This window comes from Muntiacus reevesi, chromosome 2 (assembly GCF_963930625.1).
Source record: "Muntiacus reevesi chromosome 2, mMunRee1.1, whole genome shotgun sequence".
Lineage (NCBI taxonomy): Eukaryota > Metazoa > Chordata > Mammalia > Artiodactyla > Cervidae > Muntiacus > Muntiacus reevesi.
In genome coordinates this window covers 103,652,276-103,940,633 of record NC_089250.1, presented here as the reverse complement: position 1 = coordinate 103,940,633, position 288,358 = coordinate 103,652,276, and the positions used below count along the sequence as shown (strand labels likewise).

The following is a 288,358-nucleotide window of genomic DNA, read 5'->3' as shown; positions in this document are numbered from 1 at the left end:
AAACAGCTAGATACACAGTTTCTTAATCTTTTACTTTCCTTATTAAGACAGTTGTTAACTACTAATTCCTTACAAGTATTCAAATATATATATTTGCTCATATATATATTGAATATATGTATATTTGACTTTTGGAAGTGACTTTCTTTTAATCAGTACCAGTTGAGCCAAAAGGGCTTCACTAACACCAAGGCTAATCAAAAAAGCAGTAATATAATACACGTGGTATTGGTTTGAATTACTTTTATAAGTTTGCTTAAGCATTGAATGAATAAGCCAAGCCTTTAATGTAAAGAATGACTTGGTCAACAGACTGCATGCTTTTCGGTGAATGTCTTGCTAATAACTGGAAAAAGCAAGACTCTTAAGTTATCTGTGCCTTTGGAACTTGTCGCAAGTTAACAAAACAGTGACATTTCCCAAACCCTTTTTATAATATTATGGGTTCCAACAGCTAATATTAGGCACAGCCACCATTTGCAATTTTTCTAGAGTCTTCATTAAAATTTTCTTAGTTATCCCTGATTATCAAATTCCTTTTGGTTTGTAATGAGTGGCAGTATCTTCCCCAGGCCATCATCTAAAATTTACAAAATCACAAGTATATTGCTAAGAAATTCTGACAGTCTAATGCTGAATTTCCCTTTCCTTCTTATCTAATTTTTTTTGGCTGTGTGCCTCCATGTGGGACTTTAATCCCCCAAACAGGGATGAACCCTGTGCCCCCTGCAGTGGAATCTGAGAGTCTAAACCACTGGACACCAGAGAAGTTTTTCCCGTACCTTCTGATATCTGTAAATAAGAAGCTAAGGTGTGCTCAGGATTTTGCTTCCTCAGTGCCAATTAGAGAATAAAATGCTTAACCTCTTGACTTCAACAGCTCTCAGAAGACACGGTAGTCCCCGAAGACATCTCAGATCTACAGGGGATGGAGCCCAGACCTCTCTCTGCTCATTCTGCACTCTGCGGTGGATGCCTGCGCTCTGGAAAGGCTCAGAGCATCTGCCACCCTATTTGAGCACAGGCGTCTACTTAGTTAGACCTATATTGTTCATTAGGAGCCCCAGTAAGTTTGTGCAGTTTGTAGAATGAATAAAATCAGTGCTAAAATAAAATATGTTAGTCAGAGAAAGTCTCACAGATGTGTTAAGATTGTTAGTCCTTTTGTTAGGTAGGGTGCACGTTCCTCTCTCTGGACTATAAATACCTTGCAAAAGAGAACTGTACTTTTCATTTTATCTCTGTGGCTTCTAGCACAAAGATAAACATGCAATAAGTATTTCTTTTGTGGTTGTTAACAGGAAATGAAATGAAATCAAATGATTTAATTGAAATGTGATTCTAATCCTATGCCTCTTTCCCCCCATCCCCATTCCCTGAAAAGAGTGGGAATCTGTTAACTATTATGCTTTAGTGGCTCATTTCTGTTGGAAATCTCTGAAAGCAACTTAGATCTTACCAAATTCCTAAGCTTTCCTAGTACTTGATGTACTGTTTGTTTGTTTTTTTTTTCCCGAAAAGACAGTTGAAGGAAAAGTAAATGGGTCTCAGTGATCAAATGCAATCTTTGGTAAAACTCTTCAAATTGTATGTTGAGGAAGCTGTTGTGGCTTATGGATTAGGAGCTTGGATAAAACAAATGTAAAATATTTTTGAACTTAAAGTTCATATATTATCATGCATAATAGAATTTAAATTACCAAGCAACCTAAAAGTTGCTCTTGTTGTTTAGTCGCGAAGTTGTGTCCGACTCTTTTGTGATCTCATGGACTGGAGCCCACTAGGCTCCTCTGTCCATGGGATTTCCCAGGCAAGAATTCTGGAGTGGGTTGCCATTTCCTCTTCCAGAGGATCTTCTCTACCCGGGGACTGAGTCTGTGTCTCCTGAACTGACAGGCGGATTCTTTACCATTGAACCACCAGGGGTGTCCTAGTTGCTGCAATATACTGTATTGTCTCACCTTTGAAAACCTATGTTCTTTGTAGTTTGATAACAGAACATATTGAAATTTTAAAATATTCTTTTATCCCTGCTCCCTTTCCTCAATAAATCAGCATGTCTTATCAAGCGTCTATTTATACCCTGGCTTACGGAACATCATCGTTGTCCTTGAGTAGGCAGTCAAGAACATACATGTACTAATCAGTAAGTGGCCCTAAACACTGTTTAGCTGAATGCTTCAACAGTGAAGTATCAGTGATATGTGCCATAAGAGCTCCTAAGAGAGACGTTAAATAGTAAAAGAAGACCCACTCCCAGGCATCGTTTGAGTTCTGTTAGTAGTTATTTTATGTGGGCTTTCCTTAGGTGCTAGCTGTAAGTTGAGGCTAAACACCAGGGTCAGAAGTCTTGAAGAACCATATACAAATGAACAGGGCTATCAAGATGGGGAGGGCCATCCAAGCCAGGGGTTCTCAACCCAGCCTGCTTATTAGAATCAGGTGGGGAATCTTGAAAAATATACCAATTCTCAGGCCCCCAGTTCAAGAACTGATTTAACTGTTCTGAGGTGAGGCCTAGATATTTTTTTTCAATATTCTCCCAGTGAGTCTAACTGGCTAATGGGGTTGAGAATTGCTTAATTAAACAATAAGTACTATGACACCATTAAACTCATTACTCAAAACTGATTATTATTAATGTAGCATTCTTTGTATTTATAGATCTTAAGAAGGATTAGGCTTTCTTAACATCCAGCCACAGCCAATTTCTTAGTTAATGAGGTGACCTTTATATTAATGAAGATCTAAAATTTCTGCTGGATATGAGCCAGATGGGATGTATTTGGGTTGTGGCTGCAGGATTCAACAATTAAAGCTCAGTTCACTTAATTTTGGTCTTCTTATAGTAAAAGCAAGGTGTTATTTTGGACTCATTTTGGCTCTGCTCTCTGGTTAGGTTTCACTAAAGATACCTCTTTTTGCTACCTGTGGGTAAAAGAAATTTCAAAGCACATAATTACGTGACCAGCCTTTTCACATGTATGCCCATTCCCTTCTCTGGTCATGAATATACTAGAGGGTGCAAGCTTAATGAGTGTTTTATTGAATTAACAAGACTTTTGGATTGCTATTTCAAACTGGTAGCGGGTCCCCCAAAATACCCAAGCTGAAAGAAAACTACTGAGAGGAAGAACTTACCCATCTCACATACGAAGACTGGAACCAAAGTACAACCCAAAATAAACCCAATAACTAACTGAGAATAAATAAAATTTTATTTAATGAATAAAGAAACAGTCCATCACATCCTCTAAATTGGTTTTTAAAACATCCAGTTTGAACTAAATACTGGTACCATCCAGGTTGAATGAAATACTGGTTTTAAATTTTTCTTTTTTTTCTAATTGCAAAGTTTCCAAGCAAAACACAATCCCCAGCAAATCTTCAAGAAAGCACAACTAGAAAACAGCAACGTGTGTCATGGAGATGATGTGGTCTACCGAGATATGGTACCATATGCTTTGTGGAAAAAGACACAGTAACTGCTCAGAAACATTTTGGCCTAAGTGGACACTGGTTTTCAGTTCCAAAGAATGCCCAGCATGCATGATGCAGAGGAAAGGAATAAAAGTCAAGATCCATTCATTGCTTTCTAGTAATAGAGGCAAAATATACAGTTTATATACTTCACACATTTTAATGTTTACTATAATAGTTTTTCTATTATGATTTCAATAACCAAAAAAGTACTTTAAAAACAAGTACTTTAAAAACCATTAATTGTGGAGAAATTACAAGAATCTGCCTCCAGTTTGCAGGTAACTCGCTGAATCTGTGTAGAAATATCAAGTTCTTCGGAATATCAAAATCCTTTGGAATTTTGGAACATCAAACAATTCCTTCTTATCATACTATGTGAAAATCATTCATGTTCCTTAGTGGGTACGAAAGTACTTCTTATTGTAAGAAAACTATACTTATAACTTCATTAATTTCCAGTTAAAACTGGTCAACTCTCCCACCCCATCGTTCACATCTTTAAGTCTCATTTTAATGTGTCTCGATTTTCAGTTAGGAGGTACAATGAATTTTTATCTTAGAAAGTAAAAAACATTCTATGAGAGAATTATTGGGTTTACTGGATGTTTTAGGAAGACTAAAACCCAGTTACCTTTCTGTTCCTCTAGGGATATCTGACCAGGTTATAGCATATGTGGTAACTTTTTAAAATTTGAATAATGTATACAATTGAATAACTTTAAAAAATCACTTTTAAGTATTGAATATTTGTATATTAAAAAATCAACTTAATCATTAAAAAGCAATTGATAAACCTGGGAACTAGCACTATTTTCTGCATTTTAAAGAAAAATGTTTATGTACTTCAACCTTCAAATATTTATTGTCAAATAATGTTGAAATATTTTAATTTTTATCATTAGGGGAACATTTTCTACTCACTTGTATGTTAAATCTTCTAGCAAATTAGCGAATATGCCTCTACAGTACAGCCATTTTCTTTATGCTTACTCTCAGCATTTATGGCACAATTCTCAGAGGATTGAGAAGTGAGTTCTTTCTCTATTTCTTGCAATTTCAAGGCTATTGCGTTTGAAGTGGCCATTATTTACATATTAACAAAAAAATAGCATGTTTATGGTTCTACAACACCAAGTATGCTAACTAATATAATTAGAAAAAAGAGGCAAACATATTTTTAGCAAATATGCATTTTTTTTGCATCGCACAGATTTTTAAAAAATATGGTAGTAGCAACTTTTTTTTTAGCATACTGATGACCGCTGCATTGTCAAAGTTTAGAAGATGCTAGGCATTCTTCCAGCAATGCTTCAGTAATTAACTTTCTGAAATATTGATCCACTTAAAACAAGGCAAGGCAATTAGTGGTGAAAAGGACTTCAACAAGCTCTATTACAATGTTCATCTTCCTGGTGAGGCACAGGGATTTTCAACTCGAGCATCAGTGGAAATGCTTTGAGTCCAGGTTACCTGGGAAGAGACCTTGAATAAAGGTCATTATGAGTAAATTTGCCTTTGAGTTTACAACCAAATTATACATAGCCCATATACTCACAGACTCAGGCCAGGATCTCAGTTTGAAAGGTTTTGGGGGAGTTTTGGGAGTTTTGGGGACGAAGAGGACGGGAGGAGTCTGTGATCAACCAGAATAATTTGGGTGTAGGATCCAGTTTTTAAGACCTTCCCTCCCAGCCTGATTTTTTTCCCTTTTGCCAGCATTTCTATTAATATTAGAAGTTGATGGGAGTAAGAAAGCAACTGCTTTTAAAGGTACAGCACCCCCATGAATTTAAAAGACCCTCAGGCATTCAAGATTTATTCAGTTTGGACTGGTTTCTTTTGAACACCAAGCCAAGATACATGGGGGCAGCAGTTAGGTCATTGTGGAGCACGAAGCATACTGGGAAAGGGAAAGGAGGAGTGGGTTACAGCCTGGGGTGTTATAGAACAGGGGCACAGGGCATCTTGGAGAGAAACACAGAATGGGGGGTAAATGTAGAAAGGAACATAGTGTAGCCTGGACGTATCATGGACACAAAAATGGAGGAGGAAGTAGTCTTTTTTTATTAGTTGCTTGGCAGTTTAGGTTTAATGGTGTGTTTTCTTTCTCCATTTTCCTTCTGACCCCCATTTCCATGACTCACCAAATTAGGAAAAGCCCTTCACTTGTTTGGTTAGAAGGGAGCTTATGGGATCTGCATAGCTTTTTGAAGAAAGGGCCAGAAGAATTGTCCCAACTTTCCCTCTCCCTGCTCCATTTTTGCAGATTTGGGGCTTCATGAATGCCACATGTCCAACGAGTGTAGTGCAAGATAGTGGGGTCTAATGAGGCCCAACTGCATGTTTTCTTCTGCTTTCCAGGCAGGCATTGCACGTGCAAAAGGGAGGAAGTGCATCCTTCACTGACAGCAGCACCATGGCCTATGCTATTTGCATCCCTTCCAACCTTCTAGGGTAAGTTCTGGGATCAAACCATGGTAAAAATGACTTTTCTCAATTTCACTTGCTCACTGGAATCACCTGGGAAGCTTTAAAAATACTGCTTCCTATGCCAGAACCCCAGAACTCATGATTTACTGATTGGGGTGGTGGCTTGGATATTGGAATTTATTTTTTCAAATATTTATTTATTTGACTGCACTGGGTGTTAGTTGAGGCTTGTGGGATCTAGTTCCCTGATCAGGGATCAAACCCCTGCTGCCTGCACTGGGAGCTTGGAGTCTTCGCCACTGAACCTCCAGGGAAGGACATTTTGGGATTTTTTTTAAAGCTCCCCAGGAGATTCTAACATGCAGTCAAGGTTGAGAACCACTGCTGTAGACTCACTTCATTTTATATAGAAACATACTGACTTACATAGAATTTTAAAGTTCAGTTTAGATCAATAAATATTTACTAAGTGCCTACTCTGTATAAGGCAACATTTTGCCATGGCAAACTTTTGACACAGTCCATACCAACAAGTAGCTAGAATCTAGTGCAGGCAAGACTGGGCTAGTGCAAGGGGAGAGACAGGCAGGTATGTAGAAGCTGTGTTTTATACAAAGTTCTATGCAAAATAATCTCTTATTCCAGACTCAAGAAATTTGCTATAGGATTTCAAATAAAGTCAACTGTATTTTACTGGGTGGTTGGGGGGACACCAGGAAAATATTTCATAGAGGCAGTAAAGTAGCCTTTGAAATGGCCTTTAAGCAATAGGTAAGATATTCATAGATAGGGATTGGGGAGAAAGCATTCCAGGTGGAGGCAGAAAAGAGCCATATGGGTGGAAAGCAGGGGCCTGTGTTAATTTTACTGGTGCACTGGGTGTGTTTTCTGAGTAATGGATGAAAAGCTTTGGGATCATATTGGAGCAAGGCTTGAACAGCATGGGCAGAACAGCTGGCCTGGATTGGCTCCAGGGAATCACTTGGGGTTTGAGAATTAGAGGAATGATATGAATGAAGCAGTGCATGCTAAGTTTTGTCCAACTCTCTGTGACTCCATGGGATGCGGCCCACCAGACTTCTTTGTCCATGGGATTTCCCAGGCAAGAATGCTGGCGGGGACTGCCATTCCCTTCTCCAGGGGATCTTCCTGACTCAGGGATTGAACCTGTGTCTCCTGCATTGGCTGGTAGATTCTTTACCAGTGAGCCACCTGGGAAGCCCAAATGAAACAGTACTTTAGGAAGAATGAGCTGATGCTGAGATCTGGGCTAGACTTGAGTGGGGATAAAAACCAGGACTAGAGGCAGGAAGACCAGTTAGAAGTCTCATATCATGGGTAAAGTCAGAAGTCTTGAGGGAAATTAAGAAAATAATGAAAGTCTGAGCTGGGAACCACAAGGGGGATGAAAGGAAGGCCTGAATATAAAAGAAATAATAAGAGAGTTAATATGATTTGTCAATTGATTAGATAGAAGAAGCAAAAAACTGACTTAATTACTCCATTTGGATTACTAGGACTGTGATGGTGCCACTAATAGAAATAACTAGACTAGGATGATGAATGAACTGTTTATGAAAGGGAAGACCATGAATCTGATTTTGGATACGTTGAGTCCAAACTTACTCAGCAGAACTGAAATTTCTTATATAAGTATTCCTTATTGTAACGAATTCCAGTAGAATTTGGATTTGTTCAACACAGTAGTTCTTAAGAAAGGGGATCCTGCCTCCCAGGTAACACAAGGCAACATCTGAGGACGTTTTAGGCGGCCACAACTTGGGGAGTGGCTGCTCTCCTGACATCCAGTGGGTAGAAGCCAAGGATGCTGCTAAAGATCCTGCAGTGAGCAGAGTAGTCCCCCACAACAGCTAGTTATCCAGCCCCAGGTGTCAACAGTGTCGGGGTTGAGAAACTTTGCTGTAACAGAATCCAAAAGTTAAAATTCTAGGAATTTTAAAGCTTGTAATAGTTGAGGTTTAACAGTGCCATCTAGTGGCGAAATAGAATATTTATCCTAAAATACTCAGAAAGCTAAGACATGTACCCAGAAATGAAGACTATATCCTCTCATGGGAGAACTGTCTAGAGTTTACATTAATAGATGTGATGAGGAGGTTGGGTGTCCAACTGTGGAGAAGCAATCCTGAGGTTAGAAAGTTCTCTTTGGTCATAAACAGATTTGATAATAGAAGCCAATATGGAAACAATATATTCTAAGATGCATTCTGTATGGAATGCATTCTAAGTCATTACAGTTGCCTATACCTTTACTATTGTTCCCATATACATAAGAAAGGGAAAAAAATCTAATAATTCTGCTAAACAACTGGCTGAGATCTTTATTTCTTAAGGATGGTATTTATTTAGAAATAAAGATTGAAAATAATTAAGATAATTTTTAGAGTCATGAAAAATGTAGGATGAAAAGCACTAGAAAATTCCCTTTGACAAAAGGATTTTTGCCCCAAAGAGCAGAACTTAACATGCCTTTTATCTTACCTCTCCCGCTAGATTCTAAGCTTTCTGCAGGGAGGGACTGTGTCTTATCATATTTGTGTATGGCCCACAATCTCTAGCATAGCATCTTATACAGAGTAGACACACAAAGTATTTTTTGAGTGAATGAATTTATTTTTATACTGGAAATCTTTGCTTTAAAGTGAAGAAAATTTCAAACCTTTCTAAGCAATTACTATTTGTTCACTTGAGTAAGATGCCAGCTGAGGGTGTCTGGCTCAGAAAACACCAAAGACTTGAGCACAGGAGTTGGTAATAGATACTCCCATTAATTTCCCTAGTGAATCTGGAGCAGACTGTGCCATGACGACCATCCATAGGGCAACATTTTGACTGGTTCATGCACTGTAGATTTCTCTAATGTAAGATTCGTTCATCCAACGAATATTTATCAAAGGCCTATTTTGTGCTAAGCAGTCTTCTAGGCACTGGGCTATCACAGTGAATGTAAGTCTAAAAATTCCTTAGGTGGAGAGGCAAATTTTGAATTGGTGAGTTAGAATAAAGAGGCACATTCCTTTTCCCTCCCACTTCTTCAGTTAACATAGTATTTTCTGAATAGAAAATGCAATTTGGCTAATGATTTTCAAAGCAGTTCACAACCATTAAAGACCTCTCCTTCCACAACCACTGCTTTGCTCGGGTAAATGAAACAACAAAAACCATTCTCTCATCACTTCCTCTCCTTGTTTGCATTTTTTCCTTTCTCATTGCTTCATAGATGCGCAGACTTTGGGGGGCGAGGGGAGAAACAGGAGAGTCATTATTCTATGGGCAGATGATGGTGATGCCTGCATAGTTTTGCAAGTGGCAACTGAAGCTAGTAGTTTTAAAAGTGACCCCGCAAAAGACTTCCTTCTGGTTGGTTTATTAACAACCCTTTAGTTATAGAATCTACATATATATTCAGAGAGAAAAACCACTCACCATCATATTCAAAAGAAAATGGTGCCGGCAGGCTGGTGGGTCCCTATTTTGGCTATAGAATAAGTGCACTGTGCAAAATTGAGCATTCGGTGAATTTTTTTTTTTTTTTTTTGGTATCTCAGGCACATTTTGGCACTTTATCATGTGGCTCAATACACCCAGGATAAGCACATCAAAAGTGCTTCTCTACGTATGTGAGTTGTATGGCACAGTCTCCTAGTGCTAAGGAGAAGCTGATTTAATGAATCCAAAACTTCTGCTATGAATGCAATCAGTGAAAGGTGATGGACACCACCTCCCCCCACCCCTTGCCTTTTCCCTTCGCATTGTTTGGTGAGTTAGGATACCTAAGGTCACTACTGTCTAACTGCTTTCAGCCCAAGCATCTGGCCCCTCATTGCTCTTAGGAGGGCCTGAACACCCCTAACACAGCAGGGGGCAGAGGATCATGCTAACTTTTTCCCAAAGCAGTGGACAGCAGCTGCGTTATATCTTTGGTTCATCCATATTATCTTCTCATTTTGTTGGAATCTTAAAAGGTACAGCCCTCAATCTCTCCCCAAGCTGAGACTGCAGGAGTTCCTAGGTGACTTACTCAAAGCTCTCCTTGCCACAGGTCCGGCAGCGTGGAAACTTACTCAAATCCAGTTGCTTGGAAACCACCTTATCTGGCGTGTCCTCCTTCCCCCTCCACAGTTTGCCCCCTTACACAGCAGGCACCCAGACATCCTTAAAGTTCGTCACTCTCCACTACACTCCGAGAAGAGCAGGAATACACCATCGTGCTTTCCATGGAGGAGAAAGCAGAGAAAATGTCAAGTCCTTTACTGGTGAGGGATCCATAGCGACTGCCACTGGGCCGGACGGTCATGGGTGGTGGGATCTGGTGATGCCACTGAGCTGGAAAATGGACCAAACCATGTGTTACAATCAAAAGAATACAGTCAGCAAGGGTGCGTTCTGTCCTCATGCCAACACTTTGTGTGGGATCTTGGTAAATCGTTGAAATATATGAATAGTTGGGTCTGAAATGCCTCATTTGTAAAAAAAAAAAAAGAAAAAAAAGAAAAAAAATCTCTCCTGTCCTGCTGGGAATAGGGAAATTGGGCTCGTGATCTCTTGATTCTGTAATACCAACCCCCATGATTCTAATCCAGCAAAATCTGGGACTATAAGAAGGAAGAGTGGGTGATGAGGGTGATATCTCAAAATTGTCTCCTGACTTAGCATCACTGACCTAGTGTGGAGTCTACGGGGGCTGGGGTGGGGTGTGGGTGTAGAGAGACTTGTAGGCTCTCAAGGGAGGGCTCCTCAGAAGGAGAAGATGAGATATCTGTGGAAATATAAGCCAAAAGATGAATCCAGACCTCTGACCAGTACTTACTGCTCATTCTAATCACCCTTACTTACCTACCTACTGCCCTAATCATGTTCTAGTTAGTTACAGCCAGAAGACTGAAAAGTAACATATGCAATCAACCAGGATTGGGGGACAAAAGGGAATGTGTTAGAATTTCCATGTTCACCAAACACTGTCCAAGGGAGATCCTGGTTTCAGCAGACAGGATCTTTAGGCTTGAACATGTCCTGAATGAAGTATCCATCCAAGTGCTCAGTCCTGGGTGTTGCCTCTGATTGAGAAATTACCAAGCAGCCCTCTCATCAGGTTTCCAAGAGCCTGGCGGTGGCGAACGCGCAACACCAGGTGGAAAACATTGATGCTCCGGGTCCTGGGGAATTATGGATGCTTGCAGCATTCCCAGTTATAAATGAGTTCTTTGTTGATTTCATTATTTCGAATTAGTTTTTCGGGGTCTAAATGCCTCTCAGTGAACTGATTAAAATCAAATTTGGAAAGCTACAAAACAGGACAAAATAGCGATTCTGCAAGAGAGCAGGCACTCGACGAAGCAACTGTGAACTAGTCAAGCCCCTCGCTGCAGCCCCCTCTGCCTCTTAGCTTTTCCTCGGCTCTCTCGGCATCTTAACCTGACAGGAGCTACTCTTAGAAGCCTTTCTTTGCGGGCGAGGAGGGATGCCCGCTGTCCCGGTTCCTCGGGCAGGTTGTGGGGGCTGAAGTGGATTGATTTCAGCCTTAGTCCTCCATCCCTTCGCCCACTCCTGGGTCCCAACCGACGTAACAGCGCCTCCCGTTTTTGGAGCTGTGGAATCAGGACCAGAGCCTGGGAGACGTGAGCTGGGATGAACTGAAGTGGGGGCTCCGCCATGGAAGAGCAGGATCGGGACAAGTGTCATCGGTTTCAGGGCTTATTGGTAGGAGTTTCTTGGTTGGGGACTTGTCTCCTTCCGACATGGTGAGGTGGGTGAAATGGTTAAGGCATTAGCTTAGATTAAGAAACACATCACTGGCTTCTCTTTCTCCGGACGCTTCCAGGGGAAGGTACCTTAGAGTTAGCTTCCTTCACACTGAATTTCAAGTCGACAGATAAGAGAGAATAACCAGAAAGCTATGTATTTCCTCTAAATATGAGATTGAGGGAAAATGGCAGGCCAGGACTCATATGTGGTGCCAAAAAAAGGGGAATGCATCTGGTGTGCGCCTCTAAGTAGCAGGGGCCCCAGGTTCTAGGCAGAGTTACTTTTTCTTCTTTGTTATTCTGGTTCATCATATTAAATCAGTAAGGAATATTAAGCCAACCAATTAGGTTTTTTAAAGAAAAAAAAGGATTACTCTTTTGGGTTAAGAAATATGTCTTTAAAATGCCAGTTAATGTCAAAATTATAGAGGAGAATAGTAGAGTACACAAATACATTAGTAAAGATTAATTTGTTAAATATTTAGAAACATGACTCGAAGGAATGATGTAAAAAATCTGAATTTGCTTTCCAGCTGTAGTCACTTAACCTCTCTGAGTCTCTGTGTTTCTTTGGCATTTAAAGGAGGGTAACGACAATTACAATAATCTCATGGGTTTGGGACTATCTAAGAGTGAAAGTTTCCCTTGTGGCTCAGCTGGTAAAGAATCTACCTGCAATGCAGGAGACCTGGGTTCCATCCCTGGGTTGGGAAGATACTCTGGAGAAGGGAAAGGCTACCCACTCCAGTATTCTGGCCTGGAGAATTCCATGGACTGTATAGTCCACGGGGTCGCAAAGAGTTGGACACAACTGAGCGACTCTCAGGACAGGTCTCAGTTATTAATCTGATTGTGAGATGAGAGTAATAAATATTTGTGGAAGAATTAATAAATGAATAGGGTCTGGAAAATTCTGCCATGTGGAGTTATGACTGGGGAATTACAGGCATGGGGAGGGGGGTTCCTGTGGGTGACCCATGGCAGCAAGGGGATGGCATAAAGATGCTGGGTGATCATAAGTACAAGCCCATGTATGCTCTGACGTAGCTGTAATTCCTCTTATTAGAAGTACAGAAAAAAACCTGTTTTGGAAGAAGGTTAACCTTATAGTGAAATGGAAGAGTGTACAAAAGCCCTGAGGTGAGTAGAATAAAATGACTTAAGAAATCCATATCTTAAAAACCAATTAACTCATTTATGAAAACATACTACACCAATCCTAAAAGAAAAAAAAAAAGATTTTTAAGCTGCCTGTCGCATAGATCAACCGATGCCATTATACCTACCGTATATATCCAGCCTGGCAGTGCAGGACACGATGCCAGCTTCATTCTTGGCTGACAGCGTGTACCATCCAGCATCTGATTTCTTGGCTGGCTGAATGAGGAGGCAGACATAACCAGTTGTGTCCTGGTGCATGCTGGAGAAAAGAATGAGTATATTACATTGTATCTGGAGGGAGTTTAGAGTTCCCAGAAACTCATTTTTTTATATAGTAGTTAATCCTAAAATCCTAGTTTATCCCTCCCCTCACCCTTTTCCCTTCAGTAACCTTAAGTTTTTTCCTATGTCTGTGGATCTTTTCCTATTTTGTAAATAAGTTCACATATAATTTTTTCTTAGATTCCACATGTAAGTAATATCATATAACATTTCTTTGTTTGACTTACTTCATCTAGTATGGTAATCTCTAGGCCCATCCATGTTACTACAAATGGCATTATTTCATTCTTCTTATGTCTGAGTAATATTCCACTATATGTATATGTATGTATGTATCTATATATATACATATATATGGACACTTAAGTTGCTTCCACATCTTGATTTTTGTAGGTAGTGCTGCAGTGCTTCAAATTAGTTTTCCTCTTTTCTGGATATATGCCCAGGAGTGGGATTGCTGGATCATATGGTAAGTCTGCTTTTGATGTTTAAAGGCATCTCCCTACTGTCCTCCCTAGTGGTTTCTCCATAGTGGCTGCACCAATTTACATTGCCACCAGCAGCATAGGAGGGTTCCCTTTTCTCCACACCCTCTCTAGCATTTATAATTTGTAGACTTTCTTTGGCTGGGTACCTTGTGGCATGCAGAGCTTCCCTGACCTGGAATCAAACCTGTGCCCCCGTGCAGTGGAAACACAGAGTCTTAACCACTAGACCACCAGAAAGTTCCTATTACTTGTAGACTTTTTGATGATGGCCATTCTGACTGGTGTGAGGTGATAGGTGTAGGTACCTCACTGTAGTTTTGATTTGCATTTCTTTCATACTTAGCAATGTTGAACATCTTTTCATGTGACTGATGGCTATTTGGATATGTTTTTTGGAGAAATGTTCATTTCGGTCTTCTGCCTGGGTTTTGGTTCAGTTGTTTGTTTTGATATTGAGCTGTATAAGCTGCTTGCATATTTTGGAAATTAAGCCTTTATTGGTTATGCTGTTTGCAAATATTTTCTCTCATTCTGTGGATTGTCTTTTCATTTTGTCTATAACTTCCTTTGCTGTGCAAAAGCTTATAAGTTTGATTAGGTCCTATTTGTTTTTATTTGCTCTTATTTCTGTTGCCCTGGGAGACTGACCTAAGAAAACATTGCTATGATTTATGTCAGAGAATGCTTAGCCTATGTTCTCTTATGGGAGTTTTATGGTGCCATGTTTTATATTTAAATCTTTAATTCATTTCAGATTTATTTTTGTGTGTGGTGTGAGGGAGTATTCTAACTTCATTGGTTTACATTCAACTGCCCAGCTTTCCCAACACTTGCTGAAAAGACTGTCTTTTCTCCATTGTATATTCTTGCCTCCTTCGTCAAAGATTAATTTACTCTAGGTGTGTGGCTTTCTGGGTTCTCTATTCTGTTCCACTGATCCATGTATATCTGTTTTTGTGCCAGAACCACTCAAGGATATCCAAAAGCATGTGATACCTTTCCATTTCTTTGAAGCGTCTTCAATTTCCTTTATCAATGTTCTGAGCATATAAGTCCTTGACTTCCTCGGTCAGGTTTATTCCTCAGTATTTTATCTTGATGTGATTTTAAAAGGGATTTTTAAAAAAACTTTCTCTTTCGGATATTTCTTTGTTAGTGTAAAGAAATGCAACATATTTCTGTGTGTTAGTTCTGTATCCTGCTGCTTTGCTGAATTCATTCATCAGTTCTTTTGCAGGGGGAGGATTTTTTTTTAAGCTTTATATTTTGTATTGGGGCTTCCCTGGTGGCTGAGTTGACCTAGGCTTGATACCTGAGTTGGGAAGATCCCTTGGAGAAGAAAATGGCAACCCACTCCAGTACTCTTGCCTGGAAAATCCCATGGACAGAGGAGCCTGGCAGGCTACAGTCTGTGGGGTCGCAAGAGTCAAACACAACTTAGTGACTAAATCACCACCAGAGCCAGTTATCAGACAACACTGAGATAGTTTCAGGGGAATGACAAAGGGACTCGGCCCCTCCAAACTTGCCTCCTATCCAAGCTGCCACATAACATTGAGCAGAATTTCTTGTGCTATATAGTAGGACCTTGTTGGTTGTACATTTAAAATATATGGTTCATTAGTTCTAATAGTTTTGTGTGTAGTCTTTAGGGTGGAGGGAGTGTTTCTTAATATAACCAACTGGGCAGGTGCAGCATTTAACTCAGCTCAATTCAGGAGTAAATCTGCATGTCCTTTCCTTCTGGTTTCTCTACATCTGTAGTTCTTAACCTTGACTGTGTAGTGCAATCCTGCATAATTATACCAGAATTTCAGGCTGGGTTTAACATGTTTTGTTAATTTACACTGAAGTGTTAACTCAAGAATATTCTCTGTTCTTGCTTACGTTTTACCAGAGGAAAATCCTGACCTTTTTATATTAGACTTTTTAGATGCCAAAATTCTGTAAAAGCCAATATCCTTTAGGACAAATTTAGTTTACTGTGAAGAAATAATTCTCGGTAATAATCATTTCTCAGTGGTGGTTTCTGTGTACAAGCTGCTCTTGCATAAAAACAAAACGGCAAAGAATTAAGGATGGTTGGGGGAACTGGGGCTTCCCTGGTGGCTCAGCCGGTAAAGAATCTGCCTGCAATGCGGGAGACCTGGGCTCGATCCCGGGGTTGGGAAGATCCCTGGAGAAGGGAAAGACTGCCCACTCCAGTATCCTGGCCAGGAGAATGCCATGGACAGAGGAGCCTGGCAAGTTACAGCCCATGGCGCCGTAAAGTGTCAGACACGACAGAACAACTTTCACTTCACTTCACCTCAGGGGAAATTAAACAAGGCACCCATTTAGAGAACCTGGATCCTTAAATTTACTTTAAAAACAGGCATGTAGTGACAGATGGAAAAGGAGTATTGCCATAATGTTTTGTTTTGCTTTTTTTTTTTTTTTGCCTTATTTTATTTTAGCTTTTTACAGTCAAAAGATTTTGTCTGGGTACTAATATGACTCATGACATGACACATGACAAAAAGACACATGACAAAAACATGCAAGATCTTTATAAATCCCTCAAACCTTTTTAAGCATAAAACTTAAGGTTTTAGAGACTTCCCTGGTGGTCCAGTGATTAAGACTCCACATGTTCACTGCAGGGGGCATGGGTTTAATCCCTGGTCAGAGAACTAAGATCCTGCATGCCATGTGGTGCAAAATAATAATAATAATAATAATGTTTTTAAATGGTGGGACATTGTACAATGGACTAACCCTCAGCAACAAAAAGGAATAAATTCTTGATAAGCACAGTTACATGGATAAAGCAAATGCATTATGCCAAGTGAAAGGAGCCAGATTCAAAAGGCTGAAGACTTATTGGGTGGCCTGATGAGCTTTGCTGAACTTGACCAAGTGTGGAGGCTGTACCTGATCCTCTCTCTGGTGAAAGGGATGGTCTCATTGTCTTTCTTCCAGTAGAACACGGGTGGAGGCATGCCTATCACCCGGCACTCCAGTCTCACAGGGTGGCCTTCTGGAACACCACTGTTCTGCAGTTTCTCCAGGATTACAGGTGCTTTCTTTACTTCTTTGGCTGAATGAGAGAAGAGCCATGCTAGTTTGAATAGTAAGTGCCTTGTGCTCCATGCCTCAAATTCAGGACAGTTCTGGAATCTGAGTGAGCATCCACCCACCTTACCTCTTTATAACACTTCTCAAGCTTCTTAGTGAAGATCGCTGCCTTGGTAAAAGCTCCAAAAATGATTTTAAAAAGAAATGAGAAAACTGCCTCTGCCTTTTTAAAAATTTAAAAATTTTATTTTATTTTTTCTGTCTATATTTTGAGAGACAATGCTCAAGGATTTGGGTAACACATGTGGGATGCAAATGGTAGGTGCGGAATTAAGGGAGTTTCTTTTATTACTCAGTAGTAAATGCTGAAAAATGATATATTTTATGTACTAAATATATTTTGTTTTCTTTTTTAGAGGAGGTTATTTTGTAGAAGTTATATTGATTTTCCCTCAATTTTTTACCTTGAGAAATTTTATTGCTCCATAAAAATTGAAAGATGTATACTTTTTTTTTTAAAAGACACACCACAAATTATGTTTCCTAAGGAGGTATTTTTTTTTTCCCAGTAGAATCAATTAAGACAAAGACATCTCCTAGCTCAGGGTTCCAGAGGCCATACTTTAGCAAAACAGTGGGAAAAAAGTAAAAGCAGCAATCAGTGTATCCTCGCAGAATGAGCTTTTGCTACTCTGTTGGGAGAGGGGATTAAGAGTGGAAAAAAAGAAGATAATATAGAGGAAACAGCTACTAGCCTAGAGAGAAGGTTAACATTCTGATGCCATCCTGATTTCTTTCAGGGGCCATGCAAGGGAGCTAGCAGGAGAAAGTTCAGCGGGAGAATTCATTCATTCTGAAAGCTAATTCTAGCTGGGTTAACACCCCAAGGGGCTGACACCTCCCAGGGCACGATGACTGTAGGCATTAGTGTTTGTTGACATCATCTTGTAAGGTAAGGGTTCATTTGTTTAGTTATTGATTGAATGCCTTCCATGTTCCAGGCACTGAGTCAGACATCAGGGATGCACAGAAGAACAAGCTTCTGTGGCCTCAGTGGCTCATAGCCTCTTCAGGGAGGCAAAGAGAAAACAGTTACACAGAAGCCACGAGTGCTGAAAGGGTCTCTCCTTTACTGAGTGCTCTGGGCATAGAGGAGGATGTGCCTGCTGGGTCCGCTGTGCCTTTGTGGTAGCATCTGAAATACGTCTTAGAGAATGAGTAGGAGGTTGCTAGGCAAAGAAGGGCATCCCATGTAAAGGGACCATTAATGCAAAGGCATAGAAGCTTGGGGTAGAGGGAGACCCTGGAGTGATGAACTGTAGGACAAGTGACCTGAATTTAGTGATAGTCAATTAGTAATTAATTGACTATCATTTATTGCAAGCATGATATACACAAGGTACCACATTATGATTTTGGCTTACTGATATGTTTTCGAGAGCAATGTAGGAAACATGGCCCTTACTACAGAGAAGAGGAAACAGATGAGGCTCGGTGGGGCAAAGGACGAAGGAATTACGTCAGAAGCTCTGCATATGTGGGCAGTAGCTTTGGAGGGAGTCATGTTTAGGGGTCCCAGCAGCAAACCTTACCTACTACAGTGAGCTCCAAGCTAAAGGAATTCTGCCCAGTTTTGTTGGTAGCAACGCAGGTGTAGGTCCCCGCATCGCGTTGAGTGAGCGGGTCAATGAGCAGAGAGTGGACTCCGGTCTCCCTGACCAGCATCTTGTGGGAGGCGTCGGGGAGGACAGGCTGGCCATTGAGCAGCCACGTCAGCTCCGGGGGCGGTAAGCCACTCACCTAATAAACAAGAGGACAGCTGAGGCAAATGACAGACTGATGACAAGCAGATTTATTTGGTGGCTGACTTCTTTATCCTGATCTGGCATCACATAGATAGCGAGGGAATGTCAGTGGTGAGAAACCTCTCCACAGGGGCGTCAGGACAAGAGGGATCTGGATGGATGGGTGTGTGAATTTAAACTGTATAGCATTTGGACCCCAATTCAGGTAGTTATTTTATACTAGATTAAAATGAATAAGAATTAAAAAGCTAAATAGACAGATAAAATAGGCCTATAGTGTCAGTTTCAGAGAGAATATATTGCTTACATACCTAACGACCAAGAGATAGCCAAGACAGGGGCAGACGTTAAACCACTGTTCCCAAAGCTGGTGTGTGTCATAACACATGGAATATTTGGAAATCCTGACGCCCATTTACTACATTAAATCAGAATCTCTGGGGAGTGGACCCAGGATGGGTTTCTTTCAGGATTTAGGGTGGAAGAAATTAACAGTCCATCCCAAATATTATTTAGGTAACTAATTTGAGGGCAAGATCCACCTAGAGGAGTGGATTCTATAAATACTTAACCTTCAACCTTTACTAATTTGCATCTTAATCACCATAGCATTCTGCAGTGTTGGGGCAGAAGGAGAACTTAAGTTTCTGTTCATATTGAGAACTATCCATGCCGTTCAACTGAACCCAGTTTCTGGTGGAAGAGTTAGAATTTATTATAGACTAGTTAAAGGTGATGGATGTAGGCTAGTATTAGAAACCAGATTCTGTTTTCATAAACTGCTTTGGAGCCAGTGACTATAATTTTTTCAAAGGCTGTACCTCATAGCAGTTCATTTCAAGGATGTAAGAATCATCCTTATGTCTTTATGGTAATAAAGACTTTTCAGGTACCATACGGAAGATGTCTGAACTACATCACCTCTTTGGTTGTCTTTTACAAACATAGAGTAAACTTGATATGATATCAGTGTAGTTTTTATTTAGATATAATCACTTAAAAGGTTTTATGAAATACTTTCATCTGGTATTAAATGCTCCAAAAGAACCTTATGGGTGGAAAAAAGTGATCTCTTTCTCTCTTTGTTCCTCAGTCCCCGTTCACCAAAACCAAAACAAAAACACCCCAAAACCAACTATAAAACAAATACAAACAAAAATAGGTGCATACAAACAAATAAATACAAAATATGAACAGGTGGCGCTACAGGCTACCTTACAGTCCAGGCGACAGAGGCGCCCCTCGTGAGCCACCATATCCCCAGGAGCCTGCAGGAAATGTGGTCGGAAAAAGCGTTCCTGTAGGGGCTCTTTGTCTCTTTCTTGCACTCGGGACCTTCCTCTGAAACAGCAGGCGTGTTCAGGCATTAAACAGTAGAAACCAACTCATAAACATGTGACAGTATAGGCATTTAGGCATGGCTATAGGGCTTGGAGAAAGATTTCTTTGGGGGATAGCGGTAGGGGTTGCTGGACCATAAAGAAATAATAAGTAATAGTGTGGAGCTGATGTGAAAAAAGAAAGTATTAAGTATCTCATCCACTGTAAGATTATATTGTGAGATCTGTAATTAAATAAGCAGGCTTTAGCTTTTTTCTCTGTGAAGTCATTCTGGGTTTCTGGGTTAAGTGACTCAGCTCCCCTTGCCTTGGGTTTGACCAGTTGTTCAAAAGTTTCAAAATGAACAAATAAATCAGTATTCAATCTGAACCTCCAATGAGAGCCAAAAGAGGAGTCCTGTTTATTACTCAGAACGAGGCAGCTGCAGTCCCTGTGTCTCTGAGTAATAAAATGTAACCTGGCTTATAAATTCTGCCAGACCATCAAAGATGATCATGAACCTGAACTGATTAAGACTGATCAACAGTAACAGCTGTTCCTGAAGAAGGGGAAAAAAAAAAAAAATAAAGAAGAAGGTATAGTTGTAACGGTAGTGAAATACTGTATCTGAAACGTAGGTCACTATTTTTGTTCCTTTGGTAAGTCTAATTTAATTCATGCATGTCAGCAACTATGAAATGCTTTGCTAAGACTTTGTGGCACCATAGGACTCAAGAGAAAGCCAGGCTCTCTCTTCTTAACATTAATAAAGTCAGAGAGGAGGAAAGTTAGTTGCTATGTTGGAGACAATTGTTATGTTGGAGATAATAACAACAAAAATCTTTTATTAGTATACACATACTCATTAACAGTTTCTGTTTTTTAAAGAAAAGTTAACTTAGTTCAGTCTGATTTATATATTATATGCACAGGTGCTACTGATGGTTACAAATTTTGAACATTAAAAATGTGCTGTGAACCAATACTTCTCAAATTTAATACCCTTGTGAATCACCTGGGGATCTTAGTAAAATGTACATGCTGATCAATAGGTCCGGGTGGGGCTTGGTATTCTGCATTTGCAACAAGCTCCCAAGTGGTGCCAATATTTCAGGTGGAGAACTACACTTTAGGTGACAGTTTATAGGCCCAATACTTCAGTGCTCATTACAGCAGGTGGATGCTTGGGAGGGGCTGGAGAAGGGAGATTCTTACTGTTTTACCTGTGAGACTGACCAGCAGCTGTTAGTCGACTTCGGATGGGCAAACCTTGTACCATCAAGTGGCCAGAACAGCTGATTCTCCCCTGAGAAACAGAAAATGAAGATTAAAATAAAAAGAACTCCCTACTTTTTCAATATATATATACATTTTTATGGATCAAAATGTTATTAGCTTTTGACTATTATGAGTTTTTTGGAGAGGGAATAAAAACAATGTAACTCTTTAAACTGCTGTTAATATTTCAGGGGAAAGGATTTTTAAGAATATTGTGATGACCTTGATTTTTAAGCTGAAAATGAACAGACACAAATGTAAAAAAATTGAGTTCTTATGCACTTAATATTATTTGCAGGCACATGCAGAGATCATGGTCAAGTATTTTTATGCTTTCCTCAGTAGAGATTATCTTCAAAACTAACATTTTTATAGGAGTTTGTGAGAGTAGAAATTATAGTTCTGTACCTCCTATTCTCATAGTAGTTGGAAATATTTATTCTGCCATTTTTTTTTTCAGTTTTATACTTATTTATTTATTGGAGTATAATTGCTTTACAATGTTGTGTTACTTTGTGCTATACAACAATGTGAATCAGCTATATTTATACATATTTTGCCATGTTTTTAAGGGGGATTTTAAGTCCTGATCTCTTCAGAAAAGGAAATTGAAATATTATGACTTTCCATCTTTTACCAAAAAAAGAAGAAAAAATTTTATGAGTGAGGGCTATTCACAAGTAATTTGCTTATTCTCTAAAGAACTAAAAATAGCAAATCATTCTGTGATAGAATAATTTATTGACTCTTTAAGAGAGTCAATGAGTTGATAAACACAAGATTTACTCTAGAGGTCTGAGGCATATAGTTAGGGAATAGATAGTACTAATGTCCTTTGACAAAGGCTGAGGAGTCGAGTGACCCATTCTGACTAGCGGGCTGACTAGTCTTGTAAATTGTGATCCTGTGTTCTAGTTACACACAGTCTCAGTGCTCCTCATTCATTTTCCTCAGCAATCCTTAGTAACTTGCACTTCTCAAGGTTTATCCACAATGATATCAACTGCTCCTTCCTCAGAAGGCGGCGCAGCGTGGAACCCTGCGTCTCCACCTGGGGGTTGGCGGCCATGATGGTATAGTTGCCGTCGTCGTCACTGGTGGTGGAGTCAATGTGCAGAGAACATGTCCCGTCTCCTTCTCGCTTCATTTTGAAGTGCTCATTTCTCTTTGAAATCTGCTTCCCGTCTTTGAACCAGTAAACCTGAAATGAAAAATAGACAAGGAGTATATGCACGGTTCTGTACATCTTTAGAGGATCATGATATAAGGAGTAGGATAAGGCCTGGATGGATTGCCATCTCTACAACTAGTAACCCATCCTTTACAAAACAGAGAAAAATTATCAGGCGCATTATAATAACAGTATAAGATGCTCCTCCACTTGTACATACAGAATATTTAAGTAAAAAATTACAAATAATTTAGGATGGAGAGAAAGCTTTTGATTATTTTTATTGTACTTTATAATTAAAAAGCCACCCTAAGGGCCAGGCGGGTCTTTAGAGGCAAAATAATGAAAACTGGGATAGCTTGAAACTTTTCCTGCCTGAAGTTCCAGATCTCAGGGCCTAGAATAGCTGACCTTACTTGAAAGGCTAGTATGGTGTGTTATATCAAGTGGAATGAGGCCAGGATTCACTTGCTGAATTCCTCATCTGACTAAAATTTAAATCTACATAGTTTTCATGTTAAGTTCTACATGTTTCAAGGGGAATCTCTGAAAGACAGGTGAGTTAAAGTACGGTAGCAGTTGACCTTCTCTGCATTTCCTGGTTACCAAACCATACATGCTAAAGCCATGTTAATGTTTGTGAAAGCAGAGTGAAGAGATTCCCTGCTGTAGACATATCGGGTGTAAATCCTCTCTCAGCTGACTGCCAGAAAATCTGGTGACTCATAAGATTTTTCACCAGTCAGTGGTAACAATATGACATTTTCTGCATTTACCAACCTAATAGTAATGATACAAAAATAGCTCGCTTTGTAGAACAGGTTGGCTGTGGATATTCAGTAGTTGTTAAATAGAAAGAAAAGTATCAGATTGGTGAATTTGATAGTTGAGAGGATCAATAACCCCAAAAAGAGGATCATGACTAACAAAATTTATTTTCAACTTTTACAAAAATTTTAACATGCCCATAAGTAATCTGATTTGTTTTCTGCCTATTTAATGATTCTATTCCTGATTGTATCTTTGTAGTCAGATTATCTGGCCTTTGTTAATTTTCTGGTATTGGTTTTTATTCTCTGTATAGATATTTCAGTAGAGTCTGATAAGGCTTTCTTGAGGGCACTGAGTCTATAGATTTGCACTGTTGGTTGACTGAGTGACTGAGAAGACTGTTCATCTTCCCCTACCTTTGGGACAGGTATCCCAACAATTTTGCAGGTGAATGTCACTGGAGAGCCTTCGGTGACCCGGAAGTGCTTGAGTCTTTTGTCAAAGATGGGAGCTATACACTTGCCCGTGGGGATCTCATCATGTTGGATTTCATCGTCTGATTCATCAACAGGGGTGCGTTCCAAGCGAAACTCTATTTCATTCATCAGCCTCTGCTCAAAGCTTGAAATTTTGTACTCCTGTCAAAATGGCAAACATGTTTTAATGTCAGTTTCTATGGGTGAGGAAGAACATGTTCATCAGTATAATTTGAGGATGAAACTTTTTAAGATTCAAATGTTAGGTTCATATCATGGAACCTCCATAAACCAGGCATTTTCTATTTCCACTTCCTCACCATGGAGCACTAAAGGGATTTGGGTCTCTACTGCAATCCCAAAATGTTCTGATTCCTCACCTTCATCATGGAATCCCAGTAGAATCTTGTAGGGATTGGAATGAAGATGGAATGTAATTTCCATAGCTACTAAAAGTGTCCGTCTTGATATATAGAACTGTCTATATGGTGTTTTGGCAAAATTATTCTGAAATTGCATTTTAGTACTTGCCTTTATCACCAACTTCCTGTCTCTACTGGGTTTTGCCATCAGAAAACTTGTCTTCATAAATCTCCATTGACCCCATGCTTGCCTTCACAGTATCTCTGTGGCCCTCACAACAAAACTATTTGAGATAATTTTCTCTCTTATAGCCTCATTCCCTTGTCACCTTTTCTTTCACTAGCACACTCCAATTAAGTTTGTGTTCTCACAGTTCTGCTGAGATTGCTGCTGTCAGGGTCTTCTTATTTGCCAAATCCAGTTGTCACTTATCTGTTCTTGCCTTACCTGACTTCTGAGCAGCATTAACACAGATGGCTACTTTCACCATTAAAAAAAAATTATTTATTTATTTGGCTATGCCAGGTCTTAGTTGCAGCAGGCAGGATCTTTGATCTTTGTTGTGGTATGTGGGAGCTAGTTCCTTGACCAGGAATCAAACCCAGCCCCCTGCATTGGGAACAAGAAGTCTTAACCTCTGGACTACTAAAGAAGTCCTTACTTTCTCCTTTCTAAAGCATTTCTTTGTTGTTGTTGATTTCCATGACACTGGATTGGTTTTCCTTCCCTTTCTCTAGCTGTTCCCTATCAGTTTCCGTTGCTAGCTCTTCCTTCTCTGTCCTAGATTGTCTCATCCAGTCTCACAGCTTCACCTGCCTTCTGTATGCTGATGACTCCAAATCCATGTCTCTCAGTCTGGTCTCTCTCCAGAACTCATATACCCAATGATCTACTCTATATCATGAAAGTCATAAACCCACCAATTTATTCTGTATCATGACTTGGGTACCCCATGGGCACTTCAAACGTAGCCTGGTCCAAGTGATACACACTTGATTTCTGTTCCCCAGAGAATATACTCCAACCCTGCTCTTTCCCATTTTAGGAACTGGCACTACTATTCATCCACTTGGTTAAGTAGTTAAACTGGTGTTTCTCACATTAGCTATGGTGAAAACAAAATTTTAAAAATTGGTATTTTTCAACCTGTTCTTCTTGTAAAATAAAAATGAATTACTAGAAAAATGAAAAATTAAAAGCATGCCAAATTATGTTTGATAGACATAAAATTTCTCTGTCAAATGCTATAGAAATTTCTTATTGGTTACTCTCAATTTCCATAGTTATCTCAAGGTGGAGAGATGACAGCTTGCAAATTGGCATAGGTTTCAGACCATGCTTTGAGTGCACCAAGTTAACTTAAATCTAGAACTTATCCTGGATTCCTGTCACTCCCTCTCCTGCCCTGTTCTATCAAGCTTAAATGTCACCTCTGTAAAACAGCCTTCCCAGGCATTTCATCTAAAGTAACTCCCTATTGTAATTCTCTACAGAGCATTTCTTGCTATCCAGTACTATTCCTTTTTAAAAAAAACTTTAAAAATATTTATTTTTATTTATTTGGCTGCACCAGGTCTTAGCTGTGGCACGAGGGATCCAGTTCCCTGACCAGGGATCAGAACCTGGGCCCCCTGCATTGGGATCACAGTGTCTTAGTCACTGGACCACCAGGGAAGTCCCTCCAGCATTACTCTTGCTTGTTTGTTTATTGATTCAATGATTGAATATCTCTAAGCATGTTAGCATCCAAAGAGCAGAATTCTTGTTTGTCTTGCTTTCCACGATGTCAACAGTACATATAATAGTGAGTGCCTGTCTCATGGCAGGTGCTCCTTGAGTACCCAAAGAATGGAAGAATACGTGAATGACATGGAGGCTGTCATTTGTTCCTGCACTACTGTATCTTTGAGGAATCCAGAGGCAGGTGCCTGGGGTGAGGGTGAGACCTTTGGTTAAACTTGTGACTCTAGTTAACCGTGATTTTATGATTTGGGTGGGTTCCATGCAGATGATACTAGGATGCCCCTGAAGAGAATTTGGGAGCACCAGGCTGATTTGCATCTGCCCCTAGTCATAGGCAGAATAATTGAGTTCAGGACTCATGAGATGTAATCTCAAGCTATTAAATCACATCACTCATGTCTTCTAGTTATTGTTTTATATATATCACTGCCTGAATTTGTGTAGAATTGGCACTTCGGAAACACAGAAACCAAATATTTCTTGGTTTTAATTTCTCAGAACCAATTTTAAATCTTTCTTCTCAGCCTCATCTTAGACTGGGTAAACAAAATAAATCTACAGCAGTTCTTTCAGGGCAGAAAAAAAATTATGAATCTCCAGTGAAGTGTATTCATTTTTTATCAGATAACTCAAACCAATTAAAGTAAAAGACTATTCACTTCTAATTTGAAACCTAATTTAGTTTAAAAGTATTATGACTATTTTCTACATTTTGGGAGTTTTTTTTTAAGTTAATACTTAAAACTTCCAGCTATCTACCTATTAGTTTGAACCATATGAAATTGCCATTTTTTCAGGATTAAAAGTGGTATAATATCAGCAATTTCAAACTATTCTCCCTAATACTATATAATGAACATATTTTCCATAAATACATTAACTAATCTTACAAATTTGAAATATTTCCTATTCTTGACAATTTAAAAATCCCACGAGGAGTACATTTTTCATCTTTGTTGAATTGCATTCATGCTCCTAAACAGGTATTTTTCCTTTTAACAGATATGTTTATTTTTTGAATGCTTAGGAATAAAACCAACGAGTTATTTTATTCTCTTACTATGTGAGGTTGTTACTAAGTTGCTTTATTATTTTAAAAATAATAGTCAAATGAATGATTCTCATAGTTTGCAAAACTCACATGAGATCCTGGAGTTCAGGAAAACCCAGGCTTTTTGTGAGGGTGGCAAGAGGTCTTAGGTTCTATGGCAGCTCATCTTGTTTTGTTTAAGTCCCCAGATTCCCAATCCATTCCACACCACCTGTAGCCACTATTTTAGTGGAGTCCTTGATCCAAGTCAAAGAAGCTTCTCTGCAGCTTCTCCTACCACATGATGAGTGAGGGCTCATCAGTTCCTGGCTTTCCATATTGAAAGTATGAACTAATTTTTCCAAACAAGTATTGTGCATGGTGGTAAGTTATGATTATGTGTATACTTCAGGAACAAATGGGTGATAGATAAGGCTTTGAGTACTTGCAGCATATCTTTACAACTGGGATGTTTACAAAGATGCACACCATGTACAAAGCAGGAATAAGTGTAGGGTTTTTTTGAGGGGGGGAGGGGTGCTTTGCTCCTGAGAGTTGGTTATCCCAGGAATAACTACTCCTCTTATACATAAATCAAGGTTGTCATTCCAAATTGTGACCGATGAGATTCAAGTTTTCTAAGGACATTTGCAAATAAGCAATATGTTTAAGTTAAATTTGAATGTGCTCTCTGCACTGTTCTCACAAAGGTGGTACTACTGATGCACTGTGGGTGGCCGTGCACTTTGAATTTCCAGGACTGGATTTGTGCTGCGTTCTCCATTTTCCCTTGCTTTGTCCCCTTTGTGAGTAGAAACAGAAGTTTCTGTGAAGTCTGCTTGTAGGTGATGTCTGTGCTCAAAGGAGAGAATGTTTTTCTGTGTAAATCTGGTCTGTGTGCCCAGCAAGTCAATGACATATGGCCCATCCTTTCCAGGCTTATCTTAAAGACCTTAAGTGAAAATGAATTGTACAGAATTTCAGTTGCTCTCTGAAAGAAAGTGAAAAGCTAAAAAATTACTTCAGAAGAATATGCCACTTGAAAATATAGGTTCTTTTTTTTTTTTTTTCTTTGAAGATAATCCTTTTAATGCCAATAGTTTGACAACTTGAGGCATTTGGTTTCCAGGACACATCTGCAGAAATTTCCTTCAAACTGTCAGAGTGGTGGAGAGTACTTCCCTTCTGCTGAGAACCACAGTGTCATGACATACCCCAATCAGATACAGCATTGCCAAGGTTCCAGATTTTGAAAACATGGAGCATGATCTGACACAGTGCCCTGAGCTGGGTTCTGAGTCTGGGCTTTGGGGCAAATAATCAAGTAGGATCAAACCAGCTGGAAGTGCCTGCTCAAAGGGCTCCCAACCAACTCTGGGTACAGTGTGTGCTAAAGGAGGTTGTATGTGTTAGAGTAAGTTTTCTCCTTCGTTCCTGGGACAGCCCACAGTATGGGCAGCAGATCAAAGATTCCTAGATAAACTTTAACATACACAGAGGGTGTCTTCTTTTACCATGTATCTAATACTACATGCCACCTTCAATAGAAATAACCAGGCTTCATAGCCCCCCGCCCTGTCCTTCCTGCCAGATTCTTAGAATACTATAATAGGCACTGGGGGTATAGCATTCTATAAAACAGACTCTACTGTGGAGGAGGTAGACCTCCTTTTAAAGTATTTAAAAATACTTTAAATCCAAATTTTGTCTTTAAGAATAAATAATCACTAAATGATTCACAGATTTACCCGTAAAGCTTCAGTTAATGCTAGAGCTTTGCTTAACTTTGCCATTTTTTAAAGTTTTCATCTTCTTAGTCAGTTGATTCAGAGAAGGCAATGGCAACCCACTCCAGTACTCTTGGCTGGACAATCCCATGGACAGAGGAGCCTGGTAGGCTGCAGTCCATGGGGTCCACGACTGAGCGACTTCACTTTCACTTTTCACTTTCATGCATTGGAGAAGGAAATGGCAACCCACTCCAGTGTTATTGCCTGGAGAATCCCAGGGACGGGGGAGCCTGGTGGGCTGCCGCCTAGGGGGTCGCACAGAGTCGGACACGACTGAAGCAACTTAGCAGCAGCAGCAGCAGTCAGATGATTAAAATAGATTATTATCATGGTGGATAGTATCTATAATTAGGTATAATCAGAATCCCTGTAGTCAAGTGAGATATTTTCTATAGAGATGCAACAAATCCAAAATTTTCTCCTTGGTCAAAAGTTTCATTATCCTCTGTGAAACTAATATAAATCTCAGAGTTGTGACTTAATTCAACAGATATTCCCTGGGCACCTACTCTGGGCCAGACACAACAGGGGTACAGCAGTGAGCAAGACCCTCCTCCCCCAACTCCAGCTATCAGGGAGCTTGTGACTAGTACATCCCGGGTGAACTCACAGCAGATGACATGGCGACACGTCACTATTCCATCACTCAGGGTCCTACCATGCCCACGGTGAATAATGTAAGGCCAGTGACACATGGTACTCTTATTAGAAAAGAAACAGATGGCAAGATTATTTGTGCTCAAGGGAGAATTTTCATAAAGAATTCATGGTAAGAGATGAAAGAAGTAAGATTTAAATAGAAGAAATGACTAAGGAACTTAGAGAAGAAGGAGATTAGAGGGAAAAAAGGCAGAGCAAGAATTAGGTACTTATTTTTTTTTTTCTTTTTGTCATACAGGGGAGTATCTGGGAGCCACACTTTTTAAAATTTTCATTTGAAAAATGGGAGGGAGGATCAGAATAAAGAGATGGGGAGGCTTCCAGAGAAGTGAGGTCAAAGATGAAAGTTGAAATAAGACATTAAATGTCTAAAACTAATGTGGGAGTAAAAAAATAGATCATCTTGATTTCCATGTACCTAGAATGCAGGTATGGACAGCTGTCAGTACTCATGTTTCTTTATGATTGTTTTCCACTTTTTCTAAACAAGTTTTCTTCTTCGCTTCATCAGTGGGCCACAATACATTTAGACAATTCTTCATAACGTTTTCACTGTTGTTTCCCAAGACAGCAGTGGACAAAACAGTATTGTAATATGGCCTCAAAACTTCCTCAGATCAACATCTACCAACCTAATGCAAGCATTCCATCTCAGATAGCTCCTTAGTTTCCTGAGTTGCATTATGTAGCTTGGCTTTCATTTCATTTCATTGGCATACAATGCTGTGTAAAATCAATTCTGTAGTTAGCATACTGTAGTAACTCTAAGAATAATAATTGTCAGAAGAACACTGACATGTGTCACACTTTTCAGATGGGGAGGCTTGAGACACTTTTTGAGACTCTAAGTTCCTGCTGTTAGCCTTGAATTTAATTCTTGATGGAGGTTTAATAGAGTTCTACTGGATTTATAGCACTCCACTCATGGAAGTTCATGTTTACATGTACTCACAGTTCAGATAAGAGAAAAACCTTACTTTCCCTTGAATTGGGCAATGGATTAGCATGAATCTCCCTACAGAGTAACCATAAAGGAAAAATCAGACAGACTGTGTGCTGACTTGGTATCATTTTTACAGGGTTCTAATTGCTCCCTGTCTGAGTTGTAAAAGACAGTCTGAACACAGCTCTGATTTCAGTGACACTTAGAAGGATTAACAGCCACAACTGTGATGACAGTATTATAGGAAAACAAATCTGTGTTAGACAGAGCAGCGTTTATGGGGTTTGGAGGTAATTGTCGTAAAACTGCAGAAGACTGCAGAGGTTCAGGGAACATGTGTAAGTGTCTTGGAAACCAGGGCTCTGGGTCCTGTTCTACCACTGACCTAACAGTTTGACAACTGTGCCTCAGTTTCTCTACCTAGAAGATGGAAGAGAAGAATAGTTGCCTTGGTATTTGCCTCCCAGCTATGTACGAATTTGATGAAATGGTATATGAAAAGTGTACTTGATTATGGCAAGCTTAAATATCCTCCTTCAAGTCAATAATTTAAAGTCAATTTTAAAAAACATTTTTAAGCATTATTTTGAGCATTTTAAAGAAGATATGACTTGATGTGAACCATTTTTAAAGTCTTTATTGAATTTGTTGCAATATTGCCTGTTTCATGTTTTGGTTTCTTGGCCCTAGGGCATGTGAATCCCTACCAGGGATTGAACTCACACCCCTGCATTGGAAGGCAAAGTCTTAACCATTGGACCTTCAGGGAAGTTCCAATTTTTGAGTACTGTAAACACTATATTCAAAAGAATCCACTCAGTAAGAACTTCCCAACATATAATACACTAGTAAAATACTGTAGATCAGTGGCTCCACTGGAAGCAAGATTTAAAAACATGAAGGAAAGCAACATATGGTCAGGGGAGTGTGGAACCTTGTTTCCAGGGTCACTTACATCACAGACGGCACAATATTTGACATATAGTTTTCACTAAAATTTTATGTTCTATTTCAAAATCGATTTTAATCAGTTCCCACCTGAGGAAATAAACCAAGAGTTAAATTATTAAAATATATATCTACATTTAAAAAATAACCACAGTACAGAAAGCAAAAATAAATGGCTCAGGACTTCCCTGGTGATCCAGCGGTTTAAACTCCGTTCTTCCACTACAGGGGGCGTGGGTTTGATCCTTGATCAGGGAACTAGGATCCTGCATGCTATGTGGCGCAGACAAAAAATAAAAACTAGCTCAAATAAAATAGTGTTTCTTTCATATAATGCTTGCATATGACTTTGCTTTTTCTCCTTCAGTGTAAACACTTACTAGAAAACAGGGGGTTCCACTGAAAAATAAAAAATGAAAATGAAAAAATAAAATAAAATAAAAACTAATGAAAAAAAAAAAAAAGAAAACAGGGGGTTGTACAGGTTGAACCACAGGATATTGGCTAACGGCTGTTTCACACACTTCAACCTAATGTAAAGATTGAGAAGAACTGGTGAGCAATCCCCAGGCACATTAGGGGTGAAGGAATCAGATAAGAGACAGCTTGGAACTCCAGAGTTCCTTCAAGTCCAGATCACCTCAAGGCTCAGATATTGAAATATCTCAAAGATGTGATGGTGTTTGCCAATACTGAGCAGAGGATTGCTGGAGTGGAAAGCAGACTCTCTAGTCCCTCTACTTAACCTACTCTATTCTAGGTAAACCCATGTAAACAAGTAAACTGAGTTAGCTATTGGGCTAATCAAGAACTGTGGATCCATGTGGACACGTTTCCTGCGCAAACCATGGTCAGCCTGTGCTCTGCCTTCCAAAGCTGCGGTGTCAGTTTCACTGAGGTCGGGTCGCCTAAGGACGGAATTAAGCAAACTTACATTCCTTACAGTGAAATTCCAATAAATCATCTGAACCCAACAGTCTTACCTGCTGATTTGATCTGACATCACTGAAATTCATCTTTTTTCCCAAGTCTAGAATCACCGCATTCTTAGTTTCACGGATGTAATCATCATTCACTGGGTGGGAAGACTTTGTATTTTTCTTCATTAGTCCCTGGGATGGCCTGTAAAATTAATTCACCCCTAAGTCACTCATGAAAAGCCCTGGTCAGGGTACAAAGGCCTAGGAATCAGGGTGGTTGGAATGACAGCCATACACCAGGAGTCATCAAGCACTTACGTAGGGCATCTTGTGTGCAAAAGTTGAGCACTGAGCAAAGAATCTGTGTATAGAAGTGTTTTCAGTATTTAAATTATAAAAATATATTTAAAATGCACGCATGCTAAGTCACTTCAGTCATGTCTGATTCTTTGTGACCCCAGAGCCCGCCAGGCTCTTCTGTCCATGGGATTCCCCAGGCAGGAATACTGGAGTGGATTGCCATGCCCTCTTTCAGGGGAACGTCCCAACCCAGGAATCAAACCTGGGTTTCCTGCATTCAGGTGTTTTCTTTACCATCTGAGCCAACCAGGGAAGCCCATATTTAAAATAATCATGTAGTTTTGTCCTAACATGTTCAATATCCATTTTGTCTAAGAGATAGGATTATAAAGGATAAATGATAGTGATAACTGAGAGGCCTATCCTAGACTAAGCTATTCTTATGGAGACCCCTTCTTAAATGACATCTTTTACATCAAGAAACCTCAATGAGGGACTTCCCTGCTGGTCCAGTGGTTAAGACTTAACCTTCCAATGCAGGAGGTGGGGGTTCAATCCCTGGTCAGAGAGTTAAGATCCCACATACCTTTTGGCCAAAAACCCAAAACATAAAACAGAAGCGATGTTGTAACAAATTCAATACTCATATCTCGAGATACTTACATGGACGGTGCGCTTTTAGGCAGCCCCATGGCATTGGTGGGTGGGATGGCAGGGAGAGAAGGCAGAACGGAGCTGAGAAAAGCCACTGGGTTCTGAATCCGGCTGGTGGGAGAGACAGGAGCTGGGGACACACAGCGGGGCTGAAATTGGTTTCCGCTGGAGATGGAAAACGTGAGTGGCAGTTGTGCTGGCTCTGTTGGACCTGGAGTGGGGAGTGGCTCGTTCTGGATGGAGACCCCTCCTAGAGATTTGGTTTGAGCTGAAGGGTGAGTAACTAAGAGGCTTTCTTTGCTCACTGTCCTCTGCATGGCTTGAGGAGTGCTGCTCAGGGTGAACACTGGAGAGCTGGAAGGGGACCCGGAGGCCACAGTGGTACTTGTAGAGGGGAAGAAGTGCTTTGGCCGGGCCAAGCTGAATGTCTGTGATGGAGGGGCCTTCGCCTGCTTGCTGGACATTGTCACTGCTGGAATAGCAGTGGAGTTCAAAACACTCATGTTGAAAGGAAACTCCTTAGGAGATGAAGGAGATGGGTTTTGCAACTGCTGTTGTTCCAGTAAAACTTGGTTGTGAAGCTGTTGTAGCTGACTGGAGTCGCTGCACACAAAACAAGAGTGGGGGGAGAGAAGAGAAACTGTTACCATCGCCTCACCCATCAGAAAGTGTCCAGACAGGCTCTTTATTGTTGGGTTGGTCAAAAAGTTCTTTCAGAAATCAGAATGAACTTTTTGGTCAACCCAGTATCTGTGAAGAATGCACAGCCAGAGTGGCCAGCAGTCAGCCAATCAGTTTCTTGTGAGTTCTCTCCTTCTTTCCAGATCTGTTTGATTGCTAGGAAGAAGGGAAAGGCCACCGTGATGCACAACTCCATGAGGCATCATTTATTGACATTTTGTCCTTTGTGTTGTGACCCTGGAGTTGGGCAACGCAGCAAAATGTTTATAAATTAGGAACAAGAAATAGAAACAATGATCCTCTTGTTGGGAGTGCTCAAAGTTCCGAGATGAGTAGATAGTATCTGGGCTAGGGGTAGGCCATGAAACTAAAAGACACTTGCTCCTTGGAAGAAAAGTTATGACCAACCTAGAGAGCATATTAAAAAGCAGAGACATTACTTTGCCAACAAAGGTCCATCTAGTCAAAGCTGTGGTTTTTCCAGTAGTCATGTATGAATGTGAGAGTTGGACTACAAAGAAAGCTGAGCACCGAAAAATTGATGCTTTTGAACTGTGATGCTGGAGAAGACTCTTGAGAGTCATTTGGACTGCAAGGAGATCCAACCAGTCCATCCTAAAGGAAATCAGTCCTGAATGTTCATTGGAGGGACTGATGCTGAAGCTGAAACTCCAATACTTTGGCCACCTGATGGGAAGAACTGACTCAATGGAAAAGACCCTGATGCTGGGAAAGATTGAAGCCCACAGGAGAAGGGGACGACAGAGGATGAGATGGTTGGATGACATCACTGACTCAATGGATATGAGTTTTAGTAAACTCTGGGAGTTGGTGATGGACAGGGAGGCCTGGTGAGCTGCAGTCCATGGGGTCACAAAGAGTCAGACACGACTGAGTGACTGAACTGAACCAAACGAGGTTTAGGGTTAGGGCTGGGCTTCTGGACAGAGGTGTTGAGCTACACACTGATGTTAGTCACTAACACTAAAGACGGCTGAGTTCCCCCCAAAATGTGCTAGATTCTTCACTCTGCCTCATTTTAGAGCAAACCTTAGCAAAGCAGCTGGATATGTCTTGGTATTTCTCATCCTTTTATGACAACAAAGCTTTATAGATAAGGTAACCATATGTTTTGATTCATTCTAGACCATGCTCCTTTATGCTTGTTTTCCTGCCATAATTACTGCTGGTACTCTTTCACTCTCAAAAATGTCATGGTTTCAGTGCTAGATTACATGGTCACCATAATTATAAATGTTGCCTTAGACTTGTCTTGTGCCTAAAAAAAGGAAGATGATCAAACTGGGAGCACTTTCTCTATGTAAAGGAATCTGACTCACAGAAGCGTTGTATGATTTGCCTTAAGTCCCACAGTCTAATACTTTCTCTTAAAATAGTTAATTATTTTTTAATAAAGAAAATGGAAAATGTCTAAATACTATATATGCATCAAGTTGTCAGAGCTGTCAAGTTTTGCTGTTTAGGCGACTCTCCTCTCGAGCAAATAACCATAGGAGGAGCCACAGGTGAGACCACTGTGCTTCAACCACCGTGGTTTTATGTTCTCTGAAAGTATACCTGGAACAGAGAAGCTGATCTGCTGAACATGAGATCTATTAAAAATGAAAGGTTCTACATTTTCATACCATTGCGGAAGTCAACACCAACAATATCAAGTCAGGGGCTTCCCTGGTGGCTCAGTGGTAAAGAATCCTCCTGGGGACGCAGGAGACATGGATTCAATCTCTGATCTGGGAGGATTCTGTATACTGTGGAGCAACTAAACTCGTGGGCCGCAACTATTGAGCCTGTGCTCTGGAGCCCCAGAGCCACAACTGCTGAAGCCTGTGTGTCCCAGAGCCACTGCTCTGCACCAACAACAAAAGCCCCACCGCCCACCCCTCCCCGCAACGAGGAGCCTGCACACGGCAACTAGAGAAAAGCCTTCACAGCAGCGAAGACCCAGTACAATAACAAATAAATAATAAATAAAACTTTTTTCTTTTTTTAAACATCGAGTCAGAAGGTTCTCCAAACCTTGATTTAAAAAAATCCTTGGAATTTAAGGCATTTTTCCTTCCCTTCATTGACATTTCTGATACACAATATATGGAAAAGTAACTTCACAACGTAGAGATCAATCTCTACTTTCATTAACTCCTGTCAAATGCTACATACTGTACGATCTTTTGTTAAACTATGAAAACTCTCATCTTGGATTAAACTAAGAATTTAGAAGTACTAGCCACTTGGCAGAGTAACTTTCTTCCCCCCTTTTAGAAGTAAGTATTTAAGCTGAGAGAAAAAAGTAAAATTAATTAAACCTTTTCATTTTATTTAGCAATCAAGAGAAGTAGAAATATCCTTCTTAGATATCCTTAGAAAAATATAAACAATTAACATTATTTCTGCTGGTGTTAACTCTCCCAATGGCATGAAACTATAAGACCTTTACAATTTTAATGGATCTGATATTTGGCAGGTCCCATTCTGTGAATGCTATAGCATAAAGATAATGTTGTGTGGTTTTTAGGACAGATTTGTATTGTATTCTTGAGTAAATTTTAATCTGATGATGCAGAAATATTTTCTTGTGGTTATGGAAGTAGAAAAAGTAGTATATGAAAACTAAGTGATCTTAAAAAGCTAGGGATGAAAAAAAGGTGCCAGGCAGTCACTTGGTATTGATTGATTCTGATTTTCTTTTGGCTTCCATTGAATGAAAACCAAGAACTAGCTTTTTTTTTTTTTCCCCAAGAACTAGCTTTTAACTTTAAGACTTTAAATAGCGTCTTGGCCCTTATAATTTAATGCCGTATATTGGAGGGTCACAAAACTTAAACATAATGATATATGAGATACAGCATCAAATTGTTTTGATTATCTAAGATTCTGGAAGAATTCATTTGAGAATAATATCTCTTTGACTGATAGGCTTCCCTAATGGCTCAGATGATAAAGAATCTGCTGCAATGCAGAAGACCTGGGTTTGATCCCTGGGTCAGGAAGGTCCCCTGGAGAAGGGAATTGCAACCCACTCCAGTATTCTTACAAGGTGAAGTGGCTCAGAGGTTAAAGCGTCTGCCTGCAATGCAGGAGACTTAGGGTTTGATCCCTGGGTCAGGAAGATCCCCTGGAGAAGGAAATGGCAACCCACTCCAGTATTCTTGCCTGGAGAATCCCATGGATGGAGGAGCCTGGTGGGCTACAGTCCATGGGGTCGCAAAGAGTTGTACATGACTTTTTTTCCTCCAAATGTTCCTAAGCTCTATCTTGTTTCAGAAGGGATTTAAAACACCTGTTTCAATTTGCTTATTCATTACATCAGGGCAAGGTGTCAATTCTAGTAGTCAACAAACTTTTATTGAATCTTCTCTGTGTTTACTTTGCTAGGTGCTATAGGATATACAAATATGCCTCAGATAGTATGAACTATTCAGGGCTTAAAAAAATCTTACTATATATGCATGTAACACAAATAAAGAGTAGTTATTTACAGATAACATATTTGTTGTTTTCATTCAATTCGGTTATAGAATTATTATCTAATAATGAAGATACACATTGCAGTGAGAGAATAAAGAGAGGACAGGTTAATTACAAAGCATAAAGAACCCCGAACAACCTCTCTAATTCAGAATAACAGCCTATCATAAATTGCCATACACTCAGCTGTTCATATCTTGTTGCTGTGAGGATTTCTGAAATCAGGGTTATACCCAAGCTTTCTTTCTGTAGATTGTCAGCTCTCTCGGCTTATCTGAAAATATCTTTTCTTTTGCCACAACTTAGTTAAAGCATAATGCTCAAGAATATGGCCTCTGCAGAAAGACTTAGATCCTAATCTTGGCTCTGCCACTGATTATGTGTTTGGTTTTGAGTGGTTTCTAGTTTTTTCAATCCCGATTTCTTCATAAGTAAAACAGGAGTACGTAATTTCTCTTCACATTGGTGTGAAAATTGGTGGATTAGTCACCTAAATCAGTTGAATGCTCAATGCATTGTGGCTATTATATTTTTCAGTTTCTGAACTACAGATACCAATTTTAAGATTTGTAAGAATGAACCTGAGTTTCAAAACTGTTAAGGTTGCTTCTTCTTGTGGTTCTGGAATATGAAAGAATTTCTTATGGATTTTAAGTGGTTGAGATAAAATGTCAAGGCTTTTTGACAAGCACTGCAGAACAAACTTGGGCTATTGTATCAAGTACCTTTGAAAGCAGTTTGGCGACAACAGTTGGGGCGGTGTGCTCTGGAGCCAGCTCTCATTGGCTCTGGAGAGAGGATTGTACACACCTCATCCCAATTCCCAGCTCAATGATCTTTCTTTAGTAACTTGAAATCATCCCTGGTGGGAGGAAATTGGCAAGTGCTGCAAGTCAGGGCTTCCCTGCCTCTGTCGGTAATTAAAACATTTGCCAGTGCACCACTGATTAAGATAACTAATTCTGGGTAAATATGTCTCTGCAATCAGATTTAGCTGTGGTTTTAGCAGTGGTAATCATGCTGGCTGTGCAGAGAGCATAATTTAGGCACCACTGGCTAGAGTCAGTTGGCCTGGGAAAGGATCCAGGCATAGTTTTTAAGTGTAGGGGAACTGTTCTTAAATTTCAGCAAGCTTCAGAATCCTCTGTTGGGCTTGTTAAAAGATAGATTTCTGGGTCCCACCCCCAGGGCTTCTGGTTCAGTGGGTCTCAGTGGAGTACTAGAGCCTGTATTTCTATCAGGCCCCAAGGGGACGCCAGTGCTTTGAATAGCAGGCCTCTAGGTGGTTCTTGCCTGCGTCCAAGACTGAGAACCACTGCCCTAGAGAAACACTTGTCCCCAAAGCATGCATTTTCCTAGTACATTCTCATTTTGTCTCTGACATTTTATCCACTTTAAATATTTATTCTTGTTTTTCTGGCTGTGGAGGAATGTGTGTATGGGGCTGGGTGGGGTGATAAAGGGTTGTAAATCAGGTTCACCAACTTTTATGTAACCTGTAGTTTCCAACTGGCTGTACCTAAGAATAAGCTGTGGAGAGATTATGATTCGGCTGGGGTGCAAGGCATAAATATTTTTCAGAAGCTCTATATTTTATTCTAGAGTGTAGCCAGGATGAAGAATCACGTCTTTAGATAGCTTAATATTCAAGTCGAAATTTTCAAAGTCTAAATTATCTAGTGTTTAAAATGATGATAGTGTTTAAAATGATAGCTTCCCTTTGCAGTTTTAAGATCTATCAGAATTCTATTTTCTATATGAATGGCAAATTGAAGAGCAACCAGAAAATGGTATCCTCAAGATTACTGAGTCAATATGTGTTAATGTAAAACCTAAAAGATTAACATCAATGAGGTTAAAACCAGTAAGAAAAGTGTGCAAGCATGTGGATTCACAAAGGGAACATGTGTGTGTATGAGAGAGAGAGAGGGAGGAAGGAAAGAGGAGGGAGGAAGGAAAGAGGAAGCGGGGAGCATCCACATGCATATTCTTGTCTCTAATACAAAATTTAAGGAAGGCAAAACATATTAAAGAATTATATAGTGCTGAGAACTGGATTTTTAGAGGGTGTCACTACATAACTTAGTAGAAAGAATTTTTTTTTTTTTTTTTTTTTTTTTTTTTTTTTTTTTTTAGAATTTTTATATTCATTGAAAATTTCATGTGGTAGCCACTGCTGGCTGACTACTTAATTCTCCCCTTTGTAAAGGGACTTGATTTTACTCATGGAGCCAACCTGTGCGCTAAAGACTACACTTCCCAGCTTCCTTTATTGTTAGCATGCCATGTGACTAAGTTCTGGCCAGTGAAATATAAGCAGATGATTTGGGATGAGTCCTTAGAAGACTCCTTTAAAAGAGAGTAATAGCACGACTTCTACCCATTTGTTCTTTCTGCTGCTTGAAATGCAGATGTGATGACTAGACCACCATCATCCGTCTTGGACCATGAAGGGACTTAGAAGCCAGTGCTAAAATGGCAGAGCAGAAGATAAAAGACTGGGTTCTTAATGACTGTAGAGCCCTGATAACAGCCCCAGTAGCCCCTCTAATTCCTTTATTTCATAGAAAAATAAACCCTCATGTTTTTAACTCACTGTTACTTTGGACTTTCTGCAACATGAAGGTAAATCTAATAGCCCCTGAACAGTCCCTGGTGGCTCAGATGGTAAAGCGTCTGCCTGCAATGCGGGAGACCTAGGTTTGATGCCTGGGTTGGGATGACTTCTCTGTGTGACTTCACTTACTTAAACAGTCCCTGGGTAAGAGGAGGCTCTACAAAATGGCAAATGGATTGTCTGGGGTTACCTGTTCTCACAACTCACTTCTCTGAGAATTGCTTTTACACACAGTTGTGATTTGATCCATTTGACTCTTCTTCCCTGTAAACCTAAATCCTCTGCACCTGACCTCTGTGTCTGACTCTTTGTGACCCCATGGACTGTAGCCTACCAGACTTCTCTGTCCATGGGATTTCTCAGGCAAGAATACTGGAGTGGGTTGCCATTTCCTTCTCCAGGGGATCTTCCCAACCCAGAGGTTGAACCCAGGTCTCCTGCATTGCAGGCAGATTCTTTACCATCTGAGCCACCAGGGAAACAAGGCTGGTATTTGGAATGGAGCTTCTGAGAATGATGTAGTTAGCAGTGAAAAGACAGTGAAAACTGAAAGTCCCTCAGTGGTGCCTGACTCTTTGCGACCCCGTGGACTATACAGTCCATGGAATTCTCCAGGCCAGAATCCTGGAGTGGGTAGCCTTTCCCTTCTCCAGGGGATCTTCCCAACACCCCGGGATTGAACCCTGGTCTCCTGCATTGCAGGCAGATTCTTTACCAGCTGAGCCACAAGGGAAGCCCAGTTAACAGTGGAACTTGACAGAAATCGTGAAAGGACATGTCATTATGGGCCAGATATGAGTTGATGAGACTTCCAAGAGAGAAGAGTGGAGAGGATATGCAAAGAGGAAACAAGGAAGTGCTTGGGATGGAGCATGAGCAGCAGATAGAAGCCAGACTGACCATGTATGTGATCCTAGCTCCTAATGAGTCAGTTCCTAGGCGGGTTGATAAGAAGTCCAGGGTCCCTAAGGAGGAGAGAGAGGGGTCTGGGGCTCTTGAGGAGGAGATAGGGGTCTGGAATTCTCAAGGAGGAAAAAAGGGCAAATGTCTCTTTCCCCCCTCTACATTCCTTAGTCTTAGTCTCACAAGATATTTTTTTCTTTAAGCCAGAACTCAGTTTAAACTCTGTACTAAGGATTATATAACAACAGTGTACCCTGCCTGAGGAGTTTCTCCTTCTGGAAAACCTTCTGGCTGATCCTGTTATTTTAGAACCGTTTACTATGGGAGTGGGTCTGGTAAGATCTTTCTATTGTTAGTTCTAATCCTGTCATCTTAAAATATAAATTGTGGGAGTGGGTCTAGTAAGATCTTTACAACCTTGAGACATTCTTTTGGTTTACTATAATAACCAATTGAAAACATATATAACTGCCTTGCTAACACTAGCGAGGGGGACACTCTCCGTCCCCCTTCTGATGTCTATGTCAGAAGCTTTCTCTGTCCCTTTTTCACTTTAAGAAAACTCTGGTACACGAACGCTCTCGAGTGATCAAGCCTGGTCTGTGGTCCCAAAGCTAAATCTTCTTTGGAGATCACGAATCTGACATTTTTCACTATCACTAACTCCCCACTCTCCTCTGTGCAGGGCCTGGCTGTGTTTTGTTTCTCATTCCTGCTTATATCCCTATCATAACCTCTTCCCTTCTTTTTACTTCAGGTAATTCCTGTTTCCTGTGACTGGCAGAACTTTGAGGGGACAGAAGTTTAATTTATATGCAGAGTGCATCATGAGAAACACAGGACTGGATTAAGCACAAGCTGGAATCAAGATTGCAGGGAGAAATAGCAATAACCTCAGATATGCAGATGACACCACCCTTATGGCAGAAAGTGAAGAACTACTAAAGAGCCTCTTGATGAAAGTGAAAGAGGAGAGTACAAAAAGTTGGCTTAAAGCTCAACATTCAGAGTACTAAGATCATGGCATCTAGTCCCATCATGTCATGGCAAATAGGTGGGGAAACAGTGGAAGCAGTGACAGACTTTACTTTTGGGGGTCCCAAAATCACTGCAGATGGTGACTGCAGCCTTAAAATTAAAAGACGCTTGCTCCTTGGAAGAAAAGCTATGACCAACCTAGACAGCCTATTAAAAAGCAGAGACATTACTTTGCCAACAAAGGTCCGTCTAGTCAAGGCTATGGTTTCTCCAGTGGTCATGTATGGATGTGAGAGTTGGACTATAAAGAAAGCTGAGTGTCAAAGAATTGATGCTTTTATTGATGAACTGTGGTGTTGGAGAAGACTCTTGAGAGTCCCTTGGACTACAAGGAGATCCAACCAGTCCATCCTAAAGGAAATCAGCCCTGAATGTTCATTGGAGGGACTGATGCTGAAGCTGAAACTCCAATACTTTGGCCACCTGATGGGAAGAACCGACTCATTGGAAAAGACCCTGATGCTGGGAAAGATTGAAGCCCACAGGAGAAGGGGACGACAGAGGATGAGATGGTTGGATGGCATCACCGACTCAATGGATGTGAGTTTGAGTAAATTCTGGGAGTTGGTGATGGACAGGGAGGCCTGGTGAGCTGCAGTCCATGGGGTCACAAAGAGTCAGACAAGACTGAGTTACTGAACTGAAGTATTTCTGGGTGTGACTTGTATGTTTTGTAACATTTAATTTTATGCCCAGAATTTGTGTGGTAGGGAGAAAAATATAAAACTAAGCAACATGAACTGCTTCCAGTGAGTACCCTGTGGTCAGCACCAAGAAACAGATGATAGGAGTCCTATTACTGTAGATTTCATTGTTGATATTTAAAGGTCTATGTTTTTATCAATGTAATTTTTATCACTTTGATGTGTGGATCAAACAGAACATACTAGTACTGTCACGTTCAATGCTTGCTTTACTATGGATGCACATGAAATATTGCAACTGGACGCTGATGGAAGCTCTGAAGAGGGTTTGGGCCACAAGTGCATCAAATTCAGAGTTGACTGAATTTTTATGACTTCTTTCATCCCATTACATTTATATGAAGCCTACTGTGGTTACCATAGCATATCTAGCCATATCAAGGAACTGTCTAAAAAACAGTTGATATCTTTTCTACAGTGAGTATAAAAACTTAAGCTGAAGTAGAAATGGGAAACAGAGAGATAAAATTATAGGTTGTAAACATTATTAGATCTAAGAAAGGGCTTTGTAAGAAGGGTGTAGAGGTGGGAGGGAGGTTCCAGTGGGAGGGCACCTAGGATCTATGTATACCTATGGCTGATTCATGCTGGTGTACGGCAGAAACCAACACAAAAATTATAAAGCAATTATCCTTCAATTAAAAATAAATTAATTGAAAAAAACAGACCAATAGACACAAAGATATTTATAACAGCCCATACGTGGCAAATCTGGGTTTTAAAATCCAGGCAGTTTTAGCACAGGGAACTATATTCAATATTTTGTAATAACCTACAAGAAAAAAGAATCTGAAAAGGGATACATATGTATAACTAAATCACTTTGCCATACAGCTGAAACTAGCACAACATTGTAAGTCAACTATATCTTAATTTCTTTTAAAAAGGAAAAAATTCAGGTGCAGAAAATATTGAAGGATGTGGAGGGACTTCCCTGACAGTACAGAGGTTAAGACTATGCTTCCACTTTAGGGGACACAGTTTGATCTTTGGTTGGGGAATTAAGATTGTGTAAGCTGCTCAGTGCAGCCAAAAAGTAAAATGGCTCATGAAGTTGAGTCAAAAAAAGTTTATTAAAACAGAAAAGTGCCGAAGTGCTTCACCTGGAGCCATCTAGTATAGGACAAATATCTTTTTGAGCCAGTTTAGATGTAACATTTCTTGGAAGTAGAATATGAATAGTAAGGATGATAGTGATAGCCCATTTACATTGATGTAAGGATATATGATTTGCAAAGCATTTAATGTATGTTTTCTCATTTCATAATTCTCCTTTTCAGTTTCATCATTTTTAAGAAGGGCAGACTCAGAGAAGGTCGCAGGCACTCTTGGTTATCTATTCTAAATTTTACTTACAGTTTGGGTTTGGCCAGAACTGGAGGGGGCTCTTTGACGGGTGAGGAAGGCTCAGAGATTTTTGCTGACTGTCCATTGAATCTCTCCTGGAAGGAATCTGGCCTGGTCTGGTGGGTGGTCACCATGCCACCCTCGGAGGATTCTTCACTTCCTTTGTCATCTTCAGGCAGGTTGAAGTGCACGCGGAGCCCGATCCTTGAGCTGGACCGGGGCTCGTTGTGGTTCACCAGCACCCCTTCCAGTTTGGGTTTAGGGGGTTGTTCCACAGGAGGCTCTGGGTTGGGTGGGGATGGCTGTTGCTCAATAAGAGCCAGATTGGTGGTGAAGTTGGCTGAGTGAAGAGACCCATTGTTTCTGAGATCTTCGTTTCCTGAAAGGATGATAACAGGACCTGAGCCACTAGCCTTACTCAACAAGACTGAGAAAGGACTGTCACCCTGAGTTGGGGCAGGTATCCAACTTAGGTGAATGTGCTAATTAGAGATGCTTGTCAAAAACAGCAAACACAATCTGAGGCATTAAAGAATGGTAAGGATACAGGGGGGGGAAAACTCAAAAAAATCTAAGTAGCATTTTGGAAAGATTTTAGAAGTCTATGTAAGACCAAGGAGATGTTTTCTTAGGGAGTATAATAAATAACAGCAGGATAACTGAGATGGTGGTGATAAATGTGATAAGAAATTAGAAATTGAATTCTGTTCAGGAACACTTTCCTCAATAAATCAAAAACTTTTTAGGAAAGCCACATGAGCTTCATATGAAAAGCAGTAAGAAAGGATAAAGTACACTCTTCATACTCATATTTAAAGTCATAGTCTAAACCAACGGTCCCCAACCTGTTTGGCACCACGGACCGGTTTTGTGGAAGACAATTTTTCCATGGACTGAGGCAGGGGTTGGGGAGGTTGGTTTCAGGGTGATTAAAGTGCATTACATTTATTATGCCGCTGCTGATCTGACAGGAGGTGGAACTCAAACAGTAAAGTGAGATGGGGAGTGGCTGTAAATACAGATGAAGCTTCACTTGCTCACCTGCCACTCACCTCCTGCTCTAAGGCCCGGTTTCTAACAGGCCACGGACTGGTACTGATCTGGGGGCTAGGGAATCCCTGGTCTAGACTGTTCCGGCATTGGAAGAATCCTTACCTCTCACATCTAGCTGTGCAATGCTTGACACTGTGCCATATTTGTTGCTCGCAGTACACGTGAAGCACCCAGAGTCTTCTGCAAATACCTCGGCAATGACCAAAGTACAGATCTCCTCTAAAGCCAATAAAGCAGAGATGGTTACTGACTTTTTATGGAAATGGAATTATGGAATTTTCTGATATTAGATAATGATTCTATAAAAGTCAATAGAAGAAGATGATTATATCATTTGAAGATAATTAGTCCAATTATTTGATTGAATTGACTGGTTAGCAGACCAAATGAGCCAAAGGATGTAAAATGAATAACTCCATGCAGACACTCAGCAAGAGGATTTAATAATAATGTAATATAGATTATGGATTCATAAATATGATGTTTTTATGTCATCAGCCCAGAAAACAAAAATAGAACCAAGAAACAATAAGCTGAAAAATCACAAAAACAAAGGATTTAAAGCAAGAGGAGGCTATGGCTGATTCATACTGATGTGTAGCAGAAACCAACACAATATTGGAAAGCAATTATCCTGCAATTAAAAATAAATTTTTTAAAAAAGCAAAGGGAATTCTGAGTGAACTAAAAGGATTGAAAAAATGATTTACAGATCTCACTATTTCCGTGGAGAACTATTTTCTCCTTTTTTTGTGACTGGTTCTGTGGGGAATTTTTGTCATGAGGTAATTTTAAATGTAGGCCATAATTTAAAACTGGACAGTAAATATTTTGCTTAGCTACTAGTAATTAGCTGGTAGAGCAGCTTAGAATTCTGGGTGGAAAAAAAGTGAAATGCACCTTTTCTTTTGTGATACAATGGTAATTCTTATAGATTACTCCAATATAGAGCATGAACCCCCTTTGAGTAACTGCTAAAGTGATTTCCAGATAGACTCATATGATTACAACCTTAAATTATTATAGTTAGGTGTTCCTTGGCATCTAATGAAGAGAGGTATAAGATGGTAACATAAACCTCCAGTTACCACTCAGTAGAACTGACATTAAAAACAAAATTTAAAAAAGCAGAGTTGTATTAGAAACTTGGCTTCTCAGTGTTTCCTGATAACTGGATTGAATTAGCTAGACCACTTCTCGGAAACCCAGATGGGAGGCCATGGCACAGTGTTGAGTACCTGCTCAGTTAACTCTTCATCTTCCTTCCTCCTTACCAATGGAATGCTGGCTTTGTGCACCCTCCTTGAAGTGATCATAGGCTTCAAGGCAGACTGGCCTCTCCCAGCCTTGGTTGGTGAATCGTGATTGGTCATGCTAACCAGTCATGCTAACTCTGGTCTTGCTTAGGTAGTGGCATGTGACACACAATTTTGATCAATAAGATATTAGGGAAAGTCTCCTGGGGAGTTTCTGGGAAAGTTTTCTTTGCTCTTTAAAAGGAATAAAAGAGAGCATTATTCCCTATTTTTGCCTCTGGACATTGTCATCTGCATGTAATACCCAGAACTGTGGCTGCTGTCTTGGGTATATGAGTAGAACCAGCTTAAGAGGATACTCTGAAGGTGACAGAATGAGGGGAGGAAAAAAGCTTGGTCCTTGATGATCTGAGATGCAAAATTAAGCAATCTCAAGATTGCCATTTCTTAGGGCATTTTGCAATGTGACAAGATAGATTTTTCTTGTTGCTTAAGCCACGTTTGGTTAGGTTTTCTTTGCTTGCTGCCCAAAGAATCTTAAATGATGGAGAGGCGAAGTTTGGTTTTTGGTACCTCTCTGTCCTTTTTCTGAGGCTTATGCTTCCTTCTCTCTGTTCCCCTTCCCAAACATTTGCTCTCTCAGCTTTCAGCAACCTGCATTCAGAAAATGATCTGATAAATTTATTCAGACTACACTATACCTGCCTGATAAAGTGTTCTGTCTCCAAAGGGTATTTGCGTTATATAAGGTGGAAGGAAGAACTCTCTGGACATGAAATTTTAGATTGTGGAGCTTGGGCTTATTTTAGGGCATGGACCTCTTTAGGGTAACTCTGAAATTATTTTGTGTATAAGACTACGTAGTGAAAAAGCTTGTTCTGGTTGGAAGTATCAAAAGACTGAAATATTTTCAAGGGGAAAATTGCTTCTCCACTGCAAGCAATGCTAGAGTAAGACCACTGTGGTCTTTACTATATCCCCAAGGGCCTACTTACTGCATAATCCAATGTTATGTAACATGGATTATTGTTGTTCAGTTGCTAAGTCATGTCTGATTCTTTGCGACCCCGTGGACTGCAGCACGCCAGGCTCTCCTGTCCACTGTCTCCTGGAGTTTGCTAAGATTCATGTCCATTGAGTTGGTGATGCTATCTAACCATCTCAAGCTCTGCCACCCCCTTCTGTTCAGTGTCTGTATTGGGAATGCTTTTCCATTCAGTTTTTGGGAGAAAGAATTATAATAATGAAATTCCAAACCATGATTCTTACCCATGGGCACAAAAACAATCTTATTTTTCAGGGTGATCACAGAGAGGACATTCAGATGTTTACGCAGTGGTTTGTGAATGACTTGTATTTTCTAGAGGTAAGAGCTTCTATGTCATCTTAATATCCTCCCAACCTAATCTAATAACACCACTAACATTGTATTGATTCTGAGTTGATTCTGTGAATTTCAAAATCTGATGCATAACTTTTGAGAAACATAGGCTATAGAACTGGAATTGATCTAGCATCATGGAAATTGCTTAGCCCAGTTGAAGGAAATGATAAGTAGGGACCAATAAAAGAGGGAAAATGTTCCTAAGAAACATTCCTCAGGAACCCAGAACTAACTGTATTCACAATAGGTATTAAATATATATTCCAAATTTGTACATGCTCCTCATTTCCTTCTCCTACAGTAATAGCTAGAGTTGGCTTCTATCTTCTTTCTAAAACTTTTTTTTCTTGTCACCAGTATAACTGCAGTATGTTTTATTACATATTTCAAATCACTGATCACATGAAAATGAAAGTTAAAATGATCTTTACCTGGCTCTGCCATGGATCGAGGTTCTAAAAGGAAAAAAAATTAAAAGATTCTGAGCATTCATTTTACTGAGACATGATATTTTCACCAGAAGCTTCCCATTGGATTTCACAATTTTTTTCTGCATACTCATGAGCAATTTGACAAAGCTAATCTGTAAATGTTAAGTAAAATGACCTTAGCACCAATGACCTTGATGGGGATAGGATATTTATCATAGAAGAGCAGCAAGAGAGAACTACTACTTAAATGATGTGGCTGCATCTTGGGACACACCTGGGTTCCACTTGAGACATGTAAACCTTAGGTTGGGAAAAGTTACTGAATTAGCTGGTACTCAGGATGATTTATTTTTATTGTTTTCATTCAGCCTGACCTGAAAAATTTTGTGAAGATTGAGAGATCATTCTTGGCTTTGGGCTATCACATCTTGATATAATATAGACTATACCTCCTGCCCTAAGGTTTCTAATGTTAAGAGCCTCAGGATAGATGACAGGTTCCTCAAGAGCAGTTTTTATTTTAAAATTCTTTGGCATTTCTGAAAGTGCCTGCTTGGTACTTAAAACAGCTGCTCAACTAATGTTTGTGGAATTGCAGTCACGCAGAACAGCCTTTAACACTGATAAAACTAGTGAGGGTTTCTCTTTTTTCCTCAGCTTAAATGGTATTCAGAATATTATTGTTGCTGCTGCTGTTAAACTTAATAGTAATTTGATTCATATATCTAATCTATTTTGTGATAGACAGGAAAAAATGAACAAATTTCAGCATATTTATGACTGAAATGTGTCAAGCTGAAAGCACTGCACGACAAGAAAAGAAGAATTAACCACTTGGATACACACACACATACATGTTTATTACAATAAAAAATAAAACCCCAATAAATAACCAAAAAATGATATGAATAGGGCAATTTAAAAAATAAATTCAAAGACCTAATAAATATGAAAAAGAAGTTCCTTCCCACGTCTAATTAGTGAAGTGCAGATTAAAACAAGTGTTCTCATTTTGGACCTATAAAATTAGTGAAAATTAAAAAATATTTAAATCCATTGTTAGTGAAGGTATTAAGACAAAGGAATTTCCCATGTATTTCTGGTTGTAGTAGAATATAACTGGAACAGCATGTGTCCCAGTTCAGCTGGGACAGATATCTGGTTTATTCCTAGGATCTCTGTGTAATGATTAAGAGTACCCTCTTTTACTCTCCAAAATTAGATGATCAATTATATGATCACTGTAAATTCAGTTCAGCCTTTTAGGAGGGCACTTTGGCAATTTATATTAAAAGCTTAAAAATTGTGAATTTACAATAACAATTCTAGTGCTCAAATTTATTCATAGATATTCTCTGTTAACATGGTTTGAGATAAAGTTTATAATATTAAAAATTTGTGGACATTCTACATTTTCAACAATAGGTGATTAAGTAAATATTAAATTGAATTGATTTTAAAGGTAAAAAAGATTTGTATTAATATGGAAAGATATTCATGAAATGTTGAGTGAAAAGTCATTTTACAAAAATGATTTATTTTTATTTAAAAAACATGCATGTTCAAGAGGGAGGGGACATATGTCTGGATTTCTGTCTGGTTCATGTTGATGTTTGACATAAAAGAACAAAATTCTGTAAGCAATTTTTCTTCAATTAAAAAATAAGTAAATTTTAAAAAAATGCATGGGAAAAGTTCTGGAGAATGTACACCAAAATATTAACAGGGTTTAGTTTGATGGATTATGATTATAAGTGATTTTTATTTTATTCTTTTTTATTACATTTTAATTAGCTGCTAAGTTATAAAATAATGTACACAATAAATTTATAAAAATTATTTAAAAAATAATTTTAAAGCATTGACTTACTTTTCTGTAAAATTCTGAAATCTGGAGAATCTTCTATCAAGGTCCCTTCTCTATACCATTCAACTTTAGGAGATGGGGCTCCTTTTACTCTGCATTCAAAGACAACTAGCTGACCCTCAGAGGCTGATAAATTTTGTAACATCTGTAATGAGAAGAATATTGTTAGAACCAAAAAGTACCTGTTTTTGGAATCTACTTCAGGTGCTGAGTTTTCCAAAAAGACACTATTTCTTCCATGTTTGGGTTTTCTCCAAATCTTGTACATTTCCAGCAGCTTCAATTTGGTGGATATACATCAAATCTATTTTTAAAGATAGACTCATCTGTGCACATGGGATACTTTTCCCTCACTATCTTCTTCCTTCTCTGTTGTAGTGCCAGACAAATACTAGGCAAAATGTTTTCAGGGTTTGCAAAAATACTAATTTTCAGTAAAGTCATTCTGCTTCGTTTGAGAAAATGCCCAAGCAAGAGTTTAGTTTTCAGAAATAATAACAATTTAAAAAATCTGCAGTGAGTATCTACTAGGTGTATTCAGTATGAAAGTAATGTATTTTGGGGGGCTTCCCTGGTGGCTCAGTGGTAAAAGAATCTGCCTGGCAATGCAGAAGGCCTGGGTTCAATCCCTGGTCTGGGAAGATCCCACATGCTGCAGAGCAGCTAAGCCCGAGCACCACAACTATTGACCCTGTTCTCTACAGCCCAGGAGCCACAACTATTGAGCCTGCGTGCCACAACTACTGAAGCCCCAGTGTTCTAGAGTTTCCCAAACAAGAGAAGCCACTGCAATAAGAAGCCCCTGCACCACAACTAGAGAGTAGCCCTCACTTGCCATAATTGGAGAAAAGCCTGAACAGCAGTAAAGACCCAGGGCAGCCAAAAAATAAATAAAATTTAAAAAATTTTTCTAAAGAAAGTAATGTATTTTTCCACATAAGAATGTTCCATGAGGTGGGAAATCTTTGTGGGTAAATACTGACTGTTTTCTTGGCTTGCTTGTCAACTTTCTGTAGTCCTGGAAGTTGATGCTTGTTCTGCTATTTTGTTTTCTGTATGTGTTCTTCACAGTATAACCTCAGAGTCTGTTGAGGGATATATAGAATGGCAATCTCTATATAATCATAACTGCATGTAAAGTTTTGGGTCATGGTAAAATATGTCATAATTTTGTGAAGGCATCATTAAATCCTCTTTCAAACTTCCGCAAAAGTTTACAAAAATCACTTTTGACTCTAAAATATCAGTCTATTCTGTAATAGACTCTATGGGAGAGTGGAACTCCTTTTATAACTTGTCTTTCACTCATCGTGATTTGTGAGCTTAAAGTCACACATTCATTTGTGTAATTGGTACTTCATTTGATTGTGAAAAGCCCTGTTGGCATGTGTGTGGGCACATTTTTGTTTTTACCATAGGCTGAAAGACTACAAACATGGGAAAGGTTCTGATTATCTTCCTCTACAAGCTCTGTTAGCAATACATACTTCAGGCTTTCCTATTATTACAATTTTGGGGTCTGCATTTAGGTATTGGCTCTTGCTTCAGAGTGGGGTGGGGTCTAGGATTTGATCCTTGGGTCAGGAAGAGCCCCTGGAGTAGGAAGTGGCAACCCAGCCCAGTGTTCTTGCCAGGAGAATTCCATGGACAGAGAAGCCTGGCGGGCTGCATTACCCAGGGTTGCAAAGGGTTGGACACTACTGAGCCACTTCCACTTCACACTTCACTTTGGAGAAGGATGGGCCAGTAGTTTTTTTCGCTTTTGTCATTCACTCTGATAAATATTTTATGATTGTTTACAGCTCTTGTCTTAGCAATATATGGTATTTTGTGCATGGACCCATCATAGTCACACCATCTGTCTAAGGAGTAACAAGGTGAGGAGAACCACATGGTTTGAGCTGCAGGAGATTTTTACCTGAGAAGGGCGTGTAAGTTGATATGATGACTGCCAGGGGGCGCCACAGACAAAAGTTAGTGGATTTAGTGGGTTTTTTGTTTTTTTGTTTTTTTTTTTTTGCATTCCCAAATTTGTTTGCTGAAGGAGTTCAGGATGGAATTTGCAGAGTGGTTTCTGAAGTAATAAGGAACTATTTGATTAAACACCTGTTTTTTCCGTGACTACTCTCAAACAAAGGCTTCTAGTGACAAGAATGTTCTCAATAACTAGGGAACATCACTGAGTTTTGGGTGTTCCTGGCAAGCTGGTGAATATGCCCTTCACTCTGATATCTGAGCTGATTCTGTGCGAAAATGATAGTTTGGGAGCCTATTGAAAACTTTAATGGCAATCAGACACCTCCCTGGGATTCATACATAATGAAGTCTCATTTCTTCTGAGGCAAAACAAATTAAAAAAAAAAAAAAAAACCAAAGCAAACCAAAAAAAAAAAAAAGTGGCAGCTGCAGAAGGGATTGAATAAAAAAAGTGTGGCACATTTAAAGAATGAATATAAGCAGAATGAGGTCAATCTATACATTCTGACCTGACTTGCAGTTCAGGTATATGAACCAAGTCTCAATCTGGCAGTGCTGTGTGTGTGCTAAGTCGGTTCAGTCGTGTCAGACTCTTTGTGATGCTATGGACTGTAGCCTGCCAGGCTCTTCTGTCCATGGGATTCTCCAGGCAAGAGTAATGGAGTGGGTTGCCATTTCCTACTCAGAGAATCTTCCTGACCCAGGGATTGAACGTTTATCTCTTATGTCTCCTGAACTGGCAGGAGGGTTCTTGACCACTAGGGGCCACCTGGGAAGCCCCAGTCCGCTTGCAGAAGGACCTCCTTGAGAGAATATGTTACTCATAGTTGAGACCACTGTTAGCTTGTTGTAAGTACTCACTTGACATTGAAAGCAAAGACTTGTGTTCTATTGGAGACAATAGCCAAGACACTTGAATTACTACAGTTATAGAATATGCCTGCTAAGTGTCTGTGATATGAGATGGAAGCTTGTTCCAGTGTGATACACCATCAATACTCAGTAAGGGAGTTGCCATGGGTCGTCTTATAAGCCACTTAGAAAAGGTTGTTGAAGGTCATGGTTTGAAGGACAATGATAGTTGTTATTGCTAAAGGCTGTGCTTTTCTACCAAAGTCTCATGACAAGAAATCGGCTCACATCACTGTCCAAACCAGTTACACCATTTGAACATTTTGTAAATGGGGCCTTGTTCAACATAGCAGTAGGTCTTAGGCTGTTACTAATGGCACATTGTATAAGACTTGATCATATTTATCTTGACCTCACTGAAGATGAATAAGACATGAAACATTTCCCAACAAGCAAAGATTAAGTTAGTCTTAACTGGGAATTATGGATTTGAATTAAAGTCCCTATAATGAAAAGTCTACGACCTGCTGAGGTAACAGTATCTAAAGTGCAAATCCGCCCTGTGTGTCATCACCGTACTGATCATCCAGGAAGACATTCTTTGCAGGGTAACTTGACAACACAACCGTAAGAAGCATGTCTTCCACAGCCATTTGCTATTGGATTTTTTTTTTCCTCTGTTCCTCCTAAAGACACTCTGAAGCCACAAAATGATGAAAGCAGCAACTCCTTCTTAGCCGAAATGGAAGTGATTCACCACAGAATAAATATTATTGGGTGCCTGCTTTGTACCAAGCGCTGTGTGCAGGTGTTGTAAATGTGACTTGAAAGCACACAGTTCCTGCTCAGTGAGATCCACACCCACAGATAGAACGCAGGGACATCCTTGAGAAGAGGCATCTCCCTTACCGGTTGAAAAGATGTCAGCTACAAGGTTCATATTGCCACTTTATTCTTTTTTTTTTTAATCTAGTGGCTATTTTTGCACTTTGGGAGATGCTGGAAATGAATGCTGTAGTGCCTTAGGCTGGCGTTGGATCAGAGCAGTTTTTACTGATAAGAAACCCTTTTTGCTCCAGGATTGTCACAAGTGTCCAGTGCAACAATTGAGTCAGAGAAGTCTCTGGAATTGTCGGGTTGGGGAGAGGTGCCCATGTCATCTTCAGAAATCTAGAGCCAACCACCAACCCAGTTATTTCAGGGCTTCCTGCCTCTGCTATTATATAATGAAATGCCGTTCTTCAAATTTTCACTTCCCCTGCCCCCTTGCACTCTTCAAATTACTGCTGAAGCAGCTGGAGCCGGTGCTGCCGCAGCCTTGAAAGCCCGCCCGAGCAGCTGCTATTGGAGTCGGCGCAGAGATGGGAGTAAGATTCTAATTTGATCATCTACCTTCCTTCATGCTCAAGGAGTGTGAGCACTGTCTTCCCCCATAAACAGAGTGAAAGTGTTTTTGATACAGTGTAGAGGATGGAGGATAGTCTATCTCGTAAAGTATTTAAAAATATAGGTATCCTTCAGAAGAGCTTATTTATAAACCAGAAACAGACTCACAGACTTGGCGAATGAACTTTATGGTTACCAGGGGGAAAGAATGAGGGAAAGGGATAGTTAAGGAGTTTGGAATTGACATGTACATACTGCTGTGTTTAAAATGGGTAACCAACAAGGACCTACTGTATGGCACAGGGACCTCTCCTCATTGTCATGTGACAGCCTGGATGGGAGGGTGGTTTGGGGGAGAATGTGGCTGAGTCCCTTGGCTATACCCCTGAAACTATCACAGCATTGCTAATCAGCTATGAAAAGTGAAAGTGAAAGTCGCTCAGTCGTGTCCAACTCTTTGCCACCCTGTGGACTATATAGTCCATGGAATTCTCCAGGTCAGAATATTGGAGTGGGTAGCCTTTCCCTTCTCCAGGGGATCTTCCCAATCCAGGGATCAAACCCAGGTCTTCCACATTGCAGGCGAATTCTTTACCAACTGAGCCACAAGGGAAGCCCATACTATATTCAGCTATACTCCAATATAAAATAAAAAGGTTAAAAAAGAAAAGTTATCCTCTGTAAGTACAGCAGTGAACTAGCATATGGGACCCCACTCTTCTTTCAAATTCTACCACTGTTTTGCTGGGCAATCTTCCTCTTCATTTTAACCTTCTCTAAAAAGAAGATAATACCAGTACCTCCCCATCACCAAAGGAGGTAGAAGGGGTTAAATAAAACTTTGTCCTCGAATCGCTTGCCTTTCCCTTCTTCAGGGGACCTTCCCAACCCAGAGATTGAACCCAGGTCTCCTGAATTGCAGCCAGATGCTCTACTGGTTGAGCCAACAGGGAAGCCCCTTTAAAAAAATGGCTTCTTGCCACTATTGGCAGAGAAATGCTTTGTTGGGCAGTATAGAAAGTGAATCATAGGGATTGGAATGCCAGAAGTCCCTAAAGAAATAAATAGAACCAGGAAAAACCCAAGCAAACATATGCCAGTGATCGGTTATCACGGCTCACGCCACGTGGTTACCATCATCAGTGGCTCTGATTCAGAAGTTTTCTAATGACACTGGCAGTGACGATGACCTCAATTCTGCCCTCACTCATGGAAACTAACGTAAGCACACTGCTGCTGATGAGTCCCTCTGGAATCTGAGCCACAGGCTATGCTGAGCCCTACATCTGAACAACCCCGAACCCATTTATGGACACAAAAGCACACTTTCCGAGGGCTGGGAAAGCCTCAACAAAGTTTGAATCTCTTAGAGATTGCTTTCCCACCATGGAGCTAACATTTTTGGAGATTTATCTGATAAACAGCATACACTGATGACTAATTCACTTTCTCATTTTTATTTATCAAAGGCATATATATCATCTGCGAATCAGAGCATCTAATTAGAGGGAGGTAATCAGTCACCACACAAAAACAGCTAACTTGTGACTAACCAGTCTATGAAAATTAAATGTAAAGAATAGTTTTTAAAGTCTTATTAGGCTTTTGGGAATAGTAAAGATAGTTTTGGACCTGTTATAACCATTGTGGACTCCTATCTAGATATTAGAGATAGGCTTCAAGGTGCTTGGGAGAGACAGAAAAGTAAACCTTTTTATTATTGTGCTAAACGTTGTATCAGAGATATGTACCAGGTGATATCGATGCAGAGAAGACAGCACCCCCAAAGGATCTGAAAGTGTGGAGGGAGGTAAGGACACCTCTCTGCTGTCTGGTTGGAAAGATGGTGGTGAGGAGAAGAGTGGGAGGAGACTTCAGTTTGGGGCAGACGAAATTATTCTGTGATTTCGTTGCCTTTGAAGAATCAGCACTACCTGACAAAGGTGGTGTTGTGACAAATGGGCACGACAAAGTGTTCAGATTTCTCAGCATTTAAAGCCCTGTTTGAAGGCTAGGTGACTTAGCAGTGAACTAAGATAAATAGAGGTAGCTCTGTTAGCTATGTCACACACACACACACACGTCCACTTAAAACTCGTTATTAAAGTCTGGTAGTCACCAAATCAGAACATATTGCTTTCCTACTGCTAGTCTTTGAAAATAGCAAAACTTAAATTCTGAAAGCAGGTTACAGGAAACATCTGAAAAATCGAGATGCATCTTGTTTCACATAAGAATATTTGCCCACCTGATACGGTCATGGATAAACATGTCTCACTCAGACTCTGCTTAACTTTGGAAAACCATCTTGGATGAACTAATATGGTAGAACTTCCCTTAAAATTGATGTTTCTGTGGAAGTTGTGAATTTAGCTCCTCGTTTAGGATCAGTACATATTGGAAAAGACACCTTTTTTTTTTTTTTTGGACATTTTTCTCTAAACCATGATTTCTCAACCCCAGGATTAACTGGCATTTTGGGTTGGATAATTCTTTGTTGCAGAAGGCTGTCATCTTGTGTATTATAGAATGTTTAGCAGTAACTCTGGATGCCAACTCCTGTTGTGAAAATCAAAAAGTGTCTCCAGGCATTGTCAAATTCCTTTGAGGAGCAAAATTAACTCTGATGGAGTACCATTGCTCTAAAACATACTTCTGAGAGGATAAGATCTCTTTGGGTTTAAGTTTGGTATTCATATAAAGAACACATTATAAATCCAGGCATGAACTCCATCCATGTAGTCTTCAGATACCAAAACAAATTCGGTGTGACTCAGTTTTTCACCTTTGAATTTATTGTCCTGGGCAACATATAGACCAAGTATGCTATATAAGAGAAAGAACAGGCAGAATTGAGAGAACTTGTTTTCAGTCCTGATTCTACCCAGTTCTGTGACATTGGATACATTGTTTAATCTCTCTGCCTACCCTTATTTTATTTTTTTTTTTTTTGTAAAGAAAGTGCCTGAGTAAAATTTCCAGTTCTAAAGACAAATATTATGAAACTCAGAATTTGATGCCGCCACAATAGTTGACATATGGATTAGAAAAAGAAAGCTCTTTGTCCTTGAGTGACAAAGCCTACATTAAGCCTTCTGAGAGCATGTAACTGCATCTCCTTAAGCACCAAAGATATCCAGAGAAAACTGTGGAGTGCTTAGAAACATTATCACCTGACCCCTAGGTGTGGCTACTGTGTTTAAAGCGATAGGATGGCCATAGAGATCAGTGTGGCCAATGGGGATGGGGATGACCTTTCCCTTGTTACCCAAACTGCGACTTGAGGAGACTTGGTAACAGCTACCACAAAAACCCAAACCCTGTAGTGTATTTATAAGAGAACAAAATCCTGAGATAAAATCAGTGAATCTTGGATCCTGCAACTTTGGGTATTGTGGTGTGTTTAAAGCCTTGGCCGAAAAAAGTAACATTTTGATTACCTTTGTAAACACAGGAGCTGCAATGATAGGTTTTCCATCCAATCCTTGCAGATAGTTTGTAGGGCTCTGACACTGTTAGAAGGGAACCAACAATAGATTCATCATCACTAGAATTATCAGGTAGGTAGGTAGATAGATGATAGATACGTATAATAAGCTAAAGAATTTGGTGTATGAAATTAATCTAAAACCAAAGACTGACATTTTCTATGTCTATGATTCACAGACATCAAATTTTATGCTGAACTGATTGTATTACTATTTTTTCCTACATCACAATGGCTGTACATACGTGCCTCCCATCACCACCCCCTTACATACAGAGCTAAGTAATGAACCTTAACCCTTTGTAGAGGTTCCATAGACTCTTGACGCTTCACAGATCACAGTTTGAAAACTACTGGATTAGAACTAAAATGTGACCCCTCTGCATTACTAAATGGGTCAGATAAGTATGCTGAAGAAAATTAAAAAAAAATTTTTAAGGTTTTAGATCTTTATATACATCAATATTTATATTTAAATATACAACACATTACAAGTATGTTTATACTAATATGATTTCATATTTTGAAGTATATGCTGTTCAGTCACTAAGTTGTATCTGACTCTTTGTGACTCCATGGACTGCAGCACACCAGGCTTCCCTGTCCTTCACTATCTCCTGGAGTTTGCAAAGATATGCATATAGATATGCAAAGAAAATGTCTGAAACTATCTGATAGAAAGTATTAACAGGAGGTACCTCTGAAGAGTGGGCGCAGAGAAGTAGAATGTTGATTAAGTTTTTACTTAGTATACTTTTTGTATTTTTTAATGTTTTTACAATAAGCATGTACTACCATCATCATCATCATCAACCTGAAGGATGAGAGACTTTAAGATTTTCTGAAAGTTATTTTAATGGTTACTCTATGTAGAATTTTTTTTTTTTAATAGCTCCATGAACCGAGTTTCATGAGAGTCCTGGGCCAGTGGGAGAGCTGGCAGCTCATTGTATATGTAATCCATGCCCTTCATAAAGCTGGGAGAGCAGAGATTAATTTGTAGAGTTTCTTTTCCTATGAAATTTGCCTATGAAGTTACGCAATATGTTCCCAAAGCCAGGGGAACTACTGATATCATATACCGGCAGTACGAGGTGATTATCATGACTATAGAAATGTGTTGCCCAAGGTCATTATGAAGTTGCACCAGAGGGGAACACGATCGTGCCATACAAGAGGGTCATGGTCACAGTGCCTGCTTGTCATAGTTCATGACACTTGTGTTTCACTTAGACTCTTGTACCTGCTGGATGGTTGATACCCTGGGCTGGGCCACCACATGCTGGGTTTGGGATACTGCTGAAGGAATGGCTTCAGAAGTAGTGGGAGGCGACGACACCTCATTTGGCTTCTGGATTCTGAGAAATGATTAAAATACAGATTATAAAACAGGCCTATCATTCTTGTGAAATTCTTTCAGCAAAGCTTTCAGCACTGCTTACAAAACTTTTTGCTCAACAATATCGCACAAACGTTTATTGAGGGCTTCATTGCTGTACACTTTGTTAGGCAATGTAAACAGGAAGATGATAAGACGCCAGTTCTGTCCTTGAGTTCACTGCCGTTCACAGAGCTGGGGACTCAATTATATTCATAGCTGAGATTCAAGACAAGTGCTATAACAGTGCATGTGCAACAAATTTTTTGAGATTTGCTTTGTTGTTGCCCTCTGTGTTTTTCTTCCCCATCCCACTCCAAGGAGGAGGCCAGGCTTTGTAAATTTTTGCTTCTGGGATTTTGATGTGGCAAACAGCAGAAATAGCCCAAGACAATGAGCTCTTTATGTTTACACAAATTAAATTAAAGAGATTGTTTGAAGGGCAGGGGAGCCAGAAAGTATTCTTGAGAAGTCTGCAGAGGGGAGATTATTTCAGTTTTGTTGTGGGAAAGAGAGAGGTCTGGGTATCTTGCCAGAGAACATAACAAGAGAGAGAACCTGAGTCCAGAGAGAATGGCAATCCTTTGATTTAAGGCTCCCAGTCTTGCTAAACATATCAGTCCCTAGCATGTCAGGAAGAAACAAAGTGCTGGACTTGAAGGGACCTTGAGATCTGGGACATGGGCCTCTCACCCTAACCTGTGGGGGTAGATGACCGATGTCAGGATAGGCTCCTCTTTCTTCTGTATGGCACCTCTCTTTGCCTTAGCTTCCACATGTATAAAATGAGGAAATAATAATTCTTACCTCATAGGGTTTTTTTGAGGGTAAAATACGGTAATTCACGTAAGAGGCTTAGTGTGTGTGTTAGTTGCTCAGGCGTGTCCAACACTTTGCGACCCCATGGACGGTACAGCCTGCCAGGCTACTCTGTCTATGGGATTTCCCAGGCAAGAACACTGGAGTGGGTTGCTGTTCCCTTCTCCATGGTATCTTCCTGACCCAGGGATTGAACTTGGGTCTCCTGCATTGCAGGCAGATTCTTTACCGTCTGAGTCACCAGAGAGGATGCTTAGAGCAATGTTTAATACCACACTGTATATCTATATCTACGTCTGTGTCTATATCTGTCTATATCTCAGGAATCTTTGCTCAACTTTGGAGGCAAAAGTAAAAGTGAAAGTGCAAGTCTCTCAGTTGTGTCCGACTCTTTGTGACCCTATAGGCTGTACAGTCCACGGAATTCTCCAGGCCAGAATATTGGAGTGGGTAGCCTTTCCCTTCTCCAGGGGATCTTCCCAACCCAGGGATCAAATCCAGGTCTCCCACATTACAGGTGGATTCTTTACCATCTGAGCCACAAGGGAAGCCTTGGAGGCAAAAGGGACACCCAATAATGACTGAATATTTTCCCAGAGCCAGATAGAGTGGGGTCTCAGAAGCAGAATCATTTGATGATGTAGAGGCTATTGGTATTCCTGAAGCATCCATTTTCTTCTTCTACAATAACAGAATCCCTGATTTCTTTCCATGGCTACTGCAAAAAAAGATTGCATTTCCCAACCCTCCTTGACGCTAACTGTGGCCACATGACTACTTTCTGGTCATGGGATATGAAGGATAGTGCTGTATGTAATTTAAGAGAGATGACCTTAAAAGGGGGGTTGGATATGTCCTTTATTCCTTTCAATCTTGGACTGAGAAGATGAGGCTGCATCTTGGAAAGAGGCAGAAAGCTGGAAGCAGACTGGAGTCCAGTGCAAGGTGGAGCTGTTTTACCAGTCAAGTTCATATTTTTTATGTAAAGGAGAAAAATATTTGTCTTCTTTAAGTTACTGTTATTTGGAGTCTCTATTTATACCCAACTGGAGCTAAATCCTAACTACTACAAGTAGATTTAAAGAAAATGAACAAAGGAGATATTTCTTATTTAAGTTTGCATGTCAAATTCATACCCATTAGGCTTGCAGGCCATGTTATGAGAGCCTTGAAGAAGCAGTGATATGCAGTGGAGAAGGAGCTTATTATGTGACTTGACTGGGTTTTATAGGATAAATAAGAGTTTTCCAGGCAGAAGTAATAGGGCATTCTTACCAAAGTGAACAGGATGAAACGGCAGCTGTGTAGAGAGCCCGAGGTGGGAGAATGGTTGAGGAGGGGCAGGAAAGCCTGACTGATACTCTAGTGAACAAAGTTTTCTATGCCCATGTTGAGATTTTTTTTAAATGTTTTTGTTTGTTTTGTTTGATTTTTATTTTATTTTCCAATAGACAATAATTTTTTAAGTCAAGAAAATGATAAGATCAAGAATGATCTTTTAACTGGTTATAGTCTGGAAACTATAAAAGAGAAAAAGATTGGAGCACCTATAAGGAGGTGATTGGCATAAACGGACAGGAATGAAGAAAGAACTGAACTGAAGCCATGAGAATGACAAAGAAGAAGGTTAAAGGGAGAAATCATTTACTCTGGTTATGAGTTTTCATATGTGAACAAAAGCTAAAAGCAGTTTGCCATTCCAAAGTAGACATGTGTGTGTTAGTCTCTTAGTCGTGTCCGACTCTGCGACCCCGTGGACTGTAGCCCACCATGCTCCTCTGTCCATGGAATTCTCCATGCAAGAGTACTGGAGTGGATAGACATTTCCTTCTCCAGAGGATCTTCCCGACCCAGGGACTGAACCTGGATATCCTACATTGCAGGCAGATTCTCTAGCATCTGAGTCACCAGGGGAGCCTAAAATAGGCATACTCCCCCCTCGCCAAAATTTGAAGAATAAGTCATGATTTCTACCCTTAAGGAGCTTGCCCTCTGTGGAAGAGGATAGAATATGCAAATTCAGTTAACAACTCCTTACTCTTTCAGACATTGCCTATGTTTCAGAAAGTCTCAAGAGATGGCTGTTGTGTCTGTTTCTAGTTCCTATGCTTTCTGTCCACAATTTCCTCTGCCTGAAACACCCTTTCCTCCCTTGTTTGGGAATCTCCACCTACTGTTCTTTTAAGACCCAGCTTAGGGTCACTAGCTCTGTGACACCTCTCCTGATCTCCTTCCCTCCCCAAACAATAAGGGATCTTTTGTGCCAAATCCTTAAACCCTGCACATGATTCTGTCATAGTCTATTATACTTTATTACTGTCTATATACATGGTGTACATCTTTTGCTATATTTGCTATACGTTTATTTCTCTTTACTAGACTGTGAGCTTCTTGAAGGCAGGAAGCATCCGATTTTTCTTTTTTTTCTTTTTTAGTTAATTTTATTGAAGGGTAATTGCTTTACACCGATTTTTCTTAGCACCCAGTGCATCTAGTGAAGCACTAGATACAGTGCATACAGTGCTACTCTATAGGTATAGAGTAGGTGCTGAGCCAACGGTTGTGGAAAGTAATGTAACTTTGTTCAGTACCCAATACTTTAGCAAAAAGGTTATGACTTGCCCAGATAACTTATACGTATATTTTTGGTTCACCAGATTGTGTGTTATTTTGAGTACTATTCTTTAGTCAGAAAACATGAATGTTTTTGAGTTATTTGTTTTTACTCTTTAGATATAAGTATGATGATGTTTTATAGGTGATACTTCATTTTTAAAATATTGGGAACACTAATCTTTTAAGCAACAACAAGCAAAGAAATAGCTTTTTACCCAAAGTCACGCAATTTTTTTTTCTGATGTCATACCCTGGAGCCCCACTCTTCAAGTTCTACTAAACAATTAGCAGCTTTCTCAGGACCTGAGGATGCTAAATAAGATAGAAAATTGGAATTACCGATTCATTTCGTCCTTGTTAGGGTCCCCTTCTGAGTCTGAAGAAGAAACCCCTGGAAAAATAAAAACAAGTCATGTAATTGTAAAGATAATTTCTTAAACTGGCTCCTAGGCATTTGAAGATTTATAGAAATTTAGACCTAGAAATAAGCTCAGTGATTCCTTGAACTAACACCCATTTTACAGATAAGAAACTATACCCTAAGTATGGGAATGCAAACTAGTACAGCCACTATGGAAAACAGTGTGGAGATTTCTTAAAAAACTGGAAATAGAACTGCCATATGACCCAGCAATACCACTTCTGGGCATACACACTGAGGAATCCAGATCTGAAAGAGACACGTGCACCCCAATGTTCATCGCAGCACTGTTTATAATAGCCAGGACATGGAAGCAACCCAGATGCCCATCAGCAGATGAATGGATAAGGAAGCTGTGGTACATATACACCATGGAATATTACTCAGCCGTTAAAAAGAATTCATTTGAATCAGTTCTAATGAGATGGATGAAACTGGAGCCCATTATACAGAGTGAAGTAAGCCAGAAAGATAAAGACCAATGCAGTATACTAACACATATATACGGAATTTAGATAGATGGTGGCGATAACCCTATATGCAAAACAGAAAAAGAGACACAGAAGTACAGAACAGACTTTTGAACTCTGGGGGAGAACGTGAGGGTGGGATGTTTTGAAAGAACAGCATGTATATTATCTATGGTGAAACAGACCACCAGCCCAGGTGGGATGCATGAGTCAAGTGCTCGGGCCTGGTGCACTGGGAGGACCCTGAGGAGTCGGGTGGAGAGGGAGGTGGGAGGGGGGATCGGGATGGGGAATACGTGTAACTATATGGCTGATTCATGTCAATGTATGACAAAACCCACTGAAATGTTGTGAAGTGATTGGCCTCCAACTAATAAAATAATATTAAAAAAAAAAAAAAAGAAACTATACCCTAAGTAGTTGAAGTGCTTGCTCAGGTCACATGCCTAGTTAGTGACAGAATTCAAATTAACTGGTCCAGGGATTTTCCTGGCAGTCTAGTGGTTACGACGCTGTGATTCCATTGCAATGGGCACCAGTTCGATCCCTGGTCAGGGAACTAAGATCCCACATGCCACGAGGCATGGCCAAAAAATAAAAGAAAAAAAATTAACTGGCCCAAATTCTGTGGGTTCTTTTATATAAAACACCTGCTGACACCTTTAGACTAACAGAGCAGTGTTTGCAGACATTCTGTATTGTCCATAAATCCTCTTGCTCTTGGCCTACACAGATTAAATAAAAGAAGGGATTACATTAGATTCCAAACATTGTAGGTGTAGGTGGATGCCCTTCCGTTCAGTACTAATATTAACAAGTCACTCTTCATCTTGGGAGGTGGGAGTGTTTGAAGCTCTGCTGCCAAAAATTTTTCAAAATCAGCAATCCAATCTCAGCACTGTTAGCAGAGCTTTGATCCCTGATTTGCTGCTTAAGATAGTGAAGTCCAGGAAGATATCACAAAACTAAATCCGGAGCTATTTATGTACTCCAAAAATTTGAGGATGAAAAAATGTAACATCTATTTATTTATTGTTAGTATCATTATTCATATATCTATCATATATCTATCCAATAAAAGTTTATTAAGTAACCACTATGTACCTGGTACTACTACATAAGGTATTAGAGATATAAAGAAGATTGAGACAGTTCTAATCTTTATATCATAAGAATACAATATTTAAGTGCTAAAATCAAGGCATGCATAAGGTATTATAGATGATAAAAGTACTGAATGGCTCCCAGGAAAAACTCAGAAGATGAGAGGAAACAGGATCAAAAACTTAGGTCGATATGTAAGGTACATAAATTGATTCCTCCCTAAAGTTAGTCATATAAGTTTGGTACTGATATAAGCTCCTTTTCAAGGCTCGGAGATGGTCTTCCTGCTTCTACACTTGACTCCTTTTTGTATCTTTTCAGCTGGGAGCCAGAGTGACCCTGTTAAAAACTAAGTCAGATCATGTTACAACTCTGCCTGGAATCCTTCAGAGACTCCTATCTCAGAGGAAAAGCCAGGTCCTTGCAGTGACCCATGAGGACCTACCTGATCTTCTCACTGCCTCCTCCCACCTCCACCCCATGTTGAACTTCTGACCTGTTCATCTCTGCACCTAAGACATGCACACGCCCTCTTCTGAGCCACTACGCTTGTTGATTTCACTCCCTAGAGTATTCTTCCTTTGAATTTCTTTGTGACTCACTCCCTCACTTCCTTCAGCTCTTCATTTATATGTCGTATGGTAAGTTAGGTCTTGTACAGCAATCTGTACACACACACATGCAAACACACATGCACGTGTGCACTCACATACTTCCTGTCCCTTCCACTTTCTGTCATAGCGCTCATATATACTGTAAGATAACAGAAAACATAAATTTTTCTCTCTGCCCCTCATTCCTGGCACAGAGCTCCTAAAACTCTTATAATCCCCTAAGTGATGAGCACTCAAGAGCATCTCTTGCTCTAATATTTGTCTTTAACCCTGCCTCTGACGCAGGGCTTCTAAAACTCGAATAAATTCCTAAGTGATGAGAGCACTGGGAGCATCTTTTGTTCTAATGAGGTGACTTTGGGTGGCTTCTGGATGGGGGCTGGTCACCCAGAAGACCAAGCCATGATTGTATGCGTGTGCTAAGCTGTGTTATGTCCACCTCTCTGTGATCCTGTGGCCTGTAGCCCACCAGGTTCCTCTGTCCATGGAATTCTCCAGGCAAGAATACTGGAGTGGGTTGCCATGCCCGCTTCCAGGGCATCTTTCCAACCCAGGGATTGGATCCATGTCTCTCTTATCTTCTGCACTGGCAGACGGGCTCTTTACGACTGGCACCACCTGGGAAGCCCTAAGGGGATTAGAAGCTTGGAATTTTCAGTCCTACCACCTCGTACTCCAGAGAAGGGAGGAGGGCAGGAAATGGAGTTAAGAGTCGATCATGCCTGTGTGAGAACACCTCCATAAAATCCCAGCAGTGTGAGGTTTGGAGAACTTCTAGGTTGATGAACACTGGGAGGACTACACACGGCAGCTTCACGGTGACAGGGCCCCCGTGCTCAGGGCCCTCCCACACCTCTCCTTGTGTATCACTTCACCTGGCTGTTCATGTGCATCCTTTATCACACCCCATAGTAAACTGGCAAACATAAGTAAGTGTTTCCCTGAGTTCTGTGAGCAACTCTAACAGTTAATTGAACCTGAAAAGGGGCTTGTGAGAACGTCCGATTTGTAGCCGAGTCAGACAGATGCTGTGGGTCATCTGGGCACCTGCTACTTGCATTGGCATCTGAAGGGGGGTAGGAGCAGTCTTGTGGGATCTAACTTGTTAGATCTGACCCTATCTCCAGGTAGAGGGGTCAGAACTGAGTTAAACTGTAGGAAACCAAATTGGTGCCATGAAAAATTGTTTGTTGGCATGAGAACCATCTCCCTTATCTCACACACACACACACACACACACACACACACACACCTGAATTGGTGATTAGAACTATTTCATGTATCTCACATAAGTATATATTTTGTTTATCTCATTTATAGTCTCTCCCATGACTGTGTTATTGCCACCTGTCCAGGAACCTGGGCATTTTTGTCTATTTGTCTCACTGCTGTTTTCCTCACTGAAGAGTGTGTGGTAGAGCAAGCCCTCAATAAATATTTATTATGAAAAAATATATATTTATTATGTATTTATTTAACTTATTTATTATAACTATATATCTTATTAGTAAGTATCGTGCTCCAAGAGTATTTTGCTTTACCTTCTATGTAAATCTCAGCAGAAGTTGAATCTGTCCCATAGATGTTAGAAGCAAAGCAGGAATAACGTCCAGTGTCCTCTTCAAAGGCTTCAGCAATGGTCAGTGAATGCAGATTTCCTGCCTGGATGATGTGAATGTCTGGGGAATTTTCAAGCTCCTTGCCTTCACAGTACCACCTGCAAGGAAGAATATTGGCATGATTGAAATGTGAGAAGTAATAACATAAATGGCTCCAGATGTTCCCAAAGAAGAAAATTGTGGCAAACTTAGAGTCAAAACATTAAATGATCCATTATTATGGTATAATTTGGTTGTAACAATGAGAAGAGCCGGCAGGATTCAAGTCACAGTGACACTATATTCAGGAAATTAGAAAGCAGTTCCTATTAAGAATGATACAACTGAAAGAAGATGAAGAATGATACAACTGAAAGAAGGTGAAGAGATTTCAAACACTGCCAACCACGGAGAGCAGGGTCTTTGATGTGGAACTCGACCTACAGATTCTATAGTATGCATTCAGTAAGTGCTACTGTAGCTTATTTGGAAGGAATCTAAGGGATATTAAAGGTTTGTGAAGTTAGAGTTGAACATTCATTCCCTACTACAAAATTTCATCATACATAGCTAAATGAAAGTTATTTTGTTTGGTTACTTGAATCATCAGATAAGGGGGATAGCTGATATTTTCCTAGGAGTGACCCAACTCTGGCAAATAACCTAAGTTAAACATATTTCTATATGTTATGGTATTTTATTTTTATGTATATTCTTGAGGTTAGAAATTTTTATTATGAAAGTTTTTCACCAGAAGTTTACACTAAGTGATGCATAAAATAATGTCTAAAATATGAAGGTACGTAATAAGAGGAAAGGACATTAAAAATCACATGGAACTAGGGGTTTCACTGGTGACTCAGTGATAATGAATCCGCCAGCCAATACAGGAGACAGAGGTTCCATCCCTGGTCCAGGAAGATCCCACATGCCATGGGTTGACTAAAGTCTGGGTGCCACAACTACTGAGCCTGTGTTCTAGAACCCAGGAGCCCCAGCTATTTTGAGCCCATGAGCCACAACTGCTGAAGTCTGAATGCTCTAGAGCCGGTGCTCCACAGCAAGAGAAGCCACCAAAACGAGTAGCCTCCGCTTGCCACAACTAGAGAAAAGCCTGCTTAGCAATGAAGATCCAACACAGTCAAATAATAAATAAATTACATGGAAATATCATTGTTCATGATATCGATTGGCAAAAACCTGAAAGTTTAACCACTCCCCATACACTGCTAGTAGAATGCAAAATGGTATAACCCCTATGAAAATACGGCAGTGTCTACCAAAATTACAGATTACATTTATCCTTTGACTCAACAGTCCCACTTGTGGAATCTATCATACAGTTACAGTTATTGTTTAGTCACAAAGTCATGTCCAACTCTTTCGTGATCCCATGGGCTGTAGCCTGGCAGGCTCCTCTGTCCATGGGATTTCCCGGGCAAGAATACTGAAGTGGGTTTCCATTTCCTTCTCCAGGGCCTCTTCCTGACCCAGGGATCGAACCTGTGTCTTCTGTATTGGCAGGCGGATTCTTCACCACTGAGCCACCAAGAAAGCTTACAGATACACTTGCATACATACAAAATGACAAATGTGTAGGTTACTGATTTAAATAGCATAAGGTTGGAAACGACCCAAGTGTCTATCACTAGGGGACTGATGAAATAAACTCTGGAACAGCCTCGTAATAGAGCACTATGCAGCTCTAGAAAGAGAATGGGAAAGATCACTATGTACTCATGTGGAAAGAACCTGAAGATATATAGTTAAGAATTTAACAGTAAGGTATGAAATAGCACATGGAGAGGGTTAGCTTTTGTATAAGAATTGTGGGTTGCTATGCATTGAATTTGGAGAAGGAAATGGCAACCCATTCCAATATTCTTGCCTGGAGAATCCCATGGAGGGAGGAGGCTGGTAGGCTACAGTCCATGGGGTTGCAAAGAGTCGGACACGACTGAGCGACTCACTCACTCACTTCACTCATGCGTTGAATTATTCCCCCACTGAAAGATATGTTGAAGTCCTAACCCCCCCAGTACTTGGGAATATGACCTTATTTGGAAATAAGGTCTTTGCAGATAAAAATCAAGTTATGATGAAATTATTAGCATGGCCCTAATCCAATATGTGGGGTTGCAAAGAGTTGGACACGACTGAGCAACTGAACTGAACTGAATCCAATAGGAATGGATTTCTTTAAGAAGAGAGCAACTTCAAGTGAGGACAATGACATGCAGGGAGAATGACATGATAACACAGGCAGAAACTGGAGTGATGCAGCTGCAAGTCAAGGAATGCCAAGGAACGCCACCACCAGAAGCTAGAAAAGACAAGGAAGGAGTCCACTTGGAATCTCAGATGGAGCATGACCCGGCTGACACTTTGATTCCGGACTCGTAGCCTCTAGAGCTGTGTGACAGTACATTTCTGCTGTGAAAGCCATCCAGTTTGTGGTGCTCTGTTACAGTAGCACAGGGATGCCAACCCAGGGGGCAAAAAATAAGATAGAGCCATGTTGTTTGCATATACATAAAGAAAACTGAAAGAATAAAGTGAAAATCAAAGTGGCTTCCTATTGGGTGAGGGGAAACAAGATGAATGAAGACAAACATGAGATGTCTCAGTGTACCCCTTTTATAATTATTTTCATATTTAAGTAATAATTATTAATCAGCATCATCATAAGAAGTAATTGGGGAGGAGGCATTGCCATTATTCAATGGCAAGAATGAAGGAGTCCTTGCAGTTGCTAACCTTTCTTGTAGTTTCAGATCTAACCATTCAGTGCTTGAAACTTTCCCTCTCACCATTTGTAAAGTAAGATTCTAAAGCACGTTTAAGAAAACTCACCTATTCCAAGACTTCCCAAGAGATAAGCTTGCTTTCCTCTGCTGTTCCATAAACACATCATATTCACCTCTACATTCAAGCCTCTGTTCACGTTTTTCTCTTTCTGAGATTCTCTTCCTCACCTTTCAGTTACTGCAAATATAACTCATCCATTAGTTTGGCTCAGATATCACCTCCTACGCAAAGCACCTTTTACCATCAATTCTCAGTGATTGTTACCCTACCTTTTTTGTTGTTGTTGTTACTTTACTTTTTTAAAAAACCTATATTATGTCATGCAAGTCTTGATTATACACTGTCTTTGATTATTCTCAATTTGGGAGAATTTGTCTCACCAGTTTCACTAAATTTTAAGTTCCTTTGTACTTAAGAGATGGTATCTGACAAGCCTGTACAGTTTTCTATACATTCTCTCCTTTGGCAATTGTCTCATCCGTTAGTTTCAATTAACACTTCTACTTGGGGTAACATTCAAACCTTCCTCTTAACTTTTACTTTGGATCTCCTTTCCCATCATTCTCCCTTCACTATGTTGCAACCACACTGGTCGTTTTCCTATTCTCTGAACACATTAAGCTACTCTCTATATTAGGATTTTTGTACTTCCTAAAATCCTTACCCCCCAGTCTGTATAAAAACAGGCCCTTCTCATCAGTCAGGCCTCAGTTCAAATGTCGCCTCCTCTTCCTAATGTAGCTTCTTTATCCTCAGATGCCATCACATTATTCTTCTATGTTATCCTCACAGCACTTATTATTATTTGAACTGATCTTACATGCTTGCTTATTTTGTTATTGTTTGCTTCTCCTACTATGCTGTAAAGTCCATTAGAGGATCTTATCAGTCTTAAGAATATAATCCCACACCTATGACAACATCTTGGTACACAGTAGTAGGTATGCAGAAAATAGATGTTGGATTTGTTGAAAGAACAAATGATGGAAATAATTGATCAGTAATATTTTGTGAGTACTTTGTTATTTGCTTTCATCAAATCCTATGCCAGTGTTTGCTCTGTGGGGCAGTAGAGATGCATGCAGCTGCTGAAATGGGTCCCTAAGTCTCCCAGAGCATCAACCTCAGCAAGACCCCATGGAACTTGTAGGAGCACACCTTCAGAGTGTGTGTTGTACAACTACTCTATTTGTAGTTGTAAATACAAATAGTGAGCATCCAGACAAACATTTCCACTGGAAATGACCCTAACATGAGAATAAAGGAGATTTTTAAAGGGATTAAAAAAAACCACAAGGACCAAAGGAATGGGGCGGGAGACAACAGCAGACCTGAGGCCTCAATCACTTTTGAAAGGTGGAAAGCAGAATGAGAAGCCAGGAGAGTTGGAAAATCTGAATACCAGGTGCCTACTTGGGGATGTCATTGAGAAAAAGGCAATTTGTGCAGTAGAACCTCAGAAAGTTACAGGAGTTGGAGATGCAAATTTGGTGGAAATACTAAGAATAGGGGAGGAGATACAGAGCTTAAAATAGGGTCACTGATTTCAGGCTTAAAAAATGAGTATTTATATTCCCACAGCAAGTCACATCCTTTCTTCTGAGCAGTTAAGAGATGCCCTAGGATGAAGGCTGAGTTGTTGGCTGCATGAGCAGCTGCTCCGTATTAGAGCAAGAGGAAAAGGGACTTCAGGAGGAGTTTCTCCAGGCAAAAAACAAATGGGCTTGGTGGCTTAACTGCATGGAACAGAGTATTTATTAATAGGATATGTTTTACAAAGGTATTGGAGAACTGAGACAAATTGTGACAAGACCATAGAGCCAAGCATGTAAAAACAACACAGTCATCAACTCCAGGTGAAAAAAGTTGTACAGGCAAGGAAACAGTCACTTTTCCCTACTGGATTTGGCAGAAAATAACACTTACATAGTAACAAGAAGTTACACATTAAAATTTTTGAAAACAACAGTGTGATATGAGGCAATGAAGGAAGGAACAACGGAAGTTCTGGTTTGGTGAAGGGGTGCTAAACCACCATCTTCTGGAACAGGAAGTCAAGACAAAATAGCATTAGCATACCAAGCAATTGTGGTTTATAAGCATATTGTAGCAGTTCTTTTCACTTTCTATGAAGACAAAACTATTTTCATATAATGCTAAGATATTATTTGCCTTTTCACTGACTGTGTTAATATTTACACGGATGGTGCAAAAGCCACAATGGGTAAAATTGTTGGTGCTTTAGCAGCATAAAGCTGATGAGTGGTCACTGTGTTTTCCATTGTCACACTTGCAGTTTAAAAAAAAAAATCCAGGTTCACTTAAAAATGTCATTGATGAAGCAGTGAAAGTTATCTCAACCGTGAGTCCACATCTTTTTAGCATTCTGAGTGGTGAAATGGGAGGTAGCACAAAGCATTTCTACTGAATATAGAAGAGCACTTGTGTGGTTTTTAAAGTTGAACTAGGTACCTAATGTATGAAACAATATCTTGAAAGAATAGCTGACAAATTATGGTTATTCAGATTTGGGTATTTGGCAGACATTTTCTCAAGAAATGAAGGAGGTAAGCCTGTTCTTTCAACCAAAAATAATTGATAACATTTGTTGCCAAGGAAAAAACTGGAACTTTTAAGGAAAAATTAGAGTTTTGGAAAGCTTGTATCTCCCATAGTGAGTTTAGTTCAGTTCAGTTGCTCAGTCGTGTCCGACTCTTTGCGACCCCATGAACCACAGCACGCCAGGGCTTCCCAATACTCAAAGAGATTTTTGGTGAAATCAGTGATGATATTAACAAATATGATTTAAAAATATTCTATAATAAAATGTGTCAAAATTTGGAAGACTTTGTTTTCCAAATGACTGATGCGTGATGTTATCCATTAGAAGTTCAAGACAGACAAAGGGTTTTAATATAGCAGGGTACAAAAGTTCACTGGTATGGTTTCAGATTTCATACTGCAACTAACCTTTTAGAAACTACTCCTAGCTGAATTTTCATGTAATATCAAGTTAGAATAGCCACATTATCTGATAAGTCTATTAAATATCCCTCCTGTTTCTAACAACATACCTGTACAATGCCATATTTTAAAAATTAACTTCAACCCAAACATATCACAACAAACCAAATGCAGAAGCACATATGAGAATCCAACTGTTCTCTATTAAGCCTGACTTTAAAAGAGATTTGTAAAAAACATAAAACAATGCCACTCTTGTAACTCAAAATTTGAGGGGAAATAGTTATTTTTTTATAAAATTATTTATGTGAGCATGTTTATCATAGTTTTTTCTTATTCATTTCAAAATAACAGTTTAAAATATTTCTCAATTTTAACTTATGATAATTATGGATATAATTCACATAGATAAAACCTCTTTTGGGGGTCAATAACTTTTCAGATCTTAAAGGGGTCCTGAGAACAAAAAGTTTGAGAACCACTGGCATATTGTTTAGAAATTCAGAGATGAGTAAATAGGAAACTGCCAAAAGAGTTGAAAGTGGTCTTTTTAAAAAAAATATTATTTGACTTTTTAAGCAATGTACCTTTATTCATTTGATAAGGCAAATATGAATAACTATTTCAAAACAAATATACAAATACCTTCCCTTATATAAACGTTACAAGGTTGTGTTGTTTCTTTAGATAAAGTTTCTCTTCTTTACCAAAATGAGAGTGGAAACATCTATGAGCAATTGGACAGCCTGAAGGTGATAAGTGGAGTGATTCAAATGCCCAAACTCTCCGTCAGAAGCATTTTTGTCTTTACTCAGATGCCCAGGATGGCTTCAGCCAGCCCCAAAGTACAGCCAGTAACCGTCGTCACTCCTACTTTAACACCATGACCCACTCAGAAATAATGCACTGGTCAGGCTACCTCTGAAAAACATATTAAAATTTACCCAGCTACACTGAAGATTTCTGAGGGTCAGGAGGAAACATGCTCTCCTCCAACGTCTATCCATGTTAGGGAATGTTTTCATATAAGTACCCTGCCCAGCTGCATGTTTTTAGAACTCCAAATCTTCATGGCACTTACAGGGTGCCAGGCATGATTCATGGCTCAGCAGAATTGAGTTAGTGATCTGGGGAAATGGGACAAGTCCAAATGATAAAGAAGGATTCATCTTTAATGCACCAAGGACAGCTTGCCAGACCTGGTCATTTGGGTAGCTAACAAGCCTGGAAATGAAGACACTACAGAGACACATTTTTCAGATTTATCTGGCCTTTTGAGCTGCAGATCACCATTAGGCTCTTAGGGTACTGTTTTGACTAAAATGTGGCATGGCTAAATATCATGACTCATTGTTTTAGCACATTAGCAACTCCTAAACATAATTTGAATGTGTTTTTCTGACTCACCAGCAATAATGCTCTTTAAAAGAATGATTACTCAGACTCTTCCTTTAACCCTGCCCTAGTCTTTCCAGTGTCCCTGTCCCACCTCTTATTACTCCCTCTTCTAATACCCTGTTTGTTTACCTCACAGAACCTACTTATCACTTATAATTATAAGCTTGCTTATCAGTTTATTTGTTTAATATCTCTCCCCCGTACTGGACAATAAACCCCACAGGGCAGAGATTATCACACATGTTTGATTTGCGCTTGTTTATCTGGTTCCTTGCACAGGGTATGACACATCAGAGCTGTTCCCAATAACGTTTGTTGTATAGATGTTAAATGAATGAATTCAAATTAGGATTATTATAGCCTTAAGTCTATTTTATTTTCATTTTCCAAGAAGGCTTGGGGACTAGATGCCTGATCTATTTTTATCTATTTATTTATGGCTGTGCTGGGTCTTCACTGAGGATGCCTGATCTCTTAAGTAAAGAGTGTAAGGCCTGAAACAACTAAATGGTAGTTTACTTTTTGGGTTGGCCAAAAAGTTCATTCAGGTTTTTCCATAAGATGTTATGGAAAAACTGGAATCAATTTTTTGGCCAACCCAATTCTTAATGACATCTTCACTCTCTCCATACATCACTTCATATAGAAAGTGCAACTGGAGTACATTGGACAGTAAAATAATAGTAGACACTTTTTACCAGGACTCAAAATTATGTCAGATTTTGTAAAACAATTAAATGTTTTGTATGTCCTGTTTGACCACTACCAAGGTAACAAACTTAAGTCTTCATGTCCATTGGCTATATTTCACACAAGGGAGTATGGAGGTACAAGTTGGGAAGGTATGCCTATGCTTTAAATTTATTAACATTTATTGAGTTCTTCGAGGTGGAAAATTCTTGGTAAACTAGGCACAAGCTATAAAAACCAAAACCATGAAGGAAGCTTTGATACTAAAGTTAAAAATATCTAATTATCAAATGACACAGTAAATAAAAAGACATATCAAACCAAGAGAGAATATTTTCGTAACATATAATGTCATATAGTTGGTCTCCTAATCATATTTTTAAAATTCTTACAGATAAATAAGAAAATAACAAACTGATAGAAAAAGTGAGTGATAGATGTAAACAGGCCCTTCATAGAAAATGAACCCTAAATGGTCAATAAACATATTTTTGAAATTTTCAACCTCATTAGTAACTGTGGAAATGAAAATTTAAATCACAACAAAAAACCTTCACTCTCATCAGATACCATACCCATCAGATCTGCAAAATTAAAAGGTCTCATAAATCCATGTTTGCAATGATGTAGAACAACCAGAACTCTTATATAATATTGGTGGGAATGTAAATTGAAACAATTCCTTTGGAAAATAATTTGGTATAATTGTAAAGTGAAGTTGTATACACTCTGCCAGCAGTTCCATACCTAAACATACTCATGCACCAGGAGAATATACTAGACCATTTATAATAACACCGTTCATATTAGGGAAAAAGCTGATAACCACCCACATGTACATTAATAATATAATTCTCTAGCCTTACAGTAAAATACTGTATAGTAATGAAAGTGAATGAACTAGAGTTACACGTAACATTATGGGTATACTTTTTAGAAAAAAAATTAAAGTAGCAGAATAATACATACATTATGATTCTACTCACCTAAACATGTTATGACATGTAAAATTTACTATTTTTTAAAAACTTGATTATGCATGCATGCGTGCTAAGTCACTTCAGTTGTGTCTGACTCTGCGACCCTATGGACCCTGTCAGGCTCCTCTGTCCGTGGGATTCTCCAGGCAGGAATACTGGAGTGGGTTGTCATGGTCTCCTCCAGGGGGTCTTTCCAACCCGAGGACTGAACTTGCATCTCTTAGTTCTCCTGCATTGGTGGATGGGTCTTTACCACTGGTGCTACCTGGGAACCCAAAACTTTATTATGGGAACTTAAGAAGTTCCACAAAGTAGAAAGACCATATAATGAATCCCTACATACGTATTACTTAGCTTCAACAAATTATCAACAAATAGCAAATGTGTTTTTTATATATTCTACTTTGTCCCACCTTGACTTATTTTAATGTAAATATAGGATTTTCTGTCCCTGATGCTGGGAAGGATTGAGGGCAGAAGAAGAGGGCATCAGAAGATGAGATGGCTGGATGGCATCACCAATGCCATGGATGTGAACTTGGGCAAACTTCAGGAGATGATGAGAGACAGGAAGGCCTGGCGTGCTGCAGTCCTTGGGGATGCAAAGAGTTGGACATGACTGAGTGACTGAACAATGACAACACCATAGGATTTTCTGCCATTCCACCAGTAAATACTTCTGTTCCAGTATTGCTCAGGAACATAAGGATATGTTGTTAAACTGAAGAAAAACTGTTAAAAAAAAATGTAAAGAGAAAACACAAGATTTGGGCTAGTGGTTACCTCTAAGGGGAGGAAGAAGGGACAGGATCAGGAAGACACTCAACTTAAAAATAATACTAATGTGGGCATACAGATAGATGTGCCATTGCTCTTATACTGTATCTGTACTTCTAGATATTCTTCAGTATTTATTTAAAAATGCACATCTTAAGCAATTCAGAAAGTTCAGTCTGGTGATCCTTGTCCATTTTGGGAGTAGAGTTGAGGAGGTTGGGAGATTGATTAGAGAGGGTCAGTGGCCATGTGACCGGGCCTTCTACGGAAATCCTTGGAGATCTTATATTGTAGCCCCTGGAGTTGGTGGCAGCATACAGGCTTCACCCAACTCTTGCCTTGAAAACTTTCACGGTGAAATGATATTTAGCATTGCCCAAGAGGGAGGAGGGCTTCCCTGGTAGCTCAGACAGTAAAGAATCTGCCCACAATGTGGGAGACCTGGGTTCGATTCCTGGGTCAGGAAGATCCCCTGGAGAAAGGCATGGCAACCCACTCTAGGATTCTTGCCTGGAGAATCCCCAAGGACAGAGGAGCCTGGTGGGCTACAGTCATGGGGTCGCAAAGAGTCAGAGACAGCTGAGAAGCTAAGTGCAGCACAAGAGAGAAGAGCAAGAGAGGGTTGCCCTGGGGGCAGCCTACATGGCCAACGTTTGCAAGGGCAGAGATGTGGTTTTCCCATGGGCCAAGTGGATGCTGCAGAAGTTAGCTTGGTTTTCTGTCTGACAACAGATCCTGCCTCAAAGGATGACCAGCTCGGGTGAGGTGACATCAACAGAAAGAGGCTGTGAGGAGTGTGCTGAGGAGTAGGACTGAGAACCAGATGTTAGAACCTTAAGTAGAGATTGCAACATCTGGTGGATTAAGGAATAGAGTCAAGGGCCAGTCCCCCTGGGTGAGGAGGTCTCCAAACAGATTGCAAAAGTTCTTAGCACAAAAACAAACAGCAGTTTGGTTAAAACATTGCCTTTTAGAGAGCTTAATTCAGTAGGTCTGAGGTAGAAGCTGCAAATTTGCATATCCACCAAGATTCCAAGTGACGCTGACCTGTTGGTCCAGAGACCCACTTTGAGTAGCTTGTTCTGGGAGGCTTTTGGAATCTAGTCTCTGTCCCTGTTCTCTGAACTTACCCCAAACCATTTCCTCCTTACTCTTCTTATCCTGGTGTCATTAGTTCCTTCAGTTCCGTAAAGTCAATCGTTGTCTCACTGCCTCATATATGTTATTTCTTCACCCTGCAACACTTTTCTGTAAACCCCACTTTGCTGGGCTAACCTCTCATCATCTTTTCTGTCTCAGCTTAAATACTTTTAGGAAAACCTTCCCTAGTCCATTCTCAAGGTTTGGTCCCTTTGCTATATGCACCCTCCTTTATAATATTTATCACAATTATGATAATGTAATCATTGTGGGATTTTTGCCTGTGATCTTTACTAGATCCTAAGATACATGAAGGCAGGGGATTTTCCTTGTTCACTGCTATAATTTTATTGGCTATAGGAGTACATGGCACATAGTAGATACTTCACATTTGTTGCATGAATGAGTAAATGAAGGTATCTAGATTTTCCCAAAAGGTAGAAGAAAAAGCCCCTAAATAATATAACATTTTAAAATACTTATATAATATTTTACATTACATATCATATATACTTATTTATAATATTTTATATTATTTAAAATATCCTCTGTCTTTATAACTAATTTATTTCCTTTTTATTCCTCAGCATGGCACTCATAGGCCAATGTCTAGAAGTAGCAATAGCAAACTTAACAGCCAAAGCAGAGATCAGCATCTATAAAAGGTACATTTTTACTGCTTCAGAGGGCCATGTACAAGCAAACATACTTAGTGTGACCCAGCTGTACATTCCTGGGAAAAGAATTTCGGGTCAGGATACAAAAAGGGATCATGGCCATTTGCTGTGAATTCCTGCAGACTCTTTCATCTGTGGCTAACGCATGAGTGTATTTCAGCTCCTCCAATGAAGTTATGTCCAAGATTAACAAGCTATCAAAAACAGCTTTAATGATACAGGATCCTACCCTTGCAAAACAATTTCTTCCCAGTCAACTTGGAAATCAACAAATATAGGCCAAAAGGATTTTTCAGTTTGCTAAACTAGAATTATAGAAACATGGGTAAAATATGGAGCACATACCGAGGCACATACATACAAGGTTAGACCTTAGTTGCCAGGTATATGCATTACATTTTCTTGCAAAAATAGGAAAAAGGATACTTTTCTTTTTGACTGTACTATTTTCCTTTATGGTAAACCAAAGAACCTCATTCTTGTAATGCATTTTTAAAGGCATTCTCTCAAAAAAAATCTGTGCTCTTGTTTTGTATGGAGATGCTTTAGGAGTTTCAGAGGTGAGCAAGCAGGCAGGACTGCATGCCTCCTCTACCCCAATCCTCTTCAATCCCAGAAACATAAATTTCATCTTTAAGAACTCTGTGTGTGTGTATGTGTGTGTAAAGTATGTATTGGGGTAACGTAACATATTTATTGTGAGGAGAAAAATGGGAGGAGGAATTACTGCCAAAAGAAGGTTGGAAAAAACCCTGCCCCAGCCTAGCATAACTGGATGTTAGTTCCAAATGTTACCTGTATTTATAGTCCCTTTGTAATGCCAGAGATACTGTGTCCAAATTTCCTAGTGTCCAGGGCATTCTTTGGAATGTCTCCAGTTCCACTACCCTCTCGTTTGCCCTTCAGTCCTACGTTTCTGACTATCTTTTGGATATGGTCCCTCCATCTCCTCAGACTCAACTCATCCACCTCTTCCAGTTTCTCAGACCCTGACAGTGACCCCAGGGTTCTCTGAGGTGCCCAGCTTCAAACTTGTGGAGTCAGTCTTTTACTCATCCTTCCTATCTAGTCAGTCACCAAGTTCAGCTTGGTTTCTTTTCTTCTAATACTACTCCCTCACATCTTTTCTCTGCTTTCCCACAGCCCCTACCCCAGTCTGATATCAGAGTGTCTGATGCCTGTAATACCTTTCACAGCCTCCAAAGTGCCCTTGGGGCTCCATTCATTTGGGGTCTAACTCATTCTTCCAGACCTATTCTACTTAAATTCTCCCTTTTATCTTAGTTTGTCCTTATACACAACTTTAAATGCTTTCCACTTGATTTTGAAACCAAGTCGGAACTATTCTACTTTGCTTTCAAGGCTTTTCGAAATCATCTGGCTCCACTCTTGTCCAGTTAGGTCAGTCTCCTCACTGTTATCTAAAAATATTACTCTGCCAGCATCTGTACTTTTATATAAACATATTGAGTTGATCTGGCCTAAAAGGACCTGTCCCTCTGCCTACGTGTCTGTCTTTTCTCTCATCTTTCCTCACCTGTTGTCCCATGTTCCTCACATAACCAAGTATTTGCAGTTCCCTGAAAACATTTATCTCTGGGCCTTTCCACTTGCTTTTCCTCTTCCACCTTAAGTTTTCTCAACTGAAGTGGCACCTCCAGCATTGACGCTTCCTTCATCCTGCCCCCTAGACCAAATATCAATCTTCCTTTGAGCTGCCATTGCATTCCATGCATACTTCTGTTACAGCCCTTATTACACAGTATTGCAATGTTTTGATCATATGTCTGTCTGATTGCTCTATTAGACTGTGAGCTACCCTCTCAGAATAGTTTTACACTTTGTTTCAAAACAAGGTCCCTAACTTCTAGTAGCTCCCAATTGTTTTGTACTCTCAGTGAGTCACTTTAATAACTCAGTAGGTATTTGTTGAATGAATGAATGATTTAAATTTCTACTTCTTCTTTCTTCAAGGTTCAACTAAAATTCCCTTATGTCTCTGAAGTCTTCTTTGACCTATCTAGTCCTCCAGCCCTTTGTTGTTCTATAAAAATTAGGGTGATTTCTTTATTATCATTATTTTTATTGTAATATAGTATATTTACATGTAATGTTAGTTTCAGGTGTAAATCAAAGTGAATCAGTTTTTATATATATATATATACTTTTTTTAGATTCTTTTTCCATATGAGCCATTACAAAGTATTGAGTAGAGTTAGGATGATTTCTTTAAATGAGGTTGCAAGTTCTATGAGAGCAGGGACATGTGTTTGTATTGCCTCTGTCATTGTATTGGTCACAGTGCTGAGTTTAGAGTAAAAACTAGGTACATATACTTGGTTTCTCATTAAAGCTATATAAATTTTATATGTAGGAAAATAATTTTCATTGAATATTCAAAGTAATGTTCCTAGAATATTCATTGGAAGGACTGATGATGAAGCCCCAATACTTTGGCCACCTGATGCAAAGAGCTGACTCATTGGAAAAGACGCTGATGCTGAGAAAAATTGAAGGCAAAATGAGGAGGGGATGGCAGAGGATGAGGTGGTTAGATAGCATCACTGACTCAATGGACATGAGTTTGAGCAGTGAAGGACAGGGAAGTTTGGCATGCTGCAGTCCATGGGGTTGCAAAGAGCTGAACACAACTTAGCGACTGAACAACAACAACAAAAACAGTCTATTTAGACAATCCTAAGTTTTTTCTTAATATTAATATGATTACTGTGATGAATTCAGAAAATATCTAGTGAAAACATATTAATTTCCTGCCATCAAGCCAGGGGCTGGGATATAGGCATGAATGCTATCACTAAAGAAATTCTTTCCAGGTAAAAATGAGTCTTGCTGTATGGAAGCTGTGTATATTTCTTTCACTCTTAAATTTGCAAATATTTAATTGGTTGACTGAGTAGTTTCTGAGTAACCACCATATTACTTTGTTTTGGGAGGAATGAGTATTTTGTAATTCTCCTGAGTGATTTTTCTCACAAGAGCCCTGAGTCTTTTTTGTGTTTGAGATTGTCATGATTAAGAATGGGGAGGATGAGTCTTGAGTGACCTGGTCTAATTTTTTTGGAAAGGGTCCAATCTATGTCCAGAAACTAGTGGAATGGATAGAGCTAGTCTAAGTAAGCTGTGTCTGTGCCATAACTTGAGTGCTCACCAGCTTACTTGAACTGACCAGATGCCATCGAGTGGTATCCATCACGGTGCTATGATGACATCTTGCCAGCATCAGTGACCAGAGTCCCAGGGAGTGTCATCAGGCATGCACAGAGAAGAAGGGTAGACACTTCCCTTTGTTGTGCACTGTTCCAACCCTTTGCCATGTCTTAGGCCAATTGTCTCACTCCTGATTGAAATCTAAGTCGAGTTTCTTGTTTTTCTGTTTCTTTATCCATCGGTATACTCATAATCTAGTGACTAACGTATTATGCGTGACTGCTATAGGCTAGAAGGTATGCTTGGTGCCCAAGATACTCCTTTCCTCAAGGAGGTCAGTTGTTTAACTAGATAGTAACATGTATAAGCCATTGTAGAAATAGTATTGACTATTGCCTTATGTTGACTCTGAAAAGCAAAATTCAATATATAAATGTGTTTTTAGACCAGAATTCCTTTTATCAATAAGCATACACAAATTAAAATATTATTATTAATACAAGTGCTATTACTGCCCTATAATATGATTATTTTGCAAAAAAGATGATGCCCTGCTTACATACCTAGAATAAATCAAAAAGTATATAATAAATACATGTAAAATAAACTTTAATTGATCTTTACCAATTTTATTGTATCTTTACTCTATCACACTTTTTCTATTATTTGGGTTTTTTTAAAATTAAAAACTACCATAGGTATTTGTTGAGTGTAGATCATAAAGACTTTTTTTAAGCTGTAGGCTGCAGGCCTGTGCTAAGACCGTGGTCATTAGCCACATGTGGACACTTGGAATGTGGCCAGTGCGACTGAGGAACTGAATTCTTAATTGTATTTAACTTTAATTAATTTAAACGTAAAAGCTGATACTCAATCCAGTTCTGATAGAACTTTCAAGTATGTTTGGAACAACTTGGATCTTACAGTGTAGTTTTTCAACTGCATATTTTTTGAAGTCTAAATGCGCATTAAGTATTTCCTAGAAAAATTTAGCATCCATATTGGGATGTGCTATAAGTGCAGAATTCACGTTAGATTTTGAAGCCCTGGTGTGACAAAAGGAATATAAAATGTCTTATTAACAATTTTCATATTGATTACATGTTGAAATGGTAGTGTTTTTTAAATATATTGGTTGAATAATATAGTTTTAAACATCAATTTCACCCCAAGTTATTTTATTTTTTTTTAATGTGACTATTGGAAAATTTTAATTTGCACATGTGTCTAATATTGTACTTCTGTTGGACAGTGTGCTTTAAACTCCGTTTTTCTCAAAGGGAGTATATAATCTTTGAAACCACATACTTGAAAGAGAAAATGAGAAGGGTCACAATAGATGGAAAGTAATCACCAAGCATTACTAGTGGGACATTTTTACCTTACTTGAGGCGGTGGGATTCCTACCACTATGCAATCCAACTGTACTCTGCTTCCCTCTGGAACTTCTCTGCTCCGTAACTTTTGTGTGAACCGCGGAGGTTGCCCCAGAGGTTCCTCATAGTACAAAGAAGAAGGAGAGGACCCGGGGGTGTTGTCTCCACTGGCCGCCTCACCAGCAGCCTGCTCAGCCTCACGCCTCTTAGCTTCCTGCTGTTCCAGCGCGTGGTTCACTTCGTTATCCCTGGTATCTGCAGGGATAGGTATGGGAACCGAAGATCTTTCTCTTCTTTCTGATAGATCTGGGAAACTGGAGCTGTTTTCCTGTATAACTTGGTTTTGCGATTCCAGTTTACTCTTGTGGTTTTTGCAGGCACGAGGTCTAATCCTTTTGGAGCTATGGGCTTTGAACAGGGATGAGAGCTCTTCAATGAAATCGGCAGCCTTATTTAAGAATACTTTTTTGGACTGGGCTTCAGAACTGTACTGTGGCCTTTTTGCCTCCTGGAGGCTCTCTTTAGAGTTGGTAGGGTTTCGAGAGTTATCCTGGCAGAAGTTAGGGTCAAAACTTGATATAGATGAGTGTTTTGTCTGATCAGAAGAAAAACGTTTTCTAGTTTGAGCTTCATCTGCTTTCTCCAGGGGGTCATAATTGATTGCCAATCTTGCCAGATTGACACTTTCATCTAATTCTTCTTGGCTCAGAAAGGCTGAAAGATCTGGAAGGTCATCTTGGCCTCCTCCACCTTCAGCAGCTCCAGAAGAACCCCCAAAATGGAAAGGGTTGGAGGAAGGCTCTGCTCGACTCCTCTCATTGTTTCCCCGATGCCTAGTTTCAGCCAAATAGCTTTCTCTCAGAAGCTGAGATATGGAAGTAGAAGCTTCTAGGCTGTCGTCTTGCATGCTGTCACGAAATAGCAATAATGACAAAATGTTTAGATTATTTCTACAGAATAACAGGTCTGTGTTGATTATAGCATGATAGATACTTAAGAACTTAAACCTTAAAATTAAAATTACCTAATTTTGATAACTTTCACAAAGTTTAAAGACTTCTCAAATTGTAAAATGGAGAGGAACTGAATGAGGTTTCCCTGAAACTGGAAATAAAAGCATGGGTGATTATCACTTTATTAAATTAATCTTTAAATATGAGTTCAATTTTGAAAGCTATGCTATAACTATAGAGCCTTTAAATATAGTTCCTAAGCACAATTTTGATAATATCTATAAAGGGCTTTTAGTTTTAGAGTACTTTCTCATACACAGAGATTTTCTTTCCATCCTTTCCCCTTTCCCCTGAATGTAATAAAATAACAGAAATTAAAAGATTTTGATAAAATAATCTTGTTACTGAAAAATAAAAACTTGATCTAGCTCATGAAAATAAATAATGCTTTTATGACGAGAAACTAATTGTTTTAAATTCAATGTTGTTTGTAGGCTCAATCTGCTCTTGATAACTATAGTGATTTAGCTTTTTCAAATAAGGTATAATTAATTAATTTCTATAAAGGTATGAGTACACCTAGATTTAAAAAAAAATCTCTTAAATTAACATTGGTGAAGAGGGGATATGGAAGACAGGGAAGTGGGGTTCAATACAGGACACTTTTCACTGTATACCATTTTCTTACTTTTAAATTGTAATTATATAAATATGTTATAATTAATTATATATTAGCCTAAGTTATATGAGTTATTTATTCAAAATAAATAATTTGTAAAGTCTTATAAAAATAGTACAGTAATTTTCATTCAGTATAACAACTTTAGCTCAGTCCCCTGGACTGGAAGTCTGGGTAATGCAAACCACTGTCATATTATTGTTACACCCATTTTATTCACTCAGACATTTACTAGAGGGCCAGCACGCTTGTGACCCATAGGCTGTTACTCCTCTCTTTCCTCCTTAAGAGATGTAGCCAACTAATTACAGTATTCTTCCCACTGACCTTCACTTTTTTAAGTCTCCATTCGCTCAGCCACCACCAACCAGTCAGAGCTGGTAATGGAGATGAAGACTGTTTGCCATTCTTGGCTACTGTGTGCCTTGTGCTGGAAAGGTGGAGAGGAAAGTAATATCCTGAATATTTTCGGGCTTTAACATTCTATGACAAATTTTATTTCATTAATTTCTCTTCCTTCTTTTATATGACAACCTCACTTTTAAGAAAAATATTTGTGATACCACAACATATCACAAGTAGGGCTTCTTAGGGACTGCCCTACTTCTCACACTTTTAGAATGCTACTTAAAACTAACTTCCAAATTGACAAGGTAGGCAGTCACCTTGAGAGGACAATTAGAGATGGCTGAAAGGATGACCTACAGCAAAATATTTTTCCGTCTGCTAGCCACAGGCTGAGATTGACACTACAGGAGCCACTTGTTTGAGTGAAGTTTACTTTGCCTCAAAAAAAGATTAATTGAGGGACTTCCCTGATGGTCCAGTGGCTAAGACTCCATGCTCCCAATACAGGGGGCCCGGGTTTGATCCCTGGTCAAGGAACTAGATCCCACATGCTGCAGATAAGACCTGGCACAGTCAAATAAATGAATATGTACTTTAAAAAAGATTAATTGAAAATGCAAAGGGGTTGGATGCGTGTGAAGATTTATCTACAAAGGTATTCATCATAGTATGGATGATACTATTAAAAAAGTGGAACCATGTTCAAGAAAAATTAGTTAAATTATGATATACTCATTAAATAGAACTATATGTCTGTATTAAATTTTGAAGAACACTGAAGGATATACAAAATAGTATATAACAATGTAATTGAGAGCCCAGCAGAAAATTGGTCACTTTGTACATTAACTTTGTAGAGGAACAGTTAAAGATATTAAAATAAGGTGCAAAATGCTATTTGAAATGTGATTAATATACTGGTTGAAAATCCTTTTCATTTGTAAATCAACTATCCCATTAACCTAGTTTGAGTTTATGTATGTATTTAAACATGAGAAGAAAAGTTAAGTGATTTATAAATCAGGATGTCCCCTCTATTCGTTGGACATTACTGTATATTGTGTTTTAATGTGACTTTGTCTTTAACTGTTTAGTTTAAGATGGCTTTTATCTTGGGGCAACATAGAGTGAGCATTGGCTTTGGAATCAGACAAATCTGTTTTCATATTCTGGCTTCATCTATTAGGAGTTGTGTGACTTTGAGAAAATTACCTAACTTCTCATCTGTGAAACATGGAAAATATCTATTTCCCAGGGGAGTGAGGATTAATAACATTATGAATGCAAATCTCTTAAAACAGGGCCAACCACTATAGTGAGCACTCAACTGATGTTAGTAAAAAGATAATACTTAGGTAAAAGGTGATGTTAATGTTGAAGAACTTCCAAAAAGTTTATATTTATGGTGCAAATACAGAATAAAATACTCATATAAGTAATTACTGCTCTCTGCAACAATTTTTTTTCCTTTTTTTAAAGAAAAAGAGCCAATTAAGGTATAAATGTGTACCTGTTCTGATGCTTAGTCACGAGAAATTATTATAACAAAAATTCCAAGTGTTCAAAATTAAGGATTTCTTTAATGTTTGAATGTAGCATTTGTTACCTAACACTTTGGTTCAAATTCTAATCCTGACAGTTTCTAGCTGTATAAACTCAAGAAAGTTACTTAAACTCTATAAACCTCAGTTTACTTGTTTGTAAAACAGGGATAATAACGTAGCCATCTCACAGGCTGAAGGGTTAGTAAATGTGCTTGGCATTTAGTAAACAGTCAATATAGGGTAGTTACTATTATTTATTAATGTTTAACAACTGTGGCCACATACCATGATAAGAAATGGAAGTAAAACTAGTGAAATGACTTGATGCAAGGACACACTTTGAGGAGAAATTGAACTCTAATATGTAGTTAATTTAGCATATCTATACCTCACTGAAATAGTTTCATGAACAAACTATGCTGTTTTCAGATCTTTGTACATATCTTTGCTCAGGCTGCTCCCTGTCTTCATGTCTTTTTGCTATCTTATTGGCCCAAGTCCTATACAATCTTCAACTCTTAGCTGAGACTTGGCCCTAGGATTTCTTCTTTTTCCTGAATTCGGTCACTGTCCAATATGCTCCTCAACTTCACTGTCTTAACCCTCAAACACAGCCCTTATTTCAGTATATATTTGCCTTTTACTTTTTTGTCTCCCTCATTTTGTTTTGTATACCGTCATCTCTGTGCATGCACAGCATATAGAAGGTAATCAAAAAGTATCTGTTGAATTATTTTGTTCATTAGAACTTCCTACTAAATCTATTGTTTTTAAGTTGCAGACCAAAGTAAGACAGATAAATAGAAATATTTACAGAAGAAATTTATAGACACAAAGAAAAAATATAAACTGGCAAAAGCAGTAGGAAATTCAAAGTGACTTTCAAATAAAAATGTATTTATGGTGAATAAAACAACTGGAATTACGTGTTTTTTTAATACCAGAAGTATCAAAGAACATCTGATTGTAATAAAAAAAAAAAAAACTGGGTTTGAATCTCAAGTCCAACACTAAATAATTTTGCTATCTTGAGCAAGTCACTTAATGAGTCTGAATCTCAATTATACTCATCTATCAAATGGGGTAATAACAATTTCATCTCAGTTAGTTCTTAGGTGGAACTGCATATATAAATTGTTAAACTGATAAATACTACCTAAAATAGGAAACATGAACATGTATTACTTTCTGTTTCAAGCATTAATTTTAAAACTATCTGTATAAAATTTAACACTTTTAAAAAACTTAAGAACTATTATGGATAACCCCGCTTGCATTTATTCATCCAATAAATATTAATTGAGCATTCACTATGTGCCAGGTACTGTTCTAGGCCCTGAGGATTCATCAGTGAAAAGACAAAGTCCTTGCCCTCATGGAGTTGACATTCTAGTGGAGAATATATAAATGTTAAGAAGAAAAATAAAGTAGGGCACGGGAATAGAGAATGATGGGGTAGAGAAGAGAGCATGCTATTTAGGCTAGGGGTATCAGGCAAAGCTTCTCATGCAGTGGAGAAGTTAGCCACGTGACCATTTGGGAGGAAGAATATTCCTGACTGAGGAAGCAGTAGGCGTCAGTGCCAGGGAAGGTGAACGTTTGGTGTGTTTGAGTGAAGCCCGGTGTCCCAGGAGGTGAGTGAAAAAGAAGAGTAGAGGGCTAGGGCGTGTGAAGCCTTTCAGACCATAGGAAAGACTTTGAGTTTTATGAAACATGTGAATGGGAAACACCTTTAAAATTTTTTGAAGCAGATAACATGGTTTTGAAAAAGTTCAACTGTGGCTGCTATGCAAAGAATGCAAGAAATGATGCTAGTTGGGATCAGTGAGTGGTATCAGTGGGAAGTAGCAAGAAATGGTCAAATTTGAGGTATCTTTTGAAAATAGAGCTAGTATGATCTTCTGATGGATTGAAAATGGAATACAAGAGAAAGAGCAGAGTCAAGAGTGACTCTAGTATTTGTAGCCTAAACAACTAGGTGAATGGTGGAATTATTTACTGGGATGAGGCAGAAGCAGGTTTTAAGAAGTGTTCTCTTGGACATTTCATTTGACAGAAGTCAAAGTTCTCTTAGACATTTCAACTGGTGTGTTCAGAGTGCTAAACACTGGACATTGCTTCCTTCTTTCTGCTGCTTATAAAATTGAAACAGATATTCCGCCATTTTCAAAATAAGAATCAGTAAATATCCTTGGAAACAGATTGTGGTTTTGATGAAATGGTCTTAGGTTTGAAATGAGGCAATTAATGTGGCATCAAGACCAACTTCAGTAAATCATGTAAATTAATTTACATAGAATGCTTACTGAATGTTCTTTGCTTTATTTTGCTAAATATCTCTATTATTTTTTCCCCTATGAATTTGCCAGAAAAAGAGATCTCATCTCAGAACTTGCTTAAAATTTAAGAGTCTGGTTTATAAAAACAAAACTTGATGCTGATACCTTTGGACATATTTCTCAACTCTTATTAATGCAACAATATTCTTCTGTAGGTTCTAAGATGACCTTATTGTTAGAAATATCATGAGTTACTAACTCATCTTTTGGTTATAATATGGATGTTTAAAGAGGGGCTTTGACAAAGAATTTGCAAAACCTTATATGAAGTAATTTTGATTCAAACATGATTACTGAAGTTTTCTGGCTATAAAGTACTCTTAGATATTAAGTGAAAAAGCAAATCTGGTGCTGAAAGAAAGAAAGAAAGTGAAGTCTCTCAATTGTGTCCTACTCTTTGCAACCCCATGGACTGTAAGCCTACCAGGCTCCTCCATCCATGGGATTCTCCAGGCAAGAATACTGGAGTGGTTTGCCATTTCCTTCTCCAGGGAATCTTCCCAACCCAGGGAGACAACCCGGGTCTCCCACATTGCAGGCAGATGCTTTACTCTCTAGATCAACACAAAAACAACCTAATATGTAATAGTTAACTTTGCCTAGAATAGGAAAAGATAGATGTCTTTAAGTAACTCACCTCTAAACAGAGGATGAACAGAATTATCCTGCTTACTTCATAGGGTTTTTTTGTGAAAGAACTTTATTTTTTTTAAAGGTTATTTTTAATTTTTATTTTAAAAGTCTGTATTGACTTTGTTACAATATTGCTCCTGTTTTATGTTTTGGTTTTTTTGGCCACGAGGCATGTGGGATCTGAGCTCCCCAACCAGGGACTGAACCCACAACTTGCTGTGCTAGAAGGCGAAGTCTTAACCACTGGACTACCAGGTAGAACACTATACAAAATTAAGGTAATCCTTTGCATCAGTATAAAGGATACTGAAACCAGAGCCCAAAGTTAGTATTTAATCTGAAATATTGAAAAAAAGTAGTGTAGAAGTAAATTCTATGACCCATGAAAAGGTTAATGGAAGCCAAGTATGAAGGCTTCAGGATTCTAGGGTGACTACCAAACCCTTCACAAAAATGAAGTTTTATTTCACTGTCAATTCACCATTCATGATGAACTTAGTTCTTATACAGGAAGTCCCAAATAAGAAAACTTTGTCAATCCTCATTAACTCAAAGATTCATTTTAAGTAAGAAAAATAAGAAAAAAATTTAAACATTTTCAACCTTCTTCAGTCTCCTAATATTTGTGTCAATTTCCCTTAGGTGGTTAAGGATTTGAAAAGCAATAACTTCCTTAATTGACATATTTGCTTGATTGGGAAAGGAACAAATACCCCAAATAGGTTTGTGACCTCAAGATCTAGTTGGAATTCAAGCCCTTGGTGGGAAGGCTCTGCTGGGCCCATCCCAGACCATGGGGTGCCCTGTGACTCCAAGTGGAGGTCTATGTAACACACAAAGTCTGTATAGAGCTCGTCAAGGTGACTCTAATTATACATGAGCTCTAAGAGCTCTTTAATAATTGCAGGTAAATAGTCACACCAACTTTTGTGCCGACCAAATATGAAGCTACTAAACATATGCTCCTAGTTACTCAACAGACCATTTTGTCGGTATCTGGGTTGTTCGCTTTAAGCAAAAGTACAGTGCTATAGCAGTTCTAAAGCTCTTTGTCAGCTGTAAAGCACCATAGAAACTTAAGAAAATATCTCTGATAAAGCCTTCTTTATTTCTTAAGAGAGGGAAAAAGTTAAAAAAATCTTTTCATTTTTTTTGTCTTGTTATAGGCAATAACACCATGCAATAAGCAATGCCTTTGTCAAATCTCAATGTCAGTGAAGGAAACTAATTATTCTGGGGTTGGCAGTCTCATTCATCTTATATTTTCAGGTTAATGAGTTGAGTTCATTACTCCTATTGTGTATATGAGTTAACTATTAAAAAAATCTAGCTGTCACCTTTTCATATATTAGCTTTAGCCCATTAAAGATTTTTCACAGTGAAACCCAATTTACCTGCAGTCTCATTTCTTCAAAAGTAAATTTGAAAATTCATCTCTATAAATCTCAAAACCTAGTCGGGATACAAACTTATTCAATTTCTTGTGTCCATAAATTGTGGTTTTGAGTCCGTTCCACTGAATATGTGCCTTTGTAAGCACCTTGAGCTGGAAAGTGTATTCTGTTACACAATAGATGTATTAGAGTCTGGAATAGAGTCTTATTCAAAATTATAGACATATAGAACACTAGGGCTTTGATACATTGTCTCAAGTTCCAATAGCATTAGCCATATTCTATAAGTGGGAATAGAGACAAACCTCCAGAATTTGGATAATGTCCAACTGTTTGTTTCATAGTCCATTATTATAAGATTCTGTAATGTTTATAATTTTGTCTCCTGACAAAGTTAGTGTGCATATATTTCAGATTTCATGAGATGGTCTTGATTTGAAATCATTTGCATATTGTCAAATTGTATATCAGACAGCTTACATAAATTTTTGTTTAAAAATATGTTTATTAAAAAAATATGTTTATTGTAGCTATAAGTTTAGATATTCTAGTTTTGTAGAAAAGGATTATACGTAAAATATGTGAAGTTAAGAGTTATTATTAAGGAGACGCTAAAAAGTTATAACAAATTTTTAATTTAAACCTTATAGAATTCATTTTATCATTACCAGTATTAGTTGAATCATAATTAGTTGAATCATAATTTTTTGAGAAAGGAAACTGGTTATCTGTTTTATTTCTATCAAACTGATTGATGCTAGTATCTTTAACAAGTATGAGGAAAACGAAAAAAAATCTGTTGATAAGATAGTAAAATTTCTTAGCGTTCTTACTGTCATGTTCACTTTTGGGAAATGGAAATACAGATTTACTCATGTTCTCTTTTTCTTTGCTTAAATGATTATTAAAAAATAATTCAAGCTGTGCATCTAATTACTGCTAATAGTGCAATGTACCAGGCCAAACACTTGCGACTGACTGTCAAGTCAGTCTTTCTGCTGCAGCTGAAAAGGGAGGGAGAGAGAGAGGGAGGGAGGGAGAGAGAGAGAGAGAGAGAAAGGAGAGAAAGAAAGAGCAATGTCCTTTGAGCAAGACTTTCTGCAGCTGTTGTGTACATTAATCCAGGGAGCAGATCTCCCAGCTCTAAATATAGCAAGCATATCCTTTTACATGATAAAAAAATGTTAAATGAAAGTCTTTAACCATGGAGTCATATTATTTTAGGTTTGATTTCCTTTAAAAAGGAAATAGGCATTGCACACATATTCTCCATACAAACACCATTATTTTAATAAAAGGATGTATGGAAAATGCCAATGATACACACAACATGTCACGACTTCCTCTGTTGAGATATTTTCCTTTAGGACCCGAAGGTTGTGATCTCTGAGGGTCTCATCAATCCCCTGTAAAATCTAACCATGTAGAAAACTTTATTTTTCATGTAATTTTGTGTCCCGTCATACATAATTAGGAAGTTAGCCTCGGTTTCGTTCCACACAACAGAAATTAGGTCTCTGAAATACCCCCTTTCCCATTGTCAGTTTCTTGTTATCAAAGCACACTCGAGAACTTAAATCTGGATATTACCTTTCTTTTTTTAGTTGACCCAGATGAGGATGTCCAACCCAGGCACTCCACTGTGATGATAATTATCCAAGGAGAACTTTTAGATGAAAGCCCAGGAGAACAAGAAAATTCTTCACGCCCTTGGAAATAGAGAGTAGCCGTCCATAGAGAGTGAGGAGTTAACCTTAGTTTCAGTGAAGATGGCTGTTAGAAGCTGGACAACCTGTCACCACCGGAGCCAGAGCATTTGTCAGCTCACAGGTCCCAAGTTATTTTGAGCTGTATGAACCATGTGCCTGTGAAACATTCCACCTGATTGGATGGGAGAACACTGAGCAAAGGCATTCCACAGCAGGACAGCACCTATGGGCAGCGGGGGTCAATCGGTTTTCCCACCTTAGAGTTTCACTTACAGCTAGAGGCCCAAGTTGTTTATTGATTTGTGTTTAGAATTAATACTGGATTCAGGATAGCACATTCAAAGAAAATGGCATTATTTTTGAAATATTTCAAAATTCTTAATTTTTAAGAGAATTAATCTTAATTCATGGGGAATTTGCTCTCATTTAATCACTGGTCCATTTCAGGAAATTTGGCTGTGAAAAGCCAGCATGAAGGGGAAGTCTAACATTTTAAAGCTGAGAGGGTTTTTTTTGGTTTGTCCAAAAGCTTAGCAAAAGCAGAGACTATAACTAACATTAAAAGTTGGTAACTAAAAAAATAAATAAATAAATAAAAGTTGGTAACTAAAGATCACAGAAAAAATGGAGAGGAAAAAGCCATCAGTCTGAGAATAAACCTGGTAACAAATTAGTTTGAACAAAGTTTTTCAGAAAAAAATAATCAGATACTGTTTAAAAGTCTAAATTACTGTATAATGTAATATATTGCAACTTCTGTTCATTTATTACTATTCTGGAATAATTTTTTTGTATATTATTTTGAAAAGGTCTATGCCAGATTTCTTCTTTCACAAGCATTACTGAACAAGAAAAAGAATCCTCAACCAAACCAACATCTGCTGAAAAACTCACTTTGTCAAGCATAGACTCTTTGATATGATTTCATACTTGTTCAGAATATGAATTTGGAAAAAAAATTTAGCCCCATTATTTCAATCTTGGTGGAAGCCTGGGTCTTGAAAATTCAGATAAATGCGATTAGTTGTTTCTTAAAAGGGTCATTCTTAGATTTGTGTAGCATAAAATACATTGGTTTAAACCAGCTTTTTAAAATCACCAACTACTTGCATAATTTCTTCTTCTTCATTCATTCAGCAAATATTCATCTAATTAATGCCCACTATGTACCAGGTACTGGGTATGAAGCAGTGCTCAGTTGTGTCCGACTCTTTGCGACCCCATGGACTGTAGCCCCCCAGGCTCCTCTGTCCATGGAAAATATACTGATTCTTGACCTTATGGTATTTACTAGAGATTTTGGGGTTTTTTTTAACCTTTTTCAGTCACCTTGAGACTCTATAATGTATTGAATAGATTTAAAATTTGTTTGCTATGGTCAAATCAGAAGCTTCACTACACCTTTTGTTAAAGAACTTTGAAATTACATGGGCGGAATGAAAAAGAGTATTGAAAACTTTAAAATAATCCAGGTCAAAAGAACAGTTACTGAGGAGGGAAGAAGGCACAAGAAGAGCTGAGTTAAGTGGATAGATTATTTTCATTACTGCATTAATCTAAATCATCAATATACATAGTTGTTTGCTCTCTTACCTAGTCCTGTTCTGAAATTAACCTACTTAATTGTGTTTCTGCATTTTCTATTTATGTAGATGCCCCAAAGATTTCTTTTTATTTAAAGAGGATTTTCTCCCCATTTATCCCATTCAGATCTTGAGGCATAATCAGTATAAGGACTACTAAGTCTTGAGTAGGAACAGGGAAAAACAGAACCTCTGTTTCATTTAGCAACATAGATGTGCTACAGTTTGATCTTCCAAAGGGAAATGTTCACACACACTGTAAGTGAATACATTTTTACTTCCTTGAAAACTCTTCCATTATAAACCTGATATCCTACCTTTCACCCAGGTATATGGAACACTGAGGTGGGAGGAGACCCATACTGAAAGATAAAATAGAGTTGGTTGGGCAGTAGAATTAGGAATTAATAGGAAGAATTAAAATCCATTTTTTAAAAAAGTTACAAAAGAAAGACAAAAAATTTCTGAATAGCAGTAATATTTCTCTTCTCATTTTTACTGTAACATTTTCAAATATATATAGTGTAAAATTTTTTTGAGCTCTTTGGGGGAAAAAGATGCATATAAATACTTTATATTACACCTTGCATACAATACATGAACCTTGTATTCTAGTTTTTAAAAATTGGTTTCTGCTCCCAAGTAATATAATATAACTTGCATATCATCTTACATTACACCACAAACCTACTAGTTGAGATTTTAACAGAGTTTATTGGTACAAAGAATAATTCTTAAAGCTTAAAAAAAATCTAAATCCAACATAGTTAAAAACAAAATTCATAAGCATCAGGTAAACACAAGGTTACATGTCTTAACCATTCCCCACAAAGTTGAGTGGCCCATCTAACACACGTGTTTATTGTGGTTTGAACATGATCTTGTGCTTGCCTTCAGCTGTTTTCTGAATTCAGTAACTCAGTTATAGAAACAATTTACTCACACTGGGGTGATCCACAGGAATATCAAAGAATTTGGAAGATTTATGATAGAGGAAGTCTTCACTTGGAGAATAAGTGTGTAAGAATCTGTGCTAGCAGATTCATATAAAATTTTTGTGTTTGCTATTTTTCCAAATTGCTATAGATTTTTATCCTTTAAAAGAAATTTCTCACCTACTCCAAATTTTCAATGAGTTTTGCTTAAAGTTCATAGATTTATACTGAAGTATGTATCAGATGAAAAGACAACAATCCTCTATATCTAATTTTTAAAGAATAGAGACATATATTATTTTCTAATCTTTGCTAATGAGAAAAACACAATAGAGACAAGTTCTTGACCATCCAAAACAATGTATGTATGGTAGATTATAGAGGGCCGTATACAAACATGATACAATGTAATTGAGAACTACAGTTAAATCCTAAGAAATGCCTTTTTCGTCTCAACGGTACTGAAAATATTTGCTTAAAACTAAAACTAAAAAAAGAATTTAAAAAGCTGTAAGTTCAAAACATTTTTAGTTTTACAAACTAAAAGCATTTTTAAAAACTATAAACAGAATACTTATTATCCTGAAAAGTAAATTTGATTACCTGTCCCAGGAGAAGGACCATTCCTATATCAATCAACCAGGATCAGCCAAAGCCCAAATCTCACTGCCTAACTTGAGTCAGCCACAAAAGTAGCATGAAGGAAATGTGATATTGCCCTGCCAGAGTAATGAAGAGTATTTACAGGGTTCCGTGGCAGATCCAGGGACAGTCATTTAGAACAGATTGCTCTTTCAGATCGACTTTAATAACTCAGTCTGCATGGTGTTCTTAGCCTGGATTGAGGGTGGGGGTGGATAATGACTAAGATGACTAAGGAAATAAGACTTTCTTGATTTCTTCTTAGATGAATAGGATAATAATGATAACATTTTAAAGAATAAAATGTAAGGAATGCACAAAATAGCCATGTGCAGGATGCATGTGACATGTGTAAACACCTTTACTTGATACAAAACTGAAAGTATGGTTGATAGTTTAAATAAAGTAAATATGGGAAAATAATCAATTATTGTAATACTTAAATGTGTGCCCAGTTTGGGGGTAGGTTAAAGCCTTACTGTATGGTTTCCATGAAAGCACAGTAAGTCTTCCTTTACTTGTGGTTTTGATATGGAGAACATATCAACATTTACACTTTTAAGGAAGTATTTCCATGAAGAAAATCTGTTCCTAGAGTTTTTTAATTTTAAAAAGAGCATCTATGATTCACAGTAAGTTATTGAAGAAATCCAAGACAATTAGTATCAGGCATGTAATCCTGAGGTCTACAATTGATTCCTACTGCTCCCCACATTGATGTCATGCTTATATCAATGCACACAGAAGCTTATAATTTCAGTAGAAATAAGTTAACATTCCTTAACTGCTTGCTAGGCACTATGCTAGGCTCTTTATGGACATTGTGCTTTTTAAATATTATTTTTTACTGGAGTATAGCTGCTTTTGGATATTGTGCTTTATTTTACATATTCCTTCAACAATCTATAAAGTAGGTACTGTTAAAATTCTCATTTAAGAACCTGGGGCTTAGAAAGAAGTTAAAACTTGCTTAGGGTCACACAATGGGTGAGTGACTGAGCCAGGATTAAACCTAAGACTAACTGTCTGTGTTCTTTAACTATTGCACATATTAAAAGTTTACATTTCTGTGGTACTTGCAAAAAAAATTTTAAAGGGTAAAAATAAGCATAAAACCTACTCTTCCTTTAAGTATTTTAAGGAAACACGTAGAATTTCGTTTAAAATTTTTCTGACAGACGCCAATGCTGAGATTCTTTTGCATGACTAAACAAACAAGCAAAAAGAGAAAAAACAGAAAGAAAGAAAGCAAATGCTTTCAGAAACATTCTATCTGCAATATTTTAGCCGAGAACATGAATTGATATATAGACCAAAACATGAGGCATTAATGATGAAAGATAGGACATTGAAAGTCTGTCTCAATGTTTTGAAAGACCTATTTTTTTTTCTATTTATGATAATCATTTTGCTCAGACAGTTTAAAAGCTTTATTCTTTCAAAAGTAAGTTTAAATGCTTTGTGTTATTTCTTAGCACATCAACATGGGTCAGTAATTTTTTTTGCAAATTAAGGGTAGAAAAATAACAGTTGAAATATTTTCTCTTCATAACAGTATCACAGAATATCTTAAATGCCAGTGTGCTAGGCTCTGGGGGGTTCCACTCAGATTCTATTTTTGGGCAGTTTGGACATCTCAGAAAGCTGAAACCAGAGTTTGCTGTTCTTATGCATGACCCGAATAATTGCACTAACACTAGTTACCTGAAGGAAAGGAAATGGGAATGAACTTTTCATCCTAGTGTACTCTGACAGGAGCAGCCTTTATCTCTTATTCAACATGCACAGCAACCCTGAAAAGGTATTGTCATTTGCATGTTATAAGAAGGAAGTGTGTTGTTAGTCAAGCTCAGCCGTGTCTGACTCTTTATGACCCCATGGACTATAGTCCGCCGTTCCCTTCTCCAGGGGACCTTCCCGATCCAGGGATCTAATCCTCCCACACTGCAGGCAGATTCTTTACTGTCTGAGCCAGCAGGGAAGCCCATAAGGAGGAAGCTAACATTTAAAGAAGTTTAGCTTTCCCAAAGTTACCCAACCGCTGAGCTGCACGGCTGGTGAACTTAGACCTAGGCCTCTTAGTTTTAAACGTATTCTTTATTCATTGGCCTCCACTGCCTTCTCATGAAGAATGATCATACAGGCTAGTTAAAAAATCAGAAATCATCCAAAGAAGAAAACTCACTATTATTTTCATATGTATTGATGGACAAAGGATTATTGAAGTTATCACTTTAATTTTAGGGACTTGGTGTTTATTTAACAGAATCTAGAAGAGAACAGAAAAATAGCATATGACTAAGACTTGGACTGTTTTCACAAAGACGACTCAATAAAATTGGTTGACTAAAATAGCAAGGACTAATATACATTTCTGAGAAGTTATCTTATTACATGAAGTCTATCAAAATGAATTTGTATTTTATACCGCTAATCAAGTTCACATTTTTATTTGCATAAATGGACCTACCCATTTGGTGTGTCTTGCGTTAACAAACTTCCTATCAAATAAAGGCATTGTACTTTAACAGAGGAAGACCTGGAAAACCTTTTTTATTTTGCCTCTTCACCCAATTGTTTTTCATTCCAAACTGAGAATGGATTAGTTAAAACCTAGTCTAATCAAAGGTCTCCCATTAATATCCTTGAGATCCTCTTCTTTCATCTTCTAACCTAGACAATAAACTTTAATTAAAAATATGGGTGAGGCAATTCCCTGGTGATCCAGTGGTTTGGACTTGGCACTTTCGTTGCCATGGGCCTGGATTTGATCCCTGGTCAAGTAACTAAGATCCTACAAGACACATGGTGCAGTAAAAAAAAAAAAAAATGTGGGTGATAATGTCAATGAAAGAAATAAGCAAATAGGTAATGTCAAAGGGGAATTAAACACAAAAATTTACCACAGAGTAAACTGAGCTGGGGATAAATCTTTTTGTAGTCAGCCCACTGACCAGACAGTATTCTGCAAATTTCAATTAGGAATAAGAAAAATATTAGTATAATCAGAAATGTGATCATCTTGATCCTGTAAAATATTAGTCTTTCTGGTCTGATCTGCTACTTTTCTACACAAATCCTTGTCTCCAAAAATTTCAACAATATTTCCTTGCTTTATCTTTCCTTCTTGCCTTTATCTTTCCTTCTTTCTTATCTTTCCTTCCAAATATTAGGTAATTAAACAACTAGTGATTGTAACATTTCTTATATTGCTGAATTAAACTGAGTTTTCATTTATGCATTTATGCTTTATTTAACTAGACCAGCTCCTTGAGAATTGAAGCCATAAAAATTTTTATGTAGGCCACACAGTTTCAATCTCAAGGCATGGCACAAAATAGTGACTTAAAAAATATTTGTATAGCATGCTATAAAAATAATGTATTAATTGTTGAGTTGTCCTAAATTATTCACACAATTCAATAAATATTTAATGAATGCTTATTGTGTGCCAGGAAAGATTGAATAACCAAACTCTCAGCAACATCAGCTGATTTGGTTGTCATTAACAACTATAATATCAGTTTAACACAAAAATATTATTAAGCATCAATTCAAATGAGAAAAGGAGCTAAAAATGTTTGGATGCTCTTTGTATACCAGTCATTGAGTAAGGAAGTATATGTGATTTGGCTTAGTGGATGCTCACAATTCCTGAGCTAACTGATATGGGGGACTTTTGCTTTTGGAAAAGGATTGGGGCTGTTGACAGCACCCACCTTGTCCTAGAGTTCTCCTATAGGTGCACCATAAGAGGCACTGTCATACTTTTGCATCCTTCTGAACTGGCTTGGGCTTCCCTGGTGGCTCAGAGGGTAAAGTGTCTGCCTATAATGCAGGAGATCCAGGTTCGATCCCTGCGTCAGGAAGATCCCCTGGAGAAGGAAATGGCAACCCACTCCAGTACTCTTGCCTGGAAAATCCCATGGACTGAGAAGCCTGGTAGGCAGAACTGGCTTACCACTATTTTTCCTGCCCACCTTGGAACAACCTTTGTTTTACATCAGGTCTTTTCTGTCCAATCCTTTAGAATCAAACTCTTTTCTGCTTCTATAGACTTCTTTTTGTTTTGAACTTTAAAACCCTACTACTCATAGCTAAGAGGCAATTTTGTCTGTTCTTATGCCCTGGTTTTTGAGATTCCAGCTCAAGTCACAGACTGAGTTGCCTGTGAAATAAAGAGTACAGTACATTTAAAACACACATTTATTCTCTAACATAGATCAAAATTTCAACTATTTGTGACTGACTGCAAATTAGACTTATTAAAATGCAGATAAACCAGAATGAATTACTCAGCTGAGTGAGCCTAGCTGACCCAGCCCAGTGACCACACCAACCAAGCTTTATCATTCATATTTAATACATAATTTAATGCAAGAACCCAGGAAGTATGAATCATTATCTCCATTTTATGGAGAATGAAACTGAAAAATCTGTATGCTACTGTGGGTTTTGCAAATTCAAGGATCTGAAAAAGTCTCAGGAGGTATACTTTGAGATTGTCCAAGGTGTTCTATATCATCATCTTCTTTTTATAGAAGAGGAAACCGAAGACCAGAGTAAAAATTTACTCAAGGCCACTCAGAGTTGTGATTCACACCCAAGTCTGTGTGTGCTAAGTCACTTCAGTCATGTCTGACTCTTTGTGACCCTATGGACTGCAGCCTGCCAGGCTCCTCTGTCCATGGGATTCTCCAGGCAAGGATACTGGAGTGGGTTGCCATTTCCTTCTCCAGGGGATCTTCCCCAACTAGGGATCGAACTGGTGTCTCTTAAGTCTCCTGCATTGGCAGGCGGGTTCTTTATCACTAGTGCCACTCTGGTAGTAGAAATGAATTGAGCACTTCCCTGATGGTACAGTGGATAAGACTCCACCTGCCAATGCAGACAACTTGGTTTTGATCCCCGGTCTAGGAAGATCCCACAAGCCGGTGAGCCACAACTCCTGAGCCCGAGTGCCTAGAGCCTATGCCCTGCAGCAAGATGAGCCACCACAATGAGAAACCCCTCCTCTCCACATCTAGAGAAAGCCCGCACGTAGCAGCAGAGACCCAGTCCAACCAAAACTTTTACAGAAAGAAAAGAAATCAAAGCAACCACAAATAAACGACTCTCATGGTGCATCTCTATCTGCAAATTACTACACATAGTGAAATTAGGCGCAAGAGACTGCATCTTAAGGAGACGTTTACTTACCGTTTTATCTTTTTGAAGTTATTTACAATCATGCCTTGGTTATTATGGTCTAATAACTACATAAAACAACACCACTTTTCTTGAATTTCATCTTTATTATGATTATTTTGTTTATTGGAAAATGAAACACTAGAATCTGGAAAATGAAACACTAGAATGGGCATGTAAATGTAAATCCGCAGTAAACCCAGATCACTAAGTTTACAATATTAATTTAGCCTAACAAGAGCTTTTGCGGGGGAAAGACCCCAAAGTTTATCTTTTAGCAAAACTGGGAGCAATAAATATGTATTAAATGAGCCTTCGAACATGCTTTTAATGACTGAGTATGGATGGTGACTGAAAGAAACATAAAAAGTGATTCTTTTCTATTTCTATTTTTCTATTTCTAGCTGGTGATTATGGCAAACAATATTTTATTATCTTAAAACTTTCTGTGAGAACCAGATTAATTTCTTTTATTCATTAAAATAATCAAGTTGCTCATGAACTTTATTTTAAAGTTCATTTATCTCAGTATACTAAAATGTTCCTTCCTAGCTACTACGCGAAGTCTCATAAAATGGAGACTCAGATTTTCAAAAAAATTCTTATCTGCGTTTTAATTTTGCATGAAGAATAGGTAGAAGAAACTCAATTACTATGTTAACAAAAAAAGGCAGCTGGATTCCCTATTTGGTGATCATTCACTATGTTTATATTGGGATAGAATAATAGATAGGCTTTTATTTGACTTAGTTCTCTCTTCTCTACTAATTTAGAAACGTTAAGGTCAGAGGATGTTTCCAAGTTCAGGTAATGTTTCGCTCAAATGACAACAACAGAAAATAGGTGAACATTAATCCATTGTAAAATCAAGGTCCTTTTTATTTTTTTCTTGGCTGTACCTCACCACCTGTGGGATATATTAATTCCCCAACCAGGGATCCAGGCTGTGCCCCCTGCATTGGAAGTGAGGAATCTTAACCACTGGACCACCAGGGAAGTCCAAATCAAGGTCTTCAAGTATCTTAACAAGGTCTTCAAGTATCTTAAAATCAGAATAAGGATGCATGTGAATCAAATTTAAGAGCAATCCATTGCCTCTTTTCAGAAACAAAGAATAAAAATAACTAGTACAGAAAAGTGAGCAGTTTTTAAATTGAGACATTGACATGTGCCCTGTTTGATTTGAACATTGAGTGTTCAAACTTTGTATCAGTGGTATTGTAAGATGTTAAAAGAAGTCAAATAAATGCTATAATTAGGCAGAGAGATTGTATTTAGAGCTAGATTCTGCCTCCACTTATCTGAGAAGCCTTAGGCAAATTATTTAAGTTCTTGTGCCTCAGTTTCCTTATCTCTAAAAATGAGGGAAATAAGAGTACTGATCTCATGGGATTTCTGTGAGACTTAAGTAAATACTCCTGGAAGAATACCTGGCTCCTAGCAAGTGGTCAATAAATGTCAGCTATCATTATTACCATTCTTATCATAAAAAGATGTATTTTAAGTAAACATCTTTTAATCTGGCTTGTGAAGTCACAGGGAGAAGTATACACAATTGCGCTGAGCTGTAAACTCTAAGGAAAGGCCAAAGGCTGAATGGGCCACCTAGACTGATGACTCAGACACAGCCGCAGTTCAGGTTTCCAGACTGATTCAGTCCTTGGCTTCTGCCCTGACGCTGACAAGAAGAATGCCAATTAGTGCCAAGAGTGATGAGTTTTTTTTTTTTTTAACATGGGTGTTATTCATTAGAGATTCAAATCAGATCACTTGCATCTTGTATAGGACAGCAATAGTGATCAACCAAGTTCAGGTTTAAACCAATGACGTGGAGGTAGATGCTTCATATGTATTTACTCTGTTCCTGAACCATCTGCTTCTGAATTCTAAATTCTCAACTCAGCTACTGCCAAGGGGCTAAACATAGCTAAAGGGTTTAAATTATAATTTGATCTGACAACCCAGATATCAAACAAGCCTTCTTTAGCCAAATAAGTAGAGTGGTGACAAATATCAGATGGGTATATCCACTCTGTGGTATGTGTTTTATGACAGGAAATAATTGAGTTTATTTGTAAATGTCTTACTTTTCATCTGATCTAGGAAAGGATATTAGCATAAGATTAGTATAAAACTTTAAGTTGACAAAACTATTGCTAAGGTCAAGTGATTTAGAGAGGAGAAATCTAGGGAAGTGAGGGACATTTTAGTATTCCCATGATCCTGAATTGTCTAATAGACTAATGTTGAATGTATATAAACACCACATGGAATAAAATAAAGAAGATTTAGATCTACTAAATAAATGCTGCTAATGATAACGATGATGAACTGGGGCATATGTCAAACACAAAGAGCAACGATGTTTTTAATACTTTTATTTAAATGATCTTTTGTACTAACACTACATTTGAAAAGTGTTTCATTATTTTTTATTAGCTATTTCTCATCAGAGTCCTGTCAGTAGATCTGCTTTAATACTCACATTTTATATGTGAGGAAGCTGACATAAAGAATAATTAACTAGCTAGAGTTACATAGCATCTCAATACTAAAAATAGAACCAAAGAACAACCTGAGTATTAAGAGTTTTTATTTGCAAAGATCACTACTTATTGTATTTAAGTTTTAGTGAATTGTGTCCACATACGTAGGATAATATGATTTAAGAATTATTAGAAATATTAGTTGATTTGCATATATCATCTTTTATCCATCTGTGGATCAACTTCATACCAATAAATGACATGTCTTAGCATAATTCTATTCTATGTTGACACTGTGAGACAAGGTCTTAATCAAAAATTTATTTTGAACTTTGATCTCCAGGTACCTATTCTTTTTTTAAAAAAAAATTGTTTATTTTTAATTGTAATGACCATACAGTTCTGTAGCATTAAGTTCATTCATGTGTGCAACCATCACCACCTTCCATCTCCAGAACTTTTTTTCTTTTTGCAAAACTGAAATTTTGCACTAACTAAATAATAACTCCCCATCCCCCTTTACCTCCAGATCCTGGCAACCACCATTCTTCTTCCTGTCCCTATGAAGTTGACTATTTGACAGTTCAGTAGGGAAACTATTTAACAGGGACACCTATTATGAACATTCAAACTTGTTTTTTGTTCTTAAAGGAAGCTTGGGGGGAAATTCCTTAAATTGTTCATTTCTGATTAGTCTTGGAAGTAAGATTTGAGAAGGTTTCTGCCTTGAGGGTCCATGTTAAGCTTGTTCTAGGTACTCTGAGTTTGTAGAGTTGTGAAATGGCTGGTGTGTCTGAAGTGAGGCGGGGGCCTCCATTCTGCAATCTGACTTATGGTTGGTTCTCCAACCATGACAACATCCAAGATACTTCTGCACACTATGGCAAGAAAGAGTTATTCGCATATACTGTGTTTCATGTCTCATGTCTTACATCTTTACACAGTTACAACCACCTATTTTTTTTTTTTTTCATTTGTTTTCTTTGTAAGTTCTAATGAATAGGACTTGGTAAGATTATTTTAGGGCAGCATAATTTACATATCACAAGGGAAATTTTATTTGTGATAAAATACTGCTGGCTATATATCTATAGCATAGTCTTGTAAAGAGGTTTAAGCCATTTTATAATACTGAATATTCACTGGAAGAACTCATACTGAAGCTGAAACTCCAATACTTTGGCCACCTGATGTGAAGAGCCAACTCATTGGAAAAGACCCAGATGCTGGGAAAGATTGAGGGCAGGAGGAGAAGGGGACAACAGAGGATGAGATGGTTGGATGGCATCACCGACTTAATGGTCATGAGTTTGAGCCAGCTGTGGAAGATAGTGAAGGACAGGAAGCCTGGTGTGCTGTAGTCCATGGGGTTGCAAAGAGTTACACATGCCTTAGTGACTAAACAACAAAAATAATACTTAAAAGCAAATACAGTGAACCCTAGCAAAGATGAAAGCACTTGTTTCTAAGTGCTACTGTGACTTTTTTTCCTTTTAAAGAGTAAAATTTTAACTAGTTTAAAAAAAAATTAGTTCAATGAGAGAGAATTGGTTCAGTTCTGAGACTTTGAAGCCCATACTTGTATATATTTCTTTAAATTTTAAAGCTACTCATTTTTAAAGAGCAATAAAGTTTGTATAAGATTTAAAAAAAAACCCCGAACTAGTCTTCAAAATGGCATTTGTAATATGATCCTGTTTTATTTTTTTTTGATTCTGGAGTACAGTATTCCAAAATGTCAATTGGTTATAACTAGGTGGTGGAACTGTGGGATTTTTTTCTCATATTTTTCTTAGCTGTACTTTAAAAAAAAAACAACAAAACTTCTAATAAGGGTGTACGATATTTATAAAAGGAAAAAAAAGTTGTAAAATTGCCCCCAAGGCAAAAAAAAAAAAAAGCTTCAAGGCCATTAGTAGAAAAAAGAAGTGTAATTTGACTGTAGCCTAACTGATAGTATCTACCTACCTACCTATCTATCAAATATATGTGTGTAGATAAATATTTATATCCATATCTTGGAAGATACCCTGGAGGAGGGCATGGCAACCTACTCCTGTATTCTTGCCTGGAGAACCCCATGGACAGAGGAGTCTGGTGGGCTATGGTCCATAGGATCCCAGAGAGTTGGACACAGCTGAAAGGACTAGCACTTATCTATATCTGCATCTATACCTGAAGAGATAATTGGAATGACAAGTAGGAAAGGGAAGTCAAAGAGGAAAGAATCAGCAATATTCATCCAAGAGAGTCTTATCTGCTCCTGCTCTGGTGTTGGCAACCCAGAACAATACTGCCAGGAGCCATGACCAATTGCTTATCTTGGTGCAACAGCATTCTCATGCAACAGCATTCTAATTTCAATTGAGTTTTTAAAATAGACTTCTTTTAAATAATAAGTTGATAGGAGAATGTGACATTTAGTTTGCTCTGAAGTCATCTTTCTCACTGTAAATTAACAAATTGGAATTTTGGATGCTGCATTACTTGGGCGTTTGGTTAATGTAAATAACCTTGCAAAAGGACTGGATCACTCTAAGAATTTCTGAAAAACAAATTAAGTTTCTGACCTGGGATACTTGAGGACCAGACAATGGAACCTGGTGATTTCATCAAGGTAATTACAAGCAGCAAGATCTAATGACAGTCAACCAACTGAACCTCCCTAAGAAGGAGTCCTATAATCCAATGTGTGACCTTTAGTTTGAAATATACAAAAAGTAGGTGTGTCTTGGAGACCCTGCCATAAGATATTTCCACAATATGAATGATGGGGACAGCATTTTAGCTATGATCCAGCCTATCTTTCTTGGGCTGGAGTTGTAGATAAATTGAAGACCAAAGAAAGTAAGTCAGTTATTTAAGATTGCAGTTAATATTAGCTCAGACTTGAAATTATAATTGGTGCCTCCTAGTCCAGCAAATAAAGCTATTTTCCATAGCCTTTATGAAATAATATCACAACTGTAAAATGCACACATCCTTGACTATACCTGCCTTTCCTATTTTAAAAGGTATTTATTGAGTAACTAGTATGTTCAAAGCAGTCTGCTAGGTTAAGATTTTCTTCAAATCTGCTCTATATGTTTTATAATATGAGTAAATGTGTAACACTGGGAGTAGGATAGAGGAAAAAACGTGATTGTTTACCAAGAATCTAATATCTGTCAGTCACTCTTCTAGATACTTGGCATCTTATTTTCATTTATTATATGATTAAATTCTTTTCAATAATGACAATATTTATTTAATAATAATCTTGGATATGGCCTAATGCAGTGAAGTACATTCATTTAGGGTATCGTTACAGAACTAAAACAGAAGAGGTTCTTTTCTCTCTTGCTATGCACTGAGCTCCCCAGTTGCCCCCAAAAATAGCTCACAAAAGACCACTATGCCTGATCCCATTTATATGAAATATCCAGAATAGGCAAATCTGCAGAAACAGTACATCTGTGGTTGCCTAGGCTTGTGGGTAAGGGGAGTGCTGGAAGAAAAGAGGAGGTCACAGCTGTTGAATATGGGTTTTGTTGGGGAAGAAATAAAGTATCCTACAATTGATTGTGGCAATGGTTGTACAAGTCTGTAGATATGATAAAAACCACTGAATTGTATACTTCAAATAGATGAATTGTATGGTATGTGAATTCTATCTCAATATAGCTGTAATTATTTTTGAAGTTCTGCATTTCTGCTGCCCTTTCAGATCAATCCTGAGATACCCTCTTAAGAGAATGGAGGGTTTTACAATTAATGAGCAGCAAGAGTCCCTTGGACTGCAAGGAGATCCAACCAGTCCATCCCAAAACAGATCAGTCCTGGTTGTTCATTGGAAGGACTGATGTTGAAGCCGAAACTCCAATACTTTGGCCACCTGATGCAAAGAGTTACTCATTGGAAAAGACCCTGATGGTGGGAAAGATTGAGGGCAAGAGAAGGGGACCACAGAGAATGAGATGGTTGGATGGCATCACCGACTCCGTGGACATAGGTTTGGGTAGACTCCGGCAGCTGGCGATGCACAGGTAGTTCTGGTGTGCTGCGGTTTATGGGGTCGCAAAGAGTTGGACACGACTGAGCGAATGAACTGACTGAACTGAACTTCAAAAAAATAGGGTAATGTAAACATGAAGTCCAGCACAGAAGATGGGAACTTACAGAAAATATGATGAGTGATAGATAAATACCATAATTGGGAATAACTCACAAGTGACATAAAGTAAATCACTGATCTTGTTCTTTGTGAAACAACACAGAAAATCTTGGCCTGTTCCAGGATTCTGTTGTCTGTCTTTGACCAGCTCAATGACTCGGTACTTTGCCCATGATCAAAAAACACGGTTGCCCACCGAATCCTATTTTGGTATCTCTGATCTTTCCTTTTTAGCTCTGCTCTCATCCATTCTTTAAGTATCACTTGGAAGTACTCTTTCCTTATTGTTCTTCCACCTGGTTTTACAAATTTCCTAGGACAGGCTCCTCCCTTTATTCCAACAAGCGAGGAGGTAAGGGAAAAAAACAGCAACAAGGTGAGAAAAAAACAACAACACCTACATGCCCCAGAGAGCCCCAATTCAACAAGATAAAAAGGGGTGGTTCGGATAAATAGCTTGGAGGAGCATGGATACAAGAATAGGTTTATTGCTCTTTTAATCATTAGATTCCTGAAAGGGACCTCTTTCCTAGGCAGTATTAAATCATTCCATTTCTGCACATTCCCTTAAGAAATCACTTGCTTTACCTCCCAAGGTGAGTTCTGAAGAAGTGCCTTACCTGGCACAAACTGTAGTGGATCGCCACACGCTAAGGAGGGTTCCACCGGGGCTCCTGGTCCTCCACCTCACTTGTTGAGTGCAGGGAAATCTGCTGTGGCTTTCCCTCCGTGGGTTTGCCCATCCTGCTAATTTTAGGCTGCTTCCTCATGTGGCTGCCTTGAGTATCATCAGAGCATGTGGCTCCCCTCAGAGGAGCTATTTTCTCCTCCAAGTCTCATTTGTTTGTTACAACTTCTCTCTCTTCTCCTCCCCAACCCATCTCTGTATAACTGAGCTATTTTTTAGTAGTCAGTAAAATATCTTCCAGAATTATGCTTACTCTAATCTGAATTTACCTGAATTCAAGGGACTAAGGAAAACTTTTTATGTTAGATTTTAGCAGCCAGATTTCCACATCATGTTTATCTAACAAACATTCACTAAGTTTCTACTGTGAATAAGGTATTAAGTCACAGGGATACAGTGATGAGCAAAGCACGTGTGTATTTTATTTATGTAATTTTGATAACAGATCTATCAAACTTCCACTGCGTTCCATGATCTCTGTTAAGATGTGAGAATAAAAAAGTTAATAAAGCAGAGTCTCTGTCCTCAAGAGCTAAGATATTTCAATATATAGACAGATTCAAAGAGGAGGGCTTACAAATTCCTTAGTTTTTATATAATGAATAAAAATTATGTCTTCATATATATTATAGGTATAATCAAACAAACTGTTTATTAACTAAGAGTAAATATACAAGTGCAGTGAACAAAATGGATATGCTAAATAGCATCTCAAGTTTCTCCTTTCTATTTCCTGAGCATTTTCTATATCCCTCTGAGTGACTTTCCCGGTGGCCAATGGTAAAGAATCTGCATGCAATGTGGGAGAACTCGGTTCAATCCCTGGGTTGGGAAGTTTCCCTGGAGAAGGGAATGGCAACCCACTCCAGTATTCTTGCCTGGAGAATTCCATGAACATAGGAGCCTGGTGGACTATAGCCCATGGGATTGGAAAGAGTCGGACACTGCTGAGTGACTAACAAGTGACAAGTCAAGTCTGAGCATTTTGCTACTTTGTGGAACCAGAGAGATTGAAGAACCTGGAGAAATCGTTTTAGACAATCAAAGCACAGAGGATGCTTATCAATATAATAAGACACACCTAAATACACGCCACTTAAGATTTTATTCTACTTGAACAGAATAAGAATGAACATATTCATTATTTATTTATATATGTGGATGATTGGCCCTGTAGAAGTTCATGGTCTTTACATGTCATCTATATGAACATAACTAAGCTCCCCATATTTGGAAAGAGGTCCTTAGCATGTTGTTGGGTAAAAATAGTTTACAAAGGTCCAAGATCCTTTGGGTTACTATACCAATTTCTATGTCTGTGCAACATACTTAGGAGGATGATAAAACATCAGTGATGTTCAGTAAATATTATCAGTGTCTATCTAGCGATATATCTCCTGAGGTGGTATTTCTGATATTTTCTTCTTTATATTTTACTAAATTGTTTAAATTATTAACAATAATCATTAATATTTTAAATCTATTTTTTTCGTATTTAGAACATTTTATTTTTAATTAAAAGATAATTGCTGTACAATATTGTGTTGGTATCTGCCATACATCACCATGAATCAGCCATGGGTATACACATGTCCCTTCCCTCTAGAACCACCCTCCCACCTCCCACCCCATCCCTCCCCTCTAGGTTGTCACGGAGGACCTGTTTGCGCTCCCTGAGTCACACAGTTAATTCCTACCGGCTGTCTAGTTTACATATGGCAGTGTATATGTTTCCATGCTACTCTCTCCGTTCATCTCACCCTCTGCTTCCCCAGCCCCTGTGTCCACAAGTCTGTCTCTATGTCTAAATCTCCGTTGCTCCCTGCAAATAGGTTCACCAGTACCGTCTTTCTAGATCCATATATATGTGTTAATATATGATATTTGTTTTTCTCTTTCTGACTTACTTCACTCTGTATAGTAGACTCTAAGTTCATCCACCTCATTAGAACTGACTCAAATGTGTTCCTTTTTATGGCTGAGTAATACTCCATTGTATATAGGTACCACAACTTCTTTATCCATTTATCTGTTGATCAACATCGAGTTTACTTCCATGTCCTAGCTATTGTAAACAGTGCTGCAAAGAACACTGGGGTACATGTGTCTTTTTCATTTATGGTTTCCTCAAGGGTATATGCCCAGTAGTGGGATTGCTGGGTCACATGGTAGATTTATTTCTAGTTTTTTAAGAAATTTCCATACTATTCTCCATAGTGACCATGTCAATTGACATTCTCACCAACAGTGCAAGAGGGTACCTATTTATCCACATCCTCTCCAGCATTTATTGTTTGTAGATTTTTTTTGATGATGGCCATTCTGACCAGTGTGAGGTGATATCTCATCGTAGTTTTGATTTGCATTTCTCTAATAATGAACAATGTTAAGAGCAATGTTAAGCATCTTTTCATGTGCTTACTAACCATCTGCATGTCTTCTTTGGATAAATGTATGTTTAGGTCTTCTGCCCACTTCTTGATTAGGTTGTTTTTCTGGTATTGAGTTGCATGAACTGCTTGTATATTTTGAAAATCAATCCTCTGCCAGTTGTTTCATTTGCTATTGTTTTCTTCCATTCTGAGGAGTGTCATTTCACCTTGCTTATAGTTTCCTTTGCTGTGCAAAAGCTTCTAAGTTTAATCAAGTCTCACTTGTTTATTTTTGTTTTTATTTCCATTACTCTAGGAGGTAGGTCATAGTGGATCTTGCTATGATAAAATCTATTTTAATTTTTTAAATGAGAATTTCCCATACTAAGCACATTTAATTTTAAACAGAATAGTTTTGTGTTAAATGAAAGAAACCATCTTATTCAGTCTCCCTATTTGTAACTAGGAAAAGGATGATAAGGTGTTTCATCCTTACTGTAGATTCAGTGTACAATTTTATTCTCTGATGATGCAATACTGTAAAAAAAATTGCTTTCCACACTAGGAATAAATTCTAACGTTTACCAATTCAGAGGATTTATATTTTATGGTCAACACTCTGAGTGCTTGCAAATGGGAGCAGTTTGAAAGACACTCTTTGGAAGTTAGCTTGCTGGGTAAAGCTTCCTTTTAAAGACTGAACAGATGAAGTTTGTTGAAAGTGAGCAGCACAGAATCCTTCAGTTCACCTCTTAATATCCCTATGTTGACAAAGAGTAATTTTTCTTCTCTCTCTCTTTTTTTTAAAGTAAAATAGCAGCTTGAACTGCATGGCATTTTTCTTGGGCAAACATTTCTGTCATTTTAATGTGGTTAAACTGTATTTAGGCAATGTGGAGGTGGCAACTATAATTTGTCTTCTAGGAACACTCTGTCCTTCCTAGTCACTACTGCTCAACTGTTCCATCAGGCTATCAGATCTTACACTGAGCATATAAAAATACATTTTCAAACCCTAATGAAAACCTGTCCATAAAAATGTCTGTGTGTTATCTATTTCTAAGTGCCAGTTATTTTGGCAATCTATTTCAATTTTCCAAAAGAAGCATGAGTAGCTGTATACATTTTTTAAAAAATTTGCAATCAATATGTATAAAAGTTATCTGTATGTTGGCACCAACAGTTTGTTCTAGAGCACAGTAGTTCCAGGAGGTAGGGGAAGAGGGAATGGAGTTTAAAAAGCTTTCTATCTCCTTACTTTTGTGGCCATGTGTTGTTGGGAATCCCCTGGCAATTCAGTGGTTAGGACTCTGTGCTTCCATTGCAGGAGCTGCTGGACCTAAGATCTTGCATGCCATGAGGCCAAAAAAGAAAACCAAACACACTGTCAATTTCCTGTGTAAAAAGTGATAATTGAATAAGATGCACAGCAAGTCTGTTTCCTTTATATCCTTAGTTCACAAGTTATTAATAAAGGATTCTATAGATGAGGATACTTATACTGTGGTTGATGTCTAAAAAAGAATTAGTACTGCTAATTTGACTAAAACCTGTAGTTACCATTAGTTTTAGTCCTGATCCTATTTGAAGGCTGTGAGGCATTCCACTTAAAAATATACATATATATATGTGTGTGTGTGCGTATCTTTGTGTTTGTGTATACATAGATATGTACAGTCTCATTCTTTGATGTGATGAGTGCTGATTTACTTTGTTATGGAACCTGTCACAAGGAAGAAAATAAAGCAACCTTTCCAGATTTCATATTTCTGACAGCTAAATTAGAACTTTTCAACCTCAAATATCTTTATAAGACCCTTTGAAATCAGTAGCAACAAAATAGCTCGATTTGCAACCCAAAGTTTGACTGTTAAGCTCTAATATTGAGATTTCTTCTCTTTGTTGCTATTTTAATTGTTTCCTTTAAAAGAAAAACAGATAAGACTTAAAAGATTCATATATGTACAGATTCTACACTTCATACCGTATTTCTTTTGTGATGCTCATTATTAATTAGAACTTACGGAATTCTCATCTTATGATTGCTGTGGGATAAAATTAATTTAAAAGCATAGTTTATCATAAGCTAAGACTTAAAAAAAAGTTTTTATTTTTTATTGCCCACACTGCACAAAAAGAAAAAAAAAAAAACAACCCACAAATCAGTACAGTCATTATCAGTACTCTCTCTGTTTAGAAAGTACAGTAACTGGAATAATCATGCTGTAATTTCAAAGGCATGGACACATCCCCACATACTGGTCAATAGCCACATTACATGTGATTTTTTTCAGGCTTATGCCTGTTTGAATGCCAGCTAAATTCTTGTAATAAGGGGATAGAAAACAGAAAGAAATTATACAGAGTTATAAAAGAGAGCATTTTAAAAAATGTTTCAGGTTGTTATAATATGATCATTACTACTGTTTCACACTTGGATACTGAGAAGGAAATTGGAGTCAGAATGTAAATTTAGAGCAGGAAATGAGATTAGTATAAATGTGAGAGTGAAAGTTGAGAAGGAGTCTATAATAAATATCTAGGATTATTATTCTTCATGTTGTTGCTTAAGTGGCATATAACATATAATATTATCAACAAAATTGTTTTGCTTGAATATATTAAAAAGAAGAGCAAATTTCTTCTGTGCTTTCTCATTTATGTGGCAGAAGAGAATTCTTTCTTTCATCTCACTCCCTTCAGGGCTAGGTCCATACCCAGTAAGACAACAGCAAAAGGAGTTTTTATAATGCAATTCAGAAGGAAGAAAAAAATTTATGGGCTGAATTCTGTCCCCCACCACCTCCCCCCAATTCATATGCTGAAATCCTAATCTCCAGTAAGTTAGAATGTGACTGTATTTAGAGATAGGGCTTTAAAGAGGTAATTAAGGTAAAACGAGTGGGCTCCAACCCATTATACCTGGTGCTTCTATAAGAAGAGACTAGGACAGAGAGAATGCACAGAGGCAGGAGTGGCCTTGTGCACACCCAGGGAGAAGGTAGCCATCTGCAAGTCAAGAAGAGAGACCGCAGAAGAAACCTGCCAACACCCTGATATCTAACTTCTAGCCTCTAGAATTGTAAATCAATTTTTGTTGTTTAAGCCACCCAGTCTGTGGGATTTTGTTATGGCAGCCCTACGAAACTGATATAGAAACACGTTCTTGATTTTTCAGACTTAAGGCCAAAACAGACCACTTCATTTTTCCTAGGCAAAATTTGCTCTTCCCTCATCAGCCATCCTCATTGTGGTAGATGTCCTCAAGTCAGCAAGCTCGTAGTGGCCCAGTAATCCTCCCATTCTCTGATCCCCTACAAACCATCCATCCCAACTCTGTTAATTCTATTCTCAAAGTATGTTTTAATTTATTAATTAAATTTTATTTTTGGTGGTGAGCTGAGGCCACTCTGTTGTAGTGCATGGGCCTCTCTTTGTGGTGGCTTCTCTTGTTACAGAGCACAGGCTATACATGGCATATATAATATAATAAATATAACACACATTTATGTATTATACACATAAATATCAGGTAGTGATAATAGACAGAGAAGATAAAACAGGGTAAGTTATAGAAAGTGAGGGGCTGGTTTTTGGGCAGGGAGATCAGGGAAGACTGAGGCGGTAACAGGACTACAGAATTGAATGGAGGAGGTCAGGTGGTATACAGTACAAGCGGTATGGCTAGATGGAAAGGAGCAAGGGAAAGAGTGGGACAGAATGAACACCTATTTCTAACAGTCTGAGCATTTTTTTTTAGTGAAAATAACACAATATGTAAAACATATTTTACTTTTGTTCTATATTAAAATTATATCACTGTGATATGGAATGCTTTCCCAAATGTTCTCTTACTACTGGTAGTTCAGGAGAGGTAATATTAGTAATAGTAAAGCTGACATTTACAAAACACTGGCCAAGTTCAAGGTATTGTACATGTTATCTTATTAAATTCCCACAACCTAGTGAGAAGGATTGTTAATTTCCCCCATTGATAGAAACTGTGACTGAGAAGTAATTTTCTGTAAAACAGACCATTAGTAAATGTCTGTAGGTATCTTTGGGAGGATAGAAGGACAGAGGTCTGAGTGGCCGGTAAGTTCAGTCTCTGAATCCAGACAAACCAGCACCACGGGCCATACTTAGTGATGATCAGTTACTCATGCTGCTTTTATACGAAAAATTTATATTATCCTAAAAACCTTCTGACCCTATGCTTATTTCACTTTAAAGGTATTCATAGCCTTTTTTCTGATATCTTACATCACAGTTTCATAGATTTATAAGGTTAAAAGGGACATCTACAAAAATCTATTCCACTTTCTACAAGCAAGATCTATATTGTAAGATATTGCAGAGATGCATCCACGTAGCAGAGATAACTGTCCACCAATTCGTGCTTTCTTCTCTGGTATAAAGTAGTACCTGAAACTCAGCAGAGGTTATGTTTCCCAGTCCCCTTGCATCTAGGTGTGTGGTTCTTCCTAACATTATGTGTGCAGATGTGAAGTAGTATGTGGCACCTCCCCAGACAAATTTTTTTCTTTTTTTTCCCCCCAACACTTTGAATTTTTTATTTGGTATTGGGGTATAGCCAATTAACAATTTTGTGGTAGATCCAGGTGAACAGGGAAGAACTTGGCCATACATACACATGTATCCCACACATATATCCATCCTCCCCCAAACCCCACTTCCATCCAAGCTGCCGCATAACGTTGAGCAGAGTTCCATGTAGTATACAATAGGTCCTTGTTGGTTACCCATTTTAAATACAGCAGTGTGTACATGATCATCCCAAACTTCCTAACTATCCCTCCCCCGTCCATACATTCCTTTTCTAAGTCTGTGACCAGACAAAACTTTTAAGAAGCTCCTGGTGTCCTCATCTCCTGGAGCTCCTGGAAATCAGTTTTCACTCATTAGGAATACTCACTGGAATGTTTAAAAGGTAAAAAAAGGTTTAAAAGGTTAAAAAAAAAAACACTCATCACATTAACACTCATATTTAGTGTCTATTTGTTGCAGCATCTATTACATACCTTGAAGACTCAAATCCCACAACTTCCCCTTTAATGATACATTCCGAGGCATAAAGTCCTGAAGGTTAAAAGACAACAGAAGCCCTACAAGGGCAATGAAGCTATCAGAATAAGAATTAAGTATGTTTCATGAGCATCATCACCACTCCCAACATTGAAATTATGCTTTCTTTGTTTAAGTACCTTGTAATTTTTACTCTTATTTCTGTAATATACAGAAATAAGGTTCTGGGTTGAATTGGGTTGCCCAGAGACAATTGAAGTCCTCACTTCCAGTACCTGAGGATGTGACCTTATTTGGAAATAGGGTCACTGCAGATGCAATGCAGTTAAAAAAGAGGTCACAATCGATTAGGTGGGAGTGGACTGGTGTCTTTATAAGAGGGAAGGACACAGAGGCACAGAGAAGAAAATCATGTGGAGATGGAGGCAGGAATTAGAGTGTTACCTCTACAAGCTAAAGAATGCCAAGAACTGTCAGCAACCATCACAATCTAGGAGATAAGTATGGAGAAAATTCTCTGAGATCCCCGGAGACAGCCAGTCCTGCTGCCACTTTGATTTCAGACTTCTGGCTTCCACAACTGTGAGACAATACATTTGTTGTTTTAAGCAAGCAGAAATCCAGTTTGTGGTGTTGTGTTATGGCATCCCTAAGGAACTAATATACATACGTAGTCTAGCACAGACACTTTCCAATCTGAGATATATTTTTTCAATGATAAAAGAAATAATGGCTTACTGTGGAATTTTTTTCTAGGTTCTCAACATTCTGAAGTTAAGGTACTAGAAAAGTGTGACAAAGTTTCAAGAGTGCCTTGTTTTAAGTTTCCCCTCTTGACTGGTCTAGGAAATGCAGTTTGTTTATGTGAGGCTGGAACTCCAGTCACACATATTGCTTAATTTTCTCTGAATGAAAGAGGCCCTGCATAATATGTTTATCTTCAAGAAAGAGTGCAGAAAGTGATGGCAGCCAACACTTTATCGGGAGCATGAACTTGTGTTGATATTTAACGCCAGGAGGCTCCATCATTGCTGTGAATACATCTGGCGTGCTCAGATTAGCTCCATGTGAGGCTAAGGGTCAAATAAGACTTCACCAGCCTTTATTTACATGTTGGTGATGTTTTTTTCTGCGACTTCAAATTCACCTTGGATAAAGGGGGAATAAAATAATAGACTGGAACCAATAGGGAAAAAGACAACCTAGCCAAAAACCGAAGAGATTTCTTCACTAAAAGGTCCTTGTGCACGCTGAAACGCTGTTACAAGACACATCAAACGCCTCCGCTCGTCGTGCGAACCCTAACTTCAGCATTTGGCTTTTTCCTCTAAAGGCAGCGCAAAACAGCACACTACGCAGGCGCCTGGGTCTGTGTACCCTGGGAGGATTCCGGCGCAGGCGCGCGGGCCGGGAAGTGGGCGGGCTCGCGCGCGTGCTCTGCGACTCACTTCCGGCCAGCCCCTCCCCCTCCCCGCGTTACCACCTCCCCCTCTCCCTTCTCCTCCCCAGTCTCTCCCCCAGTTCTCCCCACCCCTAGTCCTCTCCGCTTCTCTCTCCGCCCGTCCTTCCCCTCCCGCTCCATCCGGGTAGCTGACGGCTGGCTCTGGACTGGACAGCAGTGGCGGCTGCTTTTCTCTGAGGAGCCTGGTAAAGTTTCATAGGAGCCGAAGAGAGGAGCACCTTCACCGACGCCGGAGGAGCGCTGGTGTTCGCCGCCACTGGCTGAAGGAGGAGGGTCCAGGAGCTGGAGACCTGCCTCAGCTGCCGCGCTGCCTCGCTCTCGGGGGAGGCGCCGCCCCCAGCCGCCCTGGGCTTCCCCTGCCTTGAGGGGCCCGGTGAGTCGTTGCCCGGGCGGGTTCGGGGGCGTGTGACGGCGTTAGGGAGGGGGCAGGCCAGGCTGGGCGGATACAGGCCAGCCTGGCGCTGGGTGCTTTCTCAGCGTTTCCTCGGGGTGGGGGGTGGGGGACGAGGGCAGTGCCGGGCCCCTTGGCCCGGGGGCTGGAATGTCGCACCTCCCTGGGGAAGGGCTTCCTTGGGACGAGGGCCGCCGAGGTGCGGAGCCTCGTCCACTGGCCTCTGCGGCTCCTGCGAGCGGGCGGCTGCAGTAGTTGACTGGTCTTGCCCGGGAGGTTGGGTGTGTGCAGATGATTTTTCTCCCGCGGTCCCCCTGAGCTGTTCTGAGTGTGTGTTCAGGGAATGATGGGAATAAAGTGCTTCTCTTTCCCCTACCTGTTGCTGACGAGAGGACGTCTTTCTCATTATTACTCCTCTGACTTTTTAAAGAAAAGGATGGATAAACCTCGTGCACTGAAATTAAGGGTGTTTTCCTGTCCTCTCCTTGAAAAAACAGAGCAAAACCCGATCAGACAATGCATAACTCACGGGAACTGTCGGGTTCAGATGCCCCAAAAGAATGAAATGAAACTTTTCTTGACGGGTGGGTCGTGGATGGAACGAGACAGCTTCAGCGTTTGTGCTAGCCTGAACGTAGGAAAGTTGGGTTTGGAAACTTCTTAGGTTCTGTATAAGGAATGTGGGTGACTACAACGGGAATAAGACGGGCTTCCTGTAATTGTTATTTAGTACGCGATGTATCTAAAAATCTGTGTAGGTTTAGATGAAGTGAGCTCTTTGTTACCGTGTCTATGTAAGCGAAGAAATATTCAGTCAGTGTACTGGAAAGTTCTACAGATTTCGCCATCAGACTATCAGTGTCCCAGTCCCCATTTCTGTTCTTGAAAAATCGACAGTGCCAATGTTATTTGCAGTTTTTTCTCCCATTTTCAAATAATTGTCTCAGACGTATAGATAGACGTAGATTGCCTTGGGAAAATATTTTTCAGTCAGGGTTACCACTCGTAATAGAAAATGTTGAATTTGGGGGGAGAAGTCTTGATCTTTAAACTGCATACTTTTGTATTATAATTAGGTACACTGGTTTAGTTTTTAAATTTAATTGTGAGGTCAGAGTGTTAATATTTTGATTTGTAAGGTATGATCTTTGGAGGTGGTTTTCTTAAGATCAGAGTTTAACTAGAGAACTATAATTTTCCCTTGGACCTCTTACTATGAATAGTTGAGAGAGTCTTTTTAAATTGTGGGAAACTCAAAGTTTCCATTATTGGCTTTTTCTAGTACAGATAAGAACTTCAGTTTTCTGTTAATGTGGAGGTAGGTATTATTAGACAGTCTAATTATTCACTTACTCTGTGACTTGAGGGAGATTGCAAGGGTTTATGTTTCTGTAGTCTTTTAAGTTTTTCACTGAGTATACATCTGATTTTGGGGGCAGCGGACAGATGTCTTGTATCTTACTCCCACTGAAATTATCCAAAGCAAAAAGCAAAAAAAAGATTAACTTCGTCAAGATACTTAATATTTCAATTAGAGTAGTCTATCAGAAGATAACAAAAAGTCAAAGCTAGTTAGTATTTAAGTTTTGTGGTCATGGGGAGTGATGTATTTTTCCTAAACGTTTCTATGTAATAATTTTAAGAATATCCCATTGACTGGTTTTGGAAACTGAATAATACTTACGTAGCACATTATAGATTTCATGTTTAATATAAAGTGATTATTCTAGCCTAGCACTTGAAAGAGCAGTTATACACTATGTTTTCTTTGAAGTCATACTAACTCTTATCTATCTTCTCAGACATAGGGACACCTCCAACTTCCCAGTGTTTCAGAAGGGAGTTTTTTATTGAAACTGGAAGACCAGAAGAATCACAAACATGTTGTGCTGGGGAAATGCTTCTTTTGGACAGCTAGGTTTAGGTGGAATTGATGAAGAAATTGTACTAGAGCCCAGAAAAAGTGACTTTTTTATAAACAAAAAGGTTCGAGATGTAGGATGTGGACTCAGACATACTGTATTTGTTCTGGATGATGGAACCGTGTACACGTGTGGATGTAATGATCTAGGGCAGCTAGGTCATGAAAAATCCAGAAAGAAACCAGGTAAGTTGAAAAACTTTTTGTTTGCTCTAATAGTTATAATAAGTTTGAAATGTCATACAATTTTGCTAAACTCATGTTTTTTTTGACCAAGCTTTAAAAGCAAACTAGGCATAAAATATATCCTTTACAGTTTGTATGCTTCTAAGAACTTAATTATTTTGTGTTTCTTTTTTTAACTGCTGCTGTTATAAATCCTTGTTGTGTAAAGCAGTGGTTTCCGAAATTAATTTTGGTGATGTAAAACAATAGAGAAAACTACCCTGCAGTATATAGATCTTCTTTGATACTGAGTATATTGATAAAGAATATACAGTATGTAGGTCCTTTTTTCTAAGCACTGTTCAGGCACACTGAACAGATTTTAAATGTATAATTTACTGTGTGCTTTCCATATATCAGAAAGAGGGCGGAAATTAAGATGAAATCTTTTTACTTGACTAAAACATAATCCTAATTATTCTGTTGTTCTCTCTGTTGTATTTTAAATACATGATTTTATTTAGTTTGACATGTTTTTTATTTCTCTAGTCTCCTACTTTCAAGTAGTAACACTAGCTATTGAAAGTTTTGTCTGTGAGATGTCCTGATAATGCAGTAGCCATACAAATCAAATTTAAAATAATTTGTAGGATAATGAGAATTTTGAGGAATTGGGCCATATTTCATGTTCTGTTTACCTTGTTATATGTATTTTAAAGTCAAATATTACCACACTTAGAAATATGTGAAATTTTTTTTTCCGTTAACTAAAAGTTAATTCTTAAGATGGTAAATTCAGATAAGATTACAGCTGTACTGATTCACAATTTATTTTAACTTTAACAATAATGGCATCTAGGTATTTTCTATGGCAATTAGTTTTCTTTACCACATCATTATTTACGTGGTTTTTTCTTGTTAGTCTTTTAAGAGGTTAATGAAGGCATAAGATATTAAAGGTGTTAGAGCATGTTACTCATTTTTCATAATCATTTCACACCATGCCCAACCTCATTCTTCTAACTTGTAAATTACTGTGTAGTTTTCACCTTTTTTTTGTTGATTGAGTTTTAATCTCTTTTCTTCTGCTTTAGTTTGTAACTTAATTTTTTTTTGGATGAATGGTAGTGATGCTTAATACAAGAGGTTTAATTATTGCAAAACAAGGTAAATGGTAGTTTTCTTGTACTCTGCCTCATGAAGAGTATTCTGTGGAATCATCAGATTTTCATAATCTTCGACATTGAGATTGTCATGTTGTTAAACATGAATGGTAATTTATTGATACATATTTGTAATCACTGCTTCAGAGGCAGATGGGTCCTTTACCTTTTTTACTTAACTTGGAATACTGCCTCAGGTTGAAATTTTCATGGTAATGGGGCTGTTACTATATAACATGCCTCACAAATGTAACTGAATGTATCTCTGTTTTGCTTTAGTAATTTCTGAGAGGCTACAGGGCAAGTAGAAAGTACAAAGCTAGCACATAGAAATTGCCAATATGGTTACTAAAATTTACTAAGATTTAAATTCTATAAATGTTATTTAGCATCTATTCTGTGTCCAAGACAAGGGTGGTAGACACTGTGTGCTAATAGTATAATAACTTAGTACCTGGAACAGCTTTTAACCCTATAGGTGAGGTTCTGAGAAACTTGCCAGAAGAGGTTTCTTTGTGGTCATGTTGACATTGTGATGATTGCATTGTGACGTTTATATCACTGTTGCTTCATCCTGGAACCATTATTTGGCAATATAAAGTTGGGAGGGTGGGTTTACCTAAGTTTTGATACCTCTTTAGGATTGCCTTATTGTTCGTTCAGAGTATGTCACAGTCTATGGGATAGAAAAATGAAAGGCATAAGCTTTATCTTTGAAAAATTTAGAGCCTTGGTTGGGCATTAAGACATACGTAAATGAAATAGCTAGAGAGTATTGAAATTCTACATGACGTGGCATGTATTTTGAGACTATGAAGTTTAAATGATGAGAAATGTCATTGGATAGAATTGAAGATTTCTGGGAAAAATGAAGTCTTAAGTTTAACTCGATGATTGATCACATAAATACCCAGAAAGTTAATCTGGAGCTGAAATAGCTTAGCTTTATAGCAGAGAGTCTTTATCCTGAGGAAAACTTTTATTACTAGAAGGTCAAATTAAATGATGTATTGAAGTGTACCAAGTTACATAGGTAGGAAAAGTAAAATGTCAAACGGAGGTAGTTGCTCCCACAGGGACTTAATCTTTTAACCTCAGTTTTGATTTAAGGGAATTGGGTGGGAAATGTAATAATGTTTTTAACTAAAATTATTTCTCTTTGGAATAATTCCTTAATGATATAAATGTGCTTCTTCCCTAACCATTTTTAAAACATTTGTGAGTTTGAGAAGTGAATTAGAAGATTTGGAGGTTTTCTTATTTAATTCGTTTTAAAGTCTCCTGGGAACAGAGTGAGTCTGGTTGAATTTTAGGAGCATATAATAAACATCATTCACTTCATCAGAGCCTTAAACTTGAGTCATGAAGAAAGGAGGCAGAGAGCTAAGAATTATTTTCTTACAGAGATTCGCTTTATAAGCATACTAAATATTAAGGAATAAAAGAGGAAGAGGTGGCCTTTTTCATAGATAAGCTATTCTTGAGAGGCATGATAACCTACTGGAGGACTCTACCCTTACAGTGTAGTAAATAGATTTGTCCTATGGCCTGTTGGGAGAAGTTTCCATTCTGGACATTCTAGTAACCACTTGGGGAGATTTCACTGATTTCCTTTATTATACCAAGAATGCAGATTAAGTCCATGGTCATCTTCGTTCTCTTGTATATGCATATTTCTTGCTATCACTACTACTTCTTTCTGAACTATTTGCAGAGAAATGTATATCTATTTCTCTTTCTTGTATTTATTTTTCCTTCATAGGAATTTTTTTAAACCTTTTACAATTTAGAACCTCTCAGTTTCCTCCTTAATTCATAGCTAACAAGTAGATAGTATATTTAATCTTCAAAGTGTTAGGTCAGTCCATCTAAGTAAAATTGTTTTATTTTTGTACTTCTAAATTTGCTTCTGAAATTTTAAGATAACATTTAGGAAGTGTACTTTTCTTATTAAGATTATTTACTCACTATCTAGCCATAGATAAGATTTGGTGTCCATGCTCCTAGATATATGTTTTACACATCTATTTTTGTTTTCTCTTAGACATAGTGCTATACTTTTACATCCATAATTTGCAAATAATTTGATAGTTATGTTAAAATGACTGTTTTAACTTTTTATGGTGTACAAAGTTCTTTCAAATAGATTATGTTATCTCTTTTAATCCTCACAGCAGCCTTGCATATCAGCTGACAGGTGTTATGGTCCTCCTTTTTCAGATGAGGAAACTGAAATTTAAAAGAGTTTAATTACTAGAGTAGCAAATATTAGATCACTCTAAATTCTGTGGTTTTTATCTTTATCCCACAGTTTTGCCCCTGCCATGTTTAGAATGTAGAGGAATATTTATTCATATTGGAGGAAGCTAGTTTACATCATTATTTTAATGTAATTCTGAGGGCTTTAAAAATATCTCTCAAAAATTACTATTTTATAACTAAGGTTATACAGTGAAGACATCATGTTTTATTATCCATCCCCAGTCTCTTCCCTGTGCATAAATTCAAAGTGAAGCCATTTTAGGAACCATGTAAGAAGGGTGAGAATTCTGTTTCAGATATAATACTCCTATCAACAGAAACTAAAAATTCAAATATGTATATTTTATTCTTGAACCAAAGACTAACTTCATTGCAAAGCCAGCAGTAGATAAAGTTTTGAATAGTATGAGAAAATTTATTATAGCTTGTGCTCAACTCTTCTATAGAAGATAAAAAGATATGAACATTGATTCTGTTTTTTTGTATCCCTAAATGGTAATTTCTGCTGTTGATCATTGCAATGAAAACACTTTGGTCATATAGCAGTGATTTGCTTGCCTCTCTTGTTTCTTCATTTCCTGACTTGTTTTCTCTGTTCATAAAGCATAAATCTATAAATGACGTCCTTAAAAAAAAGTTGAAATTTAAAAAATAATATAGGAAAATAGATGTATAAATATGGGAAATACAATTATTCACATTAGAGTAGATTAAAAATTCCACATTATCCCATATATTGCTTAATGAATCAAAGCATATAATACCAAAGAAGCTGTTCTATAACTCCCAATTTTCTAATGAAGAGAGAGATGTGGATGATATGAAGACTTGAAAAAATGATCACTTGGGTCAGGAATGGAGGCTTGCTTTGGACGCCTTACTATGAGAAAGGTTAGTGTCCAAGAGTCACAGTGTCGAGGGTAGGGAAAAAAGTCATAATGCAAACAGTTGACTACTGTTAGAGAGATGTATAATGATACTTTACTTTGTGTAGGACCTACATCTGAGGAATTTCAAGAGCATTACACAATAACTCATGGTTCCTTTCAAAATGCTTGTGACACAGTTTGCAAGAATTATCCTCATCTTAGGGGATAAGTTTACGGAGAAATGGCAGCACAAGTTGGTAAGTAACTTGTCAAAACAGCAGGTGACTGGTGAAAAGCTATAAACTGAACCTGAAAATTTAAGTCTCCCAGTCTCCTACCGTATTCACTAAATTGTGCTTGTGTTTAAAATTATTTACAATAGTATATTCTATTTGAGGCAGATCAAATTCTAATGAACAGATTTTTTTTTTTTTTTTTGGCCATTCTGTTGATGGCTCATTGAAATGAATCATTATTTTACTGAGATGCTTGCATTGTGATACCACTTTGGTACTTCACTATAACCGTGTGTGGTATGAAGAATATTTAAACCAAGGAACAAAACCTTAACTATGGTAACACCCAGTTCTTTCTCTTTGTTCTGTTGTATATCATATTCTGTATCCCTTTGTGCTAATGCTATGCTGTGCTACTGTCCAAGGTCCATAGTAACTGCCTGGCACAACAGATTTGGTGGCTAACATTGGAACTTTGGTTTAATTATATTGTATCAAGTCTTCCATGGTATCTCTCTGTAGGATGCATTGGTTTGGAGAATGCTTTATAAAACCATTAACCAGTAGAGAAGCAGTAATAGTAGTAGATGCCTAATCTGAGCAGTCTAACAAATAGAAGCTTTTTAAAATGATTTGGAACCAATGATTTTGTCTTTGTGTTTGATATGTTAGTGTTTTTATCTGATTGGAAATGGAGCCACATATTTTCCTTGAAAGAATAGGAGTATGAAGATTTCAGTTTCACAGTTTGAGCAGTTACTAAGGATTCTTGTTACAGATGGCAGCCTAGGTGGTCTAGTTTCCATTGCCTTTGAATAAGTACAGTCTGTGTCTCAGTATCCATGGAGGATTAGTTCCAGCACCCTCGCAGATACCAAAATCCATGGATGCTCAAGTCCCTTATATAAACTGGCATAGTGTTTGCATACAACCTTTGCATATATTTTAAATCATTTCTGGATTATAGTACCTAGTACTATGTAAATAGTTATAAATACAATGTAAATGATACGTAAATAACTGCTGGCATGGCAAATTCAAGTTTTGCTTTTTGGAAAGTTCTGGAATTCTTTTTCCCCCAAATGTAGTTGACCCTTGAACAACATGAGTAATAGGTGTATTGACCTTCCGTGCAGTTGAAAATCCCCATAGTGTTCTCTCTACCTTAAAAACAAAGAAATTGAAGTGACTCATCCAAGGGCAAGAAGCAGTAACAATTTGGATAGAATCAGAACTCAGACCCTAGTTTTATGATTCCACATATTGTGATCTCTGATTGAACATAAACTTTACCCTATACTTAAAGATCTGTAAAATGAAAATACAAGTATTTATTGAAGTAAACTCATGTATAAGTGGATCTGTGCAGTTCAAACACATGTTGTTTGAGGGTCAGCTGTTTTCCATCCACATGTTGGTTGAATGCTGAGATGAGGAACTCAGGGAAAAGGAGGGCTGACTGTATTCTGGGTTCTATCCCCAATATGTCATATGAGCGTAGCACTGTTGTAAAAGGGCATTTTCCCAAACCTCATGTATTTGTAAAATTGTTTTGAAGAAATAAAGTCTGACTTCATAGATATTAAATTTTCCTAGGCAAAAGGTGTATCAGATATGTGAGACACATATTAAAACAATGGAGGAAATATATTCAGCCATTGTTGTAGGGTTTCTTTGGACTAGGATTGTGTTCGTAAGTAGAAAAGTGGAAATCATTAATAAATAAATCATATTAAAGAGCCCATGGTTTTCTCCTTTCAGTTTCTATAGATTTTTTTTCCCCATGCTGATGGAATTTAAAAGGCAATAATTATTTTTATATCTTGATGAACTGTTTTGGTTACTTTATATGCAAAAAAAAAATCTGTGCTGAGTATAATTGTATTATTGGAGTTAATTTGGTTAAAAGAGAAATTTCTTGAATTTTGATGGCTTTCTTTAAGCCATAATATTTTGTGTACATGAATTACTCATTTTTCTTCAGTTCTAGCACTGTAGAATTTAATTTCAGCTTTTCTAGGCCATGACATTCTGTAATCCTTTAGTAATGTGTTTTTCACATTACTTTAAAATACCTTATTTCTTTATTAATATCTAAGTTTAGTCTCATTTTATTCTTTTGCTGGGTGTCACTGTTTTAAAATAACACATTCTTAGTTTTTGATGGTTTTATTACATATTCTTAGTAGTGAAATCAGGAAATAAAGGGAAAATAAAAATCAGCCATAATGCTGTCATGCACAGATAAATACTGCTGTCATTTGACAGTTTTTCTGTGTTCATATATTAGCATATTTCTTATTATGGACTGGGAATATGTTCTTGTTTCTCAACTATTTTTCAGTAATAATTGAGTAACAATTTAGTAAGTATTTCTCTATGGTTTTAAAATATCATTTAAAAATGTTATTATGGTTTGGGGGTTTTGTTAATGATTATTTAACATTTCATTATTTAAATATACCAAAATTTGTGTTCTCTTATTTTCTGCAATTTGTTTCCAGATTTTTGTTGTAAGTAATGCCACCACAAACATATACATCAGTTTAGTCTTTATTTCCTCCCCTGTTTATTTCTTAAGGAGAAAGAACATCTTTAATTTTAGCGTATCTAAAAGGAATAATAACTAAATTTATTTTTAATTTAACACAGTTTTGTCTCACAAAGTTGATAAACTCATTAGAAAATATTTATAAATGAAACTTTAAAAGTATGTATTGTTGGATAAGCTTCTAAGTGTAATGTGATCATTATCATAAAGATCTAGAAGGGAAGAATTCTTTTAAGTGCATAGATAGAAATGTATATAAAATATGCTGTGTTATAAATGCATAAACAGTGCTGTGTCAGGATGAATAGTATAACCCTTTGGGATGAAGTGGATTGTGGATGAGTTTCTAAAGGGAAGATAACATATGAACTGGAAGAGTATTTAGTATTTCAAGGAGGAAAGAATGAAGAAGAGTGCTTTATAGGTAAAGCACCTCAAATGGAAATAGGCAGATATGAGGCCTATTGAGAGAATAGTAGTTTAGTTAACTGAAATGTCTGCGAATAGTGAACTAGAAGGTTAGAAAAGTAAAATTGAGGTCAGATTATAGAGTTAATGAAATTAGGGAGCCTGAATTTAATTTGGTAGGTATCCTTTGATATCTGTAGTTTGCAATGGGTCATATCTGGTTTTTATAGAAGGGAGAGAATTTGGAGGTAGAGAAATTAATTAGACTATGAGAGTAGCTCTTTAAAACAAGAAGGGACCATGAGATGAGGGAGACAGAATGGACAGGCTTTGGTAACCAGATGGAAATGAATGGTAAGGGTAAAGGGAAGAGCCAGGTATGATCCTTGGTTGACTCATGAATAGAAATAGGGAATCCTGGAAGAGGAGGAATGTTAACTTTTATTTTAGGAGGAGAGAGAAAAGATTTGGTGAGGTGAATTGTGTTTTGAACTTGGTAACAATGTTTAATCAGTAAATTCAGTACTGTGAGGAAAAAGAATAGAACTAATGGCATGAAATGTTTTGTTTTATATTTTGTTTACTCTTTGGTTCATAGTAGTTTAGCATTCTTCTTGGTTCTAACCTTTCAAGAAATTAATAATCCACTAACGATATTTAATTTTGTGCTTTTGGAAGACTGTTTTGAAGTACCTAGCAATATAACACCTTTGTAAATTTTGAAGTAATCTAAATGGTTGCCTGCTCTATTTCATGTTTTGTAAACTTGAATTTTTACATATAGATAAAATTAAAACGTTTGTATTTATAAGGTGCCATTTGATAGACTGCTTATTTGAGTTTTATTAATAGGTTTATTTGATTCATTTAACTGACAGAAACCTATTAGTTAATTATGTCTGACTTTATGATTTCCAGATTTTATTGGAAACAAAGGTTTTGAAGTCACAAGATGTCACATAGAAGTTGTGAAATAGTTGAAAGCTGAAATAGTTTTAACTATTAATTGTGTGTGTGCTGGCATGTAGGCAAGAGCCCCTGAGAAATGTGCCTTCTGAGATAATGATCTTGCTTTTGTGAAAGGGAAATGAAAGTGAGAAAAGGAATAAAGTAAGGCTAAAAGAGACCCTAAGCAGAATTTGGTTGTTCCAGGTCTTAGCTGTAGCATGTGGGATCTAGTTCCCTGCCTAGGAATTGAACTTGGGCCCACTGCATTGGGAGCCCAGAGTATCAGGCCCTGGACTACCACGGAAGTCCCTACCAGGTTTTAATTTCAGAAGCAGAGCTTCTGAAAACAATTGGAGGAAATTTTGATTCTTTACCTATAAGTTCTTTGAAGGAATTTGTGATGGCTTCTCATTGTTGGTCCCAAGTCTTTGTGAATCAGCACATGTATACTTTCTGATTTTTGATCAAGTTATTGCTCAGCTATAGATGACATAACTAGACTATCTAACAGGAATGAATTTCGTAGACTTAAACTTACTTCTTGAAGCATAATTAGGTAAAATTCTGCAAGGTTGCTGTTACCTTTGCCTGAACCTAAGACTGTTTCTGCTCTCAGCTGGGGAGCTGAGTAAGCCTCTGCTACTAGGACTAAGGGGGGAAGGAAACACTTAGAAGTTAATATGACAGTGTAAAGGAGAGAAGAAAGATACCAACCTTGTAGTTGGAGAATATATTAGGTACAAGGATGCAGACATTGAAAATAATGTAACCGCCATTATGTGCCAGGCACTGTGCTGAATCCTTTATACATTATCCAAAAGCGTTAAATCCATCCTGCAGAGTACACTTAGCTTAGTTTTATAGGTGAGGGAAATAGGACTTCAGGAGGTTAAATAACGTGCCCAAAGTCAAAATTAAAACCTGGTGGTCCAGTGGCTGAGACTGTACTCCCAAGGCAGGGGACCTGGGTTCACTTCCTAGTCAGGGAACTAGATCCCACATGCCACACTAAGACCTGGAAAGACCAAATAAATAAATATTTAAAAAAAAGCAAAAGAGAAAAAAACATCCACCTGGTGAACACCGCAGAGGAAATCTTTGCCAAAATGGAAATAACCTACTGAATGGGAGAAAATATTTGCAAATAACGTGGCCCATAAGGGGTTAATACTCAAAATATATAAATAGCTCATAGATTTCAATATTAAAAAGCAAACATTTAAAAATGGTCAGAAGACCTGAATAGACATTTTTCCAAAGAAAACATCCAGATGGCTATTAGGCCTGTGAAAAGATTCTCTACATCACTAATCATCAGAGAAATGCAGATGAAAACCACAATGAGTTATCACCTCACACTTGTCAGAATGGCTACCATCAAAAACACCACAGATAACATGTTGGCAAGTATGTGGAGAAAAAGGAAAGCTTTGTACACTGTTGATGGGAATGTAAATTGATGCAGTCATTGTGGAAAGCAGTATGGGGGTTCTTCAAAGAAAGGAAAAAGGACTACTGATTCTACTCCTGGCCATATATTCAAAGAAAATGAAAACACTAGTTTGAAAAGGTACATGTAATCCAGTGTTCACAGCTACATGATTTATAGTCACCAATATATGGAAGCAATCTAAGTGTCTATCAACAGATTAATGGATGAAGAAGACGTGTGTGTGTGTGTGTGTGTGTGTGTATACATACACACAATGGAATACTACTCAGCCACGAAAAGAATGAAATTTTGTCATTTGCAACAACATGGATATATGTGGATATTATGCTTAGTGAAATAAGTCAACAAAAACTATGATATCACTTCTATGTGGAATCTAAGAAATAGTGAATATAATAAAAAAGAAACAGACTTACGGATACAGAAAACGAGCTAGTGAGTACCAGTGGGGAGAAGGAAGAGGGGGAAGGCAAATAATGGTTAGAGGCACTACTTTGTATGACATAAGCTGTAAGGCTGTATTGTGCAGCATAGGGAATATAGCCAATGATATAATATATATAAATTATATTTACATATATTTGTATGAATATATGTAAATATAATTTATAATAACCATAAATGGAATATAATCTTTAAAAATTGTGAATCACTATGTTGTAAAGTTGAAACAGATAATATTATAAATCAGCTGTACCTCAATTAGAAAACAAAACCAAACCTAGTGGAAGGAAGGTTCAATTAGATGTCAACAATCAAAAGTCAGTACTTAACAAGAGCAAGAAAAAGGTACAATGACTTAGGAATTAGCTAAGAAATGTGCAACACCTAGAATATGAAGACAACTTGAAAGCACTTAAGAGAGATACAGAAAGCTTCAGTAAATGGTAACCACATCTGTGGACAGGAATGCTTAACCTACATAACCGTATCAGTTTCTCTAAAATTAATGTCAATTTAATGTGATCCTAATAAAAATACCAAATGGTTTTTTCTCCCAGGAACTGGACAAATTGATTTTCTAGTTCATATGGAAAAAATAAACCAGAGAAGTCAGGAAAATTGAAAAATAAGAGCAGAAAAAAAAAAGTGTATATATATATATAAATATATATATATATACATACGTATATATATATAGTTAATAGCATGTTTTAATTTTAAAACCTTGGTAGTTTAAAACCTTGGTAGCCCTACATATGGACATTTAAAATGAATAAAACAATATAGAGCCCAGACATAAGCATGGAGAAAAAAATTCAAGTGAGAGATATTCAATAAATGATCTTGGTGTAAGTAGGAGCATCATCTAGTGTATAAAAAGTTGGATTTACCTCATGCCATGTATATATTGGATAAATTCCAGATGAATCAAATATTTAAATGTAAAGGCTATAATGATAAAAATGTGCTTGAAGAAAACATGGACTGATTTTTAAAAAATTATTTTGGGAACTCATGAGGAGGTCCTTTTGGCAAATTAAGCACTCATCCTCTGTGCTGTCCCTCTCCTTGCCCCTAGTTCAGAAATTGCAGTTTTCCCTGTAGGCCACATGAGAGCCTTGATTGAAGACATTGTGTTCTGTCTGAAGAGTATTTAAGGTTTCCAATAAAATGTACATCCCTCACAAATAATGGTTTTGTTGGAGTCAGGAAATACTTTCTGAATTGTGAATAGGCGTAGAAAAGGTAAGTTGCATGGAAGTAAAAATAATTTTGCTAGGCAGAAGTCACGGTAAACAAAGGTAAAAGACAAACAGGAAAACATAAAGTTTAATATTTATTAAAATCAAAGTGTAAATCTCTGAGAGATGAAGCACTTCTAAATATTGATGAGGTAAAAACAGCAGAATGGCAACGGATAAGAACAGGCACTTCACAGAAAAGGATATACAACTGACTTTTAAGCCGTGAGTACTCTTCAGCCTCATTCATACTAAAAAGTGCAGAAGACCTGTGTATGACTGGAGTACCATCTCTGCAGTGAGGCTGTCAGTAAATAAGTGTTCATAGGTTTTTACAATGGTTATTTTGCCATCATATATCAGAATTACACATGTACATACCCTTTCTTGAAGACATCCAAGAGTACAGCTGTTGACTTGATAGCTACATTTGTGTATATACAAAGTGAGTGAGGCTACAGCATTGTTTATAACAGCAAAACGTTAGGAACAACACTGACAGTCTGTCTGTGTGTGCCGAGTTGCTTCAGTCGTGTGTGACTGTGTGGCCCTATGGACTGTAACCTGCCTGGCTCCTCTGTCCATGGGATTCTCCAGCCAAGATTACTTAAGTGGGTTTCTGTGCCTGTTTCCAGAGGATCTTGCCAACCCAAGAATCACACCCACATCTCTTAGGTCTCCTGCATTGGCAGGCGGGTTCTTTACCACTAGTGCCATCTGGGAAACCACAACAGTTGTGTGTTAGTCACTCATTCATGCCCAACTCGGCAACCCCATGGTCTGTCCATGGAATTCTTCAGGCAGGAATACTGGGGTGGGTTGCCATTCCCTTCTCCAAGGGATCTTCCTGACTCACGAATCGAACCCAGGTCTCCTGCATTGCAGACAGATTCTTTACCATCTGAGCCACCAGGGAAGCCCCCGTGACAGTCTGTTGGGGACTGGTAAAATAATTCAGTCAGTGTAATGTAAATACTGTGTAGTTAGGAAGAGAATGAGGGAGGAGTTTGCACATTATTATAAGATCAATTGAGTGAAAAGAGCAAGGTGTAGAACATGGTGTATAAAGCTATATTTTGGATTAGAAAAAAGATGTATTTGCTTATAGATGTATTTGCTCATACTCTTGCCTGAGTACTGGAGTGGGCTGCCATTTCCTTCTCCAGGAGATCTTCCCAACGCAGGGATTATATCCAGGTCTCCTGCATTGCAGGCAGATTCTTTACTGCTTGAGCCACCAGGGAAACCCAAATAAAATAAAAGGGTAGGCTCTGGAATTAGAGTGATTTGGTACAAACCCTGTACCCTTGTAGCTATGTTATCTTTGGCACTTATCTTTTACTTTTTAGCTATGTTATCTTGGGCACATAGCTTAGTCTTTTTGTGTTAAGTATTCTCATCTGTAAAATGAGGATAATCTTGCCAGGGGTAGTTGTAGGGATTAAGTGAGCCATCACACTGAAGTGCAAAGAACAATGCCTGGCATGTGGAAAATGCTCAGTAAATGTTTTCTTAAAAGTAAGTCTTAACACTGAAGTAGCTAAAATACACTGTTTCTGTATTTGCTTTGAGATAGACAGTATATTTAAAACTGAAACTCAGGCATTTATTCAACAGAATATCTACTTTGTCCTAAACATTGTGCTAACCATAAAAGTATATACTTCTTTATGTTTAGTTTTCATTTACCTTGTTGAAGCTCATATTAAAAAGTTATACCCAAATTTCCCCAGAATGTATGTTTATTTCACTTAAAGGTAGTGTTGTATTGGAGCAAGATACAAAATACATTCCTTTACTGTTAGACTTTAAAGATACATAGTAATAACAGAAAAAACAGATTTTTTGTTGTTTTTGTGAGAATTACATAAATGATAGAAGTTAGATTCATTGTTTATTTTCAAAATTTAATGAATACTTAATTAGAATTCTTAGTCTATTCAGGCTGCCACAACATAAATACTATAGTCTGAGTGACTTACACAACAAACATATTTCTCTTGGTTTTTGAGTCTGGGTAATCCAGGACCAGGGTGCTTAGGTTTATTATCTGTTGATAACTTGCTTCTTGGTTCACAGATGGCCATCTTTTCATTGTGTCCTCATGGCAGAAGGGTGAGGGAGCTGTCTAAAAAAGTACACTAATCTCATCAATGAGGGCCTCACCCTTATGATCTAATTATCTCCCAAAGGCCCACCTCCTAGTACTGTCACATGGGAGGATAGAATTTCAATGTGAATTTGGGAAGCGGGCTCAGGACACAAGTGCTCAGTCTGTAACAGAAGGTATATTTTGTGTACTGGTAGTTTGGGGAAAAGACACTTAGATCTTTTTTTTTCCCCCTGCTTATTCACACAAACCTGCCCCTCACAAAGTGATAAACAGCCTTTTAAATTGAAAATAAATGCATTTGGCTGCAGCTTTCTACTCTTTATTTTTGCATACATAATTATTTTAATATAAGTATGCCTAAATTTATTTTCTTAGTATATAAATAGGCTGTTAATAGAAAATGGGACATTTGCTGCTTATATTGTGCTTGACTTTTGGAAAAATTTATACGTTAAGAAAATCAAGAAAGACAAATAGAATAGACATTTCTGAGATTATAAGATGTGAAGATACAATGTGGAGCTTTAAAATGAGAAGATAAAATGTGGAGAACAAAACAGGAAAACAGTTTAAATGGAGACCACTGCACTGTCAGTTAGCTGTCTCCAGCTCCACAACAAGCTGCTGAGATAGCCTCTCTTGTTTATTGATGCTTCTTCAGTTCACTTAGCTTCAAACCTTAGATTCACCTTCGAGTCAGCTTCCTAACCTGTAGCAACAGTGTTGACTCAGTTGCCAAAATCTTACTTTCCTCAGTAACTTTGTTGTGTCTTTTCATTGCATTTGCAAGTGGCTAAATATGTTTTCTTGAGCTAATTATCTTAAACCCTGGGGCCCGTAGTTTACTCCTATCTCAATTAAAATTCTTTGCTTTAGTTTAGATCATTACTAGTCTATGCAAGAACTGTGGCAGTAGCTTTCTACCTAATCTTCCCATTTCAATCCATCCGTCTTTAATCTTTCTAAGGCATATTTCTGTTTCTGTCTCTTGAATATTCCCCAGATCAAGTGCCGTCTCTTACATCTCCCTGGTGTGTTGTATAAGAACTTAAGTCATATATTTTGCACAGTATCTAGCTCAGTTCTCTGTCATTCAGTACATTAGTAAGTTGCATTGCTATCTTCACATTATGTAATTATTTGGGTAAAAGTCTTCTCGCCCATGTCAGTAACTGCCGGTTAAACACCTTGTCTTACATATCTTTATCACAGAAGGAACACAAGGTGTTGAATGAACACGATGACCATTTTGTTGGATGTGCCATAGAAAGGGAAGGAAGTTACAGTTAAGACTTTTGTTTTGGTAAGTGTGTGGTCATCAGCTGCTTTATAATGAAAAGTTTAAAATTTGTACCTGTTCTAAGAATGTACGTGTTGGAAGTGGTAAGGTAAAGTCATTGTGGCTGTAAGGGGTAATGAGAATGAGGCTTGGAAGGAGTTGATTATGCTCACTGATTCTAGAGAGAGGAGGTCACCGCATGCCGCACAGAGCTGAGGAGGAAGATACAAGGTCATCAGGAGGCAGAGAAGAGCCAGGGAAGATCTTAAGACTGTAGCCTTTATTGAGGTTTTCTAGGGAGAGGCAAACTGCGCAGGATAGACAGTTTAGAATTGACTGTTTTGATTAATTCTTCCCACGCTTTGTTATTTAGGATAGGTTTCTTATTTCCTGGTACCTGGTTCTGGGATGATTTAAGGTATGGGAAATTCTGGTTTGGTGTGTGAGAATTAGATAAGGATATAGTTGGTGGAATAATCTCTGGTTTGGTCAGTTTGCGTATGAAAGGCATGTTGGTAGGCAAGTTATCTTTAGGAATTAGCCAGTTCTGAGAGGGTTTAACTCCTCTGGTGTCTGTAAACCTCTCCCCCCCACCTTTCCTGTCATCAACAAGAATAAAGAAAGTAAGAAAATATAGTTAATTGTCTCTGAGATGAATGAATTCCAAATATACAAGAAAGAATCTAAGAAAACACAGAACAAAAAATCCGCCAGTATATTTTGAGGGTTCATTCTTGCTGGTCTTAGAGATTAAAACAACTATTTGGTTGATATATTTATATTGGAGTCTTTTTTTTTTTTAATTGGAATCTTTATATTTTCATTTTACTTCTCCTTTCTGCTTCAAAGAAATTAATTTCAGCAGTTCCTAGCCATCCAGAAAGGAATTCTGAAGCAAAAATGTTGTGAAGCCCTAGTACAAGTACAGTTTTAAGTATATATTGAAAGTAAATTATTAAAACATAACCTTGCTGCTTAAGTATTATAAGCAAAAGGACAGTTGTTCAATAGGGAAATGTTTATATTTTAGTGCCTTTGAAGTAGGGATGATGGTACACCTGCCTTATCGGGCTATGAGGATTAAATGAGATTAAATAAAGTGCTTAGCACAGTGCCAGGCGCATAATAAGTTCTCTGTGTATGTTAACTGTATACCTGTATGTAGATAAGAATGCATAAAAGGGGTATGGATTTGTAAACATATCCATTATAAAGAATTTTTTAATCTAGTTAGTTACATCTCTGTATGAATATTACTGTGTGCTGTCAGCTAATACATGTAAGTTACTGTATATTTTGATTTTATCAGAAAACTTACTAAAATGTTTTCATGATGAGTTGTACCATTCCAAATTCCTATTGATAATTATTGGTAATAATTTTAGAGAATAAGCATTTTCATTAAATATTTTATGTTTAGGCTTTATTTTTTTCTTAATTTTTCATATTTTATGATCATTATATGATTATATTAGTGATCCTTTAAAAAGTTTCAGTAAACAATTTTACTTTAGGAGTAGGGAAATAACATGCCTTGAATGAAGTAGCCATTTGGTAATTTGTCAGCTCTGTGACATAGTTAGCAATATCATTATTTATTAAAGTAAAAAAAGCATTCTGAATTATTTATTGGTGTTATTCACTAATCCCAAGTAGTTAACGTCTTCATCTTTTAAAAAATCAGAATCATAAAATGCACCAACTCACTTTCACTGGTTCAGTTAAACAATTGAAGAACCATGAAAGAAAGAAAACCACTGGTAGATAATCAGTGTTGACAATTTAGTGTTTCTTTACCCAGTCTTTTTTATTTTAAATATTTTTGATTTATCTGGCTGTGCTGAGTGTTGCTGCCTGGGCTTTTCTCTAATTGAGGTGGGTGGGGGGCTGCTCTCTAGTTATGGTGCACAGGCTTCTCATTGCAGTGGCTTCTCTTGTTATAGAGCATGGGCTCTAGAGCATCCAGATTCAGTTTTGACACGTGGGCTCAGTAGTTATACCTCCTGGGCTCTGTAACCACTTGCTCAGTTGTCCTTTGGCCCAAGTTGTCCTCTGGAATCTTCCCAGACCAGGGATTGAATCTTTGTCTCCTACATTGGCAGGTGGATTCTTCACCACTGAGCCGCCAGGGAAACCCCATTTTTCCATTCTTTCTTTGCACTTATACTTGGCTGTGTGTGACATATTTTTATACATGAATGAAATTATGCATTACCTTTTAAATTTCATAGTATAGCATTTTGTGAACATTAAACTTCTAGAGATAGATATTAAGTGTGCTTTGCATTGCTTTAGTTGGAGTTCTGAGTTATTCAGGGGAAAATCTATATAGCAACTAGTGAAGCATGGTAGGCAGAGGCTTTTGAAACTTAAGCTCTGACTGAATTAAACATTTACTAAGTAATTGAAATGGAGGCTCTTAAAATTAGCTTTTTACCAAGTATATCCTTCTGACCTCCAGTTTTATAATTGTTATTAATATGACTGTGCTTGTTGTTATTCATAACTATTGTTTTCTAGACCCTGATAACTTGAGCATTAAATGTCAACCAAGATTTTTGTTCTGTGTATAACATTGACAGCTTTGCAAATTCTGTTGAATTCAAGTTTTTTTTTTAATTAAAAATATACATAGAAATTCATTCAATTTATATACCATATTAAGAGTTGAGATTAATTGTGGCCTTTGGTCATGCTAGGTAATTGTACTTTTTATACCAGATAGTCCCTGATTTATGAATTGTTTTTAAAAGCTAAATTTTTCTTTGCTCGTGCAAATACTGCTACATGTCATAAATAGGTTTTCAAACCAGTTTTTAAAACACATTATACCTAAGTATAATATTCTATCAATAATTATATTTAACCTGTGTAACATTTTCTATAGAAAAATTCATTGAAGTTTTATGTTTGGGTTTTAGAATTTATCTCTACCCATCTCCTATCCTGGCTTGTTTGGCTCTCTTGCTTTATTGGTTCCACAAAGCTAAGGATGAATTTTTGTGAGCAACATTTAACTTAACTATGTATCACATTTTAAATATAAATAATACTTGACTACTACTGTCTCTTAGGGAAGAAAATTTATCAGTCTGTGTTAATTATTTCCCTAATATTTTGATTTTGGGAAACAGAGGACGTTTGTTCCTATGGGGTTTGGGTCATTTATAATTTTGGGACTTCAAATATCTTAAAAAGTTCTTTTTTTCTAATTACTGAAATAATATATTTCTATAAGTTTTTAGAAGTTGCAGAAATGTTTTAAAAAGTAGAAGCCACTTTTTCCCTTGCATCCTAAAGCTGACTACTACTGTTTTTTATATTTTCATAACTTTATACCTGTATTAAAATATATAGTTCTGTACATGTTACATAAAATGCTGTGGTTTGCATTTTCATTTAATATATTTTTATATTTTCGTGTTTTACTATATAGACATTTATTTTAATAGAAGCACCTGTTTCTGTTACATGGATATTCCATATTTATTTATGTACTTGTTACTGGAAATCATGTTATTTCCTGTTGTTTCCCAGAAGGAAAGTTTCTGGGTCAGAGGGCATGCATGTTTAAAATTGTAATACATATTAACAACTTGCTCTCTCAAAAACTTTTTTCCCCCTTATACTTGTATCTAAAGATTGCTTAGAGAAGTGTGTCTTTTGGCAACTTTGAAAAATTGTTTGACATGAAAATAATGTAATTTGAACTATTAATAGAAACTTTAAATTTCAAAGTCAAATTTATCTGTGATTGAATTATTCAGAATAAGTTGTTTATTTCTGTGGACCACTTTTAAAATACAGATGGTGCTACTTGGCTAACTTGACAGGAATGTTTTGAACCCCAAAATATTTATTTAGGTAAATATATTTGTTTGTTTGGGCTGCGAAACAAAGTACCACAACCTGGGTGGCTTAAGTAACAGAAATATATTAGCACAGTTCTGGAGGCTGGAAATCCAGTATCAAGGTGTCAAGTAGGGTTGGTTCATCTTTTGTTAGGACACAAGTCAGATTAGGGGCTACCGTGCTCCCATCAGACCTCATCTTAACTGATTAAAGCTCTGATGACCACTTTCCCAAATAAGGTCACATTCTTGGGTACTGTGGATTATGACTTTGAGCATATGAATTTTGGGGTAACCCAGTTTATCCCATAGCAAGATTTTGAAATCTGTAGAGGAAAGAGGATACAGAGTAACATGATAATGTATTTCCCTTCAAATAGCTGTTCTAGAATTTTGAATAAGATGCAACTTTTAAGAGAAGTTTGTTGTGAATATGTTGTGAATGTTTTTTATAGCATTACCTTTATAACCAAAACACAACTCATTTTTTACTTACTGTTTGCATTGTTTCAAGGTTCTTAGAGCATGCTGTTGGTGATTATATCTTGAAAGTGAAATAAAAATTGCTCAGTGGTGTCTGACTCTGTCCAGGATTCTCCAGGCCAGAATCCTGGAGTGGGTAGCGTTTTCCTTCTCCAGGGGATTTTACCAACTCAGGGATTGAACCCAGGTCTCCCTCATTGCAGGCAGATTCTTTACCAGCTGAGCCACAAGGGAAGCCCAAGAAGACTGGAATGGGTAGCCTATCCCTTCTCCAGCTGATCGTCCCGACCCAGGATTCTTTACCAATTGAGCTATCAGGGAAGCTGCTATTATCAAGTTAAAATCCATTTAGCAAAAGACTCTTAATAGATCATCTTGTCTATCTTGTGATTGGTTGTCTAGGAAGAAGTGTTTATGTATATTATTAAATCAGAATGGATCACGGTCAGTCAATACTCTTGAAGCTTTTCATGGTGATTCCTGGACATGCACATGCAGAGCTGCAAAAATACAAGTAGATTCCCAGAGGAGGTTCAACAAAGCAGTAATTTGCCTTCCTGTTACAATATGTCCTTTTTGCAATATATTTAGTGCCACATTTTTTGCATTTTTGTACCTTGGGCAATTTTACTGTTTAAAATGGCCCCTGTGCATACTGCTGAGGTTTTGTCTAGTGTTCCTAAACACAAGAAGGCTGGAAAAAAGTCACTGAGGCATGAGTTTACAGTGTTTTGGCAGTGAATTCAGTGTTAATGAATTACAGTATATTAATTAAGACGTCTTTAAATGGAAACACAAAACAAGGTTATGAATGATTGATTGATAAAGTGTTGTGATAAGAGACTTGGAGACTTGTAGCACCCTAATCTTACATTTTCTCTAGGGGCAGTGATTCAGTATTGGCTAAATAAGTATTTGTGTTGACTTCATGAAACAAAACTACTGTGAATAATGAGCATCTGTATTCCCAACTAGACTAAAAAAGAAAATTACAAGTGGAACAGTGGTGGGGTTTCTTAAAAGGGTGGTGCAGTGGTGAAATAAACCATCATATTTAGCATTCTTTTTTTCATATATTGTGCAGAATTTTAAATTATCTTTCAAGAAAATGTGAAAGAAGTTTGGAGTCAGTTTTTGTCATTTTCATTTTTCTCTTTTTGTACCTTTCATTAGCCACAGTTGAGAATGAAAAAAAAATTTTTTTTTCCTGTCCATAATGGCAAAGAGAAGAAAACTGACAGAGGAACATGTTCATAATTACAGGACAGATCAGAAGGTGAATGTAGATACACCACTGTATGAATATGATGAAATTGATCATATAAATGAACTCTTAATTAAGAGTGAATTCTGGAGATGATATTCTACATGAATTTTCACAAACTCAAGAATTGATGAACATGTTTGTTAGATCCCAAAGGAAATAGGTTGTTCTTAGTTACTTACCCAAATGGAAGGATTTTGTCATGTAACGTTTTACAGTAAGAACCGGAACCTTTTGCTAAAAGGATGTGCAACCATATTCTTCTTTTATGATGTTTGTGCAGCAAAATGATGTACAAATGAAAACTGGCATTAGGTTAGACGTTTTAATTAGTTTTTATAAATCTAAGAATGATAGTGTTTTAGATTTATGGGGCAAAGATGGCCTTTTTCTCCTTAGTGAAATGATGCCCCGTCAGTTTTCAGAAATACTGCATTTTAACAGTGCAAGTGTAAGAAGAACCAGAAGTAACAGTGAGCTCGGACTTGTTAGATTTGTATTTGGAGTATCTGCCTGACAGTATTTAAAGGATGGATATGCTACTTTTCTCTAGTGCTTTATCTTTTTCGTTTTTGCTCCTGTCTCTGAAAATGTTTTTTTTCTGCTTTTCTCAAGACAGTCTCCTACTCTTTTAAGTTTTCTTTGCTTTTTTCTGCCTCCCCAAACTAAATGGCCCTTTTTTCTTTTCTTAAAGAGAAATATTGTGAACTATAAATAGTGATATGAGCAGTGTTACATTTATCAAATTTTTCTGTGAACATTTTGAAGCATAAAGAAAAGTTGAAGGAATAGCACAGTGGCCAACAGTTAGTATTTTGCAACATATTTTTATCTGTATGTATTTATATTTAAAAAAAATACTTTATTTCTGAATTATAGTCAGTTGTAATAATCATGTACCACTTTAAACCTTTCCCAGCAAGTTTAGCATCGTATGTTCATAATTCTAACATCTTCCTGTAGCTCCCATTTATCAAAGGAATAATAGTTTTTTTTAATTGGCTTGCTTGACAGGTTTTCTTTTGTTTTCTGTCCTTATATATCCTCCTTAAATTTCCGTACTCAGCCTAAATTAAAGTGAATTTAATTCTCACTTTTTCCTCCCTTTTCTGTGTTCTTTGGCCTTGAAAGGCAAATGTATTCAATAGCTTGGTGATTAAAACTTCAATAGAGTTAGCATAGTACCTAGTCTATAATAAACTCAACAAATGTTAACTGTTTAGGTTTGTTATGAGTTGTTTGTTTATTTTTTTCTCATACAAGACATGAAGCCAGATTTTCTAGTGAATTTTTTGATTTGTTTTGCTGGATTTATGTATTCCCTCTTTATTCTTGCTTATCATTGACTCTCTTTGCAGGCCATCTTGTTTCAAGCATTCAACCAGAATTTGTCCTGAATGTGAATGTCTCAATTTAACATTGATCTGACTTTTCTAGCGTACTGGGGGAAAATGGTTGAGGCTTTTCATTCTGATTGGCCGTTTGGAAAAAAAGAGTAATTTTTTAAAATTGTGCAGAGAACTTATCAGATTGTATATTTGTTGTCAGAAAAACCTGTGTTGAGTACTTTTCCCAAGGCATATAATAATTATTCATACTCAAAATAGGTATCTTAATTTGATGGGGCTCAAATTCTAAGAGAATCAAAGTTATTTATCTTGAGTTTTTAGTATGTAGAGAAATCTTAAAGAGCTCAGTTAAGTTTTAGTGAAAACATTGGTTTTGATACATTGCTTTAATTATTTTCTTAAGTTTTAAAATTATTCAAATTTAAAAAGAGAATATATTCATGTGGTTCAGAAATCAAAATAATATAAATACACATTGAGAAGCTTTGCTCTTATATTTATTTGACCACCCTATTTCCCTCTGTATTCACATCCCCTGTAGGTATAATAAATATAGGTAACTGTGACAGAAAATAACAAATCATGTACATTATTTCACATCTTAATTTTTTTCCTCCCTTGATAATATACCCTTGAGATCTTTCCACATCAGCTTGCAGCATTTCCTCTTTATTTTTCAGAGCATAGAATCCCAATGTGTGGACAGAATCCTTTATTGATGGATATTTGGAATATTTCCAGTCTTTTGTTACTTTATACAGTACTGCAGATATATGTAAAAAACACACATTCACACACATGCATATTTGTATATTTGTATGCTTCCCAGGTGGCGCTAATGGTAAAAAAAAACAAAACAAAAACCAGCCTGCCAATGTAGGAGACATGAGAGACTGTTTCAATCCCAGGGTCAGGAAGATCCCCTGGAGGACACTCCAGTTGAAGAATCCATACCTTGCCTGGACAAGGACATGCATGGACAGAGGAGCCGGGCAGGCTACAGTCCACAGGGTTGCCAAGAGTTGGACACAACTGAAGCGACGTAGCATGAGTGTACATCTAGATTCTCCAGCTGGCTCCTCTATAGACAAAGGACAGATCACCAAGGAGAAAAGCAAAATAAGTGTATTGCCCTGTGTTCATATGCATTAGCACTCAGTAATGAGTAACTCAAGGGATGGTAGAACATGGGCTTATCTAGCATCTTAAAAGAATAAATAGAGAAGTAACAAGATGAAAAGGGCTTTTTGAGTTTCTGGGTTGGCAATTTGGGGGAGGTAAATGTGTGGGGAAGCTTAAGATAAGGGCTATTGAGTAAAGTTTGTTACATAGTTTGTACTGGTACTGTCTCTCAGCTGATAAGGGTCTAGAGTTGTCTTCAGTGATTAACCCCTATCCTTCCTGGTAGAGAGGAAAGGTAGGACACCTCTACAGATTTATGTCCTGTTTTTAGGCACATTGAAAGAGAGCAGAGAGCTTTTCTTCTTAGTGGCCTTCAGTTCAAAATAATCCTTATGCCAAAATGGCATATTTTGAGTTGGCATATTCTGCTGCCCTTTAGTACACAGATGTATCTGTAGGCTAGATCTGGAACCAAAAGGTAATTGTGTATGTTTTGCTAGGTTTTGACACATTTGTTTTTTCTTTCATAAAGGTGGTTCTATTTTGTACTTCCACTATGAATATACAAGAGTGCCTTTCCCCCCAACAGATTGTTATCTGACTTTGGAATTTTATGAGATGAAAAATGTTATCTTGGTGTATGTGTGTTTTTATAAATAAGCTTTTTCAAAAAATTACTTTTTAAGAGCAGTTTTAAGTTCATAGCAAAATTGAGCAGTAAGTACAGAGAATTCCCATGTACTGTGTACTACACATAGACAAACCCTCTCCCCCCCCCCACACACACTGTCCACAGACTGTACCACAGGGGTATGTTTCTTACCATTAATGTACCTACATTGACACATCATATCATCCACACTCATAGTTTACTGTAACATTGTCTGTGTTGCACATTTGATGGATTTGACGACTATATAATGAAATGAGCCCAGCAGGCTCCTCTGTCCAAGGAATTCTCCATGCAAGAATACTGGAGTGAGTTGCCATGCCCTCTTCCAGGGGATCTTCCTGACCGAGGTCTCCTGCATTGCAGCCAGATTTTTTACTATCTAAACCACCAGGGAAGCTCACTTAGTATTGTACAGAATAGTAATAGTATCATACAGAATAGTTGCAGAACCCTAAAAGTCCCCTCTGCTTTACCTGTTCATCCCTCCCTCCTTTTAAACCCAAGCAACCAGTAATCTTTTTACTGTCTCCAGAGTTTGCCTTTTCCAGAATGTCATATGGTTGGAGCATACATTTTGTAGTCTTTTCAGATTGGCTTCTTTCACTTAGTAATATGCATTTAAGCCTCCTCCATGTGTTTTTATGGCTTGATAACTCATTTCTTTAGCACTGAAAAATATTCCACTGTCTGGATATACCACAGTTTATCCATTCACTTACTGAAGCACATTTTTGTTACTTCCAAGTTTTAGAAAGAATAAAGATGCTATAAACATCCATGTGCAGGGTTTTGTGTGGACATAAATTTTAGGCTCCTTTGGGTAAATGTGAAAGAGCACAGTTGCTGGATCATATAAAGGTATGATTTGTTTTGTAAGAAACTGCCAAACTGTTTTCCAAAATATCTGTACCATTTTACACGTCCATCATCAATGAATGAGAGCTATTGTTGCTCTGTATCCTCACCAGCATTTGGTATTGTCAGTGTTTTGGGTTTTGACCATTTTATTAGGCTTATAATGGTAGCTCATTTAAATTTGCAATTCTCTGTTGGTAGATAATGACTTGCCATCTTTGTGTCTTCTTGGTGTGGTGTTATTTCAGGTCATTTGCACTTTTTTTTTTTTTTGCACTTTTTTAATTGTGTTTTATTTTTTTATTTTTGAGTTCTAAGAGCGTTTAATATATAGATGTATTTTGGGGGAAGGGGTGACAGTCTTTTATTAGGTGTGTCTTTTTGCAGATAATTTCTCCAGTCAGTGGCTTGTCTTCTCATTCTTTTGATAAGTGTAAACTTTTGTAATCAAATAGAGAAGTATATAAATTAAAAGTTTATGGCTTTATGAATTTTCCAGGTGAGTATATTGTTGACTTCTCAGCGTAGTTTGAATTTTCATTTCTCTCATCAATGAATTTGACATCTTTTCATAAGATTAAGAGCCACTTCTCTTCCTTTTTTGTGTGGACAATCAGTTCACATCTTTTGCCCATTTTTTCACTGAGCTGCTGCTCCCCCCTCCTCCTGTTTGGTCTTTAAATATTAGGGAGGTTATTTTTTTATATGACATATCAACAACATTTTCCCTCTTTTTTTTTTTAAGATTAGCCATTTCAGTTTGCTTTTAGTTTGTTTTGCTATATTTGAAGAAGTAATTTGAATTTTCTCTTAATAGATACATGGCATCTCTTTCTCTTTCCTCAAATACTTAACTTAGCGTCAGTGTCTTCCAAAATTCTTCCTAGTATCTTTTAAAAAGTATTTCATGTTCCCCTGGTGCCTTTTGTATATCTTTACCTTTGCCTTTATTAAGAGTCCTTGCCTCACTTGTTTTTCTATAGACTGTAAACTCGTTGAGGACTAGAACTGTTTTATCTATCTTTCTCTACTACTTAGAGCACAAGAAATACACAGTAAATATTAATATTTGGCATGAATGGTTGTGTCTTTTTTGTTTCTTGGCTTTTTGGTGTCTTTGATTTTATAGCAATTGATATCATATTCAAGTACTCTTCCTATATTATTGTTGAACCAACCTATTATTATTGTTGAACCAACCAGTCTTACTCATCCTTCTTATCATTCTCTTTATTTTTTGCTCTTTATTCCATCTCCTCTGAGGATTGTTCTGGAGAGACGTTGGTTCATTTCAGGGTCCTCTGTGAAAGATTAATAGATCTTTTGCATTTTACTTTCTTCATAATTAAGATTTATGGGAGTGTTTTGATGTAAATAAATGATACCATACTTTTAAGTCCTTTTGTTTTTTGGGAGGAGGGGCAGTATGTTATATATGTTTTGTTTTCATGTGTTTCTGCAATATAATTTTATAAAAACATGTATATATATATAAAATATACACAAAAAAGTGAGAGATTCATATAGTGAATTTCCATGCACTATTTATCAACTTCACGAATTATGAACTCATAGTATTTTAAGGTAAGTACTTAAAAAGACATTATCATTAGAGTTATACAAATTCTTAAGGCTGTCTAAGGGCTAACTTCCCACCCCAAAATGCAGAATAAGTACTGCAGATGCAATTTGAATTTCTCTGTTACTTAGGGATTCAAACTCCTGTGATGTAGTCTGTCTTATTATTGAGCAGCTGTGTTTGTACACTGAGCTAAAATATGCTTCTGAGGAAACTCTTATTGGTTCAGTTTTAGCAGCTCTGCAATAAGAGACTTTCAGTTTATAGAAGACAGAGCTTTATTTACTATTAGGCTAAAAAAGGTTAATTTTTTTTAAAGGTTAATTTTAAATGATGTTTTTAAGAAAACTTGTGTACTAGTAAAAAACTGATAGTGCACATCTTAAAGAGACTAAGGAAGCAGTTTCATTTTCTTTACTGATTTGTCAGTGGTTGTTGACAGTTTTATGAGGGCCAATATTTTAAATTAATTTCTGATTTAAAACTTGAACATATTTTAACCACATGTGGAGTTTTTATATCTTTCACATTAAAATAGCAGCTCATAAACTGAAATCTACTTGTTATGGTTACATTGCCTTTCAGTTCTCTCCTCAGCATATCTAGTAGATACTTTATGAGATCTGTAAATAATTTGTTTCCTATCAGAAATTGCTAATTCAGATTACTTCATTTGTTTCAGAATCACTCCATAGTAGTACCCCATATGGTAATACCTATGTTGGTTATGATTTTATTGTTAAAAAACAGCCAGTTTATTCAAATGATTCCTTTTCAGCTGGACTCCTTTTATTAGTAATGGTTTTGAATGAAGAGCAATTCCTGAGAAAATTTTTATACACCCTTAATTTCTTCCCCAAATATTCAAGTTACTTAATAATCTGAGTTGATTATGCCCTGTGGCGTATATCTGTATTTACTACAGTGAGAATTTTGTGTGGAATGTATTTGTTAGGTTTTGTAGAATAACTAAATTACAGTCTGTATTTCAGCATTTCCTTAACTTTTTTGTACAAGATGAAGACTATAGTTTTATTCATATTAGGAATTTAAAACTAGAATGTAATGTCTCTGTTTCTCATTTCTGTAGAGCAGGTTGTTGCCCTGGATGCCCAAAATATTGTAGCTGTTTCATGTGGAGAAGCTCATACATTAGCACTAAATGACAAGGGCCAGGTGTATGCTTGGGGTCTCGATTCTGATGGACAGCTTGGCCTGCTAGGATCAGAGGAATGTATCAGAGTACCCAGGTAACAAAGGTGACCGACAAAAGGGTCTTTAACAATCTTTTATAATAAATTTGTTATCTGAATCATTCTGCTTACTACTGGGCATTTAAGAGTTGATATACAATCACTTCTCCCCTTTAAGCTCTAAAGGCATTTATTGGGTGCTTGCCTTTAGTTTGTATCTTCTTGTGTATTTCATGTTTTCTCCCAGATTATGTTTGTTTGTAAAGATAAGGGGTAGAGAACGCACTCTTTGTTAGAAATTTTCTCACTGAAATTAGGTGGATTAAGACTAAACCATTAAATATTGGTTGGTTGTATATTTCTTTCTCTTGTTTTTTTAGTCTTTATTGTTTTTATTGAATGTCAAAGTCCCACATGCTTAGAATAAAAAGAATAATTCACTTTCTACATTTTTACATAGCAGTGACCACAAATTAATTTATGCTAACCACTGACTCATCATAGAATTATTTCGAAGTTTAAAAATAAGCAGTGCTTCATCAATATTGTAGTTTTACAGAATTATATAGGGCATAACCATTTTTATATATTTTAATATATATATTAATTTTAAATAACTTTAATATTAAAAACTGTAATCCTGAACATAAAGGTTTAAAGAAGAATATCCAGTTCTTTTGGGTACATAATTAATACATTAACTCGTTCTTAGTGTTTAAAATTATACAAATTCTTGTCTCCTTAAACTTTTATTTTCCCCCTGGTAGTAGTTATAGGGACAAAAGAGCTCTCTCTAGGGAACCAAGGTATTACTCTAATTTTAGATTTATTCCAGGTACCATTTTTATAATATATACATTTAGATATTTTGTTTTTAACATTATTAATGTTTGCCCTGGCTTAAGAAATAGATAACTACTAGGATAAGAAATTGGAGCACAGGAAATAAACATTTCAGAACAGGAGGGAATTCCCTGGTGGTCCAGTGAGGACTCCATGCTTGCATTGCTAAGGGCACAGTTTCAATCCCTGGTCAGGGAACTAAGATCCTTTAAGTTGAATGGTGCTAAGAAACAAAAACAACCACAAAACAAAAAAAAGAATCAGAACAGAGCTCTTATCATTAGAAAAGACCTTTTTAAATTTTTTAAAAGTAGAGATGGTATCTAGTTTCTTCAATAAACCCATATCCTTTTATCAAATATATATATGTGTGTGTGTATGTCTGTTGAAAACTTAAAGTATACATTTGAAGTATTCGTTTTGTTTTAGCATATTAAAAGATTTTTTTCATCTTTAGTTTGACGCTTTATATTTGTTCTTGTAATGAGCTGTCTGTTGAGACTTTGGGATATGTCACATTAATGTGTTTTCTTTAACCTGTAATCAAATTCTGCAGAACTCCCCAAACAAATTTCTTCTCTTTTTGTTTCTTCTGTAATAACAATTAAATAGCAAACACATTTCCCATTATGCTTTTAGTGCCTCTTTAATGATGGTGCTGTTGGGAGTGAGAGTTTTTTCCTTAAGCTAAGTAAATTGAATTTTTTTAGTCATTTCAATTTTGATTTCTTTTAGAAAATGTTAATTTGCAGCCAAATGGCTATTGGCTACAAAATGCAAAGCTTTCATAGAAACAGGGTGGTCTCACATTTGTCACGTTCTCTACTGCCTTTATTTCCTTCCATAAGTAATTATTGTAGAATGGGATTTTTTTATTTAAGAGTTTTAAGAGCTTTTTGTTTTTAGGATTGAAAAGAGAGTTAAATGTTAGATTTTCTAAGTCCTTAGTTTCAAAACCATGATTCACAGCAAGGCTGTCTAGTTTCCCATATTCTTCACTCCACTGAATTTTCCTTTTTTTCCCTCCTGTTCAGTTCTGGTATAAGAGACAGTAATCCATAGATACTTTGTAAAGAGAGAAAGATAAGGAGAAAATTTTATTATGTGACAGTTTATTTGAAGGTTGCCCAATAATCCTGTTATTTGTGACTTTGCTCTTTTATGAACCTGAATGGGGACCTGTAAAAGATCTTAACTGAGTTCTTTGGGTTAAACGTCTCTGTTAGTTTTAAGCTGTGTATAAGGGCGTCGTTCCTGTTGAACTTTCTCAGTTTTTCATTGGGCTAATCTGATTTGGATCTGTTGTGACACACACATACATACACATATATATAAATTTTTACTGGTACTTCATAATTAAAGGGCAGTTTAGTATTTCAATACAGTAGGAGTATGTTTTTATGAAAGACCACCAGTGATTTTTTTTTTTTCCTTTTTAAATCTCAACACCAAATAATTTTTTGGATCCAAATCTTTTTCTAGGTGCTTAGAAATGTCAGCCAACTTTATAACTTTCACATACGTTTTGAATAAAACATATGATAGGAGGAAACTCAGACATATGAATGGATTTTCTTGATTTAACTCAATTTTGAAAGCATATTGCAGAGCGTTCCCAGGTGGTCCAGTGGTTAGGATTCTGCTTTCACCTATAGGCCTTGTTGGATCTCTGGTAGGGGAGCTAAGATCCTGCAAGTTACATGGCATGGCCAAAAAATTTGTTATAATTTCTGCCTAATATTAGCATATGAAAGTGCAGAGTATTTCAAATTAAAAAGAAAATTAAAGAATATTTAATGGGAGACTAGATCAGTTGTTAGCCTAAATTTTTCAAAATCAGCTACAACTTTTCTCAGATGAATAAAAAAGTTGTGGCTTAATTGGGAAATACAAAATTGTTGATTATGTTTTACTGGGAAATTTATTTTTAAAACCACTTTCTTGAGGTACCTTTGGCATACAAAAAGCTTTATTTTTTTAGTTTATACACCTTGATGATTTTCTAATTGGCAAAATATTTAATGCTTTAGTTCTTCAAAGTCTTGATTACATACTAAATTCTTGATTATATTCAAACTTTTCACTGTTTCTTGTTAATGGTTGTTAAAGAATTTTACCTTCACAGACAAACTGGAAATGCCTGGTTTCTGTCCACATTGCCACTGTGCATTAAGTTGGAAAAATGTAACAACACAACAGTACACATATTCAACAACTTATATTTTGACTTCAAGGCTTCTCAAGGGCGGGGTGTATAAATCTTATTTCCAAGTTTATGCACTATTTTCTTAAAATTTCAAACATCTTTCAAAATTCAGTGAAGAGATAATTATTTTCTTTACAATGAATAATTTTAGTGATGTCATGGCCATTTAAAAATGTTTGACAAGAACTCTAAACTTTAGGGAGTTAAATTTATAAGTATTTATAAAATATTTACCCTAGACATCTGAAATTTTGATTTTCTTTTCATAGTTCTTATTAATTAGGACTCTTCATATACATGTGTAAATATATTTTTATTTACAAAATTTCTTTTGTTTTGACTTTCCTATTAACTTGATTTGAATCCTTTTAAAAATTGAAAACTGAAAAACATTTACATTATCTTTTTTACTCATTGGGGATTATTTTTGATGAATTCTGTAAAACTTTGTTTCATTAAGAATTTTCTGATTTGTCTCTTCAGGAAAAATGCACCATGGTAAAATTGTTTTACTATTCATATATAACACAGTATTTTTGTTTCTTTTTTAAATTCCTGAAAGCTTAAAAAAAAGAAGCAAACCCTCCTCTCTTTCCCACTTCCACTCCCGCATCTTCAGTGTATTATATCTCCATAGAGACAAAAACAGAGACTTCTTTCCTTTAAAACAGTAATGCCACAGAAGAACATCCTCACTTGTCGTGAGCAGACACAACTGAAAAATTCACCCTATATTCTAAGCTGCATGATAATATTTTGGTAACGAGAGTCACTGAGTGTAAATTGCTGTGCAAATTTAGAAGTTTTGGGGGCAAACTTTATAGATAGTTTAATACTAAAGCCTCAAAGAAGTTACAGATTCACTTATCCTCAAACAGTGGACACTTGACATACCTTTGTTTCCCCATACGTTTTGCCAGACACTGTGGTAGGTGCTTGGGATTCCATGGGTAGAAGATAATTTTCCACTCTTACAGAGCTTATTGTTTAGCAGAGTATACTAGTAATAATTAAATGAATAAGTATTCCAGTAATTTACAGAGATAAATGCTGTGAAGGAGAAAACAGCGTGCTGTGAGAATGTAGAATTTGAAAAGATTTTACTTAGTTTTGCAGATTGGGCTTGATACCAGGAACAGTTGTTTTTTTAAAATCATTCAGTACCGTTTACTAGTCAATGTACGATGTACCTAATATGCATAAGCAGTAACAGTAAATGTTTAATAACGTCACAGTTGTACATATATATCCATGTATTTTTTATTCCTGTTTTTGCTTTGCCAGTGTACATTTAGCCTTTTGCTATATTTGAAAATCTGAAAATATGTTGAACCCTGTTAACTTGTTGGATTCTGCTAACTGGTAGCAGTACAACTCTCACGTTTTGTAGTTAAGAAAATAAATCCACTAAATAAATTATTTTTAATACAACAATATGGATTAGAGTAACTCTCCTTTTTCCCGCTCAAAATTTGGTTTGCTGAAGCTGTCTCCCGAAAATCATGGGTGTCGACACTCTGGTCAGAACTTGCTCCGGACTCTCATATGGCAGAATCAGGTCAGGTGGCAGTATCAGGTAAAGGGAAATAAGAAACATACTGTATTTTCCCACCTCCTTTTTTTCTTGAAATTGTTAATTCAGGAAAAACAGAATAACCAGGTGAAGGTGAACTATATAAAACCTGGGATGATTCATGCACAGAGTTACTTGATTTTCATGATGTTTTAACACTTAGCCTTTAGAGTTATATTACAGTTAAGGAAAAATCAGAAATTGGGGGGAAAAGGAAGCTAAAAAAATGTAAGGCAGAAACATGAGATGGCAGAAATATGACCTCACACATCAGTGGTCATAATAGATATGAATTAATTAAATTTATGTAGTAAAGAATTAAATACATTTAATATCATTGATTTAGATGCAAGGCAGAAGGATAGTCCAGAGGGAATAGGTTTCATAATTTGTGATTGGTAGCATCACATGATAGGAATCCCTGCTGGTTCTTAAGGAACCTGATGGAGGAGAGCATGTACTAAACTGGGCCAAACACCAATTTTCGACAAATTAGATCATGTACATTTGTCTTAGAAATATATTACCAGGTTTCGTACGTCAAGTTAAAGTTTTTTCAAATTTTGATAATAAAAACATACAAGAGCACTGAAATGTAAGTATAGATTACTGTGCTTAAATATTGTCCTTTCAAAGTGTTTTCTCATCACACCTCTTAGTTTTTCATACTTAGATTTTGTTTACTGATTTTAGCATAAATTTTTTATAAATTTGGGCTTGTGTGAAAACATAAACTGCTAGGTCATGCTAGTAAGTAACTGCTGGTAAAGAAACTCTTTGCACATAGTAGGTGGTCAATAAATAGCATAAATAGCATTCAGGATCCATTTATTAAATGGAATTAACTAATTCTGATCTCTTCTTCTTTTCTAGAAATATTAAAAGTTTGTCGGATATCCAGATAGTACAGGTTGCTTGTGGTTACTATCATTCACTTGCACTTTCTAAAGGTAAGCGTTGCTTCTATTCTCTTTTGCCTTTTCAGCTTTCTTATTTAAAGATGAAATTCCTTCAACTTCATCCTTATTAAAGATTGCCCTGGTTCTTCTTTATCCTTTTCATTTCTGTATACATTGTAGAATTAGTTTGGCGGTTTTCACAGACACTTACTACAACTATTGGGGTTTTGCTTGGGATTGCACATTGTCTCTAAATTGAATTGAGGAAAATCTTTGTAATACTGAGTCTTTCAGTTCTTCAACTGGTGATATTGTAGAAGGCAATGGCACCCCACTCCAGTCCTCTTGCCTGGAAAATCCCATGGACGGAGGAGCCTGTAGGCTGTAGTCCATGGGGTCGTTAAGAGTCAGACATGACTGAGCGACTTCACTTTGACACATTGCAGGAGGAAATGGCAACCCACTCCAGTGTTCTTGCCTGGAGAATCCCAGGGACGGGGGAGCCGGGTGGGCTGCTGTCTATGGGTTCGCACAGAGTCAGACACGACTGCAGTGACTTAGCAGCAGCAACTGGTGATATGTCCCCATTCATTTTAATCTCCTTTTAATCTGTCTCAAGAATATTTTGTTCTTTTCTGTGGAGAGATCTTAACATTTTGTTAGATTTTTCCATAGATATTTGATGTTTTTTGTTATTCTGAATGGTGTCATTCTCAAATCATTTTTTGAAAGAATGTAGACATGAAATTGATATTTTGCATCTGATTGTTCTTTAGCTTGCTGAACATTATTCCTTCATAGCTGGGGAAGTTTATAACTTGCCTAAATTCATTTGATCTCACAGATAAACTTTTTATGACTAGGAACAGAGAAAGTCGTCCAAGATTCCTGTTACCTTCGCTTATTTCTTCTGACTTCTTCCTGTGCTCACTAACGATTATGAGTTAGTAGAGAACCTGCCATATATATTTATTTTTTTTATAGGTTTTAAATTTTGTTTACTTATTTTTATCTTTGCTGGGACTTTGTTTCTCTGCACAGGCTTTCTCTAGTTGTGGCAAACAGGGCTACTCTCTAGGTGTGGTGTGCAGACTTCTCATTGTGGTGTGGCTTCTCTTATTGCAGAGCGCAGGCTCTAGGGCAAGGGCTTCAGTGGTTGCAACCCATGAGCTTATTAATTGTGGCTCCCGGGCTCTAAAGCACAGCCCAGTAGTTGTGGCGTACAGGCTTAGTTGCTCTGTGGCATGTGGATCTTCCCACATCAGGGATCAAACCCATGTCTCCTGTGTTGGCAGGCAGATTCTTTACCACTGAGCCAGCACACATGCCCCAGGAAGCCCCGTGTATTTCTTGTTATATCATTTATAGAAGTAAGTTTCAGTGGCTTTATTATTATTAGTTTAAACTTATTAAATGCCTTGAGAGGCCTATTGTGAAGGAAACAGTAGACTAGAACTATAGGGAAATACTGATAAAGTAAGAGACAGTTTTAGGGACCATGTGACCTAATAGAAGAGGCAGATGTACAAATATTATAAATTGAGGCAGAAAAAATATATACTATTTTTGGTCAAGATAAAAGTAAAATAGTGTGGGAATAAGGGAAAAAGTGTAGTTTGTCAATAGAATTGGTAACAATAAAGAAGGGATTCATATTTGCTGCCAAGTCTTAAAAGATGAATGTAATTCAGAATTGGAGATCTGTTGAGAAGCAGCTGGGGGAAATGTTAAGGATTGGCTATAGTAATAGTACTAGTGAGGGCATAGAAGGAAAGTATTTTGTGTATCAGCATATAATTTTACGTGGGTATTTTCAGAGCATGGGAGGTATTTTCAGAGCATCAGTAGTGGTTGAAGTAAAAACAAATCTGTTACAAAGGGCCTTACATGCTATGTTAATGGATTTGGATTTATTCCATTTAAGGAATAAAATGAGGGGTGGGCTGGCATCCCTATATTTTTTGATGTTACCATGTCAGCTTCTCTTTTGATACTTTGGTAGGTGAATTCAAGATAAATTTAAACCTGAAGGCTTTACTGATAGGAGAGTTTTTCTGTCTCAACAAGTATTCTTTTGCCTTATTCAGCTTCATGTTTTAGCAGTGTCTTATTCATTTAGTGAAAAACAAATTTTTGGGGTGGGAAGCAGATCGCTCAGTATGAACTAGGCACAATGGTAAGCAATATAGTACTAGTCTTTATGGTGGTTGTTTAGTTGCTAAGTTGTATCCGACTGTTTTGTGACCCTGTGAACTGTAGCTCAGCAAGCTGCTCTAGCCGTGGGATTTCCAGGCAAGAAAACTGGAATGAGTAGTCATTTCCTTCCCCAGGGAATCGTCCTGACCCAGGGATCAAAGCCTTGTCTCCTGCATTGGTAGGTGGATTCTTTACCACTGAGTCACCCTTAGGGACTAGCCTAGCCCTTACGGTTCAGTCATACAGAAGACAGTATAGTCATATACTACAAAAGAAGACTGTAAAGAAAAAGGTTTGGGATACTCAGATCCCGTAATAGGGGGCCTGAACTTAATCTTGGAGATTAAGGAAGGCTGCTTGCTGGGAGACAATAAAAGTAAATTAAACAAGGGTGAGGGGAAGGTTTAGGCAGAGTGTGTGAGACAGAAAGTGTGTAAGAAACAGGCTTTGGAAAATACAAAGGAAGGTGAGTATGGCCAAAGTATAGTAAGTGAGGGAAGAGGTTGGTGTGAAGTGAGCTCAGAAACATAGGTAGATTTTGTAGAACCTTAGAAGCCTCGTATAAAGTGTTTATCCCAAGAGCAGTGACAAGGCACTGACATTTTTCTCAGGTGAGCAACATTTCAAATCTGTGTTTTTTAAAAAAATCAACTCATTTGAGTTTCATTATGAAATAAACACATGAACATATAAATTTATAGAACAATGAATTTGAAACTTATCCAGAGCATTATTATGGTGTCTACCATATATCAGATCTACATTTTTATATCTCTGTATATGCAAATGTCTGCTAGTTATATCCATAGAGTATTTCTGCACGTGCATATCAGCAGTTGGTAAGAGTGCTTGTCTTTTGGGAGAGGAACTGGTAATCTAGTTTGGAGAGAAACTTAGTAAGTCCGTACTATTATGGTATGAATTTTTAAAAATCACTTATTAGTGTATCAATTATTAGTGCCATTTATTTTATAAAGATAAGTAAAAGATGTATAGAGTTGTTAAAAAAAATGTAGCAATGGGTGAGCAAACGAGGCTAAGTAGAGAGAACTAGAGATCTCTTCAAGAAAATTATAGATACCAGGGGAACATTTCATGCGAAGATGGGCATAATAAAGGACAGAAATGGTAGGGACCTAACAGAAGCAGAAGATATTAAGAAGAGGTGGCAAGAATACAGAGAAGAACTGTACAGAAAATATCATCATGACCCAGATAATCACGATGGTGTGTTCACTCACTTAGAGCCAGACATCCTGGAGTGTGAAGTCAAGTGGGTCTTAGGAAACATCACTATGAACAAAGCTAGTGGAGGTGATGGAATTCCAGTTGAGCTATTTCAAATCCTGAAAGATGATGCTGTGAAAGTGCTGCACTCAATATGCCAGCAAATTCGGAATACTCAGCAGTGGCCACAGGACTGGAAAAGGTCAGTTTTCATTCCAATCCCAAAGAAAGGCTTGCCAAAGAATGTTCAAACTACCACACAGTTGCACTCATCTCACACGCTAGCAAAGTAATGCTCAAAATTCTCCAAGCCAGGCTTCAGCAATACGTGAACTGTGAACTTCCAGATGTTCAAGCTGGTTTTAGAAAAGGCAGAGGAACCAGAGATCAAATTGCAAGATCATCGAAAAAGCAAGAGAGTTACAGAAACACATCTGTTTCTGCTTTATTGCCTACGCCAAAGCCTTTGACTGTGTGGATCACAATAAACTGTGGAAAATTCTTCAAGAGATGGGCATACCAGACCTCCTGACCTGCCTCTTGAGAAACCTGTATGCAGGTCAGGAAGCAACAGTTAGAACTGGACTTGGAACAACAGACTGGTTCCAAATAGGAAAAGGAGTACGTCAAGGCTGTATATTGTCACCCTGCTTGTTTAATTTATATGTAGAGTACATCATGAGAAATGCTGGGCTGGAGGAAGCACAAGCTGGAATCCAGATTGCTGGGGGAAATATCAATCACCTCAGATATGCAGATAACACCACCCTTATGGCAGAAAGTGAAGAGGAACTGAAAAGCCTCTTGATGAAAGTGAAAGAGGAGAGGGAAAAAGTTGGCTTAAAGTTCAGCATTCAGAAAACTAAGATCATGGCATCTGGTCCCATCACTTCATGGCAGATAGATGGGGAAACAGTGGCTGACTTTGTTTTTGGGGGCTCCAAAATCACTGCAGATGGCGATTGCAGCCATGAAATTAAAAGACACTTACTCCTTGGAAGGAAAGTTATGACCACCTTAGACAGCATATTAAAAAGCAGAGACATTACTTTGCCAACAAAGGTCCGTCTAGTCAAGTCTGTGGTTTTTCCAGTGGTCATGTATGGATGTGAGAGTTGGACTATAAAGAAGGCTGAGCGCTGAAGAATTGATGCTTCTGAACTATGGTGTTGGAGACTCTTGAGAGTCCCTTGGACTGCAAGGAGATCCAACCAGCCCATCCTAAAGGAGATTAGTCCTGGGTGTTCACTGGAAGGACTGATGTTGAAGCTGAAACTCCAATACTTTGGCCACCTGATGCGAAGAGCTGACTCATTGGAAAAGACCCTGATGCTGGGAAAGATTGAGGGCAGGAGAAGAAGGGGATGACAGGGGATAAGATGGTTAGATGGCATCACCAACTCAATGGACATGGGTTTGGGTGGACTCCGGGAGTTGGTGATGAACAGGGAAGCCTGGCGTGCTGCGGTTCATTGAATCGCAGAGAGTCGGACACGATTGAGCGACTGAACTGACCTGAACTGAGAGAGAAGTATTATAAAAACCTGGTGAAAGGGGTAGGTGTGGATCTATTAGCCATATTTTTCTTTAGAAAGAAAACTATGTGACTTCATTGATAGGTGATAGATTGATTAAAAAAACCTGTATGTTAGGTAAGAGAGGAGGGGAATATGAAGGATGACTCCTTATGTTTATGACTTGTGCTGCTGACTCAGTTAAGATGCTTATCTACTGAAAATGAGGAACATCAGGAAGAGATCCAGGTATGGGAGATAGGAAGGGGATCATGAATTGAGTTTAGGGCATGCTGAACTGGAAGTATCTTTCAAATATTGAAGTATAGCTGTCAGATAATCTATTTGATACATGGGTTTATTGCTCAGAGAAGAGATATAGGGTAGTGATAAATTTTGAAGGTGTTCAGCATGTAATTAATAACTGAATCTTGAGCTTAAATGAGTCCCTCTTGGGAGAAATCATAGAATAAAAATGAGACCTGAGGAATATTAATAAAAGATGGTACTTCCTTAAGGAACATCAGGAAATGAGATTACCCTCAGTTATGTGACTTACCGCATTCATTAGTAAAGTAAGTTGAACTAAAACTCTAAAGGAACATCAGGAAATGAGATTACACTCAATTATGTGACTTACCCTATTCATTAGTAAAGTGAGTCAAACTAAAACTCTGCTAATATGGATTGTTCTAGATAGGATCATACAAGAAATAATTGTAAGGAGGAATATGTATTTTCATCCAGTGTAAAGAAGAATGTCCCCAAATAACTGATGATTTTCAAATGGAATTTTTTTGTGTGTGAGAAAAATAGTAATTTGTGATTTTTGTTTTCCAGCAAGTGAAGTCTTCTGCTGGGGACAGAATAAATATGGCCAATTGGGTTTAGGCATTGACTGTAAAAAGCAAGCTTCACCACAACTGATTAAGTCTTTACTTGGAATCCCTTTCATGCAAATTGCGGCCGGAGGAGCCCATAGTTTTGTACTCACTCTTTCTGGAGCTATCTTTGGATGGGGACGCAACAAATTTGGTCAACTAGGTCTTAATGATGAAAATGGTAGGTTTGCATTTTTAATAGATAAACTTTTAAAGAGAGATGATTTTTTGAGATATTAGTGATTCTTAGTGTCAGAGAGTAGTATACCCAAATCTTCCTTGGCATTTAGGTAGGAATGGAGAGATTAGTTTAAAAATTCCACCTGATAATATTTTTAGGAGATTGTGGGAAGGCCAAAAATATTATTTTATTCTAAAATAAAATGGAGAAAGTACATCTGGACAAAAATCTTCATTGTTGAATGGTTATTAAAAGAAAATTGAGAAAAACATTACTTCGTTTTGGTAACCACATTATCAGCTACCATCAGTTGAAAAAAGTTGTAAAGTTATCCTGAAAAGTAACATGAAGTGTTCATCTATTTGAGTATTTCAAAGAATTATTTATATCTGAGTCATTTGATTAATCTGTTAATGGTGATGCTAATGTCGTACAAATAAGCTTTTTGAATTTTAAAAAATTATAACTAAATTGAGATCTTTGGAACTGATTTTTCATAGCTTATTAGGTTGAATGCCAGTATTTGAAATACAAAAACTGATTTAATAAAGTTCAACATAATTATAATGAGTTAGACAAAAGTGAGTTGTTGATCTATAACAACTGGAAATGATAACAAATAATACTCTTTGAATTTGAAAATATTTTGTTCTGCCTAAGAAATAAATTTCTATTTCCTATTCCTTATTTCTATTTCCTAATGTCAGATTAGGACATTATATCTTTCCTGCCATAAAACATCAGAAAGTATAATTTTAGACTTCAAAGTAGGATGCTATGAGCTTAATTATCATGAGGTAGATATAAAGAATGATGTATATGTATTAGAAGCAGTCAGAAAGCTTTGAAATTCCTTGATTCCTGAGTGTAGATTGGCACTGAGGCAGATTAGATTTAAATTCCCCTTTTTAGACCTCTCTTTTATCACTGTAGTAAGAATAGAAAGACTTGGCAATCCAACTTAGCCTTTTACTACAAAATTATTGAATTGTTAAAATGGTTTAATTATCACTGTCTTCCATCATTTGGGAAGCTGTAGAGGAAATACATTGTAGAAGAATTTTAATTTTAAAAATACTGTTAGTTAATACATTCGTTAACTGTTCTCTTATTGAAATTTTCAGATAGGTATGTTCCTAATTTACTAAAGTCACTAAGAACTCAGAAAATAGTTTATATTTGTTGTGGAGAAGATCATACTGCTGCACTAACCAAGGTATTGTACTCCTGTAAAACTTTTTTATTAATATTTATGGTAGTTATTTTGTAATTAGTGAATATCTTAATGATATGTATATTGAAATCTTGAGGGTTATTGATGTCTAAAAAATAATTTATTTTGAAAAGGGGACTTAGGTTATCATCTGTTCTCAAAAACAGTTTACCTTATATTTCAAATGTTTTATGTTATGAAATGTGAATTGTGATCTGCTGTTTGTGTGGTGATGATTCATATTGTTGAGGTTTTCAACTTAATGTTAAATACTGCTTGAATGATATTGTGAATGAAATAATTTCTTTTTAGTTTGTCAGGCTTACTGTGCTTTGTGTATCAGTCTCATTTACATTGCATAACTGCCTAATTTTAATTTAGCTTCCATGTGGCTTATAAGTATAACAAGTAACAGAGGAGACTGAATTCCTCTATTATCCCTAGGTCAAGAATCAGTATTATGCAAGGAGTTATAATGAGCTTTTATCACAATCTTGCTAATAATGGTTTTAACTCTGACCTCTCACTTTCTTGAATATGTACCAGTTCAGTATGAATACTGTATACTTCTCTAGCAATTAGAAGTAAAATGAAAATAGGCTAAGCTTTACCAGTAGTGCTATTTATTATAGTCATGTTAACATAAAGGAACTAGCAAATTATCATTGACTGAATTAGAGATTAATATTTTTGCATCTTTTTCTTTCTTTATCCTGTATAATAGATAAAATTGGCAAGAAAAAATTACTTCTCATCAGATTTGTAAAAATTCTACACATTTACCCCCCCCCCACTGGAAATTTCAAAATAAGAATTATTTTCAGTCCTTAACAAATATAGTGTACTAAAGAAATTTTAAAAAATATTATAATGACCAATTACAAAAGTTAATTTTTAGAAAAATTTTATTGTACTTGCTTTTGAATAAGGACGTTTTATTATCTCTGCTAATCTTATTACCGTATTTTATTGATTTTTTAAAAAATTCACTTACATTCAAATTGCAAATGTAATCACTGTTGGCAAGTTATAAATTTTAGTGATTCTCTTCTGTCATTGATATTGAGAAGAAATAAGCTGTGTTGAACATGATAGTAAAGAATATTTTGTATAATGTTATTCTTTAGGATTAACTTTGTGGTAGAAATATTCACATGTTAATGCTTTTCAAATTTATCCTTTCAGATAAGCACTCATCTTATTTTCCCAAGATTTCTAAGTCTTTATATCTGTTTCTTTTAATGAGAATTCTATTAATCTTCTGTATTTTTCTCTCAAAACAGTACCAATATTTTTCTCTTTTGAGAGAAAAATAGATACTTATCACTGGAATTTTTGGTGTATATTATTTTCAACAAAATTAGATAGTTTTAACTATTTCAAAAGTAAGATATTTTTTAGTTTTCCTCGTTTTAAGTTAAAACCTAGGTGTGTATCAGTGCCTTTTGCTTTTCTGGAAGAACTTCTTGAAGACAGATTAGGATTACTTTACCAATGCAGTTTCCTTGCGCAAAACAAACAGGAAAACATAAAAAATCCCACAAAATTTTAAAAGCAGGATAAATAGAAAGATATGCATGTTAATTGATATGAAGACACTACCATAAAGATGTCAATTTTTTTCAAGTTCTTTTATAAATTCATTATGCAGATTACATGTACATATGCCTTTTGACTTATCAATCCCTTAGCAATTTTAAGAATCTATTCCAAAGATACAAAATTATGTATACACAAGGCTGTTTGCTGTGGTAATATTTTAATAACGAAAGAATAGAAGAAATCCAAATACCTATTGGTAGCAGCCTAATTGAATAAACTGTGGTAATTCCACTATGTGTAGTGCCATACCCTGTAAAACAGAATGAGAAAGATCTCTATTTTGTTGTAGAATGATTTCTAGGACATATTACCATTAAGGAAAAAGAAGATACATGTTATTTATATTTGAAAAGAATAGGTAGACCAAATGAGCCTTGCCTTATGTTTTGACTTTGAAACCTAGAAACTCTTATACATAATTAAAAAGCTAATATATTTGTATATTAAGGCAGTTCTACAAAATTACTAGTGGCACAACTATAGAAGATTTCTTTTAGGTCATTTTAAAGTATAGTATTTTGTTGTACATCACTAGTGGGAAATTGCCTAAAGATAAATTGAATTCACATAGAGCCTCTTAAATTGCATTCTGCAGTCTTATTGTTATGAGGAAAATTAGTAGTGTTATTTTCATTATATTGCATATAGAATAGGATAAAGCAAATAAGTATTTATTTTATTGTCATTAGAAACCATGATTTTCAGCTTAAGAGAAAATACATAAAATGGTAGCAATCAAATTAAAACTCAGTAATCTTTGCTTTGACTCATAAGTATCAGTGTGAATTCTTACTTTTCTTCTTCTAAAATAAATTTGTTTGCTATGACCACTGAAAGATCTGAGATGTAAGTCAATATGTGCAATCTAGAAGCAGTGAATATTCTTTGATTGTTGTAGATTCTCTACTAAAAAGAACCAAGGCTTCTTAGAAAGGAGTCTGATCTCATATCTGGAACCAAAAAGGTATGAAAATAGCCTTGGGTATTTTGTGTTACAAAAAAGCAGACTACTAAGATCATGTCAGAAGGACAACTTGAAGAAGTGTGTTCAGTGGTCAAAAAAAAGAAATAATATCTTTAATAAGTGGAAATGTACCAATTATAAAAAATCTATGACTTCATAATGATCCTCTTTTTACCCAAATCAATACAAAACAAAGTTCATTGCTTATCCTTGGAAGTTGCTGGAACAACTCATTTTCTAAAAATTAGTAAATGAGAAAAGCATTTTTATTATATTTCATGATGACTTAATAGCAATGAGTTAAGTTTTCTATAGAAGAATTTCAACTAATAAATTTAGAAGAAATATTTTTTGATACTCATTTTATACCCATTTTATACTCCTTAATGAAGTGATGAATCTAGACAAAGATCAGCAGTAAGCTTAATGGGAATAGATAATCCTGAAACGTCCCACCTATTTTAATGTTACCCATCAGACATATGATTATTGACATGCCAAGATACAAAGGTTCGTAAGGTACTACTATCAATAATTATATGTTAACAAATTTATCACATAGCCTAGATGAAGTGGGTACATACTGGAAACATAGCAAACTATCAAAACTGTTTACCAAAAGAAACAAAATCTAAATATGCCTCTAATGTGTAAGGAGATTGTAATCAAAAGTCCCCCAAGAATGAAAAGCCCAGGATCAGATGTCTTTACTGGTGAATTCTACTATTAGAAAAATAATTAACACCAATCCATCTCAAACTCCTCTGAAAAATAGAAGAGGAGGGAACACTTTCAAACTTACTTTGTAAGTCCAGCATCATCCTGATAACAAAGCCACACAAAGTCACTGCAAGGAGAGAAAGTTACAAGACAACATCCTTGATGAATGTAGATGCAGAACTATTCAAGACTAGCAAACTAAATTCAGTAGCACATTCAGATGATTATATATCCAGTGATCAAGTGGGATTTATCCCTGGGATGCAAGGATGGTTCATCATTTGGAAGTCAGTGTTATACACCACATTAATAGAATGAAGGATAAAAATTACATGATCATCTCAGTAGATGTAGGAAAAGCATTTGACAAGAGTTCAGCATCCTTTTATGATAAAGACTGTACAAAGTGTTGTATGGAGGGAACATGCCTCAACATAATAAAGGCCAAACCTACCACTGATATAATAATTAATGGTGAAAAGTTTGAAAAGTGAAAATTTGAAAGTTTTTCCTTTGGGATCAGGGACAAGACAGGATGCCCACTTTCACTACTGCTCTTTAAGATATTATTGGAAGGGGAGTTCCATGGGAGTCTAGTCATTGGAACTCCATGCTTCCTCTGTGGGAGGATATGGGTTCTATCCCTGGTTGGGGAACTAAGATCCTGCATGCTGCATGGCCAAAAAAAAGTACTGGAAGTCCTGACCATAGCAGTTAGTCATGAGAAAAATTAAAGACATTCAAATTAGCAAGGAAAAAGTAAAGTTGTCTCTGCAGATGACTTGATACTATAAAGAGAAAACCCTAAAGACTCCTTGAAAAATCTGTTAGAACCAATAAACAAATTCAGTGACGTTGCAAGATACAAATTAACATTGAAAGTGGGTTGTGTTTTATATACTAACAAACTGTCTAAAAAGAGAAATTAAGCACCAGCCCCATTTACAGTAGCATTAAATACAGTATAATGCTTAGGAATAAAGGTAGGCCAAACAGAGGAAAGACCTGTACACTGATAACTATATGACATCAATGAAAGAAATTGAAGAAGACAGAAATAAATGGAAAGATTTCTCATGTTCTTGGATTTGAAGAACAAATATTGTTAAAATGTCTGTATTACTCAAAGTGATCTACAGATTCAGTGTAATCTGTATTCAAATTCCAGCGGCAGTTTTCACAGAAATAGAACAATCTGAAAATTCATACAGAACCACGAAAGACCCAGAATAGCCAAAGCAATCTTGAGAAAGAGCAGTGAAGTAGAGGCATTGTGGTTCCTGATTTTAAGCTGTATTACAAAGCTATGGTAACCAAAACTGCATGATAGTGGTGTCAAAGCAAGCACATATATTAATACCAGTCAAACAGAATAGATAGAAATAAATGCAGCAAATCCTTGATAAGGTGCTTAGAGCACACATCATCATTAATAAATGATGCTGGGAAATCTGAACATCCACATTCAAAAGCTGACTCCCTAATTCACACCACTTATAAAATGTAGCTCAAAATGGAATAAAGACTTAAATGTAAGGCCTGAAACTGTAAAACTCCTAGGAGAAAACCTGGGAAGAAAGTTTCTTGGTATGAGTCTTGGTAGTCATTTCTTGGATATGACACCAAAAGCACACAGATAACAAAAGCAAAAATAAACTAAAAGCTTCTGCACAGCAAAGGAAACAGTCAACAAAATGAAAAGTCATCCTGTGAAATGAGAGAAAATACTTGTAAATCATGTATCTGGTTAGGGGTTAATATCTAAAATACATAAGGAACTCACATAACTCGTGACTGAGAAACAGTCTAATTTAAAAATGGGCAAAGGACTTGAATAGACATTTTCTGAAGGAGATACACAAATGACCAAAAGACCATGAGAAAGGTACTCAGTATCAACATCACAATCATCAGGAAATGCAAATCAAGACCACAAACTCACATCTGTTATGATCACTATAATTAAAAAAAAAAAGGTATATGAAGAAAGGGGAACCCTATATACTGCTATTGGAAATACAACTTGGTGCAGCCATTACAGAAAACAGTATGAATATTCCTCAGAATATTAAAAATAGAACTACTATAAGATCCAGCGATTCCACTTCTGGGTGTATTTCTGAAGGACATGAAAGCAGGATCTCAAAGAGATGACTATGCTCATTTTTACTGAAGCATTGTTCACAATAGCCAAGTTATTTAAACAGCCAAAGTGTCCACTGACAAATGAGTGGATAAAGGAAATGTGATGTGTACATGTGTGCATGGGCATGCATACATATACTGGAATATTACTCAGTCATAAGAAGGGGAAATGCTTTCATTTCTAACTACATAAATGAACCTGGAGGCCTTATGCTAAGTGAAATAAGCCAGGCAAGGACAAATACTAAATGGTATCACTTATACATGGAATTGTTTAAAAAGATGTGAGCGAGAAGACAATTAGGAATAGAAAGTCAAATTCACAGAAACGAAGTAGAATGGTGGTTTCCAGGGTGTGGGGCCTGAGGACAATGGGGATATGTGGTCAGAGGGTACAAACTTCCTGTTACAAGATTTTTAAATTCTGAGGATCTAATGTACAACATAGTGACTATTAACAATACAGTATTCTGTACTTAAAATTTGCTGAGAGTAGATCTGAGCTTTTTCCTCCCCCCAAAAAAGTGTGTGAGGTGATGGATGTGTTAATTTATTTGGCTGTAGTACTGTAGTAGTAATTCCACAGAGTATATATATGTCATGTTGTATATTTTAAATATTCACAATCTTATGTCAAGTCAGTAATGTCAGTAAGATGAAAAAATCTGAGAAATAAAACTTAACACTTGCTATTTCTGTCCAAAAAAGGAAATTAATATTTTTTGTGTATAATAGTATTGTGTTATATATTTTTATGTGTTAGAGATATGTTCCATTGAGAATACATACACATTTATAGGCGAAATGATTTTTTGACCACAGTTTGCTAGTTTAAAGTACCTCTAGTACAGTTTTCTGCTTTGAAATACCCCTCAAAGGGGGAGGGAAGGGCATCAGTGAACCAGGGTTGTCTTAAGTTTTACCAGTTGAAACTGAGTGATGTTTATGTGATAATTTAGTATGTAGATAAATACACACACACACACATATTTGTGTTTACTATTGTGTCTGTTGAAATTTCCCATGATAAAAAGATTTTAAACAGAAAAATCAATTTCCTGATACAGAAGTCTGTATAAACACTCTTATTCCACTTAAATTTGTTTATATAGCTGCAACTATGAAGAAAAGCAGTTGAACTGAGAAAATACTAATTGTGCCTTTGTTGAACTGTCATCAGGAATTACTTTTTAAAAAATATTGCCTTTAATCCAGTTATGTAGTTTATGATAGATATTTTAAAGATTGTCTATAGTTTAGTAACAGTATGCTAAGAGTAGGTATATTTGTGTGCTCTGTTTATACATATTTTTTTTTTCCTTTGCAGAGCTACTTTGGAAACTGAAAATGATACCATTTTTAGGTTTTATGAAATTTTCTGTGATTTGACAAGAATATAAGGACAGTAAAAAGCAGTGCAAAAATAGTATTGATTTAATGATGACTTTGTCATCATTATTGTCATCATTGTCATCATTGGTTTGATGATGACCATAAATACTTCTAAATGTGTGAAAATAATCAGCAATATCAATCTAAAACTTTTAGTTTTAAGACGTATTGCCTTGAAAAGTTAACTATCTTATCATCCATTAAATTAAGAAGACAATAGAAAAGAAAATTGACTCCATAGTTATATTAAAGATTAACTTAATTTCCTGAAGATTATTTCCTTTTATCAGGCTTTCTAATCACAAAGGATTTTGTCTTCTTTTTAGGAAGGTGGAGTGTTTACTTTCGGAGCTGGAGGGTATGGTCAGTTGGGTCATAACTCTACCAGTCATGAAATAAACCCAAGGAAAGTTTTTGAACTTATGGGAAGCATTGTCACTCAGATTGCTTGTGGAAGGTAAGCGGTTATAGAAAAGAGTATTTTGATCTATAACCCAATTATTAAGTTTTTTTTTTTTAACAATCCAGGGGTCTTTTAATTATTACTATTATTATACCACGAATTCATAGGGAATGACTTCCAGCAGCTCTGGCGCCTTTCCATTGGTTCTCACAAAGTGTGCTTCTTTGGTAGCATTTCAGATGAACTTGAGTACCTTTCTGTTTGGCTTTCTTTTTTTCCCCCTGATCATTTTTATTCACATGTTTCAGGAAACTGTCTTGGCTCTTAGGGTGCTTTTTGCTTGACGTATACCTTAATTCTCTTGGCAAGAAGGATTTTGCCCTTGACTTGTTTGTTTATATTATGCCAGTAGCATGCAGGGTAACATTGTAGATTCTTCCACTTTTGCTGTGGTAACATCTGTGGGTCATTCCTTTTAGAACAGTGCCGTTCTGTGTGACATTACACTTGAAGTTATAGTCTTTTTTTCTTTTGCTTGTCCACCTTTTTCTTTAAAGAATGAACAAATTGACCATTTAATTACTTAAGACATAAGATTACTCAGTGGTGAAAGTTGAACTGGAATACTGATTTCCCCATCCCCAGTTCTTGGGAGTAAATAGGAGTCTGAGCTTTGTAATTGAGCTTCACCTTTGGTCCCCAGAGGCAAAATAGCCTTTGCTTGACTAACTTGGTTTTGACCACTTAGCTTAATTTTTTTTCCAGCTAGTATGTATCTCTATATAATATAATTTAGTTTTCCAACAGTTAATTCAAATACACAGAATTATGCTGCAGGTAGCCTTTGGTGACTTCCTTTTCTCTCTTTTTTTAACATCATGTGTATGATTATCCGCCTGTGTATAGCCATGGTTCTCCGTCGTTAGGTCTTACTGCTATGTTTTACTCAACTGTGTGCATCTATAATTATTTACTCAGTCTATTCCTGGTGGACTTTTGGGTATTTCCATTTTTGGCAATTGCAAATAATTTTGCTTTGAACGTTTATTATTTGATATACATAAACTTTAATATTTCTAAAGTGTATGGTTAGAATGGAATTTCTGGGTCATTTGTTGTTGTTTAGTTACTAAGTCATGTCTGACTATTTGTGACCCTGTGGACTGTAACTTGCCAGGCTCCTCAGTCCATGAAATTTCCCAGGCAGGAATACTGGAGTGAGTTGCCATTTCCTTCCATTTCCTTCTCTAGGGGATTTCTGACCCAGGGTTTCAACCTGTCTCCTGCATTAGCAGCCAGATTCTTTACTGCTGAGCCACCAGGGCTTCCCAGGGTCATAGAGTATACTTGAATTTTACAGGTTAATGTTATCCTTTTTACCAGAATGGTTACTCCAAGTTACCTTCCCATCACTATCAATTTGGTATTCTTAAACTTTAAAATTTTTGCTAGTCTCTTGGATATATAGTGGCCTTAATCATGATTTTAATTTGTATCTCCATGGTTTGTTAGGGATTGCATTGAGTCTGTAGATCACTTTCAGAAGCAATGACATCTTAATAATAATAAGTCTTTTAATCCATGAATGTGGGATCTTTCCATTTATTTAAGTTCTTTCAGCAATATTTTTTAGTTTTCATTGTATGTCTTTTTGCTGATTTTCCTACATTACTGTCTTTTGTGTTTAATTTTTGCAGTGAAAAGTTTTACTTTCCTTATTTCCTTTTCTGTATATTCTGTAGCTGTTTTTTTGTGGTTACCATGGGGATTACATTTAATATCCTAAAGTTACACACTAACTCAAATTTATACAAAGTCAATTTCAGTACCACACTCTGTTCCTAGATGGCTCTGTCCCCACTCGGTTTCAGTTACTGGTGTCACAAGATAACTTTTATATACATTATGTGTCCAAGAAAATTAATAATTTTGTGCATTAGTCTCTAGAATTCTGTAGAAAACAAAATTTGGAGGAAAAAGCCCAAAGTTAGAATAGTACTAGCTTTTATAATCACCCATATATTTACTTGTGAAAGTTCCTCAGTCGTGTGTGACTGTTTGTGACCATGTGTCCTATATAGTTCATGGAATTCTCTATGCCAGAATACTAGAGTGGGTAGTCTTTCCCTTCTCCAGGGGATCTTCCCAACCCAGGGATTGAACCCAGGTCTCCCGCATTGCAGGTGGATTCTTCACCAGCTGAGCCACAAGGGAAGCCCAAGAATACTGGAGTGGTTAGTCTGTCTTTTCTCCAGTGGATTTTCTCAACCCAGGAATCAACTGGGGTCTCCTGCATTGCAGGTGGATTCTTTACCAGCTGAGCTCTCAGGGAAGCCCCATATTTACCTTTACTGAGATCTTTATTTTTTTAATACAGCTTTGAGTAACTATCTGGCGTTCTTTCATTTCAACTGTAGGATTTCTTTTAGTATTTCTTAAAGGACAAGTTTGGTGCTAACAAACTCCTTTAGCTTTTATCTATAAATGTCTTGATTTCTCTCTCATTTTTGAAGGAGAATTTTGGTGGTGGTTTAGTTGCTAAGTCGTGTCCGACTCTTGCAACCCATGGACTGTAGCCTGACAGGCTCCTCTGTCCATGGGATTCTCCAGGCAAGAATACTAGAGTGGGTTGCCATTTCTTTCTCCAGGGAACCTTCCCAACCCAGGAATTGAACCTGAGTCTCCTCCATTGCAGGCAGATTCTTTATTGACTGAGCTATGAGGGAGTATCAAATTCATGGTTGATAGGTTTTTCTTTCTGTAGTTTGAATATTTAAGAGTACTGCTTTCGGATCTGCACAGTCTCTGCTGAGAAATCTGCTGATACTCCTATTGAGGATTCCTTGTATGTGACAAGTCACTTCTCTCTTGCTTCTTTCAAGTTTCTCTCTTGGTCTTTCAACAATTTGATTGTAATGTGTCTCAGTATGGGTCTCTTTCAGTTCATCCTACTTGGAGTTTCTTGGATATTTGTGTTTTTCATCAAATTTGGGAACTTTTTGGTTATTACTTCTTCAAATGATCTCTCTTTATCTCTTTTTACCTTCTGGAACTCCTACAGTGCCTTTTTGGTCCACTTCATGATGTTTCATAGGTTTAGGTTTTGTTTCCTTTTCTCCATTTTTTTTTTCCCCTTGAGACTTAGTAATTTCAGTTGTTTTATCTTCAAGTTTCCTTATTCATTTTTCTTTCTGCTCAAATCTGCCTTTGAATTCCTCTACTGAACTTTTAATTTTGGTTATTATATTTTTCATCTCCATAATTTCCTTTTGGTTTGTTTTCAGGCTTTCTGTTTTTTTAATTGGTATTTTCATTCTCTTCATATACTGTTTTCTTGACTATTTTCATGTCTTTCTTTAGTTATTTGAGTATCCTTAGGAAAATTGTTTTAGTCTATTAAAGTTCATCATCTGGTTGTTTCATTTTTCTAAAGTAGACTTTTTTTTTACAGCATTTTTAGGTTCACAAGAAAATTAATTTGTATATTTGTTTTAGTTGATGAACCTGCTGTTGACAAAAATAATCATTAAGCAGTCCATAATAGGAAAAAAGAAACAAGTTTTATTTAAACCAAAGTGAGGACAGTTAGCCTGGAAGACAGATTCTCAGATAACTGAGGAACTGCTCCAGAAAAGCATGCTTTTCAACACAGTTTTATATCTTGTCAGAACAAAGATCCATCAAACAAGTCATGAATAGATTTCCTTCGAGATTTCTAAAAAAGAGATGAGCATGTACACAGCAAGTCCCTGTGGTCTTGACACCTGGGAAGAGTCTTTTATCATCGAAGGAATGCCAGGTTTGGCATCCCAGGAAGGGAGCAGGGATTTAATCTTTATTTTTTCCATGGACATTGTTTATTTCTGGTCATTGTGTCCTTTTCTTTAATAATTAGAGCAGGTGTAGAATGTATGTTTGATAGGCCACAAACCAGCTGGTTTAATTAGCATTAAATTTGTGTTATCTTAGGTGTGAGCCAGAATGACTTCCCATATCTCAGTATGTGAAAATTTCTTTTTGTCACTACATTGACACTTTATTGCCAGTATACATACTGTACATTAGGGTTTATTCTGTTGATTTGGACAAATGTATATTGATGTGCATCCACTCTTGTAGTATTATATAGAGTATTTTCACTTTCCTAAAAATACTTTATGCTTCTCTTATTCATCCCCCTCACACCCTAACTCTTAGCAATCACTGACTTTTACTTTCATAGTTTTGCCTTTTCCAGAACATCACAGTTGGAATCACATACTTTGTAGCTTTCTCAGATTGTCTTCTTTCCCTTAGTAATATGTATTTATGGTTCCTCTGTGTTTTTTCATAACTTGGTTGCTGATTTTTTTTTTTAATGCTAAATAATGTTCCACTGTCTAGATACAAATTTGTTTATCCATTCACCTACTGAAGGAAATTTTGATTGTTTCTAAGGTTTGGCAGTTACAAATAAAGCTGTTATGAGCATCTGTGTTTTAAGTTTTTTATAGACACAGGTTTTTTAACTACTTTGGATAAATAATGAAGAGCACTTTCGCTGGATCATATTGTAATAGTTTAGCTTTGTAAGAAACTATCAAACTGCCTTCCAAAGTAGCTGTATCATTTGCATTCCCATGATGGTTTTTTCTTTGATTGGGCAATGCTTTTGTAATTTTTAATATTCTCTGAGATTTTTTTTTTCTTTTTGAAAATTGGACCTTTGAACCTAAAATGTGGTAACTCTGGAAAAAAGGTTCTCCTTCTATAGGGTTTGCTGATTTTTGTTTTGTTTTGTTTTTTCATTTATTTTTATTAGTTGGAGGCTAATTACTTTACAATATTGTAGTGGTTTTTGCCATACATTGACATGAATCAGCCATGGATTTACTTGTGTTCCCCATCCTGATCCTCCCTCCCGCCTCCCTCCCTATCCGATCCTTCTGGGTCTTCCCAGTGCACCAGCCCTGAGCACTTGTCTCATACATCCAGCCTGGACTGCTGATCTGTTTCACCCTTGATAGTATACTTGTTTCAATGCTATTCTCTCAGAATATCCCACCCTCGCCTTTTCCCACAGGGTCCAAAAGTCTGTTCTGTACATCTGTGTCTCTTTTTCTGTTTTGCATGTAGGGTTATCATTACCATCTTTTTAAATTCCATGTATATGCATTAGTATACTGTATTGGTGTTTATCTTTCTGGCTTACTTCACTCTGTATAATGGGCTCCAGTTTCATCCATCTCATTAAAACTGATTCAAATGAATTCTTTTTAATGGCTGAGTAATATTCCATTGTGTATATGTACCATAGCTTCCTTATGCATTCGTCTGCTGATGGGCATCTAGGTTCCCTCCATGTCCTGGCTATTATAAACAGTGCTGCGATGAGCATTGGGGTGCAGGTTTTGTTTTGATTGTTACAGATTGTCTCTGTACCAAGGATCAGACTGAACTGTAAGCCTAAGGTCTTCTCAGCTCTTTTTTGAGACTATACCTTTTCCTGAGCATACAGAATGACTTTCTAAATTTCCCTCTATATGCAGTTACATTTGAATGTCCTAGATCTTAAACAACTGAATTCTAAAAGGGGCAAAGGAAATAAAAGGCAGAAAATAGAAGAAGATAAAATTAAAAAAAAAAAACCACCAACACACACCAGCCCTTTCAGTCCTGGAAGTCTCTTCAGCTGGAGGAGAATAGGCTTGTGATAGTGGTCAGAAGGGTTACAGAAGAGATTTATCCTCCTTTTGTGTCTGTTCCTTTGTAATCAAAAGCAGCAATTGGTGATCAGACGAGTGATCTCATATAGAAGGACAGAATCTGTATAGCCTGCTCTGGCTCCCACAAGCTGTGTCCAGGATACTCCTGGATCATTGGATAACTGCCTGTCAGAGGGTTGAGGGTGAAGGGGTAGGTGGCTAATACTGTGCAGAGTGCTGAAATTAATCAAAATTAATTGCAGTTTACCACCCAAGCCTTCCTTTGGAAATTGCAAAAGGCAGGAGTAAAGGAAAGATATATCTGTCTGAATGCAGAGTTCCAAAGAGTAGCAAGGAGAGATAAGAAAGCCTTCCTAAGTGAATGCAAAGAAACAGAGGAAAACAATAGAACAGGAAAGACTAGAGATCTCTTCAAGAAAATTAGAGATACCAAGGGAACATTTCATGTAAAGATGGATACAATTAACACAGAAATGGTATAGACCTAACAGAAGCAGAATATTAAGGAGGGGTGGCAAGAGTACCCAGAAGAACTATACAAAAAAGATCTTAATGACCCTGATAACCATGATGGTGTTACCACTCACCTCAAGCCAGATATCCTGGAGTGCAAAGTCAAATGGGCCTTAGGAAGCATCACTATGAACAAAGCTAGTGGAGGTGATGGAATTCCAGCTGAGCAATTTCAAATCCTAAAAGATGATGCTGTGAAAGTGCTGCACTTAGTACACTAACAAATCTGGAAAGCTCAGCAGTGGCCACAGGACTGGAAAAGGTCATTCCAGTCCCAAAGAAAGACAGTGCCAAAGAATGTTCAGACTACTGCACAATTGCACTCATCTCACACACTAGCCAAGTAATGCTCAAAATTCTTCAAGTTAGGCTTCAACAGTACAGGAACCAAGGACTTCCAGATGTTCAAGCTGGATTTAAGAAAAGTAGAGGAACCAGAGATCAAATTGCCAACATCCGCTGGATCATAGAAAAAGCAAGAACATTCCAGAAAAACATGTACTTCTGCTATATTGACTATACCAAAGCCTTTGTGTGGATCACAACAAACTGGAAAATTCTTCAAAAGACAGGAATACCAGACCACCTGACCTGCCTCCTGAGAAACCTGTGTGCAGGTCAAGAAGCAATAGTTAGAACTGGACATGGAACAACAGACTGGTTCAAAATTGGGAAAGGAGTACGACAAGGCTGTATATTGTCACGCTGCTTATTTAATTTATATGCAGAGTACATCATGCAAAATGCTGGACTGGATAAAGCACAAGCTGGAATCAAGATTGCTGGGAGAAATACCAATAACCTCAGATATGCAGGTGATATTACCCTTATGGCAGAAAGTGAAGGAGAACTAAAGAGCCTCTTGATGAAAGTGAAAGAGCCAGAGGAATCAGGTGGAGAGGGAGGTGGGAAGGAGGATCGGGGTGGGGAATACGTGTAACTCTTACTGCTGATTCATATCAATGTATGACAAAACCCACTGAAATGTTGTGAAGTAATTAGCCTCCAACTAATTAAAAAAAAAAAAAAAAAGAAAGTGAAAGAGAGTGAAAAAGCTGGCTTAAAACTATCTGGTCCCCTCACTTCATGGCAAATAGATAGGGAAACGATGGAAACAATGAGAGACTTTATTTTCTTGGGCTCCAAAATTACTGTGGATGGTGACTGCAGCCATGAAATTAAAAGACACTTGCTCCTTGGAAGAAAAGCTATGACAAAGCTAGACAGCATATTAAAAAGCAGAGACATTACTGACAAATGTTCGTTTAATCAAAGCTATGGTTTTTCCAGTGGTCATGTATGGATGAGAAAAAATGGTCATGTATGGACCATAAAAAAAACTGAGCACTGAAGAATTGGTGCTTTTGAACTGTGGTGTTGGAGAAGACTCTTGAGAATCCCTTGGACAGCAAGAAGATCAAACCAGTCAATCGTAAAGGAAATCAGTCCTGAAGATTCATTGGACAGATGACTATTCATTGGACTAATGCTAAAGCTGAAGCTCCAGTACTTTGGCTATGTGATGCGAACAACTGTCCCAGTGGAAAAGACCCTGATTGAAGGCGGGAGGAGAAAGGGACGACAGAGGATGAGATGGTTAAATGGCGTCACCAACTCGATGGACATGAGTTTGAGCAAGGTCCTGGAGTTGGTGATGGACGGGAAGCCTGGCATGCTGCAGTCCCTGGGCTCGCAAAGAGTCTGACACTATTGAACGACTGAACTGGACTGAATTCCCTATTCCCATTTGGAAATTTGGAAACTTTTTAAATTGTTACTCTAGAAATAGCATTAATCTTTAATTTATATTAATACTTTCCCAGGAGTTGTAAGGCCTCCATTTACCTTTCCTACTTTTCATTCTATATAATTAAATCCCAGAAAAACATTGCTTCATATAGTCAGTGCACATTTAGAAATGGCTATACATCCATTTACTACATTCTTTTCTCTTTAATTTTTATAATAATTAGTATCATTTTCTATTTGTCAACCACTGTCTGGAATTTCCTTTATGTAGATTTGCAGGTGGCAGATTCTTTGCATATTTAAAAATGCCTGTATTGCACCTTCATTCATGAATGATTTTGTTGGTTATAGTATTGTAGCTTGACGTTTGCTTTTCGCACTTTTAAGAAAACCTTCCCCTGTCTTTTGGCTTCAGATTTGAGAATTCACATGTTGGTATGTTGCTCCTTTGAAGACAATTTGTCTCTTTTCTCTTTGTTAAGGAATGAATTTCCTCATTTTCTTACTGGGCTGCTTAAATCTGGAGTAATATCTTTGATCAGTTTTGGGAAATTCTAATCTCTTATCTCTTTAAATACAGTTTTTCCTTTCCTCATAGGACTCTGGATGTATATTTGTAAAAATAATTTTATTTATTTGTTTATGGCTGTACTGGGTCTTTGTTGCTGCATGGGCTTTTCTGCAAATGAGGCCTACCCCCTAGTTGCAGTGTGTGGGCTTCTCATTGTGGTGGCTTCTCTCATTGCAGAGCATGGGCTCTGGGGCTTGAGGGTTTCAGTATTTGCAGCATGTGGGCTCAGTAGTTGTGACTTCTGGGCTCTAGAGCACAGGCTTAATAGTTGTGGTGCATGGTTTTAGTTACTGTACCACATGTGGGATCTTCCCAGATCGGGGACTGAATCCGTGTCTCCTGTGTTAGCAGGCAGATTCTCTACCCCTGAGCCACCAGGGAAGCCCCTGATTGGATGTGTATTAAATCGTCTCACTCCACCTTATAGTTTCTCTCTTAACTTTCCACATTTTTGCCTCTTGATTATTTTTTACGATTGTTTGATTATTTTTACGATTTATGCTTCAGTTCACTAATTCCCATATCTATTTTTTGTTAAACCTCTAAGATCTCAAATGTGATTATTGTGATTTTTCAGTCCTAATGTTTCATACTCTTTTTAAAAATCTGAAAGTTTTTTTTAAATTTAATATTTCTAGCTATTGGTCAGTTTTCAGCCTTGGTCTTTACTTCTTTGGACATTAAGCAACTATTAAACATAATTATTCTAGGTTCTTGTGTTTGAAAATTTGAACATCTGAAATCTTTAGCAGACTGTTTCTCTTGTTCTTCCTGCTGGGTCAGGTTTACTGAACCCTGTTCCTTTGCTCAGTTTTGTTTGTGTACTTGAAAAATGATTTATGGGAATAATTTGACAAAGCCTTCATCAGGATCTATTGTAAAAGATGAATGAAAGCTAAACATATAAATGGGCAGAAATGCTTATTATTGTAATGTTTATTAGACTGTTGAAGTTATACGTGAATATATATTCACTAATGTGTAGAGAGTTCAACTTTTCTTGTTCAACTTCATACATAATTCATTAAAAGATTATAAATATTTTTAGGTAATTTTTTTCTGATGAAATATTTAATCAGTCTCCTTTGAGATATCACAGATTATTTACTGTTAATCCAGTTTTGTAATTCTTCATAGTTAAGATGAGCATGATTTGAACAGTTACTCTTAGCCCTGTAAACTTAGTTCTTTCCGATAATTTCATTTATTTAACTGTTGGATTGGGGGAGGAATTTCAGTTATATATTGATAGAAATGTAAGAACTTATCTACAGAGGGAATGTCAGTTGATTTGTTCACTGGTTTGATTTGCAGGTAGTTGGTATTACAAGAACTATGTATTATTTCTTTAACAAATAATTGTCAGGAACTTCTTGAAGGAAGCAGCCAAGGGATACCAGAAATATGAACTCATCAAGGGATATTATCTAAAAGGAAAGGGTTCAAATTCCAGTAGTACAGTATCGTACTGTTTTTGAACTATTACAGCAAATATAGGACTTGAGATAGTTATGTTTGTTCAGTGGGTCTAACTCTATGCTGTAATCCTTCGGAGAGTTTTTAGTAATATGTTGTTGCCTAGGCTCAATCCTAGACAATTCCAAAATGTGGCCAGGATTAAGAACCACACCTTTAGTAGACCATTGTGGAGGAATTTAATGAACTAGTATTGAACAGTAATTTTCAAATTATTGATATGTTCCTTTAAAATATCACAGTACTACTTCCTGAAGGAGGCAAACTGGGCAACATTAAGCCCTTCTTCAGCCACAGCAGTTTGTTTTATATGCTTGTTGTTGTTCAGTCGCTCAGTGGTGTCCGACTCTTTGCAACCGCGTGGACTGCGGCATGCCAGACAGGCTTCCCTGTCCTTCACTATCTCCCAGAGTTTGTTCAGACTCATATCCATTGAGTTGATGATGCCATCCAGCCGTCTCATCTTCTGTCGCCCCCTTCTCTTCCTGCCATCAATCTTTCCCAGCATCAGGGTCTTTTCCAGTGAGTCATCTCTGCATCAGTTTAGTTCAGTTCGGTTACTCAGTCATGTCCGACTCTTTGTGACTCCATGGACTGCAGCACGCCAGGCTTCCCTGTCCATCACCAACTCCCAGGGCTTGCTCAAACTCATGTCCATCTAGTCTGTAATGTCATCCAACCATCTCATCCTCTTTCGTCCCCTTCTCCTCCCACCTTCAGTCTTTTCTAGCATCAGGGTCTTTTCAAATGAGTCAGTTCTTTGCATCACGTGGCTGAAGTATTGGAGTTTCAGCTTCAGCATCAGTCCTTCCAATGAATATTCAGGGTTGATTTCCTTTAGGGTTGACTGGTTTGATCTCCTTGCTGTCCAAGGGACTCCAAAGAGTCTTCTCCAGCCCCACAGTTCAAAAGCATCAATTCTTCCATGTTCAGCCTTTTTTATGGTCCAAGTTTCACATGCGTACATGACTACAGGAAAAACCATAGCTTTGACTGTGCAGACCTTTGTCAGCAAAGTGATGTCTTTTCAAGGAGCTCTCTGTGTCATAGCCTTTCTACGAGTTCATTTATGGTTTATTTTGTTAAATGTGTATCCTTGATTTAAAAATTTTTATTAACTTTAGCTCATCTGGCTCTGAGGTGAGATGGTTGTTAGATTCTCCTTAGTTTTTTAGTTATATGACAGGCTAGATAACTTGAAAACTCTGTGGAATCAAAAGGTCCTTTTAAGTAAATATTATAGATTAGTTCGCAAGGAAGTAAAGAGAATTCCACTGGGCAAAAACAAGGAAATCTGAAAATAATACCTGTTAGTTTGAACTGACTCTGGAGCTACTCTGAAAAAATTTGCCAATCTGGGTAATGTATTAATTAGCTTATTTTGCTTGACAAACCACCCCCAAGTTACTGACATAGTTACCTATTTAGCTAGTAATTCTGTGGCTTAGTGGTTTGAGCTGGGCTTCGTTGGGCAGTTCTCATCTTAACTGCACTCAGTTGATCAGTTGATGATCTGGATAGGGGCTGGGTAGTCTGTGGGGTCTTTAGCTGAGTCAGCTTATCTCTGCTCCAGATTGTATATTATCCTTCACGCTAACCTTAAGTTATGCTCATAATGGCATAGCAGGGTTCCAAAAGAGAGGTAAAGAATGCAAAGGCACCTGTTAGGCTTAGGGGCACCTCATGCACTGTCATTTCTGTTCAAAGCCAGCCATAGGCCAGAGACCATTTTAAGACATGGAGAAATAGATTCCTCATCTTGATGGGAACCCCTACAAAAGTCATATTGTAAGGGTAATGGGTATAGGGAACAGAATAACTTTGGCACTTTTTATAAGCAATATACCACAGATGGCAAGGGAACTTGGAATAGGAGGTAGGACCAAAGAAGTGGTAGAGGCAGTAGTGAGACTTGTGAAACCGTCTCCTCCCAGTAAAGCCACCTCATGGGAAGAGTCCACAGTGAAGTATTCTCTTGCTAGTTTAAGGAGACTTTTCTGGCCTTGGCTTAGTTTCTTGTTTGGATCTTCCCTCAGAATTTTTAACCACAAGACTGTCCTAAAGTAGGCTTGGGACTTACCAGAATAGTCCTGAATTGATGTATACATATTATGTTTCAATTATGTTTCACAATGTATTAAAGGTTTTAAATGAAGTGGCTGTCTGCATGATTTGAAAAGAAGAACTAGAAATGGGTAAAACATAGTCATTAAATTTTTAAATTCAGTGGATAGTGGAAACAGCAGGTTGGACATACTGCTAAAGAGAAAAGTAATAATATGAAAAACATATAGGGAAATTAGTCACAAGGGATATGAATATTTAGGAGACGTTAAAAGACTTTTAGAGAGTTGGGAAGATAAAGCATTTGTCTAATATTATCAAGAAGAACATTGAATACATGAGAGAGAGACAGTATTTACAGAAATAACATAAGAATTTGCCAGACTTGATTGATTGAATCCATGAAACTGAGGAACGCAACACCTGAGCTGGATGATCACCTTTAGCCCATTCTTAAATATATAGTGATGAAGCATCAGAGGGAGTTGGACAGATTCAGGATCAGTGGGTTTTCGCTAGCTTCAGTTTTGTAGTTTCTTAGGTATGTAATTTGTTTGCTTCCACTCTGGTACCTTTAGAGAAATCTGAGTGTGTCATACATAAGAACCAGTTTCTTTTGAAGAAAGGAAACATTGTCTTACCATACATGTTTATATATACCAGTCTTCTGCCTGGTTCTTACCCTAAAGCTTTTGAGTGATACCCACATGGTGTAGGCCCTTACAGACTACAGCTTTAAGCTAGAACCTGATTGAGAAGGTGATTGGGTGATTTCCTTGGACAGCAGTTAGATGCTGCCTCTAGTGCTGAATCATGTAGTGTAAGAGATAGCAGTATAGAGCTGGGCCTTTTTAAATTTGGACATTTGTGGGAATTTTCTGGACCATGCTTAAGCAGTCTACCTGTGTGATACAGAATTCATTCAGTATAGAATAAGGCTCTTAATAAAATTTTGTACAGAAAACTTGAAAACTCTAATTTATTAACTTACTTTTGAAGAGAAAAATTATACCAGTAATGTTCACTGTGCTTTTCTAAATGTAAATTATTTTTATATTTACATGAAAGGTAACATTAAGTCTGAGGTTTTCTGTCATTTTACTCTAGGCAGCACACTTCTGCTTTTGTTCCTTCATCAGGACGAATTTATTCTTTTGGACTTGGTGGTAATGGACAGCTAGGAACTGGTTCAACAAGCAACAGGAAAAGTCCTTTCACTGTGAAAGGAAATTGGTTTCCTTATAATGGGCAGAGTCCACCAGATTTTGGTAAGTTCTTTTAAAACTTTGCAGCACATGCTAAAGCTGTTGTTAAAATGTTGCTCTTAAGAGATGAACTTTTCTACATTTGAAATGAAAGAATTCCGAGATGCATTGTTTAGGGAAAATAGTAAGATACAGAATACTATATACTGTGGTTTAGTTTATTTATATTTGCTTGTATATGCATAAGGAAACACAGGATAAATAAAATAATGAAAGTGGTTTCAGAGGGTGGAAACCAAATGGTGGTTAGAGACCAGTGGGAGGGAAATATTTTTGGTTTTTTATTTTTAATTATGGTAAAATACACTTAAAAGTTTATGAACTTAACCATTTTTAAAGTGCTCAGTTCAGTAGTGTTAAGTACATTTACACCGTTGTGCAGCTACCTCCAGAGCTCGTTGGATCTTGCAAAACTAAAACTCCTTGTTCATTAAACAATTCTCCATTCACTTTTCCCACTAGCTGGCAGTCATTCTGCATTCTCTCTCTCAGAATTTGACTTGATTCTACCTCATAAGGCTTCTCAGGTAGCTCACATGTTCAGAATCTGCCTACAGTGCAGGAGACCTGGTTTGATATCCTGGGTTGGGAGGATCCCCTGGAGAAGGGAGTGGCAACCCACTCCAGTATTCTTGCCTGGAGAATCCCATGGACAAGAGGAGCCTGGCGGGCTATAGTCCATGGGGTCACAAAGAGTTGGACACGACTGAGCAACTAACACTTTCAATTTCACCTCATAAGTGGAATCATGCAGTATTTCCCTTTTTGTGATTGGCTTATTTTATCAACTTACCGTTAATGTCCTTAAAGTTCATCCATGTTACAGCATGAATGTTAATAGTAAAGCTATTAACAGCATGTGTGTATAGACTATCTTTTGTTTATCTACTAATTGCTGATGGATATTTGGATTGTTTCTACCTTTCAACAGCTGTGAATAGTGCTAGAAACATGGGCATATAAATATCTCTTTAAGATCCTTCTTTCAGTTCTTTTGCGTATATATGAGACTTCAACGTATATAACCTTGTCTGTTTCTCTGAAATTTGAACATGTGTATATATTACTTATTCAGAATATTAAACTTTAAAATTTGCTTTTATATCCCACTGTTTTAGCCAAATATATAATTTATTTTCTGTTACTCTTTCAATAGATCTGGTTATCTTTTCATTGATATTAATTTACTACTAAAAAATTTGAAGTACTCAAATGCTGTTTTCTCATTCACTTCTTTGACATGCTGCAACCAAAATGTACTTTATAAAATACTTTCTTTACCATCCTGAACTATACCTCAGAAATGTTTGTTTATTTATGTTATCTGTATTTGATTTTTTTGGGATTTTTCTCTGAGCTGTGGGACTTGAGACTATTTAGTGGTGAACCTGCTATGAAGATTGACATTTGAAAACATCCATAACTTTTTAATATGAATTACCTTTCAAGATTTTTTTTTTGTAGCTGAAAGTTTATCTCATTTATGTACTTATTTAACAAAGATCAGAATATGATACTGTTTTTTTCTTCTTTATGTTTGATTTTGTGTTAGAATATGGCTTTACTTTCTTCCAGTAATTCTTAGGTTTGGAACTTGCGTTTATTTTAATAGTATCGTTATTTTTCTTATGTCCGTAGGAACATGTTGTTATTTCATCATATCAGTTTCTTCCACAAGGCACCATTAATAAGCTAAAAAAGAGATTTTTGTCATTTAAAGCAGCATGGATATTGCAAGGAATCATATATTTCTGTTCATAAAGTTTAGTCACCTAAAGGTGCATTTTGTTGCCTTTAAAACTGCATACTTTGCGATTATTTGTATTAAAGTGGGAAAGGAAATAGAATTCTAAAGGTAGTCATTATTGCTCCTGTTTAGTCTCATTAAAAAACTGTTTACTCACAGTAGCCAAAATGTATAAACAATTCATTTGCCTATCAACAATGAATACATAGATAAATATGGAATATGCATTTAATTGAGTATTAGCCATACAGAGGAATAAGATATTGGTACGTGCCACAGTATGGAAGAACCTTTAAAACATTATTATGCTAAGTGAAAGAATCCAGTCACAAAAGGACAAATATTATATGATCCCTCTTACATGAGGTACCTAGAACAAATTTATAGAGAACGAGAGAACAGTGGTTACCAGGTGCTTGAGAGAGGGGAGAATGAGAACTTCTTTAATGGGTACAAAGTTTCTGTTTGGGATGATAAAATATTCTGGAGATGAACAATGATAATGGTTGCATAACACTGTGAATCTACTTAATGCCAGAAACTAACACTTTAAAATGGTTAAAACAGTCAAATTTTCTACTATGTGTATTTTACCACAATTTAATGGCTGATAATTACTTTGTAGTGTACTAAAGGTGTGTAGGATAGAAACTAATTAAATGTGAATTTTATTTACTTAGCTGCTCTAGGAGTCTGTGACCGCTGCCATAAATCACATTTTTAGCATAAACTATCTGATATGGTCTCACGGCCCCAAATAAACAAAGACACACTTAATAGGATATTCCCAAGACTTTGAGACTCTATCCTTGGAACTGGGCAAAGGGTAAACCTTTCTTTACAATGTGTATGCTCATCAGGTCAGTCCCTCAGTCATGTCCGACTCTTTGCGACCCCATGAATCGCAGCACGCCAGGCCTCCCTGTCCATCACAAACTCCCGGAGTTTACTCAAACTCATGCCCATCGAGTTGGTGATGCCATCCAGCTATCTCATCCTCTGTCGTCCCCTTCTCCTCCTGCCCCCAATCCCTCCCAGCATCGGGGTCTTTTCCAACGAGTCAACTCTTCGCATGAGGTGGCCAAAACATTGGAGTTTCAGCTTCAGCATCAGTCCTTCCAGTGAACACGCAGGACTTACCTCCTTTAGGATGGACTGGTTGGATCTCCTTGCAGTCCAAGGGACTCTCAAGAGTCTTCTCCAACACCACAGCTCAAAAGCATCAATATTTCAGCGCTCAGCTTTCTTCACAGTCCAACTCTCACATCCTTACATGACCACTGGAAAAACCATAGCCTTGACTAGACGGATCTTTGTTGGCAAAGTAATGTCTCTGCTTTTTAATATGCTATCTAGGTTGGTCATAACTTTCCTTCCAAGGAGTAAGCATCTTTTAATTTCGTGGCTGCAGTCACCATCTGCAGTGATTTTGGAGCCCCCAAAAATAAAGTCTGACACTGTTTCCACTGTCTCCCCATTTATTTCCCATGAGGTGATGGGACCAGATGCCATGATCTTAGTTTTCTGAACGTTGAGCTTTAAGCCAACTTTTTCCCTCTCCTCTTTCACTTTCATCAATCAAGAGGCTTTTAGCTCTCTTCACTTTCTGCCATAAAGATGGTGTCATCCGCATATCTGAGGTGATGGATATTTTTCCGGCAATCTTGATTCCAGCTTGAGCTTCTTCCAGCCCAGCATTTCTCATGATGTATTCTCTCCATATAAGTAAAATAAGCAGGGTGACAATATGCAGCCTTGACGTACTCCTTTTCCTATTTGGAACCAGTCTGTTGTTCCATGTCCAGTTCTAACTTGCCTCCTGACCTGCACACAGGTTTCTGAAGAGGCAGGTCAGGTGGTCTGGTATGCCCATCTCTTGGAGAATTTTCCACAGTTTATTGAGATCCACACAGTCAAAGGCTTTGGCGTAGTCAATAAGGCAAATAGATGTGTATGCTAGGGTGGCTATAATAAGATATCACAAGCTTGGTTACTTTAGCAGTACGAATTTATTGATTCACAGTCCTCGCGGCTTGAAGTTAAAGATCAAGGTGTTGGCAGTGTTGCTTCCTTCTGAGGGCTGTAAGAGTTCCGTGTGTCTCTTAGCTTTTGGTGGTTTGCTGGCAGTCTTTGGTATTCCTTAGCTAGTAGTCTCTGCCTTCATTCTCTTTGTGTGCTTATGTGTGTCCAAATTTTGCCGTTTTATAAGGACACCAGTCATTTTGTATTAGTGGACCACCCTACTCAAATAAGACTTCAGCTTAAGTAATTATATTTGCAGTGACCCTATTTCTGAATAAGGTGACTTTCTGAAGCCTCTGGGAATTAGGACTTCAAACATAAGAATTTGGGGAGAATACAGTTCTTCCCATGACAATGTCAACATACCCGACAAAGTAATCTTTTACTGGGCCCGAAGCATCATAAGCATGGACTCCATAAGTACAGCCAACTTTATTCCTTAAAATGACTTGTCGTATCTAATTCAATAGCTATCATTCTCAAATATGACATTTCATGTAAGCCCTTGGTTATATAATTGATTGTTCAACCAGTTATGAAAGAAGTACAAACTAGTGAAAAGGGGAACATACTTTTACTGAACCCATGCAGACAGCAGCATTACTACCAAAAGAAGGGAAACCGAGTATGTTTGAATACTCACTGAATTCTAGGGATCAGCAAGAATCAGATAAAATTTTTTAATTGATGTACCATATTTTGTTTCAGGTATATATTACAGATGATCACTACAGTAAGTTAAGTTAAACATCTATCACCATAGTTACAATTTTTTTTTCTTGTTATGAAACTAAGATTTAATCTCTTACCAAGTTTAAAATATGACTGGAAATTTGTACCTTTTGAGCCCCAGCCAGGGGTGGCTGGGGGTAGGGGCAGACACAATGGATAAAGGGGCTCAAAAGATACAAATTTCCAGTCATATTTGAAACTTTCTAAGAGAATAAATCTTAACAGTTTCATAACAGTTTTGTAACTGGTGACAGATGTTAATTGGACTTATTGTGGTGATCATTTGCAATATATACAACCACTAATCTGTTCTCTGTATTTATGAACTTGTTTTCAGTTGGTGGTGGTTTGTTTTTTAGATGCCATGTGTAAGTAGGATTGTATAGTGTTTATTTTTCTGACTTAATTCACTTAGCATAATACCCTTGGGAATCATTTGTGTTGTCACAAATAGCAGTATTTCCTTTTTTATGGCTAGTATTCCTTTGCATGTATATGGCTGTGTATATATTATTTGTGTGTGTATGTATACACACATCTCATATTTTCTTTATCTATTCATCCATCACTGGAAACTTAGGTTGTTTCCATATTTTGGCTATTGTAAAATGAACATGGTGGTACATACATCTTTTCAAATTGGTGTTTTTGTTTTACCCAGCAGTAGAATTTCTGGATCGTATGGTAGTTCTATTTTTAATCTCTTGAAGAACTTCCATACTGTTTCCATAGTGGCTCTACCCATTAACATTCCCACTAGCAGTACATGAGGCTTTCCGTTTCTCCACATCTTCACTAACATTTGTTGTTTCTTGTTTTTTGGATAATAGCCAATCTTAACAGGTTGATATTTTGGTGTGTTTTGCGTTTCACTGATGATTAATGACGTTGAGTATCTTTTCATTTTCCTGTTGACCTTCTGTATGTCTTCTTTGGAAGAATGTCGGTTCAGGTCTTCTGCCAATTTTTTTTTTAACCAGGGTGTTTGTTTTCTTAATGTTGAATAATAGGAACTGTTTATGTATTTTGGCTATTAACTCCTTATTGGCCATATCATTTGCAAATGTTCCTGCCATCTAATAGGTCTCTTTGTTATGTCAGTGGTTTCCCTTGCTGTGCAAAAGCTTTTAAGTCTAATTAAGTCCCGTTTATTTTCACTTTTGTTTCCTTGCCTTAGGAGACAGATCCAAAAAATCTTGCTACGATTTATGTCAAAGAGTGATCAGCCTGTTTTCTTTTAGGAGTTTTGTGGTTTCTGATCTTAATGTTTTGGTCTTTAATCCATGATGATGATTTCCTTTGCTCTGTAGAAGTTTTTTAGTTTGGTGTGCAGTCCTATTGCTTATTTTTTGCTTTTGATACCTTTACTTTTTGGTCAAATTCAGTCATCCTCAAGACTGATGTCAAGGAGCTTGCTGCTTGTGATTTCTTCTGAGAGTTTTATGGTTTAGGTCATACATTCAAATCTTTAGTATTTTGAGTTAGTTTTTGTGTGTGGTATAAGATAGTGGTTCACTTTCATTCTTTTGCATGTGGCTGTCCAATTTTTCTAGCACTATTTGTTGAAAAGGCTGTCGTCCATTGTGTGGGGCTTCCCAGGTGGCGCTAGCAGTAAAGAACCCACCTGGCAATGCAGGAGACATAAAGAGATGTGGGTTTGATCCCTGGGTAGGGAAGATCCCCTGGAGGAGGGCCTGGCAACCACTCCAGTATTCTTGCCTGGAGAATTCATGATCAGAGGAACCTGACATGCACCCATGGGGTCTCAGAAGAGTCAGGCATGACCAAAGTGACTTAGCATGCCCCATTGTGTGTTCTTGGCTCCTTTATCTTAAATAAACTGCTCATATATGCTTTGGCTTATTTCTGGGGTGTCTATTCTGTTCCAGTGACCCGTGTCTTATTTTTAATGCCAATACCATACTGTTTTGATTACTGTAGTGCTGTAATATAGTTCAACCCTGCCCTCACTCTTGGTTGTCTCTCAAACCTTTGTTAACGTCCGGGAAGTCTGTCTTATTTTCAGTGACTCCCCCAGTTAGTTGAGGATATGCCGAGACCTGTCAGTTTCCCAAAGGGGAGAGTTTCAACAAGTACCTAGATTCAGGCTGATTGGATGCCAGACTCTCAGGCAACAGCTTTTAAGTAAGTAAATATATATCATCTTGTGGGACTGCAAGGGAAAGTCACAGTGGCTGGCAGTACCAGGCAACATAGAGATGTTTCGTGGGCAGCAGCTGAGGAAATCAGGGCCCAGTTAAAAGTACAGGCTCCTTTGCAGGAGAATCTAGCAACTTAAAGCAAGATAGAGGGAGAGTGCAGAGATGGCATCCACCAGCTTCTGTTCCCAGAGATCACCTCAGTAGGTTGCTAAAGCTCCCGGACAAGCTTGTAGGCCTTTTCACAGAAAACTGGGGTATGTTTCCACTTGCTGTTCATGCTGGGCACTAGGGGTGGTAGCCAGCCAAGAACTGTTTCTCTGGTTGTTAAAATCCCATGGGATCCAGGATACAAACTCAGTTGTCCATGAGAACCAGGCAATGAAGGGGAATCATTAAGTGATAGCCACAAAAATGGGATTACCAGATGGGAATACAAGCTCCCCTGTGAAATTAAAACTAAGTTAAACATTATAGATCTTGGATTGTAGGTTTCGTAAAATGGCTTATCAGCTTAGAAAGAATATATGAGAAATCCTACTGTAGTCCACTGGTGTCTTCTGAAAGTTCTCTAAGCCATGGCTCCTCAGAAACCTGTACCCAAGTGTCTACTTGACATATAAATGATTTAAAATACCAGCTACAGTCATTTTCCCAGGACTGTGAGACTATCCTTATTTGTCGATAGTACAAACTCTGGCCTGTAGCTTATAGAAAAGCTTTCAGACAAGCGTAAGAGTAAAACAAAAACTATTCAGTAGATTACAGTGGCTTAGAATAACTGTGGCTTTTCTATTACTGGTAATTGTCAAGTGGAAGGCTATGATGAGGGTCCATAATAAGAGTAAATTTAACAGGGAAATTTGTGTCTTTTGTATCTGTGACATACAGAGTGCGTTACAGGCGTATTTTGGAGATGCTGCCATTTGATTCCAGAATACCTCTGTTAAGTGAGTCAGATAAATATTTTGGTTTCTTGGTACCTATAAATGTTATGTTTACACTATTCTGTAGTCTGTTGAATGTACTGTAGCATTATTTCTTTAAAAAATATATGTATCTTAATTCAAAATATTTTATTATTAAAAAATCATCATTAATTCGTAAATGTCACAGTATCCGTAAAACACAGTAAAGTGAGTTATGCCTGTATTCCAGAAAGTTTTTTAAACAAGAATGTTTCTAATGATGGTGATTAAGCCTGTTTGCAAAGAAGTCAGTGATTCTTATATCTGATTTATAAAGATGAATGAATATTACTTTTTATAGACGAAGAAAGCTTTGAGTTACAGCATGATAATCCTGAGACCTAATACCAGAAATAACGCCAAGAGGATCAAGTAAAGAGAGTCAGTAAATCAGGGGTCATTAGACATCTATTTTTTGTAGAACCCCACTTGAAAATCACTGGCCTAGAAGATGATAGATGTAAATAAAAATGAAAGTTCAGTAATAACTGAAATTAGGACTGATACCACTTACACTGGCACTTTCATAAATATAGGAAAACTTAACAGAACTATTCATGAGTTTTGAATAATGTTTCCCCAAAGCAACGACTTTACTGAATCTCCATGGACTTCTCATAAAACAAACACTTTCTGAAATTTATTAATTTATGAAATTTTTATATTATGTTTGCTATGTAAATTAGAAAATTTTATAATAATTGCATTTTGAAATATTTTTTTTATTAATTTAGAGAAGTGACTAGAGATCTCTTCAAGAAAATTAGAGATAGCAAGGGAACATTTCATGCAAAGGTGGGTTCGATAAGGGTCAGAAATGGTATAGACATAACAGAAGCAGAAGATATTAAGAAGAGGTGGCAAGAATACACAGAAGAACTGTACAAAAAAGATCTTCATGACCCAGATAATCACAAAGGTGTGATCACTCACCTAGAGCCAGACATCCTGGAATGTGAAGTCAGGTGGGCCTTAGAAAGCATCACTATGAACAAAGCTAGTGGAGGTGATGGAATTCCAGTTGAGCTATTTCAAATCCTGAAAGATGATGCTGTGAAAGTGCTGCGCTCAATATGCCAGCAAATTTGGGAAGCTCAGCAGTGGCCACAGGACTGGAAAAGGTCAGTTTTCATTCCAGTCCCAAAGAATGCTCAAACTACCGCACAATTGCACTTATCTCACATGCTAGCAAAGTAATGCTCAAAATTCTCCAAGCCAGGCTTCAGCAATACATGAACCATGAACTTCCAGTTGTTCGAGCTGGAAGGCAGAGGAGCCAGAGATCAAATTGCCAATGTCCACTGGATCATCGAAAAAGCAAGAGAGTTCCAGAAAAACATCTATTTCTGCTTTATTGACTATGCCAAAGCCTTTGACTGTGTGGATCACAATAAACTGTGGAAAATTCTTCAAGAGATGGGCATACCAGACCACCCGACCTGCCTCTTGAGAAACCTATATGCAGGTCAGGAAGCAACAGTTAGAACTGGACATGGAATAACAGATTGGTTCCAAATAGGAAAAGGAGTACGTCAAGGCTGCATATTGTCACCCTGCTTATTTTACTTATATGGAGAGAATACATCATGAGAAATGCTGGGCTGGAAGAAGCTCAAGCTGGAATCAAGATTGCCAGAAAAATATCCATCACCTCATATATGCAGATGACACCACCCTTATGGCAGAAAGTGAAAAGGAACTAAAAAGCCTCTTGATGAAAGTGAAAGAGGAGAGGGAAAAAGTTGGCTTAAAGCTCAACGTTCAGAAAACTAAGATCATGGCATCTGGTCCCATCACCTCATGGGAAATAAATGGGGAGACAGTGGAAACAGTGTCAGACTTTATTTTTGGGGGCTCCAAAATCACTGCAGATGGTGACTGCAGCCACGAAATTAAAAGATGCTTACTCCTTGGAAGGAAAGTTATGACCAACCTAGATAGCATATTAAAAAGCAGAGACATTACTTTGCCAACAAAGATCCGTCTAGTCAAGGCTATGGTTTTTCCAGTGGTCATGTAAGGATGTGAGAGTTGGACTGTGAAGAAAGCTGAGCGCTGAAATATTGATGCTTTTGAGCTGTGGTGTTGGAGAAGACTCTTGAGAGTCCCTTGGACTGCAAGGAGATCCAACCAGTCCATCCTAAAGGAGGTAAGTCCTGCGTGTTCACTGGAAGGACTGATGCTGAAGCTGAAACTCCAATGTTTTGGCCACCTCATGCGAAGAGTTGACTCGTTGGAAAAGACCCCGATGCTGGGAGGGATTGGGGGCAGGAGGAGAAGGGGACGACAGAGGATGAGATAGCTGGATGGCATCACCAACTCGATGGGCATGAGTTTGAGTAAACTCCGGGAGTTTGTGATGGACAGGGAGGCCTGGCGTGCTGCGATTCATGGGGTCGCAAAGAGTCAGACACAACTGAGTGACTGAAGTGAACTGAGAGAAGTGAAAATTTTATATTTACATTTACCAAAGAAATGTAACCTATGGAAGGTTGAGTACCTTCTGATTTGACAACTCTTCCCATGCAACTCTTTAGCAATAGTAACACATCAAATCAGCCTAATTATTTCTAACATCTCTTCTTATATGTTGAAATGGCAGATCTTTGTGATTCTCCATAACCTCTCTGGGAAATCTCAAAGGAATTTTCACTAACATATGTTAAGTATCTGGAAGTTCTATTTTTCTATGTTTAGGATCTGATTTGGTGAAGTGTGTTAGTTTGCTAAGACTGCCAAAATACCACAGATTGGGGGGCTTAAACAGCAGAAATTGATTTTCTCACAGTTCTGGAAGCTAGATGTCTGCGATTACCCTGTCAGCAGGTGTGGTTTCTTCTGAAGCCTCCCTCCTTGGCTTCCACACGGCTACCTTATTACTGTATGTGAGTTGCTGGTGTCTCTTCTTCTTATAAAGACCGCTTGCAAACGGCTACCTTCTTACTGTATGATTGTGTGTTTGTGTGTATGTATTTTGCTCGTGTCTCTTCTTCTTGTAAAGGCAGCAGGAATGTTGGATTAGGACACCTTCCTAACAGTCTCATTTTTCCTTAATCACCTTTCTAAAGGCCATGTCTCCAAATGCAACCATATTCTGAGGTACTGGGGCTTACGGCTTCAACATATGAATTTGAGCAGGGAACACTGTTCAGCCCATAACAGGAAGACAGAAATCAGAAAAGTTGTGAAAGAAGATTGGAACACTTTATTAAAAGATGTAACCTTTGATGCTTGATAAATAATACCTGGTTACCTATTTTACTGAAGTGAAATTAAAACATTTCAAAATAAATATAATTGGTAATGTGATTGAAAAGAACTTTAACTTATTCATAGGTGAGGAGTCTTGGTTCTTTTTTTCCCCTTAAATAATGAAAGATAGTAAAATTGACATGTAGTATAGAAAGTTATTCTAGTAAGATGCAGAATTTTTGCTCTTTGGCAGATTACACAAAAGTAAAGAACAACATATAGATGAAGGTATAGGAACACACCCTTAAAATTGAAGTGGAATTTGCTAAAATTTTAACATATTGAAAACCTTTTTCATAGTCACGTATAAACTGAGGCAGATAAAATTCACTTAGCATGCTGTGTCTTCAGTTATGCTCTTCCATGTTGTGGACAAGCTGATAGCTTTTCAAGGGCAGTGGTATTGTCTCAGAGGGTCCATGAGGTTAAAATGACTTTCATATTAGTACTAAAATGTTGTCTGTGTTAATATGCAGTGCTTTTGTTCTTGTTCATTTTCAAATAAATCAATGAGTATTTTTTAAATCACTATATTTTCCATTCTGATATGGTATATATTAGTGCTTTTAAGCCCTTTGGGATTCTGAATAAGTCCTAAGAGTGCAAAGGGATTCAGAGATCATCAAAAACTACTTTTCCTTGTAAATCAAAGGCCCGTACATAGTTGTATCTCTGTCAGTATTGCTCCTAAATAGTATGCTTTACAGAATCGTAAATAGCTCAGAGACACCTTTTAGGTAGCTATGTTTCTGAAGGGTGCCCTAAACAAGACTTGGTAAATGGGGAAGGGAGTTCAGGAGAGCCTATTTCAAAGTCTTCTCAGTTTTTCCTGACAATGTATTTTGTAGAGAGTAACAAGAAGGTGAACTAGCCCTCCTAGATGTGACAATGTATATCATAAAACTGTAACAGTTAAATCTGATTATTGGTAAAACAGACATTCAGATTATTATAGTTTAAGGGAGATCATGGGGAGGGAGAGGAAGATCCATGTATTGGCATTGTATATAGGTTTTGTTTCAGAATCAAACTGCAACTGATTGGCAGTTTCTTTTGGAGTTAAAGGAAGGACCTTATGAAGTGAAAGTTATGAGAAGGACTTTGAGAACACTTTTGGGGTGGAGAGGAGTGCCAAAGTTGTTGAGGGTTGTGTGTTATAGGTAGAAGAGGTATAGTGTCTCTTCATAACTTTAAAACAGGACGTCACTAATAAATATGTGGAGAAGGGGAAAGAATTACTCAACACATGAGAATTGGTAGGAAAATGTCAGTTTAGATCCTAAACTAACAACATATTCTAAAGGAAATTATAGATGGATTAAAGTTAAATATTAAAAAGTTCTTAAGATAATTCTGTAATTTGAGGATGGGAAACACATTTCTTAGCATTATGGCAATGAAACATCATAAAGAATGAAACAAATACATTTGATTTAATGGAAAAAATCTGAGTTGAAATTAAATAATTATTTAGGAAAAATGTTTGTAACAGATATAACCTGAGGTAGTAGCCAAAGTACTCCTACATATTGGTGTGAAAAATAGTAAAATACCTAGTAAATAAGACAAACATTTAGATGTGTAATAGATAAAGGTAGTTAATGGAAATTCCCAGTGAGGAAATCCAGGTTACTAAGAAACATGTAAAAATTATCATCAAAGAGAAATGCAGATTCAAAAAGCCAAGCAATAGTAAGTAAGTGGAAAAGAACAAGCATTAATTTTTTCCATTACAGGGCAATGTGGTGGATAAGGGGACACTAATGGTCCAACCGTAAGATGAGAAAGTAATATTAGTGTATCATTTTTCAGCCCACAATGAATTAATGGTCTATGGGTGTCAGTGGTTACTAACATCACAAAAAGGAACACAACCATATATTATGTGCTTCCTTATGAAGAATAGCCCTTTCCACTACCAAGTAATAGTTTTGTCAAAATAATTGAGTAATTAATCTAATGAAATCCTCTCTAGATCCAACTACTAATTTATAGAAATATACAGAAGACTGAGGAAAATGTTAGGAGAATCCTCAAGGATATAATCACCAAAATCCAATCTGCAGGAAGCTGCGTAGGACAAATGACTAGGTTCCACAGACGTTTTTAGAGTTGTAATTAAAAGAAAATTAAGGAAAATAATTTTTGGTGACCTATTCACAGCCCCCAAAAACCTATTCATGTACTGTAGTCTATCCATTTACTTGATTATTTAAAGAGAGCAGAATCAGCTTTTAGAAGCAAATGAATAACATTTGCTCAGTCTTTTGAAGAAAGTGCATGACTTCACGTGGACTTGTGAAGATGATGTAGAGAAAAGATTTCAAGTTGAATGATTGGTTTATTTAACATTTTAAATTTACTCTTTTAATCTGTTCTTTAAAATGTTTGGCCTTAGAACATTCTTGTTGTGAAAAATTTGGTCATTAATGTTATGATCTCTGAAGCTCTTATTATTGGTATTTTCTAAGCTAGGTAATTTTTATATTATATATTAAACATTTACTCAGTGCTTTTACAAATAAAACATTGTGCTTAATAGTAGGGAATGATCCAAGGGAATTAAGATGTGATCCCTTCCTTAAGAATTTCATAATTCTGTAGCAGTGATGGTCATAAATAATACAGGTGAAGAATTAGTCTAGTCAGCTGAAGAGTGGAGGGTCAGGAGTATGAACACAGAAGTGGATTATGTTTGGAAATAACGAGACTTCAGTTGGGCTTCCCTGGTGGTTCAATGGTAAAGAACCCACCTGCCAGTGTAGGAGACCAGGAAACGTGGTTTCTGTCCCTGGGTTGGGGAGATTCCCTTGGAGGAGGAAATGGCAACCCACTCCGGTATTCTTGTCTGGGAAATCCTATGGAAAGAGGAGCTTGGTGGTCTACGGTCCATGGGGTTGCATAAGAGTTGGACATGACTTAGAGACTAAACAACAGCAACAAAGCCTTAAGTTACATTGTGGCGCTATAGTGTTTTGGTATTGTGATACTTATAAATACTAGTCTAGTGGTATTTTTGTGAATATAGTCTTTCCAGTTTGAGATAAAGAAGAGGAGAAAGAGGAAGAGGCTTTGAATGTCTTTTTGGAAAGGGACTTTATTGTTTCTTCTTTTATTTCTACTAAATTTATTAATATTTATATTTTTGGACCTGATTTGGACATTATTGGTAAATAATTTCTAATAAAGAGCTGTGTGTGTCACTTTACTTTTGTATAGCTTTGCTGAGAGAGAAAAGAATTTTGCATTACCCAAGAAGATTTAACATACATTGATAATTGTTTCTTGTTTGTTGTCATACTTTTTAAAATGAATGTTCCTTGTTTTCTTTGACCACGTCACACACAGCTTGCAGGATCTTAGTTACCCAACCAGGTAACTCTGGGCCACAGCAGTGAGAAAGCTGAGTCCTGACCGCACCAGGGAATTCCCCAAAATGAATACTCTTACTTTTTATTTTCTTCTGAGCTATCTTCTATACCTTTGATTCAGTTTTTACACCGTCATCAGTTTAAAATATATTGAGATAATAAAGATCTAGATTAAAAAATGCCATTGTTTGATGTGCACATCAAAAAGAAGACTGTACAACAGAATCCAATACAACATTGTGAAGCAATTTATCCTCCAGTTGGGAAAACAAACCAAAACAAAAGTTAGGATCAGGAAGAAAAAGACCAACCAAAAAGCTTAGCAAATGCTGGATGTGCATGTGGGATCATTTAATGTTCCATTAACTTGGTCGGTCAACATTCTCAGTCATTTTGTGTCATTGAGCCCATGATTGTGAAGTCTCATTAAGTTAGAGATTAAGAGAAAGTCCAGTAGCATATTTGATGCTCTAAAAATATATATGTAAATCTTGAATTTTTTAATATTTTTATTACAGATTCTGAAGAATATTTCTGCGTGAAAAGAATTTTCTCAGGTGGAGATCAAAGCTTTTCACATTATTCTAATCCCCAGGTAATAGAAATCATATGAATAATTAATAAGCTCAGATAATTTCATATTAGTATTCTTTATATGTTACAAATAATGACCTTAATTTTTTTCCTCAAGTCTGCAAATATTTTTGGATCTATTTGACAAGTTTTTGTTTCAGTTTTTTTTCAAGTTTTGTTTTCAGGTGTGTGGTAGAGATTAACTTCCAGATGCAGAATGCTTTGTATTTAATCCTCTTCCCTCAAACTCATCTACTTATTTTAAACTTTAGAACTGTGGGCCACCAGATGACTTTAGATATCCTGATCCTTCGAAGCAGATCTGGACTGTGAATGAAGCTCTAATTCAAAAATGGCTCAGCTACCCCTCTGGAAGATTTCCTGTAGAGATAGCCAAGTAAGAAAAATGTTTTATCTACACAAATACAAAATCTCTCAACTACATGGTAGAGAAACCTGTACTTAGAAGTTTTTATTTAAATAAATATTTCATTAAGTATCATTTACTGAATGGTTTATATACAGGAGTTTGAATGCCTGGAATTTCTATAATAGTGGATATTTTAGGAGATCTCATTTAAAATTGTTATATACTTAAAATATATAAAAATATATAAGAATATGCAGTTCTTAAAATATTAAATATAGCTGCTTTAGAGATTGGATTTGCAAAAAAAGTTCCTTCTGGCTTTATACTGGTCTTTTTGTTTTAACATCTGTATTCCTGGAAGAATTGAGTATTGCTTCCTTCTTGAATATTTTGCTTGCAGATGGACTTGTTTAGTACTTTTAATTTTTGTTGTTGAAGGTGGTGTAGGTATTTGGGATGAGAGATTGTAGCTGATCAGCTGGTTTTTAGTTCTAGATTATGTTTCCAAACTAAAATTTTTCTTAACAGCCTGAAGAGTAGTCTTCAGAAAAATAACTTTCCAGATTAGATTTACCACTGTGTGGAATTAAGAAAGTTAAATGTGCATTTATTTATTAAAAAAATTTATTTTAGGAACATCAGATTTATTTGGTGAATCTGAGGATGATGGTACTGTTCAAGAGAGTCTAGGGTGAACAGTAATACTTCTATCAAGATTTACTTAATCTGTAGTAATTTATAGAATTCTGATTTCTTCTGAATGTTGATTGGAGGAATGCTCTGTAGTATTAAATATTAGTTTAACTTTAATTTCTATTAAAAAATGAAGGGAAACAGATTTCTCATTTTGTGATTTGGAGATTTTTAAATTTCTTTTTAGTGAAATTGATGGAACATTTTCTTCATCTGGTTGTCTGAATGGAAGTTTTTTAGCTGTTAGGTAAGTGACAATTCTTTGTTATACTGAATTTTTTGAATTTATTATATTAAATAATAATGTCATTAAATAAATGAAATGAATTTAAAGTTTATTTTATCATTTTTTTCTCTCTTTTTTTTAAACAATAGCAATGATGATCACTATAGAACGGGCGCTAGATTTTCAGGTGTTGATATGAATGCTGCTAGACTTTTATTCCACAAACTTATACAACCTGATCATCCTCAGATATCTCAGCAGGTTTGTTTTTAAAGTATTTTGTGTTTGTATTATGCTCCCTGTTGAGTTTTTTATTCCATGTTATTCTAAAGCTTTGTTGTCTAATTAACTTTACAGTTTCATATACTTTATTATGATGTCTTTGTATAAACTAATGTAAGAATTTAAATCAGGTATTATTTTAAACTGTTTGTAATTTAGCTGTCAGACGTCTGTAAATCTTTCCAGATGTTCAGAGCAGACCCTTAATTACTTAACATTAAATTACCATGTTGGTTAAGTCTACATAGCTGTCTGTAGATGCAGAGAGTTTAAATTGAGATTTATACATAAGATTTTTAAGATTCTCTTACAAATAGCATTGAAACATGTATATTATTACCATATGTGAAATAGATGACCAGTCCAAGTTGGATGCATGAGACAGGACTGTCAAAGCCAGTGCACTGGGACAGCCAGAGGGACGGGAGGAGGATTCAGGATGGGGGACACGTGTGCACGCGTGGCTGATTCATGTCAGTGTGTGGTAAAAATCACCAAAATATTGTAAAGTAATTAGCCTCCAATTAAAATAAATAAATTAATTTAAAAAATATTCTCTTATATTGTGTAGGCTTTAATTTTCATTGTGCGCCAGAGTACATTCATTGATTCATCATAAGATGGTTTATTTTTTTCTTTTCCCTTCACCATTTAATGTTTCATGTGGCATAAGAATTTCTTTTTCTCTCTGTTTTTTTGAATGTGCATTCATTTTAAATGAAGTAGATTTTACTTTTTGTCAAAATGTAGGTGGCAGCTAGCTTGGAAAAGAATCTTATTCCTAAACTGACTAGCTCCTTACCTGATGTTGAAGCATTGAGATTTTATCTCACTCTACCAGAATGTCCCCTGATGAGCGATTCCAACAATTTCACCACAATAGCAATTCCCTTTGGTACAGCTCTTGTGAACTTAGAAAAGGCACCGCTGAAAGTACTTGGTAAGAATTTTAATACTTTTTTCTTTTGTAACCTTTTTTCTTTAAATGAAAATGCTTGTTAAGTTCTTACTTTTTTGCTGTTTGAAATTTTGCTACCCTGATTTATTTTGACATTATCTCAGGGAAAGTTAAACCTGTTTTTCAATTCATTACTTCTTGCTAATCATCTGATGCTAGTTGATAAAAGTTGTTGGAGGCAAAGCATGTTAAATATTAAAATTTTAATCAAACACAATGGTGGAGACAATATCAGGAAAGATAAAAACTGTTTTTCATATTTTGCTAAATGGCAACCCACTCCAGTATTCTTGCCTGGAGAATCCCATGGACAGAGGAGCCTGGAGGGCTACAGTCCATGGGGTCGCAAAGAGTCAGACAAGACTGAGCAACTGAACAGAAACTTCCTCATTCACTCCAGAGTGATCTTATTGTTAAAGAGTAAAGGAAAGGGAACAGTTAAACCTGAACAAACCTGGGTATTAAATCCCCCTTGAACTTTATTTATTAGCCCTTTGCCTTGTTTGCTTATTTTCTGATGTCTCTCTATGTGAGATTCCACTCTTTATTTGATCTTATTCCTCTGAGTTTTTGGCATAAACGTTTCTCACTTTGATTTTTCTAATTGTATAGATTTCCTCTCTATCTGTTGGCTATTATAGTTTGCCTGCTACATTTAGTAGTGGTGCTTTCCTTCCTTCCTAATAGTATTTGTTAGATATGTCAGTCTGAGATACATAAGAGTAATAAAATCAGTACAAGAAGTTTTAGGCTGAGAGTGAGCAGAGGAAGCAACAAGCAGTGGGTAGAATCCTGGAATCTGAGGAAATGAGCCAGTGAGTGGTTAGAAGAGTGAAGCAGGGACTCACAATTATTGTTCCCATGTTGTCAGAAGTTTTCCTTTTCCTGTCTCCTGCACAAGACTGTCATGTTTGTAGTTAATAGCTATAAATAGTGAACATGGGGAAAGACAGACATGGCATACTTTACATTATTCAGTTTCTGTATGATATTTAGGACTACCTTACATTCAGGTGGTGCTTCACATTTCAACTTTAAGTTGACAGATAAAAGTTGGAGATACCTGTAAATACTGGAGAAATACAGTTTTTTAGTGTTTTTAAAAATTAAACTCCTAATTTATAAAGCACTTTGAAACACCTGGTTTAATATGAGGGATAGTGGTTAAGTTTTTAATACAGGTTAGAAAACCAAGAATGTAAATTCAATAGACCTTTTTTACTTGATTTTTGCTTTTGAGAGCTTTTAGAACCGTATTATTTAACTTGAATGTGGAGTAGTGTTTATCAACCCTAGAAATGTTACATAATATATCATATTACATGTATCTTCTTGAGATTTTCAAAGGGTTAAGAGCCACTGCTTTAGGAAAAATCAGTATGATTTTGAAAATTGTGACTTTTTAAATTTTATTTTATTTGTGTGTTCACCCTTTAATAACAGAAAACTGGTGGTCAGTACTTGAACCTCCGCTATTCCTCAAGATTGTAGAACTTTTTAAGGAGGTTGTGGTACATCTTTTGAAACTCTACAAGATCGGCATTCCCCCTTCTGAGAGAAGAATTTTCAACAGTTTTCTTCATACTGCATTAAAGGTTTTAGAAATATTACATAGGGTATGTCCAGTAGTTCATTTATTTTACTCTTCCCCCATTGCCACTAACAGATTGATGATGTTTATTTTAACATGACTATATTACAGAATTAGATTGGCTTAAAAGATATTATAGGAATTTGGAGAAGTTATCTAAATTTCCCTTAAAGAATGTATACGTTAGTGCTTTGGTCTTGACTTTGTTAGGCATTTATGAGTAACTTGTCTATAGTTGGGCAGAACAATAGCATACTAATGAATCAGAGTCTCCTTATGTTTTTTCTGAAGAACATGATTTGTTATTTAAATAATACACTTGTTATTTATAGATGGTTATAATACGAAAGAGATTTCATCCTACTTATGATTGTGAACATTTAAAACTCATGTTCCTTTTGCTCTTGGCTACTGATGACTTCAATCAAAGTAGAACATTTGAAACAGATGACTAATTGAAATTGGAACCATATATAATTCATTAATTTGCCTGTTGGTCTTTCCTGCCCTTCTTCCCAGTGGAAGAAATAGTACCCTTTACACTTGTAGCAGCAGTTCAAAGTTATATGAAGAAGTAGAGTCTCAGCTGTTTCATTAAAGACGGTTTTGAGACATTCCTGACAGCTGGTAGGTATATCTCTGTTCTGCCATTTGGTATTAAGATACTATCTTGGAAGACATGACCTAAGGGAGGAGCATATGTTTCCAGCTTCTAGAATGACTGAGAAACTCATGTGAACCTTTAGTTTCCTCCCCTTAACAGCTTCTTTAGTGTTTTCAGACCGTTCTTGCTTGCGATTACGGTTAGTGATAAAGGAAACAAGCCTTGTGTTCTCTGTAAGAAAGAGCCCATATGGACGATTTTTTTTCCTTTGTATTCTTTTAATGAAGTTCCTGGTTCATTAATGAAGTTCCTGGTTCATTTAATGAAGTTCCTTTTCTCTACTGCTTCTTGAACTTTTTTTGTTTTGTATTTAGTTTTTCCAAGCTCTTTAGAAAAACAAGTCATTTCTCTTACTATAGCTGAGGCTCTGATAGCCATTTTTTTTCTTAGGGGGAAATAAGTTATTCTTATGTTTGCCTTCCCCAGTCTAAGACTTTGTCGCAGCACTTTAAGGTAAACTGGATCCTGCAGTAAACTGCTATTAAGATCTTCTGTCTTCATGATATGGGTCTCTATTTTTCTGTATGCCTTTTGCCTAGGATTTAAGTGAGTGATTTGATTCTTTCCTTTCTCTGGACTCTTCTTTTCCTACTATTTCAGTGAACCATCCTTTGTCAGCAGGATCTTTTCCCCAAGTAATTAATTATTCACTTCCCCTCTTCCTTGTCTGCTTATCTTTATTACCTCTTAAAAATTTTTTTTTCCTTAGCTGTGTCTTTTTCCGCAAGTGAAAGGGAAAGGAAATTGGACCTTTTGTCTTTCATAATTACAGGCAGAACTTCAGCTAGTAACTTATGTGCCTAGCTCAGAAGCCTCGATCTCTTTTGAGGAGAACCCTATGGGGTTCTGTGTCCAGAGACCTTTTTGATGGAGCCATGCTGGAACTAGGATCCTAAATTATTGCTAGCTGAAAGGGAAAGGAAAATAAGTTCAGAAAGTTAGATAAAGCTACATGAGGTAGCCAAGATTAAAAACCTCCCTTGTACATTAATTCCTGTGAGCACTTTACATGAATTCCTCATTTAACTTTTTATAGTTACATCTTGCCCCTTAATCTGAGTATCAAAGGTCATAAACCAGTAAGTAGCAGAATTGAAATACAAATCTACTTCTAAAGTCCCTGATGTTTCTAATGTACTTCTGTATCAGTATGGTAGTATAACTTGTTCAGAAGGGGAGTTGGTTTTGTTTTATGCCTCTAAATCTGGAGGCTTATACTTCCATAATTGCAGATAGCATTGAATTGTTAAAAAGACTAATTCTAATTCCATCTATGCTGCTTCTTACTGATGTGATTTTGAACAAGTCTTCTTTATCGCATATGCAGATAGTTATCTATAAAATAAGGATTGAAATAATGGCCTGCTTTCCCAGGATTGATGTGTTGTTTAGATTATGGAATATATATACAAATACTATACATTCATAAGGCAGAGATTTTGTTACCACCACCGTTTGAATGGGAAACTGCAGCTTTTAACTCAGTTTATTTGATCATGAGGAAATTGAGTTCCTGTTTGAAGTTGTTACATACTCAAAAGTAAGGTAGTAATGGTATCTTAGTTTCTAGTGAGAGTTCTTAGGACAGTCACTTACCTTTCTTTTACCTCTTACTTTGGAGAAAACTTTACTTGGTCCTAACCTGTCATAGATCATTGTCAGGGATGATTTATTTTCATCTATAGTGGAACCTAAATTGCTTATCAAAGATTTGTGTTTAAGAAGACACCTTATGTCTGACAGCTGTATATATTTCTTCTGTCTGCTCCATAGTTAAGAATTAGGAGACGTTTCCTAAAAGGGTTTCCTTCCTAACCAAATTTAGAACAGGATTAAGAACTGTGGAACTAGTCTCTTTTCCCCTGATCTTTTCAGGAGAAGTAAAGGACTCGCTCCTCCCTTACTGTCATGTCCTTTGGCAAGCTCTTGAGTTAGAAAGCACTCCCAGTGCTCCAAATGGCATCGCAAGAAAGATGATTTTGGTACCTGCTGTCAGGAATGAATGTGTTACCAGATAAATGAATTTGCTGGCAAGAAATTGGGTTGTTTAGTAGTTTCTGAGTTTTCACACAGTACATTACAGAGATACTAATATGCCAAAAGAAAAGACTTGCTTGGTCTGACTAGCCTAAGTGCTGCGTATCATGCTAATCCTCTAAGTCAGTGATTATCAAAAAATTTTTTTCAAGGGACCCTTAAACCCAAACAAATAAGGGATATGTTTACATACCATGTACCACCTCTGAACTCAGGTATATAAATGAGAGTACTAAACTGTAATGAATATATGAAGCGTTATGATCACATATATATATTTTCTGTTTTTTACATTTTAGACAACAGTATTGAATGTGTAGGTTGTTTTGAACTTCTGACATGTAATTTTTAAAATTCATTTTACAAACATTTACTGAGTGCCTACTGTGTGCATATTTGGTGCAGTTATAAGCTTTAGTGATGCAGTTATAAGGAAAAGATGTGATTTCTGCCCTTGTTAAGATTATAAATGTGGACCAGTTGTATAATACAAATCAATAGTTGTTTATGGTATAACATGGTAAGTGTAGATTAAGCAAAAGGATGGGCACTGTGGAAACACATAGGAGGGCATATAACGCAAAAGAATTAAAGACTTCCTGAAGAAAATAATGCCTTGTCAATGTTACCTTCCATACAAATGTATTTTTATTTATAGTTTTTAAAACCTTTGATTTTATGTGTAAATCTGTATACAGATCTTCTGGATCGGTCTTCTATTCATTGCCTAAATATTTCTCTATTTTTAAAAGACTAACAACTGGTTTTGTCTTTAGTTATTAAATCATTGTGACTGAATTAACTGTTAACCATCATTTCCCCCCACGTTTTAAGTTTGACTGAAATTTGTCTGTTTCTGAATGAAACCTGATTTCTAAATTGTTAGTTTTTATTCTAACTTGATGGTCTTTTCAGGCAGCTCAGTGGTGTAGAATCCACCCACCAACGCAGGAGACCCAAGAGACATGGGTTTGATCCCTGGGTTGGGAAGATCCTCTGGAGTAGGAAATGGCAACCCACTCCAGTGTTTTTGCCTGGAAAATTCCATGGACAGAGGATTCTGGCAGGCTACAGTCTAATGAGTTGCAAAGAGTAGGACACAACTGAGGGGATATATACACACACATTCTAACATAGCATGTCTTATCAAAAATGTCATATCTGCACGATATAAAAGCTATAAACATTGGTTGCTACTGGTGAGGGAAACTGCAGTTTACCTTTTAAAATAAATATTTCAGATAAAGAAAAATACATCAGAGGTCAATAGGATGTGGATCATTTTCAACAGTATCATTAAATTTTTAAAGAGTCTAATGTAATAGTTAATGTATATATTTAGTAGTTTCTGCACATAAATATTGGACTTCCTAGGTGGCTCAGTAGTAAAGATTTGCAGGAGACACTGGGTCTGGAAGATCCCCTGGAGAAGGAAATGACAGCCCACTCTAGTATTCTTGTCTGGGAAATCCCATGGACAGAGGAGTCTGGCAGACTACAGTCCATGGGATCACCAAAGAGTTGGACACAACTTAGTGATTAAACAACAACAACAATACAAAAATATTGGAGAAGGAAAAGCCAATGAGTTTTTGTGTGTAATTGCTGGGTTTATTTTCTCTTTTAGTAGTAGAAAGAGTTAAGCTGTACGGCAAGAATTGTAAACTTTTTCTGTGGAGGTTTCGATAGTAATGTTTTATACTTTGTGAACTTGTGGTTTCTCTTATAACTGCTCAACTCTATTTTTAATGTTTTTTATGTTATTATAAATGATAATTAAAATTATTTTTGATTGTTAGTAGTATGGAGAAATTTAGTTTTGTTGCTTGTGTGGAGAAATTCAGTTGAATTTTCACTTTGTACTCTGTGACCTTGGTAAATTAATAGTTCTCTCTTAGATTCATTTGCATTTTTTATGTACACAGTCATGATATTTTCTTTCCTTATTTAATTGGCTAAGACTTCCCAGTACAATGTTGAATATAAATGGTTGCAGTGGACAATTCTTGGCTAAGTCTTCATCTTAGAAAGTTTTAATGTTTTACTCATAAGCATGATGTTAGCTGTAAAGTTTTTATTTTGTTTTTAAGGTGAGCTTTATCTGTTTCAAGAACTTCCTTTCTATTCCTGGTTTGCTGAGAGTTGTTATTATGAAAGGACGTTGAACTTTGTTAGATGCTTTTCTTCTGCATCTGTTGAGATGAACAAATTATTATTATTTTTTTTTCCCTGAAATGTAGTGAAATTCATTTGTGTTAGTTGAATCAATAGTGTATTCCTGGGATGAACTCCACTTAGACATTTTATATTATTTTATATATATTGTTGGATTTAATTTGCTCATATTTTGTTGAGAGTTTTGTGTCTGTGTTCATTAGGGATGTTGATTGGCTAAATTTTGTTTCTCATCAGCTTCTTAGCATCAGGGTTATCCTAGCATCATAAAATGAATTAAGAAATGATCCCTCTTCTCTGTGTTCTGAGTTTAAGATTGGTATTATTACATTTTTGATAGAATTCACCAGTGAAGCCATCTTGTCCTGGACTTTTCTTTTGAAAAAATGTAAATATTAATAACATTAAATTTAAAAACCATAGTGTTTTGTATTTCTTATCTTTCTTTTCCTCTACTTGATTATCCTTAATTTGATCTTCTAGGTTCTTAAAGCTGAGATTTTTTTTTTTTTGGTGACAGTACGACACAGTTGGTGAGATTGAACCCAGTCTGTGGCAGTGAAAGCACCAAGTCCTAACCACTAGACCACCAGGGAATTCCTGAGCTGAACCTTATTAGGCTATTGATTTTAGACCTTTTATTTTAGCATGATCATTAAATGCTATCAGTTTCCTTCTATGCTCTGTTTTACCAGCATTCCACAAATTTTGATCGGTTTTGTTTTTATTTTCAATAAGTTCAAAATACCTTCCTAAAGCACCTTTCTACGTACTCCAGCCTCTAGGTCATCTCTGAGTCTGGCTCTGTTGATTGCTTTTTCTCTTAGACTTTTTTTTCGTGTCCTTTGTTTTATTTACTTATCTGATTTTGGATATGTCTCACAAATGTAAAATAGTAAAAGCTGAATTTATTCCTGTAAATTTGTATACCTCTTGTGTGGTTGTTAGTTTCGGGATCCAGGCTCGTCTAATCTGTAGTTAATCTGGAATTGAGTTTTTATTATTATTAATTAATTATTTATTTTTGACTCACCTGAGGGTTGTTGCTTGTGGACTTTCTCTAGTTGCAGCAAGCCGGGGATGGGGGGCGGGTGGTTCCTCTTCAGTTTCGTTGCGATGGCTTTTCTTGCTGTGAAGCATCGGCTCCAGGCACTTGGGCTTCAGTAGTTGCAGCGTGCAGGCTCTAGCGCACAGCACCAGCAGTTGTGGTGCACAGGCTTAGTTGCTCCATGGCATGTGGGATCTTCCCGGATCAGGGCTCAAACCCGGGCCTCCTGCACTGGCAGGCAAATTCTTTACCACTGAGCTACCAGGGACGCCCAGGGATTGTCATGATTTCTTGATAAATGAATTCTTTTAGCATTACTAAATGGGCCTTTTTTCCTCTGGAAATCTTGTCTTGTCTTGTCTTGAGATCTGCTCTGAGTAGTCTCAGACAGTTGGTGCTTTCCATTGGGATATCCCCCACCAAGTCTCACTTATGCTTTCATGGTTTAAGAGTTAGCCAAAGATGAAGGGGGAGTTTACATTCAGATTTTGGAGCTTTAGCTATTCTTACTATTATTTAAGTTCCATTCTCAATAAGAAGACTTTATAGTTTCTAGTTTGTATAATATATATATATATATATATATATATATAGTATATCTCATGTGGTGTTACATAAATATTTTATTTTTTACTTGATTTTGATGTACTAAATACAGATATCACATCTTATAAATCTTTGTATTTCTCATAGCACTTAACTAGCATTTTACATATGGTAGGCACTCAGTAAATTATTTTTTATAGGAAGAGAAAATAACTAAGAAATCTCAAACCTTTTTCTATTTAAATACTTTTCAGGCTCTTTCTTAGGTACTGGTTAAATTTAATGTTAATTACATTTTTACTTTTTTGTAGGTAAATGAGAAATCTGGACAGATTATTCAGTATGATAAATTTTATATACATGAAGTACAAGAATTGATAGACATACGGAATGATTATATCATCTGGGTCCAGCAGCAGGCCTATGGAATGGTATGTTACTTATTGCATTTTATGATTTCTTTTTTTTTGTATCATTTGTTCTAATACAAAGTGAACAGTTGTATATTATTGAAATAGCAGAGCTTTTATCCAGAACTCATTTTTTAAATAAAAACATACTGTAATAGAGCAGCTATATATATATTATGCAGTGTTTATAAGTAAGTGTTCAGCTTTTATATAAAGCCAAACCAAAGACATAGATTACACTTTTTTACAGAAAAATGCAAATATGACGTAGGTTTTAAGTCTCATTTATTTTCTATGAGGTTGTCTCTTAATTCTCTAATGCTGAGAATACTAGAGTGCTGATACTTGAATTCTAAGAGTATATTAAAATTTTGAGGTCAGTGCCTCAAAACTACCAGAAGAGAGCTGTGCAGCCATTCATTCTTTCTTTTTTACCCCCTCTTTCATGTATTCAATTTGATTTCAGTTTTTTGTTGTATATCCACAAGTGTACATATTTCTTTCCATGTGGCTAAGTCTCTAATAACTAGACACGTAAATGTTCTGTTAAAATAATAGCATGGGGACTTCCCTGGTGATCCCGTGGTTAAGACTCCACATTTCCATCCCAGGGTGTGTGGGTTCAGTTCCTGGTCAGGAAACTAAGATCTCCAAAGATCTGTGTGGTCCAAAAAACATAAAAATAATAATGTAGTCTTATAAAACTTTAATTAGTCATGTGGAATTTCAGTATAGAACTGGATAAGCAGCTAGATACAGAACAGGTTTAATACTCTTATTTGCTAACCTTTGTAATATACTTAAGGCCAACTTTTTCATCTGTGAAGCAGATACTCGAAGTAATATGCATGTAGCAGTTCTAGAAAGGAGAAAGGATCAGTGACCCCACAAGAGACTGAGCCAGACTTGCCTGTGACTGTCCGGGAGTCTCCGGTGGAGATGTGGGTCGACAGCGGCCTGCCGTGAGGTGTAGGGCCCTGAATACATAAGTCCTGGGAGTTGTGGTATGCTGGTGTAAGTTTTTTTGAAGGAAGTTACCCCTACCATAATTTGGCCTGAGGGAGGGAACACAGCCTCACCCATCTACAGAAAATTGGATTAGAGATTCACTGAGCTTGGCCCTGCCCAGAAGTATTCTTACCTTGAGAACCCCATAAACAATATGAAAAGGCAAAAGGATATAACACTGAAAGATGGACTTCCCAGGTTGGTAGGTGCCCAGTATGCTACTGGAGAACAGTGGAGAAATAACTCCAGGAAGAATGAAGAGGCTGAGCCAAAGCAAAAACACCACCCAGTTGTGGATGTGACTGGTGATGGAAGTAAAGTCCGATGCTATAAAGAGCAATATCGCATAGGAATCTGGAATGTTAGGTCCTTGAGTCAAGGTAAATTGGAAGTGGTCAATCAGGAGATGGCCAGAATGAACATCGATGTTTTAAGAATCAGTGAACTAAAATGGACCAGAATGGGCAAATTGAATTCAGATGACCATTATATCTACCACTGTGGGAGAGAATGCCTTCCAAGAAATGGAGTAGCCCTCATAGTCAACAAGAGTCCGAAATGCAGTACTTGGGTGCAATCTCAAAAATGACAGAATGATCTTTGTTCGTTTCCAAGGCAGACCATTGAAGATCACAGTAATCCAAGTCTATGCCACAGCCGCTAATGCTGAAGAAGCTGAAGTTGAACAGTTCTGTGAAGACCTACAAGACCTTCTAGAAATAACACCAAATAAAAAAATGTCCTTTTCATCATAGGGGACTGGAATGCAAAAGTAGGAAGTCAAGAGATACCTGGAGTAACAGGCAAGTTTGGGCTTCGAGTACAAAATGAAGCAGGACAAAGGCTAATAGTGTTTTGCTGAGAAAACGCACTGGTCATAGCAAACGCCCTCTTCCAGCAGCACAAGAGAATACACATACACATTACCAGATGGTCATTACCGAAATCAGATTGATTATATTCTTTGCAGTAGAAGATGGAGACGCTCTAAACAGTCAGCAAAAACAAGACTGGGAGCTGACTGTGGCTCGGATCATGAACTCCTTATTGCAAAATTCAGACTTATATAAGAGAAAGTAGGGAAAACCACTAGACCATTCAGGTATAACCTAAATTAAATCCTTTATGATTATACAATGGAAGTGACAAATAGATTCAAGGGATTAGATCTGATAGAATGCCTGAAGAACTATGGACGGATGTACATAACATTATACAGGAGGCAGTGATCAGAACCATCACCAAGAAAAAGAAATGCAAAAAGGCAAAATGGTAGTCTGGGAAGGCCTTACAAATAGCTGAAAAAAGAAGAGAAGGTAAAGGAGAAAAGAAAAGATATGCACATCTGAATGCACAGTTCCAAATAATAGCAGGGAGAGATAAGAAGGTCTTCCTAAGTGATCAGTGCAGAGAAATAGAGGAAAACAATAAAATGGGAAAGGCTAGAAATCTCTTCAAGGGAACATTTCATGCAAAAATGGGCACAATTAAGGACAGAAATGGCATGAACCTAACAGAAGCAGAAGATGTTAAGAAGAGGTGGCAAGAATACACAGAAGAATATACTAAAAAGGTCATCTTCATGACCCAGATAACCACAATGGTGTGATCCCTCACCTAGAGCCAGACATCCTGAAGTACGAAGTCAAGTGGGCCTTAGGAAGCATCACTACAAACAAAGCTAGTGGAGGTGATTGAATTCCAGTTGAGCTATTTCAAATCCTGAAAGATCGTTCTGTGAAAGTGCTGCATTCAATATGCTAGCAAATTTCCAAAACTCAGCAGTGGCCACTGGAGTGGAAAAGGTCAGTTTTCATTCCAGTCCCAAAGAAAGGCAATGCCAAAGAATGTTCAAACTACCGCACAGTTACACTCATCTCACACACTAGCAAAGTAATGCTCAAAATTCTCCAAGCCAGGCTTACAGTATGTGAACTGAGAACTTCCAGATGTTCAAGCTGGATTTAGAAAAGGCAGAGGAACCAGAGATCAAATTGCCAACATCCGTTGTGATGTTGAAAAAGCAATAAAATTCCAGAAAAACATTACTTCTGTTTCATTGACTGTGCTAAAGCCTTTTGACTGTGTGTATCACAACAAACTGTGGAAAATTCTTCAAGAGATGGGAATAGCAGACCACCTTACCTGCCTCCTGTGAAACCTGTATGCAGGTCAGGAAGCTACAATTAAAATCAGACATGGAATAATGGACTGGTTCCAAATTGAGAAAGGAGTACATCAAGGCTGTATATTGTCACACTGCCTATTTAACTTAAATGCAGAGAACATCATGTGAAATGCCGGGCAGGATGAAGCACAAATTGGAATCAAGATTGTCGGGAGAAATACCAGTAACCTCAGATAGGCAGATGACACCACCCTTATGGCAGAAAGCTAAGAGGAACTAAAGAGCCTCTTTAGTGTGGCTCACAACAAACTGTGGAAAATTCTTCAAGAGATGGGAATAGCAGACCACCATATCTACCTCCTACAAAATCTGTATGCAGGTCAAGAAGGAAAGGTTCGACAAAGGTCCGTCTAGTCAAAGCTGTGGTTTTTTTCAGTAGTCAGGTATAGATGTGAGAGTTGGACCGTAAAAAAGGCTGAGCACCAAAGAACTGTTGCTTTTGAACTGTGGTGTTGGAGAAGACTCTTGAGAGTCGCTTGGACTGCAGGGCGATCAAAACAATCAATCCTAAAAGAAATCAGTCTTGAATATTCACTGGAAGGACTGATGCTAAAGCTCCAATACTTTGGCCACCGGATTCGAAGAACTGACTCATCAGAAAAGACCCTCATGCTGGGAAAGATTGAAAGCAAGAGGAGAGGGGGACGACAGAGTTGAGATGGTTGGATGGCATCACTGACTCAATGGATGTGAGTTTGAGTAAACTCCAGGAGTTGGTGATGAACAGGGAAGCCTGGCGTGCTGCAGTCCATGGGTCACAAAGAGTCAGATGTGACTGAGTGACTGAACTGAACTGAATTCTAGCAAGGCCTTTCATTGGTTGCTAGGTACCAACTGCATGCTCCTTGTGAACAGGCACTCTGTCAATTTATTCACCTGTACTTTTTATAGTGTCTCATACATGTCTTGTAGTCCCTTAGAAAGTACAGTAGTTTTTGAATGGCAGTGCAGTTTACTGTGTGCTCTTTTTAGGGTACTCTTCCCTATAGGAATAAGGTGACTTCCGGAACATCTTGAACACTTTCTAGAACATAGCAAAGACTTCCCTAGGTACGTAGATCTTCATTGGGACAGACTTGTTGATTATTTTCCCCAGAATCACTAGGAGACTCAGTCAGGTTTACAACCATCCTACAGATTTACCTCTACCCGTTTGCTCATTCAGCAAATTCTTAGTAAGAATCTATTGTGTAACAGACAGGCTTCCCAGGTCGTGCTAGTGGTAAAGAATTCACCTACCAGTGCAGGAGATGTGAGAGACGAGGGTTCAGTCCCTGGGTTGGAAGATCCCCTGGCGTAAGAAATGATACCCCCAATCCATGATTCTTACCTGGAAAATTCCATGAACAGAGGAGTCTGACAGGCCGAAGTCAGACACGACTGAGCAACTGAAAACACATGTAACAAGCACTTATTTAGGTATTAGAAATACATTGCTGAAGCAGATGGATAAGGCCTGTTCTCATGAAACTTACAGTCTAGTAGGCAAGATGAATAGCAATCAAGTAATGCGCACCCTTCTTCCCCTGCCATAAAAAGCTAATAATGTGCACTATATAGAGGATGAAAATAAGGTAATAAAGACTGGATGGTTTCTTGCAGATGGGTAATCAGAAATGTCTTTTCTAATGAAGTATGATCTGTAATCTAAATGAGAAAAAGCAGCCATGTAAGATCAGTGCAAGGAAAATTTCAGGAAAAATGAGTATCTAGTAAAAGACCTTAGGCAAGAACAAGTTTGATATGTTTTAAGGATAGAAAAAGGCGAATATAAAATGGGCTTCCAAGGTGGCTCAGTGGTAAGGAATCCACTTATACTAATGCAAGAGACACAGGAGACACCAGTTTGATCCTAGGGTTGGGAAGATCCCCAGGAGTAAGAAATGGTAGCCCACTCCAGTGTTCTTGGCTGGGAAATCCCATGGACAGAGGAGTCTGGTGGACTACAGTCTCTGGGGTTGCAAAATGTTGTACATAACTAACAGACTGAGCACACACACAGCTAAAAATAAGGGAATGGGGAGAGTTCTGAGAAACAATCAGAGAAATGGGCAGGTGCCAGATTACGGAAGGTTTAGTAGATTAAGATCAGAAATACGGTTTTAATCTGAAGTGTTATGGTTAACTGTTGGGTGCTGGTGAACCTAAGGTGAATATTGTACAGTGCAATTTATATTCTGAAATAACTATCCTATCAGCTGTGTGGAGGTTGGAATGAGGGGGATGGAACAAAAAGTTAAAGGGAGACCAGTTAGAAGATAGTTGTAGTAGGTTAGGGGAAAGAAAATGATGAATTTGGCCATGGTTGGTAGTTGTATAATGGAAGGAGGAAATAAATGGTCTTGAGTACCTCTTGGAGGTAAAAGGGACAAGAATAATTGATGGATATGAAATGAGGAAAGGAGAGAAATCAACAAATGAGATGAAAGGTAGAAGGAAAACTAGAGTAGTGTTGTGGAAACTAAAAAAGGGAAGGAGAAATCTGTATTGAATGCTGTTGAGAAACAGGACAAAACCATGGAATTGAGCAGTGAATTTGGTTTCACGAAGGTCACTGGTAATCTTGATGATGCCAGTCTAGGGTAAGTTATGCTTAAGAGAAATTTAGGGGTGAGGAATAGGGAACGGCCTTCATACATAGGCAGTACTTTCACAGAGTTCTGCACTTGAGAGGAGGGGGTAAGAAAAGTAGAGCTATAGCTGGAGTCAAGGGTCAGCAGTGTTGTGAGAAAGAAAATCCTTGTCTTCTGGAAAGCTTTGAATAAACATTTCCTTTTTCCTTCCCTGTTTTAACTAAATCTCTCATCTAGGTAAAGCTTTTCACAGTCTTCCTCTAGAGAACTCCTAAGACAGGAGAGAAAACATATTTCTTGAGGTTATTAATTTTCCCTCTGCAAGACTTGTTTGAAGTCTCATATTTCATCTTTGAGTGAATGCAGATTTCAGACTTAATAAATATTTATTGTAAAAGGAATTAAAATTATTTACCATTGAGGAGCATTGATGACTCAGACAATGCATTTTTTTATTCTAAGACTTTGCATGTAAACTCTGACATACCACCTCGGTAACCTCGGTCTTTGAGCAGTGTTTTTGAGACTGCATTAATACATAGACTTCTTTTAAAATAAAACAATTCCTTTAAAACAAGAGACACATACAGACTAAAAGTGAAGGCCTGGAAAAAAATATTTCACGCAAACGGAGACCAAAAGAAAGCAGGAGTCGCAATACTCATATCAGATAAAATAGACTTTCAAATAAAGGATGTGAAAAGAGACAAAGAAGGACACTACATAATGATCAAAGGATCAATCCAAGAAGAAGATAAAACAATTATAAATATATATGCACCCAACATAGGAGCACTGCAATATGTACGGCAAACGCTAACGAGTATGAAAGAGGAAATTAATAGTAACATAATAATAGTGGGAGACTTTAATACCCCACTCACGACTATGGATAGATCAACTAAACAGAAAATCAACAAGGAAACACAAACCTTAAATGATACAGTGGACCAGCTAGACCTAATTGATATCTATAGGACATTTCACCCCAAAACAATCAACTTCACCTTTTTCTCAAGTGCACACGGAACCTTCTCTAGAATAGATCACATCCTGGGCCATAAATCTGGTCTTGGAAAATTCAAAAAAATTGAAATCATTCCAGTCATCTTTTCTGACCACAGTGCAGTAAGATTAGATCGCAATTACTGGAAAAAAATTGTTAAAATTCAAACATATGGAGGCTAAATAACACGCTTCTGAATAACCAACAAATCATAGAAGAAATCAAAAAAGAAATCAAAATATGTATAGAAATGAATGAAAATGAAAACACAACAACCCAAAACCTATGGGACACTGTAAAAGCAGTGCTAAGGGGAAGGTTCATAGCATTACAGGCTTACATCAAGAAACAAGAAAAAAGCCAAATAAATAACCTAACTCTACACCTAAAGCAATTAGAGAAGGAAGAAATGAAGAACCCCAGGGTTAGCAGAAGGAAAGAAATCTTAAAAATTAGGGCAGAAATAAATGCAAAAGAAACTAAAGAGACCATAGCAAAAATCAACAAAGCTAAAAGCTGGTTTTTTGAGAAAATAAACAAAATTGACAAACCATTAGCAAGACTCATTAAGAAACAAAGAGAGAAGAACCAAATTAACAAAATTAGAAATGAAAAGGGTGAGATCACAACAGACAACACTGAAATACAAAGGATCATAAGAGACTACTACCAGCAGCTCTATGCCAATAAAATGGACAACTTGGATGAAATGGACAAATTCTTAGAAAAGTATAACTTTCCAAAACTGAACCAGGAAGAAATAGAAGATCTTAACAGACCCATCACAAGCAAGGAAATCGAAACTGTAATCAAAAATCTTCCAGCAAACAAAAGCCCAGGACCAGATGGCTTCACAGCTGAATTCTACCAAAAATTTAGAGAAGAGCTAACACCTGTCTTACTCAAACTCTTCCAGAAAATTGCAGATGAAGGTAAACTTCCAAACTCATTCTATGAGGCCACCATCACCCTAATTTCAAAACCAGACAAAGATGCCACAAAAAAAGAAAACTACAGGCCAATATCACTGATGAACATAGATGCAAAAATCCTTAACAAAATTCTAGCAAACAGAATATTAAAAAAATCATACACCATGACCAAGTGGGCTTTATCCCAGGAATGCAAGGATTCTTTAATATCTGCAAATCAATCAATGTAATACACCACATTAACAAATTGAAAGATAAAAACCATATGATTATCTCAATAGATGCAGAGAAAGCCTTTGACAAAATTCAGCACTCATTTATGATTAAAACTCTCCAGAAAGCAGGAATAGAAGGAATATACCTCAACATAATAAAAGTCATATATGACAAACCCACAGCAAGCATCACCCTCAATGGTGAAAAATTGAAAGCATTTCCCCTGAAATTAGGAACAAGACAAGGGTGCCCACTCTCACCACTACTATTCAACATAGTGTTGGAAGTTTTGGCCACAGCAATCAGAGCAGAAAAAGAAGTAAAAGGAATCCAGATAGGAAAAGAAGAAGTGAAACTCTCGCTGTTTGCAGATGACATGATCCTCTACATAGAAAACCCTAAAGACTCTTCCAGAAAATTACTAGAGCTAATCAATGAATATAGTAAAGTTGCAGGATATAAAATTAACACACAGAAATCCCTTGCATTCCTATATACTAACAATGAAAAAACAAAGAGAAATTAAGGAAACAATACCATTCACCATTGCAACAAAAAGAATAAAATACTTAGGAGTATATCTGCCTAAAGAAACAAAAGACCTATACATAGAAAACTATAAAACACTGATGAAAGAAATCAAAGAGGACACAAACAGATGGAGAAACATACCGTGTTCATGGATTGGAAGAATCAATAGTGTCAAAATGGCTATTCTACCCACAGCAATCTATAGATTCAATGCAATCCCTATCAAGCTACCAACGGTATTTTTCACAGAACTAGAACAAATAATTTCACAATTTGTATGGAAATACAAAAAACCTCGAATAGCCAAGGTAATCTTGAGAAAGAAGAATGGAACCAGAGGAATCAACCTGCCTGACTTCAGACTCTACTACAAATCCACAGTCATCAAGACAGTATGGTACTGGCACAAAGACAGAAATATAGATCAATGGAACAGAATAGAAAGCCCAGAGATAAATCCACGAACCTATGGACACCTTGTCTTTGACAAAGGAGGCAAGGATATACAATGGAAAAAAGACAACCTCTTTAACAAGTGGTGCTGGGAAAACTGGTCAACCACTTGTAAAAGAATGAAACTAGAACACTTTCTAACACCATACACAAAAATAAACTCAAAATGGATTAAAGATCTAAATGTAAGACCAGAAACTATAAAACTCCTAGAGGAGAACATAGGCAAAACACTCTCCGACATAAATCTCAGCAAGATCCTCTATGACCCACCTCCCAGAATATTGGAAATAAAAGCAAAACTAAACAAATGGGACCTAATGAAACTTAAAAGCTTCTGCACTACAAAGGAAACTATAAGTAAGGTGAAAAGACAGCCTCAGATTGGGAGAAAATAATAGCAAATGAAGAAACAGACAAAGGATTAATCTCAAAAATATACAAGCAACTCCTGCAGCTCAATTCCAGAAAAATAAATGACCCAATCAAAAAATGGGCCAAAGAACTAAACAGACATTTCTCCAGAGAAGACATACAGATGGCTAACAAACACATGAAAAGATGCTCAACATCACTCATTATTAGAGAGATGCAAATCAAAATCACAATGAGGTACCATTACACGCCAGTCAGGATGGCTGCTATCCAAAAGTCTACAAGCAATAAATGCTGGAGAGGGTGTGGAGAAAAGGGAACCCTCTTACACTGTTGGTGGGAATGCAAACTAGTACAGCCACTATGGAGAACAGTGTGGAGATTTCTTAAAAAACTGGAAATAGAACTGCCATATGACCCAGCAATACCACTTCTGGGCATACACACCAAGGAAACCAGAGCTGAAAGAGACATGTGCACCCCAGTGTTCATCACAGCACTGTTTATAATAGCCAGGACATGGAAGCAACCTAGATGCCCATCAGCAGACGAATGGATAAGGAAGCTGTGGTACATATACACCATGGAATATTACTCAGCCGTTAAAAAGAATTCATTTGAATCAGTTCTAATGAGATGGATGAAACTGGTGCCCATTATACAGAGTGAAGTAAGCCAGAAAGATAAAGAACATTACAGCATACTAACACATATATATGGAATTTAGAAAGATGGTAACGATAACCCTATATGCAAAACAGAAAAAGAGACACAGAAGTACAGAACAGACTTTTGAACTCTGTGGGAGAAGGTGAGGGTGGGATGTTTCGAAAGAACAGCATGTATATTATCTATGGTGAAAGAGATCACTAGCCCAGGTGAGATGCATGAGACAAGTGCTCGGGCCTGGGGCACTGGGAGGACCCAGAGGAGTTGGGTGGAGACAGAGGTGGGAGTGGGGATCGGGATGGTGAATGTGTGTAACTCTATGGCTGATTCATGTCAATATATGACAAAACCCACTGAAATGTTGTGAGGTCATTAGCCTCCAACTAATAAAATAAAATTAAAAAAAATAAAAAAGTTTAAAAATAAATAAAACAATTCCTTTAAGAAGCTTAATGTTCACTTACCCCGTTTATGACCATCTTATTTAAATGTATACAAATACTGAACTAGCTCTCAACTCCTGGTTCTTAGCTTTTAAAAGAATTCTAAAGCCGTAACAACTTTGTAAATTAATTATAACACTACAAATTTTAAAATGAGGTCATTTAGTATGAAGGATGATTATGTTGTCTTGATCAGGAATCTCCGCTCACAACCTGATTATAAGAAAGGAGTGTTAACATAAGAGCACTTAGGTTCCTGTATCACCTCAGCATTTTTTTAGTGTTTTTCTTTTTTATTAAATCTAATTCCTTGTGGTATACAATAAATCCTTGTTGCTTCTCTGTTTTATGTACAGTAGTTTACTGTAATGCCCTGCTCCATTTGTTCCTCCTCCTCCCCCCCTTGGTAACTATAAGTTGTTTTCTATGTGAGCCTGTTTCCGTTTTGTACATAGATTCAGTTGTACTATATTTTAAATTCCACATGTAACTTATAGTATCTGTATTTCTGTCTGACTTATTTCCCTAAGCATTTCACTCTCTCCTGAAGAGTTATATTCCCTTGGGTCACCATGAATTAGATCTGATGTCCTTTGACATCTGAATTTTTACCTAGTATGTAGGTTATAAAACAATTCTGATCAGGTTAAGAGAAAATGGCAGTCTAATAGAACTCTTAAGGTAACAATAATCTTGTGCTTTGTGATAAAGCTGTGGTTTGAATGTTTGCTTTTAAACCTTGCAGGCTTATATCCAAACTTCTCTTTGTGTATAGCTGTGATGATATCAAATTGAATTTCCTTATTAACTCTTTCAGTGCCACTGTTTTCTGGTAAGAGGGAGACAGTAGAAGACCATCTTATTTCAAGATTTTCCAAGTTGCTGTACTTGAGAATTGCCTTATGTTACTCTGCTCTTTCAACCACATGATTTTCCTTTTTCTCCATTTATAGACAGACTGGTATTGAATATGTGGTTGTGGCAGTGGAAACTTGTTCTTTAATTGGCACAGTGAATTTAATATCACATCTTTGAAATCAGAATCTAGAACCCATGATTTGGGTTCTTCTGGTCTTCTGGAAATAGAAGGCTGACAATTTACTTTGAAGGTCTTTGACTAACTCAAGTAGTTTATTAATTTATATTATGATATCTGAAGGAGCATTCTGTGGGAGAATTCAAACCACTTCGACATTTACATGTAATGCTAAAGGCTTTTTTCCCCTGAGACTGTTTAGTAAAATTCATACTTGGATTACTAGTGTTGACACTAGGTTGAACATCATATTGGCCTTGTAAGTAAAGTTGTAAAGTTTAGAGTCTGTCCTAAAGATCCAAGTTATTTTGTGATGATATAGATACGTATATGTGTATTTATGTAACCAACAGATATATACACATATATATGTACTTTATGTATACAACATACATATGTATAACATTATTGAATAAGAGTTACGATCTTGAAATAATTCCATTCCTTTGGTGTGAAAGTTTAAAATATTCCTTGATAGAACATAGTTACTATGAATTATAAAAAATATGTCTATAAATTTTATTTATATATACATGTATTTTATATCTACATGTAAATATATACACTGTGCTGTGCTGAGTTGCTCAGTTGTGTCTGACTCTTTGCAACCCCATGAGCCCTAGCCCTTCAGGCTCCTCTGTCCTTGGGATTCTCCAGGCAAGAATACTGGAGTTGGTTGCCATGGCCTCCGCCAGGGGGTATTCCCAACCCAGAGATTGAACCCAGGTCTCGTTCATTGCAAACAGTTTCCTTATCGTCTGAGCCACCAGGGAGACAAAATATATGCACATATGTATGTGAAACTTCACCTTGTTCTAAACACTGCAAGGAGATTATTTCACCTTTATTATATTTCTGTTTATGCTATAGTCTGTTGAGATTTTTTTTTTTCTCAGATTTTCTTTCCCAGTCAAGTATTTAAGAATCCACCAGGTTTATAAACCTTAAACAGAGGGCTGTATGTCATTTATAATTCAATAGAACGAGAAGGAAAAAAAATCCATTAGGTGTATACTTCTAAGAATGCATCAGGTATATGCTTTCCTTGTCTCTAAATATTAAAAACTAATTCTGTGAATTTTTTGCACCCCTTATAATGTCCTTTTGTATGGCTGAGACTAACTTTTCACCTCATCCTCTCCTATTTTCCCATCCTTTTTCATCTGTTTCCCTCTATACGTTTCCGTGAAGTTTTTACTTGATCCTCCTACTCCTGCCACTTACTATTACTATATAAGCTTTTCTGTTTTGTTTTTGCAGACTCTGATATTAGGATATGAAACTTTTTTCAGTTGGATCCCTTTTGCTTTTTATCTGTTTTTCTCCCTCTACAGTAAATAGTTTTCATGGCAAGGGTATGTGAGCTTTCTCTTTATTTTCTACTATTTGATGTTTTTTTCCCCCACTTTCTAGATATTATTCTTAGTTTATTTGCTTACTTCTTTTAATTTTGCTCTAAAATTTTTTCTAAAAATACTTTAGTGAGGAATTCCCTAGTGGTCCAGTAGTTCTGGTTTTCACTGCCAAGGGCCGGGTTCGATCCCTGATCAGGGAGCTAGGTTCCCGCAAGCTGTGAGGCATAGTCAAAAGACAAAATTACTTTAGTGGTTACAACTAACCTTTTTGCTGCTTTTCCTTCCCTTTCTTATCCTTTTTGTTACTCTACAATATCAATATATATCTAGCAAAAATTGATGAATGTATAGACAGGTCTGTGCTGAGTCTTTGCCTGTTATAATTGAATCAAATTAAGCACTTTTTAAAGTGTATATTCATTTATTTCAAGAACTGTGTATGCCTATGTCAGATACAAGTAAGTACTAATTAAATACATTTGATAAATTGGTGAAATTTTTAGTCTTTGATATTATACTTCATATATTTTTAAGTCATAACGTTTATTTCAGTATTAATTTTGCAATGTTTATAAGTCATTACTGTGTTTGTTTTGTGGAGTTAAGGTTTTATACTTTAACTGTGGACAATGTTGAGCTAATGACATGACATGCTCACCAGCAAACCAGGAAGATAGACTGATGTAACAGCTGGGAAGACCAGCTGGTACTTCCTGGGTTTGAGCTTCTTCCTCATTTAATGAAATGAAGAAAGTAAAGTACATTTGCATACTTTAATATTTGTGATGCATTTAATACTTTCATTATAAACCTTGTAGCTGTAATATTTCCCAGAATGTTCTCACTTGCTTTTTAAGCCCCTTTGTCATCTTTAATGGCATTAATATTTTGTGGATTCTTGGACTGATTTCTTATGCCTTGGATTACCAAGTTATATTTGTATATTTGTATATTTTTCATTTTCTTCATGTTTTAGGAGTATCTTTTATATTTCTGTTTAGTCACCAACACCTTATATTTATCTGAATTACTTCAGTAACTTCGGTATCCTCTGTTTATTCTTAGAGTAATTCTGTGTTACACCCTTAAATAATGATGTCACCAGCAATGATACAGTGTTTTCTCATAAGTAATATGTTGAAACTAAAACGTGCCAAGGGATTGCATCTTTTTTTGTCTAAAACTAAGTAAATTATCATTCACTGTTGATGTTTAAAGCACTCTTAGTGAAGTTTGCTTCAGACAGTGAGACCCTGACTTTTGAACATTCTTTCAGGCCTTTCTCACTCTGGTTTCTAGGACATTGGGTAAATAAAATTAGGCATACCTTGACCTAATTTCATGGGCCCCAGTCTACAAACAGCCAAAAGATAGTGCTTGGGTATGTGGATTTGGAGCCAAGAGTAGACTGCGGATTAAATGATACAGTGGATTTTCAGCAGTGGACCTTTAGTTGACCACACGTATTTTGCTAGTATCTTGTCCCCATACTGCCCCACTGCCCCACCCCGCCGCCACCACCACTTACTTTTTCTTTTAAATTTCCCTTGGAAATGCTACTGTGGCTCAGTTAGACTTGAAACTAATATGATATTTCCCAGAGGAGTTTACCCTTGCTTTTTTACCTGTTTACTTTGTTTTCAATGTTTAAGCTTTCGTCTTAGGTTTCTTAACACTTAAATTGAAATTTCTAATGGTGATCTTAATCTGGTTTTTCCTTTGATGCTTCTTCCCTAGGTAAATCATTTTGCTTGGTATCTTGTAATCTCTCTTTTCCCAAGTTATCCACGTCCCATTATTTTTTCATATTTCTTCTAGCTTACATCTCTCTCTAAATCAGACTTATGGTTTAGTTGCACTGTAAATTCTGACAGTCTTCCCAATGCAAAATGATATGCCTCGCATCTCTCTCTATTTACATGTAGCAACAAAGTACATATAGGTTAGTGTTTCATTATTAATAGTAAAATCCATCTTCCATGATACCAGGTATGAAACATAGTTATCAAATTGGCCATAGGTAGTCAGAAAAATGTTGAAAGGTTTCTTATTCACACTTTCTTAGTTGTAGTAGGACTTTAAAAACATCCCACAAGATATGTTTAGTACTATACAAGTATTTCAGGTGTTCCTGTTAAGTTGCTCTAAATTAAACTGAGTGTAATCTAAATGGCTTTTTCTGCAGGACAGCTTCTATAATGTACTGCTAGCACTGCCATTGGGATGCATATGTAGTGTAATTTGGTACTCAGAGTTTTTTAATTAAACAATTGTAAATATTTATCTTTCTCAGAATAGGAAGTTAAAGTCGTACTTCCTTGTGCTTATATTGTCTTGGCTTTATTTGGCACAATATAGTGAATAAACCCTAAATGTTTGCTAATATATTAAAGTTTCCAGTGATACCCCTTGAGGCATATGCAAGAATCTAGCCAACTGCAGAGTTAGAACAGTTCACAAAGACTGCCTTCACTTCTGATACCAATTGCGAGGTTGGAAGATTCCTGGAACCATTCTCAGGTTCAGTAATTTGCTACGAAATTCACAGAACTAATTGAAAAGTATTACATTGACATTTACAGTTTATTATAAGGAAAGAATTCAGATTAAAATCAGCCAGGGGGAAAAGTGCATAGGGTAGAGTCTGGAAAAGGTACCAAAGACTGAACTTTTGTCTTCCTCTCCCTGAGGTGTCATGGACAAGTTACTTTCCTAGCATCTGTTTGTGTCAATACTCAGAGTATTGTCAATCAAGGCAGCTCACTAGAGCCTTGGTGCCCAGAGTTTTTACTGAGGCTCCATCACGTACTGCCTATATGGCTGGCCTTTACTTGCCAACCCTTTTGTAGTAAGAACTGATAACCACGTATCCCAGAGTCTCCAGGCAAACAATGATACTCCTGTTGAGGTATGAAATCCCAAAGTCCTATAGATTGTCTTCCAGGGCAAAATCAAACTACTGGGAGATGATCTCTTTGGGTAAGATTAACTCCTCACTGTACAAGGTACCATCTGCAAATTTAGTAACATACTTTTGGAGATTTTAACCCTTTATTTGAGTCTGCACTCTAAACATACATGAAAGCTTTTTTCAAGAAAGTGTTGTACATTTCTGTTCAATGCAGTGGTAAGCTTTCATTATAATTTTCGTTATTATGTCCTTCATGAATATCTCTGTCTCTTCATTTCTTGTTTCTACTTAACAACCCCTATGCCCTGTCTTGTACTTCCTATTTTAAGCTAATTTAATGTTAAAGAATCCTTAGTATTTAGATACCTGCATTTCACTGGTTATTTTTGATGAATAACAACAACTTATGGCTTATTTTCTCCATGTAGCTCTTTAATCTACTAAACACTTTTTAAATATTTTGTCACTCTATGGCTGATTCATATCAATGTATGACAAAACCCACTGAAAAATAAAAAAATTAAAAAAATAAACAGTTTGTCAAGATTAGCCAAGTCTTTGAGGAATGTTTTCTCCCATTTTCCAAGTGGAGAAATTGGGCCATAAAATTATTTCAAGACCAAATTAGTTGTAAGAGTAGTTTTTCTGTTCTGCTTAAATTCTGCATATGACGTAGTTACTTGCTGAAACCAAATTTCATTATGTTCAAGCCTCAATGATTTTCTGATCACAAGATATCTGAAAGAAAGCTCTTACTACACTTATAGATATATAAGGTATATGTAGAAAGGGTAAGTTTTGTTGTAGATGTATTTTGGTCTACTTCATTAATTCAGTATTCTACTGTAGCAGAATAAATGAAATGCTACTTTGAATAGAAATGGTTAAATTTGGACACTAACATTGCTCTTTCCTCATTACTGTTACATTCTGCACTGCCGTCTTAGGATGTCAACCATGGATTAACTGAGGTAAGTTTGGTGTAATAAAGTCTCCTGTTCAGAGTAAGATATACTCTGTGTTGTCTTAAGTGATTGGAGATCCCAAGCTTCCTCTTTTTTGTGACTGTAAAACATATATATATTTTATATATATATATATATGAATGAGTATATAGAACTTGCCCTATATAACATTTCAGAGGAATTTTCTGAAGAAAATTAGACCCTTTCTTTAGTTAACATTACACCTATATGATGCCTTTTAACAATGTTTGTTTTAAAATATTTCCTATCCTTTTAATGTCTTTCAGTATAAAATTTATAGTGTCCTCAGAATACAAGAAAAAGCAAACTTGTAAAATTTAACAAATGCCTACCTACCCAGAGGGCAGAAAATATTTTATGTTGGAGAAGTAGAATTATCTTCAGTTTTTAAACTAATAATTGAAATTCAACATGGTCATAAAATTGAATAAACTTTCAAAGTTCTAGCATTTTGGCTTACATAATCAACAATCCTGAACCACCTTTTTTTAACACTTGGAAATTTTGTATTAAACTTCTGTTACAGAATACGTTAGGTTTTATTGTTTACTTTGCTTTTTTTCCCAGCACTTGAATCAATGACATATTTAGAATTAGCTTTAAATTATAGGCCCAACATTGTTTGCTTCCTCACCCTCAAATAGAAGCAACATATAAAATTATGAAATCAGAGAGTTCTGGGGCTGATGACGAATTTAGAAATTGTCTCAGTCTTCTAGGTTCAGAGTAGTAAAAAGACTAGAAAAGTCATCAATAGCTGGTTAGTGACACAAGTACAGGGTGGAGGGTAAAATTGTCATATGAAAAATAGCCAAGAATGATAACTTACTTAAGGATTAATATAACTCAGCATATTGTCTTACATGTTGAGAACAACGAATTGATAATCTTGTGTTCTATATGGATAGGGCATTATTGAATTATTTCATTGTTTTTGATGGCCATAGTTAAAAGAGGCCTGGACAGATTGAAATATATTTAAAAGATGGCAGTTGGGATGAAGTTGGAATGGGATGAAGTAGAGTTGGAAACATATTTTTCAGGATGGTTGGAAAGACTGGGCATGTTTAGTGTGGAAAAAAGACAGCTTAGGGAGAACCTGGCAGCATGAAGTATCTAAACCATATAAACTTCCCTGTAGGGGGAGAAAGAAGATTGAAATACAAAACAAAGTGATATATAAAAATGCAGATTCAGACTTAACATAAAAAGCTTTCTAAGAACTTAAAAATAAGAGAGTTGCTTCTTGGTATATTAAGTCTTTACTGGAAGCCTTACAAGGAGAAGGGGCTCTGTGTCAGAACTAGCACAAAAATTTTGCTTTGTTGGATACACAGTAGAAATACATCCTCTAGCTGATCTGTGACTGGGTTCATAGCTCTTTGTATTTTTCTGGCCTATTAAAAACTTGGCAGTCAATCACTACTTCATCTGCTAGGATAAATAATTATCGATAAGGTGACTAATATCTGATAATGATAATAAAAGATCAACTATTATTGATCAGCTTTGTAGGTTCACAGAAAATAATAGTTGTAATCGTGCTTATTTTGTATGTTGAATGAACAAATTTTGGGGCTCACAATAATGTTGGCACCCTACGGCATGCAGTAAATATCTGTTGAATGAATAAGTAGATTGCTTATCATTGGCCTCAGTTGCTAGGGTAGCCCTAACATGTAAGAACTGGGTACTGTATTTAACAGAGGATCCCCAAATTTAGAATAAATTTCCAATCTAGTTCACTGAAACTTCGAGTTTAATATAGGTTAAGCAAAAGATATCTGTAATTTACAATTTTATGGGTTCCTAAGTATACAGTTCTCTCCCCAAATTGGGAATTAGGGTTCTTTGTTCCAGTGCTTCATCTAATTATCAGTATAATTCCTGAATGACCCAAAGCAAATAAACCAAGAATATGATCAACTTTACATAAGAAATGACAGTACCTACAAGAAATATGTCACAAACCAGTTTGTACTAATAAGCTAATTTTTTATTTCCAGTTGGCAGATATCCCTGTTACAATCTGCACATATCCATTTGTATTTGACGCCCAAGCAAAAACTACTCTGTTACAAACAGATGCAGTCTTACAGATGCAGGTAAAATGTTGTATAGTACTAGTTTAACTTGAGAGTAGTTTTTGAATTGTTTCTGCAGTGTTTTCTTAAAGTAAATATTTGAAATGTCTTTGGGGTTACTTTGTACCTTTTTAGTCTGTCTTTTGCAAAGGTACTTTTACCAAGGTATCTTTAGTACCTATAAGACTGTTGGATGTAAATTGTGCCTTCTTATAAAGGATACTTAAATATATGTAAAAGGAAATAGAATAATATATATAGGGTATAAGGAAATAGAATTTAGATTTTTATCATTTTATATTTTAAAATGGTATAATTTTTCATTACAGAAATATGTAGCCTTTATAAACAGTTTGATTTGTTTCCTTGATAAACTATTGGTTTGTTTAAAATCTTGCTGTATTATATATTCCCTACTTAGGTACTTAGTAGAAGATGAAAGTGAGTAGAGATGAGATGATGTTAAAGTAGGAGGCATTTGATCACATGTTGGGAGGAGGGTATGAAATTTCTGTGAAGAATGTTTTAGTAATAATAAGGTGTTTTCTTGAGGTTGGTTGTCTCCTCCTCTTTGCTCTTTTCCTCCCCCCACTTATGTTGAGTACTTTTCTTTCCTGAGAATTTTAAAAACTAGTTGACATTGTGAATATAAAGGAATACAATAAGTTTACTTTACCTTTTGAACCTGTAATTTAAAAAGGTTTTAGTTTTTTCCTCTGATATAGAATATCAGACTATAGAGGCTGAGGACTAAGAAAGGATGAGATGAGACATTGGGTACTTAATATTCTAAAAATGCTTTTAAAAATTACTCCTGTTCCAGTTTTGTTAGCAGTTTCTATTCCTTTAAAATAAATGCATTTGATATTCTAAATTCTTCCATATTTTTAAACAGTAAGTAATACAAGGAGGAATTTTAGAGCTGCACTTACTTCTATTTTCAATGGAAGAAATAAGTATTTTTGCAAGGTTCTATACTAACAATTGGATTGCTAGTTTTTTTTAGCAGTCTTTGTTAAAACAATTGGTGCTTTCAATGTAAGATATTTCATTTTAGAACAAGAACACATAGAAAATCACAAGGGAAAAAAAATAAAAGCTTTAAATGGTAAAAGCCAAATGTTTGGAGTGTGAGCACAAAAGGTGATCACTTTGAGCTTCCCTGGTGACTCAGCAGTAAAGAATCCACCTGCTACGCAGGGTCCTGGGTCGGGAAGATGCCTTAGAAAAGGAAATGGCAACCCACTGCGGTTTTCTTGCCTGGGGAATCCCATGCACAGAGGAACCGGGTGGGCTGTAGTCCATGGGGTTGCAGAAGAGTCATGGACATAATTTAGTGACTAATAACAACAACATGGTGATCAGTCTACTAGATGACTTCCTGTAAACCTTTTAGTTGACCAGGCTGCTTCTTATTCTATGGAAAAGTATGTTTTAATGCTATTTTCTTTTTCTCCACACTCTCTATCCTAGTTATTTTTTGAGAGACAACAGTGTTCAGATTTATCATTATTATTATAGTTCCATGCTTATTTAATGGTATCATCAACTATACATTACTATAAAAATTTCAAAAGGACACTTTATTTCTCAGAATATAGTTGATTAAGCTCTGATGCTTTGCTAAATACTGTGTTAGGTGCTAAGTGAATTCAGTAATACAGGATTTTGTTTTTATTGTTCAGTCGCTTAGTTGTGTGTGTCCAACTCTTCACAATCCTATGGGCTGTAGATATCTATAAATAAGTAGAGGTTAGCTTATCCAGTCATAATAGCTTCTTCATAGCGTTGTTATTAAATTTTTAATCTTTTGTTTTCTAGATGGCTATTGACCAGGCCCACAGACAGAATGTCTCCTCTCTTTTTCTCCCAGTGATTGAATCTGTGAATCCTTGCTTAATTCTAGTGGTACGTAGGGAAAATATTGTAGGAGATGCAATGGAAGTCCTTAGGAAAACAAAAAATATAGACTACAAAAAGCCACTCAAGGTAATTTAACATTTTCTGTTGTATAATTGGAACTTTATTCAGAAAATATGTTTAAAGTTTTCCTGTTTATTTTTAGTATCTTTGAATCTTAATAAAAATATACTTAAACAAAATTATAGCTATTAATTGATGAACATTTATTCATAATAAATAATGTGTTATAGAGTCTCCAGAGTATACTTTCATTTCTTTACACTCAGTGTTTGCATTATCCTCTTTTAGGTTATATTTGTTGGAGAAGATGCTGTTGATGCAGGAGGGGTACGCAAGGAATTTTTCTTGCTTATCATGAGGGAATTATTGGATCCTAAATATGGCATGTTTAGGTATTACGAAGATTCCAGACTCATTTGGTTTTCTGATAAGGTAAAAAGTCCAACCTTCTGAATTACTTTTGTAAATAAATACACACACACACCCCTATATATTTCAACTTAACTCAATAATAAATAGGAGTTATCAGTAGCTTCCTAACATTCACAGATCTTTTTTATCACAGTTTTAAAAATCATAAACTTTTGGACTTATAGTCATCAAAACAGATTATGCTTATCACACATTTCAAATTAGCAAAATTAGTTAAGGAATGGTCAGCTTGAAAAATGATGTTTACTGTTCTGATGAGTTAGATTTGAGGATTGAATAGCTACCAGATTAACTTTCATTCTGGGGAGAGTTAATTTATCATTAGGGGTCATCAATTTCTCTCCTGTATCATATAGGGCAGAGATAACTATGCAGCAAACTACATTTCATGATTTGAGTTCTTCCCATCACATAAAGTCAGTGCCTGCTCATTTACCTATTTTCCATTGTTATGTGTGCATGCTCAGACACTAAGTCATGTCCAACTCTGTGCCACCCAATGGACTGGAGCCCACCAGGCTTCTCTGTCCATGGGTTTTTCCAGGCAAGAATACTGGAGTGGATTACCATTTCCTTTTCTAGGGAATCTTCCCAACCCAGGGATCAAACCCACGTCTCCTGTGTCTCCTGCATTGGCAGGTAGATTCTTTACCACTGAGCAGCCCTCCACTTTCTAGCTAAAACTGGCAGAGGCAGAGTTGAGTAGTTATGGCAGAGCCCCTGTGGCCAACAAACCTAAAATATTTACTATCTGCCCCTTTACAGAAAAAGTTTGCTGGCCCCTAATTTAGAAACTAAGTGAAATGGGTGGTTCAGTTTGTAGATCTCTTGAGTTGAAAGAAATTTATGTTATGTATTATGTGTTATAAAAACCTTGATGTATTATTTAGGAGACTGTCCTTTGTGACATTAGCAGTCATGATGATCAGTGCCTATACTAGTTAATGTATTAGGGGTTGCAAAATGATGCTACTCTTTAATCCTGACATTTCTTTTTCATTTTTGTAGCTTAAATACTTGTAAGGAAATTTCCTCATCTACTATTTGATCCTTAGTATTACAGTTCATATGGGATCTTTTACATTCTCTCTCTGTAGTTACTTATTTTTCAAAAGAATGAATCTGTTCATTAGCATACTCCGGGGTGACAATTCATCTTTTGGTTTTGTTTTCAGATATTATTGTATATTCATGGGTTAAACATATTTGATGTTTTTCAGTCCGTTGCTGTATGCTGTGCTCAGTCGCTTCAGTTGTGTCCAACTCTTTGCAACTCCACAGACCATTCATTGCCCAACAGGCTTCTGTCTGTGGGATTATTCCATCGAGAATACTGGAGTGGGTTACCATGCCCTACTCCAGGAGATCTTCCCAACCCAGGGATCAAACCTACGTCTCTTGCATCTCTGGTGGATTCTTTCCTGCTGAGCCACTAGGGAAGCCCTTCAATCCATTGCAGTTATTATCTTTACAGATATTATCCTGTTTTTGTCAGGAGAGCTCTTCAACTTGGCACCTGAGTCCTTTTGATACAGTCTTTATACTCTGCTTCCCAGATAATAATACTCAGGCTTCCCAGGTGGTACTAGGGGTAAAGAATTCTCCTGCCAATGTAGGAGATGTAAGAGACATGGGTTCAGTCCCTAGGTTGGGAAGATCCCCTGGAGTGAATGACACTCCACTCCAGTATTCTTCCTGCAATAATCCCATGGACAGAGAAGTCTGGTGGTCTACTGCAGTCCATGAGGTCACAGAGAGTCAGACACGACGGAGTATCTCAGCACTAATACTCTTTTAAGTAATTTCCTTGCTTCCTGGTGTACTTGGTATGATAAAATGTTCCAGACTTGTACATTACTGCCTAACAATATCAGCCTTTCAACCAGTATTATGATAGCTGAAAATACAGTTGACTCTTGAACAATAGAGATTTGAACTGTGTATTTTCACTTATATGCAGATTCTTTTCAACAAATATATACTGTGATTCTATACTATCCTCAGTTGGTTGAGTCTGCAGATAGAAGACTAGCTAGAAGATTATACTCAAGTTTTTGACTGCACAGGGGATCAGCGTTCCTAACCCCTGAGATGTTCAAGGGTCAACTGTAGTTCTGTTTTAAGTATTTTCTGGGTTTTTTGCCCGTTGAGTATACCCTAGGAGAGAAGCAATCAAATAACTATTTTGATATCACTTGAAATTGGTACACTCTATATCATTATATCAAGTGGATACATACTTAGGTTAACTTGTAGAATTTAATTTTGATTTTCAGGGATTGCTTATTTAAATTTAATTTAGTTTTATAATTATATGAAATATTTATATAGCTCCAAAGTCAAGTCTACAAAATAAGCTATCTAAAAGAAGTGTAGCTTTTGTTTCTATCCTCTCCACTGTATTTCCTCCCTCTTCTTAAAGGTATTTTTTGAAAAGAAATGTTATGGTTTATCCTTTTTTGAAAAAATAAATATAAGTACCAGTGTCAGGTTCTTGGTTATTTATGCTGTTATCATTGGGGAAATCTGAGTAAAGGGTACAATATATACTGTACTATTTCTGTAATTTCTTGGGAGTCTTAAAGTATTTTAAAATAAGTAGTATTTTTTTTAAAGAAATGGTATACTATACATATTTTTTCCTCCATCAAGAAAGGGTACTTTATTTACAAGAGAAAGTGAAGCATGTTTACTTGTTGTTGTGATTAATTACTTGGAAAGTAGAAAAGCAGTCATGCGAGAGGGGTTATCAACTGCAGGAGCAGCGTCCTTGAGTTGTGAAGAAAGGATAGAGTTGGGTGTCTTGTGGAGATCGGCCTGTGTTAGACACAGATCACTAATACCATGAGGCAGAGCCAAACGTATATGTAAATACAAATCTCTTGGTTAGATTTGATGGTGGGAGGCTGTGAAAGTTCACTTAGAGTTATTTCTACCTCACAGTGAAATAAGATGCGTTAGATTTGATGGTGGGAGGCTGTGAAAGTTCACTTAGAGTTATTTCTACTTCACAGTGAAATAAGATGCATGTTTGTTAGAAGGTTAGAGTACGGGGAAGGTTGTTGGAATCTTGAAGGAGAAAGGAGAAAGAGTGAAATAATAACCCAAGGGAGTGGATCTCTCTTACCTTTTCAATTATATCTTGACTTGGGCAATAGGAGCCCCATAGAGCCGACTCCTTCTTAGTGTACTTTTGACATGTCCCCATTTTTCTTTCATTATTCTTTACTTTTGGTATACAGTTTGGTACAGAAAATGTTCCATGCTGGTTTTCTGTATTCCATACCCTAGTCCTGACACTAGCCATTTCTTCTAAGGACCCTGACTTCTTTAAGTATAAAATGGTATTTAGAAATACAATTGTGGATGCTAAGTGTACTCATTGGTACCAAGGATCATTGCTTTCAGAGTCTCACAGCAGACAAAACTATTAACTATATGTATGTATCTCACATGGCACATATCTCCTGGCTTTCAACATATTATGGATATTTATGTGTACATGTACGTATACACACATGTAAAACCATGAGATGATACTGATACATCTAATTCTGTACAAACACTACAGAGTTTACTTTGGCCTTCTCCTTTTCACTTAAGTCACTAGTGAAAAACTTCACAGTAAGTAGCTAGTCTGCTGGCTACCTTGGCTAAAAGCTCAGCCCCAGACATACTGGATCACCGCCTCAGAGAAGGTGTAGGAAGGAGGGAGGAATGCAGAGGGCTGTGTGTTCTTTTTAATTTAATATTATTTTTTAATGAGGTAAAATTTACATAACTAACTTCTTCCTTTTAAGAATTTTTTAAATACACAGTTCAGGGGCATTTAGTACATTCACAGTGTTGTGCAGCCCTCACCACTATCTGGTTCTATCACCTCAAAATGAAGCTTGTAGACATAAGCAGTTTCTCCCTGTATCCCTTCAGCCTCAGACAATCGCTGCTTTACTATCTTACTTCCATGGGTTTGTCTGTTCTTGATATTTGCTGTTAATGGAAACCGTATAATTTAATGGCCTTTGGTATCTGACTTCTCTCATTTAGGATGAAGTTTCCAAGGCTCATCCATTGTGTCATGTGTCTGTACTTTATTCCCTTTTGCAGCTGAATAATACTCCGTTGCATAGCTGTACCACATCCGTTTTTTCCTTCCTTAGTTGATGGACATTTTGGGTTGTTTACCTCTTTTGGTGAAATACTCTTGACTAGTACTAGTATGAAAACTTGTGTGCAAGTTATTGTTTGCTATTATTTTGAATATGTACTTATGAGTGAAATTGTTAGGTGATGTGATAATTCTGTTTGACTTTTTGAGGAACCACCAGATTGTTATCCACAATGGCTGAACCATTTTACATTTCCATTAGGAATATATGAGGATTCCAGTTTCAACCTTTGCTACTTTCTTTTTTTAAAAAATATATTTAAAAATGTATTTTATGCATGTATTTATTTCTTCTTACTGTAGTGGGTTTGAAGTGGTATCTCATTGTGATTCAGTTTGCATCCTCTGCTGACTAATGATGTATTTGGCCATTTGTATACCTTCTTTAGCAAAATGTCGTTTTTAAGTTGGATTTTTATTGTTGTGGCTATTTTAAGAGTTCTTTTATGTATTCTGGATACTGGATCTTTGAGAAATACATGATTTGCAAATACTCTCTCCCACTATGTGAATTAACTTTTCACTTTCTTGATCATGTCCTTTGGTATCAAAAGTTTTAAATACTGGTGAAGTCTTTTCTGGATCTGTTTCATGTATTGTTGCTTGTGCTTTTTGGTGTTACAATTCAGAAACCATGTACAAATTCAAGGCCATGAAGATTTACCCCTGAGTTTTCTTATAAGAGTTTTATAGTTTTTGCTGTTATATTTAGTCTTTGATAGATCATGAGTTCATTTGACTATGGTTTGAGGTAAGAATGCAGCTTCATTCTTTGTATGTTAATACCTGGTTGTCTCACCATTATTAAAGAGACTAATATTTCCCCATTGAGTAGTCTTGGCATCCTTGTTGAAAATTAATTGTCTATCATTATATGGATTTATTTCTGGACTCTCAATTTTATTCAGATGATGTATATGTCTGTTCTTATGCTACTACTACACTGTCTTGTTTACTATAGCTTTGTAGATTTTCAAATTGCTCACACATTGAGTCCTCCTACTTTCTTCCTATTCAAGATTCTTTTGACTATTAGGAATCCTTTGCAATTCTGTATGAATTTTACAGTTAGCTTTCCATTTCTGCAAAAAAAAAAAAAAAAAAGACCATTGAGATTTTGATAGAGAATACAATGAATCTGTACATCAGTTTGGGGAGTATTATCTTCTAGTCTATGGACATGGGATATCTTTCCAGTTATTTAGGTCTTTTAATTTCTTTCAGCACCATTTTGTAGTTTTCAGTGTACAAGTCTTACACTTCCGTGGTTAAATTTATTTCTAATTATTTTGTTCTTTTTGATGCTGCTGTAACTGGAATTGTTTTCTTAATCCAGGTTCAATGCATGATACAGGGTGCTTGGGGCTGGGCGCTATGATGACCCTGAGGGATGGGATGGGGAGGGTCGTGGGAGGGGGGAACACATGTACACCCATGGCAGATTCATGTCAATGTATAGCAAAACCAATACAATATTGTAAAGTTAAAAAGTTAATAAATAAAACTGAAAAAAAAAATCTAACATCCGTTCATGATAAATAAACTCAACAAACTAGGCATATAAGTGAATTTCCTTAACATGACTCAAGGAGTTTATGAAAATCCACAGCTGACATTCCACTCAGATCAGGAAAAATTGAGAAGTGTGTCCACTCTCACTATTTGCATTTGAAAACATTGGAAGTTCTAGGCAGGGCCATTAGATAAAAAAAAGAAACAGAACCTGGATTGGCAATTCATTTCACACATGATAATTTACATGTTTCAGTGTTATTCTTCCATATCATCCTGCCCTCACCCTCTCCCACAGAGTCCAAAAGTCTGTTCTTTATATCTGTGTCTCTTTTGCTGTCTCGCATACAGGGTTATTGTTACCATGTTTCTAAATTCCATATGCATTAGTATACTGTATTGGTGTTTATCTTTCTGGCTTACTTTACTCTGTATAATAGGCTCCAGTTTCATACATCTCATTAGAACTGATTCGAATGTATTCTTTTTAACGGCTGAGTAATATTCCATTGTGTATATATACCACAGCTTTCTTACCCATACGTCTGCTGATGGACATCTAGGTTGCTTCCATGTCTTGGCTATTATAAACAGTGCTGCGATGAACATTGGGATACACGTGTCTCTTCAGTTCTGGTTTCCTCAGGGTGTATGCCCAGCAGTGGGACTGCTAGGTCATACATGGCAGTTCTGTTTCCAGTTTCTTAAGGATTCTCCACACTGTTCTCCATAGTGGCTGTACTAGTTTGCATTCCCACCAACAGTGTAAGAGGGTTCCCATTTCTCTACAACCTCTCCAGCACTTATTGCTTGCAGACTTTCAGATAGCAGCCATCCTGACTGGCGTGTAATGGTACCTCGTTGTGGTTTTGATTTGCATTTCTCTGATAATGAGTGATGTTGAGCATCTTTTCATGTGTTTGTTAGCCATCTGTATGTCTTCTTTGGAGAAATGTCTGTTTAGTTCTTTGACCCACTTTTTGATTGGGACGTTTATTTTTCAGATTTTTTTTTTTCTTCTGCATCAGTTGAGGTGATCTTGTGGTTTCTTTCCTTCGTTCCATTATGTGATGTATTACATTGGTTGATTTTCTTATGTTCAACCACCTTGCATTCCTGGACTTGGTCATGGTGTGTAATTCTTTTTATATGCTACTGGATTCAGTTTGCTAGTATTCTGTTGACAATTATTCTGTTATTACGAATACTGCTTTATGGTTTTCTTTGGGGTGTGTGTGTGTGAGAGAGATGTCTCTGTCTGGCTTTGTTATCATGGTATCCCTAACCTCACAGAATGAGGTTAAGAACTGTTCCCTTCTCTTCCTTTTCTAAGACTTTGAGATTGATGTTAATTCTTCTAAATGTTTGGTAGAATCTGGTCTCAGGCTTTTGTTGGAAGGTGTTTGATTGATGGTTCAATCTCTCGTTAAAAGTTTCTTTAGGTTTTCTAATTCTTCTTATGTAAGTTTGTGTGTTTGTAGAAATTTATCCATTTCATCTATATTATCTATTTTGGTGGCATTCGGTTATTCATAGTTGTGGCCTAATTACTCATTATTGTCTTATAATCCTTTTTTTTTAATACAATCAGTAGTTAATGTCCACATTTTCAGTCCTGAATCTAGTAAGTTTTCTCTGTTTTTTTCTTGGTCACTCTAGTAGAGGTTTGTTAATTTTGTTGATCTCCACTTTAACCTTTATTATTTTCCCTATCTGCTAGGATTGAGTTTGGTTTACTCTTCTTTTTGTAGTTCCTTAGGATATAAAGTTATTTATTTGAGGTATTGTTTCTTTTTAAATTTAGATGCTTATAACTATAAAAATTTGTTTTTGAACACTGCTTTCCCTGTCTTCCATAAGTTTTTTGATGATGTGTTTTCATTTTTAGGAGTCCAAGTATTCTCTGATTGCCCTTGTGGTGGTACCTTCTTTGACTAATGGGTTTTTAAAAGTGTGTTATTTAATCTCCACATCTCTGTTAATTTTCCACATTTCCTTTTGATGTCGATTTCTGGTTTCATTCCATTATGTCCTGTAAAGGTTTATTTTATGACTTTATTCTTTTAAAATGTAACCATTTAAAATTCATCATTTATTGGTTTTGTTTCTTATTCATCCAGTTTTCTTGTGTTTGTCTCTTTTGTCTTTTCCTTATAATTCTTGGCTGTTTATTATTTTAGAATGTGACACTGAAATGCTACCTAGATACTTTTGTGTATGGGCATATGCACATTTATGTTTATGGACCCCACTCGTAAAGTGATTAGGTAGGGGTCTTTCAAGAATGAACCTGCATATGTCAACATGTTTAAGTTTTTTACTGTTTGTGTTTACAGGGAAGGTTGTAGCCCTGGCTACAATGTTCTAGTAGTGTTCTAGACACTGGAAAGGGAAGCTAGGATTCCTGTTGTTCACTGTGTAGACTTCCATTTGATCCCTTTGTTTTTGAAGCAGGACCCCAAGCATCAGTTGTCTCAGATTCCAGAGCTGCTTTGATTCATCCTTTCTAGAAAGTCAAAGGCCTCTTCCGTCAACCATCCTGTTTTCAACCCCTCTCTGATACTTGACTCTCAAGAGTTAGGGTTTACTGGCTGAGCTGCCGGAGCACCTCTGACTTCACAGGGAGAGACTGGCCCTGTCGGTTCTGAGCTTACGGCGTAGATGAGCTTGTTTTTTTACTGGCTTTCTCTACAAGCTACTGTTTCCATTTCTTCTGCTTTACCAAATCAAACCAGCGATTTATTTTTCATATTTTGAGATAATGAGATCTCTTTTGTGCTGTTGAAACTCTTCCCTATTCTTTTCTCTTGTGAATTTATGCCATTTATTCCTGTGTTCTCATCTAGAGGGCTTTCTGGAAGAAGAGATATTAACACATGTTCAGTCTGCCCTATTTAAGGAATTTTTGAACTTTGATACAATGTAGGGACATCACAGAAGAAAAAGATAAATCTGACCAATGAAAAATATGAGATAACAAAACATAAAAGGCATGTATGTACTGAATATGACACAGTACATACATATGATGTATTCAAATATAAACATATAAGAAAACACTAGCCCCTAAAAGATAAATGGGCCAAGTACACAAAAAGACTTTTCAGAAGCACACACAAATCTATAATTTTTAGTATCACTAGTAGTCAAAAATGTACAGTGAAACAACTTTTAACTCAAATATATTTTATGTGTGTATTTAGATGAAAATGTGGAAAGGTAGTCATTTTCCTGAACTACAGTGGCAGTATAAGCTAGAACAGTGGTGGAGGAAAAGAGTTTTTATGGTATGCTTAGCATTCCTTTGACTTTGAAATTCTTCCTTGCAAAGCAGAATTTCTTCTATGGAAATATTCCAAACTATGAACCAGTACATATACATATACATATATATATATGCAAAAAAGATACCCATCTTATTTTGAAAATTACTAGCTAATTAGAATATTTATTGAACCTTTACTGTGTGCTGTAAGAACTATGCTAAAAGTATTTTACATATATTATTCCACTTAATCCTCACCAATAACCTTATGAGATTAATACAGCTTTTGTCTTGAGAACACTGAGACTCGATAGTGAATGAACTGTGCCTGGAGCCCCAGATCTAATTTAAAATTTTCTTGCTGTTAATTACATGCTCACAATTTCCTGTGATCATATATTAATTCTTTAAAAATTATTAAATCTTTAATTCTTTAAAGATTACTGAAGGAAACAAGCATTGTTTTTAATATTTTAATCATCTAGATGTCCAACTATAGTTATTAATAGCTAATTTAGCAAGCCTTAATAGCTAATTTAGCAAGCCATGATACTTTTATGTGATTAATATGCAGCCATTAAAAATCATGTTCTAGAAGAGTAATGACATAAGAAAATACTTGTGTTGTAATTAGAAAAATGAGAAAACCTTGAATATGTTTTATATTATTTTTCTGAACTTACAGTAGACGGAAATACATTAAAAACTTTTAAAATCATTGTCCCGGGTGTTTCTAAGTGATTGAGTTACGGGTGTTTAATTCAGTTTCTTCCATAAGCTTTTTATTTTTCAAATTTTGAATGTGTATAATTTTTTAAATCAGAAAAAAGTTCTAGTAATCATTTATTAATATAATGCTTAAAAAAATTTAAAAAATAAAATAAAATTTTATTGGCTTTTTGGGAAAAAAATATAATGCTTAGTGATATGAAAATGATTATATTTCTGGGGGTAAAGTTAGTTGTGAAATTATATATATAGTATCATCTCAACTAGATTTTAATTTTGTCTCTCCTAGAAAGTACATTGAATGAAAATGTGCAAAAATACTAAAAATAATATTGCCCCAGGGAGATAGGAATGAGAATGAACTTTTTTCTTGTTATTCATTAATTTTTTTCTGTATTTTCAGACATTTGAAGACAGCGATTTATTCCACTTGATTGGTGTTATCTGTGGATTAGCAATTTATAATTTTACTATTGTGGACCTCCATTTTCCTTTGGCTTTATATAAGAAACTGCTGAAAAAGAAGCCATCCCTGGAAGATTTGAAAGAACTGGTACCTGATGTTGGGAGGTTAGTTGTAAAAAGTGGCAAGAATGGGGTTTAGAAAATAGGAAATGGGGGAGGTATGGAAGTTTTGTTTTTAGGAATAATTATGTTTCTGTTCTTGTTGAATTTCCAAAATAAACTAATAGCCCTTCTAATAAAGGAAAAAGCCATTGTGAGAATTTTCTACTGAAAGAGTTATATGTATAAAGCCATGTGCTAAATTTTTAGTTTAACAATACTTTGTGAATATCAGATAATAAATTTAGGAAGGTAATGTTTCCTGAATGTAGTTAAATAATTTATTTGGATGTTTACTTCTAATCGCCTTCATTCCTAGGTAGAATATGTAGTTTCTTTTTATTACATTAAATGGAATAAAAAATTATATGTAAGAACAAGTATTGAAAATGGGTGCATACATGGCCTTTGTATTCAAAGGAAGAGGTAAAAACCTTAATTTTTTTCTCTTCAGCATTGTTTATAAATTTGCCAGTCACTCAGTTGTGTTCAACTCTTTGTAAGCCCATGGACTGCAGCCCACCAGGCTCCTCTGTCCATGGGATTATTCAGGCAAGAATGCTGGAATGGGTTGCCGTTTTAGGGGGTCTTCATGACCGAGGGATTGAACCTGGGTCTCCTGCGTTGCAGGCAGATTCTTCACCATCTCAGTTACCAGGGAAGCCCTAAAACTTATATGTAAGAACAAGTATTGAAAATGGGTGGATACATGGCCTTTGTATTCAAAGGAAGAGATAAAAATCTTAGTTTTTTTTTTCTTCAACATTGTTTGTAGATTTGCTTGTACAACCACCATTCTGAAACAAACATAAAAGTACAAATTAGCAAAAGGATTTGACCAAGAATGAGTGAGAAATATATACCTAGTCATAGGCTAACTAGTCAAAATACACAATTATATTTTACTTCAGAGCAACATACATATTGTTTTTCAGAAGCATGCAACAACTACTGGACTATCCCGAGGATGATGTTGAAGAGACATTTTGTCTTAATTTTACGGTAAGATGAAAAGACATAGAGTAGTAGCTTGATTGTTCATAATCCCTTTTATTTATCAGCTATGCCTTATGGTTTTTATCTTGATGAATGGAATTCTTAAAGAACCCTTTAGCTAACATTTATTGAGCATTAACTATATGCTAGTCACATGCATTATTTCATTTAATCCTCATAATCCCAAGAGATGGGTATTATTATCCTTATTTTACAGATGAGAAAACTGAAAACAGTTGTTGCATTTCAGAGATAGTATTTGTATCCAGCTCTGTGACTGAATAAGCCTGTGTTGTTTAACATTATACTAAAGATCTTTACAGATACAAGGGGTCCTCTTTATACAAGGGTTCATTTTTTGAGTCTGCAATCACAAGAATAGAGAAACAGAGGTTATTGTAATGGGAGAATATCCACTAATGAATTTGCCATCTAAAATATTAATTCCCACTCAGACATCCCTTTTATACTAACATTCATCCTTGTGAAGTTTGTCTTACTCTTGGATGCGATGCAATATAAATGGAAATACATTGAAATATTATTTGGAAAATGAAATTGCAAATCTTAAAAAAAATGTAGAATTTAATTCAGTGAGAGGGATGTTCAATAAATCATCTAGTCTTTATGCAGAAACATTGATAAATGAGGATCTGGCAGAAGTAGACTAGTTGATAATTAAAGGAGAAAAATCAGCAAGGATTATGATAAGGCACTTCAGAAGTAACTGTTTGAATACTATAAATTAGACTCTTGAGAAAATGGTAAAAACCTTCAGTTTTTCTTTTTTCCTGTCTATTCTTATCAAAAACTTCATGTGCCCTCCTCCCCTCGCCCCCCATACCCTCAAACTGTGTTTTTATAGTCAAAGCTGACAAAAGATGCCATATTCTTGTATCATACAGTTTGCCAAAAAAAAACTATGTGCCCCCTCAAAAATGTTTGTCTATTCTTTGGTCATTTTAAGAATTGGCACATAGTGCAGTTGTAAGAAATTTGATAGGTTTAAAGGGAAATAGGTTAATTTCTTTTTAGTAATGTTTAACTTTTTTCAAGAAAAAGTCCTCCTTGAATTCATATTTACCATGAAATTTTAGTTCTTCTTTTCAGTTGATGCACTTAATAACCCTGTCAGTTTTCTTTGGATCTTTACTGATCATCTCAATTGACAGAAGCATTGAATTCTAAACAATTTAATTGATCAGTCATTAAGTTTGTGAATGTTTAGTAAGAGCTATAGTAATTCAGACATTCCTTCCCACTGTCGTTTCTTTCCCAGATGTACTCAGCAGCTCTTTGCTACTTACAGAATAATAGCTTTAGAATGGACTTCAAATCATTTGTAATCTGGCTTTCTAACTTCCATTGTATCCTTCCATTCATACTAAGTTTTGTCATGTCTCACAGTATTCTTTTATATGCCTCAGCTTCCCTGTTTTTTAGGGGCATGCATTTTTTTGATATTAGGTCTGTCTATCCTTTTGTTCAATCCCTGTCCTTAGTCAGAAGTTCTCTCCTAATCTTTCAGAGCCTTACTCATGCTTTTAGATGCTTTTCAAATGACATTTCTTCCTCAAGGTTTCTTACACTTTCTCTGTTAGAAGTAAGCTTTCTTTCTTCCATGGTCTAATAGTATTTTGTTCATGTCTCTATTATAACATTTATTTTACTATAATAATGAGTTGTTTACATATCACATTTCTCCTTCTTTATTGGGTAGCAAATTCCAGAGCAGGGATTTATTCATCTTTTATCATCCCACTCCTAGTATAGTGTTTTATAAACAGGTACTAAAAATAATGTTAATAGAAGAGAGTAATATTCCCAAAAAAAGAGGGAATAGGAAGAGGAAAGATGCAAAGGAGGGAATGATAACCTGTATAGGAAAATGAGCACACTAGTAAGGGAAATAAGAAATTTCAAAATAAATGAATCTTCATAAACCAAATTAATGGCAAACTGGAAGAACCACCTGTAGTTAAGAATGCAACAAGAAGGAATACCAGAGTGGCAACTGTCATGTGGGAAGAATGCATAGCTGTTCCAAAATTGAATGCATTCTGACTTGGAGTCTATTACTTGTCCAAGGAAAACATCCTTCCTAATATTTTACTGCTATAGTGACCCTTCTGAAGTTTTACGGGATAATTACTCAATTTCCTATTATTAACAAACCAAAACCTTATTAATTTGTAATTAATCAAGGTAGGATTTCAAACTGCTAGAGAAGATGAAAATTTCTAGTTGTGTCTTCATGCAGAATTCACAAATAAGCTTATGCTACCAGAATTTTACCTCAAACTTATTATTTCTTATATTTAATGAGAGAAAGGTAGATTATAATAGGTTAATAAAATAATAAGTTTTGAGTCTGACATTGACTTTTTTTAAAAATTTAAATTAATAGATCACAGTTGAAAACTTTGGTGCAACAGAAGTGAAAGAACTGGTTCTAAATGGTGCAGACACAGCTGTTAACAAACAAAATCGGTAAGTGACTTATAGCAGCATCAGTGGTAGTAATAAGATTCAGTAGGCATTTTCTTCTGTATTTAGAAATATGTCACAGTCTTAAGTTTTTACTCAGATAAATTTACTCGTTGAATGGTAAGGACGTAATCAATCTTCCTTTTGCTCCTGGTAAGACATTAATAAAGGGACAAAAAGATCATTATCAACGGGAACAAAGAGAAGGAAGAGGAGACAACAGACACATTTTTGGAAGCTAGAAACCAGTGGTACCTAACTTCAGCCAGCCAGAAGAAGCTGCAGCACGAGATGGACTAGGAGCCATGCAGGCAGACAGTTCATATTGCAGAACAATAGTTCCGGCATTGAGAATAAAAATATAGGTTAAAAAGTGTATGGATTTTAAGGGGAAGCTGGAAACAGAGATTAGCTGTTGTAAGAAGCAGTTAGAGATCTATTTCCCATAGTGCACATGTGGCCTAGCAACTTTCCCTCTCCAGCTGGGCAGACTGGAAATTTACCGATCAAACTAAAGGAACTGTGGATTTGAGGACAGTTAGGCAAAGCACTGAAGTGAAAACACGAAGATTAAGTGAAAGTCTACAGCTCTGTTCTCCTTGACACTGTGTATTGGAAGATTCTTCTCTGGGAAAACTTCCTAACTTTTAAATGTAAATGAATAATGAAAGATCAGTAGATATTTCAGAAAAGACCAAAATGATAAAACAGAATGCCAGAGAAACAAAAACCGTGCAGGATGAAGAAACGTCAATAAAAATTGAAATCAGTATCCTCAAACTGGTAAGAGGAGCAGCCATGAGGATAATGTTAAAAACTGAAAAAATTTTATTGGAAGAAATGGGATGAATGAAATTTGTCAAATGGTACCCCCGAAAATTTCCAGAACTGAATGACATGCCTTTTAAGAATGACAGCATGGAAAATGAAAAAACCATGATACAAAGCAAAATTACACAAAATTTCACAACCTGAAAAAAAACGAACCCTGAAACCTTCCAGGGGAAAAAAAAAATAGACCATACACAAAGAATTAAGAATCAAAATATCAGATTTATAAAGATTAACACTGAAGTTAGGAGATCAACATTCTGGGAGAAAATTATTTTAAACAGAGTTCTATATTGAAACTACCAAGTATGTGGTTCAGTTCCATTCAGTTGCTCAATCGTGTCTGACTCTTTGCGACCCCATGGACTGCAGCACGCCAGGCTTTCCTGTCCATCACCAACTCCCGGAGTTTACTCATACTCATGTCCATTGAGTCCATGATGCCATCCAACCATCTCATCTTCTGTCGTCCCGTTCTCCTCCTGCCCTCAGTCTTTCCCAGCATCAGGGTCTTTTCAAATGAGTCAGCTCTCCGCATCAGGTGGCCAAAGTATTGGAGTTTCAGCTTCAACATCAGTCCTTCCAGTGAACACTCAGGACTGATTTCCTTTAGGATGGACTGGTTTGATCTCCTTGCAGTCGAAGGGACTCTCAAGAGTCTTCTCCAACAGCACAGTTCAAAAGCATCAATTCTTTGGCGCTCAGCTTTCTTTATAGTCCAACTCTCATATCCATACATACAAGTATGTGTTATGTAAAAATTTTTTATATATGCAGAGTCTCAGAGAATTTACTTCCAATGCAATTTTCTCAAGAAGTTACTAGAGGATATGTCCTACCAAAACAAGGAATTGAACCACGAATGAGGGAAAAGGGATAAAAAAAAAAATGAGAGGCAAAGAGAAACAGTGGTGTGTACAAGATTTAGAAATAACTGTCAATCTGTGTTAGATAAGGAAGATGGAGGGCTCCAGGAGGAATGTCTTCAGGAAAAAAATGCAACCTAGTATATTTGAATGAATCTAAAGCAGATTGACATTTCTGTTGAAGTTGGAGTTGAGATAGCAACCTGAGGGACACAAAAATTCTTCTTTAGAAAAGTAATTGTAGAACACTCCCTAACTTAGTATTTAAAAATGTTAACAATGAATATTTAACCCAATATTCAGTATTCAGTTCATCAGATAATTTTTATAATTGTAGATCAAGGTAGATCAAGGAATAACAGAACTCTGTTGTTGAAGTTTGAAGGTAAATACCAGAAGGAATGACAAACAGTTAACAAATAGTTTTCTTCAAATTGCCAGAGACTTGATCCAGATGATTATAATCCTGATTCTGTTATTTAGAAGCTGTGTAACTTTAGGTTAATATGTTGGTGTCTACATGCCTCAGTCTCTTTTTCTGTAAGGTGAGATGATATATTATACCTACTTCATGGGGTTATTTTGAGGATTAAATGTGGCCATAATTTTAAAATGCTTAGAATAGTACCTAGCACGTGTATGTGCTCAGTAAATGTTGGCTGTTAGGACTATTACTATTTGCAATTTTAAAATGTATGTTATTTCTTTGGTAAAAATAAAACTTTTTAAAATAATGTGGAAAAATTTTAGGTCTTTCTACTTTTTAAAAAAATCTTGGTTTTGAAAAGCTTTGACTATGATATAGAAAGATTTTTTTCAGCTTTTCAAGTTCCTATTGTTGCACTAATTCTTTAAGTTTCTAACAAGTATTATTTCATATAGATTATTTAGTTTAGAAGTAATTTAAAGAATTTTGATCTTTTACCACCAGTCCTAGTTGCATAATGAAAGTGTGGAATGCAACAATGTTAGCACATAAAAACAATTTAGCCTTTTGTACTTAGGAGACTTAACTATTAGTAGTATAAATTTGACTAATAGTTGAGTTATAAAATTATGCCTTATGAAATTACCTGTTTCTTCTTATAAGAACCTTACACTGATAAGCATATGCTATTGATTTTTCCTTAGGGCCACCAATTTTATTTTATAATGGACCCCTTTAACCTTTTTTTTTTCTCTTTGTAAAGTGAATTTGGAATTATTTTAAAATTTGCTAAAGTGATTATCTGTAGATGACTAAATTTACCAGTATTCCCATTTATAGAATCATCCTTTTTAATTTGGATAACAAGAGTGTAAAATATTGAAATCCTTTAGCACCCATTCTGATGATTGGTTTAGCCAGATAGCTGCATACAGTGTTTGTGGCCAGCAGAACAAATGGGAGTAAGACTGTAGTTCTAATTACTGAGTAAAGGGTTTTCTTTTTTCATGACTGTTTCCTTTTGTATCATAACAGGGAGGAAAGCATCAGAAGTGTTCATCTGTATGTGTATTTATATGTATGTACACATACACTTGAAAGGAAACTTCACTTGTAGTCTTTAATGGTTATCCTGAAAGAATACTAAATGCCCCTCTTGGGTTTTTTAATAAATTGCTTTATCAGATTCCTTTGAAACCCAAGGAAAAGCAGACTGTACAATCTGTGAAACGGTCCGAATCCCAAAGTGCTCTCTCTCTCTCTTTTTTAAAAATCCTATATTATTTTTTAACTTTATACTTTTTAGGGATGGATCAGAGTGATACATACACATTCTCAATAATTTGTGAATAATTTAAAAATAATTTTGATAGCCGTTTGCATCATCATTCTTCCCATTAGGACATCTTTCACTTAGAAGTAAGCTAAGAATGGCTGTGAATGAGAGGTTGTCTACATGCCTCCTAGATGTACCAGATTTTTATATAGAAAGAATAATAGACTTCTTCATTAAGATTTTGTCCCTTGAATCCTACTTAAACTTTCTCGGTTTTGTACGTAAATAACAAAAAGTACAGTTAACACTCAGAGGTTTAATAAGACTGTAATATGTATTCTCTATAAAAAAATTTTTTTATATTTTGTGCATGTGTGCTTTTTCATTTCTAGACAAGAGTTTGTTGATGCTTATGTGGATTACATATTCAATAAATCAGTGGCTTCCTTGTTTGATGCTTTTCATGCGGGCTTTCATAAGGTCTGTGGAGGAAAAGTCCTTCAGCTCTTTCAGCCTAATGAACTACAAGCAATGGTTATTGGAAACACAAATTATGATTGGAAGGAGTTGGAAAAGGTAGGGGAAAACAAATCTATGATATTGTTTAGATGGAAAAGCAAAAGGAAAACAATTTGTTGATGGTTGTGTCTCTGGTATTGATGGTATTCATGTTCATGTTATGTGTATTTGACTATAAGTTTTAAAAAAAAATGCTATTGTGCATTAAAACTGGATGCACTGTTGATACGTTCAGCACCTGAAAGGTCTCTGAGTCCTTATGCTGGGTGAAAGAAGTCAGTCTCAGAATATTATATACTGTATGATTCCATTTATATGACAGTGTTGAAAAGCCAGGCACTGTGTTGGACAGGGGCTAGGGATGAGGCGGGACTGTGACTGCAGAGAGCAACGTGAGAGAGTTCTTCAGGGTGACAGAGTTGCTGAGTGTCCTCCCTGTAGTGGTGGTTTACCTGTATATGTGGTTTAAAACTTGTAGAACTGTACACACGTAAAAAAATGTCAATTTTACTGTGTAAGAATTTAAGGGAAAATTTTTTTAATTAAAAAAAAAATAGGACTTCTGATTAAAAATAGTGGAATAAACATTTTTCTCTGCTCCCTCCCAGAATCTCTTTAGAATTACAGTAAAGGACTAAACATAGGACTAACCTCCTCCCCCAAAATACAGTGAACAAGAGAAGAAAAAGTTTTGGAAGATGGAAAATAGGTGGATGAGTGACTTAGAACAAAGAAAATTGAATTCTGAGCCTCCAGAGGACTAGATTGTCAAGAGGCAGCCTGTCACATTGTAGAATTTGTGAAAGGCACAGGAATTAGCACGTTGTGTTACCAGAGGTACAGGGTTGGGCTGAAAGCAGTACAATTGCTTCAAAACTAATTTAAGGAATTACTAGACCTCTCACATCCCCTTTCCTGTCTGGCAAAATAGAACTCTGGAAAGAGGCTCTAGAATCTGGGAAAGCATGCAGAACTGAGGCTGGTACTCAGAAAGCTGGTAGGCAGGCTTGAATCCTCCAGGAAGGAGATTGAAGATTTCTTTTGGGAGGTAAATTAATTTGCTAAAGAGAAGAAAGATGACTTAAGAATTGTCACACCTCAGATCCTACACAGTTTATCCTTCTTGTCTCATCTTTCATTCCTCCTCTCACTATGCTTCAGCCTTATTGGCTTCTTCGCTGAGCCTGGAACCCTCCAGGAACACTCTAGTCCTGTGGCCTTTCTGTTTTCTGTGCCTAGAATTCTCTTCACCTTGATAATTTCAAATGTTTCTTCTTGTCACTTCCTTTATGTCTTTATATCTTTTCAGAGATCTTCATTGGATAACCCATTAAAAATTGCATATGTACACACACATACATACCCCCTATCTTCCTTCTCTTTTTTTTCCTCTAAATTTGACTAAATAAAATTTTATTTAATTGTCTTTACTGTCTGCTGCTCCTTACTCCCCACTCCAATGTAAGCACTATAACGGCAGGATTTTTGTCTCTGTTCACTGTTGTCAGGATTTTTGTCTGTTCACTGCTGTGTTCCCAGAGCCTAGAAGGGCATTCAGCAAGTACTTAAAACCTTGTCTGAAGTTATAGAAGCATTCATTCAGTAAGACAGGACACTTTTTTAAAGTATATTTTAGTGTACTTAGTATACTTAGTTTCTCCCACTGATCTGATTCATTATAATTTCACTAATTATGATTTGTGACTTAAAATGTTCTTCAACAGGACTGTGCACATTTCCCCAGTACCATCTTGTGGTTTAAAAAAAGGAAGTAAAAAAAAAATTAGCCAACCACCTTTCATTTCCCCACTAACATACTCATAATCTTCAATTCAAACAAGTTAATACTTTAGCTGATTGCTAGAATTCAAGCCATTATCTCCAAATCTGTTTGTAAATTAATAGCAGATATGTTGTCGATTTCTTGAGTTCAGTCATTGAGATAATCATGGCTACAAATAGAGCTCCAAATTCAAGAACCTGAAAATAAATCTTTAGTGAGCCTCTATTAGATGCCTAATACTATGCAAGAGATTAGGAAGACAGCAGTAAATAAGCTTGAGACATGGTCTTTCTCCTCTGGTAAGGAGGCTGAACATTAAATAATTGAACTGCGATGAATATAAAGGAAGAGAGTTTAGTGAATGATACATAAGGCGAAACCTACACAAACAGGGAAAGCCTCTCACTCAATGGGAATCTCTACCAGGTAAGAACTTTGTTCGCTGCAATTTCTCCAGGACTCCCGACTTTGACTAAATCTCATTATATATTTGTCTAATGAGCCAATGAATGAATTAGGTGACATTATTTCTGAACCTAAAGGATAAGTAAAAATTAATCCAATGAACAAAGAAAGGAAGAGTGTTTGGGAAATATATTTGCTGTTTTGTTGCAAATTACACCAAAACATAGTGGCTTAAAGATGAACATTTGTTGTCTCACATAGTTTCTGTGGGTCAGGAATTCAGAAGTGGTTTAGTCCAGTGATTTTAAACTTGGAGATCTTTAATGAGGTTGCAGTCGAAGTACCAGCTGGTGCTTTTAGTCATCCGAAGATGGCTGAAGGATAGGGTTCCCTTTCCAAGATGGCGCACTCACACGGCTGTGGACCAAAGGCCTCAGAATCTCAGCTTGAGGAGGAGAGTAGGGTGGTTTGAATGTCTCCATGAAATGACAGCTAGCTCCCCCTGGGGGTGAGTGATCAAAAAGCTAAAGCCATACAAGTTTTTAAGATCTAGCCTCAGAAGTCATGTATTCTCACATCTGCACTATCCTAATGAGGTCAAGCCTACTCAGTGTTGCGGGGAGGATGAACATGGCTATGAATAGCAGGAGGCAGAGATCTTTGAGGGCCTCTTGGAAACTACCACAGAAAACTGTTAGTGTTGCTCTTAGAACCATTTATGTTTTAAAGAGAAGATGGGATAATACAAAATAATTCGTATGACTTGTGTTCGATATAGGGAAAGAAAATTTCATGATTGTCACAGATAATTAATTCAGTGTTAAACTTGAATAGTCCACTAGCCTTTCATTAATTTTGGTTTATCCTTTAGATATTTACTTTGGAAAATGATATTACTATCACATCATGTTCTTTGAATTGGGAGCATGGGAGACGTTTCTGCAGATTCATACATATTTTCTTCCCTTTCCTCTGGAACTAATAGTTCCAAGTTGCAAAATACCCAGGAAGTAATAATTAACTGAATTACATGAGTTTCAAACTCTTGGATAGTATTAATTTTCTGTGCTAAGGAAGCCAGTTGTCAGATTCAAGATAAAACTAATATCCCTTAATATTAATAGAAGTTTATGCTGTTTTTAGAATACAGAATACAAAGGAGAATATTGGGCAGAACATCCTACAATAAAAATGTTCTGGGAAGTATTTCACGAATTACCATTGGAAAAGAAAAAACAATTTTTGTGTAAGTATTTCTAATTCTGTGTTTTATGAGAATGGAGTCTAATTATTGAACTTAGACTAATTGATTCACTTTGTTGGGTTTTTCTGTATTATTCAAGGTCCTGTTTTTAATTTTCAGAGTAATTTTTTAAAATCTACATTCTTTAGATTTTAAAAAGATCTCTGCAGTATAACTGTTTTCAGTCTTCAGTTTCCTTTCTTTGCTTCAGTATGAAAACTTTGGTAGTTGGTGTAGAAAATAGAACTTTCCTGTTCCTGAACTTAATGCCTAATCTGTGTCTGTTTTGCATATCATAGGATGACAGGTCATTCTTAAAGCAATTTTAATTTTGGCTTCCAAGTATGAATTTGTTTAAAGATGGCAAGACAAATAGGAAAGGAATTATAATCAAAACTGCATTTTTTTAAAATAAATAGCTTTAAATGATTACTCTTTTCAAAAAAGAGGGGCTTCCAAAATGTTTTTATTAAGGACAGCAGTCATTCACGTATCAAACATATATTAAGCCTTTCTGTGTGTTGATGTTAAGATGACACTTTTAAATTAAAAATACTGAGAAAAAAAGACTGGATGTATCTCAGAATCATGCTTCCACAAATTGCTACCTTAGAGCAAATGTTACTGTAAAGCTTTGCTATAAGTGATTGTTTAAGTAACTTGATACTCCATATTGTTGTTTAACACTTTTATTGTTGATAAAAGTAGTTGGTTCACTCAGTGATTCTTTTCTTGGCAGTATTTTTGACAGGTAGTGATCGCATTCCCATTCTTGGTATGAAGAGTCTAATACTAGTCATCCAGTCAACAGGAGGTGGTGAGGAATATCTCCCAGTTTCCCATACGTGTTTTAATCTTCTGGATCTTCCAAAATATACAGACAAAGAAACTCTACGCTCTAAACTGATTCAAGCTATTGATCACAATGAAGGCTTCAGTTTAATATAACTTTGGAGTTACAACTATTCAGTTTACTGCAAAAGCATTAAACTAATTATTTGTGTTTTTGTTGTGGTGATGAATTCAGCAAGGTGATAGAGGTACTATTATAATTCTTACTTGCAAAATGTTCGATGCAGTGAGTATTCATGAAAGCCAAAAAATATTAAAAGAAATGAACAAACTGTGTTAATATTAAACACTGTACAGAACCATGGTTTTTTTTTTTGCCATCTTCTAATAAACATACAAGTATTGTGACTACATTGAGGTTTTACTAACATAAATTTTAAGAGTTTGCATATTTCACAAATGATCTGGTGTGTGAGTGCATGAAAATATTGCTTAATTTTTCTTCAATCACGGATGAGAAGCCTTTAACTTTGGCCTGCAATAGTCATTTGATTATTTTTTCATTTTGTAAATAATGTTCAAGTTTTGTAATAAAATAGTTATGTTCTGATACCAGTGCAGTTTCTCTGGTTGTACTTGAACTGAGATTACAAATCTTATTCTGACAATCTATGAAGGCAAAAAATTAGCATGGTGGAAAATATAGTCTTTGCTTTTTTGCTAGAATAATGTTCTTGTGCAAATCTAAATTACGAATAGGATTTACCTGATTTAACATGTAGTTCTTTCTTTTTATGAGTCTTGAGATATAATTGATAAATGGGAAGTTGTCAGAAAGCTTAATATTTAGTAATGGAAGAACTCTGTCCAGTTGCTGGAAATATAGTCGTTGACTATGAGAACCAATCATTGGGTTAAAGCTTTTAAAACTATTGATGCTGCAGGTTGGTATTTAAAGAGTATTTTCAGTGCTTCAGAACCATTTACTTGAATTTTAAGAGACAAATCTTAGCAGACAGATCTTTAAGTTTTATGGTGCTGATGCTTAGTTATCTCGTCATTAAATTGTAACAGTGAGTGATGCAACACATGTGATTTTCTGCTATAATGCAAATATTTATTTTTTAAATTTATTTTTTAAATGCCATGAAAACTGTTTAAATAATAAAGGTTTATTGGCCTAATATTTAAACTTTCACTGGTTCTCATATAAGAGTCAAAATTCTTCAAAAACAGTAATATCTAAGGGAAGGTCTCTTAAATTTTGGACAGATAGTTCCCATTTCCATACAAATTTATCTGTTTTATAGAAGCTCCCAAGTCTCCTTACCTGTAATTCTAAAATCCAGAACAACTCGGGCCGGGGGTTGGGGAGGGGGTGGGGGCGCTACATCACTTTGCAGCAAAACCTGACCTCAATTGTTGAGGCTGTTTATGATATTAAATAGGACTAGATGGGACTGTTTGCACATTTGACTGTGGCAGTGTTGGTGTGTGTGTTTTGTGTTTGATCTGGGTGCTGCCGGATCTGTGTGGGGTGCTACACTTTGTGTGCTTTAAAAATTCTTTTAACATTCATAATTCCAAAACGCAAATGAGTCCAGGGGTTTTGGAAAAGGGATTGTGGACATGTACTTTTCACCAGTTTAAGTTAAACTTCTCGTGTTTTTAAATAGGCTTTTAATAAAAGCCTTAATAATTGTCCTTAAAGTGACATTTTTCCCAGTAAAATTCTTCGTGTATCTAGTATTATACTTTTCCGTGCACATCCATTCCTTGAGGCTATTGATTGTTCACATTGAAAAATGTGTGCCAGGAGTCGCACACAAGATCCCACCCATGACAAGGTCATGAGGAGAAAGCCTGACAGGCAAGGCGGATCAGGTTTTCAGGGATTCCGAAAAGCTGCCCCCCCAGTGCTCACCTTGAAGATGATCTCTGTCTTTCTGATGCTTACTTCAATAGAGTACTCTTTAATTTCTGTGACACAGGCAGAAGGCCTTCCCCGATCTCTTCCCAAATAAGAATCAATTTAGAACTTTAATCATTTTATGAGATTATCCAGGGTGAAAGGAGTGTTTTAATTTAAACTCCTTTGCTGGTATTTTAGTTTGTTTGGCAAGTGAGTTTATGCCCTTGGTAGTAATATGCATGATTGCTCATAATACCCTAATCATAAAATAGCATAAAGAACCTGATCATATAAAGGCCCTAGTAGACATAGAGCCCTTCGGGGAGTGACAAAGTCCTATTAGAAAACATTAAGAAAAATTATTCTAAAGGTGGTTATTGGGTTGACGTTTGCTTGCTGTGTTTTGCTTGCTATGTTTTTGCTTTTAATGTGCTAAGGTTGTGTTATAGAAACCATTGTTAATATAGTTAAAGATCTAGAGAAATAAGAGCTTAGCCCTAGTGTGGTAACAATGAGATGGTTGTTATTTGTCAGCCAGGAGTGCTAGACAGAAGCTGCCTCACCAGTCACAGAGTCTGTGTGGGGTAAACTTCTTAGATAAACGCAACTGACAACTTCTGCAGAAGGATTAATTTTTGTGTTAACAAGGTTATACTTCTACTCTGTACTGTTGCTCTGTGAGACTGCTACCTTTCAGTTAAGGTCACCATAGAAACAGAAAATAGGTTTACATTCACCTGACCTGCATAAAATGTTAATAGGCCCCAAGGCCAGAAGATAACAAGACCCTCATAAACAAAGAAGTATGCAGAAAACACCCTGGTTTCGTGAAGGACAAGCTGACGTAATGTTAAACTATCTTGCCCTTAGAAATGTACTAATTTAGGGTATAAAAGCTATGGTAAAACATAAAGGATTGCCAGACTCTGCCCAGACCCTGCTGCAAACACCCCCGTCTGGTCACTCTCTCTCTCTCTCTTTTTCTCTGTCTCGTCATCCTGAGACTTGGCCCTATCAAGGCTGGTCTCACATGTCTTCTCTCTCTCGCCGACGCCGTTCATCCTAAGGCTGGACCCCGGCAGATGTGTGTGTCGGGTTTCTTAGTAACCTCTATTTCCTATGAAGCTTATCTGTAAAATAGCAGCCACTTTGGATTAATACAGGTAGAGTTCATTGAACAGGTGTTTTAACAAGGCCTGACTTGTTATCTGGGAACACAACAGTGCAAGGCATAATTTGGGTAACTCTGGTATTCTTTTCCTCCGTTACTGCAGACCTACAGTAGAATTAACAGCAGGGAGGTTCATGGGAAAAAATACCACTGAAAATTTTTCAAATTGCTGTTTGCTGCTTTCTAAAAGTAACAAAAATACCAAGCTTTACAGATTAGAAATGGTTTGGACTTTACAGAAGCAGAAGATACTAAGAAGATATAGCAAGAATACACAGAACTATACAAAAAAAAAATCTTAATGACCCAGATAACCACAATGGTGTGATCACTCACCTACAACCACACATTCTGGAAGTCAAGTGGGCCTTAGGACACATCACTATGAACAAAGCTAGTGGAGGTGAATGGATTCCAGTCGAGCTATTTTAAACCCTAAAAGATGATGCTGTGAAAGTGCTGCACTCCATATGCCAGCAAATTTGGAAAACTCAGCCATGGCCACAGGGACTGGAAAAGGTCAGTTTTCATTTCAATCCCAAAGAAAGGCAATGCCAAAGAATGTTCCAACTACCGCACAATTGCACTCCTCTCACATGCTAGCAAAGTAATGCTCAAAATTCTCCAAGCCAGGCTTCAAACAGAACGTGAACCGTGAACTTCAGATGTTCAAGCTGGATTTAGAAAAGGCAGAGGAACCAGAGATCAAATTGCCAACATCTGTTGGGTCATCGAAAAAGCAAGAGAGTTAGCAGAAAAACATCCACTTCTGCTTTACTGACTATACCAAAGCCTTTGACTGTGTGAATTACAATAAACTGTGGAAAATGTTTAAAGAGATGGGAATACCAGACCACCTGACCTGCCTCCTGAGAAATCTGTATTCAGGTCAAGAAAGCAACAGTTAGAACTGGACCTGAAACAAGACTGATGCCAAATCAGGAAAGAAGTATGTCAGGGCTGTATACTGTCACTCTGCTTATTTAATTTATATGCAGAGAACATCATGTGAAATGTTGGACTGGTTGAAGCACAAGCTGGAATCAAGATTTCAGGGAGAATTATCAATAACCTCAGATATGCAGATGACACCACCCTTATGGCAGAAAGTAAAGAGGAACTAAAAGAGCCTCTTGATGAAGGTGAAAGAGGAGAGTGAAAAAGCTCGTTTAAAACTCAACATTCAAAAAATGAAGATCATTGCATCCAGTCCCATCACTTCATGGCAAATAGATGGGCAAACAATGGAAACAGTGAGAGACTTCATTTTGGGGGCTCCTAAATGGGGCTTCCCTGATGGCTCAGGTTAAAGCGTCTGCCTGCAATGCAGGAGACCTGGGTTCAGTCCCTGGGTCGGGAAGATCCCCTGGAGAAGGAAATGGAAACCCACTCCAGTATTCCTGCCTGGAGAATAACATGGACGGGGGAGCCTGGTGGGCTATAGTCCACGGGGTTGCAGAGTCGGACACGACTGAGCGACTTCACTTTCACTTTTCAAATCACTGCAGATGGTAACTGCAGCCATGAAATTAAAAGACGCTTGCTCCTTGGAAGAAAAGCTATGACCAACTTAGCATATTAAAAAGCAGAGATATTACTTTGCCAAGAAAGGTCCATCCAGTCAAAGCTGTGGTGTTTCCAGTAGTCATGTATGGCTGTGAGTTGGACCATATGGAAGGCTGAGCGCCAAAGAATTGACGCTTTTGAACTGTGGCGTTGGGGAAGACTCGAGGAGAGTTCCTTGGACTGCAAGGAGATCCAGCCAGTCAGTCCGAAAGGAAATCAGTCCTGAATATTCATTGGAAGGACTGATGCTGAAGCTCCAATACTTTGGCCACCTGATGCCAAGAACTGATTCATTTGAAACAACCCTGATGCTGGGAAAGATTGAAGGCTGGAGAAGAAGGGGACGACAGAGGATGAGATGGTTGGATGGCGTCACTGACTCGATGGACATGACTTTGAGCAAGCTCTGGGAGTTGGTGATGGACAGGGAAGCCTGGTGTGCTGGTCCATGGGGTCGCAGAGTTGGACACGACTGAGTTGATAGATTAGAAAGTAGGCAAATACTGAGTTCATTAAATTTTAAGGACCATGATTGTTGAATTGGCTTAACCTTTGAAATTTGGCCTCCACATTTCTAAGAGTAATTGTGTCTTTAATGCCTTAAGTCAGTAGTAATTTTAACTGATAGCCATTGTTCAGAGAAGGCAGTAGACCCAATACAACAACCTTTAAACTGGCATGAAATAAAACCACAATGTAGTTTTCAAAACTGAGAACCCCAGCCTTTGCACAGGGATTGACTTCTAACGTGTTTTTGCCTGCGTTGTCTAAGATTCTCACTGCATTTAGTTGAACAAGGCAGTCTTCCCCTGCATATGGTGAATTCTCTGAAAGCAAAGGCAAAATGGTCTTGCTCTCAACCTCTTCCTGTCCCTAGCCTCTGGGCCGTTGGCCATCCAAATTCCTTAGGTTAGTTTTGTCCTCCTTTCTCAGTAATTCAGCAGCTCCCTGCTCCCACATTGGTAACATTACTAGGGATAAACCAGGGATTAGTCTGTTTTATGTGTGTCTACCTTACTTTCCCTGTTGGGCCAGCCACACTGAATGGAGGGTTAAATGCTGAAGGAACTCACCCTGTTCCTTTCACTGCTCAACTCTTACTATAAAGTCACTTGGGGCTACTTTTTACTATTATGTCGACTCCACCTTTGACCAGTTAGATGTCATTTCTTAAGAGATAACTTTCCAAAATTCCCCAGGTTATTTTTAATCCCAGTTGGGGAGTGGGGTGTCATGAGACCATTTCTCCTAGCATCCTAAGGGTGACTTCATTTTTAAGGAGTGGGAGAGCTTTTGATTAGTCTAGGAGCTGAAACTTGTTTCACATAAAATTTATCAGATAATGCTTAGCAGGTAGGTGAAGGCACATAATTCTTTTGTGCCAGTGAGGAAGATGCTGATTAACAATGTGTATAAAGTCAGGTTTTGCTAGGTTTTCAATTACTTGAAATGACCACATACCCTCCTTATTAAGAACTGCTTTTCTATTTTCTGCATATATAGAATTTCACAGGTACTTTTTCTAGTGCAAACAAGATATACAGGAGAAGAGAGTTTTTTGAATTGTTTAGTTCACTTCAAAAAGAGACCTGAAGGCAGGAAACTGCCACATTTATTCATTACGTCTTTGTAAAGGGGCATGTTTCTGCCCTCCTGAATACTAGATTTCTGGGTCACCTTAAGAAAGTTCACACCAAATTTGATCAAGTCATTTTTTGTCTACTCCTTTGGGTCTTTGAGTTCACTACAGTTCCACCATTCCTTCATCCCCCAATCCCAAAGTCTTGGTCCTTTGTCAAGGGTTTCATGTCAACAATTAGCTATTCTTTTAGTTGCTGACTCATATCCAACTCTGCAACCCCGCGGACTTCAGCACGCCAGGCTCCTCTCTTGTCCTCTAGTATCTCCCGGAGCGTGCACAGTCTGCTGCTTGCTCAGATCTCATCCTCTGCCTCCTCCTCCTGTTGCCTTCAACCTTTCCCAGTTATTCTTAGGCAGGGTTAGTAAGGTGGGAAGGCTCCTGGTCTAGAACAGTTGAAACGTTTTGGTGATGTACCAGTTACTAAAACCAGCACTTTCAATACTATTTTAGTATTAACTGTTGTATATAAACTGAAAAAAAATGTAGCATCTAATAGCTCTCAAAGCTGTACAAAAGCTGCACAATTTTTCAAGTTTTTACCTTAAACAATGTAAGCTAACAGAAAAAAGTCAAATGACAATTTTAATAGACTTTTAAAACAGTGTACAAGTATAAAACACTGGTTTTGTATTTCAAAAGTTTGAGGAAGATATCCAGTCATTAAACAGTCTACAAAACATATGCCAGTAGATTACATAAAAGACTATGTACAATATAAAAAGAGCTGAAAACAGTCTTCACTGTAAAAATAATTTAAAACAAATTTTTCAATTTAAAATATCATCTATAGCACAAACACAGATCATGCAAATGGAAAACTAAATATTATACTGCATTCTTTAGTGTAGTCAAATAAATTCAGATTGAAACATCTTTTAGGTAGGGAAATGGTCATTCAATAAAATTATTTTTCTCTGGCAGTAATGGTCCTAGCTAGGTATTTTAAGCTTAAAGAACAGCTGTATTTCAAACCTTTCTTGTTAAACTGTAATAAATACTAAAGCAACATAAAAATTCTTTATTTGAAAGCAATGTTGGGGAAAAGTCTGGAAAATTGATCATTACTGTGCAATTTTATAAAGTATGAACTTTTGTTGAAAGGCTAGAAGCTTCTGCAGCTGAAACAGTTGTTCTCTAGTTTTAAGGCAGGCTAAGCTTTTAAATATATTATAGGAACTAGTTTCATTAACTATTCTGCTATTACAAGTTACATCACGTTCATCTCCATAATACTAGGCTAGTATGTTTGGTGTTTCTTACACCAAGTCCTCCCAGCAGGAAACATGTACTCACTGGCTTTGGAACCGTAATCGGGGTCTGTTGCTCTCATTAATGGGGAAAAAAGGCAACAGTCCAAAATATTACACTCTCCCCAGTTGAAGTACCATTTATATTGATTCATAAAGGCTTTGCAGATTGACATTGGCAGTTTAATACTTGTGGAAAGGATCAATGCAAGCTCTACCACAGTGATAGGTATTTAAACAACAATGGCAAATCTTCTCAAAACTAAGGGGACCCAGGCAGGTACTACTGTTTCTAAAGCAACTGAAACACTTCCAAAGCATTTATTTTTTAAGTTAGTTTTATGAGCCAATATAGACATTACTACATGTCCACAGGAAGTACAAAAGCCACCCTCATTTGAACGATACATTTCTGAAACTGTTAGCACCAAGTCTCATTTTAAGAAAGCAAAGACAACTGAGTGCTCTCCCACATATTGTTGACTTCCTTCTCACATTGCATGTCATGAGATTTTTAAAAAGTTAGCTGCCACAAGTTTTGGAAAATGCCAGTGTTTAAAAATAGGTAATTGTGCTAATAAAGAATCAAACGTTTAGCAGAACAGAGATTTGAGGATTTCAAACCATTCAATGTTACAAAGAAAAGTGTGAAAATACCATTCTTTGGTCTAGATAAGCTGTTCCCTTTAACATTCCAATGGCTTTTTGAAAACTCTGAAATGTTGAAACTCACTAGGCAAAAACAGAATTATATATACACGTCGATGTATCATACAAATGAACCTTTAACAGAAAGTCTAGTCCAATAGCTGACTAAAGATACTTGCGTACCTTTGTTTAAAAAAAAAAGTTAGTGTTTTGAGTGTATAAGCACAGAAATAAGGAGTTAAAAATTACCCATTGGGGGGAAATCTGTTTTACCAGTCTATAAATATTATACCTTTCTGGTTTCTTTGCTGTGTTGAGTTCACAAGTAAACATTCAATTTGACATGCTAAAGATCCTAATGCTGGTGGAACAATTTCTGTACCTGGACAATTACTACATTATGATTTGTTTGATGGATAGTTAATGCATGTTGCTTCCTGTTTCATGGATATAGCTTCATTAACTGCCTCTTGATCACCTCCATCAGCTTCAAATACAGTTCCTCCGGCTCTCTCATCACCATCAGCATCATCTTCCAAACCATTGTAAAATTCTTCATTCTCACTTTCATCCTCCATGGGTTCTTCTAAACTTGGACTCTGGCACGTTCCACTATCACTGTTACTGCCGCAAGAACTAGAGGATAAGACATCGTCTTCAGAGTCTGAATACACCTCAGCGCCGTGGAAAATGTAACGGTTTGGTGGTATAAAGAGATACTGGTTATCTGAAACACAGTAATAGGAGAGAAACAGGTTATCTCCAGTCTTCTAAGACCTAGTGCTGTCTGGATAACTGTAGGCTCTAACCTTTTACCTGGGTATCACTACTAGAGGCTATTATTATGTACAGTTTCTCAAAACCGAGCTATAAAGGCACTCAGTCCTGGGTAGAAATCTTAGTTCTGCCACTCATAAACTTCGCAAATTGGAAGTGTTATCTTTGTGCCTCAATCTCCTCATCTGGGTATGAAGTAATTTTCAGACCCTATGAGGTAAGTATGAAAAAAAAATTGTAGAGAGCCGAGATTTGGTGAGATGAAGTATCCAGCCACCACCCACCCTCTGAATCAGAAGCTATTTTTCTGAGTCCTATCATGTTAAAGTTTGAGAAGTACTATTAAGCTTTCTTTTGCAAAGCCCTCCCAAATTAGCATTCGCAGTATAAGATTTGACCTCTCATGGTGAGAAGCCTTCCCTTCTCTCTTCTAAGCCAGAGAGTGACTCTCTCCCAGGTCAAGAGTGTTCCTTGTAAAAGCCCAGACTGATTCACAAAAGCTGACTACTACATAGTTCACCTGGAGTTATATATACTTAAGTTTCTCTTCAAAATGACTTCCAAGCTTTTTTTTTTTTTGGTTTAAATATGTTGTTTTTTTTAATTTATTTTTATTAGTTGAAAGCTAATTACTTTACAATATTGTAGTGGTCTTTGTCATACACTGACGTGAATCAGCCATGGACTTACATGTGCTCCCCATCCCGATGCCCCCTCCCGCCTCCCTCCCCAAGCGTCTCTAAGACCCTGTCTTGACCCAGCTCTCACTCTGCGTGTTTTGCAGCATGAAAACCACAGTGTGTCAGTGATTGAGGAAGGGGGTTGAGTACCTGCATTCTAGCTGCTGACAGACCACATCCTAGGAGCCAGTCTTCTAAGGGGTCCCAGCACATGGCTGTCCTGCCCTTGTACAGGTTTATTGAAAACCAGTTCATTCTGCTCTGGCCCCTGAAGAGCTGAACGATCCATTTCTCAGTCCAAGTACCCCGTACCTGTTTTTGTCCTCTTGGCAATCTTACCTTTAAGATATTCACATTTTATTTCTTACATGCTCCAACTTCCTCCTTTTCAGCCCTGACCTCACAACAAACTAAAATGCGTAAACTCCAGTTGTTTGGTTTAAACAGTTAAAAAATGTTAACTTTCACATTCTTTACATCAGTTATCTTTTCAAATGCTCACAAATACTATGAGAAGTAGATCAAATTCCGAAGCCTGTATCTTTAAAGGTCTAAATTAGCCGAATAAAACCAAGGTATACCTATTTTCTGGGGCAGAGTTTTATACGTTTGACCCATCTGTCAAAAAAGAGCCAAAGAATATTGTGAGGGCCTAAGCAGACTTTGGAGAAGGAAATGACAACTCACTCTAGTGTTCCTGCCTGGAGAATGCAATGGGCACAGGGGCCTGGCAAGGCTACAGGTCCATGGGATCAAAAACGAGTCAAGACACAAAGGACCAACACACAAGCAGACTGTGTATACGACAGACTTAGCTGACTCAATCAACAGCAATTTTTCTACTTCTGACTTTTGCCACACTGACAAGTGTAAGTATTCTATCTTTTCCTAGTTTTCCTCATGGAAGACTTCACCAACTCACAGTTAAGCCTTCTATAACCTTGTGCCCACTAAGCAGCATCTACCTTTTAAAATTCTCACCTATTTTTTTCCCATTCACCCATTTTTGTAATTATATACAAATATCAGTTGCTTGGATGGGTGTTTCCAGAACTTGCTGCAGTCCTAGTTTGGAGAATACCCAAAGGCTTATTCAACTGAACTAAAATTTATTTATGGCAGATGAACATGTAATACATTTGTCTAAAATTTCTTGCCAGTTTTCACAATGTATGGTGAGTGAGAGTGTTTTAAGCAGTACAAAATTGTTGCATCTAAGAGCACAATTTTCTGTCTTAATTAGGGTTTTTCACCCATAGGTTAATACTTGTGCATAAGTGGTTTTAAAAGGTAGAAAGTGATTTCACCTATGTTGATACAAGTTGGTAAGGACTTTCCATGAGTCAAAACAGAGCAGATGCTATTTCTGATAGTCAGTGGAGAAGAACCAGCTGTTTTCCTAGATCTGAAACAACAGGGTACAGAAGCTGGAATCTACCTGGTTCTCCTACACTTGAGTTGTGTCCTTACGGGATTTAACCTCGGTGGTCCTCATTTTCCCACCTGTACCTGAGAAATAATAGTTTCCTGCCTAACTGAAATCAGATACTGAAATCAGAAAATATGTCAAGTCACTGACCTCAGTAAGCACCCAAATCTTGATCATTTTCACCACCTAAAGCTCTTAGCAGAGCGGAGCACTCAGTAGTCCCCAATTAAATGCTTAACTTCTCACTCCTAGAGAAACTCAAGGTACAGAGGACACTGTTGGATACCATTTCTTCCCCATATTACTGAAGATACTGTTTATCTTTTTCTAGCTTAAAATCTCAACTTCAGTTTCTCTAAATACAATATTAAAATTTAGCTGCATGAAGTTCACACTAACTAGGTTGCCAAAATTGCTCACTTCCTGCAAATATTCCATTGAAACTGGAGCCTATTATACAGAGTGAAGTCAGTCAGAAAGAAAAACAGCAATACAATACAATAACACATATATATGGAATTTAGAAAGATGGTAACGATGACCCTATACACGAGACCACAAAAGAGATTCATGTAAAGAACAGACTTTTGGACTCTGTGGGAGAAAGTGAGGGTCGGATGCTGTGAGAGAATAGCACTGAAACATGTATATTACCATATGTGAAATAGATCGCCAGTCCAGGTTCGATGCATGAGGCAGGGTGCTCAGGGTTGGTGCACTAGGATGACCCTGAGGGATGGGATGGGGAGGGAGGAGGGAGGGGGGTTCAGGATGGGGGACATGAGTACACCCATGGCTGAGTCATGTGAATGTATGGCAAAAACCACTACAATATTGGAAAGTAATTAGCCTCCAATGAAAATAAATAAATTAAAAAAAAAAATAATAGTTATACACTCAAAACGGCCCAACAGCCTTTCTTACCATCAAGGCGTTTACTAATCTGCTCCTTTGCAAGTCTAGCCGGCCAGCATTTTCTCACTGTTTCAGCACCTGAAGTTCTTTCATTTTTCTCACCAGTACTGGAGACCGCATTCTTCACATCTGGACTCTCCAACTGGTCATTAACACTTTCAGTGCTCCTAGTAGAAGTCTGTACTTCCTGTGATTTTTCTGTGACACAGTCTTTTGATTCAGACACATCTGGATCATCAACATTACTCTTTGTTTCTTGGTCTAAAAGAGTGACAATCACTGAAGAATCTGGTGGTGAAGTTCTTTCAGGTGAACTTGAGCCTTCTGAAATATTGAGGGGTGTGGGTGGCAATTCTGACAAATGTGCCAACTCTTTTTGTATTCGAGGAGGTTTTTCAGTAATTTCTGAAAGCTTCACAGGGTTACAGCAAAGTTTGGCATATTCACCACCTAACCTATGACACAGTTCATTAATAATTACGTCACAGTCTCCAAGAAGCTCTACATCAAAATGCAGATGAGGCAAAGGTTCCCTATTAATTAATATCTGAGGCACTTCATGGGGTATGGAACCTAAGATTAGGGTGAAAAAATAAAGAATTAGAGAAAAGAAGGGAGGTGCACTTATAAAACCAAAACAAACACAATATGTAAAATCTTAACACGAAATTTCCTGGCAAGTTCAGTGGTTAGGACTCTGCTTTCACTGCCATGGTCAGGGTCCTATACCTGCTCAGGGAAATAAGTTCCTGCAAGCCAGAAGAAAATCTAATGCTCCCCAATACCAAAAAAAGACACGTAACTCTAATCAAGGTATTATATACCATCACACTATTAAGTCAACAAATGAGCAGCAAAATTTCTTCTATCACTTGATTACCTCTGGGCAACTGCCTCAAGCTGTTACATTCTGTGTTCAGTTTCCCTGTCTGTATAATGGGGTAACTACTGCTCCACAAGATTGCAGTGAGGAGTAAGTGACATAGTATGCAAAGTTCTTGGCTCTTAGTAGGTGAGAGTTTTCTCTACTTAAATGGCTTCTGATATAAAGAGTAAAAGTTTATACCAGTCTACTCTCCACTTTTGCCTAATATCACCAACACATTATACTACCCCACAGAAAGTTTGTCAGAAGTTCTCTGCTCTATGTTTAAATAGAAAAAAATAACTCAAAACTAAGCTTAGACATTAAATTTTCTTTTTAGTTACAAATTGTCCTATAATCTACATGAATAGTTTCTATTAAAGCAGTTTACGGCAGCTGTCTATTTGCTGGTGTGAGGGTCTAATTCTCTCGTTAAGGGTTTGATATTCTCTCCTCTGCCCCTTCCCTCACTTTTATGGCATAAGTGATGCTACTGAATTAGCCCCTCTATCTTCCTCCCCCTTGCTTGCTCACTAGAAGGAGAAAAAATGTAGCATAGGAGCATGGGTTAAAGAAATATTCCTGAGAATATATCAACAGGGAATTCGGTTGTATTTGAGCATTTTTATACACATGAACACCCTTTTGGTTAGAGCTGATCTACATATAATGCTTATGACTGTTCTTACAAAAATAATCATTTTGAGTCCCCAAATTCTATCTTACATGAGTACTTACACAATATCAAGCTATACATCTGAACTTACTAGAATGTGAAACATTAGCAACAGGCTCAAATTAAGATTAAAATAGATTATTTTTCATGTTTCCCATGTATATGTAAATTAGTTGATGTGAACTCCTACCGCATTAAAAACACATCCCATTGAAAAGTTACTTTGAACTATTTCCCTTTGTTATTACTTCTGTTTTGAAAACCCTCTATTCCCATTGAAATTTCAGATTAATCAATCTTCATGAACAAGAATATATCACCTTTAAAAACTAAAGTTTGGCTCTTTACCACTCTTAATGAAAAACAGATCACTGGGGTACACTCTACATACCCACAACACATGGCAAAATATACAGAAATGGTTCTCTAGAAATCATTACCAACTTACTTGGAATTAGTGCTACTGGTCTTACTTTCAGGGAAGATCCAATAACAATGAGAAGATCAACTTCATCTTTGTCATACTTCATGGCTCTATGAAACTGTTCTGGTAAATTTTCACCAAAAAAGACAATCTCTGGTTTCATGATAGCAAGCGGTTCATCAGCTGGGCATCTAGGACATCGAGGAACTACCTATGTGTTCCAGGTTTTGGTTGAGGAGGGAAAGAGAATGCCAAGTCCAAGTTAGAATAGTGAACATTTCCACACTTAGCAAGAAATCATTTCAAATTTATGAAAACAGAAAAACTGGATAAAACCTAAACACCAACTATAAATGACCCCCCCACTTATTTCACTAACATACAATGAAATACAGTTGTGCTATTATCTGCTGCTAATATCTGTATAGATTCACATTTGACATTAAAGAAAATTAAGAGGAAAAAGAAACATGTGTATACATGTACATGAGTCTTAACCTTTAAAAAAATAAAAGTTTGGGACTTCCTGGTGGTCAGGTGGTTAAGGATCCACCTGTCAGTGCAGAGGACATGGGTCTGACTCCTGGTCCAGGAAGATCACAGGCCGCGGGGCACCTAGGCACACACAGCCATGCAGGAAGAGGAGTCTCCAGTGAGGAGCCCGCACTCCACAAACAGGAGCCCCGCTCACTGCAACTAGAGAAGGTCTGCATGCAGCCAAAGTAAAATTTTAAAAAGTGAGTTTGTAAAATACAATTCCATTCTAATATGTTATCTTCTCATAATTTTATGATTTTATATACAGCTAAGCACACAGAGTTTTATTTCTGGATGGTTTTTATTCTCTACTATTATCTTCTTAAAATTTTTTTGGTAATGAGCATACATGAAATATTTTGTAATGTTTAAGAAGTCAATTTCATCATTCAAAACTGATTATGGGGATGACTGGGGGGTCCAGTGGCTAAGACTCTGCCCTCCCACCGCAGGGGCCCAGGTTCCACCTCTGTCCAGGGAAAATACCACATGTTGCAACAAACATCCTGCACAAAGATCCACAACTAAGACCTGTTGCAGTTAAATAAATACTTTTTAAAAAAGATTATGAAGCGATGTTTTCAACTTAAGGTAATGAAAGGTTTTTAGGTACTTCTCTGTAATCCCCCATAGTCATGGATGTTTCTGTACCACATAAATACTTTCAGGGGGGAAAAAAAGGTTTGAGGCAAAAGAAACAGATCAGAGACAAGCACAAATCCTAAGATATGGGTGATAAATTACCTGATTGAAAATATCTCCTCGTACAGCTTCACAGTCAACTTTATATTTACAAATCAGGCAAGATGCTGTTGCAAAGGAACCTAAAGACAACCAACAAATACACATTTTATTAAAAGTCTATTCAAACTTGTTTTAAAGTCTTCAAATTTCTGAATCCTGCACATCTGACCGAATCAGCAGTTCCCTTGATTACCTCAAGATGCCATGTTTTTTTCATCCATAACTAATATCACTTTTATAATAAAAAAGGTTATTTAAAAGAATGTAATAGGCTTCCCTGATGACTCAGTGGGTAAAGAATCCACCTGCAATGCAGGAAATGGGGGTTCGATCTCTAGGTCATAAAGATCCTCTGGAGAAGGAGATGACAACCCACTCCAGTATTCTTGCCTGAAAAATCCCAGGGACAGAGGAGCCTGGTGGGTTACAATCCAGAGTTGCAAAGGGTCGCACATGACTAAGCACACTACTTGAAACTTGAATGTACACAACTGCTACATCTTTTGAAATCCAAATTAATATCTCACACTTGATACAATTAAAAGAGTTGAGGCCAGTATTTCAGGTTTCGTATTTTTGCAGTCTACTTTCCTTATCTGCACCTGATCAGGTAACATGATTAAATGATAAGGCTTAATCGCCATTCCTAAATGACAGCCTACTTACTAATCCTAATTTTTCCTACAAAACTAATATAACGGGAAAAGCAATTCTGAAGTTTACTAACCATGACACTGAATTATCCTCTGGATTCCTGCAACCTGCTCCAGTGTATCTATGTTCTGAGTATAGTTGCGAAGTAGTTTTCCTTCCTTATCGGACAAGGCTATGAATTTGTGACAAAGAGATGGTTGGAATTGTCCAGGATATATTTCCTAGATAATGCAAAAAGCAGAAAAAACATTAAGTGTTAACCATGTCACAGGTTTAGGTTTAACAACAACAAAAAACTACCAATGATAATTAGAAAACAATACATGACAATCTCAAAGCATCTAGATGGATGCAACACACACAAAAGGATTGTTGCTATAATACAAATAAAACTCAGCAATTAGTGAACATGGCCTCTCGAAAAGGATAAAAATCGACCTGCAAACATCTCTTATAAATGTTGATATTTTAATAAAAGTCAGAACAAATACATACCTTAATATATATCTAATTTTTGTTGGCTGCAAATTCAGATTTTTTTTTTTGTAAAGGAAAAGGGGAAAAGTTTATATTGAAATAAAAAATACCAAAGATATGGTGACTTCTTTTTTAAAACTAAAAAAGGCACTGTCAACATAATATTTAAAATTTTTGATTCATCATTCATTATAAATATCAACCTGTTGGAAGTTTAAAGCTAAAGTTTTAATTCCTTACCAAACTTGCTTTCCTTCCACTGCACAGGCACATACTGGCATAGTCTAGGGCTGCTCATGAATGCTGAGTTGCTGGATTTTGTGTGTGTGTTTTTCCCCCCAAATAATGCTTCAATGCTGTTTCTTCTTTAAAAACAAAGAATTCAGATATACACATGGCAAAAAGATCAGAAAAAAAGTATCAATTTTGGTCCTCTCAACTTTTGACAGTGTTTTTATTAAATTTCATTTAGTAAGTGACTATGGCAAAGGAAGTTTCTTCTCTACTTTTTAATCGAAGTAGTACTTCTACCTACTTCCTTACCATTCATTACCGCCTCTAACCTATTAAAGTGCTAGCAAAAAACTAGATACAACCATATGTCCACCAACAGAGGACTGGCTGTAGAACTATGGTACATCCAGAAGAGTGGACTGTGCAGCCATTGAAATGAATAAGGGAGTGACCTGCAAGATGGCCCATGACATGTGAAAAAAGTCAAGTTAGTCACCAATGTGTATAGTTTTGTTTTTGCTGTTTTGTAAAGAAGCAAAAATGGGAATTATATGCAAAGCATAGATACTTTCATTTAAACAAGTCAGGAAGGATAGAAACAAGCTATAAAACTGGAAAGGGGGTTGGAGTCTTCAATTCTGATATTATACAGAAAGTTTAATAGTAAAGATTCTACATGACTTTCTTTTAACCTACTTAATATTTCAAGTTTAAAAAACAGTCTACTAAGATACCCTTTAGGTGAGAATAATAGGCATGTCTCATTATAAATCTCATAATAAGGTCTATCACATACATGACCATATGCTGCTGAAAATGTTACATACACAAAACCCAAGAATTCTGCCTCCCAAATTTTTTATCAGAAAGTTCATGAACTCTGCAATTCAAAAAGACAATGCATATAGAAAGAAGTAAGTAACAAATGAAGAGTTTATTAAAGCTAATGCTTATAAAAAACATTATGTCACATTATGTTTGGACAACTAGGTTATGCTCTATTAACCACTGTTTTCTCATCAGATTACTTTGTTCTAATACCAGCACCTTATAAATCTCCCCTCTAGAAATAGCTCTTAGGATTTTTTTTTTTTTTTAAACAAATACAATATTCTAGGCAACGGACAGAACAGTAGTCAGGGAAGTGCTAATAGCATGCCAGCACTACAAGAACAAACGGCTGCCTACCTTCAGAGCAAGGCTGAGCAGCAGCGAGAGTACCAGGACTCCACCCCACAGAATGAAGTTGCATGTGCCTTATTGCCCACCCTTTTTAAAAGGTAAGGATTAAGAAGAACAAAATCCTGTGAGACACTAGCTCTTCTCCTCTCTGACTGCTTCAAGATGATGAACGATACAGTAACTATCCTGAGTAGAAAGTTTATGACCAACTGATTACTTTAGTAGAAACAAATGGTCATCGATGATCTTCACCATGGGTAGGAAATAGTACCCAAGACAGAAATTCAGGAAAAAAAAAAAAAAAAAAACTAGCCAAAATGTACAAGACCATACCAGATGTCACCCTTGTATTTGGATTCAGAACCCATTTTGGTGATGGAAAGACAAATGGCTTTGGCATGATTTTCAATTCCTGGGATTATGGGAATAAGAATGAGTCCAAACACAGGCTTGCAAGACATGGCCTGGAGGAGGAGAAAAACATCTCAAGAAGACAGCGAAAGGAAGGCTAGGACAGAATGAAGAAAGTCAGGGAGACTGCAGAGGCCAATGCTGGCGCTGGCAAAAAGGAGTAAAGCTTCTGCAGTGACTTATCTGTGGTGACTGTGTAAACTTTTCATGAAAGAATTTAATAAACTAGAACTGTTAAAAAAAAAAAAACAAAAATTTGTGGGATACTAGATTCAGCTCTGTACTCCAGTTTCCCTTCATGTCCAACCCACTAACAATTCAGGGTAACTCGGTACTTAGATTTACAAATCAATTCCTGTAGTTTGGAGTAATTTATGAAAGGTTTCTTTTATTTTGTAAGCTTACGTTTAATGGTTATTTGAAACTTTGTCTATTTTCTTCCAAATATGCAGTGGACCATGTCTGAATCACTAGATTTAAGTACTGCATTCCAACTAAGGGATATAATCTGAAATAATGGGACAAATTTACTCTGAAAGGACTGTTTTAACAGAACTACCCCTAAATAAGGACTCGCCAAAGTTTGAGATGCCACTATTTCAACAGACAGTACGAAAAGTTGTTAAGAAATTACAATTTAAATGTTCTAAGCGCCCAACCAACCCCTTAACAAGGAAAATTTGTTAAAAATCCAATCGAGGGCTTCTCTGGTGGCTCAGTGATAAAGAATCCACCTGCCAATGTAGAAGACAAGGGTTCAATCCCTGGTCCAGGAAGATCCCAGATGCTGTGTGGCAACTAAGCCCATGCACCGCAACTATTGAGCCGGTGCTCTAGAAGTCTGACAGCCGCAACTACTGAGCTCACATGCCACAACTTACTGAGGTCTGAGCACCCAAGAGTTTGTGCTCCCAAATAAGAGAAGCCACCAGTGAGAGGCACCATAAAGAGTAGCCTCCACTTGCCACAACTAGAGAAAGCCTGCATGCAGCAATGAAGATCCAGCACAGACCAAAAAAAACAAATAAAAAAAAACCTAATTGGCTGGCAGGAAATACAACTTTCAGATAAAATACACATTAATTCTTCCTGTTGGAATTGTGACATTCCGGACATGTTCTAAGACAGGCCATCCTAAATCTGAACATCCTTAAGTCCTATTAAGGAACCAGTCATGTCGGCTGGACCACTGTTATTGCCATAGGAATCCATTTACAATAAATAGACTGGAAGCAGAGCTGGGACCAAATGCTTGAAATGCTATTAAAATGACAAGCTGCTTTTACAAGCTATGTCCAGAAATGTGCAAACAATCCAGTAATTGGCCACAAGCAACCAACGTGACCAAAACTAAAGCTTATTTTTTGCCATAGTGAGTTTTCATGTAGGAATAATGGTTTTTCTCCAGATGCTCTCTGCTTGTTTGCTTCTCACAATTTCTACCAACATGAATGAGAATCCAGTCAAAGGCAGGGGTGTTAACTGAAGCCCCTTGAAACTAGAAGTACTCACCAAAGTTTGAGATGCCACTATTTCAATTGGTGTAGGAAGAGTTGTTAAGAAACTAGAATCTAAATTTTCCAAGGTCCCAAAAAGTAAGTGAAACCAAATCATCATAGTAATGAAAAATCTTCATAATCCCTAGTCTTCTTTCACTCATTCCACAAAATTATAGACTACTCAGTATCTTTCCTAGTCAAAAACTTGTAAATCAGTCACCTGACAAATCTAACTACTTTTTTCCCCATTAAAAAGTTGGTTTCCTCAACTTTTTCCACACTGGGACACCAGATACCAAGTATTTAAGGTTTTGCAGGCCATCTGGTCTCTTGTCTCTATGGTCCGTATTACAACCATTCAAGTCTTCCACTGTGGTACTTAAGCAGCCACAGGCAACATGTCCATGAACGAGCGTGGCTGTGTTCTAGTGAAACTTTATTTATAGTCACTGATACTAGAATTTCATATAATGTTCACATGATGTAAAGTATTATTCTTTTTCTTTTTTTTTCATATCCATTTAAAAGTTTTAGCTCATAGTTGTAAACAAACAGGCAGTGGGCCACATCTGGACTAAGGCTGTAGTTTGCTGGCCCCTGTACCAACATAACATTAAGAGAATTTCAATTAGTGAAGCTATTCATTAATACGTAATGTATGTCCCAGGTATAACAGGAGCACTTTATAATAATGCTGCAGACGGGGCTGAGGACTGGATTTTTACATTTTCAAGGACTGTAAAGGAAAAGAACACAGTATGACAGAGTTCCCATGTGGCCCACGAAGCAGGTTACATTTACTACCAGGACCTGTACAGAAAAGATCTGTTGATCCTCCTTTCTAGACATACATATCCCCATCTTGCAAGTGAGAAAACCAAAGCACAGAAGTAACACCAAAAGTCACAAAAGCCAGTAAGCAGCAGAACTATCATTCAAACCCAGTTTTGATGCCAAAGTGCAGCTCTTAGCCATATGCAATTTCTGACCACTCAACTTCATGTTTCCTGTTTTTTCTTCAGGTGAAGTACCATTTCTATTAGGTATTGCAAATCAGTCTACTGAGACTAATCTAGTTAAGTATATTTCATATTGCACATCCTGCATGGGATTACTGGAGACAAAATTCTAATCACCCACCAACACTCTTCAAGAACATATGTTCTCACAACTTTCTTGATGGCACAGTGGATAAGAATCCACTTGCCAATGCAAGGCACATGGGTTCAATCCCTACACCAGGGAGATTTCAAATGGCACAGAGCAACGAAGCCCGTGCACAACTACTGAGCCTGTGCGCTGCAAGCACTGAGGCCGAGGCATCTACAGCGCGTGCTCTGCCAACAAGAGAAGGCGCCGTGTGAGAAGCCAGAGCACTGGGATGAAGAGCAGCCCCTACTTGCTGCAACTACAGAAAGTCTGAGGAAAGCAACAAAGACCCAGTGCAAGCAAAAATAAATAATTTTTAAAAAATACATGTTCTTGGGAAGTTCCTGGCAGTCCAGTGTTTAGGACTCCACACAACTTTTACTGCTATGGCCCAGGTTCAATCCCTGATCAGGGAACTAAGATCCCATAAGTTCTGCATTGCAAAAAAAAAAAGTTCTCACAAATCAGTATGAAGAAAACAATCTCAGTGGAAAAAAAAATTACTAAGAACAACAGGCGATTCAAAGATATACACATGGCAAGTAGTAAGAAGCAGTCATCTACGCTAGTATTAATAACAAAAAAAGTACAGTTAGTTTTAACTGCCTTAAAAACTCTAGATAGCCATTAACAGATGATTAGATATACTGTGGTTCAACTACCAAACAATACTATGCAGACTTTTCTTTAAAATGAGCTATATTTAAGAGCCATTATGAAACTATTTCCAAGAATATTAAGTGGGGGAAAAAAGCAATATAGAGAAAAGAGTGTGATTTTATTAGTAGTCATTTTAAAAGTACTATTAGAAACTTACAATAATATTTCTCCCCCCTACACACACACACACAAACAGGTTTACTCTTTTTTTCCCTAGAAGGAAACCCAGTGAAACATTTTACCATGGTAACCTTTAAGAAAGATTAAAGACAGGAAAACTGAAGGGAGAGGCCAACTAACATGTTTTCTACAGTTTCAATCTTTTCAAACCATACACACAACACACAGATATTCTTAAAAAAAACAACAACAACAACCAACAATACTAATGTATCGTGGGAGGCTTTTTCTGTGGGGCAAAGGGCATGGGCATGCTAATTTAGCTTTCCAATACACTTCTGATGGGAGTACATTTTATTCACCCAGAACTATTAGCAATTTTGCTTTCAGGAAATATAGAACATTAGAAACATATCCAAAAGGACAATCAGCAGTACATTTTTAGTAACAGAAAGCAGGAAAAATCCAAAATGAACACTTGCCAGATGAGTTACAATAGATGGAACCTATGATGAACCACCTGACTAACACTGTGATTGTTATCAAGTATTCAAGTATCTGACAGAAAGTTTACTGAATGGAAAACACTACAAATGAGCTGGTTTTAAGATTCCTTAACCTTGTAACTACATAATCTGGTATGTTTGTACCTATCAATAAAGTGACAATTTACTGAATAAATATACATTTTTGGAAGTTCATTATTTATCCCTCTCCTTTCCTTGAATTTTATCCCTTGAGGGGAAAGGACATTCACCGTATTCAATATCGGATAGCAACTGTATCTTTGAAAACAGTCCTTTAAAAAACAAAAAGTTATTCTATACAACCTCAGCTTCACCTTCACTGACTCTTAATAAAAATCACTTATATTTATTAGCCCCTGATAAATGAATTAATCTTTATAACTGCCACTCATATAGGAGGATTGGTTTTCATGGACTCCTGAGAACCATGGCCACAATTCATTATCAATTTAAGCCGTTATGCAAGACGACGATGGTTCAAAACAAGAATATATAGCTTTAATGTTGGCCTTAATTGTTCTCCAATAGAAGAATTCAAAGTGGTGCCATAGCTAGGCACACTGTTGATACACTAGTGGCTCAAACGGGGAGCAATTTTGTAGGAGACGTCTGGCAACATCTGGACACATTTTTGATCATCAACACTGACGAGAGGGTGCTAATGGTATTTAAGAGGAAGAGGCCATTGGTTACTGCTAAATATCCTACAATGCACAGTACTCACTGCAAAGAATTATCCATCCCAAATTGTCAACAGGTTGAGAAACTGCTCTAATGAGCCAATAACCTCTTTCACACACCTCTCCCATTACTTGGAGGCCCCAATCTAGAAGAAATCTGTTTCTTCTCCATTATATACAATTAATGGCTTGATATATCTAGAGAAACTTTCCTTCCAAAAGGTCTAAATTCACAATATTTCCTTTTTTTCAAGGCTTTATTATTAAATTCATTTTCTTTCAAAATGAACCCCCTACACTGTTGGTGTAAATTGGTACAAGCACTATGGCGTTTCCTTAAAAACCTAAGAGAGCTGACATATGATCCTACAATCCACTCCTGGACATATATCCAGAGAAAACTATAATTCAAACAGATACATGAAACCCCAATGTTCTGTAGTACTATTTACAACAGCCAAGACGTGGAGACAATGTCCATCAACAGATGACTGATAAAGATGTGGTAAATATATACAGTGGAATATTATTTAGCCATAAAAAAGAATGAAATAATGTCATTTGCACCAAAATGGATGGACCCAGAGATTATCATACTAAAGTGAAGCCAGACAGAGAGAGACAGATATCAAACATCACTTCTTTTAAAAAATAAAAATAACTAACTTACTTACTAAACAGAAATAGATCCAAAGACACAGAAAACAAACTTGTGGTTACCAAAGGGGAAAGGGGGTTATAAACGAGGGGTCTGGGGTTAACACATACTCGCTCCTACACACAAAGCAGACAACTGGGGCTCCCCGGCAGCCCACTGTCCACAGTCTGCCCGCCAACGCAGAGGACGTGGGTGTGACTCCTGGTCTGGGAAGAGCCCACATGCTGTGGAACAACTAAGCCCGTGCACCGCCAACTACTGAACCAGTGCGCCCGAGCCTGCACGCGCTTCAGCGCTGTGCTCTGCGACAGGGGAAGCCACGCGCAGCCCTTGTGCCACAATGGAAGAGCAGCCCCTGCCTGCTGCAACAGAACCCAGGACAGCCACAAATAAATAAATAAAAACAGGTAGCCTGTGAAGACCTACTGTATATCACAGGGAACTATACTCAAAATTTTATAACAACCTATAACGTAAATAACCTGGAAAAAAAAAAAAAGTTACACAACCGAATCACTGTGCTATACGCCTGAAACCCATTTTAAATCAACTACACATCAACTTAAATTCATTTTCTCTCACAACTAGAAAGTAACCATCTTTTTTAACTTTCTGCCTAGTATAGAAATTGGTAGAAAATTTTAGATTCTGAGTATTTTACTCATGTATTCTTTTTGGAATCTACTAAAATATTACAAGATTTACATATCCTCCCCATTCTTAATTTCTGACCACTGTCCTTCATTCTTTGTCCTTTCCTATTTGTCCTTCAGCTTTTTCCTATTTATTCATTTTTAGACTAACTCAATCTCTCTTACCTATTACCATTCATTTTAAGCGGTACTTCAGCAACTAGATGGTTTCCTTTTGGTAGTTTTTAATGTGAGAACTGAACAACAATCTTATATAAGTAGCAGTTATAAAGATTAATTCATTTGTTTAGCTCCAACTTTCATAGAGAAGTGACACATGCTGCCTCTCCCAACTTTTTCTTCTCCCAGGCACCATAAAATCTGTACACGGTCACAAATTAACACTGCCATTTTTACTCTGGGCTTCCCAGGTGGCTCAGTGGCAAAGAATCTGCCAATGCAGGAGACACAGGTTTGATTCCTGGATGGGGAAGATCCCCTATAGTAGGAAACGGCAACCCACTCCAGTATTCTTGCCTGAGAAATCTCATGGACAGAGGAGCCGGGTGGGCTCCAGTCCACGGAGTCACAGAGAGTTGGACAAGACTCAGCGGCGGAGCACGGCACAGAAGCATTTTTGCTCCAATTCAGATCTTATTTTCTCTTTTGCCCCATCTAGGTTTCTATCCTGTGCATTTTTATAACCTGTCTTTGTAAGAGTAATACTTAATTGCTCCTGTAGATTCTTTTACATCAAAGCCAGTTTAAACTGCCTGGAGAGCTCAGCTGATAGACTATCAGATTTTTAATCTGAGGTTCAAGTCCCTGTCAAAGCACCAAAAATAAATGAACAAGAATATTCTACTAAAACCAGTTTAAGCTAAAACTGAATACTCATTATGTACATTAGACAACAAAGGTTACATTCTTTCTCACCTTGCTATTTGTATTCTCAGTTACCATATTTTCCCCAAGCGTGAGATTACTACCTTCACTAGGCAATTTAATATACACTTAAGTGACAGGGTTTTGAAAAACCTGGGAAGTTAGTCTGGGCATGTTTTTTGTTTCCTCTCAGAACACAGAATTTACAGCAAAAATCTTGTGAGCATTAAATAAATGCACCAGTAAATCAAGCTCTTATACTCAGATACAAGATCAAAGTAATTTCTAGTTACTTGATGACTTTCTTAAAGAGTTCATTCCTGTGCAGTCCCCTTGGGGAACTGGTGGTTAGGACTCTGCGCTCCCACAGCAGACTGCAGAAGGCATGAGTTCCACCCCTGGTCAGCGAACTAAGATCCCAAAGGCCACACAGTGAGGCCAGAAAAAAAGTGTTAATTTCCAATAACTAGAGCCAGTGTTCTAAGTCCAATTCAAGAAACCAAGTAACTGGTCTTCAAAGTCTTGCAGCAGTACCCCTAGCACCAGTAGATAAAAAACAGTAAATCTTCACAAATTCACATTCTTGTAACAAAGAAAAATAAATAGAAACTAACTTTACATTATTTGCTCAGTTCACTGTGAACCAGCAGTCTATTCTCAAGGATAGACCATCATCACTGCTGATATATGAAGTTCAAAAGTTTTCTAAGTTTCAAGTTGATTATTGGCAAGATTCAAATTTCTCTTAGTAGCCTGCAGAAAGTTTTCAAATTCAATTTTCGGTTTTAGCAAGTAAATAGTTTTCTAAGAAATTCCAATGTAACATCCTCATTTTATTCTAATTCCTGTTTATAAGCACACTTGCACAAAACAAAATTATTTAAGATAGTCCATCAATTTAAGCTAACACATGTATTCTAAATTGGCAGAGGTTTTCCTATAGTTATATAAACACACCACATGATATGAAAGTAATTGAGGTCATCCTTTAATTAAAATTCAATTCCATTTCATTTCTATGCCCATTAAAGAATAATCAGTAATACAGAAGACCCTCTCAAGTATACTGAAGTTTAGCAATAACAATTAACCAAATTTTGAATTTACTGCACCAGCAACTATTAACATCATGCAAGCATACCTCAGAGACACCATGAGTTTGGTTCCAGACCACAGCAAAAAAGCAAGTAACCCAATCAAGTCAGTTAAATGAATTTTTTTTGGTTTCCCCATTCATAGAAAGTTATGTTTATACTATACTGTAATTCATTAAGTGTGCAATAGCATTATATCTCAAAAAAATGTACATTCCTTAAATAAAAGCATTTTATTGCTAAAAAGAATGCTAACCATCACTACATCCTTGGTAATAACAAAGATCACTGATCCCAGGCCACTGTAACAAATAATGAAAAAGTCAAATACTGTGAATTACCAGTGTGTGACACAGAGACATATGTAAGCAAGTACAGTTGGAAAAATGACACCTACAGATTTGCTTGATGTAGGGTTACCATTATGCCTCAAATTTGTAAAAACAAAAAAGCTGACAGTATCTGTGAAGGTTAAGGATACAGAAGCAGGGGCTTCCCTGGTGGGGTCCAGTGGCTAAGAGTCCACCTCCCAATACAGGGGACATGGACTCGATCCTGGTCCAGGAAGATCCCACATGCTGCTGGGGCAACTAAACCCATGAGGTGCAACTACTGAAGCCAAAACACCCTAGAGCCCGTGCTCTGCACCAAGAGCAGCAAGAAGCCTGTGCACCACGGAGCAGCCCCTGCTCGGCACAACTACAGAAAGCCCTTGAGCAGCAATGAAGACCAGCGTAGCCCCACCCCCCAAAACTGAGAGGTGAAACGCTTAAATAAAGCATACAGTGAGCACGTGCACAGACTGTTTGCAAATACCACTGTATATAAAGGACTTAAGCATCCTCAGATTTTGGTATCTGAGGGAATCTTAAACCAATCCCCACCTCAGATACCAAGGGATGACTGTGATGTCAAACTTTAAACTCCACAGTTGCCAAATAAAAACATCTGAATCATATACACGATTCATATTTTCTAGTAACCACATTAACAATGTGAAATTTCCACAATTTGTAACCCAATACCAAAGTATTGCTATCTACACATATAATCATTATATATAATAAAATATTTTGTATGTTTTTCATACTAGGTTTCCAAAACCTGGTATGTCTTCCACACTTGTTAACATAACATCTCAGTATAGAACACTTAGGTACTCAATAGCCCCACATGGCAAATGGCTTCTGAACTGGACAGAACAGCTCTACATACTCTAAAGCAGAATCAACCCTGACTAAAAAGCAATCTAAGAACCTTCTCCACCCCGATCACAGGCATATCTCCTCATACTATAGAACATACTGAACAGATGTTATAATCTTTGTGATCCATAAAAAATATTCAATATCAAAACAGGGAATCTCCCTGGTGGTTCAGTGGCTAAGACTCCGCGTTCCCAATGCAGGGGACCGGTGATCGATCCCTGATCAGAGAACTAGATCCCATATGCCACAACTAAGAGTTTGTGTGCTGCAACTAAAGATCGAAGGAAGATCCTTCGTGCCACAACTAAGACCCTGCAGAGCCAAGTAAATATTAAAAAAAAAATTCAATATCAAAACAGCGGTGTTACTTTTACATGATCTGCTGCTGCTGCTAAGTCGCTTCAGTCGTGTCCGACTCTGTGCGACCCCATAGACGGCAGCCCACCAGGCTCCCCAATCCCTGGGATTCTCCAGGCAAGAACACTGGAGTGGGTTGCCATTTCCTTCTCCAATGCATGAAAGTGAAAAGTGAAAGTGAAGTTGCTCAGTCGTGTCCGACTCTTAGCGACCCCAGGGACTGCAGCCCACCAGGCTCCTCCGTCCACGGGATTTTCCAGGCAAGAGTACTGGAGTGGGCTGCTATTGCCTTCTCCATTTATATGATCTACTAACCTCTAAAAAAAGCCTGGACAATATAAAGTGAAGTGCAAACCGGAGAAATATGAAATAGGCTCTTCTTTGATAATAAGCACAATCATAAAATGAAGAAAGGCAAATGATAGTCCCTATGGGGAAGAAGGGATTTCTGACTAAAATGATTTTGACTTCAGGGATTTCACTCCACCACAGTACTAGTATTTAATTTACTAGACAGCCATTCAAAATAATTTTTCATGACAGGAGGACAAAGAAACAGCTAGAAAAGTTCGTAGTACCTTTGCAAACTTGAAGAATGGTCTTGGATCTTTTCTGAAATATTCAATATCAAACATTGCTTGAGGATCTGGAAGGTCTGGAAAGTCTATTGCAAGGCGAGCATAAATACCGTCTCTTGACCTGAAGTCAGGTATTCCACAAGAAACAGAAACCTGAAATACGCATGGCATAATTTGCACAATTAAATCTTCTACTGCTACCTTAATAATTACTAGTCCTCTTATTACACAATTAGGGAAGAGCTGAAAAATATTTTTAGTTTGAAACTTTTGGGGAATACAGATACTGCCTTAGTTTAATTTCTAATAGAAATAAAATACTCAGAAAACCAGTGTAATTAAGTCCACCAATATTCCCTTCATAAGGGGGTAAGGAATTCTTAAGTGGGTAATTCATAACGGGGTAAGGCTACCTTTAAACCTTTATAAGCATTTAACCAACAAATTAAAGCAATTCCAACTTGATTGGGAAGGAAGTAAACCATTTCAAATTATTTTAACTAGAAAGCGGGAGAGTTTCAGCCAAGTATTTCCAAAAAAAAAATCCCTCATCTAAATCAGGGTTCTATTACTTCAAAAACACTAAATTTCTTAATTTTCCTTAAAAAACTATGCTGTACAATATTGCAATTTTTAATTTTGAAGAACAAATTTAGATTCTGTGCTTTTTCCACAAATAAACCTTGACAATTTCAAGCTGGGATTTCAGAAGTTATCTATTTTACAATTTTGTCTGCGTTTACTCCATTTTGGTCTCAGGGCAAAAACAAACGTCTAAGTCACATTGGGGAAGCAAAACATACCTATTCATCACGATCATCTAATGTTAAATAACACTCTCCCTGAACTCAACAGGTCAGAAAGCAGGACTCAACTTTACTCCAAAAACTGTTCTGTCACTTCCATGTAACATATTCTGTATTCAATACACAATATGAAATAGCCTAAGTAACTAGTTAGTAACTAGTTAATTGAGACGGAAAGTGGGGCAAATGGAAAATGTCAAGCCACCACAATCACATCATCTTAATTTAAAGTGGAGGAGAGACGATGTATAAGAATGCTTACAATGCTCCACACTGTAACAGTGTGTGTTATCAACATTAAAATTTAGTAAGCTGATGGGTAAAAAAGTGAAAACTCACTAATACTTAATTTGCATTCACTGAGTACTGATATTGAGCCTCTTTTATAATCATTTGCAAACCATCTTGTCTATGGTCTTTGCCTTTTTTCCATTGTATTATTGTTATTTTCAATCAATTGAAGCTAGCTGTACATTAGAGAAATAATCCTTTGTAAGTCAAACATGGTGCTTTTTTTTTCAATCTGCTGTCTGTATTCCACTTCTGTTTATGGTGCCCTATCTCACATTAAAAAAAAACTTCTATGTAATTGGGGGAAAAAAAAATGGAGGAGAGGTAGGAATCTGTTACCTTTCCTACACTAAGTTCTCCACTTACCAATACATACATATGAGGTTCCTAGTTTCTCCATGAATGCTGAGCAAATAACCAATTTTTATCATTAGGCCCTGACACTGTAACGCACGCAGAATTCCCTGCATCTTCTTCAGCAATTGTGGTATAATAAAGCAGGTAAAAATCTTACCTTAATCCCACTTACCTACTGTGTCAATCAACAGAAGGGAATCTTTTTTAAGGTTACTAAGAAGTTTAAAAAATCCTGAACCAATTTAGTAACTACTGCTGCACTCACTTTTTAGCAGTTTCCAAACACAAATGCCCATTATCATATAAGGATAAATTCTATACCAGAATTTATCTGTTTCTGACTAGGACAAGGCTGAAGAGAAAATACACACCTTCCCCCTTTTACTAGTATTCTCATCCATCTTACATACCCCAGCTCCAGTTAGAACTATAATTTTTTTGCACTCTTGCAGTAATTTCACAGCATCTTCAATTGTATTAATATCTTTCCTTTTTTTCCTTTTTGGTGGTTCTGAAAGGATATTAATAACAATCTGCCACAGCGTCATATCATCCAATTCAGGTGGAGGAATTGTTTCTGGTAGTAAATCTTTAAGAATTGTTCGAGGATCTGTTCCAATCATGAGATGTTGCTGAACAAAAGTATATGGACCTATATTAAAAGGGAAAAGAACTAGATCAATCCACTCCAAGTCGTTCAAAATCTCATTTATTGTCTGAAGGAGTTAATTAGCAATCCTTAAGGCTGTTTTGTAAAGTAAAAAAAAAGCACTGCAAAGGTGTTTCATTCAGAACATCTTCAAAGCTAATGTTATATATCCCAATGAAGTCAGGAGCTGAGACTCAGAACCAATGCTATATATCCTGTCCCCTGAGCTAAAAAAGGCCAGGTATGTATTTTAAAGGGATTCCCCAGTGGCTCAGTGGTAAAGAATCCATCGACCTTCAATGCAGGAGGCCCTAGTTCCATCCCGGGGGAGAGAAGATTCCCTGGAAAATGAAATGGCAACCCAATCCAGCATTATTGCCTAGGAAATCCCAGGGACAGAGGAACCTGGCCAGCTACAGTTCATGAGGTGGAATCAGATGCAACTTACTGACTAAATAACATGTGCAAGAGTCAAGTGAATTTACTACTAGAACTAGATTTCTCTGGTTAAAACCTAAAAAAATGTAGCTTAAATACAACAGACGTACAAAAAGGTTCTGCAAATCAATAAAGATCTTACCCATCATGAAAGCCCACGCCATTTATCACTAAAAACACAAAGAAAATGAAATCTATACTTAACTACTGTCTTTAAAATTTTCCCAGTAACAATCTTCAATTTAATCTTAACCAGTCTCTGCAATGATATGTACAATGCTAACGTTTTGAGCTTTAATAATTCTTTGCCCTAAATTCTTAATCAGTTCTTCGCTTAAGAAAACCAAAAATACCGTCAATATAAACACTAAAGAGAAACTAATCATCACTATCTTTAAATAGTCAAGGCTTTTCTGGAAAAAGAGCACATTAAGAAAAAGAATATTTTGAGATAGTCATGTTACTACTTTGATATAAAAACCTCATAGTGTTCTCTACTTCAAAATATTTTTCCATTTCATCAAAATACTTAAGATTTACTGAGGGCTAACTTTTCCAGGCACTGACTAAACAGTATACAAATCAGTCAGAAATCGCTGGCCCCCATGGACTTTATATTCTAATACAGCAATAAAAGTTATATACAGAAATTGTCAAGTGGTAAGAGTTAAGAAGAAAAATTATAGGATATGAAGAAGGAAGCAAGATACTTTGGAGGATGACCATTCCACATGGAGGGTACAAGTGGAAAGGACCTGGTTTTTGAGAAATAACACAAGCCAGCTTCCATGGGCCCATGCTGTTGAACAAAAACAGAACAAAGTACTAGACTTTCCCCTAAAACTAAGCTGACATTAAATCTCAGTAAACACCTAAGAACCTCATCACAAGACAATAAGGGAAGAAAGAAATATATTTTTCGTCGACATAAAAAAACAATACCAGAGAAAAGACAGCTCTTAAACTGTGAAATCATACCTATCCGAGGTCTTGGAGTCCAGTCACTAGAACTCGCATGCGAGGCTCTATCATCTTCGTCACTTTCACATGAATGAAAACCGTTGGTGATGATTTCATCACCAAACAGAAGGTTATCTGCAAAAGAAACCAAAGGTAACTCAAGGTTGCGGAAACAATCTGCATCTAAAATTATGAAGCTCTAATAATTATTATGTTGCAACAATTTCCAGTGAATAAAGCACTTAACATTCACTCATACTGCCCAGGTAAAAAATGTCTACTGGATCAACTCACACCGTTCACAGGAACAGTATATCCTCTTTGGGGATTCTGTTCAGAAGCTTAAGTTTCATCAAAATCTAGAAATAAATTAATTCTTAATCAAAACACAAAAAGTAGCAACCTTAACTGAATTTATCGATCACAAATAATGGCTCATAAAACTTACCAAATAAAAATTTACCCAAAAAGTCATGAAATACAGCTATGGCAACTTGCACTTCTCTTATATAACGCTAAATCTACAAAGGTACCTTTGCATTATTTGTTTCCCTTATTAAACTGTTTTCTGAAAACAGTGTCGTTTTTCTAATCCAGTCCTAAGGCACACGCTATCTTTACATATGGTCAAATGGTCCACTGATTGAATTTATTGGTACAAATAATAGAGTCACACCTGTCTAGATAAAAACTGAAAACACTGAAGAATGACAAGACACACAACTATCACACCTACTTTAGCATGTCAGAAAAATGTCAATTCGTGTTTCAGGGTTACATATACACACACGAAGACAGTTAATGTAAAAACCACTGTAAGAACACGGTTAGAGGAAAAACACTATTCACGGCAAAGTAATCTAAAAAACTATTACTCTCCTACGCCCACTATTAATTGCACCACAGAAAGGTAATGTCTTTATAAACAACTATGCTCTTTAAAATTTAAAGCAAGTTTAAAAATAAAGTCCCTCCAAAAAACCCCAACAAATTTCGCAGGTGTCAGTTTGCCACGGCAACGGCAAAAGGCTGGCGCAAGGGACAGTCAAAAAGTTGCAGGTTGAAGTGTGCGGGACGGAGAGGGGCGGAGAAGCGAAGGACATTTAACAAAAGCAATACGCTAAAGGAGTAGGAGGGGAGAGAAACTTATTTTAAAACCGACAGCGAGGGTAGCCCGCCCCGCGGCTGCGCAAAACGCGAGGCCGCTGGGGCGGGCCGCGGGGAGGAAGGGGGAGGTAGAGAGCAGGGGAGGGAGCGAGTCCGCGGGCCGCTCTAGCAGCCCGGCCCTCAGCCCCGCAGGCGCGCGGCTGAAGAAGGCCCAGGTCGGCAGGGGGACGCCGCAGAGCCAGGCCCGAACCCCCAAGCGGCCCGAGACTCCACCACCCGACACCAGGAGGGGCCCCGGGAGGAGGAGGGGGGATGCGCAGTCCCGGCCGCCCGCGCCCTGCGCACCTCGGTACCCAATAGCCGCCGCCGCCTCTTCCTCCTCCTCGCCCTCGTCGTCGTCGTCGTCGTAGAAGTCGTCGGCCGGTGGCGCCTCCCGGGATAGGCCCTGTAAGCCCGGCCCATTGTCTCCTTCTCCGGCCGCCGCCGCCACCTGGGCCTCCCGCCACAGCGCCGCTGCCGCCGCCGGGCAGCCGCCGGCCGCCGCCGGCAGTTCCCGCTCGGGGGCCGTTCCAGCGGGCTCGCCCGGGCCCCGCCCGATGCCGGGGCCGTCTCTTCGCGGCCTCTTGCGGAGCGGCTCCCCAGCAGGCGGCGACGGGGCCTCCCTCTCAGCCGCCACTACCGAGGGGGAGCCGCCGGGCTGAAGGGCGAGCGCCGCCTCGTCCGCCATCTTTCAACCGCCTCTCTGGCCCTCCTCCCTCGCCTCTTCTGCTCCCGCTCGACTCGCGGCACTGGCGCCCCCGCGGCTCGGGCTGCGGGAGATTTAAACCCCGTCACGTGACGCGCCCCTCCTCGCCCCCGCCCTCCCGCCGCTCCCGCCACCCACGCGGGCCGGACCACAACACCGCGGGTCACGTGGCCGGCGGAGGCGGCGTGGGCCTGGAGGAAACCCCGCCCTGGGTGCTGCGGCCCCACCCCTGGGAGGCAGGCGCGTCTCGCAGCCAAACTTGTCTTTCAGTCTTCAAATCAGTGCCCGCGGGGTGGTTCAAGTTTTGGTTCGCAGCGCCAGTTTCCACTTCTGCCTGAAGAGCACACTTTGCTCGACTGCCTTTGTCTTTTCTGGACTTATGCTAAGGGTTAATACTAAGTTCCTGAAAGGCGTTAAGGAATGAAGCTGGCCAAGGCTAAACTTCCCGAAATGTGTAATCGGTCAGTTTGTTAACGGACTAGTGAAGTGAAATTCGCTCAGTCGTGTCCGCCTCTCTGTGACCCCCATGGACTATAAAGTCCATGGAATTCTCTAGGCCAGAATACTGGAGTGAGTAGCCTTTCCCTTCTCCCGGTGATGTTCCCAACCCAGGGGTCGAACCCAGGTCTCCCGCAGTGCAGGTGGATTCTTTACCAGCTGAGCCACACGAGAAATAGAGGCGAAAGCACGGTTCCCTTGTCAGCCTCCACACCCCATTCGCACAGCTTCTCTTTGGCTCCTTGTCTCTTTGCTTTTGTCTTTAGACTATTGCTCTTTCTTTCTCTCTCCATCCCTTGTAGGGAGGTGTAGATTGTCCCTTAAAGGCATGTGTGCGCCCTGCAAAGACCTTTGAGGCGGAGGGATGATCAGCCGACCTGCTTTGTGGTCCCAGCTTGGCCCCAAATGTGTGATTTCCCTCGTATAGGTTTCATAAAAGGAGTATATCGGATCGAGTGGAGTGGTATGAAGATAACTGGGCTGAGCATGACTTGGCCGCTACAAACATGTAGATTTGGGTAAGAATTTGAGATCCTTCTAGCATGAGAAGTTTAGCTTTTCTGAACCCAAGATCTTCATCTGTAAAATGGTTAATAACTACTTTGTAGGGTTGTGATGAGAATTAAAGACAGCCAGATGTAAAGTGAAGGGTGTACATAGTAGCTAAAAATATTAATTCCTTTCCTACTTGAAGTCCCTCTGCTGTTCACATTTCCTGAAATTTTAGGACTCTCACTCCACATCTAGCCTTAACTAAGGACTTCGTAGGCATCTGTCTCTGAAACATAGCACTTCTACCCCCTTAAGGGGTAGTGAGTTTATAGTTTATCAGTCCATAAGCTCTAAGTGGGTCCTGTCTATACAGTGACAATTACTGTTTGAACTTAAGAAAGCAACTTAAGGTGTTTCATCCTTTAAAAACAAACAGTTCTAATTTTGAAAATGTAACTGGAAGGTCCCATCTAAACCCAAAAGTCTTTGTACCTCGAGTTAAACTGACAATCTCTCCTTACAGCTGGTGGTTTCATTTCTGAAAGTGATGATCTCTTTCATGCTAAAAGGCTTGAAATCACTGAAGTGTTCCTTCAGAGTGATGCCCTGTAATCAGTCTGTGAACAAATCCTGTGGTCTTTTCTTTCCTTCTACACTCCTTTTAGTGCTTACTTAGGTAGACACCTCACCCTTTCTGGCCTTCATAGTTGATCTTATTCTCTCTCCACTTTATCTGTCTTATCTCACAAAATATTTCAAATTGCTTCTCAACTACGTTGGTAGGATATAATATATAAAATGTTGAAGTCAATGAAAAAGTTCTATGAAAATAGAAACAGAACTTACAGATTTTTAAAACAAGACATTTGGAAGCTTATGAACATCTTATTCATTCATTTGTATATGTTGTACCTCAAAGACACTTGATGGTGTTCATGAAATACTATGTGATCACTGTGATTCCTTGTGTACTGAAAAGTCAGATGGCACAGACATGGCCAGTAGAATAAGCGAAAGACAGAAGTTGTATTACAAAACAAAACAAACTCTCACCTCTTCTGGCCTTACCAGTAGTTGAAAATTACTTGCATGAAATTCAGCTCATTCTCTGTTTCAAAAACTGGAAATTCACATTCAGTTTTTCAGATTTCCTATGAATCTAGCGTTGACCTTCTTATTAGTATTTTTGGCATTACTATTCTCTAAATAGTACATTTCATATTACAAAGATACGTTAGAATGAGGAAAGCTCTTTACATTCTCATGTGGAATGATCTCCAAGCTGCATTGGGCAAGATGTAAAACAGTGTGTGCAGGATAGTGCTGTTTGTTTAAAAAAAAAGTGTGTGGAAGTGAAACCAGATGCATGCATTAGCTTATAGATATGTATAAAATAACACTGGAATCACTTGAAATAAGTACACACATGCCTGCCACGTATTTGTCATACTTTTTGCCTGTGCCTCATTTCCTAGAACAAGTCCTCTCTACTCCTTATTCAGTACATTAGAGAGCACATTCCCCTATTTTATTTAACTTATTTGTCTCTATGTGTTTTATTGACTGTTTCTCCCGACTACAGCAGGGACTTTGTTTATCTGGCTCACCTCTGTATCATCAGCTATCTAGTAGAGAGCTAGCACATATATTTATTGAACAACAGACTAAATGAAGAATCTAAAGGAAATCTGCCTCATAGGAAAAGAATTGTTGAATGAAAGGTGATGGGCAGGGACTTCCCTGGTGGTCCAGTGGCTAAGACACCAAGCTCCCAATGTAGGGGGCCCAGGTTTGATCCCTGGTCTGGGAACCAGATTCCACGTGTGCAGCTAAGACCTGGTGCAGTCAAATAAATAAGTATTTTTTAAAAAATAAAAGGGAAAAAATGGTGATAGTCGACAAGGGTGCTTTAAAAAAAAAGGGGGGGGGGGGCAAGGAAATTCAGTTTGGGGCCAGCACAGTTCATATGAGAAAGTTAGTAAAACATGAGATTTCTGGTATCTTGTTCAAGAGGATGAGCATGGTGTACTGGCCTATGTGGTGTTTTCCAACACCAACAAACGAATCTCTTGATTCTTCAAACAATAACTGGATATTCAGCAATTCAAATCATTTTTCACATTAAATACTGGGAGCTGGTGAAGGTCTCAGTCTCACAGGACTATCCCCAGTTCAGATGCCAGTCACAAGTCCCAGACCTCATAGATTTCTGACTAACAGGGTTTGAATTTGGAGTTCCCGTGAAACTCTCCCAAAGTTCACTAATTTCCTCCCGTGGCTCACAGAACTCAATAAGACACATTACTTATATCTACAAAGAAAGCATTAAATTTTGTATCCTTACAAAGGAGACATATGAACAGCCAGATAAAGAAATACACAGGGCAAAGTCCACAAAGATGCTGAGCAAAAGTCCATGTGGAGTTGGGGTGCACCAACCTCCCTGTGCTTCACTGTGTTCACCAACTTGGAAGCCATCTGAAGCTTCTTGTTCAAGAGTTTTTATAGAACTTAAAGTCTCCAGCACACCCTGCCCCTCACTCTGGAGGTCAGGAGTAGAGCTGAAAAGTTCCCACTCTCTAGTACTTGGTCCTTCTGGTGACCCGCCCCATCTCAAAGCTATCTTGGGGGTCCCACCCTAAGACCTACTTTATGCTACCTCATTAGCATAAACTCAGGAGTGGTGGAAGGGCCTTCTTATAAATAAAAAAGATGCTCCTATCACTCAGGAAACTACAAGTGTGTTAGGATTTCTGTGTTTAGAATAGGAGAGAAAAACAAAATATATCATACTAAGGCTGTCATAGACTTCAGACACTAATTACTAAGAAGATTTTGAAGATTTTTAACTTGTTTTCTCGTCCTAGTAGTCCTTAGCTTTTACTTATTTATTTTTTTTTTGGTGTGAATATCTAAGGCTATGAATACAAGAATACTTATTATGGCATTCGTGTTGTTGGGAAAAAAGTCCAGAAACACATCCAGATGTCTTCAAGAGAAAACCTGTTGATCAAATTATGATGTATACATACTGTGGCATATTATGCAACCCTTAAAAAGATCTGTAATGGTTGTTCTTGAGGAATGTTTATCTGATACACTGGGAATAACAAAAGTAAGTTGCACAAAAATGTGCATGTTATGATCCACTTTTATTACTTATTAAGTATACCTTTTATTATTTAAAAACCTCTATATAATACCTGGGCTTCCCTGATGGCTTAATGGTGAAGAATTTGCCTGCCAAGAAGGAGACATGGGTTTGATCCTTGGGTCAGGAAGTTCCCATGGACAAGGCAATGGCAACTCACTCTAGTATTCTTGCCTGACAATCCCACAGATGGAGGATCCTGGCAGGCTACAGTCCATGTGGTTGCAAAAGAGTTGGACGTGACTTAGCAAATAACAACAACAAATATAACACCACTATAGAAAGCTGTATACAAGTATCACTGTGAGGTTTGGAAAAAGTATGGAAATGTATATATCACAATGCCAACATTTTAACATCCTTGATGAATTGGGGGTGGAAATTATTGGGAGGGTTGAGGACACCTCAGTAAATATTTCTTGCCAAAATATTATGTATTAGAATGAACATTTTTAAAAAATATAAAAGCAAAAGAGTAACCATTTTTTGAAACTACAGCCTGAGGGCTAGACTCTGGGTTCTGGTGGCCACAAAAAGCCCATCCCACTCTGTAAGGCCTGACTTACAGTTGGCTGTACTTTCTTGTCTTACATGACTTCTTTTTAAATTTCCTACCTATAACCACAAGTTTAGCAGATGTTATTCTTTCACAGCATCTTCTTTTGTCTTTTGATTGAGTTATAACCTAAGTATTATACTTCCCTAAAGAATTTAGCATTCTGCAGCTTATCAAACACCACTTGGGAAGCTGTGTTGGACTTCCAAACCAAATCAAATAAACAGTTTGGTAATGTAACCTGGCTTCCAACAACAATATGATGATTTAGTATAAAGGTTCTGAAATGATTTTGACCCCCTTTCCTCCAGGGGATATTTGACAACTGGAGACATTTTCAGTTGTCACAACTCGGAGGAAGAATGTACTAATGACATTCAGCAGCTAGACGCCAGTGATACTGTTCAACAGTCTACACAGCAGAGGACAATCCCTCACAACAAAGAATTATCCAGCCAAAGTGTCACTAGTGCACAGTTCTGGCCTATTGTCGTGTGCCTACACACAAGGAAGCCTGAGAAGCTGTATCATTTGGGGTGACAGAATGGAATTGAGGGCAAAAAGGCAATGGTCAGCATTGAAATGTAAAGTTCAGTTCAGTCATTCTGTCATGTCTGACTCTTTGCAACCCCAGGGACTTCAGCACACCAGGCCTCCCTGGCCATCACCAACTCCCGGAGTTTATCCAAACTCATGTCCATTGAGTTGGTGATGCCATCCAATCATCTTGTTCTGTCATCACATTCTCCTCCTGCCCTCAATCTTTCCCAACATCAGAGTCTTTTCAAATGAGTCAGCTCTTCGCATCAGGTGGCCAAAGTATTGGAGTTTCAGCTTCAACATTCAGTCCTTCCAGTGAACACCCAGGACTAGTCTCCTTTAGGATGGGCTGATTGGATCTCCTTGCAGTCCAAGGGACTCTCAAGAGTCTCCAACACCATAGTTCAGAAGCATCAATTCGGCGCTCAGCTTTCTTTATAGTCCAACTCTCACATCCATACATGACCACTAGAAAAACCATAGACTTGATTAGACGGACCTTTGTTGGCAAAGTAATGTCTCTGCTTTTTAATATGCTGTCTAGGTTGGTTATAACTTTCCTTCCAAGGAGTAAGCGTCTTTTAATTTCATGACTTCAGTCACCATCTGCAGTGATTTTGGAGCCCCAAAAAATAAAGTCAGCCACTGTTTCCAGTTTCCCCACCTGTTTGCCATGAAATGATGGGACTGGATGCCATGATCTTAGTTTTCTGAATGTTGAGCTTTAAGCCAACTTTTTCACTTCCATCAAGAGGCTCTTTAGTTCTTCTTCACTTTCTGCTATAAGGATGGTGTCATCTGCATAGCTGAGGTAATTGATATTTCCCCCAGCAATCTTGATTCCAGCTTGTGCTTCATCCAGCCGAGTTTCTCATGATGTACTCTGCATATAAGTTAAATAAGCAGGGTGACAATATACAACCTTGACGTACTCCTTTTCCTATTTGGAACCAGTCTGTTGTTCTACATCCAGTTCTGTTGCTTCCTCACCTGCATATAGATTTCTCAAGAGGCAGGTCAGGTGGTCTGATATTCCCATCTCTTTAGGCATTTCCCACGGTTTATTGTAATCCACAAAGTCAAAGGCTTTGGTATAGTCAATAAAGCAGAAATAGATGTTTTTCTGGAACTCTCTTGCTTTTTTGATGA

General features: G+C 37.2%; 3 protein-coding genes and 1 pseudogene across 9 annotated transcripts; 2 read left to right on the top strand and 2 right to left on the bottom strand.

Annotated features, from left to right (window-relative positions):
• Positions 1-3,200: 3,200 nt before the first annotated feature.
• Positions 3,201-92,011, bottom strand: MYPN (myopalladin). 2 transcript variants are annotated; one of them, XM_065922436.1, is made up of 21 exons: positions 91,786-92,011; positions 84,265-84,367; positions 82,311-83,213; positions 66,271-66,446; positions 62,460-62,511; positions 58,551-58,665; positions 57,261-57,332; positions 49,609-49,750; positions 47,739-47,762; positions 44,770-44,886; positions 43,624-43,993; positions 32,848-33,441; positions 31,948-32,086; positions 23,428-23,649; positions 22,121-22,270; positions 21,015-21,097; positions 19,686-19,812; positions 18,259-18,466; positions 16,523-16,688; positions 12,965-13,098; positions 3,201-10,260 (listed from the first exon to the last, which is right to left on the bottom strand). In XM_065922436.1, the coding sequence occupies exons 3-21, from the start codon at positions 83,210-83,212 to the stop codon at positions 10,091-10,093; spliced, it is 3,963 nt and encodes a 1,320-aa protein (XP_065778508.1). In that variant the 5' UTR covers position 83,213; positions 84,265-84,367; positions 91,786-92,011; the 3' UTR covers positions 3,201-10,090. The 2 variants fall into 2 exon arrangements, with proteins under 2 accessions (XP_065778508.1, XP_065778506.1); XM_065922434.1 differs by lacking the exon at positions 84,265-84,367.
• A 24,482-nt stretch (positions 92,012-116,493) lies between these two features.
• Positions 116,494-248,991, top strand: HERC4 (HECT and RLD domain containing E3 ubiquitin protein ligase 4). Of its 5 annotated transcripts, none has more exons than XM_065922429.1 (25): positions 116,498-116,831; positions 118,652-118,956; positions 146,169-146,328; positions 151,767-151,843; positions 157,570-157,791; positions 158,916-159,007; positions 166,154-166,284; positions 179,416-179,576; positions 194,343-194,419; positions 194,670-194,794; positions 195,648-195,707; positions 195,836-195,947; positions 196,719-196,908; positions 198,370-198,542; positions 205,299-205,418; positions 222,041-222,064; positions 224,086-224,184; positions 225,985-226,152; positions 226,375-226,518; positions 236,596-236,762; positions 237,692-237,758; positions 240,160-240,242; positions 244,032-244,215; positions 247,490-247,592; positions 248,329-248,991. In XM_065922429.1, the coding sequence occupies exons 2-25, from the start codon at positions 118,731-118,733 to the stop codon at positions 248,535-248,537; spliced, it is 3,174 nt and encodes a 1,057-aa protein (XP_065778501.1). In that variant the 5' UTR covers positions 116,498-116,831; positions 118,652-118,730; the 3' UTR covers positions 248,538-248,991. The 5 variants fall into 5 exon arrangements, with proteins under 5 accessions (XP_065778505.1, XP_065778504.1, XP_065778501.1 ...); XM_065922431.1 differs by lacking the exon at positions 116,498-116,831 and adding an exon at positions 123,355-123,486 and having other exon boundaries at positions 118,821-118,956; XM_065922430.1 differs by lacking the exon at positions 222,041-222,064.
• A 6,250-nt stretch (positions 248,992-255,241) lies between these two features.
• SIRT1 (sirtuin 1) lies at positions 255,242-282,039 on the bottom strand. Of its 2 annotated transcripts, XM_065922426.1 has the most exons (9): positions 281,573-282,039; positions 280,139-280,255; positions 278,484-278,725; positions 276,620-276,772; positions 264,342-264,489; positions 263,615-263,694; positions 262,358-262,544; positions 260,378-260,941; positions 255,242-257,294 (listed from the first exon to the last, which is right to left on the bottom strand). In XM_065922426.1, exons 1-9 carry the CDS (start codon positions 281,952-281,954, stop codon positions 256,966-256,968), a joined length of 2,202 nt encoding a protein of 733 aa, XP_065778498.1. In that variant the 5' UTR covers positions 281,955-282,039; the 3' UTR covers positions 255,242-256,965. The 2 variants fall into 2 exon arrangements, with proteins under 2 accessions (XP_065778498.1, XP_065778500.1); XM_065922428.1 differs by lacking the exons at positions 276,620-276,772; positions 278,484-278,725; positions 280,139-280,255; positions 281,573-282,039 and adding an exon at positions 264,986-265,129.
• Positions 266,327-266,736, top strand: LOC136158100 (small ribosomal subunit protein eS24 pseudogene; annotated as a pseudogene).
• Positions 282,040-288,358: the final 6,319 nt, after the last annotated feature.

Coding starts and splice junctions, on each gene's coding strand:
- MYPN (XM_065922436.1), bottom strand. CDS start 83,212: ATGCAAGACGACAGCCTAGAAGCTTCTACTTCCATATCTCAGCTTCTG. Junction 18,467..19,685: donor TCTGTCGCCTGGACTGTAAG/GTAGCCTGTAGC, acceptor CTTGTTTATTAG/GTGAGTGGCTTACCGCCCCC. Junction 10,261..12,964: donor TGCCAGGCTGGATATATACG/GTAGGTATAATG, acceptor TCCATTTTCCAG/CTCAGTGGCATCACCAGATC.
- HERC4 (XM_065922429.1), top strand. CDS start 118,731: ATGTTGTGCTGGGGAAATGCTTCTTTTGGACAGCTAGGTTTAGGTGGA. Junction 198,543..205,298: donor TTTTAGAAATATTACATAGG/GTATGTCCAGTA, acceptor ACTTTTTTGTAG/GTAAATGAGAAATCTGGACA. Junction 240,243..244,031: donor GCTGTTAACAAACAAAATCG/GTAAGTGACTTA, acceptor TTTCATTTCTAG/ACAAGAGTTTGTTGATGCTT.
- SIRT1 (XM_065922426.1), bottom strand. CDS start 281,954: ATGGCGGACGAGGCGGCGCTCGCCCTTCAGCCCGGCGGCTCCCCCTCG. Junction 276,773..278,483: donor TAGTTCTAACTGGAGCTGGG/GTATGTAAGATG, acceptor TGCGTATTTCAG/GTTTCTGTTTCTTGTGGAAT. Junction 262,545..263,614: donor GAGGAGATATTTTCAATCAG/GTAATTTATCAC, acceptor TGGAACACATAG/GTAGTTCCTCGATGTCCTAG.